Source organism: Canis lupus, chromosome 14, assembly GCF_003254725.2.
Source record: "Canis lupus dingo isolate Sandy chromosome 14, ASM325472v2, whole genome shotgun sequence".
Taxonomy (NCBI): domain Eukaryota; kingdom Metazoa; phylum Chordata; class Mammalia; order Carnivora; family Canidae; genus Canis; species Canis lupus.
The window spans coordinates 42,836,307-43,124,664 of NC_064256.1; the positions used below are offsets into that span (position 1 = coordinate 42,836,307).

Here is a 288,358-nt window from a genome sequence, read left to right on the forward strand (position 1 = left end):
ATTTTACTTACTGGTAATTGTGTCACTCTACACTTAGTGGCCAAAACTACAAAAATGTATTTATTATTTGTCAGGATTCTGGGGGATGGCTGGGCTGACATGCTTGCTATAGTGTGGGCTGGAGCACTGACATGCCTGGAAGGTTCTTGGTGGACTAGAAGTCTGTTCTACATGGTTGTTTGAGCTTCCCCATGGCATGGCAGCTAGGTTCCAAGAGGAGACATTTCAAGTGTGCAAGAACATGAGTTGCTAGTATTTTCTAAGGCTCAGGCCTAAGACTAGCATGGTGTCATTTTCACCACATCCTACTGTTCAAAACTGATCACAGGGCCACCCAGATTCAAGAGGAGGGCACTATATCAGGACGTGAATACCAGGAGGCACTGAGGACTACCGAAATAATGGTCTATCCCATGGAAATGACTCAGAGGGGAGGGAGAGATTGCAAAGGGGCAGGAGGAAACTTTGGGGGGAGATAGATATATTTCTATATTGACCATGGTGATGGTTTCACAGGCAATACATGTACCAAACTGTACCCTTTAAACCTATACAATTTATCATGTACTGATTATACGTCAATCGAGCTATTTTTTTAAAAGAGAGCAATCTACTTACAGAATAGGGGGATGTTTCAATAAATTATGGTATGTCCATTAGGTGGAATCTTTCATAGCAATCACTATTGATAAGAAGATTATGAAGGAATGCTGGGAAACGTGTATGAATGAGGACAAATGGGAAAAGTAGCATGAAATTCTGAGCACGCTGAAAATTTTGCAAAAATGTATACGTGTGGGCAAGGCTAGAACAGCTTTTGCAAGATGAAAATAACTTCATTAGGGAGGTAGAAGAACGTGGATTTTTTCCCCCTTTAATTGTCGACATTTTCTGCTATGCTGCTGTATTTCCTTTATAATTCATGCCCTGATCCTTTCATTTTGCATTCATTTGCTTCTGTATGTGTCAGGCCTCTTCCGCTCATGCTCCGGCGATGCAGATCCTGCGTCTGTCCACAGCACTTTGCTCCTGTGTGGGCCTCTCCTGACGCAGGGACACTTGCACCGGGCTCTAGATGGGGGGCAGTGGCGCTGCCTGGAGTGACGTGGCAACTCTGTGTTTGTCAGCCCTAATAACAGGCTTGCGCTCTCTCTCTCTACCTGGAGCTGTCATACAGGCTTCCAAACCCAGACAGGTTCTATTTCACAACTCCTTCCTAATTAGTCACCCTCTTCCCACTTCCCTTTTCTGCCACTGTCTTATAAAACCCTCTGGCGTGTCTGCACCATGGCCAGGCTTCCAGCTCCTGACTGCCTGGCGCAGCTGCTCGCCCCCATCTAGCAGAGCGGTGCACGGCTTCGCTCCCCGTGGCTGCAAAGTTCCCAGCTGCCCATCTATCTCTCCCCCCAGCTCCTGACATAATCTCTCTTCACCAAGAAGCTACTTGGGGAAACATGCTATTCTTTCCCAGGTGTCACACGACCACAAAGGCAATTTTCCAGAAAGATGGGCTCAGCAGGCCAGTGCCCCAAAATGGGGAGGAAAGGGCGTTGGGCCTTTTCATCATGCCACCACTGATTGGCTCCAAGTCCCTGTTGTACCTGCCCTGATGGGTCTTACTGCCCCCTGAAGGTCAGCTCTGGCCCTCCCCATGATAAGCACAGAAAGACAGCCGATGGCAGGCCAACATTTTCAGTCTCACAGGCCAAACTGCTGTCTGCATTCCCAGAGTGCTGTGTGGGCAATGGGTTCATGATAAAAGATTGCAAGCCAGAGCCGGAGAGGCACCTGCCAAGTCCCAGTCACCTGACTGCAACCAGGAGCCTGAGGGCTGGGGTGGAGGGCCACTGTGCCAAGGGAGCAGGCTGCATCCCGCTCCAGCCCCGGCTGCTGTAGGGGAGGCTCTTTGGTTGCAAGCAGCCAACCTGATGCCTGTTGAACTGGTCCTCAGGGTGGCCAGACTAAGACTCAATGCAACACACCAGAAGAGCCAGTGTGCTGTCAGACTGATTTGTCCTCAAAATGACTTTTTGCTTTGGGCAGAAGCAAACTGCCTGTCAGTTTCCGTTGAGGGCAGCCGAGGCACTCCCAGAGAAAATGTGGGTCCTGGGCAGGTCCTGGGGCATCTGGCCTCCAAGGGCTGTCATTTTGGTCTCACTGGTCCTTGTGTGTCTACCCCCAAGCAGCCTTTCAGAACCGTCTTTGCTCATATTTTCCCCCCTACCCTTAGCCTCTCTCATTGTCTGACTCTTGATTTACGTTTGCACAAAGCTCTTGGCAGAGAGACATTTTGCAAGCTCTAGTCACCATTTAACAGTAGGCATGCCGGGCGCCGTCTGAGTGGGCGACATCAAGGAACGTGTGAGGACGGGCTGTGTTGCAGCTGGGATCCCTCACCTCTTCTCTCTCCTCTGCTGCCTTTCCCAGAACCCCTACCAGGCAAGAAAATGCAAGCACGGGAACAGGTGCACATCCACACCCCCCTCCCCCACATTCTGGAAGGAAAGGGAGTACCAAAAGGCCTTCCTTTGCAGTGTTCATGATTCATGTGATGAAAAATGCTTCCTGTCTGTGACCATTTCATTATTATGGTAAATAGGATTCCAAAACAGTGGGGAAATATTATCAAGTTGGGCCCCCAATGATTTAAAATTACATTTATGCCTCATCCAGAAAGCTTTTCCTGAGGGAGGGGGTAAGAAGAAACCGGGTGACTTAAGGGAGCTAGATCACTTCTTAAGGTTAAAAAATACTAACTATGATATGAAAAAAGGGATGGTGCTGGAAATCCACTGGACATCCTAAGTACCAGGAATAAAGATTTTAGGTTTTATTTCCATCTTTACAGACTGAGAGACTTGATAGGACTGGACTGTCCTGAATTGCAGACCCCTGCCAGTCCCCACAAGGTCATGAGGTCCTTGAAGGTAGACCCTGCCACGTGGAAACATTTTCACAGCCCCATTAGATCGGGCTCAGTAGGGATTCAGGAACTATCTATTTATTAATAGACAACTGTCTATATCTATTTATTAATAGACAACTGTCTACAAATTGTTGGAAAGGACCAACAATATCCATATGTGGGACATGGGCACTTTTATTAGGACAATTAGTTATTTAAAAATGTAGGAATTGCGCATTCCCTCTATATTTCAGTCACACCAGGGGTATGAGCTGAGCCAGCAGGTGTAGCCAGGAGGGCAGCCACAGCCAAATGAAGAGCCCCTTACCTTCTCAGAGGGATACTATTTTCACGTATGGCATAGATTCCTGAGCGTCTGTGGGACAATGAGGACTATTTGTGCAGTTTTACAGAGACGTGGCTGCTTATATGAGCTGCATTACTCAACCGGCCTTGCTCCGAAGTCCTCAAAGACATAACATAAGTTCAGGTGTGTTGCCCTGTTAAAGGCAGAATTGAAGGAGGCCAGTGCTGGGTGTGGGGCTGGCCTGTGACACTCTCTCTCTCTCTGGCCAGGCTATATGTTACTAGCACCTGTGGAACTTCTTTAACTATACCTGTTGCCCAGGTTCCTCCCTGGACCAATTAAATCAAGATCTTGGTTGCTGAGTCCAGGTATCATATTTTTAAAGCTCTCTAGAGGGGTCTCAGATGGAGCCAGGGCTGGCACTTTCTGGAAAGCCATAGGGAAAAAAGAGGCACAAAGAAAGGTAAGAGGAGAGATTTTTTTTTTGCTCTCCACAGTCTACCAGTTTGCTTTCAGCCAGCAATGCTGATTGAACTTTGATGTGTACGCAGACCACCTGGGGGTCTGGCTGAAATGCAGATTCTGATTCAGTAGGCCTGGCTGGGGCTTGAGATTCTATATTTCCACTGAGCCCCCAGATGGTACAGATGAAGCTGGTTAGCAGGCCACACGTGGACTAGCAAGGATCTAGAGCTGCAAGGTCTAGTAAGGTGGCCATGAGCCACGTGTGGCCACTGGGCACGTGAAACGTGGCCAGTCTAAGTTGTAATCTGCAGTAAATATAAAATAAACACGATTCTGAAGGTTTATTATGAGCAAAAAAATGTAAAACATCTCAATAGTAACTTTTATAGTGATTACATGTTGAAATGATACCATCTTAGATTTAATATATTGTCAGGTTAATTTTCCCTGTTTCTTCTTGTGTTTTTTTTTTTTTTTTGTAGCTACTAGGAAATTTAAAATTACTTATTGACTTGCATCATATTTCTATTGTACGATGTTGGCCTAGAGCACTGTTCATGGCAACTGCATAGTGATGAGAGCTTTTCAATGGGACTGGATGTGAATGCAGATGGGGGGTGGGTGGTTTCCTGCTTGGAACACAGCCTGTCACTTACTGTGTGCTCCCTAAGAGCCCTCCCTGTTCTAAGGGCTTGGTATGAACTTGCTAATGTTTGAGTGCTCACAACAGCCAGGGAGATAAGTGTTATTATCATTTCCATTTAACAGTCCGGGACTTGGAGTCAGAGATAGTGTAAGCAACTTGCCTACAGTTAGCAAGTATAGTGTGTTTCAGAAGGCCCTGCTCCAGACCCTCTCTGCCTATGCACCTCCTCTGGAGTAAAGAGACTAGGAGGCCAAGAGGATGTGCCACCCGGAGCTCTCACTCCCATCCCTATTGGTGACCTAGAATCTCAGAATTGTCTGCAGGGTGAGAAGGTAATTTGCAAAGCCTACATGGATCTCTTCCCTAGATCCATCCTCCTAAGGGTGGATTGCTCTCTGATTGACCTGGATTATGGCTGAGGGGAGCCTTTTTGTGGGGGAGTGGATGGACCTTCAGTGCAGGATGGAACCAGGGGTGGGAAGAGAGATAGGGTAGGCTGAGTTATGGGGGCATCCAGTTGTGCTGTTGCTCTGGGACCCCTAATGTCAAGAGCAGGCCTAGTGCCCAGATCCACTGCCAAGGACCATGTGCTGAAGGGCTGACATAGCTGAAGGTGGGCTGCATCCCACGACTTTGCAGGTGACTCTGGGCTTGGAGACTCACCCTCACGTACCACAGCCACAAGGCAAGCATTGCTACTGCAGTGATTATAGGCCGGTAGGGTTCTGATCTTCAGAAGTCCTGTTTCTGCCTTGGTATTAAGCCAACTTAGACTTTGAGGGTGGCAAATTTCCCATGTCTGTCTCCCAACTGACCATTTTCTCCTCAAACTTAAAATGATCCACTTTATGGAAAGCAGCCCTTTTGTGGTGGAAAGCAAAAAAATAAAAGACTTGCTGTAGAAATCACAGTGCTGGAACTTATTTCAATACTATAGCACCACTGGGGAAAAAAAACAAAAAAAACAAAACCTGAGCTTTGATAAAGAGTTCATTCATGTAGGTGCAAAAGGATGCAAAAAGGAAGAACAAGAGTATATTTGAATTTTTCTTTCTGTAAAATACAGAGAGTGGTAATGTATGCCTCTGAGTCTTGTTTGCTGAGGGGCCTTTAGAGTATCCTCAAGGGAAGATTCTGGAAAACAGAGCGTTGCTGGCTCCCTACCCTTGCTGGGCCCATGGCAAGAGACCTTTGAGAGCTCCAGTCCGATGCCTCTGTTACTGTCGCTGTGAAACAGTTTTCTTTTGTCCACCTTCCCGGGGTGCTTTCCTGAGCACTTAGATGGAAACTCAGTGACCAACCTCAGGAGCAGCCCTTGTGGTCTGTTCCTTCGTTAGCAGCATGCAAATGTCCCTCTTATCTAGAAGCCCGTCCTCAGCCTCATTCTGAGTCTTCTGTTCTTGCAGGATTATCTTTTGAACTACGTATAAGATAAAGTCTTGACATGCCTCTAAACAGCATCTAAAATAAATTCTCACTTTTCTTTCACTGGAGAGAGAAAGAAGAAAACACAGCAGCAGGGGAAGAATCTAAACAGCCTTCAAGGTCAGGCCAGGGTGAAGTAGATAATCCTTGTCTCCTCTGAGATCAAAATAAGAGGCAATTAATTCACTTGGCCATGCAGGGGGCTCTGGGTAGACTTTGAAGCAACTCCCAGATAATGAGGATTTCTGAACTGGGGAATGAATTACCTGAGTGGGATAGATTCTCCTTCCCTCGAGGTACTCAGGAGCTGGAGCAAGAGCCAAGCAGGACTTAAGGGCAGATTGGCTTCCGTGGACAGAGAAAATTAGCCTCGTGTCTGCTCAGGAGGACGATGGGAGCTGCTAGCTGAATCAAATCAGTCTTTCCCCTTCCCTTCTAGATCTTCTCAGGCAATTCAAATAAACCAGGCCAGGGGCACCTGGGTGGCTCAGTGGTTGAGTGTCTGCCTTTGGCTTGGGTCGTGATCCAAGGATCCTGGGACCGAGTCCCACATCGGGCTCCCCACAGGGAGCCTGCTTCTCCCTCTGCCTGTGTCTCTGACTCTCTCTCTGTCTCTCATAAATAAATAAGATAAAATCCTAAAAAAAAAAAAAAAAAAAGCCAGTATTGATAAATCCTTTGCATTGTATATTTCCAAAATGCTTTCACATTACTTCAATTGGTTCTTTCAGTGGCAACTCCACGAGTTAGATGGAAAATGCTTGTACTGTAGCCATCGAGAGGGGACTACAGAGTACAGTGCGCTGCCCCAGCTCGCACAGCTGGTTAGCACCAGGGCTGGGCCTAGCACAGGTTTCCCGATGCATACTCTTTTCTACTGAAGTTTGAAAACTCTGAATCCAGTGAAATATTCAGGGATTCTGCTACAGCTTAAATTACGTTTCTGAAATGTTTCAATATGTTTAAACATGACAATAATACGGACTTCCCGCCTTATCTCCTTGTTAATGTTTGGCTGGAGGGTGGGATGGCTTGAGCCTTATTAGAACTGACACAAACCGCAGATGCAACTACGTTGAAAAAACCAGAGAGCCAGAGGGCTGTCCTCTGCCTAATTGCACAGTCTGCTTCACTGTGAGGCATTGTCCCAGGGGCCTGACTCCAAACTGGAAAACTCCGGGGAACGTATTGTTGGGAAGAGCCCAGTCTTGCTGGAGGCAGATACGCCCGATGATCTGATTACAGCTTCATCCCAACTGGAGTCCTACATGGCTCCTTTCCTTAAGAAATTTAGAATAAAACTGAATTAAAAAAGAATTTTAAACCTCCTTATATCTCTCCAATGATATATATGAAGTCAAAGAAAGGTATAAGCTGTTCAGAGGGTTTTTTTTCAGGGGAGCAGAGGGTGGGAGTGGTCACCTTCATCACTTGCAAATGCCCCTGCTGATTCCACCATCACTTCAGACCGCAGCCCTCACCCAGTCTGGTTTTAAGGTACAGGCTTGTTACAAAAATATCACATGTAGGCACGCCTAGGTGACACAGGCAGTTGAGCAACTGACTCTTGGTTTCAGCTCAGGTCATGATCTCAGGGTGGTGAGATAGAGCACCACATCGGGCTCCGTGCTAGGTGTGGAGCCTGCTTGAGATTCTCCCTCAAACCCTCCCTTTGCACCCATGCTCATGCTCTCTCTCTTTCTCTAGGAAAAAGAAAAAGAAGGGGTTATATTTTTCTGCTTTAAATTTTTGGTTACCTGTGTTATATACATACATATACATGCATGCACAGTACATATGTAGACATGCATGTACATGCATGTGTGTAAATCCCTTAGATCCACATCCTCTTCTATATAAATAATCCAAATGTGTACTTGCCTATGTGCAAACATGTCATGTAGATCTAACACACACACAGACACACACACGTGTGCACAGCTTCAGCAGAACTGAGTTCCTGCAGTTTTTGTTTTGTTCTCAACTGATGATGGAACCTTAAAATTTCACTCCTTTATAGCAGAAGTTCTGGGGCTCCTGGCTATGACACCAAACCAGTTTTTTTAATCTGAGAAAGGAAGGAAGGAAGAGTTGTAGCAGAGTTAATCGGGTGGTAGAAGTCTCTAGAAAGCGCCTGGCCTCTCACAGGCAGCAGAGAAGGAGGAACAAGAAACCGGAGGGGAGATGTTCCTGCTCCCATTTCCTGCACAAAGAAACTCCCTCTTGAAGTAAGTTGGTATAACGCATCTGCAGGGTATATTCGTCTTATGCATCCACTTGATCCCGTTCTTCTTTCAGGAATTTATCCTTAGGAGGCAACTTTTCAAATGTGCAAAGATGAATGTGTTGAGATGCACATTAGTGACAAGCTACATAATGATAGACAGTGTAATGTCTGTCAAGGCAAGACAGGATTCAATGTGTGTTAAGTACATCACACTCCACCTCCACGATATCATAATGAACTGTCATTCAAATGGTGATCCATACTTCTTCCCTGGGAAGGTAATGAGAATTGCTATTTAATGAGTTGTCCGTGTGGCAGGTGTTTTACATATATGGTGTGATTCGTTGCTCATCACCACTCCTTAAGTTAGGTATGATAATCCTCATTTTACTGATGAGGAAAATTGCCTGAGGTTAAGTAGGCCCAAGTCACAGATTCAGTGAGCAGTGGGTTAAGATTTAAACTTTACAGCCCACTATCTGTACAACTCTGCCCACGGCACCTTTTTGAATGAAATATATAGAGCTAATAAAGGGACTCTATTTACACAAATACACATACTGAAAGAGGAAAGCAGGAGAGTTGGAGAAAACACACAATGGTTAAAACTTGGGAGGCTAAAAAAAAAAACAACTTGGGAGGCTTTGGAGTAAGTAAACGTGAGGTCAGGGTGTTATGCCATATGTTGGCAAATCAAACTCCAATAAAAAAATACATACAAAGAAAAATCCTAACTCCCCACGTACCAGTTCTATAGCCTTGAGCAAGTAGGGTGACATCTCTAACACTTCAGCTTCCATAATTATAAAAGAAAGGTAAAAAAAAAAAAGGTAATGCTGCCCATCACACGAATTTGTTGTGAGATTGAGCACTAATTGGGAGCCGCTGGATAACGCAGAGAGACATCTGGAAGGCTATTCACCTATGTATAAATGGTGGTCGTATCCCTGGGGTGGGGGGGAGAAGTTGGAGGTGATTTTTATTTTTTTCTTTCTCCTTTTCTGTCTTTTAAAATCACTTCAAGGGGTTTATATCATTTTATAAATAGAAAAATCTAGGAAAGCTCTTTTTGTTTTGGAAAATAATAATCAGATGGTGAAGAATGAGGGTGAGCAGAAAAGGGGAGAGAAGATGAACTCAGGGAAAGGGAGGGACGTGGCACCGTCCTTGCTAGAGCAAACTGCTGCCAGCTGGCCCGGGAGCTGGAGTCGGAGCATTCAGTCTGGGAGTGAGCATCTCCATCCGCTCAAAGCGCGTTCTGCAGGAGTCAGGCAGCCCTGATCTTGGAGCAGGACTTTGCTAGGACTGCTGTTTCCAGGCCTGGTCCATGTCTCTGTGCCTTATGCAATTCCCACCTTTTTAGGAGTTCTGCTCTTTCCTCTGGGGAGGAACTCAGTCTGAAAAATGAGTCATGTGGAGATGTAAGTGATTCATCAAGTTATGGGAATCCTCTCCAAGTCCTTATATTAAAAAAAAAAAAAATTCAGCAAAACTCTTGGCCTGATAGGAGGAGACTGAATTTGTCTACTTAAAGATTGAGGGGCACCTTAATTTAGATTTAGGGGCACCTGGGTGGTTCAGTGGTTGAGCGTCTGTGTTCAGCTCAGGTCATGATCCTGGGGTCCTGGGATCAAGTCCTGCATCAGGTTCCTTGCAGGGAGCCTGCTTCTCCCTCTGCTTATGTTTCTGCCTCTCTCTATGTCTCTTATGAATAAATAAATAAAATCTTTAAAAAAAAAAGTTAATTTAGATTTGTACCCAAACTCTTAGAATTATACCAACATTTTGATCTAGCAATTCTACTTTCAAGAATTTATTCTATGATAAAAAATCATAAGCATACAAAAATGTTTAGCTATAGGAATATCCATTATAATAGCTCTTTATCCTAGTGAAAATTAAGGCCTGCTTACATGTCCAGTGATAGGGGACTAAATTATATAACTCCATTCAATGGAATACATGGTCCCCTCTCCAAGTGTTTTAGGAGCGTATTTATCGTTATGGTGAGATGTTCACAATATGATATTAAGTGAAAAAAAATCAGCCCCCCAAATAAAGTAATCCCAAGGTAAAATTAAAAAGTGTATTTATATTAAGACTTTCGAAAAATGGTAAAATGTTAGGAATGTTTGTTCCCGATCTATATGTGATTATTTTCAGCTGTTCATTTATAGAATATAAGTAATTTTTGAAATAAGAAATGATGTCATTACAATTTTAAAAGGCCAAAGAACCCAAAGTATACCCACTGACACTGCATTACCCTATGCAGCTAACTCCACAGGACACAAAGGACACGTACCACATCTGCTTCGGTGCATCCTTATGATTCCAGCACCTGGCATGATGCCAGATATGTGAAAGTTCTTCACAGACATTTGTTGAATGAATGAATGAATGAATGGTAGGGCAAATGCCTGAAAAAATAAAGTAGTGGTAACAGGAGGCCCAAAATAGAGCAGAAACTCACAACAAACTCAGTCTACTACTGGTTGACCTCCTCCATGTAATTTGGTAGTTGAGCTCCATGGGATGAGACCCATTCATCTTTGAAGCCCTCACAGTGCCTTGGCTCTAGTAGGGGAGCTCAATAAGTGTTGCATGAAACTACAAATGATAGTTTATCTCTTTCCCAGTAGGATTATTTCTGGACACTTTACAGCAGCCGGTAAATGCACGCCTGGTGGCAGATCGCGTGCAAGGACGGTACTAATGGCCATTGCAATAGGAAGCTGTGCTAGTTGGGGTTAGATTTGTTATAAAGTAACAACAACAAAAAGGATGATTTACTTTAAAAGAGAAGTTTCTTTCTTTTTAATGTTCAAGAGATCTAGAGGCAGGCAGCCCAGAGTGAAGGACCCAGGTTTCTTCTATCTTTTTGCTCTGCTACAAATGGCTTCCAAGGTCATCTCATGGTCCACACTGGCGCCGGGGGTTCTAGTCATTTCATAACTCTAGCAAGAAGGAAAGACTAAGAGAAGAAATACATGCTCCCTCCCTAGAAGTTGTGTCTATGACCTCCGCTTACATCCATTGGCCAGAACTTTGTCAAGGGAGCCTGATTAGTATAATTTTTATTCTGAGGTGTCTTGTTCCCAGCTCATGACTGGGGGTTCTCTAACTGTGGAAAAGAAGAACTGACATTGGGAAACAACTGGCAGCTTCTGTCACCAAGGTGTCCTCAACCATCCTATCCCTGGGCAACCAGAGTCTCATCAAATGTGTAACATCTGCTGTAACGATGTAGGGAAAGTCACCATGACATGTGGCTTATGGTTATCAGGTACTTGGAGCTGCTGCTGATAAACACTTCTTTAGTTTCCCCTTAACGGCACACTTCCATTTCTAGCACAGTCTCTGTTCTTGTCACAGGGGTGACACGGGTCACTGCTTTCTGCCTAGCAGAGCTGGATCGTAAAGTGCAAGTCAGCATCTTTCCTGCTGCAGCAATTGCTTATGTCCTGTGGGTCGTGATTGGCTGCAGCATTCAAATCATCAGAGGAATCAAGAAGTGCTGTGAGGGAGTCTAATTATATAAATGAGGAAAGAAACAGAAGAGGCTAAATTTTCAGAATTTGTCTTTAAGGTATTTGAGGCACTCTTTGGGGCCATGGGGTGCTGACTTTCTGACATCACCATGGCACTGAGGGCCACTAGATATGAGAGTAGAAAAGCAATGGTTGGCCCTTTAGAGCAAAAGAAAAGGGAGCATTCTTTCTTTGTGGAAGTGATATGAAGCAGAGGAGCACAATCCTCTCAGGAGCTACCATTTAGTTAGGTGCTATGCAAGCCCTTGTGGTTGCCAGCATTCAAGGCAGCCCTCAGAGACCCTTGCTTCCTGGTACACAGGCGCTCGTAGGGTCCCCTCCCATACCAAATCGGGGCTGACCTGTATGGCCAGTAGCATACGTAGAGGAGGCGATGTGCGACTCCCAGGACTAAATCATAAAAACCATTGCAACTTCTGCCCTGGTCTCTTGGATGGATTGCTCTGGGGGGATCCAGGCACCATGCACCAAGGACACGCTAGCCATCCTATAGAGAGGCCCATGTAGAGAGGAGCCAAGACGTCCTGCCAGGTGCCAATGTATCTTCCTAGAATAATGAGCAACCCTAGAAGTGGTTCCTCTAGCCCCCCTCTAGCCATCAGATGACTGCAGCCCTGGTTGCCGTCTGGCTGAACTGCCTGAGAAATTCCATCCAGAACCACCCAGCTCAGCCACTCCTAAATTCCTGACCCTCAGAAACTGTGAGATAAGGAATGCTTATTGTGCCTTAAGCACTACGTTTTGGGGTAATTTGTTATGTGGCAGTGGATAACTAGGACATCCCTTATATATAATGTATTTATCACACCCTAGTTCTGAACTAGGCATTATAACCCCCATTTTACTGATAAGGAGACCAAGGCTTAGAAAGTTTGGTTTATTTTCCCAGGTCAGAGCAGCTGGTAGAAGCAAAGCTGGCACTCCAGATTAGCTCTGCATGCACAAACCCTGTGCTCTGAACAGCTGCTCACTGTGGTAGAGGCCATGAGGACCCATCTAGGACTTCCAGAATGCCTGGCAGGAGAGAAAAGCTAACTGTTCCTAAGTGAACAGAGTGGTCTTGTTACAGTGAGGCTTACCTGCTAGTGTTTGGCATTACACAGGCCCGATAGGGGGCTGTGGATCTGTGCCCTAACATGCACAGCCAGTTTGAAACTCCAGGGCATGACCACCCAACACAGGAGCCCCCATTTGGTCCTCAAGATGCAGAAAGGTTCCTAAACTCCCAGCCCACATTTAAACAGCTTCAGAACAAGGATGGGGGCTCACAACATCAAGTTTTAATTTTTTCTGAATACAGAGAGTAGGGATGGGTGTATGGCAAGGAATGTGGACTGGAATGATCACTTGCCCTTCGCTTTTTTTCCTGTGATGGGTCAGTTTCCATTTAACAACGTGGCCGCCTGCCAGTGTGCTGATGGGGCCAAGTTCAGTTAGTGCCTCCTTGTCAGCAAAAGAATGTGAGCGTTCCTCTGAAGTCACATCAAGTAATGAGCTTCTGGGCTCCTCTCTTGGACTGACTGGTTTACGTCTGTCTCATTCTGGCCAGAGCCCTCACTGAGAGGCCAGCAGCCACTTGCTGTCTAGTGGAAACTTCTGGTCCTGCTGTCCTATGACTGTTACCCACACCTGGGGACGTGGGTTAGGAGATCGCACTCCAGACACAAATCTGTTCTGGCAACCAAACAGGCAGCCAAGTAAATAAAAGAGGAAGGAAGGTCTGAAGGATGAACTGTCACTTCTAAAACAGGACTCATTCTCTGTCTTCAGCTCTCTCAGACTTTCCGTTCTACGGGTGGTGCCAATATGCCCCTGAGCTCAGAACTTTGGCATCAACACTGACGCTTTCCTCCTGTCGGTCCTTCAAATTGAGTCAACAGTCCAGGCTTCTCAATTGCACCTTCAAAATCTCCTGGGATGATTCCCTTTCCATTCCTGCTCTGCCTTTGGGTCACCACGTAGATGGGCACCTGGGCCTGATTCCCTCTCCCCTTCGGTGGCTTCAAGCTCCCTGCTGCAAAGATCCTACATGTGTTTATCTACCTTTCAAGACCCTGCATAATTTGTTCCTCCCTCATTGTATTTCCCACGGCTCCCCTCCTAATCCCTGTCCACGGACAAGCACACGTGCATGCTCAAGTGGGCACACTTGCACACGGACACACGCGCGCACTCCCGTGTGCGGACACCACGCCTTGCACCACCACCCACCTTCCTCTCGGCCGCCTCCCCTGTGGTTGGGGATGTCCTCTGTCGTTCTCGCTTTGTCAGTTGTAACCCACCCTGGGAGGAAAGCCTGCTGTCCGGCTCTCTCTCCTCTCACCACCTGCAGACTGTGAATTCCAGGGGCAAGCCACACCTCTGCACGAGGCCCCCATCTTCCGGATCCCTGGGGCTCCGGGAATCCCTCTGGACTCAAGGATTTGAGGAAACAACGACGGGAGTGATGTACCGAAGAGCGCAGCCCCGGGCGGGCTCAGGACAGCGCTCAGCGGAGCCACTGTCGCCACGGCCACACCTGGCCCAGGTCCCCCGCAGGCTGGGTGGAGGGAGAGGCCCCTGCTAGGGGGTCAGGCCACGAAGGTCGGCCACGCGAACACCCAGGGAGACAGGCGTGATGAAAGCACCAGAAGGCCAGGAGGGAAGGCAGCTGCCGTGGCAAGTGGCGCTGGATGCGATTACGAGCGGCGACAGGAGTTACCCGCTGCAGTGAAGAAGCAAGGGGATGATGAAGTGACAGATGATGCCACTGCGTGGTCTGCGGGGGTGGCAACAGCCCACACTCGCTCGCGTGCACTTGCTCTCTCTCTCTGTGCCATTTTCCTTCGAAACAAGGAAGATTGTGGGAAAGCAGCAACTTCGGTCCTGCCCCGAGAGCACGGGTCGCCGCGGCCGCGGAAGGGGGGTCAGCCTCGTGGAGCGCCCGGGGGTGTGTGACCCCTCTGTGTCGTCTGCCTGGGGCTGCAACGCAAGTGCCTGGGGGGGGGGGTGGAGAGCAAGCAGGTAATGTCAACGTGCAAAGAAGGGCAGGTGTTAGGAATAGAGAGCCACAGGGACCATGACAGGTGGGAGGGCACACACATCATGGAAAGGCATCCAAGGGCACCTGGGTGGCCCAGCGGTTTAGCGCTGCCTTCGGTCCAGGGCATGATCCTGGAGATCCGGGATCGAGTCCCCTGTCGGGCTCCCTGCATGGAGCCTGCTTCTCCTTCTGCCTGTGTCTCTGCCTCTCTGTGCCTCTCATGAATAAATAAATAAAATCTTAAAAAAAAAAAAAAGATATCATGGAGGCTAAACAACACATGTATTTGGCCCAGATGGGGCCCACAGGGATCCCGCTATGATCTCGGAGCTCTACAGGTGTGAGTACAACACACTATGAGGACTGCTGATGGGAATGGTGGCCTGGAGTTGCCAACATGTTGGTTAAGCTCTTTCAGACTGCCTGGAGGGTTATTTGAACTCTATCTGGGGAGGTCAGCTAGAGGACATGGCTTCACCAGCCACAGAGTACACTCAGAGATCATTCAGGAATCATATCTGCTCCTGTGGCTGCACAGACCTTTCGAAAGCCAGCAGGGGAGAGGCCTGGCCTCAGTAGCAGCCATTGGTGGCTTCCTGCCTCAAAGGTTGTGCCACAGTTACGATTCTCCTGGTTATTACCCTATAATTTTTTGACTCTCCTTCTCTCTACCTCTTGGTTTCCACATGTTCCTGACTTACATTGCTTCATAGCAACTGCTTGTTTGAGACTTGCCTTGCCTCGTGACTTTTGCTCCTCCTTGCATGACTCAACTTCTGTTTCACAGGTGAGCCAGTCAACATCTACACAAGTGCCTTTGCTGGAGAGCTCTCATGCCAGACCACCTCGTAGGCTATTGGCTGACCTGCAGATGGGTGCTTCTGGTGAAGTTCCAAGAGTCAGAGTCAACTTAGCTTTGGCCAGGGAATCATGGTCACTTGGCACAAAACATGAGACTCATTCATAAAGAACCACTGATCCTTGCACTCTGAAGGGGCAGTGGGCACAGGAGATACCTGGAGTGTCATGTCCACAACACTAAGATATCTTTAAAAAAAAAAAAAAAAAAAAAAAAAATATATATATATATATATATATATATATATAATTTATTTATTTATTTGAGAGAGACTGAGCGACCACACGAGTGGGGAAAAGAGGCAGAAGGAGAGGCAGAAGCAGACTCCCTGCTGAGCTGGGAGACTGACTGGGGGCTCCATTCCAGGACCCTGGGATCATGACTTGAGCCACCCAGGTAGCCCTAAGATATCTTTTATTTTAAAGTAACCTCTACTACCCCCAACGTGGTACCCCCAACTCATGACCCAGAGACAGAGAGGTACATGCTTGTACCAACTGAGGCAGTCAGGCACCCTTAAGTTATCTTCAATTACATTCAGGATACTCTGTTTATGAAAGCGGTGGGAGGGGGGGAAGTCAGTTCAAACAGGCATAGGAATCAAAGGCTTTCCTCTCAGGTATAAGGAAAGTGAGGCTCTTCCTCCTTTCTGTATCAGTTAGGGTTGTATGTGGCTGCAGTTAAGAGAAGCTGATATAACTATGGACTTTTCTCCCACAAGAAGTAGAGACAGATGGTCATTGCTATTGGTTCAGCAGCTCTGTGATATTAGGGCCACCATCTCTGAGAGTCCTTTGGCTCGTACCTCATAGTTCCAAAATGGCTGCTGCCAACTTGTGTTCAAGGAAGAAAGAAGGAGAGAAGGTCCCTAATAGCTGAATTTGTCCCTTTTGTCAAGAGAACAAAAGCCTTCCTAGAACCCACCCACCCTCACCCACGGACTTCCCCTTAACATCTCACTGGCCTGGACAGCACCACCCTAGCTGCAAGGCAGGCCAGGAAGTCAAGTGCCTCGCTCTGCAACTAGGTTGCCAGCACCCTGTTTCTTATGCATGGACAGTCTCTCATATTGTGTGTGCACCTATAGATTTCTGGTTCAATGCACCGACAGCATTGGGTGCCTTAGGAAGCAAGTATGAGGTAACAAAAAAAAAAAAGCAAGCACAGAAAAACCATATAAGTTTGAATCCCAGCTCCATCACTTACTCTGTGCTCAAAACCAATTAACTTGCTGAATGTTGTTCTCATGTTAGGTAAGAAGGGGTGCTGAATACTCCCTTGCAGAGCTGTTGTGATGATTAAATAAGATAGTATGTTCCTAGTTCTTGGCCCTGGAGGGATACCCCCAAATGATTACTGTTCCACTGCGGTGTGTTGTCTTCTGTTCGATGGGCATATGGTAGGTGGACACAGAGTGGGAGGCTTTAGAGCTTAAAGGTGAAGAGCACAGGCCCTAAAGTCAGGCTGTTGGGCCCAGACTTGTTCTCTACCACCTACTAGCTGTGTGACCTTGGGGAAGTTATCCATTCCCCTCTTTGAAACTGGAGACAGTAGAACATATCTCACAGGGTACACTTGGAAGGAAAGAAGAGACAGCTCACCTAAAGCCCTGGGCACCGAGTCTGGTACAAAGCACACATGCAGTAAGGGTTGGCTATTATAAGATTAATCACATTTTTTTTCTCTCTTGGCCCAGAATGAAAACCTATTGAACCAGAAGAGTGAGTACCTTGCTGTCGAAACTCTTTAAAACCAAGTAGTCTTCAATCCCCTAAATACACAAACTATGACAAGCAGAAGTAGCAGCATACCGAGAGTAAGGTGTTGGAGTGGGGTGGGGTGGTCTGCCCCGGATTCAAGCAGTAAGAAGGGACATTGTCTGTAGATAATTTTTTTTAAGATTTTTATTTATTTGGGGACACCTGGGTGGCTCAGTGGTTGAGCGTCTGCCTTCAGCTCAGGGCGTGATCCTGGGGTCCCGGGGTCAGGTCCCACATCGGGCTCCCTACATGGAGCCTGCTTCTCCCACTGTCTGTGTCTCTGCACCTCTCTCTCTCTGTGTCTCTCATGAGTAAATAAATAAAAATCTTTTAAAAAAATTAAAAAATTAAAAAAATATATTTTTATTTATTTGAGAGAAAGAGAGAGTGAGCACAAGCATGAGGGGGGCAGAAGCAGAGGGAAAGGGAGAAGCAGGCTCGTTGCAGGGCCGGATCCCAGGACCCTGAGGTCATGACCTGAGCCGAAGGCAGACACCCAACCGACCTTGCCACCCAGGCACCCCTGTAGAGAATGTTTTCAATAATTATTTTAAAAACCCAAGTAAAATTAAAAATGTATTTGCTTTTTATTATCACCATGTGCCAAACATTTCTAAACCATGTAAGTGATCAGACTCCCCCAACTCCAACATGTTTGCCTAAGTTACTGTTGAGTTTTAATAATAGATACGTAAACTCCACGTGAGTACGTTTTTATTACTGATCCTTTAATAAATAGCGTATTCTGCTGGAGGACTCCCAGCCATGTAGCCAGCCTCTGATGCCGGCCGGCTCGGGCCCTAACTGCTCAGAATCCTGAGAGCCCTTCACGTTGTCTGCAACCCTCACCCCCACGCCCACCACCCCAGTCCTTCACTCTCCTGTGGGTAAACCAGAGACTGAGTCAACAATGAGATCTTGGGGCCTCTAGAGACAAAGAAAGGAAACTGGAGTTACTTCAATTCCATGTGATTTCTGGGAATTCTATTTGGATTGAAAGTTAAAACAGCTAACAGACCGTGAAGGGAGAGGTGTGATATTTTCGTTTGGCGGATGCAAATTTTCATTCATACATGATATGTCTTACCACAGCTGAGTGAACTTTTAAAGTAAAAATCGTGCTTTTAAGTGACGTATTTGTTTTTAAAATTAAGGAGCAAATTAAGGAGATGGTGCTAATTTCTGATCACTACATGATTATTGCTGAAGATAATTTTGTTATATAGAAGAGGATGTTAATGATTTGCTCTTGGGGATGCCTCAGTGGCTCGGCTGGTTAAACATCAGACTCTTGATTTTGGCTCAAATCACTGGTCATGATCTCAGGGTTGTGGACTGAACTCCATGCTGGGTGTGGAGCCTCCTTAAGATTCTCTCTCTCCCCCATCCCAACCCCACTCTTAGAGTGCACACATGCTCTCTCTCCCTAAAAAAGAAAAAAAGAAAAAAATTTACTCTGATTAGATCAAGTTCTACAGCCCTGGTGCTGCTATCAGGGAGAAGGCAGAGGAAGGTGAGCAAACTACATTGGTACATTTTAATTCACATTCCAACCCATCTGAAATCGGAATGTGTGTCCCCATCGCCACCGGCTCAGGGGTAGCCACGATGTATTGTCACTGCCAGAGCCTGTGCGTGTATACCAGCAGCAGCATGGAAGAAGATCCCAGGGCCAAGGATGGCACACTCTGCGGAACGACGGCCGTGATGGAAGGAAGAACAATACCGGGCGGGTGGAAGGGAGGACACTGACCTAGGGGTGGCTCGGGAGAGTCAGACTTTGAACAGGAAATTTTAGAAAGACTTGAACCAGTTTCTTTCTTTCCTTCCTTCTTTCTTTCATTCTTTTTTTCTTCAAAAAGATTTTTATTTATTCGTGAGAGACACAGAGAGAGAGGCAGAGACACAGGCAGAGGGAGAAGCAGGCTCCCTGCGGGGAGCCCAATGCAGGACTCGATCCCAGGACCCCAGGATCATGCCCTGGGCCAAAGGCAGACGCTCAACCACTGAGCCACCCAGGTGCCCCTCCTTCATTCTTTTTCTTTCCTTCTCTTCTTCTTTCTTTCTTCTTTTGCTGTGTAAATGCACAAGAGTGATAGAAGATAAATGGGTAAGGATAAGGATGTTCTCTCAATAAATACAAAATTTTAAAATCCATAAAAAAACAAAAGTTCTGCTCTGGCAACAAGCATTCTTCATGTGGCACTGCACAGGAGGGGCCTCGGAGAGAATCTAGCCCAAGCCCCTCACGAGGTCACCCTGATGGTCAGCAAAGATAACTAGACCAAAGTCTCCTGGCTGTTGCCAGACTATTTTCTCCTGTATCCACTCCCAAGCTAATCAAAGTAGCACTGCAGTGTTGGTGTTTTGCAAACTGTGATAAAGAAGCAATTTAAAAAATATATATTTACAGTTGGGGCACCTGGGTCGTTCAGTGGGTTTAAGCAGCTGCCTTTGGCTCGGGTCATGATCCCAGGGTCCTGGGATCGAGCCCTGCATCAGGCTCCCTGCTCAGCAGGAGCTTCTCCCTCCCCTTCTCACTGCTCTCTGTTCCTGTGCTCTCTCTCTGTCAAATCAATAAATAAAATCCTCAAAAAAAAATTTACAGTCAAATATGAATACACTGCTCAGGCCACTTGGGACTCATTGTGCAAGTTCACATCCAAACAGCCTCACCCTGGTCTATGAAACAAGCCTGAGGCAAGTGCTGATCGTGTGGACTAGTGGCCATGTCAAGTCGCCACTGAGGTTTCGATGTTGACTCTCAATTTTGCTCTTCTCTACCATAGCTGGCACCGCTGTTCAGACCTTTGAGTAGGTCTGTACCACATTCGTGCAGGGTCTGTAACAAAGACCGATGATGGAGAACATCCCTGGATTTTGCTGTAAGCAAATGCTTAGTCTTTGGATTGCTTTGTTTTCCTTACATTCCTGAACATATTCTGGGAGGGTTGGGAGCACATCATTGAGTGAGTTATTACTGGCTGTGCGGCCTTGGGCTGGTATCTCACCCCCTCTGAGCACAAGTTTTCTCACCCATAGAATGAGGTGCATTAGTACCCAGCCCAAGGTATGTCTATGCACATGCCAGGGGGCCTGCTGCACAGCGGGGCCCTGATAAACATGAGTGTTATTACCCTTCCACCCACTGACAGGGAATATCATCGAAAAGACCTGGTTGCCAATTGACCCATGAGCAGGACCCAGGGAATTAGAGACTCCTCACCACTCCCCTCCTCAACCCCACCCCAGTCCTGGGAACACGAGTTCCGCTCGCCTTTCCCGCTCCCAGAGGCTGCCCCAAGAACACAGAGTTGAGATAATGATGAGAACACCTGCACGGGCTACGTGACTGCGCCTCGTTAAAGCCTCTATATAAAGTCTTAAGGCCTGGCGGGGGCAGGTGTGGCGATCCAGTCACTCGCTGCCGCCCAAGATGAGCCTCCTGTGTAAGTTGCCTTTGCTTGTTATGACTGCCACCTACCACCTAGAGCGGCCCGCCTCTTTCTTTGGTCCCTCCCTGCCCTCCGTGTGTGGGGGCCGATTTTAGATTATCCCAGGGAGGCTCCTGAGACAGTTGTGAATCAACACCTACCTTTTTGGTTGGGGAGGAGATACAGATTGTGTGTCATGGTGGAGCTACCGTGGAGGCAGCATTGGGCAAAAAGGGCAGCAGGCCAGAAGTCAGGGTTGTGGCTCTGGCCCTGTCCTCTGGTCACCTGGGATGAGTCACCACGTGTGTGCACATCCAATAAGCAATAATGGGGCCTTGTCTGGTGCCAGGCCTTGCACTGGGTGCTGGCTATGAAATGGTCTCCGACCTGGACTCTCATGTTATGGAAGAGACCGAGACACTGCTGGCAACAGTAGGTGCCATCCCAGAGGCTGCAATCTCACACCAGCTCTGGTGGGAGTACATGAGCCTCTCGGTCCTCTGGTTCTGAGTTCAAGCCCCCAGAGTGAGCATGAGTTAGATTCGTGTTAGAGGGGCACACCTTCCCCTTCTCTGCATCCCTTGAGGATAGATTTTGCCCTGAGTTATACTCTTCACCCCACCACCCCCTCTGCCTCCCAGTCTGATCTGGAGTGCTGAATCTGGGAGAACAACTGGGTGCCGGATGCTCTGCTTAGCCTGTATTGCCCCCTGGGAGCTTCCTCTGGCAAGAAGCTGAGCTCCAGGGGCAGGCTCCTGCCCATCCTGAGGCCCTCAGGGGAGACCCTCCCAGGCCAGCCCTGCCTGCGAATGGGTGGAGGGTTGGCCAGTTTGGAGTTTCGGTTCATGGAGCCACTGAGCCACATTCTCCTACTTCACTTTTATCAGTAAGAAAAGATGATCCGTGTTGGGCATGATCTGCCACCACTCTTTGATTTATTCCCCAATAAGTGGGGAATTTGGTCAAGACAGAGGGATAGCATTTCTTGGACCCCAGGAGTTAGGCATGACATATCTCTAGAAGGACCACAAGCTCCTTGCCCCATGACCCACGGGTGTGTTGACATAGCTGCCTCTCCACCTGGGACATGCACGATGGGTGCTCCCTGATAACTGGTTACATCAATTCACAGTTTTGGAGAGGCAGGCGGAAGGGAACAGGCAAAGCTGCAGAGAAGGGGAGAGGTTTTATTCAGGCTTCAAGGGAGGAGAAAAAAATCTGCCAACAAGGCAAGGTAGAAATAGGTGCTGGGCAGTGAGTGCGGGGGGGGGGGGGTGCATTCTGTGACCGTTTGTGACCTGGAAGGAGACCCAGTTTTCTCATCTGTAGAACAAGGAGGAGACCATTGTCCTCGCCTCCCTCACGGGGTCTTTGGGAGTGTCCTACTGTATACCGGGGGCAGAAATGTTTGAAAACCATAAAGTGCCACACAAATCATTGTACATAATACTCAGCCCCCAGCATAAGCATCGACTGTGGGCAGAACAGAGGGACAGAAGAAGAGGTTTTTTTTCAAGTTCATGAATTCTTTTAATCTCTTATAAGCTGAACCCCTCCCAGAAGCAGTTTTCGTTACTGTCCAATGCCCACAACTGAACCACCGAAGCCTCCTGTCTTTTACTGAAACAATCTGGCTTGCCTTCACGGATGTGTTAAAAATGATATTTTCAAGGAGAAAAACAGACCGCGTTGTCAGTTTGACATTCCTGGCTGGGATTTTTCCAGGCTGCTGATGTCTATATGCAAACAATACATTTAGAAGCCACATGGGGGCCTTAAGCATCCCCCCACCCCCAGTTTGCATGGAGGGGAGGCCAGTAGAAAATGGTGATGATCAAACTTCAATGGTAATGAAACAAAGAGACGTTTTCTGACGGTGGGTAGGTATTTAAATAATCATGAAAGCAGCAGCTGGCTCCTTCCTCTCTCTCCTCCAATTAGGAGGCGCTTTCTCTGTGAGGCCTGCTCCTCGGCCATCATACCTCATCCCCGGGTGGCCAGAGTCTGAAAGACTAACTTCTCCTCAGACAGAGCCATTTAGAAAAAGAAACAGCACATTTATTTTTCTGTCTCCGGATGATGCCACCTCAGAGAAAGGTTGCTAGCCCTGAGCAGAAGCCTCCTTTCATCCCTGGGGTGTCGGTGAGGGCTGTTTCTTCTAGAGCTTTGGAGGGGATGGTGCCAGGTGAGGGAAGGAGCCCGGAGAGCCAGCTGCTGCCAGCCAACAGGGTCTCCGTGGGACACATGAGACAAAGCGTGCATCAGGGCGATGAGATCTGGAGCTGCCACATAGCAGCTCTGGGAAGAGAGAAGCTCTGGAATAATCTACTTGCAGACAGTTTAATGCTTCGAGAATGGTAACAGCCCATGGGCAGAAACCACCCGATAGGGCAGACTGGCAAATTCACTTCTAGCAAGGCGGATGTGCTTTCTCTGCAAGCAAAAGTTCTGGCAGCCTGGGGAGGAAGGAGGAGGAGGGGGAGGAGGGCTTTGAGAGACAGCCAGGGCCCTGCTCTGTCCTGTGGTGCCACAGGGGAGGTGGCTCTGCGGCAGTAGGGATCCTAGGGGCTGATGAAAGCCAGTGGCATTTTTATCCCCCAGACTTAAGACCCTTCTCCAATCGCTGATAAGCTTCACAGGGTTGGTGGTGTTCACTGGCCACCGCTTGTGTATCCAGCTGGGTGCTAGGCCTTCTGGGGGGATTCAGAATACATCCTCATAATCCCTAGCATCTGCACAACAGTGTGTGGCTTCCAGGGCACTCTTCACTTGAGGAGTTGTATATATTTTTGCTTCCCAGTAATCCTAAGGGGTAACAAGGGATTTGGAAGTTCTTTCCCTGAGAAGAGGAGTAAAAGAATAAGACCTCATAATGCTACTAGCTCAGGTGTGTTGAGCCTTGCCGGAGTTACCTTCTGAATTTTCACATTTGATTTCCACAAGCACCTCATCAAGGAACTATTCTCATCATTAATTTGCAGATGAGAAGACAGAGGCTCAGAGAAGTATTCGAATCCATAGCTACCACTAGGAAGTGGTGGGGTGAGGCTTCCCCACCGCTGAGGGAGTCCCTGTGCTCCCTTCTCCTGGTTTTGACACTCGATCCTGTCCCTCCCCCAGGGAGAGAGCTTGCATAAGCATTAAGGGCCTACTGTATGTCCAATAGCTCTAGATACTATTCAGCAAATATTTGCTGAGTTCCCACTGTGTGCCAGGCACTTTTTTGTGATTGGAACATGTCAGTGAACAAAGCTTTCAGCCTTGCTGGAGCTTACAGTCTTGAGGGAGCAGGCAGACAGGCGACAAGATCTGTTTAAGGAAACAATGTGGTATGTTAGAGAGTGATACGTTCTGTGGGAAAGAGGAACTTTAGGGCACAGGAAAGGGGATCAGGAGTGCTGGAGTGGGGGTAAAGAGACAAGATGTACGTGTAGATAAGGTGGCCAGGGGAGGTCTCACTGAGAAGGTGACAGTCAAGCATAAACACCGACAAAAGTGAGTGAAGTAATCATGCCCTCGCGTAGGGAAGAGCATCTCAGGCAAAGGGAACAGGAAATGTGTGGTGTGTTCGACCAACAGGCAAGAAGGCAGCATGACCAGAACAGAGAGCACCATGGAAAGCCAAAGGAGATGTGTCACAGTATAATGGGGAACCAGGTCACGGCGGGCCTCATAAGCTATTGGACAGACTGACTTTCGCTCTGAGTGAAACGGAAAGCCCTGCCAGCCTCTGAGCAAAAGAACAGCCTGTTCTGACTTCTGGACCATCCTGGTTGCTGCTTTGAGGGCCAGGGTGGAGGCAGGGAGGCCAGCCAGGAGGCTACTGCAGCAATCCAGATAAGAGATAATGCTGATCCGGCCTGCGGTGGTGAGCAGAGGTCCGATTCTGCATGTGGGTGGAACACAGAGCCCCACTGCAGGACTACCCAGCCACCGGACCAGCTGAAACCTGGTGAAAAGAAAGTTGTTTCCATAAAAAGAGGCCTAGAACACGGGGACTCCTGAGGAGTGACTTAAAACACTGAGAAACGGTGCCAGCTAGGAATGAACTATCCTTATAATGACCCAACAGAAAGCACCACACTGTAAAACTAGAGAACATAATAAAGTCTTTGTCTTTATTCTTTCTATCATTAAAGTCAGTGTATTCATGCAAATTAGCAAGCCTCCCTAGCAAAGCCACGTCATTTAGGACCTTATCCTCGTGATTGTGCCGTGAGCGCAGTCCATTGAAAGAGTGACCATATTTTTAGGAACCCTCACTCCTTTGTTTCCCAAGCTGAACTCTTAACTATTTTAATCCACTGGGAAATGCAAACAAAAGGACAATAGGAAGCAAAAGAATGCACGTATTCTTGCACTGTTCCCAATCCCTAGGACTATGACATCTTGTGATTTTGAGAATTTCAAGGAGATTGGGTCTTTCTTTTCATACAGGTTTCATCTCTAAGATGCTAATTTGGAAGACAAAAGTGGCCAGATAGGGACGCCTGGGTGGCTCAGTCGGTTAAGCATCTGTCTTCAGCTCAGGTCATGATCCCAAGGTCCTGAAATGGAGCCCGAGCCCCACATCGTTGGGCTCCCTGCTCAGGAGGGAGTCTACTTCTCCCTTCTCCCTCTCCCTCTGTCTTCTCCCCTCTGTTGTGCTCTCAATCTCTCTCTCACTCTAATAAATAAAATCTTAAGTCCATCTGGCCACTTCTTTTTTAACATCCCTATTTCATGAGAGGATGGTGAGCTGTACATGGTGAGGAAGGCAGTCATGCTTAGCTTGGTGTTTTTATCCTCTGTGAATATAGCATAGGAAGTGTTTTGCTGTTAACATAGATTGGATCATCACTTGATCTTGTATCACGAGTGAGTATGGGTGGGGGATGAGCACCAAGAATATTTTCTGACTGACTCCTCTGTATCAGCACTTGGCTGTCTCATTCACCTTTGTGTACCCAGCACATGGTCTTCCAATTCAGCCTGACATTGCTCTTTATTGAGGTACACACCATCTTTTAAGTGTCACAGTTGAATGAAAATCTTACTTTCTGCTCTGCTCTATGCTTTAATGGTCTCATATTAAGGGAACATTAGTCTTAGTGGAGCTCCCTCCACAAAGTGGGTTCTGATGCTGGATTCAATTCTGAGCATCAGTAACTAGCCTGGAAGATCCATATGCTTCCCACTTTGCCAGAGGGCAAACCGTACAGCCAATATCAAGTTTCCCAGCAGGAAACTACTACGGATAGATGTCTAAGCTTATTCTCTTCCAAATACATTTATATGTCCTGGGCATTTTTATTAATCAGGCTCACTATTTCTGCATATTTGAGCCACCAACAGACAAGACAACGAAATAAGTAAACAACACAATCATTCTTTGTGAGAATTAATCAGAAGGAAAAAAGTTCAGTAAGGAGCCACTGCTAGAAATCCTCTTTGAGGGAAAGCTAAGAGCTCACCCCTGGCTGGGCAGTGCCTCAGACATCAACTTGCTCCCTTAAGGCAAAACAGACGTTCATTCTTTATTGAACTTTGTCCACACTCAAAGGTGAGATCAAAAGAAAAAGTTTGTGAACCCCATGTCCAAGAATAAAAATGAAGGGCTGAAAACCAAGCTTTCCTTATTTTTTAACCATCTCAAAAAGAAGTCAGACATTCCATACCAAGTACTGTGGCTGTAAGAACCTCGGATATATAGTCAAATTTCTCACATTTTTTTAAAACTCCATGATGAACTTTTGTATTCCTCTCCCTATTTCTACACATGCGCGCGCGCACACACACACACACACACACACACACACACACACATACAGGGATTAGGGATAAAACTTGAATAAGACAAGAACCTATGAGGCTTTTTTTTTTTTTTTTTTTTTTTTTTTTATAGGAACAATGAGTATAAGATCTTTGTCCTATTTCACGGCCAGGTTTGAGAAACCCAAAAGGGATACAGTAGATAGTAGCAGTGATTGATGTTGTAGCTAAACTGGACTTGGGGAAATGGAGTGCCATGTGTTTAAAAACGTATCCCGAATTCTCTTTGGCAGTGGCAGGCAGGCCCAGCACAGGAGAATGGCTGGGGGAGGCAGGGATGCTGGCCTGACCTTATATTAGACTAATTTTTCTTTGGTTTTAAAATATCTCCCCCACAGCTTTCAGTACATGGATCTATCTAAGTGTGTCTGAATCTGCGAAGAATGCTTCATGGCAAGACACGCTTTTCTCCCCTGTTGCCATGGAAACAGCACCGTGCTCATGTATTGGCAGCACGTGTGCACATACACACTGTATATTCATATATTCTCAGGGAAATGCTTTTTATGCCTTCTCCTTCTGGTGTTCCTTATAATTCTGAAAGATACGTTCAGAGCCAAAAATTTTAATTTGACTAATTCTCGCCATCTTGTTGTTACTGATCATCTCCTTTGTTTTGACATTAAAAATTCTTTTTTTTTAAAGATTTATTTATTTATTCCGGGGGGGAGGGGCAGAAGGAGAGGGAGAGAGAGAATCTCAAGCAGACTCCCCACGGAATGCTGAGCTGGAAATGGGGCTCAATCTCACGATTCTAAGATCATGACCTGAGCTGAAACCATGAGTTGAACTTTCAACTGACTGGGCCACCCAGGTGTCCTGACATTAAAAATTCTAACATTAGGTTTTTCTTCAATATAATCTCTCCTGGAAGTGAAATAATCTATTATTTGCCCCTTCATCTACCTCCAACTGTTCTCCACTTCTTAAATGAACATACTGTAGACCTCCATACATTTACTTTATCAGTTAAAGAAGTAATCTAATTCAGATTTTTTAAAAAGATTTTATTTATCCATTTATGAGAGACACAGAAAGCGAGGCAGAGACATGGGCAGAGGGAGAAGCAGGCTCCCTGTGGGACTCAATCCCAGGACCCTGGGATCATGACCTGAGCCAAAAGCAGATGCTCAATCACTGAGCCACCCAGGTGCCCTCTAATTCAGATTTTACTCAACTTCTCTGATGGGTAAATGATGCATTTTGTGTACTTCATTCCCTATCCAAAATACCGTTTTTGACTGGCAAAACAGCAATTCTTCAGAAGGCTGTTGATGAATCACAAGTTTATGCGCATGTGGGACTGAAGTTGTCTAATTTTCAATCTATATAAACTTGTAAAGAAACTAAGGGAAGCTCTGATGCTGAGAAGTAATTTATTCCAACAAGTATTATCTTGGGCACCTGTTATCTGACCATTTATGACTCAGTTCCCTTGAGGGCTGATCTGATGACCTGGAGCAGCTCAGGATCAACCTTAAGGCTGGTGGGCAACACAGTATGTCAGGGTCAGGAAACTGGACATGGATTTCACCACCAGCTCTGGGTTGTCCCTTCAACTGAATTGGGATGTAGAATTGTAACCTGTAAAATGAACTTGAATTACACTGTCACCCTGGTGGTTTTAGATCCAAGACACCATGGCTGTCATTTAATTTCAGAGCCAGGTCTGAAGTCAGGCCAGGAAGTGACTCAGCTGCACCTTGGGGTGAGGTCTCACACCCTATTAGTCTTTCTACCCTTTTATGATACCCACCCCAACCCCCAACCTGATGCCTTGGCCTACATGGTGGGATGGAGCTCCTTCCTTAGTGTCCCTCCCAGACCAGGCCTTCTTTGGCTTTCATCAAATCCCACACTATCCTTTGTCTCTCCCCCATTGAACTAGCCAATCTGATACATTCGTTCACCCCAACTCATCCAGTGGCTCCATCTGTTACATTCAAGGCAGACTTCTTTAATTATATAGTGACTTTTTAAAGATACCAGACCCTGCTAAAGTCTCCAGTTCCTACAACTTGGCCTCTCACATGATTTGCTTTAGCCTCAAGGACAATTCCTGGAACTCACCAAGCTCTCAACTGCCCTGAGCCTTGGCCCCTGGCCAGGGAGACTGCCACTGCCCAGAAATGCTCCTCCCGCACTCAGCCCTCCGTTAACTCCTTCCCACCCTTTAGGCTTGCTTCAGAGTCCCTCTCCAACTGAGCCCTTGCTCTCCTCTTTTTCCTTCTTAGATCTTCCCCAGCAAGGACAACCAGCTTGTAATCCATTACCATCCATGTCCTCCAGTAGATGATAAACTCCATGAGGGCACTGCACCACCCTACACCCAGTGCCTGGCCCACATGGGGCATCAGGACATGGATGAACAAATGAATGAGAGCTCTGTCTTAAAGACAAGTCAGTGGTGGAAGTTTAGAGCCCAGGCACATGCTGATGGGGGAGAGACATATTTGAACAGAGGAGACTTGCCTCTCACCTCTATCTGCAGTGCTCACCTGGCTGTTGTAGGATAGACACCAGCAATAGCAAACATCATTCCCCTCAAATGTACCAGCTTGGCCTACAACTCTTTGTCCACAAGAAGGCTTTGGTTCACTGTGAAACCTTTCTTTACAAAACCCAAAGCATTTTACTTTTTGTTTGGGCAAACAGATTGGTGACTGTAGCCTTTAAAATATGAATAACAGGGGATCCCTGGGTGGCTCAGCAGTTTAGCACCTGCCTTTGGCCTAGGACACGATCCTGGAGTCCTAGGATTGAGTCCCACGTCAGGCTCCCGGCATGGAGCCTGCTTCTCCCTCCTCCTGTGTCTCTGCCTCTCTCTCTCTCTCTCTCTCTCTCTCTCATAAATAAATAAATAAATCTTAAAAAAAAAAAATGAAGCACAGTGGTAGGAACATCAAATTGAGACTTGCTCCCATCTCATGGCAAGTCTTTAGTGGAATAAAGACCACAAGTTTTGCCCGCCAAGTCACTCTGCCTTTCTGGGCCTCGATTTCCTTCCTCTGTGGACAGATTTCCTCCCTTCACCCACGTCACTCCTCAATGGACACTGCAACTCCTCGATTTAAGTACAACTTTTCTGAAATCAGAAATGCCCTAATCACCCCACCTCTTGAAAGAAATTAAATAAAGGAGCATAGAGGTATGTCAAGTATTTAATTAATACACGTAGAATATTTTTAAATTTTTGTGATGTTTGTGATTTTTGTCAGCTCTTAAAAAATGTGTTATCTTCTCTAAATATTCATGTTTATATCTAAAAAAAATCACTCACATGTGAACTTTTCTTTCCACAATCAGCTTATAGAGTACACATATTTTTGGGAGTACAGAAGGGTGTTAGTGCCATTTTTGCAACCCAGATTGAGGCTGGCAGATTTACAATTGTCCCACTTGTTTGATTTGTCCTGCCTACAGGATGAACAGGACTGAGGGATTGCCCTCAGATCTTTGAACATGTGTTCCAGCTTTAAAAGATGGTTTTGCCTCCTATTTTCACCACTAAATCAATGTGAAATAGAAAAATCATTGAACCCCTTTATGTCTTAGGTTTTTCACAAGTGAAATGGAAAGAGTATCTGTCTCTACTTATGTCTCAAAGAATTTGGCAAAGGTTGTTGGAATTAGGGGCCGTGTTCATGCCAGTTCCATAGAGAGGGCCGACCTCACAGCAGCACGATGATGCAGGCTTGCCAGGGGTTTGTGGCACTTCTATTACTGGGTGCCACAGAGGATTTCTGGAGTGAGGTGCTCATCCAGAGTTCTGTGTCATGAGAAGACAGATTTGGTGTTACTTCTAGAATGGTGGCTCCCCAAAGGACCAAGTCCCATTGGGTCTCATCTACAGCCAATGAGAAAAATAAGGATGAGCACATTGTATGTGTCTGTATGCGGACATGCATATTATTGGCAGCTGTTCTTTCTTCTGAGGTCATTTCTTTCTTGTTTTTTTGTTTTGTTTTGTTTTGTTTTGTTTTGCATTAAATTGGTGTTTTTGACATCCATAAAATGTACTCATCCATATATTCCAAAGTCTGCCTGGAAGAACTGAGCTGAAGGACAACCCTGTTATTGTTTCTCAGACCTTCTGTGACCAGGTTTCGTCCATCAATGATTAACTTACTTTGGCTAGCAGAGATAATGCTAAGCTTTGGAAATTTACCTAGCTTCTTCAGTGGGAGGACAGTAACATTTACTGAGCCTAAATGATGGCCCTGGAACTGCATTTGGTGCTTCCAGATCCATTATTGCATTAAATCTTCTTAGTAACTCTATGAGGAAATATTGTACCCACTTAAAATAGGAGGTATCTGAAGCTCGGAGAAGACAAGTCACTTGACCAAGGTTCCAAGTCATTGACCAGCAAAATCTGAATTTGAACTTAGTTTGTCTGAGCCCAAAGTCCATTGTCTTTCCATCTCACTAGCTTAATTCCCAAAATAAAACCACAGGATATATATTTTAATCTGGGATATGCTTTTTTTTATTGTAGTAGAATTAATGTACAGTGTCATATACAGGTGTACAATACAGTGATCCAGCAATTCCGTACATTACTCAGTGCTCATCAAGATAATTGTACCCTTAATCCCCTTCGCCTATTTCACCCATCCTCCACCCACCTCCCCTCTGTAGTCAGTTTGTTCTCTGTAGTTAAGAGTCTGCTTTGGGTGGATACACTTTTGATGTCAGTTGAAGGCCATTTCCTGTCTATGGAGCGTGTGACAGACTCTAAAGGGGTCCCAAGGCACCAAGTAAGACCAAGTGACCAAGCCACAACATGGCCCTGAGTGCACTCCAGAACTAGGTGAATTCTGGATTATCTTTTCTGTGGCACCATCTATCCTTGATTCTCCCTCTGTCTGTAAGAATTACCAATGTTGGCTGGATTTCATGACTTTAAAAACAAACAATTTATTCTCCCTCCAGGGCCATAACCAGCAATTGGCCTTGTATTCAGTGATACACAGGCCAGTGTTTATCTATCTGATACCTTGTTTTATCTGTGGTTAAATTCTACTATGAAGATGACAAAGAAAGACGAATGTTCTGAATTCTAAAGACTTCATTGTGAAGGAATCAGTTCAAGAAAAGGCCAAGTCCTTGGGCAAAATGAACAAAAGTCTCTAAGCCCCAGGTTTGGAAAGCTTAGTTAAAAATGTGGAGTCCTGGCCCTCCTGCCTGAAAGTTCTCATTCAGTAGGTCTGGAGCAAGGTCCTGGAATCAGTGTTTTAATGAACAAACCAGAGGATTGAGTACAGGTAAAAGATTCAAGGAACACACATTGAGAAACAGTTTTAAGATATATCTCATCCAAGGGAGTTATAATTATTTACTTACTAGATGGAGGTTTTCTTCTTTATTATTTTTCTTCTCAACAGAGAAAAAAGATAGCACCTCTTTTCCCTAAATGCAGAGAGGGGACTACATGAACCTCCACAAAACAACTCATTTTTTGGGCATGTTTCAATGCAAAAAATAGGCCAAAGAGAAGAATCCTTAGCTGTGGAGAATTACAGAGGGCTGAGGTGGGGGAGGGGTGATTACCAAGGAATGCTAAAGATCCAAGAGAGGACGCCCTCATGCATACCCTTCATAAGGACAAGGAATGTGCTGGGCCCAATCAGCATGAAGGCCATAAATCTGAACTAAGCAGTCACACTAATTCAAAAGTCCTTTGGAATTTCCAGACAGTTCTGTTTTTATCGAGTGTACAAGTCAGCATATCTTTCAAAAGCTGCCTGAAAATGCTAACGCTCTGGCTGGCTGCCATAGTTGTCCAAGGTGACGTGTACCATGTGCAGGGGTGTCCTCATGGTTGTTTATGGGCAGGGCGCCATTTTGGTTGATCAGCACCTGAGCCAAACCAGTTGTTAAATATACTGAATGTCGTCCCTTACTGTGGCAGTGCCTCTTGGGCAAGTTGTGACCATGGAGGGTCACAAAGAGTGAAGGACATAAAGGGTGCCTTGAGAAAGGCAAGGTGATGGGAGGAGGAGGAGCAGGGAATGCAGTTAAAAATACTTAGCTCACTGTCCCCAGCTACCTAGGGTGGCAAGCTCTTTAGGAGAGTCAGGGGTGAAGAAGAGAAGGAGTGGCTCCTGGAGCCACTAAGCTGAGCCTGATTCAGAGAGCATGGTCTCAGCAGTGGTCACCTACAGTTATTGACTACTGGTATCTGCCAAGGGCTCTAGAGGTCTATGCATGTGGCATGCTCGTTAGCCGTGCTCTAGTTGACACAGAGCTACATTTTGAACTCTCCGGCTTTTTGCTGATGTCTCTCTTTAGAAACACATCCCAGCTTTTTCTTTGTCCTCATGAATATACATAGCCATCAACATGCTGCTCGAATAAGAGATTTATAGTAGTTTCAGCAGACTCTCTCAGAGGTATCTGGGCTAATGAGCAGTAAATGCCACTCAGCATATGTCTCTAAAAACTAGGAACAGGGAAATCCCTATAAGATGGCTTTCCCTGTGTAGTCACTTATTCTCCATGCAACAGATGTCCAACGCATCAGGTTCTCTCATGCTCTAGAACCAACTGTCACCCTCAAATCCTCTGGAGTGGATCATGACTGTGGTAGGATTTATGACATCTGTCACTGGGCTTCACACAGAAGACATGGTAGATTAATGTGAATTATGACTGGGAGTTCACCAGTCCTTGCAGCCATAACTGAGTGTTTTGGAAACATCTGCACCACTTGACAGTGCTGATGTTCCCAGGTGTGTCCAGCTGGATGGATAGGAAATGGTACTGAGAAGGTACTCATCTCACTTCCTTATCACACTCCACAGCCTGACTTTTGGCCATTTTTCTTAATAAAAGTCAAATATCCTTAAATATTAAATAATCTTGTTACAAGATTTCTAGAAGGTATGTTTTCATTTGAAAACACTGGTCTTTGATAATGCAACTAAAGTTTCTAACACCAAAGTTTTGTTTTACAGTTTGATCTCAAAGTTTTGAGCTTTGGGCTTTTTTTTTTTTTTTTTTTTGCGGGGAGCGGGGAAGGTTAGTGTGCTTATGGTACTAGGCTGTATTAGGATTCTCTAGAAAAACACAATCAATAGGATATATATATTATATATATGTGTGGGTATATATATGTGTGTATACATATGTATGTATATATATGAGCTTATTCTAAGAATTACCTCATGCAAATATGGAGGTGGAAAAGTCCCACAATCTGCTGTCTGCAAGCTGGAGAACCAAGAAAGACAGTGGTATAATTCAGTCCAAGTCTGAAAGCTCGAGAACCAGGAGCACTGATGCGCCAGGGCAGGAGAAGATGGATGTCCCAGCTCAAGCAAAGCCAACAAATCTTCCCTTCCTCTACTTTTTTGTCCAATTCAGTTCCTCAGTGGCTTGGAGGATGCCCACCTGCATGGTGAAGATAATCTTCTTTACTCAGTCTACTGATTCAAATGCTAAGTTCTTCTAGAAATACCCTCATAGACACATGGAGAAATAATGTTTTACTAGCTATCTGGGTATCCCTTAACTCAGTGAAGGTGACACGTAAAATTAACCATCATATGGGTTGAGAGCAAAGATCCTTAAAAATCAATATGAGAAATAATGGTATTCAGTTTTTTAAAAAGCAGTGAGTTGTTTGATTGCTAGTACTAATCATAGAAAAATGCCATTGAGGAATTGTGTGGGGGAATACAGAGAGGAAACAGCAGTAGGAAGGAGGAAGATAGTTTGGGCCATTTAACCTGTGTTCTCTTAATGATGCTAAGTGACAGGTCTGCTGGTCAAGTTAACAATGTAATGTAGAAGGTAAGGAGCCACATCTGATAAGCCACCACTTACCAGCAGTGTGACCTTGGATTAGTTTTGTAATCTCTCTAAGCCTCAGTTTTGTTGGCGGTGAAATGGGTATAATAATAGTTCCTACTTCATGGCATTCAATGAGAAGAGCCAATGGGAATATATGCCAGGTAACCTAGCACTGTATCTGGAACAAGGTAAGTGTTCGTTAAGTGCTAGCCATTATTAATGTCATTTATTATCAACACTAGGAAGTAGCAGTCCTTTCCTCAATTACTTACTTAAATGAGTAATTACGGCAACAACAATAGTAGCAAACACATGTCCCAGGCCCCTAACACACACTAAACTACAAAAACCATCCTATGAGGAAGGTGCTAGTGCTATTATCATTCCTGACTTATTATTGAGGAAACTGGTCAGAGAGAGATTAAGTATTTACCCTTTTGTGACTGGCTTATTTCACTTAGCATAATATTGCCTATGTTCATCCGTGGTGTTGCACATATTAGAATTCCATTCCTTTATAGGACTTTTAAAAAATTCATCCATCTGTTGGGGTGCCTGGATGGCTCAATCAGTAGAACATGCAACTCTTTATATCTAGGTCATGAGTTCAAGTCCCACATTGGGTGTAAAAATTACATAAAAAAATGAAATGAAATAAAATTCACTCATCTGTTAATGGACACTTGGCTTGTTTTCACTTTCTAGCTATTGAAAATAGTGCTGTTATGAATATGGGTATGCGAGTATCTATTTAGAGTCCCTGCATTTAATTCCTTTGGGTATATAACAGAGGTGGAATTGCTGGATCCTATGGTAATTCTATGTTTAACTTTTTGAGGAACCACAATACCATTGAGCATCTTAGCTGCACCACTTTGCATTCCCACCAGCAATATGCCACAGTTCTAATTTCTTCAAATCCTCATCAATGCTTATTTTCTTTCTCCTCCTCCTCCTTCTTTTCCTCTTCCTCCTCCTTCCTTTCTGGATAATAGCTATCTTAATGGCTGTGAGTTTTTTATATACTTTTTGAAAGCTGTGATAGCTAACTTTATGTGTCAACTTGACTAGGCCAAGGGGTGCCCAGGTTATCTGGTCAAATGTTATTCTCCATGTGCCTTTGCGGGATTTCTGGATGAAACTCTTCCCTCCTAACTGACTTTGAGGTGGGACATTGGTCTTTTGCTGCCTTTGGACTCAAATTGAAACATTGGCTCTCCTGGGTCATGAAGCCTTCTGGCTTTCAGACTGGAACTACACTATTAGCTCTTCTGGTTCTTAGGCCTTCAGACTTGGACTGGAATTACCACAAGCTCCCCTGAGTCTCTAGCTTGCCAAGTGCAGATCTTGGGGCTTTTCAACCTCCATAATCATCTGAGCCAATTTCTTTCCTTTTTTTTTTTTTTTTTTTTTTTTAGTATTTTATTTATTCATGAAAGACACAGAGAGAGAGAGAGCTAGAGACACAGGCAGAGGGAGAAGCAGGCTCCATGCAGGGAGCCCCACATGGGACTTAATCCCAGGTCTCCAGAATCAGGCCCCGGACTGAAGGCGGCGCTAAACCGCTGAGCCGCCCCGGCTGCCCCCACCCCCTTTTTTAAAAATATTTTATTGAGCCAATTTCTTATGATAAAATTTCTCAAGAGAGAGAGAGAAAGGTAGGAAGGAAGAAAGGAAGAAGGAAAGAAAAACACCTCTTAGTGGTTCTGTTTCTCTAGAGAACCCCTACTAATACAGAAGGAAAGAAAAAACAATAAAGTAAAATCTTGGACTCATGTACACGTAACCTTAAATAATCAAAACCAACACAGCGTTAGATTTGATCATGTAATCCAATGAGAGATAGGCACATCTGGATCCTGAGATTTCACTTTGCTGATGGTTAAAGTTTTAAACTGAGACCTCTAAATGCCAACTGGTTTGAACAAAACGTTTCTTCTTAGAATCTCTAAATATGGGCTATAGAAAACCGTAAAACAAGAAAGATCATAGTTAAAAACACCACAATGAAACATTAAGGAAAAGAAGAATGGGGAGCATCACGAGGGATGAGAAGAGACAAAATCTTGGGGCAAAGATGTTTATTGTTTTTTTAAGATTTTATTTATTCATGACAGAGACAGAGGCAGAGACACAGGCAGAGGGAGAAGCAGGCTCCATGCAGGGAGCCCGACATGGGACTGGATCCCAGGATTCCAGGATCACGCCCTGAGCCAAAGACAGACGCTCAACCGCTGAGCCACCCAGGCGTCTTGGCAAAGATGTTTAAATGAAACTTCGTCATATACACATTTCTAGGCCCCAGAGAAGAATCTTCCACGTATATATATTGACAACTCACTGAAAAAAGGAATTATGAGAGGTATATACACATTTGAAAAAAAAGTTCAACTTCATTAATGAAAGAAATGCAGATTAAAGTTAAGACTGAATCCCATTTTCAAATCATTGAAATAACAATGTTTCTTTAAACAACGTTAATTCTCACTGCTGGCCAGGATGTGGTGTACGTGCTCTATATTATACACCATTAGTAGGCAGATAAATGGATATAAACTTTCTGGACATTATTTGGCAATACATTTTAAGAGGTTTGAAAATGCTCATCCTTTTGACGCTATACTTTCATTCTTAGAGAAATATTTTTCTTAGGGAGACAAAGCTTTACATGAAAAGATGTTCACTGCATCATTACTTAGAACAATAAAAGAAAAGAAAAAAATTGCTACAAACAACTTAAATGTTCACCAAGGTAATGATTCAGTCGATAATGATGTATCTATGAAGTAATCCAAAAGGTAGTTATTAGAAATTGTGTTCATGAAGCATTTGTTAACATTGCAAAGACTTGTAATTAAATGAGAAAAAATCGGGATGCCTGGGTGGCTCAGCGGTTGAGTGTCTGCCTTCAGTTCAGAGCATGATCCTGGGGTCCTGGGATAGTCTCACATCAGGATGCTCGCAGTGAGCCTGCTTCTCCCTCTGCCTGTGTCTCTGCCTCTCTCTGTCTCTCTTGAATGAATAAATAAAACCTTTAAAAATAAATAAATAAATAAATGAGAAAAATCAGTAAGCTTGAATAGTTAGCAGAACCTAACCTGCCTAGGAGAGGCCTTAGAATGCCAGCCATTCCTGTTGTCCTCTTCCACAGGTCTCTTATCCAGTCAACTTTCCAGCTGACCACAGCTGGGCCAGGAACAGAAAGCTGCCCAGGAAAAGCCAATTTACCTGCAGAATGGCCAGCAGGGAATATAATAATTAATTGAATCACGCAGAACTTTCCTTGGCAGAACCTAATGCTGAGGCCCAGTGAAGGAAAAGCAATTGGACACCAGGGAGAGGTTAAAAAGGCATTGCGTGTCCATCATGGTGGTGAAGAGGCACTATCTATTGCCGTATAATGCACCGTCCCCAAACTTGGCATCCTAAGATAGCAATAAAAATTTACCTTGCTCACAAATCTGTAATTTTGTCAGAACTGAGTGGGGACAGTTAGTTTCTGTTTCATGAGAAGAGTCAGCGAGTGAAGTTCAGCCGGGGGAAAAGGGTCCAGTTTTAATACAACACACTCACACGGCTGGCACATTTGGGCTGGCTACTCACGGTGAGCCATGGGCCTTCTTCGTTCTTCTCCATATGGTCGTCTTCATGGACTGTCTCACAGCATGGTGACGGGTTTCAACAGGACGAGGCTAAAGAGAATGACTTTCTTTTCTTTTCTTTTTTTAAGCACATGGCATTTTTATGACCTGGACTTAGAAGTCAGAGTGTTGGGGGCGCCAGGGTGGCTCAGTTGGTTAGTCATCTACCTCAATCTCAGCTCAGGTCTTGATCTCAGTGCCATGAGTTCTGGCCTGCATTGGGCATGCAGGCCCAGCATGGAGCCTATTTTTAAAGATAACCAAGAAAAAGAGTATTACTCTTACCAGACTCTGTTGGCCAAGGCAGTCACCAAGGTCATTTCAATTTCTTTTCTTTTTTAAGTAGGCTCCATGCCCAGAGCAGAGCCTAAAGCAGGGCTTGAACTTATGACTCGTGACCCTGACATCAAGAACTGAGCCCATAGCAGGAGTTGGCCACTTAACCAACTGAGCCACCCAAGTGCCCCAAGCTCACTCCAGTTTCAAAGGCAGGGGGTCGTAGGCTCCACATCTTGCTTCAGGAATGGCAAAGTTCGGGCATCTGGGTGGGTCAGTGATTGAGCGTCTGTCTTTGGCTCAGGGTGTGATCCCAGAGTCCCGGGATCAAATCCCACATTGGGCTCCCCAAAGGGAGCCTGCTTCTCCCTCTGCCTATATCTCTGCCTCTCTGTGTGTGTGTCTCATGAATAAATAAATAATATCTAAAAAAAAAAAAAGAATGTCAAAGTTCTGGAGGAGCATGTGGAATGGGAGATACTATTGCAGCATCTTTGGAAAACACCATCTGCCACAAGTATATAGAGTTAAGTGAGTGAGAGGGTAATAAATAACCTGGTTTGCTAAAGCCATGCTGAGCCCTGGATGACCTGAAGTCTCAGAACAACTTTCTAGACACCATGCAATCTGTCTGACATTCAGTCCTGAGGTCCCACAATATGAGGCCTATACTCTTAACAATAAACTTATGGTACTTAATTAAGGTAACTTTAGCAAATCTTCCATCTGTGCAGCAGCAACAATGACAAATGCCCAACTAATCCAAACACATTATAATTTCAATTATAGAAAGAAAAATTAATGGAAGACTAGAAATATATTGAAATACTAATAGTAGTTGCCTCTCGGTAGATTTTTGGGTGATTTCATTTACCCTTTTAAGCTTATTTTTAAAAACACTGCAAGGGGCACCTGGGTAGCTCAGCCAGTTAAGCATCTGCTTTTGGCTTAAGCCATGATCTCAGGGTCCTGCGATGGAGCCCCTCATTGGGCTCCCTGCTCAGCAGAGAGCCTGCTTCTCCCTCTCCCTCTGCTCTCCCCCTGCTTGTGCTCTGTGTGTGTGTGTGTGTCAAATAAGTAAATAAAATCTTTTTTAAATTTATTTTTAATATTTTAGAGATTTTATTTATTTATTCATGATAGACATAGAAAGAGAGAGAGAGGGGCAGAGACACAGGCAGAAGGAGAAGCAGGCTCCATGCCGGGAGCCCGACGTGGGACTCGATCCCGGGGCTCCAGGATCACACCCTGGGCCAAAGGCAGGCACTAAACCGCTGAGCCACCCAAGGATCCCCTCTTTTTTAAATTAAAAAAAGAAAAAAAAAACACCGAAAGGCTAAAAACTAGAAGACTTTATTCAAAAAAGAAATCAAGTTTTTCGTGGTAGGGAGATTTGTCTTATAAATCGGGCTTCTATCAAGTTATGTCCAGTTGCTTGGACTTGGTCCTCATAATGGCCCTAACTGTACCTGTTTCCTTCCTAAACCTCATTTCTAATAATCCCAGCTTGAGGTCTGTTATTTGCCAGAGACGGTTTTTTAGACATTCTCATGTGTAATAATGAGCCTAAAATTCGGAGTTCAAGGAAATTGTAAGAGGCCTCATTTCCGGTCTACTTCTCTTATTCTTCACCACCCTTAAACAAGCAGTCCCTCAGAAAGGGCAGACTGTTAAGGCTGCTCCCTAGGGAACCACTGCATCCACTTGGCCAGTCAGGCCGCCACGTTCCCCAATGCCTTGTTGCTCCTCACAGAGAACGATCACATCCCACCACTGGAAGGTCCTCACAGGCTGAGGATTCCATTTCAACTCAAATTCATTGGAGTGCATCCACTTTGTTATTTCTGCTTTCCCACGACTGCCAACTTGTTCAAAGGTAGTTGATGAAGCAAGTTCAGGCCTGACAGTCTCCATTTTAGAGATCCCCTGGAGCCGTCTCCACTGGTTCACTCCCTTTCACATGGTTACGTATGGGGAGAGGAGACATACTGCTAGCAGCAGGCATGGCGCCTTGACATTGTGGGAAGTCAGCTTGGCTCTCTGAGATTATGGGAGGTTCTGAGATTCTCTTGTCCCCCACCCCCACTTCTTTATTCCCTACCTTGCTCACCCCACCTCACACACCCCTTACCCTCTTTCATCCCACTTACATGTGTAAGCACACACAAACACACGTGTATATACCCTCTACTGCCACCTCATGCAGATCTGTTCATCAGAGGGTCTTTTACGAGCCTTCCACAGAGCCTTTGTTGTGTCTTGGTACAATGTGGTTTCCCCTCATTCAGAACTGAAACCTGTTTTATCCTTTCTCCTCAATACCCACCTACTCTCTCTTTGCCTGCAGACAGGCTATGTTTCCAAGCCTCTGTAAGCTTTGGAAGCTTGGCGTTTGCTGAGAAGTCCCAAGCATCCAGGTATTTTCATGGTCAAAATGGCCACGGGAAAAAAGGGTGAGGGTCAAGCTGACATAGGGGATTGTGACATTAGTCATTACATGCGTGACCTCAGAGCTACTTACTAGTGAGACAGGGCTTTAAGATTTGCCCTGTTTTGATCCAGAAACAGTGAGGACCCTCAGACAAACAAGATTACTGTATCTTAGATGCAGTTCTGTAAGCACGCGTTCTTCACTCATTTATTTTGGCAAGAATTCATCTTTGCTGTGACCTACACAAATTGGACTGAGGACTGGTGTGGATCAACTTCAGTGCATTTCTCATAGGCTAGTTTGACAATAGCTGAAGTATTAGCAGCAGCTCTGCAGAATCCTCTAGATCACACAAGCACAATGTGAAAGCAGCAATTAATTTTTCTCTGGTCACTGCATTTATGAAGAAGCTTCACCCGTGAGGTCTATGCCTGCTGGCACCGCGTAGAGACAACCCTGCCAGAAAAGAAGAGTCCCACCTGCTTCATGTGCCAGGAATGTTGAGATCCAATGTTAAGATAATTTAGTCCTTTTGAAATCCTTGGGGAGAAATTAGTCGGAATAGTTTTGTAGCAGTAAATCCAAAGACTGTCTGATGAAGGACCAATCTCTCTCTGGCTTTTTGAAACCAAACAAAGAATTATTACCTAATGCAATATGCAGCATGAAATAGTTTTGACTTTCGGATTCAACTTCAAGGAAACTTTACCTAATTGCAACTGTTTGTTCTAGGCTCTGAGGAGGCAACAATCTTTAAGACACAATTCTTGCTCTCAGAGAGCTCATTTCCTAAACAAAGAATTTAGAGCTCTGTGATAAATACTAGAAATGTGTGTGGGAGGGACAGAGAGGGTACAGAGGAGGAAGTAATGAACTTAGGAAGGTTCAGGAAGGTTTTCTACAGGAAAACAGTGTCTGTGATTTTGCAGGATGAATAGGAGTTAGTCTCACAAACAAGGTGGAGAAAAGGACGTTGGTCCAGGCACAGGAATAGGAGGGGTAAAGGCATCTGTAGAGAGAAGGCAGTGAGGTCAGGAATTGATAAGATAAATTGGGAGAAAGTGGTGGGGACAAGAGCTTAATGGTGTTAATGAAGCCTTTTTTTTTAAAAAAAAAAAATTGAGATACAGTTCACAACCATAAAATTTGCCCTTTTAAATGGCACAAAGATTTTTGGATATTTAGAGCAGATGAGGGTGAAGGGGCGCTCTCCTGAGCTACAGGAGGAATGGTTTGGTGGTTAAGAGAAAACACAGTCAAATTTATTAGATTTGTCCACAGTCAGCAATGGTGATCTTCTTGCTAGTCTTGCCATTCCTGGACCCAAAGCACTCCATGGTTTCCACAGTATTCATGCCCTCTTTCAGCTTGCCAAAGACCACATGCTTGCCATCCAATTACTCAGTGCCAGCAGTGCAGAGGAAAAACCAGGAACCGTTTGTGTTGGTTCCAGCATTTGCCATGGACGAGATGCCAGGACCTGGGTGCTTCAGGATGAAATTTTCATCATTAAATTTCTCCCCATAGATGGACTTGCTGCTGGTGCCATATGGCATGTGAAGTCATCACCCTGGCACAGAAGTCCCAGAATAATCCTGTAAAAGCAGGAACCTTTACAGCCAAATCCTTTCTCCCCAGTGCTCAGAGCATGAAAGTTCTCTACTGTCTGTGAAACTTTGCAAAAAGCTCAAAGGAGATACAGCCTGGGGGCTCACTGTCCATAGCAACGTGGAAGAACATGGTGGGGTTGACCATGGCTGGACGGTGCAGGTGGCTCCAGGGGGGAAAGCATCTGCCAGGGCTCTGTTTAACCTTTTGAGGAACTATTAGGCTGTTTTTCAAGAATCCATGCCATTTTACATTTCTGTGAGGAATCACAAGGAGTTTCAGTTTTTCTACCTCCTTACCAACATATATTATTTCTGTTTTTTTTTTCCTACCCACCCTTGTGGGTGTGAAGTGGCCCCTCGTTGTGGTTTTGATCTGTATTTCCCTGATGATTAGTGGTGTTCAGCATCTCTTCATGTGCTTCTTGGCATTTGTAAATATTCTTTGGAGAAATGTATATGCAAATCCTTCGCCCATTTTTCAAATGATGAAAACGTAAAATTTACAAGCCTTTAGTTGGACTGACAAAGAGGAAGAAGAAGAAAGCTACTAAAATGAGGACGTTACTACCAATCTTATAGGTAATGCTATGAACAATTGCACGCCAACAAATAGATCCACTGGATCTTATCAAAATTAAAAATGTGGTTCAAAGGACACTATTACAGTCAAAAGTTAACCCGCAGGATGGAGGAAAATATTTGGAGATCATGTATCTTGGAAAGCCTGCTTTCCAGAACACATAAAGAACTCTTACAACTCAATAATAAGACAAATAACCCAGTTGCTCTCAGGGCCCATGATCCCATCCACTTTCATCTTACGCACAGAATCATGAGTATTCATGAAGTAAACTTTTAATTGATTTTTTTCACAGTTTATAATAGCTAAGCTATAGAGGCCTACACACTGGTGTGCCTACACACTAGACACTGCAATGTCCTAACTGGGCCATTACCAAGTTACATCCCTATACAAGCCAAGACAACAAGATTTGGGGCTGGAAAACACAATAAACACAATCGCTTAAAACTGCTGTCACCCTGGACAAGGAAAAGCACTTCAAGTCCCTGACTCAAGACTATAAAAGTGAGACCCAGAAGACACTGAAGTACATTCAGCTTCTTTGTCTCTCGTTTTCTAACCACATGTTTATACCAGATTCTGAGGTAAACAGCAAGAAGGAAATGGAGCAAGCAAACTGCCTCCCCCTTGAGCTACCGTAGCCTCTTCCCCTCCCAGTCATGATTAGTCCCCAGGGGAAGTGTGTTCTAGGGCTTCCTTCCAGGACTCAGGCTCCAGAAGTCTTGAACATTCTGTGGTCTGGGCTTCCACCTCCACCACTCCAGAAAGTTCAACAATGATAGACGGTCTCTTGTCAAGAATGGTGTCAGTCTTCTTCGCATTCTACCTGTTGGAGGGTCTTGAATGAGTGGATTAGTCCTCATTGCCCAAATCTGCTCCTTCTATCACCTTCTGGGGCACTCTCTCTCCTGTTTTTCCTTCAACTGCTCTGATTCCATCTTCCTTCCCCAACTCTTCTACCAGCCCCCTTGCATGTGTACCCTAGGTCTCATATTTCATATTTTCTCCCTCTCCATCTCCTTTCCCTCGGTGATTTTCAGCAACTTCCTCCTAGTATCATTCTTTAGGATGTCTCCTATCTCTGTCTCCCATCTCCACTTGCGAGCAGCACACCTGGAGCCCTAAATGCCAGTGGGTCACTGACATTAACAACAATATCCAACAAGTATCTCCAACACAGCGTGCCTCCCAAAACCTCCTCCTCTTCTTGTCTTCCTTAGTCCTCATATCACCTGGCCTGGAAATGCCAAGTCATTAAATATTCTCACTCCTCCTCTGTCCCCATATATTCAATCCATTGTTATTTCTGACAAAACCTATTCCTAGATGTCTCTCCTCTCCGTCCCCGCTGCCTTCCTAGCTGGCTACCTGACTATAGGCACTCCCTCTCCTTTCCAATCCACATTGCTGTCAGGATCCTGTCCAATATACACAAATCTGAACAGTGTCAGGCCTTCAAGGTTTTCCAAAGCTGAGGTGTTAGCCTCAGGTGTCAGCCTGAAACAGGGCAGTTTTGTGCTGGGTGTTCTGTGATTCCATCTAGTTAGCTCTCAGAAGTGACCTATTTGGTTGATGAAACAGGATTAAAATCCCAGTTCTTTTATCTGGTTTACAATCTGGCCCAGGCCAACTTTCTAACTCTATCTTCTTCGAGTCCGGCTACCTGCCATTCCCCGAACATATTGATCATTCCATGCAGTTTCCCACCTTGTTCCCACTTTTCATGCTGTTCTCTCTTTCTGAATACCTTTCCCCCCATTTCTCACTTATCAACTCCTCCTTAACCTTCCCTGCCCAGCCAAAATAGCACGTCTTCTATGAAACATCATATGTTATCTGCCCCCATCTCCACCTGTCAGAGCCTGCCTCTCCCCATCTCCCAGACCCCTGCCTGTGATCCTGCAGCAATTTGTTCAAACCTCTGCTGAGTTCTACTTTGAATTTGGTGCAAAACCTGGCACATTGCAGGTCTTCCAAGTGTTTTGAAAGAGAGGATTTAAAGAAGCATGAAGTCAGGAGCAGTTTCTCTGGCTCTGATTAGAATAAAGAGCTTTTATCCTCCATATGGGACTTGCTTGAGAAAATCCAACATGTCAGAGCCAAGTATTTCTTCATCTTTAAAGTAATATAGAGAATAATTGCTGCTGCCCAAACCTACCCATGTGAACTCAATAGGGTGATAAAAACAAGTCCTGCTGTTGAGGTATAACATGTTGAAATGAAGAGGGAGATGAGCCTTCCATCTTCTGTCATCTGGCCCTCAGCCTAGGGCCTGTGGAGAGTGGGGGCAAGAGAAGATTCTGAGATCTGACAGATGGTTAAATAGAGAATGTGCCTATGGGAGGTCAGAATGATTCATCACAATTTGAATGAAACTAATTTGGAGAATAACCATTTATTGGTCATGTACACAGGTCAATTACTGTGCTAAGAATTTTACATGCCATTTGTTTATGTAAAGCCAATCTTGTAAGATGGATATTATGATTTCCCATTTTACATTTGAGGAAACTGAAGCTCAGAGAGGTTACGTTATTTGCCAAGGGCACAAAGCTGGTAGGTGGAGCTGGGATACATAATCATAATACTAATCATGCACATGTATGTGCCTGTGTCTTTATGAAGTATGCTGCTTGAACCTTACAATCACCCTAAGAGTTGATAGACTTCATTATCAGATGGGAAAACCTTGAAGTAAATAACCCAAGGTCACATAGCTAGTGAGAAACAGCGCCTGGCAATTTCCTCCAGAAACCACATGCCTGGCCACTACCTTTGCGGTCTTTCAGATCTGTTTGATTTTGCTATCTCGGCTTATTCTACATTGCCAGTATCCATCAGGTGCTCTTCTCTTGTTCTTCAAGATGTAAGCTGCAGGCCGGAAGTATCAATATAACCTGGAAGTATGTTAGAAAGATTCTTGGGGGCACTTGGGTGGTCCAGTTGATTAAGCGGCCAACTCTTGATTTCCTCAGGTCATGATCTCAGGGTCCTGGGATCAAGCTCTGAGTTATAGGCTCTGCACTCAGTGAGGGATCTGCTTTAGGATTCTCCTTTTTCCTCTGCCCTTCCCCCAATCCACACCCCAGCTCATACCTCTCTAAATGAATGAATGAATGAATGAATGAATTTTTAATTTAAAAAAAAAGAAAGAGGAAGGAAGGAAAAAGGGAAGGAAGGAAGGATAGATCTTGAACCCCACTGCAGACCTAGGGGATCAGAATCTGCATTGTAACAAGATCCCCAGTTCCTCGTCTTAGCCAGTGGGTCTCAGCCTTGTCTGCATACTGGACTCCCCTGGGGAGCTTTAAAGAGTCCTGATGCCCGGGCTTCACTGATTCTGTTTAATTGTCTGGGTGTGGTGTGAGTATTGGGCTTTTAAAAAGCTTCCCAGGGGATTCTGATGTGATACTGGGTCTGAGAACAACTCTTATAAGCAAATGAAGCTATTGGTTCTTTCCTTTCCTCATTTCTCTTATGTGCAACAGGCCTCGCTAAAGTACAGGCACAGCTTGCTGGGAGATGGGCAAATAAACAATTACAGCATAGTAGAATAAGCACTATGAAAATCATTATCCCAGGGCCAGAAGAGATCAGAGGAAGACCCAACTTCTAAGTCTGCATGAAGGAATCAAGGCAAATTGCTCTCAGGACAGCACATCCGCCTCAAGGACAAATAGGAGCTCTTGGATTTGTTGACAGGGGTGGTGAGCTGGTGTGGTGAAAGGAGAATTCTGTGTTTACTATGAAAGTGAGATTTATAGAATTTTAAGCTATAATAGATTATAGAGATCATGTAATGAATCCAGTGGTTTTTCTAACCTATGGCTCAGTTTAGGAAAAACATTTTATGTCTCAGCCCAGAATATATACTTATAAATTTAATGAAACAGTATTTACCTTCACTATATGTTTTGCACTTTGGTATTCTTCTAGTCCTTCAATACACTTCTCTTTCATTAGAGGGAAAAAAAAATTGCTGGTCATTCCTAACTGAATTGCTCTCCTGCTCCACTAATGGGTTATAACCTGCAGTTTGAAAGGCCTGACTTAATCGCTTCCATTTTTCCTTGAGGAAACAATAACAAAATGTCTAGACAACTTAGCCTGTAAGAGTAAAAAAAATGTATTCAAATTCCAGTGTGAAGGACTAGTGTTAGAAATAAAGCCTTCTATATGGTATTGGTTGTCAGATGTCAGATGTCAGAAAGACTTGCTTTCTCTTGGAAGTCCTACCTGTTTTCTGGGAGGCTAAGGCAGCCCTGTAGTGAAGGCAAAAGGGTGAATTCACAAATGAAGAGTCCAAGTACTTTCTAGCCCCACTAAAATATCCTGGATGTATGAATATTACTGAGCAAGAATTCTCTGTTTAGATAGTTTTGGGGAGGAGTCAATGAGACCTGGAAGCGGGGATAGAGCCCTGTTAGAACCACCTGGGGCTCTTTGTCTAGTAGACATGACTCCCAGCCATTCTGATATACATACTGCTGAGTCATATAGTAATTGCATATTTAATTTTTTAGGAATCATACTGTTTGAAGATGTTTAGCTTTATATAGATTCTTTTAAAAAGCAACCACTGCATTGTCATAATTTCTTTTTAAAGATTTTATTTATTTTTTCATGAGAGACACAGAGAAAGGCAGAGACACAGGCAGAGGGAGAGGCAGGCTCCATGCAGGGAGCCCTATGTGGGACTCAATCCTGATACTCCGGGATCACACCCTGAGCCAAGGCCAGACGCTCAATCACTGAGCCATCCAGGCGTCCCATGTCATAATTTTTCTTATATCACTATGAATATTTTACCACATATAGGCATTGGTCATAGATCAATGCCTAGAGTTTCTGCTCCAACCATCTTCCTGCTCTAACAGATACAAATAGATACATATCCGGAAAATCTGAATTCTTCATATTTTGTCTGACTAGAAAGATAATTATTTTAAATCATCAAATATCCATTAAGGGGGCACCTGGGTGGCTCAGTTGGTTGAGTATCTGACTTTGGCTGAGGTCATGATCTTGGAGTCCTGTAAGAGAGCCCCACTTGGCGGGGAGTCTATTTGCTCCCTCTCCTTCTGCCCCTCCCCCTGCTTATGCAGGTGTTCTCTCTCTCTCTCTCTCTCAAATAAATAAATAAATAAATAAATAAATAAATAAAATCTTTTAAAAAATATCCATTAAGTAGTTTGGAAAATCATACAAAAGCCATTAACCTGATTACACTAAATATGAAAAACAAGACAGTTTCTATTATTCAATTTATCAAGCCATCACCATTTCAAATTTGACTGTAGGTCACATTCATTCTAAAACTGGTCATTGAAGGTAATAGACACTTGCTCTTCCCCTGCCTGATAATGAGTTTACAAAATCCTAGAGGAGATGGCCTGGCTTTCCAAAACTCTTGTTTCTCTGAAGTCTGTGTGTATCAAGCTAAGTGAATTTTCTGTATGATAGGGCTTTAAAAAAACTTTTTTGGAGTGGTACATTTTAAGCTGTTTGTGAGCTAGAAAGGAAACTCATTTCCTTCTGAAACTCATGAGTTATTGTCGAATAACTTTAATTCAGTAGAAAAAAATCCTACTGTATTAAAATGAAATGCTAATCATAGCTGTCATTCTCCTCAATACTGGTCTTGGCAGTGCTTTTCACTTCTTAACCCAATCAGTGGTGGGGGATGGGAATAAATAAATAACATTTATTAGTAGTATGCCATCTGTTAAAAAGATATACTGGAGAAACCTGATAGATGTACTTGTGAACATTTAATTGAAATGTTATGTTCTACTGAAGGAATTCAAGAGCTTTTCAAATTCCTCCCTAGCATTTCAGTGAATCACAATTTCAATGTATTGCAAATTCTAAAAAGTAACAAATTGTCTTTTCCAAACCTATGAATCTGTTGTCTTGCACGGGTCATATCTGTAGTTCCTTCCTCTTTATCTTTTCCTTTTTTCTTCACCTCATGGAAGCAACTGAATTCTGGTAATGCTTTTACCTCTCATATTTTTGACAGTCGAAATTGAATCAGAAGCTGCCTCTGTTTTTTTTCTTTTTTGCCCTCTCTCTGCTAAATCTATGTATTTTTAGCGCAGCACATTTTATTTTCCCACCTGTATGATTTGCTTGAAGCTTGATATAAACATGCCATAAAAGAAAATACTCTGCATGTATGAAAAACACACACATTTTTGTGAAATCTGATTATTTCATAATGTTTATTTTTTTTGTTTTTTTTTATTTCATAATGTTTAGATCAGTTTGTTTCAATGAGAAGGTTGTAAGACTGTTTCAGGCATTAGTGTGCTGGAGGTTAATATTCATTCATTTGCACTTAATGTACGTGTTTTGCCCATGAGAGTGATATGAAAATCATTTGATTAGATCTGTTGAATCTTCTTCCATTCCCACTGCTACTGATGCGGGTCAGCTTCGTTATGTTTTTAGTCTGGTAAAATGTACATAACATAGAATTTACCATTTTGAGCATTTTTAAGTATAGAGCTCATTAAGTACATGCACGTCATTGTCATTTTCACCTGGGTACCTGCACCAGCCTTCAAAATCCAGCCGTGCTCCTAATTTTGTCCCCACTAACGAAAGAGAAATCTTATCTCTGTTGACTTATTTTCATCATGTGTATCAGAGAAAACTGGGAAAATGGAAGGGCTATTCTTTTCCATCTCTTCTGTGCTTTTAGCTTCATAGTTGGTGAAAACCAAATGCAGTTAAAGTTCTCGAGGCAAATAAAGGCATACCTGCTCTACTAGTTCCATCGTCCCTGGTGCAGCTTATTTCGTGCTCAGGACATCACAGCCAAAGGAATCATTAGGTGGACCTAGAAAATGTAAATGCTCTTAGAAACTCATTTGGCCTTAAAGGGTCTAACCACCAGAAGCACAAAAAGGCTTTTCAAAGTAAAATCTTCAGCTTTACAATGTGTGGAAATAATTCCAAAAAATTAAGAGCTAAAACTTTCAGGTGGCTAAACTTTGCACCAGTGCACACGAGTGTAAAGAAGCCTGCCCTGCCCTGGCCCCGCCCAGGGCAGCTGGAATCCCCTGGTCTGCCCTGGGTCTTGAGCCTTCCTGGGGGACAGGGGAATTGAGGGGTACACACATCAGAAATGAGGAGCCCATTGATGCAAACTGCTTCAGGTTTCAAGCCTTTGGCAGTGCAGTTTTGCATCACTAGATGTCAGTGTGGACTTTCCCAGCTGCCACCTTCTTTCCTCTGTGGGAGATGTCCCAGCCTTCACCCAGGAGCCTTCCTCAGGTCCTGGCAAACACAAGCCTATCTTGAGAATTTTAATTTCACCAAATATATTGTCTACAACATATACTTTAAAACACAAAATCCCTGAAACCAAGGCTGCCCTCCCTTTAATACCATGACCTTCTAATCTCAATGCTTGCAGTTAGGTGGCGGTCTGCGAGGCTGGGAAGTCAGGACTGTGTTCCATATAGGGTCATTCAAAAACAGCATGCTGGCACACCTGGGTGGCTCAGTAGGTTAAGCATCTGACTTTGGCTCAGGTCATGATTGCGGGTTCCTGGGATCGAGCCTCATGTCAGGCTCTCAGCTTGGAGTCTGTTTGTCCCTTGCTCCTTTCCTCACTCTCTCCCTCTCTCATAAATACAAATACAATCTTTAAAAAATAAATAAAATAAATAAAAGCAGCATGCTACCATAGACACCCGGCCCCAGGAGACCGCAACAGCCAATGCTACCATGGCTAAGAGTAGGGCAGGGGGCCAAGAAAAAAGATGTATGATTAGCCACATAAGGATTTAAGGATATCATGGGCACGCTTATTAGATTTGTTTCTGGTTTTGAGGCAGCTTGTAGTTGGGGGCTTCCGAAATTTTTAAGAAAAGTCATTGTATCAGTCTCCTTGTGCTGCTGTAAGAAATTACCATGAGCATTGTTGCTTAAAACAACACAAATCTATTACCTTCTAGATAGAGGTTGAAATACCAAATGGGTCTAACTGGGTTAAAATCAGGGTGTCAGCAGGTCTGCACTCCTCTTGGAAGCTCTCCAAGCTTGGATCCTTGGAGAGGATCCATTCCCTTGCCTATTCCCATTTCTAGAAGCCCCTGGCATTCCTTGGCTTGTGGCCCCCTTCTGTCTCCAAAGTCAACAATGGCCAATCAGGTCCTCCTCCTACTGTACTCTACCTCCTATGCCTCTGCCTCTCCTCCTCCCTCTTTCGCTTACAAGGAACCTTGTAATTACATGGGGCCCACTCACATAATCCAGGACAATCTCCCTACCTCAGGCTCCTTCATTTCTCTTCACCTACAAAGTCCCTCTTGCCATGTAGGGTGACATACTCCCGGGTTCCAGGGACGAGGGCATGGACATCTTTAGGTAGGCATTTTTCTGCTGAACAGAGTCATCATTTTAAAAATAATATATGATGCAATGTTTGAGGTGAAGAACTTTTTAATAGCCTCATTTAGTGTAAGAGGAAACCGCTGTTTGTACCACAAACTGTGTTGGAAAATAACAAGCCCTAAATTTCCCCTGCTCCTGGAATGTTAACAATGAAGAAAAATAAATTTGCCACACCCAGCATTAATATTTGGTCGCCCTCCAACCTGACTGCACAGCACTAGCTCTGCTGCCCCTCGTGACTCCCCATTTTTAGGATGTCTCTCGTGAAACAGGGAGAACCCACACACAGAGGGTGGGAGACCTGGCTTCAGGGCTGACAAGCACTGTGCAACATGAAATCCAGGCCTTTGAGAAACCTGACTGAAACAACCCATTCCACATAGGATTGGGTGTCTAAAGCCAACAGAACTTAACCCTGCGCCTTGTCACAAACCCAAAGCTGGTTGTGTTCCACCTTGCAAAGCTGTCTTTGTCTCCCTGCTTATCAAACTTGACCTTTCGTCCATACTTCCTACCTGGTGCTACCAGGGAGCAGAAAGCTTCTCCGTCATCCCTGACTGTGCCTTCTCAGTCATACACAACATCCAACTGGTCTGCAAGACCTGTGGAGGCTAGTCTCTTAATGGCTTTTGAATCTGCCCTACATCAGCCTCTTGGCCCATCTTTCACTGTACTCTGTTTCCCTCCCTCCTATCAATAAAGCCTCCAAAATACTTCCTGATTTATTTTTAAGCTGTAAACACAGTCAGGCTACTTCTCTGTGAGGTGGTTCCCGTCTGCCTTCTGGAATGATTCCAACCTCTTAGCCCAGCACACCCAGCCTGTTAGACTCTGCCTCAACCTACTTTTCCAGGTTATTAGCTCACCTCATGGCCTCCTACTCTTCATTCCAGCTATAACAAACTGCTTGCAGTGCACCCCATGCTCAAAGCTCTCCCTTGCTTCAGGCTCCCTCAGCCTGGAATGCCCATGGCTGCTTAAGCCAACTCTCTCTCAAGACAGCTCAATACCACTTCCTTACGCTTCACCCAGCCCCCGTCCGTGCACTCAGCTCCTGCATGCATTTACCACACTGCACTTGATTCACTTCATTATTTACATCTGTGTCCCCTGACTATGAGCTATAAGGTTTTTGGAGGCAGGGACCGTGCTTGGTTAAATTTTGCATCCCTAGTGCTAAACACAGGAAAGGGCACATTAATGACATCCAGCCACTTTTGGTTTAAAGAATGAAGACATCTCCAGTATGGGTCCCAAGATATCCTAATGCCTCCAGGCACCAGGGATGACCCAGTAGAGGGCTATGTTCTAATATCTGCCCAGTTTAAACCTGTATCCCTAGACTACAGCCAGAGAGCTCATCTGGCTTCTGGGAAACGGAGGGTGGGGCAGGCTGAACAGTAGCTCTTGTTGCTCTGGGTTTTTGCTTGTTGCCCAGGAAAATTAGACCTGCAATTATGAGCTTACCATTTCCAACCTGGCTTAACCTGGGAGCATATATCAATCAGTAGCAATTCCAAGGGAATTGGCTGCCTAGGGCATGGGCTGCCCTGGCCAAAGAGTGTAGAGGACAGCAGATGTGACACACACAAACTTAATGTGGTAACAACAGCCTGGTTAAGTCAGTAGTAATTCAGGACATGCATTATCACTGCTGTCCCTCGTGATCCCCAGCAGTTACTGAATGTCTTCTGTGTGCAGATTGTCTGGGAGCTCTACAAGCAGGCACTGTAGAGAATTAAAAATAAAACAGAAACAGAGTTTCCGTACTTGGGAGCCTTATGCAATCTAGGCCAAAAATAAGGAGCTTGCCTTTCTTGGGGCTTTTGGCTACCTTTGGTGGGAGGAGGTGGTAAGGGAAAATGTCTTATAACACTTTTTAATCATTCATGTATAACCATAGTGATTTAAACCAACGGTAGGAAGCAGGAATAAGAGTGCATATGCATTGGAGGTGGAGCCACATGCATTAGGTAGCAGAGAGCTATTTTTTCTCCAAGCTATTCTTTACCTCACTAGGCTGGGAAAATTCTCTTGGTACTGACCCCATGTCACACCTTTCCACTAAATGTTATATCTTTTTCAACAGTAGGTCCCTAATAATAAAGATCAGGGATTCCTTTTAAAATGCTATGTATGGAATCTGAGCGATTTCTTCATAATGGAGGAAAAGCAGCATGGTTTGTGGTTATTTGGTATTAAGGGTTTTAAAATAAGGGCTTTTAATGATTTTTTTTTAAATGTCATTTCCAAGCCAAAGTAGATTGAGAGTAGAGCATAATATAAATATTTAAGCTCTGATTACTACTCTATGCCACTTTGATGTAGAAGAATTATTTTTAGATAATAAAAATAGGTGCTGACATTGTGTCTCAAGCTGTATTTAGAAAGGAAAATGATTCAGAATCTATGTTTAACATAGCTTAGGGATCTGGTCACTGATTGATTAACATGAAGTGCTTTTACAACACATTTAATCCTATTCAGGACCCCAAAGTCTCCTTAGTGAAAGTGAAATTTAACTGCCCTCTAGAATAAAAAGATATTTTTTTTTAAAAGAAGAAGCTTTAAATATTAGAAATTTCAAATAGCTAATCCCTGGTCTCTCAATCACAATTTCTTTTCAAGTTTCATAGAGATATATATGCATGCACATCCATCCATCCCGTGGTAGAAAAATGTAGGTTTGTCATCATGATATGTCATAGTGTGAAGATTAGTGATGTACATACTTATTAGAAAATGACTACTAAACAGTTATTACCCATAAAGCCTAAGTGTCAATAATGCATTAAAATTATGCAAAGTAATAAAATCAATTCCAGTGAGTATTAGTATATATTACAATATCTTGACTTGCTAGAGAAAGTATGCAAATTAGTATAACCTGCTAGAGATAGTGACACTAGGATAAAAATTTGTAAGTTTATTAACACATTCATTATTATTTTCAGATAGAGACTCAGTCATTTGAGACTCACAACTCCTCTGTGAGACTGGTCTTATGATCATCTGCATTTTAGAGAGGAAACAGGTTTAGCCAGGTTAAGTAGTTTGCCCTAAATCCCACAGCCAGTGCTGGACAGATCCAGGGCCTGACTCTGGCTTGAGTTTACCCACTTCATGGTGTATGTTTATAATCTGGTAGTGATTGGCTCCATCCTTTGGAAGATAGGCATGATTGATTAAAAAATCAATCAGAGTAAAGGGAAGAGAGAATCTGGCTTACTCATAATAGAAAAGTAAAAGTGTGTTAAAGGCATTGTATAAATTATGGATGTTCTCTGAAAAATTACCACACAATGTGATCCTTAGACATTTCTCTAAACTAACTTTTGTTTTAGAATTTAAGATATAAGTTTCTAATCACCACTAAAATCCTAAACAGTGTTTTCTATAGGATTTAGCAAGATAAATGGAACCCTGCCTTGGGCTCCCCACTTAGCGGGGAATCTGCTTCTCTCCCTCTGTCTCTCTCTCAAATAAATAAATAAAATCTTTTTTAAAAAAGATAAATTTGGGGATGCCTAGGTGGCTCAGTGGTTTAGTGCCTGCCTTTGGCTCAGAGCATGATCCTGGAGTCCCAGGTTCAAGTTCCACATCAGGTTACCTGCTTGGAGCCTGCTTCTCCCTCTGCCTGTGTCTCTGCCTCTCTCTCACTTTCTCTCTGTCTCTCACAAATAAATAATTAAATCGTTTAAAAAATAAATAAAAATAAAAATAATAAATTTTAGATGGTCCATTTATTTCTTTAAAGAAATGAAATAGCGATGCCTGGGTGGCTCAGTGGTTGAGTGTCTGCTTTTGGCTCAGGGCGTGATCCTGGGGTCCTGGGATCGAGTCCCACATCAGGCTCCCTGCATGGGGTCTGCTTCTCCTCCCCTGCCTATGTCTCTGCCTCTCTCTGTGTCTCTCATGAATAAATTTTTTTTAAAGATTATTTTTATTATTCATTATTATTTATTATTATTATTTTTATTATTATTTATTTAAACTGCTGAGCCACCCAGGCTGCCCAAATTTTTTAAAATGAAATAATAGGAAAAAGGCTATTTAAAGATAAGTAATTATGCAGATAGTCCTATAATTTGGTAAAGAGACTGGGTAGTGTATAACCCTAAAAGAAAGCAGGGAAGGAGGGGAACCATGGCCATCTTTTACATACTATGAAAGGAAACATGGGATGGCAGAGACTTTAGCAAAAAGTGTAGGTCTGGTGCTGGTTGCAGGAGAGACCTATTTATAGGCTGTGGGTCCTACTGAGAGGACAAATGATGTGGCAGGTCTTCTGCCCTATGCACATCTGTTTTCCTGACTGTCAAAGATCTGATCCAGCACAGCTTTAAAAGAGTGGATAAGACAGGGCACCTGGCTGGCTCAGTTGGTAGAGCATGTGACTCTTGATCTTGGGGTTGTGAGTTCAAGCCCCATGTTGGGTATAGAGTTTACTTAGTAAAAAATAAATTAAAAAAGAGTGGGCAAGACATTTGCAGCAACCTAGATGGAGCTAGACAGTATAACACTAGGTGAAATAAGTCAGAGAAAGACAAATACCATATGATTTCACTCATATGTGGGAATTTAAGAAACAAATGAGCAAAAGAAAAAAGAAAAAGAGAGAGACAGAAAGAGAGAGAGAGACAAACCAAGAAACAGATTCTTTTTTTAAAAAATAAGAATTTCCTGGATGAGCTCACTTTATTTTATTTTTTTTAAACATCTTATTTCTTCATGAGAGACACAGAGAGAGAGAGGCAGAGACACAGGCAGAGAGAGAAGCAGGCTCCATGCAGGAAGCCTGATGGGGGGCCCAATCCCGAGACTCCAGGATCAAGCCCTGGGCCGAAAGCAGATGCCCAACTGCTGAACCACCCAGGCATCTCAAGAAACATATTCTTAACAGATTCTTATTGAGAACAAGCTGATGGTTACCAGAGGGAAGGTGGGTGGGGGATGGGTGAAAGAAGTGATGGGGATGAAGGACTGCACTGTGATGAGCACCAAGTGATATATGGAAGTGTTGAATCACTATGTTGTACACCTGAAATTAATACAACACTGTATGTTACCTCTATTTTAATTTCCTTAGAAAAAATTAAAAATTAAACAATTTTTAAAATTGTTAAAAACAAAAACAATTTTTAATTAATTAATTAATTAAAATAAAAGAATGGGAAGAGAAGCAAAAAAGAAGAATAAGTGCCCAAGGGAAGAGACTCACTTCAACTGAAATCCAAACTGTGTAACAGCAAACCCATCAGGCAGGTGCTTTTTGTTTTTGTTTGTTTGTTTTTTTGTTTTAAGATTTTTCATTTTCTAAATAATCTACACCACATTTTCTACCAACTAAGCCGGCCAGGTGTCCCATCAGTGAGGTATTTTTACTGACAAGCCCACAATTAGCATACCTGTTCCAGTGTGGGTTTCTGGCCACCAATGTTGTCGATGTTCAGTGCTTTAACAATTCAAACTCATTTCAAACCCCGAAAGTCTTGGGTCAGAATATCACCATTTAATCATGTGAGGAAGAAGAAAAATAGAGCATATGAAAAAGCTTCAGAGATTAGGATTTTAAAGAGCTGGGGCTCTGTTACTTAAGAGTCACGAGGACATGAAAAGAACAGTTCTGATTATGTACAGGGAAGCATCATTTAGAGCGATGCTTCTCCAAATACAGTCTGAGGTCTTATGGCATCCCTGTTGCTGGGCTGTTTGTTAGAATGCAAATTTTCAGGGCTCCGCCCTGAACCAAGGAATGAGAATCTTGGAGGGTGGGGCCTGGCAGTCTGCTTTAACAAGATCTCCAAATGCTTCTTTTGTGCACTAAAGCTTGCAAAGCAGTGATTCAGATCTTCATTACCAGATTACCACCCATTAGTGGGTTGTAAAATCAATTCAGTAGGCAGTGACCAGTATTTTACAAAAGCGAAATGTAATACAATAGAAAATGGAGCGCATCCCATGTTACATGGGTATGAGCTCATGAAACTTGCTTCTGTTCTAGACATGTATGTACACCCATGTGTACTGATTTAAATGAAGCAGCACTTTTGATTTTTGAAGAACTGGTAGGATATAATAAGAAGCTACACATTTTATATGAAGCCAGAACTGTTTGGTTGACGATAAAACACATTGACAGCTTAATGTGGATTCCTGTTTGGAAAGAGAGTGAAGACAGAAGGAAGAGGGCCAAGGAAAGAACATAGCAAGCCAAGGTTTTTTAACTCCAGAATTATCATGGGGAAAGAATAAAAAAGGCCTACCCAGAGAGGAAAAGGAGGGGGACATATACCACAGAGGAGATGTCAAGGAGAATAAGTATAAGACAAGGTCATGTGTGACCTTCAAGAAACAATCATGTAAGTAAGAATATTCATTCACTCATTTATTCATTCACAGATCATCTATTGCCCATCAGAGGTGCCAGGCACTGTTAGGTGCTGGGGGTTATAGAATAGAAAAGATGTGAAGCCTATCATGGACCACATTGCTTAGTGACTAGCAAGCAAGATCAACAGCATGATCAGTGCTGTGGGGAAGCATTAACACAGCACTTAGTGGGAATACAGATGTCAGCCCGTGATGATGTGGTTGGAGTGGGGTCACAGCAGACATCCATATGGAGAGGGCATTTAATCAAAATGATGATCACATCTAAACGTGGTATTCTATTTTGAAACTAACCAGTGAGTATCCAGGTCAGTGTTTCTCAAACATTAGTGTGCATCAAAACCCTTTAGAGGGCTTATTCAAGCACTTTTGGATTCAGTGGGTCTGGGGTAGGGGTCTGATAATTTGCCTTTCTGACTTAGTCTCAGGCAACGCAGATATTGTTAATCTGGAGACTATTCTTTGAGGATTACTGATCTACATGGTTAAATTAAGAGTTCTGTTAGATGGTGTTTCTAGAAGCACAATTTAAAGTAGGTGTGCAGGGCTGCAGGTGGGAAAGGGGTACTGTTTCGCTGCTCTGCACCCAGCAGAGCTGGCACCCATCTGCCTGTGGTGTCTTGCCTTCCCTGGAGCATCCTCTCTGTGACCCCGAAAGGATGCTTGGTGAAACGAGGAAGACCTGGCTATATTTTTGTGGGAGGCTGTGGAGGAAAGTCTTTCCAAAGTCCAGGAACCCTTGAGCTGACATTATGCATATGGTGGAAGGTTACAAGGATGGGAACCCTTTTCTGAGGAAACTCCCTAATTGGTCAACCAAAGCAAAGACCACCAGTAGCAGGCGGCCAAAGAACAGAAAAGGAAAGTACTCGCCGTTGGTGTGTTAAAATTTCCAGAAAAGTCTTCCCACAGCAGTGCTATTTTGAGAACAACAGGACTAGAAGAGAAGCCTCGGTATCATCTATAGGATCTCCTTTATTTGCCCAGTTTGCTCAAGGTCAACAACAGATTATCAACAGATTAAGACTGGAACCCAAATTCTGTTATGTCTTTCCATTTTGCCACACCAACACTCCTTTTTGCTCCTTGTTCTGGTTGTTGAAGTATGTTCCCTCAAAGTTCATACGTTGAAGTTCTAACTCCCCAGTATCAGAAAAATGTGACTTTATTTAGAAATAAGGTTGTTGCAGATGTAATTAGTTGCTGAAGGAGAGTGGACCTCTAACCCAATATGACCTGTGTTCTTATTAAAAGGGGAATTTTGGAGCTGGATAGGCGCGCGGGGAGTGTGACATGTTGACAAAGGCAGGGAGCAAGAGGATGCACCTATAAGTCAAGGAATGTCAAAGACTGCCAATAAACCACCATAAACTGGAGAGAGGCATGAAACAGATTCTCCCTCCCAGCCCTCAGGAGGAACCAACACCTCGATCTCGGACTTCTGGTCTCTGGAACTTTGAGACAATACATTTCTGCTGTTTAAGGGGAAAAAAAGTAGATAGAATTTAGCTGATCTGCACGCATATGAAAATTAGTTTTTCTTTGCTTACATTTTGATGGGTTAATAATTCACTGTCACTAGAAAATTTTCACTTAACTTTTATTGTAAAATGTTTTACTAAGATTTAATATTTAGCTTAGGTATTTGACAGTCAGGCAACTGTTCTTGTGTGTGGCAAAGACATGCTTGCTATGTGCTTGTCAAAGTGATTTTTTTTTTTTCTGGGCACACACATAAGACCACATTTCCTGACCCCTTTGCAGTTGAGTTAGACCATGTGACTGATTTCTGCCAGCACGGATCGTGGGTCGGAGGGACGCAAACCCTTCCAGGCTTGGCAAAACTACTTTCAATTGCTGCCCTTTTCCTCTGGCCAGCCAGGCACACAGGATTTAGAGAAGGCTCTGTGAGGAGTCTGGGGCCTGCTGAGACGCTACATAAGAGCATGGGTCCCTAAGCCACCACTTTGAAGAGAAACCCGAGATTGCCATTAAGGTGGAGAACCATCTGAAGAGAGATGAGAGGGCAGACCAGGTGAGCTCACAACGTGCTTTCCTTGCATCATGGCCCTCAGGTTTCGGAGTTTGATCCCATGGTGTAGCTTATCTTGTCCTAAGATGCCTGGTACAAAGTCACACAAAACGCGTAATTATGAGCTTAATGATCAGCTTCAATTTCTATTCTCTTATGTCCAATATTCAGGCTGTAAATGACTTTTCTGGCCACTCATTTATTCAATAGATATTCACCTAGAGGCTACTGTGTGCCAAGCACTGCCAATGGTGAGCAAAAAAACACACGCCTTACATGCAATCATGAAATTTAGTCTTGTGAGGTAGGGACATAAATCAATGCTCAAACATGTAAAATTCTAGCTGTTGTGGGTGAGATGAATGTTAGAAACCTGGTTCTATAAGGGGTGGATTTTTTTCCCCTAGCTAGGAATAAATGTTGAGACATGTAATTAGCATCTAAGTAAAAATGATTTCAAAATATAAGTTTGGTTGTGATGAAGCAAAATATAACAAAATCTGGATAATACGGTTTTATCGTTAAATCTTTTCATTTAATAGTTCTAACTACTGAATGGCATTTGCTCCTTGTTATAGGCACCTAAACTTTTAAAATGCATATATAATGATGAATGTGAAATTCTTTCAGTTGTTAGCTCCTCAGAGACTTGCAATCAGTCTTTTACTCCTTTTTTAAAATCATAGTGTGTTACTTTTCTATATTCCTGTTACCAGAGTTTTACATTGAAGGCCTCATTCAGTAAAAGCTAGATCACATCCTATCACTAAATACCTTCTTGAATTAGAACTTGTCATTCTGATAACCACTTTAGCCTTTCAAATTTTTCTCTGCTTACTGAGTAAGCTCACACACAGGATGAAAGATTTTTTTTAGGTTTGCATTGAGTCGCTTTGTTTTTCCATTCTCAGATACTGCTACATATATACTGATAAACACGTGCATATACTTTCTCAGATATGTTTTATATACACACTCAATGCATCTATATCTACATATTCTTCACTTTTGTTTGAAAACTTGATTATCATTTTTGGACGATGAAAATCATCACACAAATGACATTACAAATGTGGAAAAAAGATAAGGTATTTATTTGTGCAGCTTGTGCAAAAGTATCAATTATTATTTTCACATAGTGGACACTTCAGGCATTTTCAAAATGGATATCCAGACCATGCTCTGCCACCAAGACACTACATTACAGAAATGAACTGAGGATTAAAAAAAAAAAAAAAAAAAAAAAAAAAGAAATTCTTTAACTTATCAGTTGTTAGCTTCTCAGGAAATTTTGCTAATTTCCATTTTAGAGAAATTATAGGACTTTATTATTATTTATAAAGTTTATTTAAGTAATCTCTACACCCAAGTGGGGCCCCCCAACCCAGATATCAAAAGTCTCATTACTCTACCCACTGAGCCAGCCAGGTGACCCTAGAGAAACGACAGGATTTTAAAGCTGCCGGTGCCCTAGGAATTTAATATAAACATCCCCGGTCAGGAAACTAAAGCCCAAAACGACACGTAATTCAGTTCTGATCCCAGACCTAGACCCCAGATGGTCCTAAATCAGGTGCAGCTTTCTCCGCATCACAGTTTTCGTTTTGCAACCGAAGGTCAGGCTGGATTATCTTCAGTTCTTCCCACTGCGCTTCCTCCAACGGTCAGTTTCATGGGGGTGAGTCTCATGAAGATCTGAGTTGGCTTCTGCCCTCTTGGGTTATTTATGTTTTTGCTGTTCTTAGTTTTTTATCATCAACATCGCTGAGCTTCTGTTTTATTTAAAAGACACGCTCTGAGTAACACGGATGAGGGGGTTACCCCCTCCCCAAACACCCCTCCCCCCGCAAACCGAAGGCTCAGGACCCAGGAGACAGACCCTTCCCAACCCCCCAGCAGGGAAGACGACAAGTTGGGAGACGCGGTCTCATCCAGGGTCCCAGGGCCACGTGCGAGGGGAGGGGCCGCCTTCTGGTTGGCGCCCCGGGGGGCTCCGTCCGTCCAATCGGCTTCGGCCCCGCGGTGGCGGAGGGGGCGGGGCCAACGGCCCGTCCGTCACCGAGCCCACGGGCCGCAGCACCTACCACACCGCTGTACCTTGGCGGGGGCGGGGCGGGGCGGGGCGGGGCGGGGCGGGCAGGCCGCGGCCGCGGGGGGGGGGCGGGGCCGCGGGGCGGGGCCGGGCCGGCGGAAGCCAATCCGCGGGGCGGCGCGAGGGGGCGGGGGTGGGGCCGCCCGCCCGCCCGCGACCCAAACACCGAGTCCGGGTGCACTTTGGAGCCGCGCTGCTCCTCGGCCTTCCGGTGCGAGCCCGGGCGCCTCCTCCCCTGCCGGGCGCCCACAGCCCCCACCCCCGGGGCCCTCAGCCCCCCGCCCCCCGCGCCCCTCCTTCGCCGCGGGGAGCGCGGCGACGGTTGCCGGGAAGCGCGCGCCGCCCCTCCCTCCCCTCCCCTCCTCCGTCCTCCCCTCACGCGCCGCCCGTTTTTTTTTTTTTTTCCTCTTTCCTCCGTTAATACCAGCTGGGTGGCTGGGGGAGGAGGGAAGGTGGCCCCGGCGGAGTCTGGGCGGGCGCCTCCCCCTCAGCCGCGAGCCGCCGCCGTGTGAGCCGGAGGATGGCGGCGGTGGCTGCGGCCGCCCGGGAGGAGGCGGTACCGAGGCCCGGAGCGCAGAGCGCGGCGACGGCGGCAGAGAGCGGCAGCGGCCCGTCGCGGCGCCTCAGAACCGAAACCGGCGGCCGCCGCAGCGCCACCTGAGCCGGCCGCGGCGCGACCTCCTTCCTGCCCTCGCCTCCCCCCGCGGCCTCCGGCGGGCCGCCCCCGCCCCCGCCCCCGCCCCCGCCCCGCGAGCCCCGGAGCGCGCCGGGCGCCGACCGCCCTTCGGGGCTCCGGGCGGCGGCCCTGGACGTGCGGGCTGGTGGCAGCGCCGGCCGCGGCGCCTCGGCCCTGCCCGCTCGCTCCCGCCCTCCCGGCCCGGGGCAGGGCGGACATGGGCGCCAAGCAGAGCGGCCCGGCCGCCGCTAACGGCCGCACCCGCGCCTACTCGGGCTCGGATCTACCTTCCAGCAGCGGCGGAGGGACCAACGGGACGGCGGGCGGCGGCGTTGGCGGCGTTGGCGTTGGCGGCGTTGGCGGCGGCGCGCGGGCCGCGGCGAGGTTTCCGGCTCAGGTGCCGGGCGCGCACCAGCCCAGCGGCTCGGGCGGCGCGGCGGCGGCCTCGGCGGCCCCGCGCAGCCGCTCCCTCGGCGGGGCCGTGGGGAGCGTGGCGGCGGCGGCCCGCGCGGCGCAGTCGTCCTTCAGCATCCCCAACAGCAGCAGCGGCCCGTACGGCTCGCAGGACTCGGTGCACAGCAGCCCCGAGGACGGCGGCGGCGGCGGCGGCGGCGGCGGCGGCGGCAGGGACCGGCCGGCGGGCGGGGGCCCCGGCGGGCCGCGCCTGGTGATCGGCTCCTTACCGGCTCACCTCTCGCCGCACATGTTCGGAGGTACGCCCGGCTCTCCGCGCCTCTCCCTGCACGTGGGCAGCACCTCAGCGCGCGGCCCGGCTCGCCCAGCGCTCTGGGAGGAGGAGGGCGGGGGGGGGGGTGCGTGGAGGGAGTGCGTGGGGGGGGGCGGGGGTCGCCGCGTAGCCCCGGCCGCGCCGCCCCCTCCCTGGGCGTCGGTTGCGCGACCCGGGGGTGCCCAGACGGGAAGCCCTGCGTTCCCCGCCCCCTCCCCCCCCCCCCCGGGGTGAATGGAGCAAAGGTTGTTTCTCCAGCAAACCGATGCGCCAGCCCTCGTGCTTTTGTAGCTCTGAGGATCAGGAAGTCGGGAGAAGACCGGCTGGTTGCCTAACGTAGTTCTTTCTAACTGGGGACACGAGCGGTGAGCTTTTTTTTTTTTTTAAAAAAAAAAAGAAAAAAAAAGGCCGAGAGTCCGAGCGGGTCGAAGGAACGTAGGAGTATCTGAGGAAGGAGGGAGTCCGAGTGTTCACGTACAGCCGTAGCCCCGCAGCCTCTGTAAACAGCCCCACCTACCGCGGACGGCTGCATCGGCCGCGCGTGCGGTGGGAGACGTGTTGGACCCCGGCCGGCGGCTGCTCTGGGTAACGGCGAACGCGAGCTCCGATTCATTTGGACCGGGGCGTTTTAAAAATTGGAAGCAGTTTGTCAAAGAGAAGCCCGATGACCAGAACTCCGCCTAAAAGACGCGGTGAAAAGCATAGGCGCTTTTACTGGAAAGCAGTGCTGACTAGGAGTTGAGGAAAAGTCACTTTGTGGTAACTGGAAATTTTCAACGGCAAAACGATGAGCTTCTGTGTGGAAACAGGAAGGGTGCACTTGATCAGAGGAAACTGAATTCGGCCTCACGAGTCCTGCTCTATAGTGATTTACTCTGCCTTAAAAACGGTTAGCATCGTAAACGAATCAAGACACCCCCCCCCCCCCCTTCCCAGTTGGTGAGAAGAAATTGAAGTTTGATCTGGTCGGGGGTGCTGACTACAGTAGTAGAGAAACATCCCCATATCATTGCATTATGTGCTGTGATCTTACATAAATTCACAAGTGAGCACAGCCCGAACAGTGAGAAAGGCATTCCCTCCATTTTTGTAGCCCCCTTTTCCCCCCACAGAGGTGAGAAATTTGAGTTGGTCAAGTGGAATGTTCAGTAATTTATCTGTTCTCATGTTCTGTACTTTCAATATTCATGTTAGCAAATTGAAAATGGGAATGTCAGGTTTCGTTTTTTTCATGTCATTTATGCTGCCTTGCACATTCAATCTAGAACAACTCTTTACTTGAATTACTTGTTATAATTTTGCTATGAAAATAGTAATATCGACACTCCTAAAATTGCGCCATTAAAAACCATCTTTCATTTTTGAGATAAAGAACTGGTGTTGTTCTTACTGTGATTGGAGCATAATTAATGCAGTTGAAGGTTAGTTTGATCTTAACACAGCTGTAGTCAGTCACTACACTGAGGAATAACAAAAGACAGTTTCTTGAGAATGGAAGATTAGTGCAAGAATAAAAGATAAGCTGGTTTTTAAAAATATCTTTTTAAAGTGAAAATTTGCTTTTAGCAGTTATGATCATCAAAAGGTATATTTAAAAGCTTGTTAAAGGAATAAGAAAGCTTGTCAAATTATTATCTTATTTCTTTAATATACTGATTACTGTATTTTTCCTAATTGGCTGATAATTACCCTTAACAAAGAGTTAGTATATCTGTAAGGATTTATTTTCTGAAAATAAATACCTTCCATTCAGAGTGGGGGGTGGGGTGGGCAAATAGTTGATATTCCTGCTATTCATAGTAAGTTAGCAAATGAAAAAGACCTAGTTCATAAAAGTAGAAGTAAAGTAAATTTATCCTTTTTTTTAAAATTTAAGTTCCTAGTTTTGTGCACTTAGTTCTTTTTGTACTTTCAGGGTTAGGATGATTGGAGCTAATAGTACAGTGACACTGTAGAACTTGTGGCAGCCTTTCCTAACCAGGTCTCTGTAGAGAATAGAGCCCTTAATGTCCTAAGACATCTATTGTATGCAGCTAATTAACTTTTTTTCTCCTTTGCATTTAGAATGATTCTAGGTATGTGTCATTCTTCTGAAATTTGAGAAAACAGTCAGATACTCTGTTTGGTAGTTGAGATGAGGAACTCCAGTTGAGAGAGCCTGGAAGGGGTTCAGAGAAATTACCTATTCCCATTGTATGATAAGAACAAATCAATGTTCAGGTACCTTAAATCCTAGTTGACACAGGGAGATGGAATACTCTTATGTAAAAACGCATCTTCCTACAGGCATATGCTTTCATGAGATTTTTACTTCTATTTCAATGGGCAGGTTTATCAGGGAAACTTAATAGACAAATACTTCTCATCCAGAGATTTAGGAAGCCAGTTGATGAATCTTTATTTTCAGATGATGAAATCTTATTTTAAAAAATTAAGCTTGATTATACTTCCCATTGACTTAATTTCTTAGTATGTATTATAGTATTAATGTATTCAGTTATAAATTGTATACATGTTTGGGCATATATAAAGTGATTCCCTCTGAAAATTGAGAAAAGGAATTATTTCCGAATTAGTGGGATGTTTTGCTGTAATTTTGTAAGACTTCTTTTAATTGATATTTGTGTTATTTTGTACTAAGAAAATACGGTACTAATAAGATTCAAAATTGTTCTTCTCTTTTGGGCCTGTCGTGTAATTTATAGAAAAGGAAAACCTAAACAGCATACCTCTCTCTCTTTCACAGTAGCCTAGCAAGGTGAATTGTTACTAGTTTCATGATAATTACCAAATTGGATGAGGTTTTCTGTGTTGGTTTGGAGTATATTTTAGCTGTATATATTATTCAGTTCTCTGGAGAGAACCAGAAGAGGGGTGCTTAATCCAGATATTTTAGTGTACAGAAATTTCCTAGAAATGAAGGATTTTTCTTATTTTTGTTCTTTCGGACTGCTGAGTCTAATACTATTAAAGTGAACAAACGCCTTCTCTTTGTTTTAAAACAGGCCTTTGGTAATACATAGGCTGTTATTTAAAAGCTTTGGTGGTATTTTAGGATTTAGGGGCCTTTATTTTATGTCTACATTTTGTCCACTATCAAGTTGCTAATGTTCATAAAATCAGTTATTATGGATGGATTCTTTAATGATCCAGCAAGGATGGGGAAGGTAAATTGGACTATGAAAATATACCAGTGAATGGAGATTGCATCTACAGAAATCGTGTGGGCTTCTCTTTTAACCAGTCCATGGTTATAACAAGTGAAAATGTAGAATGAATTGATCTAGATAGGTAACTGGTGGTACTCGATTGCTCTTGGCCTTCTCCTAATTGGCTTGAGTTGGTTTGGGTCTGGTGTGTCCTTGAGTGTTTCAGGAGGCTAATTCAGGCGCCTCCTGTTACTTAAGAAACATGCTTCCTTATGTTGAAGGAGTGTGGCTTATCTCTTAAAATGGAATGTTTTAAGTTAAATCTGTATTTCTAGATAGGTTTATTTCTCTGAATTTTCAAGAAAGATGCAGGTTTTGAAAGTAGTGCATTTTCTCCGTTGTTCCTGAATTATTCTCGGTCATTACTTTTTTACCAGTACTTAGTGCCAAAATGTTTGAATTTGGGATATTGTGATTAATCTACTTCCTGTTTCTGAATTTTCTTTTATTCAATTGAAAACCTTTATGCAGTGTGGCAGAAGAGAAATCTGCTGCTTCCTAAGAAAAGTTACACTTCTAAACACTACCCCTGTCCCTGCCGGAAAGAACAAGAACTCTGGTGGCTAATGTTTCTCACCTGTAATCCCACATATCTTAAAACACTATAGGAGATATCTAATGTTGTATGCTTTGTTAGGGTAAAGTGTGGACTCTGTCCTGGAAGTTTCTGCTTTGGGAATATTTTGAAATGGTCTTTTCTCCACCACCACCCGCCCCCTCACCTCCAGCTTTATTTTTTGATCTTTTATTTTCCCTGAAAATTCTCTTGTCTGTAGGGTAGAAAGTGGGCTGGAGGAAGGAATGGTTTGTGTTGCACTGGGCATCATCTGATATTGAAAGGTGCCTGACCTAAGTACTTATGATGCTTTGCTAATTGCAAAGCCAGTCATCATACTAAAGATAGTGCCTCCAGCAAGCCCCCAACCCCTTCCAATTTGATTGCTTTGCCCGGTAACCAGTTACCAATACTGTTAATTAGATACCAGCTTTTAAAATATTTACTTTTTATTCTGTGTTTATAAGGAGAATTGCCTTAATGTTATACTTACTGCATATCCTGGGTATATTAGCAAATGGGTTAAAAGAAAGAAGTATAGGAACAGTTTTATGTAGCAAAGTACTTCTTCTTCTTCTTTTTTTTTTTTTTTTTAGCAAAGTACTTCTTAAATGTTTTAACTGTGCATGCATTTGGTATTAATTAATGAATTAAGTTCTGTCCTTGTTTAAGTGCTTAGAAATTGGGGAAAACATGTCTTTTGTGTAAACAGCAAAGGGTTCAGAAATATCTTAGGTTCTGATTATATAAGTTTTCTATGCTGCTTATTAGAAATTGTTATAAATTTTGCTGTCCAAAACAACACATATTTATTATTTCAGTTTCTGTGGGTGAGGAGTCTGGGTTCAGTTTAACTTAGGTCTTCTGTAAGATTGCAATAAAGGTATGCCAGGACTGGGTTGCTATTTCGCGACTCACCTGGGGAAGGGTCTGCTTTTAAGGCCTCCCCTACCCCCCCAAGTTGTTGGCAGAATTCATTTCCTCATGATTACTAAGCTCATGACTTGCTGCTTTAAAGCCAGCAAAGGAGATGGTCTAGCAGGGTGAGCTGGTGTTACACTCTTACATAAATATGTACATGTACTCACATAAAGCCCATTGCTTTGCTGCTGCCACTGGTTGGGAGCAAGTCACAGGTCCTGCTAGACTGGAGGGAAGAGAATGACAGGTGTTAATTTCAGAAGGCAGGGATCATGTGTGGCCATCCTAAAGTCTACCACATTGATTATAGACTTAGGTTGACTGGTTAAACATGCAACTATTCTAACTGTATTTTTAAACTCGTTTTTTATTTACTCTGGGAAAGTTGTAATAATGCATGTGGTAAATGTTGCTTTAGTAAACATGAATTTATTTATTTTTTAAAGGGCTGGCATTGTAGTTTTCAGGGGTGCAAACCAAGCTTCTCCTGTGCTTGCTCTGGTCTCAGTTGAATTTGAGGTTATTATGCATTGTAACAAGTGCTATATAGTAGGGCTATTAGCAGAAAGCTTTGTAAGGTTTCCTTGTCCCCGGTAGGGAACACTTCACAGAGGCAGATAACATTTGAGCTGTAAGGATTTAGCAGTTGTATGCGGGGGTGGGGGTGGGGGGGCACACTGCAGACTCAGGAAGAATCCACAGAAGCCTTGGATTTTGATAAGGCATATTGAAAAGTTAAATGTGTCTGGATTGTAGGGTGTAAGGAGGACTGATGAGAACATGAAACTAGAAAAGTTGGTTTGGGCCATTTATCGAAGGCTTTTATAGTGCTATACCTTTGTTTTACTTGTTTTTTTTTTTGTTTTGTTTTTGTTTTTGTTTTTGTTTTTGTTTTACTTAAGTTTTAAAAGTAGGCACCACTCCAGTCGTAGTTTGTATGGATGGCAACCTTCCTGAGAAATTACTGCAGTGCTCGGCCTGTGACACTGTGAGAGCTCCGCTGATCATGATTAAATTGCCTGTTAAGAGAGAGGTAGCAGGAAGATAAGCTAGGACTCTTTTAGACTATCGTTGGTGGGAGACACCTAAATTGAGATTATGGCATTGTGGAGGAGAGGAAAAGTTGGATTTGAGTGAGATTTCTAAGGTAAAACTGAATAGGATTGAGAAACCTGGATGCATAGTGATGTCATTAACCAGTATTAAAAATACAAAAAGAAAGAAAAAAATTTAGGAAATGAAGAGTTCTTTCAGGCCTGTTAAATTTGGAGTGGCTATGGGATTTCCATCTGGAAGCATCCTTTAAGCAATTGGAAATACACATCAGTAATTTAGTATGTTACAACAACTTGAGAAATAGCCAATTAGCAGATTTTAAGTGAAGCCAAAAAATGGATGAGATTACTAAGGGATGAATATAAATTGAGGAGGAGCAAGCATGGAATCCTGGCGAGCGAGAATTTTAAGAGAAAAGCAGAGTAGGAGGACAGTGATCAGAATTGAACCCAAGGAAAAGAAGTTGATAGAAATGTTTTTTATCATAAAAATAATACATGTTCACTAGAGAAGACTAAAATACAGAAAACACTGGAAAACACACACAAGAAATAGCAAATCACTAGTAATCTTATAGCCAGAAATAACCAGAATCAAATGTTGATGTCTACTTTTTCTTTAAGTTTATTATTAAAATTTTATTTAAATTCAGTTAGTTAACATATTGGTTTCAGAGGTAGAGGTCTTCAGTCTTATATAACACTGAGTGCTTATTACATACAGCACGTGCCCTCCTTCACGTTCATCACCCAGTTACCCCATCCCCCCCACCCTCTCCCCTCCAGTGACCCCTGTTTGTTTCCTGTGATTAAGAATCTTTTGGGATGCCTGGATGGCTTAGCAGTTAAGCTCCTGCCTTTGGCCCAGGGTGTGATTCTGGAGTCTAGGGATCGAGTCCGAGTCCCACATCGGGCTCCCTGCGTGGAGCCTGCTTCTCTCTTTGCCTGTGTCTCTGCCTCTCTCTCTGTGTCTTTCTTGAATAAACAAATACAATTAAAAAAATAAAGAATAATCTTTTATGGTTTATGTCCCTCTCTGATTTCATCTTATTTTTTCCTCTCTTTTATGGTCCTCTGTTTTGTTTTTTAAATTTCATATATGAGTGAGATCATATAGTAATTGTCTTTCTCTGTCTACTTTTTCATATATATGTTTTAGATAAAAATTTGGAACTTTCATCCTGTATATTCTTTTCATTTTAAACTTTTCTGATGTTCTAATGTAAAATTTGAAAGCTACAGATTTCCCTCTGAGAATTGCTTTAGCTGAATCCCACAAATTTTGAAGTGGTTTTATTAGCATGTAGTTAAAAATATTGTCTGATTTCTCTTGTGATTTCTTCTTTGATCCATGGGTTAGATATTTTTTGATGACATGCTCTTTCCACTTCATCAGTTTCTTCTGTGACCTTGAGATTTTTTTATATGACATGGTTTTTAAAGACGGCTCAGTGTTCCAAAATTCACTCAGTAAATATTTAATGAGGACCCACTTTGCCATGCACTGCCCTAAGGATACAGAAGTGAAGAGATTAAACACATATCCCTGCTTTCATGGACCTTATATTCTACTTGAGCGAGAGAGTAAACAAGTAAAAATATATCGTGTGTCATAGAGTGTTGAATGTGATTGGGAAAAATGGAGTGGGAAGGTGGGCAGAGATTGTGGGGTGGAGACTTGTCCCTTTGTTAAATAGTGTTTGGAAGATAACCTCACTGACAGGGTTGACATTCAAGCAGAGGGGAGGATGCAAGCCATGAGGGATCTCTAAAGGAAAAGCAGAAGGAACAGTAACTAGAAGGGCCCAGAGGAATGAGTGTACCTGATGTAAGGTGCGAACAGCTGTGAAACCAGTGTAGCTGGCAGAGGGTTGTAGATGGGAGCAGAGAGGAGTGGGATGGGGCTGAATCATAAAATGCCTCGAACCACGGACCTGTCTTTTTGACTTGTTTTAGAAAGAGATGGGGGAAGCATTTGAGAGTTTTCTGAGCAGAAGACTGACGTAACTGGACTCGGGCTTTTAAAGGATTACCCTGGCCACAGGGTGAGATCAGACGCTAGAGGGCAAGAGTCAGGCAAAGGAGTTAAAAAATCAGGGCAAACTATAACAGTGGCTTGGACCACGGTGGTGGCACTGGAGGTGGTGAGGAGTGGCCAGACTCTGGATGTCCTATTCTTGGAATATGGAGCCAACTGGATGAGCTGTTGGAGGAGTGCAAGGGGAGGTGGAGTTTATATGGTTTATTTACATTTGGGCACTATTGGGTACTAGTGCCGTCAAAATCCTGGTGTGCAAATGTTTAGGTCTCTCCAGTTACTTCTTAAAAATTTATCAGAGGTGTGGGATTGTTAGAACCAAAGATACGCATATTTGTTCAAGGCATTTGATCTTTGTTGCTGAACTGTCCTTTGGAAAGTGCAGCTTCTTCAAGCAGAGTATAATTTCAGGAGTATCTAATTTTTTTTTCCCTCCCCATGAAAACTCTAGTGAGGTTTTTAATACTAAAGGGCAGGTTCAAAAAAAAAAAAAAAAGGGCAGGTTCATAGGTGCATTTTGAGTAGTATCTATCAGTCATTATTCTATTTGGTGTTCCTTTTTCTTTTAGCAGTAAGTTTAGTGTATCAAAAAAGAATAAGTATATTCCATCGTTTGAATTTAATAAATTCTGACCATCTTGTATATCCCAGTTTTTGTTGGAATTGCGATTAGTCTGTGATAATTTATAAATTTATTCTATTTTTATATATGTTAGCTGAGAAAAACAGAACAGAGAAACCATATACTATACATAGTTATTGCATGTAATTCTTTTCAGAGTCAGCTTTTGGTTTGAATGATAAATCTTACCACTTTTATTATTGGTTTTTAAATGTCATTAGTACTGTTAATTTCTTTCTCATTTTGTGGAGTCAATTTTGCCCCTTCTAGCTGCTGCCTTTTTTTTTTTTTTTTTTAAAGTAATATCTACACTTAACCACCTAACATGGGGGCTTGAACTCATGGCCTTGAGGTTAAGAGTTTGCATGCTCTACTGGCCTGAGCCAGCCAGAGGGGCCTCACTCTTCTTAGTTCATTTTACTTTTCATTTGTTCTTTTTTAACCATAAAAGCACTAAGGCTATGATTACTCCTTGGTACATATAGTCACTTTCCATAGCTTTAGATACTTAGTATTTTCATTGTCATTAAGTAAATGAACTCTCTTGAGGAATAATTTTCTTAATGAAGATTTTTTTTTTTAACCTGGGAGTTATATTTAAGTGTGTGGCTTTAACATCTTTGGTAAATTTACTGCTGTGGTTCTTGCTATCCTCTTGTTATTTCTAGTTACCCAGAAGTGTTGCGTTGTGGTCATAGAGTCTTAAGACTTTTTCAGTTGCAAATGATAAAAATACAACATAAAGTAGCATTACATAGAAAAACAGCACTATAAGTCTCGGGATGGATCTATGTTCATCCACTCATCCACTCTTTTTCTTTTTTAATAATTTATTTTTATTGGTGTTCAGTTTGCCAACATAATAACACCCAGTGCTCATCCCGTCAAGTGCCCCCTTCAGTGCCTGTCACCCATTCACCCCCACCCCCCGCCCTACTCCCCTTCCACCACCCCTAGTTTGTTTCCCAGAGTTAGGAGTCTTTATGTTCTGTCTCCCTTTCTGATATTTCCTACCACTCATCCACTCTTGATAGGCCTTCTCAACCTGCTAACTCTTTCATTTTGGGTAGTTTTTTTGGAATTATTAATATTATTTTTTTAAGATCTTATTTATTTATTCATGAGAGAGAGAGAGAGAAGCAGAGACACAGGCAGAGGGAGAAGCAGGTTCCATGCAGGGAGCCTGATGTGGGACTTGATTCCTGGTCCTCAGGATCACACCCTGGGCTGAAGGCGGTGCTAAACTGCTGAGCCACCCAAGCTGCCCTTTGGAATTATTTCTGTGATTATTTCTTCTGCCATTTTCTTTTCTCATTATTTTAGTGTTGGACACTTAGAGTGATCTTTTGCTTTATTTATTTATTTTTCTTTTAATGGGAGTTTTTCCTTCAACTTTTATCTTCTGACCCTTTTGTTTATTTCTGTAATCTTTTAAAATTTCCAAGAGCTTCTTTTTATTGTGAACTTTTTCATACATTTTGTTCTTGTTTTGTGGGTACAATACCTTTTTCTTAGGATATTAATGTTTTTGTGTATGCATTTGGGTTGGTTCGTTGTTGTTTTTTGTTTTTGTTTTTTCCCCTCCCAATTACTTGATTTCTTCCCAGTTGCTTTTTCTCTTTGTTTGGCCTCAGTTTTTCATTAGGTTCTTTCTTCAAATGTTTGGTAATCATTGGCTCACTTATTATTTAAAGCATTCAAAATTCATTGGAAGCAGTCTGTGCATATAGGGTTATCTGTCTGGGCCCCTTTTCTGAGGAATTAAGAAATTCCTAAGAATTAAATTATTGCCTTTTTCTTTGGATTGGTCATATTTTCCAGAGTGGTCTCTCTCTCTCTCTCTCTTTTTGCCTGGAGGACGAACTTTTTATACTTCTAGGAGCAGAGTGAGAAGAAAGTTGGGAGTGTTAACACTCAATTGGTATTATAATTTCCATATTCATTATCAGTAGGTACCTCTGCCTTTATTCCTATTATCCCCAAGTCCAGAAACTTTTCTTTCTTCAATTACCAAACCTCCAGTCTAATGCCAGCGTTAAGGAGGAACAACTGCCTAGTTGCTGGAAGTCAGGGAGAATAAGAGACTTGCAAGAGTGAATCTTCTCTCTTTAGTCCTCTTGTGCCTGCCACTTCTTGTGCGTCCTGTGAATAGGTTGCTTGTCTGCTTTCCTAATTCTGCAAAGAGTTACCACTCATTTTCTTTCCATAGTCTAATGATATCCTTTTTTCCCTCTCCTTTTATAGATTTATTTTCTTTAAAAAATATTATTAATTTTGTAGTATTATTGTAATTATTAATTTTTGTAATTTTGTAATTATTTTTGTAAGATGTTTGAGCTGAGAGGGGCTATTAAACGTGTTCAGGAGTTATCCTTAACTTGAAGTCCTCTTTTTTCTTTCTAATTGCCTTAGAAATATGAATCCATTTCTATAAATTTCAGCAATTCAGATGAAAGTCACTTTCACGTCTTCTCTGGTGATCCCATTCATTCCCAGATGTTACTATTATTATCTTTTGTATGTGTATTTCCTAACTTTTTGATAAATTGACTTACATACTTACAGAGGAAGACAGTTTCATTTGTATGAACATGGTCACACTGTATTCTCCTAAAACCTTTTTTCTCCACTGGGTTTAGAAGTTTTTTTTTTTATGTGGCAGGACGTAGAAGTATAACTCTTCTCTGTAACTGCTGCATTCTTAACTATTCCATAATAAGCATGTGCTGTAGTTTAACCATTCTTCTGTTGGTACACATTTAGGTGTTTATACTTTTCTAATGCTGTAAAAACCGTCTTTATCAACATATGCATATGTACAGATTTTTCTCCGATGGGTACTATTATGACACCAAGCATCTGGAATTTATGTCAGACTCCACAGGTTTAAGGGCATTGTCCTGAGAAGACTACTCTCACTTCAGATTCAGCTACATTTTGGGGTCCCCAGGCCACCTGTACTTCTGATCAAATGACTAAAAATTTGGAGGAACAGGTGGGAGGGGAGGTCCCATGACTTCTCCGGTTTGATGATTGACTAGAATAACTCACAGGACTCAAGAAAATGGTATACTCAGGATTATAGTTTTATTATAAAGGTTATAAAGTAGAACCAGCCAAATGAAGAGACACAGTGTGAGATCTGAGAGGATCCTGAATACAGTGCTTTCCTGCCTTTCTCCTTATGGAATCAGGCTGGTCACCCTCCTGACACAATAATGGATACACAAACTAGGACGCTTCCCAAAGCCTAGATGTTCCAGACGTTTTTATTTTAGTTTTGTTACGTAGATGTGGTTGGTTAAAAATTGGCCACATGATTGGACTCAGTCTCTGACTCCGTCTCCTCTCTAGAGGTTGGCCTGGCTCATCACCCCTCAAGCCTTTACTCTCTTAGGGTTGGTTTTTCTGGTGACTAGCCTCTATTCTGAATTGTCTTAGCAGCATAAAGTCACATGTGATCCCAGGGGGCTCATGAATAGTGAAGACATTCTTATCACTCAGGAAATTCCAAGGGCTTTAGAAGCTCTGTGCCAGGAACCCAGGAACAAAGACCAGACAAATTCTTCATTATACAACAGATACCTAGAAGTAGAATTTTCTGGTTGAATGGTATACACTCTTTAGTTTTTAATAGATATCTAATTTTAATAGATATCCCTCAGAGGCACTACAAAATCTATTTTGCACTATTATATGATAATACTAAAATTTTCCATAACTTTGCTAGTACTAGATGTTAGTATTTTCCAACATTTCTGTTGATGAAAAATTTGGATTTACATTTCCTGATTGCTATTGAAAATAAGCACTTTTCCATGTGTTTTTTATTAGCCACATATATTTCTTTTTTGAATTGCCTACTTGTTGACTTTGTCCATTGTTTTTGTTTTGTTATCTATTTAATGTTGATTTGTAGTTCATTATATATTCTGCAGATTAGTTTTTGGTTGTTTATATATTTTAAATATTTCCTCCCAGGTTATTGATTTATAAGATTACATTTTTATGAATTAGGTTTATTGTGTCAATTGTAACGGTACAGGGTTATGAATTTAAATTATTAAAATGCCATGTAAAAGTCTATTGCTCCTATAGATGAAGAAGAAAGGGCCTTTATTTATTTATTTATTTATTTATTCATTCATTTGAGAGAGAGACAGTATGAGCAGCATGAGCATGAGAGGCAGAGGGAGAGGGACAAGCAGACTCCTCACTGAGCAGGGAGCCTGGGGCAGGGCTCCATCCCAGGACCCTGAGATCATTACCTAAGCCAAAGGCAGAAGCCTAACCATCTGAGCCACCCAGGCACCCTGAAAGGGCCTTTATTAATGGCAAGATTCTTTTGGATGATTTTTAGCTGTCTCACATATTGGATCTAGTTTCATAGGGATTTAAATTATATAAGCCCCCATTTGTCTCTGTCCCATTTTGGGGAACATTTGAACTCTTTCAGAGTAGTGAAGAATGGGAAGAGAATATTTGTTGTGGCAGTATGGTGAGAGAAGTCCAAAGGTAATAACTAATTAAAAAATTCTGTGAATTGTATTTATCCAGATCATTCCTCTTCTGTTTTATTAAGGTGATTTAAAATTGACCATAACTCCAAGTGACATAATTCTATAAATATTAAATTCCCTATTATAATAACTTACTGTATGTTTAGTGTCTTTATAAATTGCTGTGTGATGTGTTCTTCATGGAATATAGAAGTATGGAGTAGAAGACTTAGTTCTTATATTTAAAATTTTTCCATTGATGGGGTAGGGCATAGAGCTTAAATTTTTTTTATCATTGAAGTGATTTCTTAAAAATTCAAATACTAATTTTTTTTGGCCTAAAACTTTCAGGAATACATCGTTTCTTTTTTTATTATTTTTATTTATTGTTTTCAGAAATACAGTTTCAATAAATATCAATGAAGCCTTGTTTATAGAACTTAGTGGTATATGTACTGAATATATCTTAATATCCTGCATGAATGTTACCTTGTGTGATAATATTACTAGTTCACACCCATAGATACTTTACAGTTTATAAAAGCATATTTACATACTCTATTTTCAAGTAACATTTTGTAAGACAGAGAACGTAATTTTCATATTATAAATGAGGAAACTAAGCCTCTGAGATGTTAAGAAATTTGGCTTTTAAGCTGTTTAAATCATAATGACTCTGAATCACAGGAGTGCTTTTTTTTTTTAATTTTTTTATTTCACTATTGTATTAGTTTCTTGCAGATTTTGTAACAAAGTACCACCAGTTTAGTGACTTAAAACAGGGCAAATGTAGTATAGATACGGAGGTCAGCAGTACAAAATGGGTGTCACTGGGCTGAAATCAAGGTGTTGATAGGCTGCTTCTGGAGGTTCTAAGGGAGTACCTGTTTTCTTGTTTTTTTCCCAGCATTCAGAGACCACCTGTATTTCTTAGTTTATATGACCCCTTCGTCCTCCTTCAGAGGGAGTTAAAGGGGCCAGGTTTTCTCACACTGACATCTTTCTGGTTTTGACTCTTTTGCCTCACTTCCACATTTTAAAGACCCTTGTGATTGAGTTGGGCCTACCCAGATAATCTAGGATTATCTCTCTATTTTAAGATCAGTGACTAGCAGCCCTAATTCCACTTTGCCATGTAACCTAACATGGTTCCAGGGATTAGGCTATAGACATGTTTAGAGGGCCATTATTTTGCCTATCACGCCATGATAACTCTTGAGTATCCTTTAAGGAAAATGAGGTAGTTTTGGTTTTATAATGAGTTATCACTGGGAGAGGAAAAAATGATACCAAGCTGTAAGAAAATATTTAGAGTAAACTTTATGTATTGGCTATTGAATCTAAAAGAAAATTAGAGGAAGTTCTTTTTCAGAGTGCTTGGCTGGCTCAGTTGGTAGAGTGGCAACTCTTCAGGTCACAGCCATCAGTTTGAGTCCCACATTGGAAGTAGAGTTTACTTTAAAAAAAAAAAAAAATCTTTTTCTAAAAGATAGTTAATATTTCCCAAATCTATGAAGCAATAAAAATAAGTGAAATGGTAGATTACAAAAAAACCTATTGTAGTGATTATGATAGTCTCTTGAATAATTCAAAGCAGAGTTGTCATTTTTATTCATATTAAATACTAAAGTCTAGTTATAGTAAGAGGTTCTTATAGTCTATTGGTTGCTGAATTTGTAGGATAAACTTCAGGTGGTCCACAAAGCTTTTGAAATTATACAGAATTTTGTGGTTAATGTTAATTTTTTTAGAGGAATAATTCATGGTTTTCATCAGATTTTCAACGAGGTCTTTCACCTTAAATTAACAACCATTGGTCTACACATTTTTTTTTTCAAGTCCAGTTAAATTACTTTTTGGTGGGATCCCTGGGTGGCTCAGCAGTTTGGCACCTGCCTTTGGCCCAGGGTGCGATCCTGGAGTCCTGGGATCGAGTCTCCCATCAGGCTCCCGGCATGGAGCCTGCTTATCCCTCCTCCTGTGTCTCTGCCTCTCTTTCTCTTCTCTATCACAAATAAATAAATAAATAAAAGCTTTTTTTTTAAAAAAAAATTACTTTTGGTATAGTTCTCTGATGTTTTTATATAGTTCTCTTATACTTGAGATTTAATGTGTAAAAGCAAAGTAGTAAGCTTCTACCATTTGCTAGTTGTTGATAAGGAGTGAATGTCATAGATACGGATCCTGTTTTCATCAAGCAGAGTAATTGTCACATTGTTTTCTAATCTTTTTTTTAAACCGTTTTGATTTTTTTTCCCTGAGCCTTCTCTAATTTTATCATCATTGAGAACGGACAGCTTTGTCGAATGGGAGTGCAACTACTTTTTTCTTTTAAAAACTTAGGATTGATTTGCATACATTGGAATGCACAGATCTTAAATGTACAGTTTGAAGAGTTTTGACAAATGCATTTGACAGTAATATACTGTGTAATACACTATCAAAATAGAAAACATTTTCTTCAACCCAAGAGTTCTCTTACGCTCTTACGCTCCTTTGGAGTCATTCCCACCCAGCTTCCAAAAGGCTGAATAATATTACCTGTTTCTGTTCTAATCTTGATTAGTTTTGCCTGTTCTTGAACATCGTATATATGGAGTCATACAACATGTACTCTTCCATGTTTGGGGTAATTGTTAAGTAAGTTAGAAATGGGAGGCATTAGAAAAATTAATGAAATTTTTTCTTTCTGCTCACATTTCTCCTCTTTGTCCCTTCATGCCACTCCCTCCCCAATTACTGTACAACACTATAAGGTGCACACTCAAACTGAGAATAAGAGTGTCTAATAATGGGCACGTAGCAGAAGCTGTGATTATGTAAATATCTCAGATACAAGATAAACCTAATTTGAAAATTAAGGGTTGAATTTATTCTTACTTTGTCTATTCTTTAAGTTATCTGATTGGAAAGTTTTTAGATGATATTAAATGTTTTAGATGGTATTCACTATAGCAAAGTGGGATATAGTGGTTGATTTATTTGCAGATTGTCAATTGTCAGGAGGAGGACAAAGTTCCAAGAACCTTATTTTTAGGAAAATATTTCCAAGTATGAGGGAAATTTTACTTGTCTGCGGAATGTAGATAAGCGGGTGAACAAAGATTCAAGAGTCGGAACTTGATTGTTTTTGGTTTAGTCTAAATCTTTTAAAAAATTAAGTAGACAATGGCCAGGCATAATTTTCTTTTTGCCTATAACATGTTTTTGTTTTCATACGAGTCCAAGAAGTGTAAATGAGTCAGGGATCATATTAAGTTCTGTGTATGGCTTACCCATACTCCAGAATAACAGCTGGGCCTGAAAGAAATTCCAGCCTTTATGCAAGAGGAATCAGAAAAGGGGATTCTTATGGCTGTTGTGATAGTGAGACAAGCTATACCAGGTTTCTGGAATCCAGATTCGCCAAAGCTGAGACATGTGAGGAGAAGGATCTGCTGGTGTGTGCTAGCCTTCTGTATGAAGCTGCATGGATTGGGGGTGACGAGGATGGCAACACCTCAGCTGCGGAGTCCTCTAGTAATTATGAGAAGGAGTGTTTTCATTTATAAATTTAAAAAATATATAACATTACATAAATTCTGGTGTACAGTGTGATAATTTAATACAGTCTATGTTGCAAATTGATTATCAAAATAAAGTTAGCACTTTCATCACCACATAATTACCATTTATTTTGGTGTAGAGAACATTTTGGATGTTCAGTCATAGCAAATTTCAAGTCTATAATACAGAACTATTAACTGTACATTAAATTCCCTAAAACTTTTTCTTCTTATAACTAGAAGCTTGCACCTTTGACCAACATCTTCTCATTTCCTCTACTGCTCAGTCCTGGCAGCCACCATTCTCTCTGTTTCTATGAGATTGGCTCATTTATTTAAGTGTAATTAATATGTATCCACTGTTAGTTTCACGTGTACAGCATAATGATTCAGCAATACTGTACATTATTCAGAGCTCACCACGATCAATATAGTTACTGTCCCCATACAACACCCTTACAGTATTGTTGACTATAGTCCCTGTGTTGCACTTCTCATCCCTATGACTTCATTTTGGAGTAAATTCTTCCCCCAACATGGGACTCAAACTCATGACCCCGAGATTAAGAGTAAATGCTTTACCAACTGAGCCAGCCAGGTGCCCTGCCATGAGCTTATTATCTTAGAACTGGGAGTTGGTACCTCCTAATCTCCTTTACCTATTTCACCCATCCTGCTGTCTACCTTTGGAGCCACTAATCCTCTGCATTTAAGAGTCTAGGTTTTGCTTTTTTACTCATTCTTTTGTCTTTTAGATTCCATATATAAATGAAATCATACAGCATTTATCTTTTTCTGTCTTATTTCACTTAGTATTACACCCAGGTCTATCCATGTTGCAAAGGGCAAGATCTCATTCTTATGGCTGAATAATATTCGTGTGTGTGTATGTGTGTACATATGTATGCATGTGTATGCACTACCTTGGGAAAGAGTGCTTTTAAAAAGCTAGTAAACAGACTTGACCAGAATTCCTAAAAGCAGTCTGGGACACGGTTAGCTGCATTCACTTCTGATATATTAAATATTTTTGAAGGGTCACAGATAACAGAACAAGTTCTACTTAGAAGTAAATAAAACTAGCTTTATGACTTTCATTTTTTGGACTTCAGTTTCCAAATAAACTATTGAATAATAAGGCTTTTAAATATAAAACCGTGTCCATAGTTTCAGTTTGAATATACTAGTACAAATTCCATTATTACAGATTCCAAAAAGGTAATTAAATTTACTGTATACGAACAAATGATTAGATCAGCAGCCTAGAGAGAGTGTCCTTCTGTAGGCTAGTGCACTCAAGGGAGTCATAATGGTACTTGTAGAAAGGTACCTGCTGTTGCTTATTCAGAGAAGGAGGTGGTTTTACTTTTTTCAGGGATGGTGGTGAACTTATGCTCTCAGCATCATTTCCTTGGTGTTCTAAAAGCAATTTTCCTCTCAGAGGCAGGAGCTATAGAAGAATTTGGGAAATTTGACAAGCTTACTCCACAAAAAGTTGAAATCTGTTGGGTACCAAATTGTTAACCATCCCATTGACATTTTTGCTTTTGCTTTGCACAAACTGAATGTATTTTTAAAAGTGATGTTATATATAGCAGAATCTAGAGAAGAATATTCCTTATACTACATATGAAAATGTGATAGCTTTAAAGCAAAGGCAGCACGACAAAGCCTAGATATTCTTTTGTGTTTTAGCTGACTTTAAAATTGAGCATGGAGGAAACTTGTTCTTAACCATCATATATATTCTCTCTGATTTTTCCTTGTTGTTTTACTTACTCAGTCATTAAATATGTAATGCATGCTGCAGTAAGCTAGGTAGGCTTTCTGGTATTGGAAATGCAAAGGTGAAAAACACTTTTGTTCCCCAAAAATGCATAGTCTAGTTGAGAGCTAGCTTGGAAACAAATGAGTGGTATGGGGCTTGTTTTGGTAATTTTGTTACCAAACGAGTGCATATATGTGTAACGAAGAAGAAAGAAAGAGTAGGAGGTCTTTATCCATATACTAAAAGATGATTCTCTCTGGCAAGTAGGAATACTGCTATTTTCTCATATTTTGCCATGTATCTACAGTAATACACAAGTAGCTTCTATAAACAGAAAAGAACTGATAGTGATGTCATCATCATGGCTACTCTGTTACAATTCCCGAGCTACCATCACTCAATTCCAGAGCTCAGATTAATACTCAGATCTGTCTGACTCTAGGTATCTGCCCTTAACCCTCTGGCCCCAAGGAACAAAACCTACTTTGGACAGCATCATTGATAGTTTAATCCTATCACTGTTCCCATTAGATTCTCCTGGAAGGAAGAGTTCTGTAGACAGGGCATATTTGTAAGGTATTAAAGTTCTCTAGTAAAGAAATCTAAATAACTCATTTTGATTCCTCATTTCCCAAATTAATTTCATAGTAACCTGACTTTATTTTTCCAGTAATCCTGTATGGTGTATGGCTCTCATACTTTAGTGGACATGAGAATCACTCCTACCTCCAGAGTTTTTGATTCAATTAATTTGGGGATGGTGCATGACAGTTTGTACTTTATTTTTTTTTATGATTTTATTTATTCATGAGAGACACAGAGAGAGGCAGAGACATAGGCAGAGGGAGAAGCAGGCTCCTTGCAGGGAGCCCGATGTGGGACTGGATCCCAGGACCCCAGGATCATGCCCTGACCAAAGGCAGATGCTCAACCACTGAGCCACCCAGGTGTCCCTATTTGCACTTTTTAAACGAGTTTCCGGAGTTGCTGACGCTCCTGGTCCAGGAACCATACCTTGTGCTCATTTTTGTTAGGTGATTTGCAATTCCATTTTACCTTGAGATACAAATTTAACTGATTATGATATTGGTGTTTTCCTGCTGAAAGAAGGTATCTTAAAAGCTGAAAATAATTGTGTTTAGCATAGAAAGAGCCTCCAGAGGGGCTTTCATTAACTAAATTAACCAAGGGGCTTTATTTCCCTCTGTCATTAGTATTTTTCTGCTGCCCTGTGAACTTACACTTAGTCATCTATGGATGGAAATGATTAAACCTGCTTCAAAAGGTTGTAATAAAGATTAAATGATACAATATTTGCAAAAGTGCCTAGTACAGGGCTTGGTGCATTCCAAGTGCTTAATGCCTTGCTAATTGAAGTTCAGTCTCTGAACTAATGGTATTTACTTCACTTGGGAGTTTCTTAGAAATAATTTCACACCCCACCCCAGATTTATGGAAACAGATTCTGCATTTAAAAAATGTCCAGGCAATTTGTATGCACGTTGCTACATGAAAAGCACTGGTAGTAGCATGCACCTTAAGAAAAGCTTTCCTGGTGCTGTGTGTGGCTTATTCTCTACTTTGTAAACTGACCACCCACGGCTCTTTCTGTATAGATGTTACTGATTGGAATATTGTTTATTCCAGAGCCCAGAAATACTTGGCCCAAAATGATAATATCTACCTTGGTGTTTCCTGACTATAAAATAATGTATACTATTATTAAATCTTGAAATAACACATAAAAGTGTAACAACAACAACAAAAAAACTACCTGACAGTCCACTCCCTGTGATAAATAAATCACTAGCACTTTGGTACACTTAGTGCATGTCTTTAAACATGTATATATGTGCACGCCTAATTTTGAGAGGATTTTCCCCCCTTCTTATCCCCCATACCTTTACCTGCGGAATAAATGAACCCAGTATTTGTCTTCTGAACCTTTGTGCTATGCATGGACATAATATATACACATATAAAGGGATTTTGTGGTCATTGTTTTATAAAAATGGGATTATATTAAGAGTGGTCGCCTGCACCTTTTCTCACTTGAAATACTGTGAAAATTCCTCAAGTTGTGTACACATTCTTTTTAAGAACAGCTTGATAGGCCATGGTAGGGATATTGGACAAATTATTCTGCTGTTTTTATTGATGATGGTCAATTTTTGCTACTAAAAACATAAGTAAAAATCCTTGTTTGTCTATTCTTTGTGTACTGATACCATTATTGCTAGGATAAATGGATAAATTAACAGGTGGGGATTGCTGGGTCAAAGGGTAATTCCTTTCTTTTTTTTTTTTTTAAAGATTTTATTTATTCTTAGATTGAGAGAGAGAGAGAGAGGCAGAGACACAGGCAGAGGGAGAAGCAGGTTCCATCCAGGGAGCCCAATGCGGGACTTGATCCAGGGACTACAGGATCACGCCTTGGGCTGAAGGCGGCACTAAACCGCTGAGCCACCCAGGCGTCCCTCAAAGGGTAATTCAAATTGCTTTTGTTATGAAATATATTTTACATATAGAAGAGTATATAGAACACATATACATCTTGAAGACTAATTTTCCTGTACCACCATCCATACTGAAATAGAACATCCATGGTTTCTTAAAATCTCCCTCTGTGCCCTTCTATTGTATTCTTTTTACTTAATATTTTCCCTACTTTTATAGATCCCTAGAGAGTTAACATGCTCAAACAGTAGGCTTGGTTTTCAACATTATATTAATGGAGTCATTCTAAATATATGACAGTATTATTTGTATACTTCACTTATGTTATTGTCTGTAGCCATAGCTTATCCCTCTTTGTTTTTATATCACATTCTATTGAATGAATACTACAGTTTATCCATTTTTATTATGATGGAATTGGTGTTTCCAGTTTTGTATTATAAACAATGCTGCCATGAACATTTTTATTCATGACTCGTGCACATATACACAAGTACTCTGGGGCATTGAGCTTTTTGCTTTTTTATCCCCAAAATAATTTTGTTAGGCTGTCTACCTCCTTGCACATTTTTTTCCCTTGAACATTTTTAAATTGACATTTAATGTTTTTATCATAACGTTTAAATAGTTGCAAGTATGTATTTTCAGGAATATTAAAAATATTGATGTTTTAAAATATTTCTATCCCTATTTTAAATTTATTTTTTAATTTTAATTCCCATGTAATTAACTTACAATGTTGTATTAGTTTCAGGTGTACTATAGAGTGATTCAACAATTCTGTACTCAGTGCACATCATAGTAAGTGTACTCTTAATCCATCCCTTCACTTGTTGTATTTTCCACCACATCCCCCTACCAGTGTAACTATCAGTTTGTTCTCTAAAGAGTCTCTTTTTTAAAAGGTTAGTCTCTTTTTATCCTTGTTCTTTTGTTTTAAGATTTCTTTTGAGAGAGTGTGCAGGCATGAGCAAGGAGGGGTAGGGAGGAGGGAGAAAGAATCTAAAGCAGACTGTGCTGAGCATGGAACCTGACTCGGACTCAATCCCACAACTGCCGTGAGATTGTGACCAAGAGTCAGCCACTTAACCGACTGTGCCACCTGGATGCCCCCCTTTTTGTGTCTTAAATTTCATGCATAAGTGAAATCATATGGTATTTGTCTCTCTGAGTGGGTTATCTTGCTTAGCATTATATGCTCTGGGATCCATCCATGTTACTATAAATGGCAAGATCTCATTCTTTTTTATGACTAATATTTCATTGTGTGTGTGTGTGTATGTGTATATATATATATATATATATATATATATACACATACACACCATGTCTTCTTTATCCATTCATCTATTGATGGGTACCTGGGCTGCTTCTGTAATTTGGCTACTGTAAATAATACTGCAGTAAACATAGGGGTACATATATCTTTTCAAATTAGTGCTTTCATATTCTTTCAGCAAATACCCAGTAGTGTGATTACTGGATTGTAGGGTAGTTCTGTTTTTAATTTTTTTAAAATTTTTATTTATTTATGATAGAGAGAGAGAGAGAGGCAGAGACATAGGCAGAGGGAGAAGCAGGCTCCATGCACCAGGAGCCCGACGTGGGATTCGATCTGGGGTCTCCAGGATCGCGCCCTGGGCCAAAGGCAGGCGCCAAACCGCTTTGCCACCCAGGGATCCCTGTTTTTAATTTTTTGAAGAACCTCCATACCATTTTCCACAGTGGCTGCACCCAGTTCGCATTCTCACCAATAGTGCAAGAAGTTTCCTTTTTCTCTACATCCTTACCAACACTTGTTTCTTGTGTATTTGAGTTTAGCCATTCTGACAAGTAGGAAGTTTTTATTTTAATTCCAGCTAGTTAACATGCAGTGTTATATTAGTTTTAGGTATACAATATATAAAAGTATTAAATTTCTATGTTGTACCTTACCCTGTGCTCATCACAAGTGCACTCCTTAATCCCTATCACCTATTTAAGTCATCCCTCCACCCACCTCCCTTCTGGTAACCCATTAGCTTGTTTGCTATAGTAAAAAATCTGTTTCTTGGTTTATGTTTTTCTTTTTCCCCTTTGCTCATTTATTTTGTCTCAAATTCTACATGAGTGAAATCATTCAGGACTTGTCTTTCTCTGACTTGTTTTTCGTAGCATAATACTCTAGCTCCACTCACATCATTGCAGATGGCAAAATTTCATTCTTTTTGATGGCTGAGTAATATTTCATTGTATATATCTGTATATAATGTTCCATAGTTTGGCTATTGTAGATAATGCTGCTGTAAACTGGGTATATTATTACTCTTTTAAATGTATGTAGTAGAATATAAACATAAAATAACTCCAGTGTTTTGAAATTTGCTGGTATCTTTTAAAACATCCACAAACAGGCTAGTTTAGTTTAAAAATGTTGGAAATTTTACATTGTTCCTTTTCCGTCTTAAAATCCTCTTTCTGTTCAATTTCCCCCATAGAATTTTATCCCAGTGGAGCACACTTCTGTGTTTAAAAGTCTTCAGTGATCACTTTGTCATACTCTTTAATTCCTGTATGCATGTATATATGTATGTATATCATGTAGTATGGCTTCATTTTAAATATACTTTAATTTCATTAAAATTTTACTTTGCCATCAAGTTCTAGATATTAAATATTTTTTGCAGTTTCCAACAATTGATTGAAAATAACACTGAGGTTATAAAAATGTCATATTTAGCATAAAAATACTTTATTGGAAGTGTTTTAATGAAACAGACTGATTGCTTTGATTAAAGTAATTGTCACATGCTTCCTTTGGTCCCAGGAGGTTTTCAGGTCATGGTATATAGTACACCATAGTAAGAATTGGAGAGAGAGAGGTACGGTGTTCTTTATTATAAAGTGGTAGAAGGGCATCTGAAATGGGAGGCAGGGAAGGAGAACCTATACCCCTTCCAAGTAAGTATAAGGAACAACAAAGTTCTGAAGTTGAGTGTGTGATACGGCTGCCTTGGAAGGTGTTTGGGTGCCCTCTGTTTCAAGACCCCTGTTCTCAGGTGACAGAGGAATCTTTGCGTTGGTGGAGAATACCATACTGTTTCCTATCTTCGCGTTGGTGGAGGATACCATACTGTTTCCTGAAGCGGTGAAACTGATTTTAGGATCTGCTGGCAGTGAGTTTGTGATTCAGTTACTTTGTGGCTTTTGCGCCTTCTACCAGACTTCCTAAGTTTTGCCATTTTGGTGGGTAAGAAGTGATATTTCAGTGAGATCATAATTTTCTTTCCCATGTTGCTGATGTATTCTTCATAAATGTTTCTTCTAATCAAGTGCCTGTGCCTTTTGCTTATTTTTCTGTTGTCATTTGTCTTCTTAGTGATATGTAGGAGCTCTTCTTATATTCTGTTTTCTATCTTTTCACCAGTTCTAAATTTCTTCTCCCAGCTTAATGCTTTTGACAGTAAAAGGAAAAATGTACACAAAGGTTGAGAAAGGTAATATAATAAACCATCATTACTCTGATGTAACGTTTATCAAGATTGTTGCCATACTTTATCATCTATCTCTCTCCCTCTTTTTTTTTTTTTCCTGAAATATTTTAAAGCAAATTCCAGACATGTTTCTAAGAAAGACTTTGGTAAACAGAAGTCATCTATTTAATGTCACATTTATCATTCTTCTCCTATTTTCTAAACTCTTCTCTCCTCTCAGGTTTTTAAAAGTGTAATAGTTTTGCCTTTTATATTAGGACTTCAGTCCACCAGGAATTGATTTTTATATATAAGGTAAGGGTCCAATTTTTGGGTACCCGTTATGGATACCCATTTGTCCCAGCACTGTTTGGGAATCCTACCTTCAGCATTGCCACCCTTATCATAAAATGTTTGCTTCCTTCTGGGAGCCTGGGGACAAGAGGATCACCCTACATCTGTGGTCCTGGCTAAGTGTGGCCCCAGGCCAATAGTGTCAGCAGTGCCTGGGAACTGGTTATGCAGATTATTGGGCCCACCTGCTTACTGTGACCTTGGAAGGGGGTGGAGCCAGCAGCATACTAAATAAATAAGTAGGCCCTGCAGGGGATTCTGACACAGGGTGGATTGTGGGAATGCCAGTTGAGGGGTTTTAGACCACTTTGGAATTAGAAATTGGGCAGCAAAAGCAGCAAGAGCTCTATCTGTGGTTCCAGATTTTCAGTGGTGATTTTTCCACCCTTTAACCACCCAGTGTCAAGCTTCAGCGGGTTTTACTTGAAGTTGCCCGTGGGTGGCATGAGGAGAGTCACTTCTGATACAGTGAAATCATAGCCCATTGAGGGCATCTGAGTTCAAGGCAAAAACCTACCACTGTTTACTGCTTTGGATTTCCAGCTTTTTTCCTCTTATTTTCTGGCCTAAGACTTTGTAGCTTTCTTTGCCAGCTCATTAATGTTTTTAAGATCTTTTTTAATCCTGAATTTGGAATGTTTCTTTTAGGAGGGTTGATCTAAATACTCTTCTAGCATATTCCTGGAACAGCATTCTCTTTTATTAAATTCAGTAGATTCTGATGGACTGCTTTCTAGGGAAATGCAAACTGAAGTAGTAATACGATAGCCCTTTCTGCCAGTCAGGTTGGCAGAAGTGAAAGTAGTAACATACCATCGCAGGTGACATGGGTTGTAAGTGATACTGGTAGAAATGTAAATTGTGCTGGTCTTTTAGGAAACTTAAAAACAGCTTATATGCAGGCAAGTCTTGTCATGTCGAAGGAGTAGATTTAGGGAAGTATGTTGGAAGCAAATGCATCTGGCCATTGCTTTCATTTTTCTGTGGTGAAGACTGGGGAAAAATATGAATGTTACCAGCCTCTCATGTTTAGGGGAGGAGAGGTGGGTCCTGCTTAACTGAACTGCAAAAATAGGTAGACTTGGGAGACATTTACATAGACCCAGAAGAAATAATAGAGAGCTTAAATGATTAAAATATTACAACTTTCTTCCTTGCTAATCTACCAAAAAATGTGTAATAGGAAAACGTGAAATAAAAGACTGGACGAACTAAGAAGGGAACTGTATGTCAGTGGTACACTGGAACGAGTGATTCCTGGAGCTGATGGTTAAATCTAGGATTTTGGCAACCATTGTTAAAATGAAATTATGTAAATTTATATATAAATTTTACCTAAAACATAGGCAGTAAATTCTCAAAACCCGATCACTTCCTAGTTATCTTATTGCATTTTACTATTATTTGTGTTCTTGAGATTATTGACATCTATTTTATCTGGATGTTCGTCGAAAGACTATGTAACAGTATGCTCTTGCTCTTTTCTTCCTCATTCTGTGTTCAGTGATCACGTACGTATTGGAAACCTGACATCAGTCCTAGTTTATACCATGGAAATCAGTAAATACTGAAAGTCAGGGTTTTTGTCTTTCCCGGAGAGTAGTTGTTAGACATCGGCCAGAATGTCATTGAGTATAAATATCATTTTGCCATTGGAGACTCTGATCGTCTTTCATCTTTGTACTTACTTTCTGAAGTTTTGGGCCTTCCACTCTCCTGTATAAATCGTTAATTGTTCTTAGGGAAATGAGGAACTGTTTATGCTAGTTCTATGCAAGTGTTAAAAAAAGATCTTAAGCTTAAAGGAAGGCTATGCCTTTTATTTAGCTTTTACTAGATAGTGTAGACGGTATTTACACAAATTTGTTCTCCGAGTCTTTTAAAACAATGTTACTTAAAGGTATCCCTGGAAAATCTTTCTTTATAACAACCATAGAGAATTGAATCTGTCTTTGAAAGCCATTAGTTTCATTTATTGAGTTTCTTGTAGCAAGAAGGAATAGACTTCTTTTGTTCTTTGTAACATGGACGTGTGTGTGATTTAATTCTTACATAGTGTTATAGAGGAGGTTGATCAGTTAACACTAAAAAACATTACTTCTAGTATTTCTACTTATGACTGGAATTTGATTTTTTGGTAAGATTGCAGTGTTGTTTTAATTATTTCCTACTTGTATATTTGATGTCTTTATGGTTTTAGAAAATCAGTGAATTGGGAAATTTTCCATGAGACTTGTGAGTCACTTTACATTTATCTGTCCTACATATTCTCAGCACTTAGGATAAGAAAAGAAGACTGAAATGTTGTGAACATATTCTAAATTGCTTATTACCATCTATATAGTATAGTAGTTTTTTTTTGTTTTTGTTTTTGTTTTTTTGTTTTGTTTTTTAGTATAGTAGTTTAAATTCTTGAAACTGTAGTTGAACCTTTGTGACTTTGGCCAAAAAATTTAGAATCTCTCAGCCTCTATTTTTTCCCTCAGTATTAAAGTGGTAATAGTAACACACCTACCTCATGTAATGGTTTTGAAGATTAGATGAGATTTGCAGCATTTAGCAAATTGGTTGGCTCATGGTAAAGTGCTCTGCAAATGTGAGCTAACATCCTTATCAAGGTGATAAATTTTATCTACAAGTTGCCCTAAAAGGTAGATATGAAAGCTAGTAAGGAAAAGATTACATGAAATACTTAAAATAATAAAAGCTTTTGAAACAAAGTCATGAAGAGGAAAATCCAATCTCTTATGGCATTAGATGCATATGAGTAAGGTGGTTAAGTATTGTCGCCTTTCATTTGTTCAGCATAATGATTTGATCGCCATACCAGCAAATAATTACACCATGTATTTTGTTCACTGAAATGCTAAACCTTTATAGTCTTCAGTTCTATAAATATATTTTGGATAAATAGTAGGTGATTTTCCAAAAATACTGGATAGCCCAATTGCTATAGAAATAGAATTTAAGACAGAATAAGATTCTGTAATCCCTTTGCAATTTAAGTTGCGTACTGACTTGTTGGGCATGATAAAAATTAGACTTTGCCTTCTTTCCCTTCCCAAGTCTGCTTTTTAGAATAGCTGGCTGTGAAGTAGCCCTGTGTCCAAGTAATAAGCCAAACAGGAGCAAGAGGCAGAAGGGGGCATTGGTAATTCATCTCTCAATACTACTAGCAAGTTAGCTGCCTAACCTCTTATTTTGTATTTATTTGCTATTTTATTCTAGCTACCTAGAGTTGATATTGTGTTGCCACTTTTTATTCTTAGTATTGATTGGGTTTTCCCTCTTTTTTCTACTCTGCTACCTCTATTCCTTCTGGAACCAGTAGTTTAATGGTAAGTATTTAAATAAGATTTACAAAGTTTTTGACCTAGTGAGGAATTTTTTGCCCTCACCTGTCTTGGTGAAAACTTTGTAGACTCCAGATGGTCTCTGTGGTTTCCCAGGTTTTCATTGTTGCCTTGTTTGTGTGTAGACTGACAAAACTTTAGTTTTGAGGTACTCCTGTCCTTGCATGCTGTGTCAAATGGCATCCATTGTGTGTGTGTTTCATAGTGATGTTTTTCTTGGAGCTTGCATTCTTTTTTCCCTTCTTACTGCTGTTTTTTGTTTTTGGGGTTTGTGTGTGTGTGTGTGTGTGGGTGTGTGTGGGTGCGGTTGGGGTGAGAAAAAATTTTTCTCACATATGCACTTCTATTTTCCCTGCACTATTTGGAATCTTTCCAAATTTTTTTTGCCAGTTAGATATATGTGAGATGTCTGTTCTGTACACATTAAAGGTATAATTACTGTTATCTTTGGGCAGAATTATAGATCGAGTCCAAGTCTATTAAATGATACTGTTGTCATCCATTGAACTCTTAACTGCTAAATTTTCTATCAGACTCTTTTGCTTTATTTCTCATTTCAAATTTCAAGATGTTTGAGCCTTTCAAGTATTTTTAAAAGATAGAAATATGATTTTTCAGATTTATCAGAGCAATATCTATCCGTCAGGCTGTTGCTTCAAAAGAAATTTGCATTTACCACCAAGCCTCATGTTTAATTTTTTAAAACTCAGCTTATGAAATATAATTTAATTGAGTAAAAGGATGAGGTTAAGTTTAGAGCACTAAGATTCAAATAGTAAACTTAGAAAGTCACTGTTATAACATTCTGTCATCAAAGAAAATCTCTTAAACTTTTTTCTTGTTTATACATAAGAAAAACATAAAACAGAAGAATCCAGTTTTACAAAGTAACTATCATTCTATGTCTAGAAATAGAACATTGCCAGTAGTACCTCAATGTGTCTTCCTGATTATAAAACCTTTTCTTTCTTTTAGAATAACCATAATTTTTATAATAATCATTTTCTTGCTTTGTTTTATCATATATATATATAATTCTGAGGAGTATCTTTAAATTTGTCAGCTCGATATAAGTAAGTACACATACTCTTACTTTTTTTTTTTTCCCCTAGTATTGTAAGATTTATTTATACTGTGTGTAAGATAGGGGAGGAAAAATAAATTTTCCTCTACCCTTCTGAGTTCTTAGCTGAGACTCTTCCAATAAAAGACAGATTAACAAGACAAATCTGACTCCAGATCTCTGCTCAGGATCTTGATCTTAGGGTCCTGAGTTTGAGCCTGTTTTGACTTTCATGCTGGGTGTGGAGCCTACTTAAAAAAGACAAAGACAAACAAGTTTATTAACGTGTGCTTCATTAATACAGGGGAGATACCCAGGGCAAAAAGAGTAGCTCTCTCATGGCTTAGATGGCTTAGAATTCAGATCTAAATATCATCTTAGGAAATGGGAGAGGAGATGTAGTCCTCTCAGGGGATAGTAAATGATTTTTTAGGAAAGCTGAATGGGCCATTAGAATAGATGAAGAGGTATGATCATATGTGACACAGTTGGTCTGGATGTGGTGTCAACTTGTAGTCTCCTCTCCTGTGATGAGTCATCCCTCTCTGGTTGATGAAACTCTTGGGGAGGGTATTTATGGCTATGGGAGATAATGTCTTTAGATAGATAAGGGAGTTCAGAGTAAGCTTCTCCTTGTATTTGTTGTTTTTCAAGTGCTTTCAGCTAAAAATAATCAGTGTACCAAAGAGGGCTCTTCTGGAGTGGCATATTCACTGCCCTCAGTAGCTGTGCTCATCCACATCCATCATTCTATTCTCTGAGTATACCATAGTTTCCATTTTATTATTCTGAACACTGCTGCTGTGAATATTTTGTTAAACACGTATTCTGGTGAACGTGTGCAGATTTCTTTAGGACAGTAGTAATAGTGTGGTTCTCTGACCAGCAGCATTGGTGGTGTCACCTGTGAACGTGTTAGAAATGCAGATTCATGGGCTCTACCCTCCTCTCCTGAATCATAGTCTCAGGAGTGCGGGTAATAAGCTCTGGATGGACAGCCCAGGTGGCTCAGTGGTTTAACGCCACCTTCAGCCCAGAGTGTGGTCCTGGAGACCTGGGATTGAGTCCCATGTCAGGCTCCCTACGTGGAATGGAGCCTTCTTCTCCCTCTGCCTGTGTCTGTGCCGTTCTCTCTCTCTCTCTCTCCCTCTCCCTCTCCCTCTCTCTCTCTCTGTCTCTGACTCTCATGAATAAATAAATATTTTTAAAAAACTTTTTTTTTTAAAAAAAAAAGCTCTCTAGATGAATCTTACACACGTTGAGGTTTGAGAATCACTGATACATACCTCGAAGTGGAATTGCTGAATCATTGGCTCTGCATACCTTCAGCTTTATTTTAAACTGTTTTCCAATATAGTTGTATCAATTTTCACTTAGGCTGGTGGTGTTCAAGAGTTCATTGTTGCTCTGTATCATCTGTGACAATTAGTATTGTTAAAGTTTAATTTTTTGAAGTAGAACTGTAGTATTTTCTGAGCTCACTTTTAACCATAGTTGAATTTTGCCTATTCAGATTTATTGCAAAAATTGACTTCTTAGATTTATGGGAGACTTTTTAAAAAAAAATTAGAAAAGTTTTTAAATATACTGAGGGGTGGAGAGAAATAGTACCGTGAACTCATAAACTTCGTATAGTCATCATCCACTTTTACTAGTTAATTATATTTTGCCATATTTGCTTCAGCTATCCCTTTTCTCTGAAATATTTTAAGCCAGATACCATATCATGTTACCTCATATACTGTATGTATTTAAAATATATGCCATTTCTTTACATGATGATAATCTTTCTTAATGAGGGCCTTTTCTTTTTTAAAAAAATATTTATTCATGAGAGAGAGAGAGAGGGGGGGGGGGGAGGGAGGGAGAGACATAAGAGGGAGAAGCAGGCTCCCTGTGTGGAGCCTGATACAGGACTCAATCCCTGGACCCAGGATCAGACCCAGGATTGTGCCATGAGCCAAAGGCAGACCCTTAACCACTGAGCCACCCAGGTGTTCCGAGGGCCTTTTTTATTTTAAAAAGAGCAACATCATTAAAAACATGTAAAAATGTTGAAGTTATGACAAGGCACTATTTATCATTTGTGATATTGTGAGAGATTTTGAATGAACTTACAGTCTTCGAATACTCTCTACACTCTAATGTAGTCAAATAAGTAATCATACTGAACATTTTTTATTTCACCAGCAGAGTCAAAAATTCAGGTTTCTTGGGACACTTGGGTGGCTCAGCAGTTGAGCGTCTGGCTTTGACTCAAGGCGTGATCCAGGGGTCATGGGATCGAGTCCCACATCGGGCTTCCTGCGGAGAGCCTGCTTCTCCCTTTGCCTGTCTCTGCCTCTCTCTCTCCCTCTCTCTCTCTCTCTCTGTCTCATGAATAAATAAATAAAATCTTTAAAAAAAATTCAGGTTTCTTAAAATGATGGATATCAGGTTTTGCTCTTAAGGATAAGAAAATGTTTTGAGTCCTCAGAAATTTATTCTCTAATAAAATTAAGCATATGTAATGATGTCTGTCCTAGTTGATGATTTGAATAGACTGTTAAAAGAGGCTTTATTCTGGGCAGCCCTGGTGGCCCAGCGGTTTAGTGCCGCCTTCAGCCCGGGGTGTGATCCTGGAGACCCGGGATCAAGTCCCACGTCGGGCTCCCTGCATGGAGCCTGCTTCTCCCTCTGCCTGTGTCTCTGCCTCTCTCTCTCTCTGTCTCTCATGAATAAATAAATAAAATCTTAAAAAAAAAAAAAAAAAGACTTTATTCTGACTGTTCTTAGAAGCAACCCTCCCAGACATACAGTCTTTCACAGCCACTGGCTTGTGAGTTGTACTGGGTTTAGTGCCTTGAATCAGCACATCCTAGCCTCAACTTCCAGCAGAATTAAGAGCGCATTCTTGGTTTTATAATGAATCAGGCAATGAGTCGTTTTTGAGTGGGACTACTATTTGGCATTGTTGGATAAAAGTGAAAGTAGAGGTCACTTTCAGGGTACTTAGGAAGGCAAAAATTAAATACTCCAACACTCCATGTTATTATGCAGTAGATAAGATGCACAGTGACCTTTGATTTTTTTTTTGCATTTGTGATTCAATTAAATATTAAATCATACTGATAGGAAACTATAGCTACACGGTATGTAATATATGTTATTTTTTAAAAAGTCTGTGGTTGGGGCAGCGCGGGTGGCTCAGTGGTTTGGCGCCCCCTCAGCCCAGGGCCTGATCCTGGAGACTGGGATCCAGTCCCACGTCGGGTTCCCTGCATGGAGCCTGTTTCTCCCACTGCCTGTGTCTCTGACTCTGTCTTTCTGTCTGTCTGTCTCTCATGAATAAATAAATAAATAAATCTTTAAAAAATAAATAAAAAGTCTGTGGTGGAAATAGAAATGAAGCTGGAGTTGGGAATGAAGTGATAATTCAAGGTTTTGTATAATGAATAAAAAAAGGTGTGAGTGTGTGTTAAACAGAAGAGTGACAAGATTGGATTTGTGTCTTGAAGATGGCCTATAAAACTATAAAAGTAGTTTGGGGGAATGGGAGGATTAGAGCAGAAGTGTATAGAAGTTACTGCAGTAGTCCACTAAAAAAGATAAAAGCTAGATACAGGGTGGTGATGGATGTCTGAAGAATTAGGGGATTTGACAGGTCCTTGAGAGATAAAATCCACGAGGTTGTTGGTGGATTGAGAACAAAGAGGTGCTGCTCCAGAGAAGCAGTGATAATACTGGACTGGAACATCATCATCGTTCCTCAACTCTTTTGTAGGTGAAACTTTTTAATCAAGTTCACTGGCAGCTTACAGAGTTTTTGTTATGACCAAAATTTTTCAAAGGGGTTTTCAGTACACTTGGGGTTTTGTTTTTGTTTTTTGTTTTTTGTTTTTTTTTTTTAGATTTATTTATTCATGAGAGACACAGAGGCAGAGACATACATAGGCAGAGAGAGAAGCAGGCTCCCTGTGGGGAGCCCTGTGCAGGACTCAATTCTAAGACCCCGGGATCATGACCTGAGCCAAAGACAGATAGATGCTCAACCACTGAGTCACCCATATGCCCCTCAAGGAGGTTTTCATATTTCTCCCCTTTGAACAATTTTTAATGACTTCAGAGATCAGCAAATTTTCAGTGAAGATGATAAATTATTTTGGGCTTTGCAGGCCATTTGATTTGTCACCATTGTACTGTGAAAAAAGCCATAGAAAATATATAAAATGTATAAAAGCATGTACGTAGCTGTTTTCCAGTAAAATTTTATTAGTGGAACTGAAATTTGAATTTTATAGAATTTTCATGTGTCACAAAGTATTCTTTTTCTACTTATCTTCCCCCCTCCCCACATTTAAAAAATCATTCTTGACTCAAGGGCTCTACAAAAGCAGGTGTTCAGGCTGCATTTAGCCCATGAGCCCAGTCGTTTGCCAGAATTGCTCCAAGTACAGTTTCTTTGCAAGAAACCTGTCAGATAAGTAGCAAATAGGCTGTGCCGATGTTAATTCCATTCATTCCTCAGGAGTTATAAATTCTTAAGTTTATAATGCTGTCATTTGATCCTTCCTTTTGTGAGTTTGGAGGGCCTCAAGAGACAGGAATACACATAGAAACAAGGAACTACCAGCAAACTCAGTATTGCTAGGGAAATATTTAATGCAGAGTGAATTCCCTGAAGAACTGTAACTTTAAGAAGGTAATTAACAGGGTAGCAATGAGAAGTAGTTTCCAGAGGTCAGCACCTATGGGAAAGAAAGTCAATAACTTTTGTTAGACTAAATACAAATGTGTTACAAAAGTGGAGTTGGGTGTTAATGTGAGGAACTTGAAGTGTATTTGGGAGTTGGCAAGTCTCTGCTCTTCTTGGAATATTGCATACTAGTGATTTCACATCTGTTAAACTTGAAAACCCTTATAGGGCAGCCTGGGTGGCTCATCGGTTTAGCGCTGCCTTCAGCCCTGGGCATGATCCTGGAGACCAGGGATCGAGTCCCACGTCTGGCTCCCTGCATGAAGCCTGCTTCTCCCTCTGCCTGTGTCTCTGCCTCTCTCTCTCTCTTTCTCTCTCTCTCATGAATAAATACATAAAATCTTAAAAAAAACACATTACATATGGAAAACAATTGAATAATATTTTAAGAAGCAATATCTGGATATTTCAATTACAGTTTTTTGTTTTGTTATTTTTGTCTCACATTTCAAATTATGGTACATTAGTATGTGGGGAAAAGTAGGTTTATTCACCTAAATGTTAAGATACAACTAAGATGGCATGAATATGCTGGAAATCTAATTCTTAAAAGATGTAGATGTTTTGCATATATTATCTGTGACCTGATGCTTTTCCTTTCAACATTGCTTTGTATTTCTGTTTAAAATATTTTTTCCTTTTTGGACAGTATAGAGCACACTGAGCAGGAAGTTGCAACTGTAGAAAAGAGGCTAATCTTTTTATTATTTGCTCTTCCTGTTTTCCCACCTACATTCTAGCCGCTCTGCTCTAGCCAGCCAGTATATCAAGGCTCTTGTACTTTCTCTTGCTCTTTAAGCCTTACCAGTTGGGTCTTGTCTTTTGCTTCTCTGTTCTAAGTAACTATTTAAGTCTCTAATTCCATGCAAGTGAATGGTATCAGTAATTTTAAGATTTAGTTGATCAGGATCAATGATAAAAGATTATACCTCCCTTAGAAACAAAGTACACACTAAAAATTTTAGCATTTTTAAAAAGATTTATTTATTTTAGAGAGAGTTACACCTTGCACAAAGGTGGTGGAGGGGCAGAGGGAGATAGAATCTTCAAGCCGACTCCCAGCTGAGTGCAGAGCCCAAACACTGGGTTTAGTTCTAGGACCCCAAGATCATTGCCTGATCCAAAACCGAGTCAGGTTCCCAAAATTTAGGATTTTATTAAAAAGTAAATCCTTTAGGAAATATAATTTACATACTATTTTCTGCTCTTTAAAAAAAAAAAACAACTATTTTTTTTTTTTTTTTTTTAATAAAAGCTTTAAAAAATCTTATTTTTTGGTCAGGGAAAATTTGTACTGTGATTATCAGGAGAATATGTGCCTAAGTGTGTTGCCTTCTCTCTTATTTTCCCAGGGTTATGAATGGAACATTAAACTGTTTAAATATATTTTATCTGAAACAGCAGCAGAAAGGCACCAGCTACTGTCCATCAAAGAACTAGTCTAGATTTATATTAAATAAATCTTGGGGAGCCCCTGGGTAGCTCAGTTAAGCATCCAACTCTTGATTTTGGCTCAGGTCATGATCTCCGTGTCCTGGGATTGAGCCCTGCATGGGCTCTATGCCCAGTGGAGAGTCTGCCTGGGATTTTCTTTCTTTTTTCTGCCTCTCCCTGCTGCTTGCTTGCTCGCTCTTTCTCTCTAAATAAATACATCTTTAAAAAATAACAAATTTTGGAATTTCTATTTTCTCAGCCCCATGGTCTCCATCTCATTTTCTACTTTTTAGAGAATTAAGTTTTACATATTTTGTTGTCTTTAATTCTGATAGCTGACAGTATAATAAAATCTCCATGTTGTGTGTGTGTGTGTGTGTGTGTGTGTGTTACAGGTATGTGTGTAAGAGGAAGAGGGAAAAGGAAGAGAAACAGTGAGCCTTGCTTTAAAAAATACCATTTAGGGGGTGCCTGGGTGGCCCAGTTGGTTGGGCATCGGCCTTCAGCTCAGGTCATGATCCCAAAGTCCCCTGAGTTGGGCTTCCTGCTCAGTGGGGATTCTGCTTATCCCTCTCACTTTGCACCTCCCCCTGCTTATGGTTGCTCCCTTTCTTTCTCAAGTAAATAAAATCTTTTTTTTTTTTTAATGTCATTTAGCTACCTGTTCAGAGCTGCCATTGTTAGTTTGAGCAGTAAGAGAATTATGGAAAGAAAAAGAAAAAGCTACACTTTATCCCCAAATTTGGGCAACATGAAGGATACATTAGGAGGAGGATATAGTTGTTCATTCATTTATTAAGTATTGAGTATCTACTTTGGCACTTTGGCATGGTACTTTGAAGTAAATGGATATTTTGATGTGAAACAAAGATACGGGCTTTTTTTTTTTTTTTTTTTAAGATCTGTTTTAAAACCAAGTACGATATTTTGAACATTTCATACTAAAGTCATTTGACAAGTGGTTTCATTAAGACTATAATGGTGCCTGTAGTTCTTGAATAAATTTTTTAGTCTAATGAAGTCTGGTTACTGCACAGTAAGAGCCATAATTTTGTTTTCGTTTACATTTTAAAGAGACTTAAGACCTTCAGTAAAATTCAGCTGAACCTTTGACAGTTTCTGAGATAGCTAAAACATGATGAGACAACAAGGTTGAAAATGATAGGAATAATATGTAGACCTTACAGAACCTGAAATGAAATGGATGATAAGTAATTATAAACCAGTTGATATTGTTTCTAGAGCTCATTATCCAACTTTGGTCATATTCTGCAAGTCAGTGGACTTGGAAACATGTATTTTTAGAAGCCAACTATTTGGGGACATTAAGGTAATTGAGAATTTCAGCTGTGGCCTATCTATATAGATTTATCCTAATTTTTTGCTGTAAGCCAACAAGTGTAAACAGTTGTTAACTGTAGTGGTTAGAGCTCATTGTCATAAACTGTAGTGGTTAGAGCTTATTGTCATAATTATTCTGAAATCTATAGTTAAATTTTTCTTTTCTTCATTTGACCTCTGTGTTTATTTAGGGCCATGGCAAAACATATTGCTCATATGTATGACCCCATAGACTAGTGGGCATTATACAGTTGAACTGTGTTTTAGATAAAAAGCTGTGGCTCAGAGGTGCATTTCTCCATCTATCATGTGAATTCCTAGAGCAAATACTTCGTATTTGCAATACTCCTCCCATCCCCACCTTCAACTGAGAGAAAATTGCAGAGCAGAGGCTGTCGTCCTGTATATGAAAATAAACAAATAAATAGACTGACTCCTATTGAAGCTCATTCTCTGTTCCAAAGGTGCCTTGAATGCTGCTATGGTCTGAATGTTTGTGTTTCTCCCAAATTCCTATGTTGAAAACCTAATGCCCAAGGCTATGGTATTAGGAGGTGGGGCCTTTGGGAGGCACTTAGGTCAGGAGGGTAGGACCCTCAGGGATGGAATTGGTGCAGTTATGGAGAGGCTCCTCATCCCCTTTCACCCTGTGGAGTTACAGAGAGAATTCTGACCAGGAAGACCTCATTCAGTGGTCATGGTACCCTCATCTCCAGAACTGTGAGAAATAGATTTCTGTTGTCTATAAGCTACCTAGTCTCTGGTATTTGGTTATATAAATAGATTGAGACACATAATATAGTCAAGTCTCTAAAATTGCCCCCAAAGAAGTAGAGACTAAATTACCCCTGGCACTGAGGCTGCCTCCTCCTCCTTTCCTGATAGTGATGAAAACTGCTTACTTCCCTTCATTTATGTTTTGGTCATTCTGTACTTTGATTCACCACCTTCCAACCCCAATCTGGATGTGTGGCCATTTTGAGGTTCATTGATGACAGAAGATATTCAATATATTGAATTTTATAAGGCTCATTTGTACTAGTTAAACCACTGATCCTTCAGTCCTTATACTATTATTGGCATACTTTCTTATATTATAAATTAAAGGTACCTTGTTTATATCACCACATGGAATTTATTTAGTTTTCCATGGGAAAATAGCTGTTTGCTTGTTCTGTTCCCCTTTTCTAGCTGTTTAAGAAGAGTAATCACATCATACCCTATTTAGCATTCTTATGTAAGATGGGCTAATTTCTTAATTCATTCAAACAGATTTAAACACTGAGGAGGTTGTTTGTTGCACCTAGTGTAGTTTTAATATAAAAATGTCCAGTCCCCACAAGTATCTTATCAAAAGAGGGAAAAGAAATTATCCCCCTTCCCCATTTTAAGCTACAAAGAAACCTTTAGAGCATATTTAAACTCTTGTAGTACGTTTTATGAATCATTCCAGTGTGCTGATATTTAACATAAAAAAATTGTACTTCTGAGGTGCCTGGAGGGCTCAGTCTGGGTTAAACATCTGCCTTCAGCTCAGGTCATAATCCTGGGTCCTGGGGGTGTCCTGGAATAGAGCCCTATGTCAGCACCCTGCTCAGTGGGAAGGAAGTCTGCTTCTCCCTCTCCCTCTGCCCCACACCTGGCTCGTTCTCTCTTTCTCTCTCAAATAACAAAATTAAAAAATATATATGTATATTATGTATCTGAAAAAAGAATAAAGTGATAGAATTACCACAAATAGGTAGATAGAAAATGATGACTTTCCCTAATAGACTTAAATATGACCTTGATAAAAACTAAGTTTTTTTAGGAATGTTTTTTATGCAAATTGATGTATATTGATGTTTGTTTTGTAGGTTCATCAAGGATTGTTTTTGATGATTTATAGAATTTGATATTTAAATGTTTAATCTGGTAAATATGCTTGTTGAGCAAGGTTAAAACTTATTCTACATTGTGTTGTAGGAACATTTGTTATCCTGCCATTTTTATTTTGTTAGAGGTATTTTTGTCCCTTATTATGTAGCTGTGATTATTAAACAATATAAGTTTTACTTAAATGTTTCCTTTTGGCTTGAGCATCTTTTTTCATATAGCAGAAATTTTACTTATTAGAGAAATGCGATCGTTAGAAAATAGCCTGCAACTCATCTTGCTGGTAGTTACTTAGGTTTACTTGGCTTTCATTTTCTGAGGAAATTTTTCATAACAGATAATCCTATATTTGCCAAATTCTGAATAGGTCCTACTGGCAAATGAAATCTCTTTTCAGTTTACACTCTAAACCTTTTGTTGTATGGCATATGTTGTATATGCTGTAAAACTTTGCTTATGGAAGTTGATTTATTGATCTTTCTTTTTATTGGCATGTTTTTACTTCTTATTGGCATGTTGAAAACAAATTTACCTTTAAAATGAATTTTTTTTTTTTTAAATGCTGTTCATTCCTGCAAACAAATGGGTAGGACTCTATTAACTGCAGTTAGAATTCCCTAATCTGCTTTTTTGTTTGTTTGTTTTTTAAGATTTTATTTATTTATTCATGAGAGACAGAGAGAGAGAGAAAGAGAGAGAGAGAGGCAGAGACTCAGGCAGAGGGAGAAGCAGGCTCCATGCAGGAAGCCCGACATGGGACTTGATCCCCTGTCTCCAGGATCACACCCTGGGCTGAAGGCAGCGCTAAACCGCTGAGCCACCGGGGCTGCCCCATAATCTTTTTTTTTTTTTTAATTTTTATTTTTGTTATTTTTTTTATTTATGATAGTCACACACACACACACACACACACACACACACAGAGGCAGAGACATAGGCAGAGGGAGAAGCAGGCTCCATGCACCCGGAGCCCGAAGCGGGACTCGATCCTGGGTCTCCAGGATCGCGCCCTGGGCCAGAGGCAGGCGTCAAAGCGCTGCGCCACCCAGGGATCCCCATAATCTGCTTTTAATTACATAACTCTTGACTCTGTAGAATCAAGACCAACTATACAGTCCATTCATGCATGTGTTTAGGTACTTACTGAGTCAGCTATAAGTCTAGCTGGATGCTAGGGTAGGGTGATTGAGTAGAATACTTAGAATATACAGTTTCTGTCCCACAGATATTAATCCAATTTCAGAAATAAAATCTACATGGAAGAAATGTTGTAGATGATATATATCAAATGATTGTTACCAGTAAACGAAATGTAGAACAGAGATGGATACATGGTTTTGAGTTCTCTTAAAAGGTTTCATTGCAATGGTGAGACTTGATCTGGGCTGAAACAAATAGGAGCAGATTGTTAATAAAATTAGAGAAAAGCAAGCCATATTGGCTAAGAGCAAGAGCATAGAGGTGTGAATAGGTATATTTTGTTGGAGGAAAGATTAAATTGGCTACACCAAATTTGTACTAGGGTAATCGTTAACAATTATCTGAAAAGCCCAGCGTAGGAGAAAACAGAGTGTGTTTGTGTGCAGTAATGTAAAAGATGATCAAAAGCCAGAAGCTGTGGTAAAACCTCGATAGCTTAGGAATTGGAAGAGCCAAATTCTGTCACACTTGATTTTTTTGCACTTAGGTTGCTGTTCTCTTCAAGTGAGCAATTTAAACCAAGAGAGCCAGTGGACTCCTTTTGTTTTAATATTCTTCAGTTCCATTATTGAAAATAGGAAGTGGCAGTCACTATTTTGTATTACCTGGGGTGTTTGGTGTAGCAGATGGAGGTCACCTGCTGTAAATATCCCCCAGAACACAGCCCTCTGCTACTGATTCATCCATTGCCCTATTCAGTGCAGGTATACTTAAGTTTTTAGCTTATTGGTCATTTCCTTTTAAATTGTAGTAGTCAATTCAGCTATCTAATTGATATCAGAAGGAATAGAGCTTTGTTTAAGGGAAAGTGTAGAGGAATAGTTTTAATTTGGGGAAAACTTGGAGTACCAGATTTGAGTCGAGGACATTAGTAATCAGTAGGGTTAATGTAGGGTTAATAGTTGGTTGATAGCATCTGAGGGAGGGGCTTCAGTGCCAACCCCAGGGTCACAGAGTTTGTATGTGGTAGACCTGGATTTGTACCCAGGTCTATACTACAAATGTAGTACAAATACTACAGACCATTTAAGCTAATAGGAAGATAGACACAAGTAATTACCATCCCATGTTCTACATTATAGTATTGGAAGTGTCATCAAAGCACAGATAGAAGAAATACAGAGGGAAGGAATGATTAGATCAGCTCTGAGATGGAGCATTTAGAGAAAGATTTCTGGAGAAGGAGGATACCTAAGTAGAGCTTTGATAACAATCTAAGCTGTGAAGGATAAAAGACGGGGAATAGTAACATTCATGTATCAGTACCTCTGTATTTTGCTTTAAAAGACCAAGGTTATCTGGCTCATTTCTACTGTCCATTCTTTTCCATCAGTTCCCCCTCTTCCTTTTTTTTTGTCTTAAGATTTTGAGAGAGTAGCTCACATGTGCAAACACGAGTGGAGGGGAAGGACAGAGGGAGAAGCAGACTGCAGAACAGGGAGCCTGATGTGGGCTGATCCCAGGACCCTGAGATCATGTCCTGAGCCAAAGGCAGGTGCCTAGTGGACTGAACCACTCAGGTTCCCCTTCCTTGTCCTTTTTATATATAAACATGATCGTAACATTCTCCTCCCAGTTTGGGGTGGTTCTATCATTTTCACCTTGTCAGCATTTTTAATATTTATATGCCATACCAATGATTGAAAACTGTACCAAAAATTCCTACAGTTTTCAATGATTTCTTCAATTAAATTAAATAATATTGTATGTAGTATACATATTACCTATGTGTGTGTACATAAAACACCATAGCTTGTCCATTCCTGAATTATTTATTAATCTCTTGAATGGGTCTTGAGTCTTTAAGTATTTGAGGATCTATATTTCTTAAGTCCTACTTTTTCTCCCTTCTAAGTGTTCTGAAGACACCCTCCCTCCCAGGCATGCACAAAAGTGTGTCCAAAGTAATATCTGTGTATTCTGTGGATAATTCTGAGACTAGTAAGATTTCTGCCACCCTTACTCCTCAATTATTATAGATATCTTATGTTTTTCCTGTTTAAGTAGTCACTAGGATTCGATTCTTTTTTTTTAATTTTTTTTTAGTCTATCTTTAATCATTTTGATCTGTGTTTGTTTTTTTTTTTTTTTTTAAAGATTTTATGTATTTATTCTTGAGAGATGCAGAGAGAGAGAGAGAGGCAGAGACGCAGGCAGAGGGAGAAGCAGGCTCCATGCAGGGAGCCCGATGCGGGACTCGATCCCGGGACTCCAGGATCACGCCCTGGGCCAAAGGCAGACGTTCAACCACTGAGCCACCCAGACATCCCTGATCTGTTCTTTTGATTACATTCTGTATTTTGGGGAAAGCAGTTAGCCTTTGTTTTCCATGAATTTTTCTTTTTTCAGATTACTGCCATTTTTGTTTTGTTTTTCCATAACTCTCTGCTTTCTATGTCAGTGATGTTGTCACTAGCTTTTTTTTTTTTTTTTTTGTCACTAGCTATTTCTATTTCTCTCCAGTTCTTCTGTGTTTTTTATTTCCATTACAGGTTTACTGTCATATTGAATTTATTTGCTGAACTATAATGGCTGTATCCGGAGTTCTTTAAATTGTCTCAGTCATCTGCCTTTTTAGTATGGTGGATTCATAGCATGTAGGTCCTATATTGAATCCTTTTTTATTATTATTCATCAAAGAATGGAGTCACTTCTCCATTGGGAGAAACAGTCTCTGTTGGGACTGTTGTCAAGGGAAAAACAGTGTGGGGAGAGGGTAGAGAAAGTGATCTAGGGAAGGCAGCAGCTTCAAATCGGATATGTTCTTGCAGAATACTCTTTCACTAGGCTGATGTGTCCTGTGCTCTGAAGACATTCCTTCCTTCAAAATAGGCTTAATTAAATCAAAATTTAAGTAAAATAAATCAAAGTAATATATGTGTATATTTTGAAAAAAGTACTTTTAGTCTTATAATAAAAATTATTATTCTCTTGCTTCAATTCTCCCCAACTCCCAGGTTTTTTTCTTGAAACAACTATTTTCAATACTTGTAGCTGTCAAGTATTTATAAGTAATATGCTTATATTCTTTGTAATTTTTTAGATGTTAACTATTAAGTACTTATTAGAGAGATGAGGACTTACTATATATATATCACCTGTCTTCATTTTTATCTTTCTACCTTTTGAACATCTTTTTATTTATTTTTTATATTTTTATTTTTATTTTTATTTTTTTTTTAAATTTAAGTAACTTCTTTTTTTTTTTTTTTTTTAATTTTTATTTATTTATGATAGGCACACAGTGAGAGAGAGAGAGAGGCAGAGACATAGGCAGAGGGAGAAGCAGGCTCCATGCACCGGGAGCCTGACGTGGGATTCGATCCCGGATCTCCAGGATCACGCCCTGGGCCAAAGGCAGGCGCTAAACCGGTGCGCCACCCAGGGATCCCTTGAACATCTTTTTAAATGATGATCTGCTTGATACTCATTGTTTATAGATTACATTCCTGTTGTGTATTTGGTAGTTAGAAATTGCCTCTATTTGCTTACTTGATTTTTAAAATTCCTGTCAGTTCTTCCCAAATTTGCAAAAGAGTTATAAAACTGTCTGAACACAATACTGTTTTCTACCCGATAAAACACCTCAAGAAACCTTATCTGTTCACTCTCTACCACTTCCCGTCTTCCCTAGATCCTCTACTCTCCTCTTCCAATCTGGACCAAATACCTTCTAGACAATTATCCAAGGATTTCCCTTCACCTCACCCATTTCCTTTATCTCAGTGTCTCTCTCTCTCTTTCTCTCTCTCTCTCTCTCTCTTTTTTCTTTTCTTTTCTATTTGCTCCTTTGTTTCAGTGGACCATGTGTTATAGAAATTGCCTGAGGGTGCATAGGAAGGAAAGTGCTTTGATAAAATGTATCAGTCAAGTGTGACTAGTAATAATTTGGATATGTAGTCTAAGTGAAATAATTCTCAGATTTTTAAAGTTATTACTTCATTTGTCTCTTTTCAAGTGTTGCTATTAAGAAGACTAATGCCATTCTGATTCTGAAAAGCAGATAACGACTCTCAAAATATTTGTATCATGAAAGGCAAAAAAATGTAGAAGTCTGGGAAATAGTTCTAGATATTTTTCATCTTTTTTCATTTTGAAAGCTTTCAGGCTTTGTTCGTATACCTAATGCTCTGTAATTTCACAGTACCATACCTTGGTATGGCTATTTATTTTCATTTGTTATATGGGTATATTCTTTTAGTTTGCATAGTCATGAACTTCAGTTTGGGAAATCATGTTTTTGGTAGTTTCTTCCCTTTTTCTCAAGTCTGTTTCTAATTGGTTGGATGTTAGACCACCTGAATTGATCTTCTGATTTTATTATTTATTCTCCTGTTTGACTTTTGGCTCCACTTCCTTCGAGATTAAAAAAGATATGCAGAGTGATGGTGAAGGACTTAGGCTGTGAAGCCAAAAGCCCACTTTGATTTCTGGCATTGCCAGTTTCTAGCTGTGTGACCTTATGTAAGTTACTTTACCTTTTCTTTTCTTTTCCTTTTTTTAAAGATTTATTTATTTATTCATCACACACACACACACACACACACACACACACACACACAGGCAGAGACACAGGCAGAGGTAGAAGCAGGCTCCCTGCAGGGAACCCGATGTGGGACTCCATCCAGATTCCAGGATCATGCCCTGAGCCAAAGGCAGAGGCTCAACCCTTGAGCCACCCAGGAGTCCCACCCTTTCTGTTTCTCATTTGTAGAATAGGGTTTGTATTAGTACCTCATTCAAGGATGTGAGAATAAATTAGTTAATTGACCTAAACTGCTTAATTTCCTGGTATATAGTAAATGTTCATTGTTGATTACCTCAAGTTAATATTGAAGCTAAGTTTATTTCAAGAGCTTTTGTTTGCTTCTGTGTTCCTAGTTTATGGTATATTGTTTCATGGATGCAGTATCATCTTGAACTGTTGGGACAGTTGAGGAAATTTGGGGAAAACTTCCAACATATAAGATGGACCCCAAAACTAAGTAGAAAGAAAATCAAATAAATAGAAATCTTGTAAGATTTTCGGGGTTCGGCAATGCTCAAGTTCTCTTGTTTCCTGTGTTGATAGTTTTATCATACTTTCTTTAAATTTGTTTTGGCTGGAGGCTCTTCCTAAATTTCCTCATAATGAGGTTCTAGTTAGATTAGGTGGAAGTATACATACGTGTTGTGTCCTCAGTGAGTCACATCAGGAAGCACAGGTGTTAGCTTGCCCTTTTGTCGGTGATACTAAGTTCAGATTTAAGGTGAGGTGAGATAGTTTCTACATTTTAAGAGTACCTTTTTATCTTTGTTAGTGATCTTGGGTTGATATTTTCAGAATGTAATTATTTATAATTACTTTTGCATTCTTTTTAAATATAAGATACTATGATCTCTTATGTCATTATCCATTTTGATTCTCAGGTTGTCCAAATCTGACCAGGAGAAGCTTTTTGAGGCTGGCTTCTTTGCCTTTTTATGTGTTCATATCAACTTTTGAGCACTTCCTTAGTCTGGCATAACAATATATTCCAGGCTCACCTGTACTTTCCCTGCCCCAGACCTAGAACCCAGATTTTTCTCCAAGGAGCTCTTGTTTTTCTTCACAAAGGAATGATATTAAGAACCGCCAAATCTGGGAACTGAGTCTGCTCTTTGCTACAGAGGTGTCATTGCTTCCAGGTCCTTTTAGTGGACTGATCTGGGTGTGTGTGTATGCATGCACGCATGCATACTTATATTTGTACCTGCACAAGCCTGTGTGTATTTTTTTGTTTCCATTTATATTTAATTTTATTAGGGATTTCCCCCCAATTCTTGGGGTTTGTTTGTTTGTTTGTTTGGATATGTATTCATTAACATTGTTCCAAGGTCCAAAACTTTATTAAAAGGTACACCCAGGAGTACCCCTCCCTTTTATAGCCACACTTTCATTATCTATAGGTAACATGTATATAAACCTTAGTTTGAAGCTTATCCTTCCTTGTTTTTCTATTTGCAGATAACACACATGTACATGTATTCTTAGTTACTCTTTTTTGGTACAGTAGTTTGCATACCATTGCACTCTTTTTTCACTTAAGATAGTCTTGGTATCTCTCCGTATCAGTTCATAATGACCTTCCTTCATTTCCTTTTTATAATATAGTATCCCATTGTAGATGCCTAATAGTTTCTTCACTATGTCTTTTATATGGTTACAGTATTTTGGCTATTCCAAAGGGTGTCCTCATAACTTACTGTGTGTGGTTTTAATTAAAACACATTTTTTTAAAGATTTTATTTATTCATATGAGAGAGAGAGAGAGAGACAGAGGGAGAAGCAGGCTTCATGCAGGGAGCCTGACGTGGGACTTGATCCCGGGACTCCAGAATCACGCCCTGGGCCAAAGGCAGGTGCTACACCGCTGAGCCACCCAGGGATCCCTAAAACCTAAATTAATTTATTTATTTATTTATTTATTTATTTATTTATTTATTTATTATTTATTTTAAGACTAAATTTATTATCTCTTGAGGTTCTATGAGTAGAGTGGAATCAATTGTTAGAGCTCTTGCTTGGAGTCTCAAACAGTTGCAGATGGAAGCTGGGGCTAGAGTTCTCTGAAATTTCAAAGTAATTCAACATCCAAGGTAGCTCACTCAGTATACCTGGCAGTTGATACTGGTCATCTCAGGGCTCACTTCTGGCTGTAGCTGACATTCCCGCTGGAATGCCTATTTGTGACCTCTCTATGTGGCCAGAACTTCCTAGAGCATGTCAGCTGGGTTCTGAAAGGAAGTATTCCAAAAGCGAGCATCTTAAGAGGTCCAAATGGGAGCTTCAAGGCTTCTTAAGATTTATCTCAGAATTCCCAGAACATCACTTCTGCACTCTTGATTCACCAAAAACATTTAGGCTGGCCCAGATTTAAGGGGAAGAAAATTAGTCATCTTAATGTGAGAAACAGGGTGCATGAAATTGAGGCAACTATATTTGAAGACTGTAAATGTATCATAGTCTGCCTTCTGGCAATCACAGTTCACATCCCTTCCATATGTAGGGTGTATGCACTCTTTCCAGCATTCACACAGTCTGATCCAATTAAGGCATCAATTTGAAGTTCAGGATCTTGTTATTGGAGTCAGGTCCAGATATGCATGGATAAAGCTGCTCAGGTGCAGTTCCTTCAGTACAGTTCTTCAAAAACCGTTCCCCTTGACCTGAAGACCTATATTGAGACCTTTATTTCTCCTTATGTCTTTGAGTTACTATTGTCCAGTGTTTTTTCATTTCCTCCATTTCTTCTAGGACAGATCTAATGGTGCTGAACTTCCTCAGCTTTTGTTTTATCTAGGAATTTTATAATTTCTCCTTTACTTTTGAAGGAATTTTGCTGGATATAGGATTCTTAGTTGATAGGGTTTAATTTTTTTTCTCCTTTGAACACATTAAATACATCAGCCCATTGTCTTCTGGACTTCAGAGTTTCTCATGAGAAATCTGCTTATGATGTTAGGATCCCTTAATGTGATGATCACCTTTGTCTTACTGTTTTCAAAATTCTTTGTCTTTTGCAAGTTTGCTTATAATGTATCCTGGTTTGGATGCCTTTGAGTGCATCTTACATGAAGGCTGTTGAGCATCTTAGATGTTCATATTCATGTCTTTCATCAAGTTTGGGAAGTTTTCAGCCTTTATTTCTTCCAATATTCTCTCCCTCTTTGTCTCCTGGGACTCCCACAATGCATATATTGCTCTGCTTGTTGGTGTCCCATGGGTTCCTTAAGCTCTGTTCACTTTTGTTCAGTCTTTTTTTCTTTATTCCTCAGACATCATCTTTTCCATTGTCTTGTCTTCAGATTCACTGATTATTTCTTCCTCCTCAAATCTGCCTTTGAATTGCTCTAGTGAATTTTTCATTTCAGATACTTTTAAAGTGCAGAATTTCTTTAGGGTTTCTATTTAGGTTTTCTATCTATTGATATTTCCATTTTCATATTTTGATCATATTTTCTTGATCTTTTCTACATCTTCCTTTAGTTTTTTGAACATCTTTAAGATAGACATTTTTGGCTAGTATATCTGCCCTCAGAACTTTTTCAGTGACAGTTTTAGTTTTATATTTTTCCTTTAAAGGGGCCATGCTTTTCTAAGCATATAGCTTAGAGTTTTTTTTTTCTCGCTGAAAACTGGTTACTTGAATCTAATCATGTGGTAACTCTGGAAATCAGATTTTTCCCCTTCCCCAGTGTCTGCTATTTTTCATTATTGTTTTCTGTGGGATGTATTGTAGGCACTCTCTGAGGATCATCAGCCTGAGGTAAAAACTTAAGGTCTTCTCTGAGACTTACCCTGGGCATACAGAGTCTCTTTTCAGTTTCCCCTGTATATATAGTTTTGAATCTCTTCTTAGTCTTTAATGTTGGGCTCTCAAAAAGGGAAAAAGCAAAAAATAAAAGGGGGAAAGGTGGATATAGGCCCTTTAAATCCCATTGGAGTTTCTTCAGCCAGAGTGGGGGGCCTTACAGTGGGAGCGGTCCAACAGCAATGACTACTCTTCTCTGTATCTGTACCTCTTTGATCAGAAGCCTCAGAGTGCAAGGTTCCGGTATTTGAAGAACAAGAGTCCTCTGTACCCACCCTGGTTCCTGCAGGCTGTGTGTAAGCTGCTCTAACAACAAATGCACTGCTGCCTGCTGTGTAGCTGGGGGGTGGGGGTGGTGGGAAGGATAGCTGTTACTGTGCTAAATCCTGAAATGAACCACAATGCAGTGCTCAGGTCTTCCCCCTGGAAGTTGCAAGCTCCAATAAACTCCAGAGTTCCAAAATAGTTCCCTCAGGCAGACTCCACCAATGCAATTATTTAGTTGGGGAGGCCAGTTCCGCTAGTGCTTTCTACTCCACCGTCTTCCCGGCATCTTCTATCTGTGCATGTGTTTTTTGTGTTTTGGGGACAGGATTGCTGGGTCAGAAGATAAATATATATGTAATTGTGTTAGATATTGCCAAATTGCCCTCTGTAGTGGTAAAATTTTGTATTCCTACTAGGAATATATGAAAGTACTTGTTTTCTCACAGCCTTACCAACAGTATGTTGTCAAGCTTTTGAGTATTTGCCAATCTGGGGTAAGTGGTGATATCTTAATGTAGAGCTTAAGGAGAGTAAACAGTATGTACAAAGAACTAATCCGAATTTCTAGTTAAATAAAGTGAATTAAACACGTGTGTTTTGTTTTGCTTCCCTCCTAAAACCCACTAAAATGGGAATAAAGAAAAATAACTTAAGAGGAATAAGAGGAAGGTGCTTCTTCTATTCTGACACTGCAGTTATTCATTTGTTTAAAGATCAGTTAACTATCCTTTTTTAAAACTTTTCCCCATTTTTCTGATACTTGGTTTTCCACAATTTTTAAGAATCCTTTTATATTAAGGATATTGTGCTTTTGTGATACATGTTGTAAATATTTTTGTCTTTTAAATTTGTTTCTGGTGTGTTGTGTTTTAACCATGCATTTTTTAAAAAATTGTGTTATATTTATGAGAGAGGCCCTGAAAAGCTAATTGGAAGCTTTGTGTTTAAGGCTGGGGTTTATCAACAGACAATGTTTCATTCTGTGGGACCTTTTGATTTAAGAAAAGAATCTACCAATTTCTTGATAAAGATAGAGTAAAGGAAATTGTCAGAGGGGCCCTTTTCTGTACGTAGACCATTTATTTCTGTGTTTCCTTTGTTGTGTGTGGGGGTCCTCAAGTCACTCTATAGGGTCTTTTATTCTATACTTAGCCTTCATTCTCTTGCTATACTTGGGGAACTGTAGTTTCTTCTAGTTGCTATATGTTCTGGATTGAGGACATAGGATTCCCCCCACCCCACCCCAGTCTTTGTCTCAGGAAGTCCTTTGGAGGTGTAGATTGAAGAGTCCTTTGAGAATTAGGTAGTAAGAATTGACTGACTTCCATAGACACTTAGAATGTCTGTTTTCTCAGTCCTGGTAGTCTGTTTTCTCATCTGCTGTCTCCTTTCAAGTTCTTATTTTATTTATCTTATTTTTATTTTCTCTTTCAGTGGATTTTAGATGGGAGGAGAAAGAAACACATTAATTTATTGTATTTAACTAGAAATTCGGGTGGTTCTGTGCACATTGAGTTTTCTCTCCTTAGGTTCTACTTTGTGAGCAATTGGATAGTTCTCAGTAGTTCACAGTATTGTACTTTGGTGATTTAGAGTTTATGTGCCTAACTCAGATGATTATGATGAATAGTTAGAAAATTGGCTGCCTTTTGCCCTCTTTTATGTCCTGTTTAATTTCAAGGGAATAAATTTTTTTATAGTTCCAAGCAAAAGATTGTTAGTTGGTCCTTGAAATACGAATGCTACTTGAGAGTCTGTCTTATCCCCATTTGCTATAAGTTTCCTTATATTGGTATAGTCTGTGTTTGATGATTATAGCTATTTTGTAGTTTCATTCTTTTTTTAAGATTTTATTTATTTATTCATGACAGGCAGAGAGAAAGAGAGGCAGAGACACAGGCAGAGGGAGAAGCAGGCTCCCTGCAAGGGGCACGATGTGAGACTTGATCCTGTGACTCCAGGATCATGCCCTGAGCCAGAGGCAGATACTCAATTGTTGAGCCACCCAGGCGTCCCTGTAGTTTCATTTTAGATGAATTTCCTTTCCTCCTTTTCATTTTGGTGGTTTTTGAGAAGGGAAGTATGTTTACTTTTATTCCTTTTATTATTATTTTTTAAAGATTTTATTTATTTGAGAGAGAGCATGAACAATGGGGGAAAGTGGCAGAGGGGGAGGGAGAAGTAGATTCCCCACTGAGCAGGGAGCCTGGTGCTGGGCTCAATGACCTGAAGTGAAGGCAGATGCTTAACCAACTGAGCCACTCAGGCGCCCCTATTCATTTTTTAAAAAATGCATTTAATACATTGTGACAAACAGTTTCAAAAATCATGTATTTTTTTCCTAATTTGTATACAGTTCTACATGAAGTGTGATTCTAGTCTGACACATTTGATAACAGTGTATGTAAGCCACAATGAAAGAGGAAGGTGCCTCTAAACAAACATGTGCTGTCAGACTTTGAGTTTCTTTCACTACCCTTCTTCATTAGCTTTTGTCTCTCATTGGCTCCGAGATCTCCGTGCACACCATTGTCCTCTCCTGGCCAGTAGTTTCTGTTCTCCTATAAGTTCAGTTTACATGAGCCACTGGTCTCTCTCTTACCTACATGTGACTTTCTGCCTCCGCTCTTTACAGCTGATGAGATGAGTGTACTCTCTTGCTGTTTCTAGTCATGTTTCCAAGGAAAACAGATTGGCCCAGACTATCTTTTTGTGCCACTTCTGAATTGTTTTTCCTAGCCAAACTATAACTTGCCTCCATTGAGTCTCAGGTGTCCAGTGCTGCTCAGGTCTGTTTAGGGATGACAGAGAGGGGGGCAGCAAGGCAACAATAAGGAACAGTTCTCCTGGTGAAAGAGGGAGTAGGATAGAGCTGAGTATAGAGCACATTCCCTATTTCAGTATACCAGTTTATTTTTAATAGACTACTTTAGGCAAGTAGTGCCGATTGAATATTGTAGGAAACTAGCTAATATTTAAGTGTTAGAATTGACTGGGAAATCTGCCCTACTTGATGCTATTTTCAGTTTGCTTTGTGACTAGTAGCATAGTGTGGGAGAAAGATCATTATACTGGAAGACAGGAGTCCTGATTTTGCCGATGTTGACTTTCTTCATCAGAATAATTTCTAAAAGGTCAGTGGAGTAGAATAGTTTCAAAGGTACTATCTAACTGTAAAACCTTGTGACTCAGATTGTGCCCTACAAAGCTGGGGAAGGTAATTTCCACAAAATCAGAAGTTTAGTTAATGTTTTAAAAAAATAGAAACAAGAATCACTGGGCCCCCATACATTAGAAAAAGATAGGGGAGTTTTGTAGTGAGTCTAATTCTTCTCATTTGTGTTTGTTTTACTTTTTTTTTTTTTAAACCTCATCTTCAGAGTAGAAAGTCATTGGTTTAATTTTTTATTTATTTATGATAGAGAGAGAGAGAGAGAGAGAGAGAGGCAGAGACACAGGCAGAGGGAGAAGCAGGCTCCATGCACCAGGAGCCTGACGTGGGATTCGATCCCGGGTCTCCAGGATCGCGCCCTGGGCCAAAGGCAGGCGCTAAACCGCTGCGCCACCCAGGGATCCCTGTGTTTGTTTTACTTAAAATGGGATGGTCCTTGTAAATTGATTGAAGTCCGTTATACTTAAACTCTTTTTCCCCAACATAACTTGCAATTAAGTAGTTATTACTGTAATACTGAAATTTGAAATGCTTTTGGTCTTTGATGCTTTTTTAAAAAAATGGAATTGTATATTCAGAATAATTGAGTAAAATGGATTTCTTTTACTTTTTTAGGATTTAAGTGCCCTGTATGCTCAAAATTTGTACCTTCAGATGAAATGGATTTGCATCTTGTGATGTGTTTAACAAAGCCAAGAATAACCTATAATGGTAAGTTCAGTGCTTTAAAATACTATTTTAAATTAGAATTACTGTAGATTTTCTGAATTTTATGTTTTAGGTGAAATTTAAAAGGCAAGGAACCCTGGAGCTAACTGGTATTTTAGCTGGTTTGGTGCATTGGCTTTACTGTTCCTTCATGACCACAGTCTCCAGACATTTAAAATCCCAGGGAAGATTTTTCAGTGTAGCTTTGGTACTTTTTGAAATAGACTTGAAAAACAAAATCACATGATTCATTCCTGGTTTTTTTCAAAACTTCATTAATAGACAAATTTCAGAAGCCTATAAGAAATTTCAGGGATTTTTCAAATATAATTGGTTTAAATAGAATAAGCAGAAAAAAAAAAATAGAATAAGCAGGAAGAGCACCAGTAAACGGTGAAGCCGATTGAAAGGTTGACTTCATGCAACAGATGTTCTTTTATCTTTAAAGATTTTTTTTTAAATTTTATTTATTCATGATAGACATAGAGAGGCAGAGACACAGGCAGAGGGAGAAGCAGGCTTCATGCCAGGAGCCCGATGCGGGACTCAGGCCCGGGACTCCAGGATCGCACCCTGGGCCAAAGGCAGGCGCCAAACCGCTGAGCCACCCAGGGATCCCCCTTTTATCTTTAAAGAGATCATGACCCCAGTGAAATCAAGAGTTGGTCGCTTAACCCACTGAGCCACCCAGCACCCCTCAGTACATGTCTTTTGAGAACCTGTGGAGTATAAGGTGTAGTGTTAGGAATTTGGGATACAGCAGTGAATAAAACAGAGATGGATCTTACAACCTAGCATCAGCCATAGGTTAATCAATGTAGTGGCACTTAGTTAAGAATCTGAAATTTCTCCCCAGATTACAAAAATGCTGGGGTGAGGTAGACTTTAGTATTGAAATGGACATGTTACCCTGACTAACTTTTTTGCAAACTGTTTTAGGAATCTCTCTCTAATGTAGTGGTGCTTCAGCCACACTATTATAGTAGTGGCTGATGTGGGAAACAAAGGCAGAAGAAAAATTATTAAATTTCCTGACTGCCTACAGCTCACTGAAACAGGCAGAGTGACCTTCCTCTAGGGACTCAACTGCCTCGATGTTAATACTTTGATAAGAGCAAAAGGCAGTCTTAGCCCAATCTCCAGATCCTGTAAGTCTACTTGAACATAAAAAAATTCCTTTGGAAACTTCCTTTACCCCTTACCCCTAAGATACATGTTGGCAATCATCCCCTAAGCACATGACCCACCAATTATACATCTGAAGGGTCTCATGACTCAGGTTTTATTAGATGATAATAAATGACTTTTTCCCAACAAGAGCTAACCCCTCAAGGTCCTGGAACCTTGCTTCTAAAATTCCTCAGAGACTTAGGCTATCCCTAACCCCCTCCCAACTTGGAAGTCCACAATGGGCCACTCCTCATGAACCCTCTGTAGCTCTTTCTGCCCACAGATCCTGTCCACATGCTTTAATAAAACCACCTTTTTGCACCAAAGACGTCTCAAGAATTCTTTCTCAACCAATGGCTTGGAACCCTAATGTCTTTTCCTACATCACTGACAATAGAACTCTTTTTTCCCACTTATTTTCCAAAGAATAAGTAAAAGGAGATTGTAGCAATTCCTTTGAATAGTAAATGTACCTGTTGATTATATCCAAACCTCTTTGCATTGTGAAATTGAATTGGCTAATTTGCATAATACAGTTACAATTCAGGTACTTAAAAATAAGCATTCTCAGGTTCAAAATTTGAGATAAAAGTGATTGGGCCTGTTTCTCATTTGTACTCAATTATCTTATCCTTACCCTTCATAATTATTATGTTTATTACATGTGTCTTAAAAACCCTTAAATGTTAAGAATTTAGCCTTGAATTTTGAAAGCAAAATGTTAATTCCTTGACTATATTTGCATAAAACCTTAGTATTCAGTACATTTACTTTTTGTGTGATATATGTACAGTACAGTCTTTGTGAATGTTGATTTTTGTCAGTTTTTGATTTCCTGATTTAACTGGACTCAAGTCATTAAGGTTTTTTTTTTTTTTTTTACTAGCTCATGTATTTGGTGTCTTGAATGTATCTTCAAGACCCAGTAGGTAACATTCTGCTTGGGATACTTTTTGCTAAAAAGGAACCTACAGGCCCAAGATCGTGTCACTTAGATCAAGGCACCAACTCAGTAAACCAGGACTTTAATACCTAGCCTAACTGCAGTTACAGCCCCTCAGAAATGTAGCCTTTAAGCAGTCAACATGAGAATTTCCTGGTCATCACTGGAAATCTGATAGACCCCTTCACTTCCCTTTGGAAGGGTGACCTTACCTAAAACAATGGATTCTTTGCTAATCATTTTCTTTTTTCCACTCCCTTTCTACCTTTAGAAACCTTTCCTTTCTTGTAGCCCTTTGGAGCTCCCCTCTACTTGCTAGATAGGACGCTGCCTAATTCACTGATTAATAAAGCCAATCAGACTTTAAAATTTACTGAGTTGAATTTTTGTTATTGAACACTATAAACCCAAGGATTTAGATTTTAAGTATTTGATAGTCTTCCAGTCCAGAAGTTAGTAAACTTAATGCAAAAAGCAAAGTCGCAAATATTTTTAAGAATGGCTACCTACTTTATAGTAGGTAAATCTGAAACTTTTTAAATTTGTTAAATATATATTAAGTGTCCATAAACATTTGAAACAAGCAGCCAAAACAGCTTCTTCATAAAAATTATATGTGGCTCTTGAAGTTTTAAACATGAGACAAGTGGCCAGCTGTGGTAAAAGAAGGAGGAGTTTTGACTGACTGATTTAGATTAGACAGTGGTGGCTAATGCACAATATGCCTCCCCATAACAGTCTGTGGGAATTCTTACACCACGTTCTTTTGAGGGCAGAACCCCGCAGGGAAGGAAAAAAATAATCCTTCTTCCCTTCTGAGTTCTTGGCGAGCCCTTTAATAAAAGACAGATTAAGAAGAGGAAAAACAAACAAAAGTTTAACCTGGTTAAATCTTGTATACATGGGAGATATCCAGGGGAAAAGAAGCAAATCTCTGAGATGGTCTAGAATGTGTGTTTGAATACCATTTTCAGCTAAAGACAAAGTAAGGGTGGGGTTGGGAGTGGCTAATTGTGGGAGGTTACCAGAAGAATCATGGTAAACAAGGGGTTTGTTATGCATATTTAAGTCTGCTCCTTCTCCATAGATGAGATTGTCTTGCAATATTCTCTTAGGATTTAGAGTCAGTCTTTTCTTCCTGGTGCTGAAAGAGAGACACCCTTACAAACAGATTTCCTTTATAAATGTAAATTTCTCTTACAAAAGGATAATTTTTACTCTGTTTTCAGAGCTTCTCCTGTGTCTGTTTTTCAGTCTTTTAAAATAATCCTTATACCAAAGAGGCTTATTTTGTGGTAGCATATTCTGTTACGCTTCAGGCTCCCAAATCTCCTCTATCACAGGTGATGACGCTTTGTGAAAACTGGTCTCTTTAACGCCTAAGGTAGGCATCTAGGATTACTATAAAGTTTAGAGCAAGGTGAGTCAGAGTCTCTGAAATGAAATTGTTTTAGTCACTTGGACTTTTTATAACTTCATATTTGAATTCCTGGAAACTGATTCTGTGGAGAGAGATGGAGCCTTTAAATTGTGTTGATACTCAAATGAGAATTCTATTCAGCATAGTGCTTATTAATAAGTTCCACCTTTTACATCCTTTCCTACACTAACTGGAATTGAAATTTGGAAATTTATTTGTTGAATGTATATTAATTTAACTGTATAAATATTCACAGCAAGGAGATTAGTTGGGCTTGTTTTTCAGGCTGGATATATTTATAGTCCATCTCTAGAATAAGATGAATTTCAGAAATTTAAATAGAAGCTGGTGATTCAGAATTTTAGATTTATACTCAGAGATGTTACTTTAAATGTTGGTTTGGTTTCCAGACTAGCTCACAATAATTTCCTTTTTTTCTTCTTTAACCTGTAATACTATATGCAAATACTCAAGTCTTGGTAACTGAAAAAGAAAATGGGCTAAGTTGAAGCTCTCAGGGTTAAGGCAGCTGGCTCAGCAGAGGTTCAGGTAGGAGGCCCAAGGCAGTCTGGCAGGGAATGATTCAGAATGATGAGAGTGGTTATCTATTGCAGATGGTGTTTTGGCAAATGGAAAAAAATTCATAGTTCCACAGTGAGCATTCATCTGTATAGATCACCTATGAGTCAGGGACTGCCTGTTGCAGGATCACTGAGTGTGCCGGGCAAGTTAAGAAAGAACTCTTGAGATGTTTTACGGTGCAGCTTAGTAAGTTCCTTTAAGTAGTACAAGGACAGGACCTGTAGGCAGTAAGAGCTGCACTTTGTGTGAAGCGGCTGGGTATATGCTTAGTGTTCAAGAGGGAGGGGACACACAGTATTAGATCATCAGTGTTTTCTTTGACTTTCTTCTCGTAAAACCACTTTCACAAGATTTCTCTGGTGCTTATCATTCAGCTTGATATTAACTGTCGGTGACATATACAGTCATGAGACCCCCTTAAGAATGTAGCAACCAGTCCATATTTGATCCTTATCGGAACTATGCAGGCTATAGGTCAGCCTTCTGGGCTAAAGGTGAACATTTTTCTGCTTCTGTCCCTCATCACTGCTTATTTCGTGTACTTTCCCTTTTTTGTGTGTGCTTCATTGTTTAGTTTATGGACCTAATCATTCATTGTGTAGTCTGTGAAGCTAATATAAATTTTATGAGTGCAGAATTTTTCATTTCCTTGTTCCTCATTTTCTACAATGTTTCAGAACCAAAACTAAAAAATGAAATAAATATTATAGGCAAATTCTTAGTCTTGATTTTATTGGTCCTTAAAGTTTGGATGATACCATTTTTTTTGTCCTATGAAGTACAGTTTTTATTTTAGTCTCCTGTGCTTGAGGGTGGTAAAGATTCGTATTTGAGAAATCATTGCTTTATTGGTAGTTGGTACTATGTGTGTGCATGGGTACTTGAAAGAGGTGTAACTTAAGAGTTACTCTTCTGAGAGTTAATTATAAACTTATCAGTGAATCAAAGCAGAGCTTTTCAGAATCATCAGGAATAAACCTGAGTCTGCAGACAAAGATGTGACTATTACGCTGTCAAAGTAAACAAATTTGAAGAAAGATCGAGTCACTTGGAAGGGAGCTTGTTCTGTCATGAAAGTGAGAAAAAAGGCTCCCGCCTTCTGTGCAGTCAGCCAGAGAATGTAACTTACAGACTTAAACATCAAAGATACATTATACTGGGCAGTCAGACTTGGATTCTGGTGTGCACAAGTAGCTTTCTAGTGGCCTGGCTTTCTATGTAAGAAAAAAATGTACTTTTTCCTTCTGTAGGTATGTGGCTTTCCAGGTGGTTGTAGTTTTCCTTTTAAATTATAAACTTGATTTTTGCCTTACATACTACATTTTCTTGGTTTTAAGACCCCTTCCCCATGTTTTAATCTTTCTGCATTCAGGATGCTTTCTGAAAATGCTTCTATAATTGAGGTAAAAAAAATTTTTTTTTGCAAACCATTAAGCAGGATTTTTTTTCTTAAAGATTTTATTTATTTGAGAGTGAGAGCATGCCTCTGAGAGCATACAAGCAGGGAGAGGGGGTGTGCGATGGGGAGAGGCTGAGGGAGAAGCAGACTCTCTACAGAGCAGGGAGCCGGATGCGGGCCTCAATCCCAGGACCCCAGGATCATAACCTGAGTTGAAGGCAGATGATTGCTTAACCGATTGAGCCACCCAGGTGCCCTAAAGCAGGAGTTTAAATAAGGAGGTGGTTAGTTATCATTGTCTGAGTTTGTGTGACCTTTGCTTTTGTGGAGTTTCTTTTATTTGTGATTTGGCATCTCTGTTTATTTATTTGCCTTGGTGTGGTTACTGTGGTTGAGTTTTAACTTTTAAAAGTGGATTCTTAATAGTTTTAAATGACGTGGTAAAGGGCTACATTATAGGACAGCATTGAAGTAAAGTTGTTTTTTTGTACCATAGATTGTCATGCAATGCTGTGAAATTGAAGGCAGTAGAAAGTGTAAAACCCTTTATACTATTATATTATAGATATTTCAAAATAGATACCTTAGAAGAGGCTGGCAAAATAAAAGCACAACTATTCTAAAACCCACATGGGATCCTATAGAAATATACTGTTATCTATTAAAGGTGTACCTGTGATGAAAAATTAAAAATATACAAGGACTGAGAGCAGATGTGATTAGAATTACCACCCTCAAGAACTTTAGAACTATAAATAGATTTATTTTCAAATAAAGGATGAATAGGAAATAAGCAAAAAAAAAAAAAAAAAGACACATGGCGAAAAGATGGAAATCGAACTCTTTAGGCTTTAGTTATTGAAATTAAAATCTCAACAAATAGATTAAAAGCAAATTAGATAGAACTGTAAGGAGAGTTAGTGAGGTATAAGATGGGTCTGAGGAAATAAAGCCGAGTATAACAGTGGTGGAGAATATGAGAGAGGTACATGGCGTGTAGCCTAGAATAAGAGCATCTACCATATATAAAATAAACTTAGAAAAAGAGATGGAATTTACTTCTAGTTTCTAGTTCCACATATGAAGAAACTTGGAAGTAGCCACTCTGCCCTAGCAAAAAGTAAAAAGCCGAACAGACTGAAAAACCAGTAACTTTTCTTGGTTCATGAGATGGGAGGACACCGTGATTGCAGAGACAGAGGAGTCTCAGGTTTGGCTTACTGGAGCAGAGGCTCAGGAGTCGGAACCAGTGCAGGAAACCAGTGCCAAGGGTAGGTAAACCTAAACTGTAAATGATGATTGCTGGGGGCTCATGCAGACAAATCTGAGAGTTTAAAACTCCACTGTGACCAAGTCACAGTGGGGCCTCCACGGTTTTGTAAGATTCTCCTCCAGGAGCTTGACCAGGTTCCCATCATAAATATGGGAGAGGAATCCCCTCCTGCTTCTGGTAAGAGTTGGGGGAAAGGGACCATTTTGAAATATACCAGAGGACTCTGTTCTCAACAAGGCTTGCCTCAGGGAAACTAGTTAACCAGAGCCTAACTGAACTAGGAGAAGGGAAATCCTCACCTCCAGCCCACCCTAGCCATCCTTTTCCACCTAATGAGGGAGAAGAAAACGGAGAAATATTTATGAAGTTTATATAGTGTGGAGGCATAGGCTCACTAAAAGACCGTGAGACGAAAGGTATAAATAACATGCTATACAAAAGGTATTATGCATGTGAGATAGGAGATGGAATTGGCAAGAGGCAATATTTGAGGGGAAATGGCAGAGAACCTTCCAGAATTGCTGAAAGACAGGAATTCTCTGATTTACGGGAGCATTATGATGCCAAACAGAATAAATAAAAATGAAATCATACCTAGAGACACCATAAACCAAGTACTGAATAAAAAGAGAAAAATGTTGAAGTAATACCTTGTTCCACTTGTATTAGCATTTCTAAAATGCTTTTTGTTTTGTGTAGTAATGTGTTTATAAAGGCAATGGATCAGGAATGGTCATATAAGAAACTTAAACATTGTTACAGTCATACATTTATGAAAATTGTATGCCTATTTTATAAGATACTAAATTCAGTTTTACTGCCCTACTTTTAATGTATAGCTGCTCAAAAGCAGCACTAATTTGCATTTAAAATGTTATTAAAAAACAGCAGTACCTTGAACAAAGTATTAACATTGAATTCAGCTTGCTGAGTTCTTCAGGTCCTCATTCTGCTACATACAGATGTGTCAGCTTGGTCTTTGTTTTCTCTCCCAGAAACTTAGGGCTAGAAGTACTCATAATAGATTTATTATAAGAATCAAGTGAAAAATCATGCATAGTTCTTTGTAGGTAGTGAGTGCTAAGTAAACAAGAGCTGTTCTTACTAAGAAATATTTCCTTTGACTTGGAGAGGAAACCTATCGCAGGTGCCATATTTAACATGCTAACAAATCTGCAATTCCTTTGATATTTTATTTTAAAAGCCCATAGTTATTTAATCCCAAATTAGATGTCTGAAGGTCTTGCACAGCAGTAATTTGTATAAGATATGGAGAAGCAGTGGGTAGCAGTGGGAGAGTAATTTGACTGTCTGCTCTTGTAATGATGTAACAATTTAAGCTGCACTTTAATAAAAAAAAATACTTTTTGCTTTTTATGAGCAACCTCATGGCCTGCATAGCTAAAATCTGAAGTCTGAATTTGACAGGCAGATTGCTTAATCTTCTGGAAACCTAGGTCCTTTCATGCTCCCTATAGAAAAGAAGTACTGTAGAAAGTATAGTGACTTACATGGATAACTGTTTCTCTGGAGATGCATTCTTATGGCATACTATTCAAAGGAGATACATAGACTAGAAATTGAACTAAAATACATAGTTCAGTGAGAAGAAAGTTCTGATAGATTTCTAAAGCATGAAGTAGGTTTCAGATTCTTTTTCTGATTTCATTAATACAATTTCGAGATGATGACATTTATTTACCAATTCTTGATTTGTTTCATTTCATAGATCTTTCATATCATTTATCAGTCTTGACTCTTTTGTGTTCTCCTTATCCTTGCATCACTTTCAGAAAGTTGATTTTTTTAAAACATTCTAACATTTAAAGTAGTAAACTTTCTGATTTTAAGAAATCGAAGAAACACAAGAGACCCTAAAAGACCAAGTGAACTGACAATATCTCTCCTCAAAGGGAAAAGATTTGTTCCCTGGTCACTCTCTTGTTTTGGTTAAGATGTGTGATATTTAACAAAGTCTTATTTCCAAGGAATTCTAATACAAATAATGAATAAAGTGCATTTCCAAATTTCATTTTTTTTTTTTTTTTTGCTTTTCCTCTGTGAGAGTAAAGCTAGGACTCAGTCCACATCTGTCAACAGTTTTGCCCTTTCGCAAAATACTTTATATGTATAGAAAAAGATAAATTATTTAGATATTTAATCTAGATTTTGAAAGGATTTAATACAATTTAAACAGAGGGCCTGTTGAGAAATAACAAGTAGGCAGGTATTGTTTGGGGCAATGGAAAATGATAAGAGAATTGAAGGTGAAAAGATAGATTAGTGTGATGCCTGGGTAGCTCAGTGGTTGGGTGTCTACCTTTGGCTCAGGGCACGATCAATCCAGGAATACTGGGATCAAGTCCGGCATTGGGCTTCTCAGGGAGCCTGCTTCTCCCTCTGCTATGTGTCTGCCTCTGCCTCTCTCGGTGTCTCTCATGAATGAATAAATAAAATCTTTAAAAAAGAAAAAATAGATTAGGGCTGTATAAAGAAGTTTTTAAGAAATTATTTCAGGGCAGCCCCGGTGGTGCAGCGGTTTAGCACCGCCTGCAGCCCAGGGTGTGATTCTGGGGACCCCGGATCGAGTCCCACGTCGGGCTCCTTGCATGGAGCCTGCTTCTCCCTCAGCCTGTGTCTCTGCCTCTCTCTGTGTGTCTCTCATGAATAAATAAATAAAAATCTTAAAAAAAAAAAGAAATTATTTCAAACTTGGATCTTTCATATGCAAAAATGTTTGTAAAGAAAGTAATTCCTTTAAAGACCAGTTTAGAGAATGGTGTGATACTTGGTGTGGAAATGGTTAGGTGAAGCAAGGAGAAGAGAAAGAGTCATGTCAAGGCATTACAAAGAGAGGATGAGTTGGGCTTAGTGAGTGCTAGAAAACAAGAGGGAGAAGTGTTGGCTTCAAAGCTCCCCAGAGTTTCCCAGTTGTGACCTGAAACTGCCCTGCTATGCAGAGGGCAAGAAGAGACCAGGGAGAGGCCAGAGACCAAAGGAAGAGACAGACCATTACCATTCCAAATTGCTGGGGTCAGTTCTTTGTTTTTAAAAAATATTTATTTATTTAAGCATCTCTCCACCCAAAGTGGGGCTTAAACTCACAACCCCAAGATCAAGAGTCGCATGTTCCTCTGATTGAGTGAGCCAGCCAGGTACCCCGGTAGGTGACAGTTTTAATAAGCACGGGAACTTAAATACTAAGTTTGTCTTGGGCAGCAACAGTACGGGTTGATCTCTGCCTGCCAAATCTTAAAAGATTATATAGAGTCCCTAACTAGGTTTAGTTGCTTATATTGTCCTCATGTTCTCAATACCACATAACTATCTCAAGGCTGTATCCTTGAGGCAGCTTCTGAGAATAGGGAAGGGAAGCAGAGTATACATTTTAAGGACAGAGGAAAGGAGTGAGGAGCCTCCAGATTACCTGAGTCCAGCTAGTTGACTTTGCCTGCAGTTAATAAGCCTTTCCAACAAAGAGTCTCAGGTGACTTGAGGGTTAACAGTAGAGTGACTCAGTTTGGGGTAAAGAGATAGTTAAGAGAGTATCTGGTTCCTCTAAACAAATGCCAGGGATGTTGATCTTTGCAAAATGTGAAAATTATGAAATGTGATTTTTTTTCCCCCTGCCTAAAAAAGGGGGAAGTAAGGATTCTGCAGAGAGTTGCTGAATAGTTTATTGAGTTAAAGAAAGATATTAGAGAGGACTATTAAAGAAATGCTTGTGAATATTTTTTCAGTGGCCATTTATTACTTGAATAACTTGTTTTTAAAATCCTTTTTTTCCTCCACAGTAGCCCTGATAATTCAAAATAATTCCCTGGATTTGCCTCAGACATGGCATGAGAGGTATATTCTCAGCCATTGAGTAGTTTGGTTTCAGGGAAGGCAATATTAGCATAGTGGCCCTGCATTTTGAGGAGGATTGTATTTAACATTTTAAGGGTATTAAAAAAAAACAAAACAAAAAAAAAACATTTTAAGGGTATTAAGGTAATATAACAATATAATATAATAATGTAATATATATAATATATATATAAAAATAATATATAATATATAATGTAATATAACAATAAAAGTCATGAAGAATATATTCTAGATAGTCCTACTTCTTTGCCATCTAAATATTTATAAGATTTAGGATTTGCTTGATTTCTTCCATTTTTCTGCTAGACTGATGTGGGATCTCTGGACTTCTTGACCTCTCAGCACCTCCTAGATTATGATTATTTGGGTGTTCTTTTATCTTAATCTCATTAAACTGTACTCCTTAGCATTCACCTCAGTCTTAGGCCTTTCCTTGTAATGCTTTTTGGTATGAGCAGCCTTTTTATAACTAAAAAATCTTTGACAACCAGCACCTAGATCTTGGTTTCTAAATATTTAGAAGTAAATCTCCAGTAAAAAGAACCAGGCTCCAATGGTAAAATAGCTGATCCTAGGGCTGGAGCAGAGAAAATAAAGAGGAAGCTGGAGATTTTGTATTGTCTGAAAGCAAGGAAGTGTTCAAAAAGATAAGGTTGTGTCAGAGGGACACAGGAGCCAATCTCAGAGGATTGCCAATGAACAATTTGAGCAACAAAATTAGTATAGCATAATACTGGGTTAGAACCAAAAGTATAAAATAAATATATCTGAGTCAATCAGTAAATAAATACATAATAGTAAAAGTTTAACCTGGAGACTTAATCCTCAGAGGCAAACCATAAATTTCTTTAATAAAAAAAAAATTCTTTTAAATTTCCACATTCATGTTAGTGATGCTATAAAAGAATTTTCTTCAAAAATCTTCTCATGCATCATATATGCTCTCTCGTTTTAAGTGCTCTCAGGATATACTAAAAAAGCAGGTGTAGGGATCCCTGGATGGCTCAGCGGTTCCATGCCTGCCTTTGGCCCAAGGCGTGATCCTGGAGACCTGGGATCGAGTTCCACGTCGGGCTCCCTGCATGAAGCCTGCTTCTCCCTCTGCTTGTGTCTCTGCCTCTCTCTCTCTCCCTCTGTGTCTCTCATAAATAAATAAAAATCTTTAAAAAAAAATAAAATAAACATTATCTCTTTTAAAAAAAAGGTGTATGTGGCACACATACACATGTAGTTTGAAGTACATGATCTTTTTTTTTTTTTAAGATCTTAGTTTATTATAAACATCTCAATGTACATGAGAGGGATTTAGGGGAATGGAAGCTACTGTTCTAAGCCCAGCAACAAAAGACCTTATCATTTTTATTTTATTCATGAGAGATACACAGAGAGAGAGGAAGAGATATAATGCGGAGGGAGAACAGGTTCTCTGTTCTCTGTTCTCATGGAACTCTGGGATCGCGCCCTGAACCGAAGGTAGATGCTCAACCATTGATCTACCCAAGCATCCCAGTTTATCATTTTTAGAGGGGAAATGTGAGTTAATTTTTACCTTGTGTTAGGTTTTATATATTGTGGGATTCTCACAGTGAGGGCTTCTATTGAAGTCTTAATTTCTAACTTTAGACATTTTGTGTTTATTAGATACAGAGTACAAATGAGTTGAATATGCAGTTTACTCATTAACAGAAAACTTGACTGTGTTACCCTTTATTAAATCACTAAGAAAGATGTATGCTTTTTTTTTTTAAGATGTATGCTTCTTTTTAAAAATTGAGATAAAATTGATATATAACAAAAGTTTCAGGTGTACATACTGTCCTTGCTCAATGCTGTTCTTTTAAAATTCCACTTACCAAGGAAACATGGCTTGTCTCTCTATTTTTTGATTCATTGAGAACCTATATATTTACTGTTACACTTGTTGAGTTGATATCTAGTATTTTATAGTTTTGTTACTGTTACGGGTTTTTTGTTTTTGTTTTCTTTTTTTTTCTGCCACTTGAATTTCAAACTGGTTTTGCTGATTTAAAGAGAAGCTATTGTTTATAGGTGAATCCTTAGATTTTCTAGACATAACTGTCATCTGCAAATGAAGATAATGTTTTCAAGTGTTTATATATGTTTCTTTGTCTTGCTGCAATAGTTTGAAGCTTAAAAATGATGTAGATAATAGTGGTGCCAATAGGCGTGCTTGTCTTGTTCAGCGGCGCTAAACTGGTGAGCCCACCTGGGCTGCCCAATTTACTTATTTTTTAAAAATACATATGTGGGGACGCCTGGGTGGCTCTGCGGTTGAGCGTCTGCCTTTAACCCAGGGCGTGATCCCTGGATCCGAGACTCCGGGATCCAGGATTGATTCCCGCATGGGGCTCTTTGCAGGGAGCCTGCTTCTCCCTCAGCCTGTTTTTCTGCCTCTCTAAATAAATAAAATCTTAAAAAAAAAAAAATATGTGTATGTGTGTGTGTGTGTGTGTGTGTGTGTGTGTGTGTATACTCCCAATAAATTGAGTTTGATTGCATTATTGAAATAGTCTGTATCCTTGCTTATGTCTGGTCTACATGGTCTGACATTTAAGGAGTTTGTTACAGTATCCCCTCTATGGCTATAATTTTATCAATTTTTTTCTTTTATTTGAAGTCCCTTAAGTTTCTTTTGGTGATATTTGCCTTGCAGCAGTCTTTTTCCTGACTTTGTATATTTCATAGCTGTTATTTGCCCAAATATTTAGGATTTATTTTCCTTTTGGATTGATTCTTTTTATATTATATACTTCTCTCTTCTGCTTTACCTAATAATCTGTTTTATCCAATATTATTTTGACTAATACTTATCAAAAATTGCGAAGGGCCTGAGATTTTATCCTTCTTGCAAGCTGACAAGTTAGCCTGCCACAGTTTCATGGATTCTGGCAGAAACTAGAATCAAAGGATTTTTATTGTTATTACTCATAGCAATAGCCAGAATATTAATATTTTCTTGTGCCCCTTCTTCCAGCCCCAATTCTCACAGGATGCTATGAGAAGGGTCAGGTGGTATCTGCACACTCAGTGAGTTGCATTGCAGAAGAGGAACCCTGAGCTTCGTTAGGGAACCTGAATCTTTTATTGTGGAAAGTAAGCAGGTCTGCTCTTGGCTCTGGAAATGACACTGTCTCAGTCTTCACAATGCTGTTTGCTCTACAGAAAGCTTTGAAAAGAGAGTCTGAGACACGCTGAAACATGAAATAGCCATGGAGAATTGTCTCCCTACAGTTTCTTTTTATTTGCATCCGCCTGCTATCTTTTTGCTCATCCCTTTCTTGTAATTGATTTTAATTTTGTGTTTGAATAGGTAACATGTATTCAGTAGTTCCAAAGCAGAGAGACCCAAAGGATGTCCAGTGAAGTCTCCCTCTCACCTCAGCCCCTCAACTACCTTTCCAGAGGCAGGCAGTAGTACTACCAGTTCTTGTGATCCTTCCAGACATATTTAATGCATATGCAAATATATACACATAATCTGCCCCCACACTTTTTACACAGTGATACCATGCTGTAGATGGTTCTGAACCTTAGAGTTTTTGTTTTTTTTTTTCATAATACATCCTAGAGATTATTCCAAATGAGCTTCATTGTTCTTTACAATAACCTTACATTTTATAGGTGGGTAAGCCACAGTTTATTAACCAGTCCCTGGTTGAAGGATGTTAAATTTTTTCCTGGTATTTTGTATGTGTATGAGTAGGTCTATGGGATACAGTCCTGGAAGCCTTGCTTGGTCTGTGACGTATGTGAATTTGTTCTATCTGATAATACTTCGAGTTTTATCTTTAGTGTAGTGCTGGAGTGTATTTCCTAGTATTTTATTTAGGATTTTTGCAAAAATGAGGTTGGCTGGTTTGGGGGTAATCTTTTTTGAGTCTTAGAATCAATGTTAACACTTGCTTCAGAAGAAATAATTTAGATTTCCTTTCTGTATGCTCTGCAGCTGTATAAATAGCATTCAAATCATCTGAACTTCAAAGGTTTGGTGTAACTCCCTGTGGAAGTGTCTGGGCCTCATGTTTTTTGATAATCACTTTTAGACAACCGTCTCTGATTTCTATAGAAATTGATCTGTTTGGATTTCTGCCTTCGGTCTGTTTTGCTTCTTTAAAGTAGAAAGTTAAATATTTCACTGCTGTATATTATTATTAGTAAGTTAGTCTCTTACGGAGTTTCTTTTTTAAAAGATTTTATTTATTTATTTGAGAAAGAGGTCATGCCTGCACAAGCAGAGGGGAGGGACAGAGGCAAAGGGAGAGGGAGAAGCAGACTCCCCTCTCGTGCCCCCCCCCCCCCCCACTGAGCAGGGAGCCAGACCTGGGGCTTCGATCCCTGGACCCTGAGATCAGGATCTCAACCAAAGGCAGATATGCTCAACTGACTGAGCCACCCAGGTACCCCTTATGGATTTTTTTCTTTTCTGCCCAAATGTGATCGTTTTCCCAATTTTTTTACTTACGGATCTATATTTGCTCTCCACCCTTTTTATTATTGGCCTTAGATACATTTGGATCTATCATTTTTTCCTGTTTTAAAATTCATTTCTGAAAATTCATTTTCTTTTATCCTTTTTTCCTTCCCTTCCTTTTTTAGCACAAATATCCAAGGATAGGAGTTATCACTTATATTTTAGCTCTGTTCCATAGATTCTGATATATTTTTATCACTCTTACTTTCTTGTTTAGTTGTATTTTCAGGATATCTTTCTTAAGTGAGAGTCTTTTTTAAATTCCTGGGTGTTAGGTGCCTTTTTCCTCCAGTTTTGCTATTTGTTTTCTAGTTTTATTATATTATGACCAGAGGATATTATCTGTGCTAGTTCTGTTCTGTATTTTAATTTACTAAGTTTTTCTTAGTTGTTTAATATGTGTCATTTTTGGCGAATGTTCCATTTGCCAAAGGTCTATATCCATCTTGTTTTTCACTTCTTTTGTCATGGACTGAGGTGAATTAGTTTTCTCCTGCTGACATTTCTATTTTTATTTGTATTACCTATTTTTTTTTTGCCTTTTAGAATGTCGATACTATGATTTTTTATTCATAATTATTATAACTTAGGCGCAAATTGCATCTTTTACTATTTAAAGGATCCTATGTCTCTTTTAATGCTTTTTGCCCTATAACCTTGTCTGATATTAAGAGTGTAATTCTCTTTTTTTTTTTTTTTTGGTATTTGCTTGGTGTTTTCCTTTTATATTCATCTTTTTGTTTTAGATATACTTTTTGTATACAGTATAGGGTTAATTTTATTTGGGATCCAATCTAGTCTTTTTTTTTTAACTGTTGGATTAGCCTATTTACATTTAGTAATACAGCTAATTTTCCATCTGTCATTATTTTATATTATACTTCCTGTTTTTATAGCTTTTTAGAAATGTTGCACCAAGTGGCCAGTTTTTCTGTGCTCCATATTTTTTTTTTAGTTAGGAAGAACTGTATATCTTTTTTTAGAGATTAATTTTGTAAGTATAACTATTTAACCTTGATGCCCATATTTTTACATACTATTAATTTCTATGAGCAATGATGAAATGAAATGAAATGAAAAAATTTCTTCCTTTTTTTTTTTTTTTTTTAAAGATTTTATTTATTTGAGAGAATGAGAGAAGGAGGGCAGAGGGAGAGGGAGAAGCAGGCTCCCCACTGAAGCAGGAATCTTGATGCAGGCTGGATCCAAGGACCCTGAGCCAAAGTCAAATGCTTAACCAACTGAGCCACCCAGGCACCCTGATTCCCTTTCCTTCTTCTATATCTTGATCTTGGTTATTACAATAGCTCTTGTTTACTTGTAATAGTATTAAATATATTTATACTTCTCTTGTTTGCTTTCTCAGCTTTAAATGATACTTTTTGACACCCAATTATTAAAGATAATAATTTGCTCTTTTGCCTTTCTTTAGGTATTCAATTTATACATTATCTAATCATAATTCCCACATTTATTTTGGTCTTACAGTTAAGTAGATTCAGTTCTCACTGCCAGTCTTTTTGTTTTTCTAGATATCTCTTGATTAGCTGAAGTTCATCCTCATGTAAATCCTTTGAGAAGGGCTCATGGAAGTAGTTTTCTAGACTTCTTGCTTAGGTGTGAAATCTTTGGGTACACTTTCTTACTATGAACATTCTTCCAGTCTCATTGTGTTAAAATGCTACTATGAAGAAGTCTGACACCAGAAGGATATATTTTAAATAGATTTGGGTTTTCATGGCTAGTTTTTTTTTCTAGGACTCAATGTGCCCTTCAAATATGCAGCTCTACTTATATTTTCATTTCTGTAATATCCTCTTGAATATTATTTTATTTGATTTATTTAAGTAACCTCTACACCCAACCTGGGACTCAAACTCATGACCCTGAGATCAAGGGGTTGCATGCTCTTCCAACTGAGGCAACCAGGTGCCCCTTGAATTTTTTTTTTTTTTTTTTTTTTTGGCTATAGATGTGCAGTTGGATCTCTTTTGTTTTCAATGGATGCCAGTTTTTTTTCTTCAATTTTTTTTTATTTTTATTTTTTATTTATTTATGATAGAGAGAGAGAGAGAAAGGCAGAGACATAGGCAGAGGGAGAAGCAGGCTCCATGCACCGGGAGCCCGACGTGGGATTCGATCCCGGGTCTCCAGGATCGCGCCCTGGGCCAAAGGCAGGCGCCAAACTGCTGTGCTACCCAGGGATCCCTTTTCTTCAATTTTTAACACTTTCTTCATTTCCAATTTATTTTTCTTGTTTCTGACTCCTTCAGTCCCTGTGATTTCAGGAATATCTGCTTGCTCTTATGCTTCTAGAGTCATCCTTTATTTTGTAAGTTGGTTTCTCTCTTCTTTTTCTTCCTAACTCCTGAGGTGCTATATCTTTGCATGTGCTCCAGGACAGTTGCTTTCCTGTGTTTCCGTATGTTTTTTGTTTGCTTGTTTGAATCCATGTCAAATAAGTTGATTTGTGGAGGCTGAATAGTAGATATATGATGTTCTGTTACACTATTCAATACACATATTTTATATTAAAACTGATGTGTTATTTATTTCACTTTGTTCTTGTCCAACCTTCTCTGGATTGATCAAGTTGCTTTCCCTTCCCTCCAGATTAAGTTACAGCTTTTACTGTGCATCTTGTTATTACCTTACTTTAATGTGTATCTTTAAACATATTTTTCTATCTTTCCATTAAAATTAAGGGTTTTCTTTGTACTTTTCCCCCATTCTTGTTCACTTTTGTCTTCTCCACCTCCTCCCTTTCTTCCTGGATGTTCCGAAACAGTCTACATTCCACATCATTAAGTTTGCACTGGTGAAATACTGTTTTCATTTCAAAAACTTATGGTTATCCTACAGTTTCAGTCACAGAATTATCTATTTACATTTCACTTACGGTTTAATTGCTCACTGCTCTTTTTTTATACTCTTCATTTTTTCTCTGTTTATTGAGATTTTTGTTCTCATGTTCTTTTCTTAGAAGCATTTACATGAAGAGTTTCCTTAGACACCCTTTCATGGATTATATACTTAATGAGATATTGCTTGCCCAGATGTTTATGGTTTACCTTCATAATAGAATACAAGATATTTTATACTTTGCTAAATACAGGATATTGTTATTTCAGGGTTTTTTTTTAAGTCTATAAAATTGTTCTACTCTCTAACTACCAATATTATAGATGAGAACTCTGGCTAGGTCTCATTATTTTTCATTGTAAGTTACCTGTTCTTTACATTTGGAAGCTTACAGGTTGATTTTGTGTTTTGAAGGTTGGAAATTCTATTTTTTCCCTAGGATGCATGCGTCTGTTTTAGTGTTCTTCCCCACACTACTTCCATCTCTAATCAATCTTGCTTACAGTTTCATGTGCCCTTTCAGTTTAAAACTCATCTTTAGTTAGCTCAAGGATTATTTTCTTCTAGTATTTCTTTCTCTGTTCTCTTTTCTCTTTCTCTAATTTCTGTAACTTCAGTAATAGAGCTGGATTTGTCCTCTGTGTCTTATGTTTTAATTCATGATTTTTTGGAATTTTTTTGGAGTTACATACATGACATTCTAGATTACTAATTTAGTTTTTTGCAGTGACTTTCTCTGAAATATTAAATTTTAAAATTATGGGTTGTGATTTTAGGACTTATAAAGTTGTCATCCCTCCATCCCTTCCTGGCTTCCTTCCTTCCATTCATCCTTTCTGGCTCTATAGTAGGCATCTATTTCAGTCTGTGGCATGTTTCACCTTCATTCACATTGCTCTGTGTACTTAGATAGCTCATGACCTTTTTCTGTTACATAATGTCAGCAGTTGTAGAATCTCTTGACACACATGTAAATCACAGTGGTAACCTTTCTCTGATAGAAAAAGAGCCTAGTGATCACTAACTTGGTAAACATTAAGCCCTTTATGTTTGAAGGTGTGAAGAAAGAAGTTTCCCTCTTCCTGGGTGCAGGGAGATTTCTGTCTTCAGCCTAATTTTGTGGCTTTTTTTTCTGGTTTCTCCATGTTGAAGCAGACTTGTTCCCTTGTCCATGAGAGTCACTCAGATACCACTGACTGACTGGAACACTTAAAGATCGAAAGACTTTGAGGAGTCGCAGTGAAAAGAAATAAACCTTACAAAATCAGTGTGTCTTCCCTGTCCTTAGAAATATTTGTTTGAAAACCCTTTTCATACTTGTTCTTGATTTTCATGTGCTTTCATTACCTGAGGTTCAGATGAATCTAGATTTAGATTCTCCATGATCTGTGAATTAGTCGCCATTATTCTAGTAATTTAGTAGCAGATCAAGAAAGAAATCTTCATTGTCAGTGTTTCATGACTGTTACTGTCAGAGCTGCTCGTTTTCCCCCACGCTTTTTCCAGATACATTTGAGGTTCACACTTTGCTTTATTATCTCAGGACTGGACATTTTAAATAGCTTTCCTGTGCATGCATACTTAATACTTTATGTACTAATCAACCTATAAGTATTTGTTGGCAAACTCAGTATATGTCCAATGCTTTCTGGTTGATTGGCTGATAACGTCATGGGTAAAGAAGTCAGTACACTTAACAAAAAATAGGTCTAAGCTCATCTGAGTCATCAGACTGCAAACAAAGTGCCCAGGTCACTGAAACAACTTTGGGGCATTTTCTCTGTTCATTGGCTGTTTCTTTATCACTTGGTGTTTCTTCTGAGATCTTTCGCTTCATTAGCTGTTCAAAAAACATTTATCAAGTATTTACTGTGTGCAAAAAACTATGCTACGTGCTGGAATAAGCAGAGCATACAGGGTTCCCTGACCTCATGGAATTTACTATGTCTTTACTGTAGAGATTGCAGATTATTTACTACATCTGACTACATTCTCTTATTTGGCTTACACAGTATCAAAATGGATTTTTTTTTTTCAGTCAGTATTTTGAAAATGAGAAATTTCACCTAAAAACCTAAATTTATAGCTGCTTTAAATGTATACTATCTGGCCATGCTGGGCCCTCATTCCTACGTGGCATTCTACTCTAGTAGCAGGTCCCCCTTTAGATGGGACTGTGTGCATCAGTTTGCGTAATTACCTCTTAATCAGTTGGCATTCTTCATCACAACTGTGCTGTTCCTTTTCTTACAAAATGATTAAAAGGTGAGCTACTCCTCAGATGTTTTCTGGCTAATCTTCCTTCGGGCATTTGAGTTTGTGACCCTTGTATGATATTTATTAGCCTACTACTAATTATCTTACAGCCTCAGGAGGAAGCAGAAGGGAGAGACATCATGCTTTAGCTCCAATCACCAAGAATAGTAGACAGACACATTGTAATACTCCTTCTCAGATTCATTCTAACAAAACAATAGAATTCTAGTTCATAAATCTTATGGTAGTTCTGACATAATAGGTATTTTTGCATGCTGTAAACCATTCGAGTTGACATATTTGTTTACCTCAGTAATATCGTAGTAAAATTTTGTTTATATTCAACTAACATTTAGTTTAAGTCTTTAAGTATTTGCACATTTATTAGCTCTTTTGTTTTTAATCAGTATTAAAGACCATATGAGATAAGGTTATTATGACCCATAGTTTAGTTGAAGAAAAACGAGGCTCGGAGAGGTTGGCACATTGTCCAAAGTCCAAGCCTGTTCTTTTTTCCATGAGACTGCCTTCTCACATTTGCACTATCTCATTAGATCTTGACAACAATCTTAAGAGACAGGTGGAGCAGGTTTCATCATTTCTTTAGATTGGAGAAAACAAACTCAGAGGAAGAGTCATTTCTTGCCTGTGATGACAGCTGATCTTCAGAACTTGCCTGTGCCTTCCCAGCCACAGTGCTAGACACTACACAGGTCTTACTTCTTACTACTCCCCTATGATATGAGTATTGTTATCCTCATTATATTCCTAGAAATTTGAACCTAGAAATGACTATAAGTTTGTGGGGTTTTTTGCTGTATCATATTACCCAGGTTGCTTGACTCTCTATTAATTAATACATTAATAGCCTACATTATAATTTAGCACACTAATCTAATTTTAAAAGTACTCAATAATAAATTAAGTTTGAGTATCAGCTTTTTTGTATTTTTAGGAATGGTGTTTTCTCTCTGCAGTGTTCAAAACAAAAGGGGACCAAATTTAAGTTTAATTCAAAATCTATATTTTCTGTTTCTGTGTATGTTCAGTTTTGAAATATTCTTTTACTTTTTAATGTGGACAGCTTGTCTGGGAAAATACTTATTTCGAGTTTAGTGAATCAGTGTATTGATTGTGAATTTTGGTTTATTGTTGATTTGTGACAGGGAGGGACATAGGAAAGTTATCTTGATTTAAAGATTGGGGAATAATTTGGTAATGTAATAATTTCTTAGGTGAGTTGTATGACTTTTGGTAGCTTGTATTTAAAATAAATTAGGAAAAAAAAAAAGGCCGAAGAAAGCCAGATCTATTCAATATTGGGTTTGGGTTCCTTTTGTATATTTTACCTTTTAGAGTTTATAGTCTTGGTTCCATTTTATTCCACTTTTCATTTTCTTGGAGAAGGCACCAAATGTCTGTATTTCCAAAAATATTCCCAAGAATACACATTTTTACTTAAAAGTCATCCGAAGAGTCACAAGTTCTGTGTATCCATTTTTAAAGAATTAGTCTTAAATTGTTTCTAACAATGCAGATGAAAAGTAGCTATGTGCTTAGTCAATTCTCAATTATATTTAAAGAAAGCATTGATGCAGTAATTGTCGGTAGTATTGAGGCATAGGAAGCCAGTAATTCCTAGCTGAACCAGTGTCTAAAAGCTGAGGTTGACCATGAACTTTTGAGTTTTAGACACTTTAATAAAGTTTATTCCCATGTTTTTATTCATATATTTGTCTTATAGTGAAAATGGCAGTTTCCCTCTGTTAAGTATCATTTCTAGTTCCCTTATTATATTTAAGTACAGTAACAGCTCATGGATCGATAATATAAGATTAACTTTGTCTTTTAAGTCCATTAGAAGTAAATTTCTTTCTGAAAGTATTTAATAATAAACCTTGTGAGCCCCTATTTTTCATTCTTTGAGTAATTGCTTCTTACTAATGTTATGAATTTTTTTAATTCTTGATTTTTCTAGGGATTATTTCACATTTCAGCTGCTTTTGTTTTCTACTGCTATCATTGAGGGTTCAAGAACAAAAAATAAGTCTTCAGGTAACATGCCTGATCCATAGTAGTGCTTGGCATTGTATTTTGCTGAAAAGATCATATACCTGTCTGGATGCTTGATCTGAAAATAAAATTGTGATGATTATGAAATATTCGCATGGAGTTTTCTTGGCTGCCTCTAACAAATTTGGTCTTACTCGTTTTGTTTCTTTTAAAAAAAATCTTTTTTTTTTTTTTTTGGCTGTCTGCTTTTTTTCATGTCTTGATCTGCAATAAGTATATTGATATGTGCTTGTACTTGCTAAATATCTTAATTTTGCATATTTGGCTGCTTGAATTTTAAGTAATTTTTTTGGGCAATGCAAATTAAGAGCTTGAGGCTATAAGTAAAATAGCAATTTACAGAAGTTTTTAATTAGTTTATAAGAGTATGTTCCTTACCTATTATATATTTTCAGGTTTTGTATTTTACTAAAATGAAATAAAATTTAAAATTCAATGTCTCAGTTGCACTGACCACATTTCAAGTGCTATTTTCAGACCACATGTGACTAGTAGCTACCATTCCAGGCAGCACAGAGAAAAAGACGAGTTTCTGTCATCATGGAAAGTTCTAATTGGATAGGGCTATTTCCCTGTGGAATAGAAGGAAGTAAGCAGTAAAGTATGAGCTCGTTTCTGATACTAGTTTTGACGGCAGCTTGGTAACTCCAGAAGATAAAACATATGATCAGTCCTAGAATACTTCCTCTAGATATGTCGCCATCTCCAACTTGAGTATTTCACACTTAAAATTGCCTGAAATAGTTCATTTGCTTCATTGATTATGTTATTTTAAAGTGAAATTGTTTCTTGTAGCAAAATTCATATAGTAAACAGGCCAACAACTTAGCCTAAATTTGAATCCTGACCTCAGAACTTAGGTTAGTAACTTCTGATAAGTTACTTAACTTCTTTGAGCCCCAATTTCCTTATCTGTAAAGTGAAGGTAACATTAGTTACATCATAGGATTAATAAATAAATAACAGTAACTATATGTAAAGATAAGTAACAGAGGGGACATGTTTAGCGCTTTTAAATATAGAACGAAGCCAAAACATTTAAGAATTAGGCCATATTGTTTGCATGGACTTGTTCCCACACTTGAAACTATAATAGATCTCTAGAAATGGTTAAGGCAAGAGTGTCCTGTAAAAATTTCTGGTGCATGGGATTATTTATTGACATCGTGTGAAGTTGGAACAACTAGAATAACCAGAATGAGGAGAAAAATGACCAACTTTTGTTTTTGGAGAAGTCTGTAAAGTACTTTCTGATAACAGGGGTAATAAAAGTGAGTATTTTGTATAATGTTTTGATAACTTAGAAAGTTTTTCACATAATTTTTTAGTTTGATTCTTTAAATATTTTGAGTACCTTTATTGTACTAACATTAAAGAAGAGTAAAAGGAAACTCATAGTTGACCAACACTTTGGTGGTTATGTAGCTAACTTTGAGGATAGAAATTTCTCTTAAGTTTTCAACTTTAAATCTTATGCTCTTCTAATTCAACATGCTGTTTGATAGCAGTTGTATTTCTGAGGAGGTATATATTTCAGAATCTCTATGGATGGGACCTACATATATGTAACTTATTTTCTTCTGTGTTGAGATAGAATGCCTACCGAAGTGATTCTGGTGCCCATCTCTGGTTAGAAATCATTGTTCTCTTCTGCTTTAATTATTTTCCAAATGCTTAGGTAGGGCATCAGCAATACTTGAAAAAGGAAATAAAAATTTAGTTTCCTATTCACTATCTTTAGTGCCTCTCCATTTATAAGTGCTTGTGGAGAGCCGGAATCCAGTCAGACAATTTAACTTCTATAGTTAAATAGTCTTAGTATTCCCTTCTCTGCTTCTCTCATAACAATTTTGGCTAGTTAATTGTCTGCCCTCAATGTTTTTGCAGTCCTAAAATGTTTACTTCATATTGCTTATAGTAGTATCTTTGTGAATGTTTTCAATTGACTAGCTAAAGATTTTTTTTTCAAGTTTTTATTTATTTATCCACGAGAGCCACAGACAGAGGCTGAGACATAGGCAGAGGGAGAAGCAGGCTCCCCATGGGGAGCCTGATGCTGTCTCAATCCCAGGACTCTGGGATCATGCCCTGAGCCAAAGACAAAAGCTTAACCACTGAGCCACCCAGGTTCCCCAATCAGCTAAAGATTTTTTTTTTTTTTTAAGAATTTTATTAATCTTTTCCCAGCTGTCTTGAAGATGCTTCAGTACCCTGGATTTAGTAATTTTTCCCCAGCCATATTTGACTCTGAATATGTCCCATTACCGAGCTCAAAACTGTCCTTTGAATGGAAGGACAGTGTCATAATGGGTGAGAGAAGAGAATATTCTAGCAAACCCCCGTCATAGGTAAAAATCATGTTGCCTAGTGAATCTTAAAAAATGAAAAGCATTTTCAAACCTAAAAAGACCAATATTCTGGGAAGTTGCATTTTCAAACTTGAAAACTGCACGTTTACTATTTGAGACTAACTGGGGTTTTGCAGTGTCTAAACTGTTTCTTCAGTCAGACTTATCAAAATGCAGTTGAGCAGTGGTTATGATATGTTAACGTTAGCTTTTAATTTCTGAGCAGAGATCATTTCACTAGAAGCTATTAACAGTGAATATTGGCTGCTTCTGCATTGAAATTTGCTTGGAATGTTCTTATATATAGGTGTACCTTTCTTAATATAGAATATGCAGTTCTGATTATGTTAATTACATGCAGATTATATCTGTCTTTGTTGTACCATAAATAAATTTACTTAAAAACAAAATAAAAACTAAGGCCTTCATGATATTAAAATTTTCCCAACAGGAATTGAGACTTGGTCATAGGTCACCATAAAAGTATTGTTAAGACACTTATTTTTTTTGTGAACATTGCATTCAGAAGTTTGTACTTAATGGATTTCTAGTTATTTTCATTTGGTGCTGACAATCTGTTACATAGTAATATATGGCACAAATATGGCAATGCTTTTATTTTTTAAAGTTGGCTATCTCATTTTCTTCATATAGAGTAGTGGAGAGTATGTGGTTTATTAAATTTAGATGCAATATTAATATATTCCAAAAGGTAGAAATTGTGATACCATATTTCGCCAATTTTAAGACACACTTCCTTTTCATACTTTTAACAGCTCTGGAAAATGAGATGCATCTTAAAATTGATCTGTGTCATTTTAATGGTGGGGTTTTTTGTTTGGGTTTGGTTTGGTTTGGTTTGGTTTTGAGGGGCTTTTTGTTTTCCTTACCCATGTGTAAACTACTGGTACATGTTATAATCATTGATGTCTTAGGCTTGATAAAAAGTGATTGATTTTTTTTTTTGAAGTTTATTATAGAACTTAGACTCGTTATGATGTGGTATATCTTTGTGGTGAAAGAAATCATTTCTATGAGATTATACTGTATTATTTGGACTAACCTTTCCTAAGATCTTTTAGCATCTCCTTCACATCCTATCACTGCTATCCTAGTGTGTCAAATGGCAAAACTGAAACAATTTAATAATGAGTTTGATGTACTTTATTCAAGGGGAGACAATCCATAGTTTGAGGGAGTACCTAGTGCCTTATGAGCACTTCCCAAGGTATTTTCCCAAGAGCGATTTCTATAAAATATTAGAAGAGGCAGCCCCAAAACAGGGCATGATTGGCTAGGAGGTCCTCCTGTTTCCTATGGTAACATAAGCTGCCTATAGCCTTACAGTGAGGTGTTTTCCATAAGTGCAGGATGATTTAGGTTTAGATTTGTGATATGGGTGGGGCCACTGGAGTGGCTTCCTTCTGGGTCCCAATATACCAATTAACAATCACTAATTAGGTTTTTTAAATTAAACTGGTTTCCCATCTTTGGAAAGATGTCCAGAACAATAAGAGGAAAATGGAGATCAAGAAACAAGGAAGAAAACATTTGGGATCAGGATTGGATGGGTGGAGTGAAGATAATGGATGGGAGCTCCAGGGTGAAGAAGAGAGAAATGGGGATAGGACACTAGAGGGGAATGTTAATAAGAGCATTTTCCACTTACCCAGCTTTACTTATCCTGGTCAAGTCTCTGATTGTGATACATCAGCTTGTGAACTACCCAGTAGTTAGCTAGAATCATCACAAGCATATTCTATAGATTCTGAATACAGGAAATCTTCTTGCTGAGACCTTTCCTCACAGGGGGTGCCCTGCTACCCCTCCAGCTTTACCGGTTAATCCTAGCATCTGCTGGTATAGACCCAGTAAGGTCTGTGTTTCCTTTTATGCATGCTGTCTCAAAATAAGTAACCAAAGGGGGAACTGCTTCTTAGACAATGAATTTTTCTACAAGGAACGATTACAGATATATGCACAATTAAATTCTTTGGTTTTATAAGAAGTGTGGGAGTACCAGACAAATACTGAATTTTAGGAACTTCCTACCTTGCGCTATCATTCAGCATTTAGATAGAGCTTGGTGTCGTCTTTGCTCTTTAGCCTATTTGATTTTTATTTCTACAGACAGTAATTTAGTTATCTGTGGTATAAATTCATACTGCGTGTTCCTGCTTTAGCTTTCTATTGTCTACGCTTACTAAGTTCTCATACATTCAGCAGTTTCTCCATATTCTCCAGCGATGGTGTGTTTTAGTTCTTCCTCATTTTATCTGGCTAACATAACTCTGTTTTAGGCAAGATCCTTTTAAAAATAAAGCTTTAACATTAATATAATATTTAAATTTTCAGTATAAAACATCAATTGAAGGAACCTTTTTTTTTTTTTTTTTTTTTTTTTTGATCAGAAGGAATTTTTGCTTTGTAAAGGGTTTTACCCATAGTAGTATTTTAAACACTCTGCAGGGCCCTCTGGAAGCCAGTCTAATTGCTGCCTGGTGTTGGCTTGGCATTGTTCTGGAAAAGGATTGAAAAGAACTGTTGCATGTCTGAAATTCTCAAGTTTCCAAAAGTCCCTTTCAGAATCTACACAAAAACTTTAATCTACCTTTGGGTTTTCTTGAGTTAAGCAGACCTTTTTAAGAAGTCTCCTATTCAGAATGATCTCTTTGACTTACCCAATTTTGTTATTTTTTAATTTTAAAAATTATAATAGTATTTTCATGCCTTTTCAGCCATATTAGACTCTAATTTTTTTTTTGAACTATCTTGGGCACCAAATTAACATTGATTAGTAAGAGAAGGAAAATAAATTTCAAATTGCAAATTACAGTCTTGCTGATAAGTTTTATAGCAAAATCCTTTTCAAGTCATGATTCTGTGCTATTCTTGCTTACTGTAATGCCTCAATGAAATGTAAATGGAAATAAGAGATGCTGTCTATAAGTAAAGGTAAATATTTTTCACTGACTTATGAATAGTATTTCAAATATGGGTGCTGAGTTTTATGTATTTCTGACAAAATATATCAGTCACCACTCTTTATAAATTAGCGTTCCCATAATTCTTCTTTCAGTTTTATTGTCCTGAATTCATTTTCTCTTTTCTCAGAGGATGTACTGAGTAAAGATGCCGGGGAATGTGCAATATGCCTTGAAGAATTGCAGCAGGGAGATACTATAGCACGACTGCCTTGTCTATGCATATATCATAAAGGGTAAGTTTATTTTTATGTTAACCAAGTTGATATTAGAGTAAAAAGTGCTTCTCAAAAATTTCAAACACATTGTCCTTAGGGCTAAAAAGTTTTCTTCTTAATTGAAACTCCCTCTCCCTGTTTCTTTAAAAAATAATGAGCTTTTTATTTCCTGCTAGAACTAAGATTTAAGCCCCAATCTGTTTGTAACCAAAAATCCACCATTCGTTAAACATTTACTATTACTCAGGTATTGTCTATAACAGCTTAGCTAGGTTATCTCATGTAAATCTTGTAACAATCTCATTTTATAATTGAGGGAATAAGCCGAGAAACAATAGGAAATCTCTCCAAGGTCATGTGGCTAGTAAATGGAAGACCTGAGAGTTTAGCCACGTCTGTTTGGCTCTAGCACCCATCTGGATTCTCATAAAGTATTCTTGGTTTCAGAGTAACGCAGGACAAGTTTTAGATTAAAAAATTAGTTAAGGTAAACAAAAAAATAGAAGACTGTAACATTTCAAACCAGTGAAAGGAATAAGGCAGAATTTTATTTAAAGGCAGGAGTGGGGGAAAGCATAGAGAACATAATAAATAATACAAAATAAGGAGGCGAAAATAAAACTAGTATCAGTAATTTTAATAAATCTAAATAAAACAGACTTACCAGTTGAAAGCAGATTGAAAGATTGGGATAGGCTTTTGATGAGTGACACACTTAAACATAAGGATATAGAAAAATATGAAAGTGAAGATAGAAAACTATGTCTAGGCAAATATTAACTACAGGCAAACTGACAAAGCTAAATTGATATCAGACAAAATAAATTTTAGCAAAATATTACTAGTATGATATGATAAAAGTATATAAAATTTAGTTTTTTAGGGGATCCCTGGGTGGCTCAGCGGTTTGGCGCCTGCCTTTGGCCCCGGGCACAATCCTGGAGTCCCGGGATCAAGTCCTACGTCAGGCTTCCACCATGGAGCCTGCTTCTCCCTCTGCCTGTGTCTCTGCCTCTCTCTCTCTCTCTCTCTCTCTCTCTTTCTCTCTCTATGTCTATCATGAATAAGTAAATAAATCTTTTTAAAAAATTTAGTTTTTTAGTGAACCAAAGGACACAGTCTCAAGGTAAAATATTTAAAGAACTATCAAAAAAATTGACAAATACGTCATAATAATGGAAAATTTCAACATAGTCCTCATTGAGTCAAACAGATATACACAAAATGAGTCAAGACCTAGAACAATCAAGCAATACAGCTCACAGGTTTGTCTAATGGGTATATGTATATCTGCACCTAGCAATTGATACATTTTCTTTTCAAGTACATATGAAGCATACAGAAATTAATGCTGTACTAGGCCATAGAGCAAGTTTTAGCAAACTACAAAAAATTGGTACCATACAGAAAACTGTTCCTTGGCCAGTTATATGTCAGTAATAAAAGATGAATAATCTTCACACATGCTTCTAAGTAATTTGTAGATTAGGGAAGAAATGTAATGGAAGGGCCCCTGGGTGGCTGAATTGGCTAAGTGTCGGATTTTGGCTCAGGCCATGATCTCAGGATCATGAGATCAGTCCCCCCTTGGTCATAAGATTGAGCATCCCTGATGGAAACCTGCTTAAGATTCTCTCTCTCCCTCTTTCTGTCCCTCCCTCTCTGTGCATATATGCACGTGTTCTCTCTCTTTCCAAAAAAAAAAAAAAAAAATTAGGACTTAGCAGGGTTGCCAGATACGAGCTCAAATGAAAATTAGTTGCATTCATATCTCAGTAAGAAAAAAGAACTTTTTTTTTATAGAATAATAACATTAACAGCCACAGAAACTACAATAGCTGTGATGTTAAGAATACATCCTACAAAAGATACTCAAGATTGAAAACTTCACTGAAAGATATAGAAGATCTAAAGTTTAAGTATACCATTTTGTGGTTAGGAAGACTCAATGTCATAAAAATGTCACTTAACCCCAAATTATGTAGTTAATATCCCATTTAAATCTCAACTAGTTTTTTCATGTAATTTTACAAGTTTCTAAAATATACATGGATGATATCCATATGGTAAGAACAGTCATACTCATGAAGAGGAAAACTGCTGGGGGCCTTGCCCTGTACAAATATATTATAGGACTATTAATTAAGACAAATGTGAATAGGCATAGGAATAAAGTCCATAAACACTTGTGCATATATGAGAGACAGCATAGCATGGAGTTTAAGAGCATGGACTCTTGGGAGTTAAGGTTTCCCCCCATATCCCAGCCCTTCCACTAGTTCATTGTGTGATATGTTAAGTTATTTAGTTTTTCCCTCCCTCAGGGAAGGAAAATGAGGCGATAGTACCAATTTCATAGAGTTATGAGGTTTTAAGTGGGTTAAATTTTAGAAAGTACTTGCACATAATAGCTGCTATTACATAGTAAGTAAATGAATAAAAAAATTGATTTGGCGGAGGTGGTATCACAGCAGTAGAGAAAGAGTGAACAATTCAGTGAATGGTACTGAGATCAGTTGGTTATTGTTATAGAAAAATAGTTGAAGCCTTATTTTATAGTTGAGATAAGAATCAGTTCCCAGTTGACTAAACATATGCCTAGGGAAGCTAAAATCTTAAAAAATGGAGAGAAATATTCTTGACCTCTTGGTAAATATTTTTAGGGCTAAGATACCTCCCCCCCCTCCAATAGAAACTTGAAAGAAAAATTGATAAACTTTATAAAATTTAAAACTTTCTTGCATCATGATACTGTGAAAAAGTAAAAACTAGACCTCAGACTGAATTTTTTTCACTACACGTAACAATTTATTGGGATGGTATCTGAAACAATATTCTCCTTCAGTAACTTTGTGTAATGGGTTTAGGTCATTGCAGTTGGTAAGTTGAAGAACAGTGACAATATAATGAGATTATCATACTGGTTCATACAGAAAATATCTCAGCACATTAGTGTTTTGCTGCATCAAATAAAAACAGATGAAAACGTAAATGGGAACAAGCTGTGAGAGAATACAGCGTAGGTATACCTTGTTTTGTTGTGCTTCATTTTATTGCACTTCACAGATACTACCTTTAAAAAAAAAAAATGTAGGGTTTCCTGCAACCCTGCATAGAACAAGTCTGTTGGTACTATACTGCCAACAGCATTTGCATCCTATTTATGTCTTTGTGTTATGTTTTGGGTAATTCTCATGAAATTTCAAACTTTTTCATTATTTGTTACGGTGATCTGTGATTGTGACTTCTAAAACCTCAGGTGGTAGTTAGCCTATTTTCGCAATAAAGCATTTTTAATTAAATTATCTAAATTTATTTATTTATAATAGATTTATCTACTATGCATATAGTTTTGAGACATGCTTTTGCACACTTTAATAGTAAAGTGTGAACATGCACTGGAAAACAAAAAAATTTATTTGACTTATTTTATTGCAATATTTACTTTATTGCCATGTTCTGGAATTGAACACACCCAGTATATGAGGTGTGCCTGGTACTATAAGAATACCCATCCATGGAACATTCTAACACCCAGTTCAGTTAGGCCATGGGATTTATTTGGAAGTGCTTGCTTACTTCATTCATAGTTCTCAAATTTTATGCATTGGGCTTTTGTCCCCATATTAATATTAACCCTTCCTTAGTCCTCTATTTTTAAGTAACCTATACACCCAACATGGGCCTTGAGCTCACAACCCTGAGATAGAGTCCCATGCTCTACCAACTGAGTCTTTATGTCAAGCTGATTTCACCTTTAAAAAAAAAAAAAATCCGGGATCCCTGGGTGGCACAGCAGTTTAGCTCCTGCCTTTGGCCCAGGGCGCGATCCTGGAGACCCCGGATCGAATCCCACTTCGGGCTCCCAGTGCCTATGCCTCTGCCTCTCTCTCTCTCTCTCTGTGTGTGTGACTATCATAAATAAATAAAAATTAAAAAAAAATAAAATAAAATAATAAAATAAAAAATAAAAATCCTATATCTACAGTGGTATTTTATTTATCTGGAACAAACAGAGCTTTGTTCTGGTTACAAGGTTGCATTATTGGAGTGGTCTGCCTTAACGTGGTTTTCCCATAAACCCTGTTAGTTTTAGTATATGTCTGATTTGGTAGAAAACAAGGATCATCAAAAATGTGTATACTATATTATAGCTGAAATATTTGGATAATTTGTGTAAATCTATTTTAAAAAAGGCAAAATAGAAAATTTGGCAAAAGTTGTTAAGTCAATTCAGAAAAAAAAAAAAAAAAGAAGAAGAAGAAGAAGAAGCCAGGAAACATACAAATGTAAGTTGTTATACTTGGAGAATAGTTCTGTAATAGCTATGTGCTGTATATATTCTACAGCTCAGTAATTCCATTCCTGTGTGTAATCCCTGGAGGAATTCTTGATCTTGTGCTCTAGGACAGTGCTGCTACTCAGTGTGCAGGTCCAGGGTGAAATAAAGGAGCTTGAGTCAGAATGTAAATCAATATAATACTGTCTTCATTGAAAAAGACTTGCAGTGATTAAAAAAAAAATAAAAAGTGTGTTTAGAGGCAAAATTAATGGGTATTCTGACTCAAAAGCTCCTTATCTCATTGAGAACTGGTAACAGCTCATGGATTAGTACTGTATTTGTGGGCCACTCTGAGTAGAACAGCTCTAAGAGACATGTATAAGATGTCCATGGAATCATTGAAAGTGTCCATCAGTAAAAGAATGGACTCATAAATTGCAATATGCTTGTATTTATGGAATATTACATACAATGATAATTTCTCAATATGAGTCAAAATTACATGGCTGTAAAATAAGTGCCCATTTTAAATCACCTAGGAACCGTGAATTGTTAAAATATCTGGAGTATTTTGTGTACTACTCATTTTTTTCTGAGAGGGAGGTGAGGGGCAAGGGTAGGGGGAGAGGGGGCAAAGAGAGAATCTCAAGCAGACTCCACTCCCAGTGGGGAGCCTCACAGCCCTGTGATCATGACCTGAGGTATAACCAAGAGTTGGACTCTTACCTTGAGTGAGCCACCCAGGCACCCCTGTTCAGTACTTAATTTTAAAGGATATTCCAGTAAACCAGAGGACAGCTAGAGCCAAGTAAGTAGATAGAGAACAGGCTGAAAACCATCTCTAAAGCCAATTTGGGCATGATTATTTAGACAAGTCTTAATGGCAACAAATTATTTTAGATATTTAAAAGAATATTATGTGGATGAGATATGTTACTTATTTTCCTTTTTGTTTCATTATTTTTACCCACCAAACTATCCTATAAGGTGGTATGAGAATAATACATAATAATTTTGCCTGTAAGCATATCAGCCAAGCCTTCTAGCTTTGTGGCATATTCAAATTTGAGAATGTGTCAACAGTGAGAATGTTGAGCAGCTTAAATTCTACTTGGGTAACTTCCTAGCTGTTGGGAAGTTACTTAACCTTATTAAGGTCTTGCCATTTATCACAGTGAACTAGAACTTTCTGCAGTGATGAAAATGTTTCGTATCTTTGCTGTCTAGTAGAATAGCCAGTAACCATGTATGTGGCTTTTGAGCATTTGAAATACGGTAGTGTGACCAAGGAACTGCATTTTTCTTTAATCATGAGTTTAAATTTAGCCACATGTGGCTTGTGGCTACTGCATTAAACAGTGCAGATCTACAATGAGGACAATTATATGCAACCTAATATTTAACTTCTAATCACAAAATACTTTATAAATGCAATTAGATGATGGTATATTTGTGTATGTATATGTATTGTAGAATGGGATAGAATTAAAATCAAAGGCTATATTTATATGTGAGTATTGAAATACAGTCTTTTAGGGGCACCTGGGTGTGTTAGTGGTTGAGCATCTGCCCTCGGCTCAGGTCATGATCCCGAAGTCCTGGGATCATGTCCTGCATCAAGCTCCTCACAGGGAGCCTGCTTCTCCCTCTGCTCATGTCTCTGCCTCTCTCTGTCTCATGAATAAATAAATAAAACCTTAAAAAAACAAAAAAGGAGGAATATAGTCTTTTAAAAGATGATACAGTTAAGAATTAGAATTTTAAAATGGTTTGATTACATTGATTAGGGACATGAACAGATTGATATTTGCATGAATGAATATTTTGAAGAGAGAAATATCTGTCCATGTTTGTCACTTAATTTTGAATACTGCTTAAGTGGTAGTTCTTTAGATTCTCTTTTGGTAAGGGTTGTTCTATTTAAACTACTTTATAGTGTAACTTTGCAAAGGTTGTTTCCTTAACTTCTTTGAATAATCAAAATGTGGGATGCCTGGCTGGCTCAGTGGGAAGAGTATAGAGCATGCCACTCAGTCTTAAGATTGTGAGTTCAAGCCCCATGTTGGGTGTAGAGATTACTAAAAATAATAATAAATTAAGATCAAAGTGTAATAAACAGATCCTCATATTTTACTTACATATGGCAAATATGCTTATTTAAAATATTTTTTCTGTAAATATATATTAAGGTCAAGAAGTAAGAATTTTTATTATGGCTATTATCTAAATAATTAAACATAAGTATTTCAGTTTTTCTGGTTTTGTTCTTTTCTAGCTGCATAGATGAATGGTTTGAAGTAAATAGATCTTGCCCTGAGCACCCTTCCGATTAAGCATCAGCTTCCTGTTTTATAGGTAATTCTCCGTTTTTCTTTTTTAATTGCTTATTAAATTGTTACCTGGGTTATACATTCTTAGCCATCATTTTTATTCATTCACTTATTTATTGAAGTGTTTGTGTGTCCATCCATCTGTCCATCTGTGTCCCAGACATTGGGTTAGGTTACTGTGTAGAAAACTCACATGGAAAGAGAACATAGAAAACAAGTATATTGATTCCTGAAGAAAGTCTCATATTGAGTAACTTCTCCATTCTTGGTACTTTAAAACACATTAGCTTATTTAATTTTAGGTTAGTGCTTAAATCTGTGAAATATATGATTGGTATGAACTTCACACATGTACATATATGTAATCATTGTAGTACATGTTACCCCGTTTTACCTCGTTTTACCACTAAGAAATCTGAGGCCCAAAGTAATTAATTTCATGACTTTAAGAAGCAGTATGCACAACAGACCAAGGTCATGCATTTAGGAAACAGAATCAGATTCTGTACTCTTACCCAAACTTTACAAGTATGTTCTTAGGTAATGCAGTAAAATATATTAATATTTTAATATTAATATTAATAATAATGCAGTATAATATTATAATTCTAATCATAATTAGTTGGCATTTATGTTGCATTATTATGTATCAGACATTGTTGTAAACATTTTACATCTATTAATAACTCATCTAATTATTGTAACAACCCTTTGAGCTCAGGACTCTTGCTATCCCCATTACACAGGTGAGGAAACAGAGTTATAGAGAGGTTAAGAAACTTGACTTGTCAAGCTAATTCCTAGGTAGAACTGGGATTTGAACCCAAGCATATTGGCTCCTAAGATTGTGTTCTTAACTAATCTGTAATTAAGTAGGAGCATTTTCTTCAAAAAGTTGCGTCATGTATTCATTCATTCATTCAGTTTAATCTTGCACTTTAGTATATCTTCAGCCTGTTATATAGTGTTCGTGTCTATATATAGTAGAAGCAAAACAGAAAAAAATTGAATTTTAAACCAAATACAGAATGTTTTGCTCTGCTGATATCACTTATTCGTTATCCTGCATTATCTGCAAGTGTTCAGTGAATTGAATGACAAACTCACTTGACTATTGCTATTTTCCATATTCCATGAAGTGAGTTAAATGAATAATTTAGCTTTGAAAAAGTAACTTCACATATATGAAAAGCTTTTTGTGAGAAGACCTGCAGAACTGACATAAAGCATTGGGTTTTCACATCAAGGCAGAACATTTTAGCCAGTGCTGGAATAGTTTCAGGAATTGGAGCCTCTATGTTCAGAGACTTAAGATGGTAACCAACAAGTCTTTACTGAATGGCTAGGCCTGAAGACAGAAAACTGGAGCAGATTGTTGCCCTTAATGAGGATAATTTAATAGCAGCAGATTAGAGTATTGAAAGAGGAGATTTGAGGTCACTGAAGAGCTGTTATAGCAACCAAAGTAAGAACTGCAACATGAAATGAGACCTCTTCACAATTAAAGTGGGTCTCCATGGGAAATGTGAAAGCCATGGTAAGCTGGAGGGTACGAGAAGACTATTAGCTTTTGAAACTTTTACTGTGAGGTGATTCACATCATACCTTGACACACCAGAGGTGTAAATTGGGATAAGATTGCCGTGTAAAGGAAGTGTGGCAGTAGAATGATACTTTTGAGTATATGTGCAGGTATGTTTGGATTTCACGATGAGCAGGTTTTTTGAAGAGGAAGATGCTTTTGGTGTATCTTTAGTGTAACCTTACGTCTGGGCGAATAAACTAAAATTATGACTAAAATTATAGAAGCATTTTAAGAGAAGTACTAAAAACTAAAGCTAATAAATGAAGTTTTTATCTTAGTATTTTACATACCAAGGTAATAGGTCTAAAGTTTTCACCTATAAGTAAAATGTATTTTAGAGGCAATAAACTTTTTTGTGTGAGGTGGGATTTTATGGTCATCAAGTTTTTATTTCATGGTCCAATCAGCCAAATTTTTCCTTTAGTGTCACAGTGAGCCTATGGGTATAAGGAACAGGAGTCTCCTCTGGTAGTCAATATGCACGTTGGTCTTAAATAGCATTTCAGTTTTCTTACCTTAGGTATCAGTATTGTCTTTTTACTGACTTTTTTTTTTTTTTTAATAGAATCTGAGTGGGACACCTGGGTGGCTCAGTGGTTGAGCCTCTGCCTTTGGCTCAGGTCGTGATCCCAGGGTCCTGGTATCCCACATGGGGCTCCCTGCAGGGAGCTTGCATCTCCCTCTGTCTATGTCTCTGCCTCTCTCTGTGTGTCTCTTATGAATAAATAAATTTTAAAAATCTTAAAAAAAAAAAAAAACACCTGAGTTTGCTGACACTTGCCCTTAGAAGTCTTATAAATCAATGGACTCTATGGATCTTGAAGAGTCATTTTTACAAATGTACAGTTATGGAATATCTTGGCTCAGATTTTTGTTTCTGTACTGACTGCTCTTATTTATCAAACGATAAATTTCTCCTATCCCTTTTGCTGTGCCAGATTAAATGTGTGCATTTGAAGAGGATTTATTACTAGAAGATTAGAAAAAAAGGGAACATCTAGCAGCATGTGCAGCATTTCTGATACTCTTCAGCATAAGTATTTAATGGATGGTCCAAGATAGAGATACGTAACTGTCTAAGGTTTTGATTAGTTAGAAATTGTTTACTGTTTTTACTTGAGGTTGTTTGTTATTTGGGGAAAGGTTAATAGGTGGTGTATAGGTGCTTGTGTGTTGTGTGTTTGCTGTACTCTGGAGTGGTCTTTATTGCAGAGGGGAAATGACTCTTATGTGGTGGCTATTTTTGTGACTATTTTAAGCTTTAATTGGTCCTTCTGTGACCTTTATCTGTTCTTTTGCAGAACACTAATTTTAGGAGTTTTTAGAACAGTAAGTAAGTGTCTGAAAGCGTCTAGCAACTAAAGCATTGTTCCTGGGGGAAATGGATCTTCTACTTTGATTTGTATTAGTATCATGGACTGCTGCTTAAACCTCATGCATCTGCTTCTGCACAGGTTTTCTTGTCTTTCCAAGATGCTTGAAAAACTGAGAGGACATGAGGATCTGTCTCTGGAGAAAGAAAACAAAACTGCAGGCATACTGAACCCGAAATCTGAGTTCTGTGAGACTTGGTGATGCAGAGATGGACAATCATACAGGGAATAACCCTGCTGAAGAGAGGACAGTTGCCACAGAACTCAGTGTACCAAACATGCATATAAAGGACACACAGGGATTTTGAAAATGCTGCACATCCCTTAATAGTCATCTACATAGGTAACGCTGATAAACATTTTGTATTCAGACGCCAAAGTTAACTGATTTAGAAGTTGATTTTATTAAGTTGTCTAGAGCCGTGCCACTAGTTGTGTTTTGACTTGTATTTTAGTTGGGGGGTCACTTTATTTTCCCCAACATGATGTTTCTGCATTCATCTCTTCTTAAACTGAAGACCACATAATGTACTTCTTATAAACTAAAGTCTTAAATGTGAAACCAAGATATGTAATCAAGCAGTAAAACATTCTCTGAATGTAGACCATGATCTCAAGTTCTTCTGTTTTTATCCCCAGGAGTATAAACTAGACTTCTACATAGGAGAGCTAAAACATGGTAATGTTTGAAATTAAAGGTTGAACAGTATCAGAATGCAGTCCAAAGAGTAAATCACGTTACATAATGACATTTTAATGAACTAAATCTAAGATTGTCTATTGAATTGCGATTAAATGTATTATTTCCTCTTAAGTAAAACTGCTCAGTAGTTCATCAGTAATGAATCATCCTGCAGCTATGCAACTTTTTAAAAAATACAAATTACCAATTTTAAGTGCTGCCAGCTATAATAACTTTGTTTTAACGGGTATTTTTATTTGTTCTTTTCATGTAATTACTTTATTGTGCTTTGCATCTCCAGTTTCCCACATTTGGGTAGAATGTTTAGCAGGTTAGTAACTTATGAAAAGGGTAAAATAAAATTTTCTTGGGTGGAACTTGGAATAATTTGAGAGACATTTTATATACTTTTAAAAATCTGAATTTAATTGGGATGCCAGATTTATAGCAATTTGCATCTTTAATTTTCCAGATAATCTGGAGGTTAGTGTTTGATAAATGATTTTTTAAAGCAAATATGAAGATTTTGTTAATTTATAATTTATTAATGTGTTATTACTGTAATTGAAAATGTTACAGAGACTTTTAAATTCAGTCTTGTGTAGAAAGAAATGTATTAAGCAAAATTATGTGAATAAATATTCCCACAAAATACATCTGAATGGTTAAAAAATACTGGAAGAGAGCTATCAGGGCTTACAGTAGTGAATGTCTTTTTTTTTTTTTTTTTTTAATACAAAAAGATACCAATATGTAGATTTCATATTTTCAACGTACAGGGAAAATGTTATCAGTGAACATTTAAGCAGTGCACTTTACTTGATATAATTGAAAGTTGCACAGTACTGTTTCCTTATTTTAAGCTTGCTTTATTTAAGCATTTGCTTTTCTATTTAATGCTGCTACTCTTATTCTCAATTTTTTTTCCCTATTCTGCTTCTGTTTCATACTTTTTGAAAGGGCACGTACAGGAGCAACTGCTGCTACCCAGAAAAATTGGTGGTTTTGAAGCAATTGAAAGAGTTTTTCATTGCTTTCTGTGTGATTCTAGACCAGATAACATTTTCCCTAAACTTATGCTGTGAAATGCCTTTTGTTATGCTGCAATTGACGAAAGCATCCCAAGCCTCCTTTGTGACAGCTGACAGCATGGTTTCATAGGTGCTTTTTAAACCAGTTTTGGGAAGTAATTTTCCCTTAAGGAAAATATCCTTTCCTTAAATTTGTTTCTGTTATCATGAAATCTGAATACGAATCCATTTTGTTTCACATTTTTAATTTTGTAAGCTTTCACACAGAACACACATACCCACTCACCCCAGGAAAAAACCTCTTAGAATATTCTGTGAATAATTCATTTTTTTTCTATACTGGTATATTGTTATAGTAAGAATTGTTTTGTCGTCTTCCATTCTTAAAGACAGAGATTAACTCTGCCTCTGGTAATGACCTATTCATATTCTCCTTTAAGTTGATTTTTCTGATACGATTTCCTCCTTGACTTTTAATCTTCTAACACTTCGTTCTTTCCCATCTTTGTCCTGTCCGGCCCTTTAGCCCTCTTGGTCTCTCTCAGCCTCTGACTGCCCCACGGTTCTGTGCTGCAGCTGCTGCGGTAGAAGCTCCTGTGCTTTAGAAGAGAGTTCAGTGTTTATCTGTGTCGAATGCGCCTTGATTATTCTATTTGTCTAGAACAGTATTAACTTAAAAAAAATCTGTTGATAGCAATCCCTTTTTTTGTTAAAATTGACAGAGGTTAGCATTTTTTACTTTAAGTTCAGTCTCCATCAGTGATTCCCTAAAGTTGGGAATTTAGAAATTGAAGAATAAAGTTTTTATAGCCCAGATACTCCAGTTTTTACTCAAAGTCGCTACCCTGGAAAATATTATAATATTCTACACAATGTCACAATATTTGTAAATCTGTATGTGGACACTGAATAGTCTAAGGATATAAAAATCACATTAGATATTTAAGTATGTAGCTTGAAACTACTGACAACTGGGTATTATGGAGACAAAATAAAGATTGAAAACCTAGATTACCAAATTGGTGATAGCTTTCTAGAATCTTTGTAAATACATGTTTTCCAGTAAGATCGCACTCGCATATTTAGAAAGCAAGATGTTCTGAAATTTCACTTTAGTGCCACTCTTTATAATGGGCTTATTGCCAATTTTGACTCCTCATTTTTCTTTCATCTGGCTTTTTGGGTTTTTTTGTTGTTGCCAGAATGTGTAAGAGATAGTAAGATTATTCTTACTTTTGACTTTTTGCCAGAGAAATTAGACTAATCCTCATCTTAATCTATGGTTTTTCTGATCTGGTTATAAATCCGACATAGATTGTATTTTAAGAGCAGTGTCTGTGATTGAAATATAAATAATGATTTCTATAATGATTTTCTTGTGATAGCTGAACAACATTTAAAAGGCCATGTTGTAAACTGTTGCATGCTATTTGGGTTTTGGTTTCTTAGTGCAAATCTTATATTTCTTTTAAAATGTTACAGTTATTTTAGTTCTCACCTGCTAAACACACTTTATTAGAATGTAACTCAAAATGCCCGAGGGTGCTGCACCATCAGCATGTTTGCAATATGTATTTTGAGAAGATTTCAGGTTAAAAATGTTTTAGTGAAAATGGCAGATTCCTTTTCAAAGCTTATTTTTCTTTCTAAATTTGGGTATAGTGAAGTTTAAGAGCAGTCATTTAAATTAACATACTGTATAGCAAAACTAAGAGATACTTCTTTAAATGAAAAAGATAGTAAATTAAGTGTAAATAATACCTAGTTTTATTTACCACCTTGGAGAGTTGAAGAAAGAAAATTTCCTAACAGTAAGCTACTATGTTTGAACAAAGCATGAAACTCTTTTTAAAAACTCAATAATTGAATTTCCTATGTGATTGATAACCCATATTTATGCATCAAAGATAATATCCACATCATCTTATTTTTCCACAGAGGAAGTTTCCATATAAATCAGATTATTGGGAACTTTGTAAAACTGCATAGAGGTAAATGTTGCTTATTAATTGTGAATACAGTTTGTTAGTTGCAGGAAATCTTCCAGTGCATTGGGGCCATTTTCTTGCAGTTTGATCTATCCTGAGGTGAACTCAGTACATATTGAGAATGTGTTAAATGTGAAATGTCCCTTGTTCTTGTACAGATACTTTTGAAGTTTTAAAAAATTCTAGCATGCCAATATTTTGTCTTTGGCCCATCACCTCCACCCCTTAATTGAAGTGTATAACTTCTGATTTTTTTCTTTGCTATATTGTGAATAATAATAATAGTTAAATTGTCTGTTTTATTGTCTACTTCTCTATCCAGATCTTTTCATTCTAAAACTATATTGCTACTTGGTTTTCTGTAGAGGAAATTGCTATTTGGTGTACTAGTGATTCTAATTGGGGAACAGCTGACTGGGTAAAACCTTTTGGTAATAACTGACCGAGCCAGTACTTTGAGTGCCATGTTCTGTGAATACTCTGCTTAAGCTAGGAAGCCGAATGTTCTTTTTAAATCACAGAATTCTTGAATTGAATTGGAAATACCTGGTCTTTGAAGTCCAGCTGATTCTCTGGAAAGAATTAAAAGCACTGAGGAAAACCAGATATGTCAATATTAAGTTTTAGCTGAAACATTATATATTTAGGAGAGTTGGTATACTTTCAGATATTTAAGCCATCATTAATTTTAGACCAATGGCTAAAAATAACATCAATTGTTGATTGCTTGTTTATAGAGAAGCAAAGAGCAGTATGGCATAAACTCACATCCCAGTAATAAAGGAAAAATTTTAAAGTGATATTAGTATCTGTCAGCCAACCTTGCACTTCTTAGCTCTGCCCTGGACTGTGAGATACCTGTTAGAACCCCAAGTCTTAGAATCAAAAGTGACTGATTTCTCCTATTATAAATTTTCATGCCTGTCCTTTTGATTTGATATACTGAGATTGACAAGTACCAATGGTTTCTGTTTATAAACTTATAGTTCTGCCTTTGCCCTGGTGCTAGCATCTTGAAAAGGTTACATTTTTAGTAGCATTTTGAGCACCTATGTGCATATGATACAGTTGACAGATCCTTTAGGGAGATTAAAAGAGAGTTTGGAATTTGATGATGGTATTGATCTTTATTACAGAAGTCCATTACATCTTATTTCTTTGCAATGACTATATGAGTATCAGTTTTTTTAGAAAACCACAATAATAGATATTAACTTCATTGCTTTTGTTCATGGTTTCAACAACTCTTCTGTAATACCTCTTAATTTCCTCTACTAGAAAGTATTTTCCTGTTAAATTAAAATATCCAAAGGATCCATCACAAGAAATATAGAACATGTATTAGGAACAGCTTGTATGTTCTAAACTAAAATGGAACAGTTCATTACTGATTTTTTTAATAAATAAAACTTCCATATGATCTTGCCAAATTATCCTCTTATTTAGAAATAGAAAATAAGAGAATGTTTCCAAGGAAATTTGTCATATCCACTGTAATGTCTAGAAGTTGACAGTATATTACAGTAAAACTGAGAATTACCTGATTGCTGAAAGGTTACCATGAATTAACATGTCACAGTTTCTTTAACTATTTTTTTATGCCCATTTAGTTGAATTTCTGAATTCAACTAAAGAAACAACTGTAGTGGTAATGAACCAAGAGTAACCATAAGTAAAAATGTACTTTGAAATTTCTAATGTGAAACCCAATTTGTAAAAATTTTTTAATTGAGATATGATTGTAGTAGAGCTATTAAGTTTTGGGGAGGGATGGTCTATCAATGTATGATCATAACTTTACGAATTTAGATTGTACTTGGTAGTGTTACATTATGTTTTGAAAAGAAGAGTATTAATCTTTGGAAGCACAGGTTTCATGATATAAGAGGTGTTGAGCTTTGTAGCACAGTGGTTAAGAACACGAGTTCCAGAGCCAGACTCCCTGGTTTTGCTATGTCTGTGACATTGGATGAGATGCTTAACTCTGTGCCTTGCCTTTGCCTATGAAAAGAGGTAAAACTACTGCCTACCTCAAGGTTTTTGTGAGGATTCATTGGGAAGGTACATGTATGCACCACAGACACACAACACGTTAAGCACTTAATAATGTTAGTGGTTATTATAGACAATAAAAATATTTGTGCCCATCTATGAATAAATTGTTATTCTCTCCAGTCATAAGATGCAGGATTAATGTCTTAGACTCTAGCTGATGTGTTTTTAAAACCTACGTATATAATAGAGGACATTGTGGATTCTGTTCTTCTTTCATGCTAAAATCTAGAGATTAACTCTCCCAGCAATTATTAATAAGCATACTTGGTTCTTGGACTGTTAGGGACCAAGATTACAGAATTGCAAGATAACTAATCTCTCAGTCCTTTTTTTTTTAAATATTTTATTTGTTTATTTGAGAGAGAGAGAACAAGCAGGGGGAGCAGCAAGGGGAGAGGGAAAAACAGGCAGCCCACTAAGCAGGGAGCCTGATGTGGAGCTCGATCCCAGGACCCCCGGATCATGACCTGAGCCAACGGCAGACACTTAACCAACTGAGCTCCCTAGGCACTCCAACTAACCTCTAAGACCTTAATCTTTAGTGGGAGAAGCAAATAAGTGAGCATATAATAAAGATTGCTGTTACAGACATATACACAAGGTATAGTGGAGGTAGTGAGGACGGTCATTAAACTAGGCAAGAGAATGATTAAAGTCTTGAAGAACAAATAGATCATACATAGCTCCAGGGGATATGGATAAAAGGACATGTGCAGTGGGAAGCTTGGGAAGGGTATTCCCAAGCAGAGAGCATAGTTCAGACAAGCAGGACATTCTTGGAGAGTTGCTAGGTCTAGAGAGGTAAGCAGATGGCAGAGCACGAAGGGATGCATGTGCCAGACTACAATTGAAAGGTCTTAAGCAGGGAAAAGGACCATCAGATCTACTCATCAGATTAGAGAGGAACGAAACTAGAGGCAGAGAGACTTTGTTAGAAAATTTATAGCAGTTCAGGTAAGATAAGGAGAGGCAAAACTAAAGGAATGACAATAGGGAAAGGAAAGAGGAAGAACTTAAACTTAGTAAAATGAACTCATCTTGGTGTATTCATTTACATGTGCAGGATGAAAGGGCAAGACCAGGACAGCTCCATCTGTACTTTCTCCATGTTGGGAAGAGTTGAATCTTAAGGACAGGGCATCTCTACTTGGGGAAAGCTGATCATGTCAGAAGTATCTCCTGGAGAACCAGAGATAACACTACCAAGAAATCGGATCTGAAATGGGAAGCAGAGCTTTGAGAGAGAAACCAGACAGGAATAGTTGGCAAGTTGTGAGAAAGAGAGAGAGAGAGTGGGTGTGTGTGTGTGTGTGTGGCTATTAGGTTCAGAAGTTATTGAGACACAAATGTTGCCAACACTGTTAGAAGAGTCAGTAAGTGCGTGATAAGTAGGGTACACTGCGCCAGTGTAATGGCATCTAGGTTGGTTGAGTTGGACCTCTCCCAACAGCCCATCCTCACATTCTCCCTTAATTTCATATGCCTTTTGGAATAGGGCTGTGTTTTCTCAGGCTGGCATGGTGAAATGCTGAGTTGCATTCTGAAGCGTTAATGAGTTTCTCTTTGGTTCTTTTGTCCCAGATCCTTTCCATTATGCCAGTCTTCTCAGCCACTCACAACAGAAGAAAGTTCCTGTTGGAAGTAGAGTATTTGTAGAAGTTGTTATACAGGAAAGATGGATGCTACTTGCAGTAGATAGATTAGGCTAAGCAAGAGGAGGGCCAGAAGAGGTTTATTAGTTCCTGGAAGTCTGTGGGTTGCCAATGGGTACTTCATGATTATCTTTGTTTAGCGAAGGACAGAAAAAGGGGACTGATAACTTTATATTTAGTCCCTGGAGAAGCAGCAGATATCTTAGGAAATCCTTGTATTATATTAGGTCAAGGAGTCCATTCTCACAGATTCCCTAATCTAATACAACACGTCTCTAGGGACACTAAACTTTCACAGGTTTCTCCAAATTGGTTCAAAGATGCATGGGTTGGTAACTTGGAACTTCCTAGACCAGGAATTCCTACAAAGCAAGGCCTGTGAGAATAATAGAAACTTAATACCTTAGAGAGAATTGTCTTATAATGTAAGAAAAAAAATCTTATATTCATAAATATCATTGCATGATTTAAGATTTGACTTCTCACATAAAATGAAAATACTTAATGATGCTGTGATTATCAGACCGTTGTTAAATTTTGCCTTATAGTGCCTTATTCTTGTTCTTTTCTATGAACTTATGAATTCAGTGTTCATTATTTTATGAGAGTTAAAAAGTACCTGATCAAAAAATAACTTTCCAACAAAGTCAGTTTAAGACTTAAATCCCTTCTGATTGGCTTGATAACTTAGTAGCTGGGTAACTGAAAACAAACTATGCTGCTAGCCATGCAGATTTGCGTTTCAGAAAAATATCAAAGAACTGTATGCCATGAACCTTTTAAAGTAGCTCATTTATAATTGAAGTGTTATTAAATCTGTAAATGTTAAGGATATTCATTATCCAAATAGTCAGAGGATATCCATCAAGGAAGTCAAACAGCAAACAGTTCATCCATTGTTGGAGTTCAAACATTGCAAAGGCTAATAAAGACCTTCCTCGGGTGTTTAAATATCCAAACTATTGTCATTTTAACATGTAATCGTTACAAAAATTGCCAGTGAGATATTTTTAGATCTTTGTTCAGTCTTTGAAATCTGATACATATTTTATAGCACATCTATATTTGGAAATAGTCTATATTTTAAGTACTCAAGAGCCATTTGCAACCAGTGGCTGATAGGTCTACATGAGTCTGGGAGGTTGGTTTTCCACGCTAATCTGTCATCAGCTAAATATTTTTGAAGGTTTTATAATTCTAATTTGGTAAAGACCTTAATCTCTGAAAGTTAATTAGGTACCATGCATGAGCAGATCTAGTCCTGTTGTCACTAAACTGAGTCAGATTTTTCTAATTTTTTCAGCAAGGCTACAAATACCTTGAAAAGGTTGATGATTTAAGGAATCCTCTTTATTTGCATTCACAGATGTCACTGGCTTTTGTTATGACTACAGCATCTTGGTAAAGATGCACAAGCTCTGATCAGTGTTATAGTTAGGAGTTGATGTGTTTGTGATGGCCAACAGGAATTGTGGGAAGTGCCAATGAATAGCTCTAGTCTCAGTTGCTCCCTGTGTAGAGCCTTGTGGAGACAGTTGCATGAGTTTCAGGCCTTCTAGTAGTAGTTAACTTTGTACCACATCCATGCTTAAAATGCTAAGCTTGTCAAACAGACCCTCTTTCACAAAACTGACACTTCCTAATCCAGCTTTGAGAGACCCCCGGTGATGAAGTAAGATGCTCCCTGGTTTATGTGGGTATTCTGTGCTTGAGCGCCCTGATAAAAGGAGTCGTTGGGTGGAATGGCCAGGGAGTTTATCCACGAGGGTGGCTACACGTGGGAAGACAGATAGATATATTGCTCTCTTCAACTTTGAGATCCCTGTAAGCAATAATGCTTATTAACACTTGGCTGAAAGTTAGATCAACTTGGGACATAGGAAGGGGAGACCATTGTTTTTTCTTTTTAAATGGTGTGATCCTGTTGTACAGCCTATATACAACTATATCTAGGAGTTTCTCACACATACTCCAAATGGAGTGTCAGCCCTTGGGGAGGAGAGTGCCAAGCATGTCACAGACCTCTACAGCTAAGATCTAGCTACATTTCCTGCAATTCTCTTTCCTCAAACTTTTGGCTCTTTTTGAATGAGAAAACTATTCCTTTATCATTACCCATTCTTCCCAGCTCTATGGTTCATAGAATAAAACTGCCTGATTCAGCCAGGCTGAGGTCCTTGAATTTTTTTTTTTTTTTTTTCACTTTGCACACCAAGTTTGTAGGTTCCTAAAAGCCCTTTCTGCCTCCAGCCCATGGCTGTTAGCCTTTTAGCTTTCGAGTTATGTTTCTTCCTTTGACTTAAAAAAAAAGTTTGTTTTATGCTCATTGTGTCTCCCCACTGAAGCAGCAGCTGCCAGTGAGTCACTGAGTGAGTTGCCATAAGCAACTAGGAACAAAAGGCATGAAAAATGGCAGCAGTTAATAATTCAGAAATAGCATTGCTACATCACAGCAATCACTAGAAAGCCACTGTAGGTAACTGTTTGTGAGTATGTGAGTAGCTGTAGCGTGATTTTCATTCGTAGAGCTATGTTGGAAATCTTGAAGTCTTCTCAGCCTAAAGATGAATGTGTGGGAGTTACTTGAACTGGAATGCAGGGTGAACTGAAGTGTTGGTTCATTCATTTAGCACATATTTTTTGAACATTTGATAGATGTGAGACACTGCATGTACGCTGATGTGGAAAAAGGAAAGTTTTCTGCCCTTATGGAGCTTACGGTTCAGTATTTTTAGCAAAAGCTGGTAATCAGGCATGGCATAGCAAATACATAAATAACATGGTGTGTGAAACCTAGTTCTTGAATAAGCATTTGTTTGTGTCAGATCTTTCAAGGCATAAGATCATTAAAGTCATTGGAAAATACTTTATTTGTGCATTTGTTAACAGTTTCATGCTGGTGCCAGACCCTGGTATGTGTCAGTGCTGCTAAAACAGGTGAAAACAATTGAAAGTACTACAAACACTACTAGGATTGCAGGAGAGACACCAGATTTGTTAGCTCATTTTCCACTTTTTAGAGGACTGTTTCCTTAGTAAGAGTAGTGATTATGTTTCTAACCAGATTTTTTTGTCACAGCTTTTTAAAGGCCACGTCAGTAAGTTATAATGTACATACAACAAAAACTTTCATTGTAAGCATACAGTCTGATGAGTTTGGGCACATATATACACCTGGGTAACAATCACCAAGGCCAAGACACCTGGGTAACAATCACCAAGACCAAGATAGAGAACATTTCCATCACCCCTCAAAAGGTACCAAGCCCCTTTACACCCTTTTCCCACCTGTCCATCCTCATCCCCCCATCAGTCATTGATCTGCTTGTGTTACTGTAGATTAGCTGAAAACATTAAGTATGTCTAAGGCTTGTTTTGCTTAGCGTATCTGTGAGAGGCATCAGTGTTACCGCTTGAACTAGTTCTCTTTTTTTTAATTACTGAGTAGTATTCCATTATATGAATCTACTAGTTTGTTATCCATTCTCCTATTGGTGGACACTTGGGCTCTTTCTAGTTTGGGCTATTATGAATAAAGTGGCAGTGTACATTGATATATAAATCTTTATGTGAACATGTGATTTCATTTCTCTTGAATAAATATCTAGGAGTGGAATAATGGAGTCATACGGTAAATATTTGTGTCACTTTCTGAGATACTGCCAACTTGTTTTCCAAATTGGCTCTACCATTTTACACTCCTACCAGTGCTCTGTGAGGGTTTTCCCACATTACTGTCAGTCAGTACTTGCTGTTGTCAATATTTTGAATTTTGGCCATTCTAGTGGGTATGTAGTGGTATCTCATGACTTAGTTTGAATTTACCTAACCACTAATGATAGTAATATTGTAACATTTGTCATTCCTATATTTCTTTTGGTTGAAGGTCTGTTGAAATCTTATACCATTACTGTTAACAGTTTTGTGGAGGCATGATTTACATACCATTAAATCCAATCACTTAAAGTGTTCTGAGTTCACACAAGTTTAACATGTGTTCATAATTCTTATTTTTGCTGAATGGTTTTCTGTTATATGGATATACCACATTTGTTCATTTACCAGTTGATGAAATTTGGATTGTTTTCACTTTTTTTGGCTACTATGAATACTGCTATGAACATTCACCTTCAAGTCCTTGTGTGGACATAAGTTTTTCATTTGTCTTGAGTAAGTACCTAGAAGTAGAATTGCTAGGTTAGGTGTATGCATCTGGACATGCCATCCCATCCTGTGATATGTTGGGGGTTGGGGGCTCACCCACTGTTCTCTCCTCCCCAGATCATCTTGTTCAATTTCTGTTATTCTGATGATCATCTGTTGGTTACCAGCAAGATTGAGGTTTCTAATAATACCCCTGATCATGAATTTTTTCCCACGTTTTGCTCAAGCAAGGAGCCCCCTCCAGCAAGGACGCAGCAGGTCCTCACAGCTCCCCTCCCTTCCCCCCCACATATACCCACACACACTAATAGAACTACAGTACCATAGAACTTGGGAGGTACAGGGGGATAATATGTGGAGCCAGAAGGATGGGGAGACTGCCCTGGGCTAAAATGCCAGATTCCCACAGTGTTTACTAAGGTTTAGTAGGTTTTCTTGGGTAAGTATTTCTCAATTTGCTGCATGCCTTTGGGTCATTTCCCAAAGTTCTAAAATGATTGAACAGTTTTGTCAGTTTTTTACATTACTTTTTAAGAGGCAGGAAATGTGCCATACTCCTTACCCAGTTATTCCTGAAGTCCCGTGGAGTTCTTCATTTTTTTTTTTTTTAAAGATGTTATTTATTTATTCATGAGAGACACACAGAAAGAGGCAGAGACACAGGCAGAAGGAGAAGCAGGCTCCATGCAGGGAGCCCGACGTGGAACTTGATCCCGGGACTCCAGGATCACGCCCTGGGCCAAAGGCAGGCGCTAAACCGCTGAGCCACCCAGGGATCCCGAGTTCTTCATTTTTAAATTGGGTTATGCATCATCCTATTTGTAAGTTGTAAGAGTTCTTTGTATGTTCTCCATACAATTATTTTGTCACATACATGATTTGCAAATATTTTCAGTCTGTGGATTGCCTTTTCATTTTCTCAGTAGTGTCTTTGAAAGAACAAAAGTTTTACATTTTGATAAAGTCTCATGTACTATTATTTTTCTTTTCCTGTTCATGCTTTTTTAGTCCTGAGAAATTCTTGCCAAATACAAAGTCACAGAGATTTTCTCTCTCACCCTTATATTTAGACCTGTGATACAGCTCCAGTTAGTGTTTGTATGTTGTATGAAGGTAAGTATTAGGGTTCGTGTTTATCCATATGACTTTCCAGTTTGTTCCAGATCATTTGTTGACGCAACTGTCTTTTCCCTATTGAACTAACTAGATATCTATGTTGAAAATCAAATAGCTTTGTATGTGTAGGTTTATTTCTGGGCTTGTTTTTGTTTCATTAACCTATCTGTATGTCTGTACTTATGCCAATATTACACTGTTCTGATTATTGTAGATTGGTAGTAAGTTTTGAAATCATTGCTTTCAGTTTTGAAAGAAATTTTTCTGGGCCTAGACTTTCTAGATCATCCCTTTTTTGTTCTTATTTTAAGTACTTAAAGAAACTGCCCCATTGTCTTCTACATTACGTAGCTTCAGGCAACAGGTAGGTTTGCCATCATTCTTCTTTAAAAAATTTTTAATTGAGACAATTCACATGCCATGAAATCCACCATTTTGAAGTGCACAATTCAGTGTTTCCAGAATGTTCATAAAGCTATGCAGTCATCACTATCTAATTATAGAACATTTATATCACTACAAAAAGAAACACCATACTCATCGGTAGTCATGCTCCATTCTCCCTTCCCCCCTGCTCTTGGTAATCACTAACCTATTTTGTCTCTCTTTGGATCTGCCTCTTCTGGACATTTCATTAAAAGGAATCATACAATACATATCCTTTTGTGTCCGGTTTCTTTCACTTAGTGCAATATTCTCAAGGTTCATGTATGCTGTACTACGTATCAGTACTTCATTTTTTAAAATAGCTGAATACTATTCCATTGTATGGCTACATCGCATTTTGTTAATGGACATTTGGGTTGTTTGGCTAGTAATGCTTTTGAGTATTTATTTGTGCATAAGTCTTTTTTTGTGAACATACGTCTTCAAATACTTTGGGTATGTACCTAGTAGTAGAATTGCTGGGTCATATGTATGGCAACTTTGTGAAAACTGCTGAACTTTTTCCAAAGCGGCTGTACCATTTTACATTCTCACCACCATTGTGTAAAGGTTTTAATTTCTCCACATCCTCACCGACACTTGGTATTGTCCATCTTTTTTAACTTAGCTATCGTAGTGGCTATGAAGTAGTATCTCATTGTGGCTTTGATTAGCATATCTGTGATTAATTATATTCAGCATCTTTTCTTGTGCTCATTGGCCATTTGTGTATCCTTGGAGAAATGTCTGTTCAAATTCTTTCCCTACTTTAAAATTATTGTTTTATTATTGAGTTTTAAGAATTCTTTTAAAGATTTATTTATTCTGGAGAGAGAGGAAGCATGCACATACATGAGTCAGGAGAGGGAAAAGCAAATTCCCTGCTGAGCATGGAACCTGATGCAGGGCACTTGATCTCAGGACCCTGAGATCATGACCTGAGCCAAAACCAAGATCAAGTGTTCAACCAACTGAGCCACCAAGGCACGCCTTAGGAATTATTTAATATGTTCTGGACTCCAAACTTTTGTCAGATAATACGATTTGTAAATATTTTCTCATGGTTCTGTGCACTGTCTTTTCAACTTTTTTGATAGTGACCTTTGCAGCACAAAAGTTTTCATTTCGATGAAGTCCAATTTATCTAGACTTTTTCTTTGGTTGCTTGTGCTTTAGGTGTCGTCTAAGAAACCCATTGCTGTATCTAAAGTTATGAAGATTGACACCTTATGTTTTCTTCTCAGTTTTATCATTTTAGCCCTTAACGTTAGGTCTTTGATCCATTTGGAATTAATTTTTGTGTAGCATATAAGGTGTAGGGGGTCCAACTTCATTCTTTTACATGTGGATTGTTCCAGCACCATTTGTTGAAAAGACTTCTTTCCCCCATTGAAGTATCTTGCCTCCTTTGTTGAAAATCAACTGACTATATATAAATGTACAGATCTATTTCATAACTCTTAGTTTTATTCACGGATCTGTATCCATAGGCCACTACCAAACTATCATCTTGATAACTAAATATTTGTCCTTTGGAATGGGGAAGTGTTTTGGCTTAGAATCGCAAGTTTTTCATGTCAGTTGAACTAACAATTAGGGAATGCCAGTTTGTAAAATACTAGGTGAGCTTTACATTTTTGCATAAAGTAAATGTTAGTGTCATACAAGTGATGAGAAAGTTCTCAACTGGGCATTTTTCCTTTATTAGAGTTGACCATAATCTTGACTTTATTACAATATCTTTACAAATACTCTACTGCCCTATCCCTTGTGTAGCAGAGTGAAAACTTAAACCATGTTGATGGTTGCTGTTAAGTATTTGAATTGAATTGTTAGCTGCGAAGTTAGTATATAGATTTCTAAAAATCCTTCTTTGGGACACTTCCAAAAGTAAATATGTAAGTGCTTACACAAAGGAAAAATAATATAATATTACCTCAAATCCCATTATATATAATCACCATTAGTATTTGGTGACTATACTTTTGCTTATCCATTTATGTAAACATAATTTTACATGCAGAGTATCACACCAAACATTTTCTTCCAGCTATGCACTCAACAGCATGTCCTCTAAATATTTTTGTTGTTAAATACAAATCTCTACTCCTAATTTTGATGATAACATCATACATAGTACTACTGAAATATTTATAATTTCATTTACAGTGTTACTGTTGAAAGTTCAAGCTATTTCTATGTTACACTCAGGTCATAGGAGTTCAAGTTTCTCTGTACTTTGAGAAAATTCAGTTTTCTGAATTTTCTCACTATTTTCCCATCTTTGCTATTCTAATAAGCGCAAAATCAGTTTTCATTACATTTCTTTAATTTTGACTGTACTTGAACATCTTTCCAATAGTGTCCTGGCCATTTGTATTTCCTTGCAAATTGCCTGTTTTTTCCCCCTTTAATGACTTAAGATATTTTTAAATGTTAAGATTATTTTTAATATACAAACCTGTTTTTCAATTTGTCGTTTCACTTTGAGTCTCACTTATGATAGTGTTCTTTTCCCGTGTTTTCTTATTTTGTTTTTTCTACTCAACATTTTTACCTTTTTATAAAGATAATCATATTTATCAATTTTTGCCTTTATATTTTTTACTCTTGTGGTCATATTGAAAAGGATTTTATCCATCTTGGAAGTTTACATAAATATTGGCTTGTATTTTTTCCTGGTACTTTTATATATATAATTTATTTTTAATACATTTAAATATATAATCCATTATAACAACTTTTAAAAATTATAGAACTTTTTGTTTGGCACAATATATTTGAGTAATGTGTCTTAGTAGGTAGATTTTGCTTTATTTTTTTGGAAAATCACCTACTTAAGCTTTTAAAGTCCCATTGTGCCAATGCTGGAATAACGATTAGTAGTGAGATACGGTTTTCATATGTAATATTTATGCTTTTTCTCAATATTCCAATCTCTGCATAAATGTCACTTCCTCAGATAGGCTGTCTCTGACTACCCTGCCTGTATAAAGTGCACTGTTGGATCACTCTGTCTAATGAAGACCACACTCACTGTTCAGTATCCTCTTCCCTATTTGATTTTCCTCATAGCACTTAGCACTCTGACCTCATCATGTTTGCTTATTATCTCTCCCACCAGAATGTAGATTCATGAAAGTGGGGATCTTTTCTGTTTTGTTCATTGCTATATCCCCAGAACCTAGGACTGATTCTGGTGCATAGTAGCCATTCAATAAATATTTAAGTCAGTGACAGTGTTTTAAAGTATATCATTGTAATTTTTTGATGTGTTGACTTTTGTTGAGATGATGTGTGAAAGAAAATTATCCACCAGTATCTCTGAAATTAGAAATTAAAACAATAGAGGAATATAATTCAATATAAAATGAAACTGTGCAGTCAGCTAATACTGGGGCCATAGGTTCACTATACCTAATGATAAAAATATAACTATTGGGTTAAGCTATTCACATCAGCCTTTTTCAGGGTTTTGTGTTATGCCATTATGCTCATAAAAGTGGTAGCTTGTTTTGGAGCATTCACTGAGTGCCAGCCATTGTGCTCAGCGCAATTATCTCATTTAATCCTTACAACAACTCTTATCAGAAAAGGGTTTTCAGGGGATCCTTGGGTGGCTCGGCAGTTTAGCGCCTGCCTTTGGCCTAGGGCGTGACCCTGGAGTCCCAGGATCGAGTCCCGCATCGGGCTTCCTGCATGGAGCCTGCTTCTCCCTCTGCCTGTGTCTCTGCGTCTCTCTCTCTCTCTCTCTGTCTCTCATAAATACATAAATATTTTTTAAAAGGGGTGGGGGAGTTTCATCCTTATTGTCACAGATGAGGAAACTTGAGAAGGTTAAATAACTTGCCCAGAGCAAATCAGCGGTAGGTAACTGAACTTGAAATTACAAATATGAATATCAGGATTTGAAAGTATACCAGCAGGAGTTTGTAGAGGTTATAAAGGCAAAGCTCACTGATCTGCCTTCATCCCCACGTTCCCTGTTTTCCTTACCCTGCATTATTCTTTTTCTAGAATACCTATATTACAAATTTTATGTTTTATTGTCACTCTTTCTCCTTCCAGAATATGAGTACTGCAATGTCTATTAGTTTTGTTCACCATTGCATCCATGGGGTCTAGCACACTACCTGGCATATAGTAGGCTCTCAATAAGCTAAATGATCAGAGTAACATACTGGAAGTGTGACAAGGAGACACATCTAGTGTGAGAATGTTATCTTTTGACACGAGTTTATGAACCAAGAAGCAGAGAGATAGAAGGATGTTTGTTGGAGAAATGGAAGTTACGACCGTCAGAAGAACTAAAATGAGACCATTGAGTGTTAGGTCTTCTAAGGAGTAGGTTTGGGTCAGACTGGAGTTGGGTGGATGGGGCTTCCTTTTCCTTGTACTCTTCTGTAAGATTTGAATTTTTACCATATACATCACTTACTTAAATAATAAAAAGCATTTTGGACTTCAATTCTGGTGATGGCTGACTACCAAAAATAATAATAAAATATTAGATTCTTAAAAATGAAGAAATGAAAAAAACAGGAACTCTCAGGTCAGTTTTGGGATGAAAGTCTATAATCAAGGAAGGAAATGGAATGTTGGAACAAGAAAGCTGCAGGAGTTGTGAGCTGTAAAGAGGGTTGTGTCGGTGCTCTTGAAGCAGGTGAGGAAAAGAAATAGAAAAGGGTAATGTACCTGGGAGGTTTGTGCAGATTTGCTTCCCTGAAGATTTGCTCCTTAAGTATGCATAGTTGGATGGGCCTAGATTCTCAGAATCTGAACTTAACAGAAGCACAACAAAATCTGTGGATGAAGGCTCATCCCAAGGCTTTAATGCTTTTTTCAAGGTTAATGTGCAGCAAGCAATAAAGATTTCTGCAAGTTATGCAAACAACCTGAATGTGAATGAGAATCAGCAAAAATCAGAGATTACTTAGACCAGTTACTATACAATTATCATGTTTTAAGTTTATTGAGATACAATTTACATAAAGTAAAAATCACCTTTTTTTAGTTGTGCAGTTGTATGAAGTTTGATAAATATATGTGCTCACATACCCATCAACACAAGATAGAAATCCATTCCATTACGCCCAGAAGGTTCCCCATCCCCAGCTTAAGCCCCTGGCAACTACTGGTCTGTTTTCTTCCCTACAGTTTTGTGTTTTAAACGATGGCCTGTAAATGAAATCACATATGTAGATTTTGAGCCTGCTCTATTCACTTAATCACTTGAGATTCATCCACGTTGTTGTATATTATCAGTAGTTTGATCCTTTTAATTGCTGAGTAGTAATCCATTGTGAATGTACCATGTTTTGTTCATTTACTAGTTGAAGGAGATTTGGGTTGTTTCCAATTTTTACTGATGACAAATAAAACTGTTGTTAACATTCACCTGAAGATACTGTGTGTGAACAGATTTCATTTCTCTTGGGTGCATTTCTAGGAATGGGATTGCTGGGTTGGTTATAAGAAACAAGCAGTTTTTTTCGAAGCAGCAGTACCATTTTGCATTCCCACCACAATATATGGGAATTCCAGGTGGTTCACAGCCTCAGTGGAACTCAGTATTGTAGGGGGGTTGGTGGTGGTGGTTGTTAACGGTTTTGGTTTGCTTTTTTTGTTGTTTATTTTTGTTGTTACTGGGTGTATGATTTATCTCATTGGTTTTTATTTCTATTTCCCTAATAACAAATGACATTGAATATTTTTTCATTCTTATTTGATGTCTGTCTTATTTAAAGGCAAAGTTTTAAACTCATACAGTTTTTAAAAACTGATTTGTTTTAGTTATTGAATTTTGGGAATTCTTTATATATTCTGAATACAAATCACTTATATTTTCTTCTGGTCTGTGGCCTTTTTATTTTTTAAATACCTTTCAAAGAGCAGAAGTTTTAAATTTTGGTGGCAGTCCAGTTTTGTCTGTTTTTTTGTTTTTGTTTTTGTTTTTTTTCCTTTTACAGATCATGCTTTTGGTGCTGAATCTAAGAAATCCTTGACTAACTCAAAGTAATAAAGAATTTTCTTCTATTTCTTCTAGAACAGATGTGAGCAAACTTTTCCTGTAAAGAGCTAGATAGTAATTATTTTAGGCTTGGGAGGCTATAGTCTGTTGTAGCATGAAAGCAGCCATAAACAGTACATATATGAATGGTGTTTCAGTAAAACTTTTTTTTTTAATTTTTTATTTATTTATTGATAGTCACACAGAGAGAGAGAGAGAGGCAGAGACATAGGCAGAGGGAGAAGCAGGCTCCATGCACCGGGAGCCCGACGTGGGATTCGATCCCGGGTCTCCAGGATCGCGCCCTGGGCCAACGGCAGGCGCTAAACCACTGTGCCACCCAGGGATCCCAGTAAAACTTTATCTACAACAACAGGTAACAGGTCAGATTTGGCCCATGAGCCTTAGTTTGCTGACCGGTGTTCTAGAAGAATTAGGTGTTACGTTTAGTCTGTGACCTATCTCCAGTTCACTTTTTTAACATGCCAAGTATGAGTTGAGGTCCTTTTTTTTTCTTTTTTTTAACCTACATATGTCCAATTTTTCTAACTCTGCTTGGCTATAAAGACTGTTCTTTCTCCAGTTACCTCTATACTTTATCAAAAATCCATTATTCATACATGGGTTTATTTCTGGATTATCTATTCTGCTTCTGTTTCTGCTCTTCCCTAACACTACGCTGATTACTGCTTTGTAGTAACACTTGAGATTAGGTAGTGTGAGTCCTCCAAGCTCTTTTCTCCCCCAAAAAATATTTTAGTTTTCCTAGTTCCTTTGCTATTCCATATAAATTTTAGAATCAGCCTGTCAATAACTACAAAAACCCTTAGAATTTTCATTGGGATTGAATTGAATCTATAGGTCAGTTGTTACAGTCTAATAGTATTGACTTTTCTAGCAACTGAACACAGTATCTCTCCATTTAGTTGAGTTTTTTAAGATCTCTTCAGTAATTTATAATTTTCAGTATATAGATTTTGCATATAATTTGATAGGTTTATACCTACATATTTCATATTTTTAGTGTTACTAAAAATGATAATGTTCTAAAAGTTCTTACTGCTATTATGTAAAAACTATTTTTGTACACTGACTTTGTATCCTCTGATCTTAAACTCACCATAGTAGCTTTTTTGTAGATTCTTTGCAGTTTTCTGTATATACAATCATACTGTCCACAAATAGAAATTATTTCTTCCTTTCTAACCTGTCTGTATTTTACTTACTTCCTGTTTTCTTTATTTTTTGCTCTTCTCTCCCTTCCTTCTCCCTTCTTTGCTTTTCTCTTATTACATTGGCTAGGGTCTCCAGTATGATTTGAATGGAAGCCCTAAAAGCTGAGAACCTTGCTTGTTCTTGAACTTAAAGGGAAAGCATTCAGTCTTTCGCTATAAAGTTTGTTAGTTGTAGTGGTTTTGTAGATACCCTTTATAATAATGAGGAAGCTGCCTTTTGTTCTATTTCCCAAAAGGATTTATCATGAATGGATATTGAATTTTGTCAAATGCTTTTTATCTACTGAAATAATCATACAGTTTTTCTTTTTGAAATCTAATATAATGAATTTCATTGATTTTCGAATGTTAAACCACAATTTTATATATTTCGATTCAGTTTGCTAATGTTTTAAGGATTTGTTTGTATCTATATTCATGAGAGATATTGATCTGTAGTTTTCTTGCAGCATCTTTGGTTTTGGTATCACAGTGGAGGGCTCATTAAAAGAATTGAGAAATGTTCCTTTGTTATTTTCTGAAAGACTGTGTATAAAAGACTCTGAATTTTCCTCAATGCCCTGCTTTAGCTGTATCCAGCAAATTGTGATATGTTGGTTGAAAAGAATGGTGAAAACAAGATTGGCTTAAATATTGAGGGTAGACTGTACTGGGAGTGTAAATAAAATTTATCACATTAGGGACAACTGCTTGTCCCCTAAGGCAGGTAGATTCCCTAAGTGAAAATCGAGTTCTTCCAAATCAAGCTGGAAAGTCTCTGAGGAGAACATACTGACCATTGCCACAAGATAGCCCCAGGATTTGTACCCACTTCTAATGAATTTATGTCTATACTATAATGATTTCAACAGAAGTACTCTGTTGAGGTGAGATTAGGTTCATGTTTTTAAAAGGCTGGAGGTTGGGATTAATAAGTATGAGAAAAACTAAAATATCAGAAGGGACCTGAGGTATATAAAAAGTAACAACTGTTCAGTTATTTTTGTCAGTGAGTTCAGGACAGGAATGAAAATAATCTGGCAGTCCATTAGATTTAAAGCAGTAGCTATGGACAGAGAAAAAACACATGAGTTTTACCTTACATAAGGTCACAAGGAAGATGGGATAATGGAAGTACAACGGTGAGAATACGTAAAAGCATTCTGTGAAACCACGAGGTGGATGCTAGAGGGCACCAAAGTACAGTAGTAAGTATGATTTGCAGTAAAGCAAAAATAAATAAATAAAAATATCAGAAAATTCATCTTGTTCTGCCATGCTGGGTGGAAGTTGTCTGCTTTGTGCCATCATCGCTTGGATCTGAGAGTCTTGAGTTAGCCAACTTTATTGAAGATCATCTCCTAGAGGATTTTTAGAATTCAAGAGCTCAGGATCTCCTGGAAAGGCCTGTTACATCAAGATTCAAAGGTACTTTGTCTCTAATATTGTATCACTTTTAAAAATTTCTCTTAGGATTTTTTCAGGTTTTGTCCTTTTAGCCTGTGTTTGGAAAACTAAAAAGAGTGTTCATAATAGTTTCAAGTGTGTTAAAATTTGAAGTACTAAACTTCATTCTATATTCCTTTTATAAGATGAAGAAGCAAATCACAGGTTACCTCGTGCAGTTCCAGGATATCCAAAGAAATTTTCTTTTTAAAGATTTTATTAATTTATTTTAGAGAGAGGGGAGGAGCAGAGTTGGATAAGGACAAGCTTACACCATGCTGAGCATGGAGCCTGACATGAAGCTCAGTCCCATTACCTGGAGATCATGACATGAGCCGAAATCAAGAGTTGGCTGCTCAACCTGAGCCACCCTGGTGCCCCAGAACATTTAGTTGTAAAAGACTCATTGGTAGTTTTACTGTTCTCTAGATGGAGAAGACAAAGAAGAGTTGATACGGAGACAATATAAACATAAAAAGCATCTCTTCCAAGTTTTTTTTTTCTTTTTTTTAAAGATTTTATTTATTTATTCGTGAGAGACACAGGCAGAGGGAGAAGCAGACTCCATGCAGGGAGCCAAACATGGGACTCGATCCCCAGTCTCCAGGATCACGCCCTGGGCTGAAGGCAACGCTAAACCACTGAGCCACTGGGGCTGCCCTCTTCCAAGGTTTTAATTTAAATTCCAGCTAGTTAGGGGCACCTGGGTGGCACAGTTAGTTAAGTGGCTGGCTCTTGATTTTGGCTCAGGTCATGATCTCAGTCAGGGTTCTGGGATCAAGCCCTGCATCAGGCTCCATGCTCTATGGGGAGTCATCTTGAGGAATCTTTCCCTCTCCCTCTGTCTTCTCTGCCCCCCCACCATTTGCCTACATGCTCTCTCACTCTAAAATAAATAAATCTTTTAAAAAATGAAAGCATCTGGGTGGCTCAGTCGTTGAGCATCTGCCTTTGGCTCAGGTCTTGAGGAGCCTGTTTCTCCCTTTGCCTGTGTCTCTGCCTCTTATTCTGTGTCTCTCATGAATAAATAAATAAAATCTTTAAAATAATAAAAAGAAAAAGAAAACTCCAGCTAGTAAACAGTGTAATACTGGTTTCAGGTGTAGAATTCAGTGATTCATGACTTAAAACTCCCAGTGCTCAGCACAAGTTGACTCTTTAATACCCATCACCCATTAGCCTACCCCCCCCACTCCCTTCTAGCAACCATCAGTTTGTTCTCTGTAGTTAAGAGTGTTTCTTGGTTTGCCTCTTTTTTTCCTCCAGTGTTCATTTTTAAAATTTTTTTAAAGATGTTATTTATTCATGAGAGACACAGAGAGAGAAAGAGAGAAGCAGAGACACAGGCAGAGGGAGGAGCAGGCTCCACACAGGGAGCCTGACATGGGACTTGATCCCGGGACTCCAGGATCACGCCCTGCGCTGAAGGCAGCACTAAACCGCTGAGCCACCCGGGCTGCCCTGTTCATTTGTTTTATTTCTTAAATTTCGCATCTGAGTGAAATCATATGGTATTTGTCTTACTCTGTCTGATGTTTCACATAGCATAATACTGTAGCTCATCATTGCAGATGGCAAGATTTCATTATTTTGTTGACTGATACAATATTCCAGTGTGTGTGTGTGTGTGTGTATGTATACACACATACATATACCATATCTTCTTTATCAGGTGATGGACACTTGGGCTGTTTCCATAATTTGGCTATTGTTGATAACACTGCTGTGAACAATTGGGTGCATGTACCCCTTCGAATCTGTATTTTTGTATCCTCTGGGATCACAGGGTAGTTCTAAACTTTTTTTTTTTTTTTTGAAAAAATTTTTTTAGAGAGGAAGCACAAGCAGGGGGAGGGGCAAAGGAAGAAGGAAAGAGAGAATCCCAAGCAGATTCTGTGCTGAGTGCAGAGCCTAATGCAAGGCTTGCTCTCATGACCTCGAGATCACAACCTGAGCAAAAATCAAGAGTCAGATACTCAACTGACTGAGACACCCTATTTTTAATTTTTTGCGAAACTCCATACTATTTTCCAGAGTGGCTGCACCAGTTTAAATGCAGGACATTTTTACAAGTTGAAAATGTAAAAGCAGCAGCAGTGAGTGATGATAAGAAATCTCATTTCTTTCAAAAATAAGGAACTTCGTGTGAAAATAATTTATGAGTATACATAAGTACAGAGATTTCGCAGTACATTTAAAAAGAAATCCTAGGGGCACCTGGGTGGTGTAGTCCATTAAGAGCCTCCAACTCCTGGTTTCAGCTCAGATCAGGATCTCGGGGTCCTGGGATCCAGCCCTGAGACCAGCCCTGGGCTCAGTACAGGGTATCCTTGAGATTCTTTCTCCCTCTCCCTTCACCCCTCCCACTTGTGCTGTGTGTGTGTGTGTGTGTGTGTGTGTGTGTGTGTGTGTGTCTCAAACAAATAAATAAATCTTTTAAAAAATAGAAAGAAGCTCTATCTGTACAGAATGAGTTGGGTCATTTTACAGAAATAAAACTCTAATTTTAATATGACTTGTTATAGCAAGTAATGATTTGCAGTGAAGAGTTTGTGTGCCTTTCATTAATGTACCTTTCTCAAGCCCTCCCAAATATTTAAGTGCTTGTAAATATATAGTCAATTTACAATTATAATTCTGCTTTAAAATACAGTTACCTTGATGAGCATATTAGATAAACGTATGTAGTATATTGAATTTACCATCTTAATAAAATTAACAGTTCCCTTAACATAGATAAACCACAACTATTATCTCATATGTATTAGATATATTGTTTTATAACTGTACTCTAGGTTAGTCTCAAACATATTATTACTACCTTAACCAAAATAACACATTCTGTTTCCTCTAAACACAGAACTAGAAAACATAAACCTAATTTTTTCTCCATTGCTATACATTTTGCATCTTTTAAAGACTTTCTGATATACAATGAACATCTATATTCATAAACCAAAAATTCATACCATGTCAAAAGTTTTAACTTTCCTACTTTTTGGATCTGATAACCTAGTAACCAAGATCATTATTCAAACAGTTTTCCTCCTGTATTTTAGCAAGAGAAATTTAAGGAGCCATTATGTGTAAAGCTTGAGGCTTTAAAAAAAAATTGAATTGTACCTGGACTGCATGAATATCTGAATAACAGAATACTTTTTGATCCATTTTTGATTGTTTATTCCCAAAGTCTTTCCAAGAGAAGGGGAAGGAGAAGGGAGAGAGAGAGGAAATGAGAAGGGGTCAGCTGTAGGCAGATCAGACAGGGGCAAAGTTAACCTACCACCTGATAATTTTTTAATTCTGAAAAATATACTTTTATAATTATAGAAACTGTTGCAGGATTTACAGTGCAACCTGTGTCACTTTGAAAGGGTTGTTTTTTTTTTTTTCTGTGCTTGCATCAGAAATAATTCACCTGGGAGGCCCCTGGCTGGTTCAGTGAATAGATGCATGACTCTTGATCTTAGAGTTGTGAGTTTGAGCTCCACGTTGTGTGTAGAGATTACTTAAAAATAAAATCTTAAAAAAAAAGAAAAAGAAAAAGAATTCACCTTGTTAGGCTAAAGGAACCATTGGATTCAGTTTCCCTTGGATCTCCTTTATAATCACTCAGAGGCTTCTAGTTCTTCCTCTTTGGGGCTAGAATGGGACATTTTTACAGAGACCTTTTTGTTGATAATATCAAACTTCCACATCCCCTGACCCGTCAAAAGAAATACTGCTAGATAGTGGTCAAGAAGGTTTGGAGTATATGGGTCAAGACTGGTTTTGGGAAGTCCTTAACAATGACACAAAGATTTGAATATAACAGGGGTCAGAGGTTGACACATTAGCAAATATGAGGCACCTCTTCATAATTTTAAGGGACTTTGAATATGGGTAGTTCTGAAGATGGAAGAGGAGGGAAGTAAAAGGAAAGATAAACAGGAAAGTGTGAAACAGGGTTTAGGTGGATCCACCAGTGAGGCAGATTTAAAATCTTTCACATCTCATTGATCTAGGTAAACAGTTTTAGGGAAAACTAAAACTATTTAGAATCGGGATTGTACTTTAGAAGCCTCTCCATCAGTTTTTTGGCTGTATTTTAAAATAATTTTTTAAAGGTTTTATTTAGTAGAGAGAGTGAGAGAGCGATGAGTGGGGGTGAGGGGCAGAAGGAGAAAGAGAAGCAGTCTCCCTGACAAGCAAGGAACCCAATGCTGGGCTCGATCCTAGGACCCCGGAATCATGAACTGAGCCAAAGGGAGATACTTAATTGTCTGAGCCACCCAGGCACCCCTAAAATAATTTTATACTCCCAAGGAATTACAAAAAATAGTACCAAGAATTGTGGTGTACCTTCACCCAGCATTCCCCAGGTGCCTCAGTGGCGATTTCTTGTATAAGCATAGTTCATTATCAAAACCAAGAAATTGACATCAATACAATACTTTAATGACAGTCCTTATTTAAATTTTTATATAGTTTCATGAAATTTTGACACATATATAGATGCCTTTTTTTTTTTTTTTTTTTTAAGTTTTAGGTAATCTCTACACCCAGTGTGGGGCTCGAATTCACAACCCTGAGATCAAGAGTCCCCTGCTCTACTAACTTAGCCAGCCAGGCACCCCCTGCTAACATATGTAGATTCTTGTAACTACTACAATAGCCAAGATACTGAATTGTTCTATTACCACAAAGAAACTCTCTGATACTAACCTTTTTATAATCACGCCTTCTCCATACTTATAACCACTGGCAACCATTGATCTGTTCTTCATCTGTATAATTTTGCCATTTCAAGAATATTATATAAAGTATATAATTATATAAATTATATACTATATAATTATATAGTATATATCCTTTTGAAATTAGCTTGTTTTACTGAGCATAATAGCCTTGAGATCCCTCATCCCTTCATAGTTTGTTGCATGTATCATGCTCCTTTTTATTTCTGAGTAATATTCCATTGTATGGAAATACTACCGTTTATCCATTCACCTTTTATAGGATATTTTGATTGTTTCCAGTTTTCAACTATTAGAAATAAAGCTGCCAAAAGCATTTGTGTACAGATTTTTTTATGTGGATGTGTGTTTTCATTTCTCTAGGATAAATATCCAGGAGTATGATTGCTGAGTCTTGTGGTAAGTCTATGTTTAACTTAATAAGGAACTGACAAATTCTTTTCCAGAGTAACTGTACCATTTGATATTCTTACCAACTATGTATGAGATATCTAGTTACTCTGCATCCTCACCAGCAGTTGGTATTGTGGAATTTTTTAATGCTGTTCTAGTAGCTGTATTAGTGGCGTATCATCATGGTTTTAATTTGCATTTTTCCTAGTGGATAATGATGTTGAAATCCTTACGTGTGCTTATGTACCATTAAATACTGTTTACCATTTGACTATCCTCTTTGGTGAAATATCGAAGTCTTTTGCATATTTTCTCATTGAATTTTTTATTTTCTTACTGTTGCATGTAGAGGGTTCTTTATATCTTCTGAATATAGATCCCATGTCAGAATTGTGAATTGCAAATATTTCTCTGAGTCTCTTTCTCTTAACGGGGTCTTGCTCAGAACAAAAGGATTTGGTGTCCTAAGAACTCCGCTTAACTTGTAAGATTTTCTCCTGTGTTGTTTTCTAAAAAAATTATAGTTTCAGTTGTAAAACTGAAGATTTATGATCCATTTTGGTTAAGGTTTGTATCAGGTGTGAGGTCTAAGCCAGAGTTCCTATTTATGCCCAGGAATGTACATTATTCACACACCATTTGTTGAAAAACACATACTTTATCCTTTGACTTGCTTTTGCCTTTTTGTCAACATCAGTTGGCTAGATTGGGTGAGTTATTTCTGGCACTCTTTTCTGTTGACCTGCGTAATCCACATTACCACATTGCCTTGATTATTTATAGCTATATAGTAACTTAGAAAATTGGGTAGTGTGATTACAGCAACTTTTCTTTCTTCCCCTTTTTATTTTCTGTTTGTTTTTGTATTTGTATTGAGAAACCATTTCTCTAGATCTCCAAAAAAACCCTGAGATTTCATAATATACAGTAAGCCTATAATTAATTCAATTTGGGGAATATTGGTATCTTTAGTGTGTTGAATTTCAAAACATAAACATAGTAAGTTTCTCTATTTAGGTCTTCTAAAAATGTTTTTATCAGAGTTTTGTACTTTGTCCATACAGATCCTATACATATTTTGTTAGATTTAGCCTGAAATAGTTTTCTTTTAGAGGGAGCAATTATAAGTGGTTTTGTGTTTTTAATTTCAGTTTTGATATGTTCATTGCTGGTATATAGAAATACAATTGATGTTTATATGTGACTCTTCTCTCCTGTGACCCTGCAAAACTCAATCACAAGTTTTTCCTTCTGTTCTGTTTCCTGGAAGAAATGGGTTAAAATTGCTGTTATTTATTTTTTTAATATTTGGTACAGTTCAGTAGTGAAACCATTTGGCTCAGAGACATCATTATCAAAAGATTTTAAGGGGATCCCTGGATAGCTCAGTGGTTTAGCGCCTGCCTTTGGCCCAGGGCGCGATCCTGGAGTCCCGGGATCGAGTCCCGCATTGGGCTCCCGGCATGGAGCCTGCTTCTCCCTTCTCCTGTGTCTCTGCCTCTCTCTCTCTCTCTATCATGAATGAATGAATGAATGAATGAATGAATGAATAAATAAATAATAAATCTTTTTTATAAAAAGGTTTTAAACTATTGATTGAATTTCTTTAGTAGTTGTGAGACTATTCAAGTTACCTATTTCATTTGGGGTAAGTTTTGATAGTTTGTAGCTTTTGAGGAATTGGTCAGTTTCATCTAAGCTGTTGAATTTATATACATAGAGTTGTTTGTAGTATTCCCTTGTTATCCTTTTATTGTCTGCTGGGTCTGTAATATCTGCTGATATCCCCTTTTCCATTCCTGATGTTGGTAATTTGTCTTGTCTCTTTCTTGTGGGCACTAAAATGCTTTTTTAATCCATTGTGCTCATTTCTTTTAATTCATATGCGTAAACTTTATATTTAATTATTGATATGTTAGGATTTAAGTCTATTTTATTTTTGTTTCTTCTTCTGTTCCTCTTTGATCTTTGCTGTCTTCTGTGAGTCACTTGATCATTTTTTAGTATTCCATTTAGATTTCTTTATAGTGTTTATAAGTCTGTTCCTTTGTATAATTTTGTTAGTGGTTACTACACATTTGAATATGTAACATCACAGTCTACCATTATCAACATGATAGCACTTCAGATAGAATGTAGAAGCATACATTGGATAGTTGGGGTTTTGTTTCCTTTTTGTGCTAGGGTGCCTATCAAGTGAACAATTTGTTCATGTCAGATTTCCCCAAAGTGACCACTGCATTACATAATTGTCCTTGATGCGATTGTGCAACTTGGAAGGTTGTATGCATGATTTATCAATATAGCAGGATATCATGAAGGAAAAGGTGTTTGTTTGGTCTGAAGTTGAATGCAGACTTCAACTACAAAGACCTCATGAGCATTATGGCACTGATAATATGCTTGTTCAACTACATGTCTCCAGCATCTGGCCAAGGACCAGCTTTTGCCAACTGAGGACTCATGTAAAAAACAAAACAAAAAGAGCCCTAGGAAGATACAACTAAAAAGAGTCATTCTTAAAATATCTTGAAAGGTGATTGTTGTGAGCTGAATTGTTTTTTCAAAATGTTATGTTGAAGTCTAAACCCCAGGTACCTGTGAATATGACATTATTTGGACCCTAAGTCTAATAACAGATATCTTTATTAGGAGGCTAGGTTTGGAGATGCAGAGATACACAAAGAGGGAAGTAGGCCATGTAATGACAGCATCAGAGATTGGAGGGCTGCTGGTATAAACCAAGGAGTACCAAGGATTACAGCAACCACCAGAAGCCAGGATTTTTCCCTGCAGCCTTCAAGTGGACGTGGCCCTTCTGCCACCTTAATTTTAGACTTCAAGTCTTCAGAATTATGAGGGAATTGGTCAGTCTATTGTTTTAAGCCACCTAGTTTGTTACATCTGTTGTGGCAACCCTGGCAAACTAATAATGACGCAAGGTAAAGTCTGTTCCAAAGATGCAGCACTGATGAGATGTCCTGAACTCATCAGCCATCAGGACCAGCCTCACTGAGTTTGTCTGGTCCATGCCCCTCACTATAGGCTTTTCCCTTATAGATGAGTGACAGTTAAGACAGTGGATAACCAGACAGATAATAGTAATGCTGAGTTAAATGCTTAAAAGCAAAATTTCACCAAAAATTTCATAAGAATTCAGAAGTCCTAGGAATGAATTCTAGACCTAAGACAGAAGGGCTCAATAGATTATTTGGAGCTCATCTTCAGCTCCTATTGTTTCAGAAAGGGTGGCCTTGAGAATATGGAGATTCAAGGAGTTTGAGGTATATACACCATTAAGGGTCACAATTTGGGTGGGGGAGGGTTGAAACCAGATCTCCAGAGGCTCCACTTTTGTCAAAGCTCACCAGCCAGAGACCAACCCGCATACAACCGAGGTCAAACAAAGTGAGGTTTCTGGACCTAGCTGAGGAACCCAGGGGCGTCCTTGTGAGAGAATGGTGCAAGCTTGTAGGTTTGAACTTGTCCTGGGGATTCAAGAAGGGCCAAAAGAAGTGGAGACCAGTAGTGATTTGGGTACTGTTGGAGCTATTCGATTATGTACCTTGGTAATCTTACCTAAGAGGCAGTACGCTTAAAGCCGAGCTAGTCCTCATTGTCCGAAAACAAAATATTGGAAGAGTGGAGATGTATAATTATATTTGTAGTTGCAATGTTTTTGTCATTCTCTTGTTTCAGACATGCTCATGGGGTGGCTGTACTCTGTCTTGGTCCACCATGGTCACAGAGTTGCCTTGTCATTGTTGACGTATTATGATCACTGTTTATGTTCCAGTGGGAATGTTACAGCCTTTCTATTAGTTGTCAGGGCCGTTTTTGCCCTTTCTAAGGGCCTGGCCTGGAGATAGCATATATCAATTCTGCCCACATTCCATTGGTTAAAATGCAATTATGTGCCCACACTTAAATGTACAAGAAGCTGGAAAGTAGATTTTAGCTGTGTGCTCAGAAAGAAATGTGAATTACATAGCAACACTCTTTGTTTTGGGTTTTTCTGGCTGTTCCTTTTGAATCATTTTCTTCCTTTGTGCCCATTCCCACTCCCATAGACCTACACCCCAGTATATTTAATATATGTCTTTCTGATTTACCTTTTCTATATTAATTAGATTTTATGCATCTCTGAAAAATATATATGATTCCTTTGAGTATGTTTTTAAAATGTACATAAATGCTTGTCTATCATTCGGATTATTCGTTTTTTCACTATTTTTTGGAGATCTATTTATGTGGTTACCTATACGTCTAATTCATCCCTCCTGATTGCTTCAGAATACTCCATTCATATTCATTCAACAATTTATTCTGCTGTGTACCAAAGACAAAAACTTTCCTGATAATGTCATGTTTATTCTTTCAGTTATTTTTGCTGCATAGTAAATCACATCTAACTTAGTGCCTTAAGATAACAACAATAATTCATTTTATTCCTAAATTTGTAATTTGGGCTGGGCTTGCAAGGACAGCTCATCTCTGCTCCATGAGTTATTAGCTGGAGCTGGCAACAACTCCCTGGGTTGGAGCCAGAACCAGCTGAAGGCTCAATCTCTCACATTTGGTGGCCGGTGTTAGCTGTTGGTTGTTTGCTGGCACATTTACATGTGACATGTCCGTGTAGCTACGTGGCTTCCCCATAGTGCAGTGGCTCAATTCCAAGAACAGTTGTCCCAAAAGGACAAAGAAGAAGTATATGGCTTCCTTGTGACTTTGAGACAAAGTCACACACAGTCACTTCTATGGTACCCTGTTTGTTGGTCAAGGAGGACACAAGTCATTCTCAGGTTCACAGGGAGAAGACATAGACTCTACTACCCAATGGAAGGAATGTCCATGTTACATGGTTTAAAAAAAAAAAAAAACATGTGGGATGGAATATGTTGTGTTATCTATCTTTAGAAAGGACAGTCTGTCACATTTGTGACAATAAAAAAATCTGATTTGGATACAAGATTATTTGAATATCAAGACTGATTAGCAAAGGTTTTAATTATAAAAGTAATATTCCAATATGCTCTTTCTTCTTGAACAGAGTACTAGTTTGTAGTCAACAAATGCTTGCTTCCTATATATCCTTAGACTTTTTTTCTAAGATTATCAATATCTTCCCCCTCAGTCCTTATTTTTTATGCGGACAGTATAACAGATGAGTTCAACCAATTTATAGGACATGATTACAAAGAATGTAATACAGAGAAATTGATATTTTTTTCTTCAGAAAATGTATCCTATAGTGAAATGATGGCAGTCATCTTTTGGGATTGACCTGAAATGAAGAGAGTACTCATTGCTGATCGCTTGGCTATTTGGGGAAAAAAATCTTACAGAGTAGTAGCAAAAAATAAAAATAAAAAAAAAAAGTAGTGGCTGTTCTCAACCATTTTTATTTTTTGCTGCTGACAAGAGGATCTCTTATGTACTGGATATTCTGATTAGATACCCTAATATACATGTGACTATCCTGAGTTTCTTGTCTCCATCACTAGAAAATAGATCTGTAATTTTTGTGGTTCTCATGCTTTTTTCTCTGATCTGTTCTCTTCTGAGACTATTAAATATGAAGGTGTTTAAGGAAAATGCTGCCAAGATATCTCTGCCTTTCTTAAGGTGATACAATGTGAGGAGAGCAGGGAAGTGTTTTAGCAATCGGTAAGGTCAAGAAGTAGATGTAGTTGGATTCATCCAACCCTGTCAAGTCCTGATTTCTGTAGATCACTTTAGCCATTTCTCTCAAAATCCAGAAAAACCACAGCCAAACAGATGATAATGCTGATCATGACAGCATTTCCCTTTGTAGTACATAGAGTTTTCACCAAAGAAGAAAATTACTTGTAATTTAATCACACAATTAAAAGTGTGATGTAAACGGGCCAGTCAAGTCCATCCTTCCTTCCTTCTTGAATCGCTAAGTCAAGATGAGACCAGTCTTGGGCTTCTGTTTTGTTTGTTTGTTTAGTGGAAATTTTCAAATGTATTCAAAAGTAGAGAAAACAGTGTGGTAAACTCCCATTTACCCATCCCCTAACTTAGCAATTACCAACTCATGGCCAATAGACACTCTTTAAAAATATAACCACAATAACAGTACCATACACTTGAAAATTAGCAATTCTGGAGCCTGTTGAAACATGCAAAGGGTGTCATTGGAGAAAGTGAAGCAAAGATATGTAAATGGCATATTACATGAAAAAGGAAAGGAGTTCCAATCTCTGACATCTTGGAGAAGGTTCCAGTTTGGCAGGTCTTCCTTCGACGTGGAGAGCTACACCCTGTCTTTCTATCCTAATAAATCCTCTTCTTTTTTTGATAACACTTGTTTGAGTTGGACTTCTGTGATTATACTTGGACATGTCATGACTAATGTTGCTACTATCTGGATAGCTTAGTGTAACTCCTCATCTCCATGTTCTTTGATTTCTCACACCATCCAACTTAGTAACAGTAATAATGCTTTTAGCTACCATTTTTTGAAAGCCTATCACTCTAACCAAGTGTTTTACATTTAATCCTTATAAAATGTAGCAAAAAGTTATTTCTCTATGTTGTAGATGAAGATTTACATGGATTAGCTTCCCTGTATTCTTGTTGTGCCTAAAAAGCTAATATAAGTCTGTAGAATCAGACTCTGAGTTCATCAGACTGTTTCCTTGCCTTCCTAGGCACAGAGGCTCCTTCATTGCACTTATGGTTGGTCATGTGATTGGGATCTACCTTTGAAATGTGAATAGAAGAGATGTGCCCTGTTTCTTGACCAGGCCCATGAAACATCCCAGTTGCTGCCCTCTGTGCTCTCCCTGCGTCTGCTATCTGGTTTACCATGCCTGGGTGACCTTGGCAACCACACGTTGAAGGTGGCAAAAACTGATGGCCTGTGTCCCTGGAGTGACTGTATGCAACAAAGCCCCCTACCACCAATCTGAAACCTTCTTGAGCTGCTTTTATGAGTGGTAAACTTCTATTGTATTTAAGCCACTGTGTATTAGCGGTCAATTATTACAGCAGCTAGCCTTCCTTAAATTTTTATATACTGCTTCAGTTATCCCTCACCAAGTAACAGACCATCCCAAAATTTTGTGGCTAAAAAGCACAGCCTTAACTCATGGTTCTGAGAGTCAGAAATGTAGGCTCCTGCCTATACTTGTTCATGCAGCTCCAGCCAGCAGATGCATCAGCTGGGGGGGGTGTTGTCTTAGTCGCACATTTCTGGAGATAAGTGCAGGCTGGCTGCTGGCTGGACCACGTGTCTCCAGCAGCATTGCCTGGGATTATTGACATGGTAGTGGAAGGGTTCCCAGTGGCAAGGGAGGACAAGCTGCGATCTGCAAATACTTTTCAGGCATCTGCTTGCATGTGTTTGCCAATGTATCATTTCATGACCCCTTGCAAGTCACAAAGGTAGAGGGAAATGTAATGTATTGGGGAAGCATTTGCTATAATGATCTACCACACATATTATAGTACTAATGCAAATCAAGTTAGGTAAATCATTCACAGATCTATAACATCTTGGACACATATTTGATAATATAGTCCAGCTACGAGGCTGTTTTCATAACCTGACTCAAGTTCTAATATCAGTGTTGGTTATAGTAAAAATCATGTTGATTTTGTTTCAAAATTACATTTCAGGCCTATTTATAATGATGAAATATTTACAGATACATCATAAATTTAGGTTAGTAGAATTGGCATTTAAAGAAATAAGCCTTGGGGCACCTGGGTGGCTCAGTGGTTGAGTGTCTGCCTTTGGCTCAGGTCGGGATCCTAGGATCCTAGGATTGAGTCCCACATCAGGCTCCTCACAGGGAGCCTGCTTCTCCCTCTGCCTATGTCTCTGCCTCTCTCTGTGTCTCTCGTGAATAAATAAATAAAATCTTTTAAAAAATTAAAAAAGTAAAGAATCAACACTGCAGTGATGTTTTAGCTTACCATCCAAGTTAAGGTGGCCCTTCGTACCTGATGCTTAACGGATCCACCTGTTCCTGCAGCCTCAAACTGTTCCTCGTCTCTTGCTGAAGGTCTCCTTGTTCCTGCTCATCTTGGGATTACTCTTTATTGGTGCTCAGGGATAGCGGTCGTATGGCGTAATGGTTGAGCATACAAACTGGAGCCAGATGGCTTGATTATCTGCGTCTCACATACTGTGTGATCTCGGGCAAGTTACTTTAACTCGCTGTAGCTCAGTTTCCTTGATATCATCAGGTTACTGTAAGGAGTGGAAAAAAGTATATATAAATGATTAGAAGAGAGGCCGAAATACTGTGAACCTTCTATGGGCGTTTGGCACAATTACAGTAATGTTTTGGTGTCCTTGACTTCGTTCAGTGAAGTAGGCCCTGGAGGCTTCCTTCTGAGGAAAGACAGTTGGGGGAAGACTGTAAGTGCTGCCTACTTAACACCTTTTTTTGTCTTTTCAGAAACCAAAGGAATCAAAATGGGCAAAAATTCTCCCGAAAAAGGTTTCCACATTTAGAAGAAATATATTCTATTCTACTCTGTTTGTGGTTCCCCTTCTCCATAAAGAGATGATTGTTTCAGAGTCTGGCATTAGCCCTGGTTGTTGACAGTGTGCCAGCATCCTCCTCCTAGCCTCACATACCCCTCTGGTCCGCACCCCACCTTAGCAAAGCCTTGCTGCTTGTGAAAGCCTCAGTCTCTCATTTGTGCTACAGGCTGAGGCCCGGCTCACCTCAGGAGCCTCGAGTTCTCAGTCACCACCTCACTCCCTCCTATACCTGCCACTCCTCCTACACCTGTCCCTCTCTCCCAATTAGCATTTAACTCCTGGTCTGTCTTTAGATGAATGAACCCTCCCTAGATTCCATATCCCCTTTGAGCACTGTCCTATCTTTTCTTTCATATATTTCTTGAAAGACCTCCTAAATTCAGTTACTTCTCAACCCACTCCAGTCTGGCTTCCCTGCTATCAGTTTACCAAAATGGCTATTATCCAGGTGTTGCTTAGCCTCCATGTCACTGAACCCATGGGCACTTTTCAGGACTAATCTCACTTTGACCTTACAAAAACATTCAGTGTTGACTAATTTCCTTATTGAGACCAATTTTATTCACCATCAGCTCTCTGCTGTCCTGTGGATGGTAAGTCTTGTGTCTGACTCAGGAGTCTCTTGTGTCATGCCAGCATCCATGAAACAGTAACAGTCTAACTTATTAACTTGTAAATAGGGTAAAATGAAATTCCAGACATGACATTAATCATTATATTCCTACCAGCCCCCAAAACACTTGGGATAAAGTAGGTCTTCAATATTTATCTCTGAGGGGGAGGAGCTGGGGGAGGAAGGGATGGAAGGATGGATGGGCTGGCCTTCTCAGCTCTGCTTAAGAGTTGCAAGGATCAACCCTTTCAAAAGAGCCCAATGTGTTCTGGAATTTTTCTGGGTTGAGGATGCCGATATAGGAGTTAGGCACTCTGGGCTTGCAGAGAGGCTTGGGTTCTGTGGGTCTCTTGGATGTGTTGTGAGAGTAGGGGAATTAGGAGGTGAGAAAGGGAAGTGGGACAACAGCAAAGGCAAATTTGGTCAGCCTCCAGTTCTGCCCACAGGCCTGGGGCAGTCAGTGAAGTTCAGCTCTGAAGCTGCTGGTGCCGGAAACTTCAGGTAGGAACTGTCCCGGTTAGGACAGCCTGTTCCCCTTTTACGATTAGCATTTTTTTAAAAACAAGACCAGCAGTGTTTTTGCACAATGACTAAAATTGATTTAGAAACAAAATTGCTTTAGGACAGATAAAAGTGAAGGAAGGAATAAGAATGTTGTAACTACGAAAATTTATTAGACTAGAAGTTGAATAATGTGTATAAAGGCAAACAGTCTTTAGGTGGCAGAGGGTTTTTTGAGATGGCAAGGGTAACAAGAATTATCTTGGGTTTGACTGGATCAAGCATTCTCAACCAGGAGGGTATCACCCCTAAGAGGGTGAGAACTGGTTCATGGGGGACCAGAAAGAACTTGGGTATTCAATGATTTGTGCCCAGGGGCCATAAAGAGAAATACAGTATAACTGTGGTGTTAGAATTTCATGATGGGGAGGCAGATGAGGAAAAGATGTCTAAAAAGTCTCCTTAAAGGGACAATAATGGGGAAAAAAAGGGTTGAAAACTAGATGAATTTCACTGAACTAGATGATTCAAATGGAAGAATGCTGTTGATCACCAATGAATCCTCCTGGGAAAATGAATTAGAAATAAGTGCATTATCTTGACGGAAGGAAAAAGACCTTACACATTGCCTAGGAATGTGGGAAATACAAAATAAAACCCACTGGGAAATATAAAAGTAGCAGTGGGCAGCTGGGATATCCCCCACAGCTGCTCAACAGATGATGAGCCGCTGTCTCCGTAGATATCAGGGCCCAGGACACTGGGCTGATGGCCTGAGCCACACTGCGCCAGCCCCCGGACAAGGTGCTAGGAGCTGACACAGCTGGGTGCGAGCCAGGATTCAGTTCACCCACCCACCTCCCACCCTCCCGATCTGTTTTGTTTTCCCTTGTCTACCTCCCTTCCTACCGTCCTCTCACGACTCCCGTCATTCATTCCTTCAACAGGCTGGGGAATCAGGAGCAATGTTAATGAATGAAAGAAAAGAATGCCAGAAACAGAGAACCACAGGCTGACATCAAAGAAATGACCTCCAGCCATATGATTGTACGTAGAAGGCCAGATAGTATATGCTGACATCTGTGAAATCAAATCACGATGCAAACAGGCTTTTGGCCTCCCTCATCCACATTTCTGGGTATGACACGGATATGCAGTTCCTTAGCAAAATAAAAATGAAAGACGATGTCAAGTACGGGGAATGCATCTTATCCCAGAGGTATTCAGCCTTAGAAATGGCTTCTGGCTCAAGGCTGCTTAACAGTCCAGAGCTTGTTATCAGTCTGAAAATGGTGGTGGTGTTTTGGAGGGGCTCTGAAGGACAGGGATGATGGCCCAGCACGGGCCCCTCTTTTCTTTTGCCTTATCCCTGGTGCTCATGAAGGCAGTGCTGGAAGGAAAATGTTGTGATCAGATAATAAGAGTTACTATTCTGGAACCCTTACTACAGGTTAGGTACTGTCTTACGTGCTTTACGTATATTAATATACTCCATTAACCAAACAACCCTCTGAGGGGAATACTGTTATTAAAGTGGGAAACCCAAGCAACAGAAAAGCTCAGCTACTTTTCAAGGTCACATGACTACCCGGTAGTACTGAGATTTGAACCTCAATCCTCAGGGCCCAGGGACTTGCAGTCAGTACTACTCTTTACTGAGCCTTCGCCGACTCTGCTTACCCATGTCTTTGAACACAAGGATGAATGGGCTTGAAACGAAATTGCTTCTTTCACTGTGTATTTGGTATGGAGTCTTCATTAAAGGACAATGTGTCGGTCACGAGGCCCCCAGCACAGCTGGACCCTTTTGGGGGCCACTGACAGAATGGATTAGTTGCTTGCTGGACACATGCTGCCCTCTTGTGATGAGAACCATCCAAATAGGATCTTCTCCAGCTGTCTGGAATGCACCTACTTCCTTCCTTTGGTCCAGATCCATGGTTGGGGGGTTGGAGGATATGTGGCCAATGAGGAAGCTGTGGGCTCTGGAGAGTCAGACTCGCATCACCCAGCCTTCTCCAGAGCGTCCTGAGCCTTGTGACTCTTGGTGACGCTTGTAAACATGACTCCAGAGTCTTGTAACTTTTAGCATGAGGGATATAAGAGACTTTTCTTATTGTAGGCTTCCTGAAGAATCCCAGGGACACTGCAGAGACCTCATCTGTGGTCTTAGGACAAGTTTATTTTGTTTAGGTTGCCCTAGTGGATTGGACTAGATTTACCTGATTTAGCAGGAAGATGGTGAGTTGCAGAATGAACTGAAGGTCATAAACTATTAGAACAGAGGGAGGGACGCCTGGGTGGCACAGTGGTTGAGCATCTGTCTTTGGCTCAGGGCGTGATCCTGGGGTTCAGGGATCGAGTCCCACATCGGGCTCCTTGCATGGAGTCTGCTTCTCCCTCTGCCTGTGTTTCTGCCTCTATGAATCTGTCATGAATAAATAAATAAAATCTAAAAAAAAAAAAAAAGGGAAAACCAAACCACACAGACCTGTGTTCTAGTTCGTGCTCTACCAGTAATATGCTATGTGACCTTGGGCAAGTTGCTTTTGCTCCAACACGTTTCCTCAGTGGTCGAGTGTGGGAATTGAATAAATGAGCTCAAAAGTTCAGGTGTTGCCAGCTGTGGCTTTCTACATTTGCCAAAATCCCTTTCCTGAAGGGTTTTTCTCCCCTACCTCAGCCCACCACACACACGAACACATTTTTATGCACATCCTGATTAGTAAGAAGACCTGCACCCATAGTCACAGGTTTTTAGTTTCCCTTGTTCATGAAGTCATTCCTACTTTGTAGGGTTGTTGGGGAGAGAGAGCTTCCGTTTGACCCAGTATTAATGGGTCAAAGTCAGACTAGGTCTGTTCGGGCAAAGCAAGGACATAGATACGTATATATAAATTTTTTAAAGAAAACTGATTTTAAAGATACTGATACCTACACTAATGAATTACTATCTTGCATGGTACCAGTTTCAAACAGATACTGCTATATGGATCATTCATTCTTCCCTAAAGTTGTAGTGGTCACCAGTGCCAGTCTGTAGCTATAATCTGTAGGGTGGGGAGGCAGGGGCAGTGCCTAAACACTGTCTAGGATCAGGGCCCAGGACACATTGCTGGCTTCATGTGACCTTGTTCTGTAACCTCCACCTGCTTCCAGACCATTTAGTACACCCCTAGACTCTATGGGCTGACACAGGCTGGAAAATGAAAATTGCATAGCAAGAAACTTTGACTTGATAATCCCACTCCGAAGAAATAATCCTAAAGAATTTTCTACTTCCACAGAAATGTTGTATAAAATAATCACCACCAAACCAATCTGGAAGACAGGATTTCTAACATTTGGAGCATAATTAAGCAGATCAACAATATGAATGATCATTATAAAGCCTATGTAACAATGTGGGAAAATGCACCTGAGGACATTATGCTAGGTGAAATAAGCCAGAAATAAGCCAAAATAAGTTTGTTTTGTTTTACAGAAACAAAAACAAACACTGTGTGATCCTACTTACTATGAGATACTTAAAATCCTTGAGACAGGGTGGTTGCCAAGGGCTGGGCAGAGGGGAGAATGGAGAGTCATTTAATGGGAGCACAGAGTTTCAGATTCTAAGAAAATTCTGGAACTGGATGGTGGTGTTGGTTGCACATTATGAATATATTTAATACCATTGAACTGTACATTTCAACATAGTTAAGATGGTAAATTTTATGTGTATTTTACCACAATAAAAAAATCGGGGGAAATGTCATAGAGTAAACAAAACCTGGGAAGATGACCCGCAAAAAATTAAAGTAACTTAGTACTGTGTTATTTATAAGCATTATTTTAAAAATTTCCTTTAATATTGTGATACTGCTTTTTGTAATAAAAAAGCACTGGCAGTGGAAAAAACCAAGGAAAAAACTTTGAGACCTTTTGATACTTGTTATTTCCTCCCCCCCCCCCCCAAAAAAAAACCACCCAAGTAGTCATGGGAAAAACTTGTTTAACATCCTCGCACTTATTTTATGATTTACTGTTGTTTAAAAAAAAATTTTATTACAGATCACTGGGGACCCATAACCTTTTCAGTGCTTAGTGCCTCTAAAAGTTTTAAGCTGGTCTTGGGTGTAGTCAATTCTAGTTCGAGGCTGGGAGACTCATGCTGGGATGGCCCGGGGGGCCCTGCTGCTCTGCTACAGCACGTCTGTGGTACCTCGGCCTCCTCGCCAGCAAATTCCATTTTCACTGAAATTCCTCTCTCTGGACCCGGAAAGATGATCCTGGTTTTGCCTTTCAGCTCCAGGGCAAGGGCTTTTGTCTGTAAGCGAGCACTCAGTTACCGGAAATAGACATGCAGCACACCTGGAAATGGACCAAAATATCCAGGAGGCAAATGCTTCCAGAAGGGGAAGGCTCCTGGGCTCCTGCTCCATTCTTTACTGCTTGAGGACGACATGGCTGTGCCTCCCCTTCAGTTTGGTGAGTAACACTTGAATGGGTACAGGGCTCCTTGGTGATCATGATGGAAACTGAGGGCTATGCCTTTCTCTGTCAAAGCCAGACTATTCCAAGCAACGTGATGGAGAATATTCTTGGACCTGACCTGGAGAACTTCCAGGCCCTTACGTGACCCCATCAGGAAGTTCCCTAAGCCTCTGAGCTGAGAAGGGCACCCCCCAGGGGGTTCCACTGTGAGCTGAAAGGAACAGCAGTGGTTACAGTGACTAGCATGTGCTGACCCGGGCCCTGCCGCTGCACCACCTGCTTTCCAGAATGTCTGAGCCTCACAGCCACCCCGGGGATCAGTGCTGGGATTCCCAGTTTTCAAAATGCAGGTTGAGCTTCCGACAGCCTTACCACCTGGCCCAAAGCCACCTGGTGACTTGACATGGCTTTTCTTTTCTTTCTTTCTTTCTTTCTTTCTTTCTTTCTTTCTTTCTTTCTTTCTTTCTTTCTTTCTTTCTTTTCTTTCCTTTCTTTTCCTTTCTTTTCCTTTCTTTCCTTTCTTTTCCTTTCTTTTCCTTTCTTTTCCTTTCTTTCCTTTCTTTTCTTTCTTTCTTTCTTTCTTTCTTTCTTTCTTTCTTTCTTTCTTTCTTTCTTTTCTTTCTTTTCTTTCTTTCTTTCTTTCTTTCTTTCATTTTCTTGGTAAGTTCTGAGTCAGCACAGACATGCCATAACCGCAGGTCTGAAATGTGGGAGCTGTCGTTTCTTTCCCAAACCAACCAAAATGTCCTGTGGGAAGAGAAAGTCCTATCCTAGGTTTGTGGAATTTTTTTTTTTTTTTTTTCAATTTTCAATGGTCTCTTGGTTAGGAAGTGTCTCCTCTTGTCTGCATAGAAGCTCACCAGTGAGTAATGAAGAACCCTTCTGGAAAGTTAGGAGACTGAGGGATAGAAAATCCGTTGTTCACCATCTAGAAGACCGGAAGTATTTCCAAGTAAAATTTAAGCCAACACTACACAAATTCTAATTTCTTTAAATTTAAATAATCTGTAAAGGCAGTACTATTTGGTAGTTTCTGAGTAAACTTTAGTCTCTCAAAAGTTTAGTTTTAGGGACGCCTGGGTGGCTCAGCAGTTAAGCATTTGCCTTCAGCTCAGGGAGTAATCCTGGAGTTCTGAGATCGAGTCCCGCATTGGGCTCCCTGTATGGAGCCTGCTTCTTCCTCTGCCTATGTCTCTGCCTCTCTCTGTGTCTCTCATGAATAAATAAATAAAATCTAAAAAAAAAAGCTTAGTTTTAGTGGTTTAATGAAATCTGAATCTATCAGCTGTGAAGTACAGTTCTTTGACTCAGGAGGTCATCAGCTCACCACGCTCATTCCATACCTCTCGCCCAAAATCTCTAATAGGGAGAGAGTTGCTGCCTCAGGGAGTGACTATTGGGTGAATACTCAGGTCTGGGGTGACAGGAGGAATAGGTCAGAGCTAAGTCCCTTACTTAGGGGAACTTCCTCAGTCGCACACTTCCTGACGGGCTGCTATACAAAGCCAGATTGGACCTCAGAATTCAGAGGTACTGTTGGAAGCTCCCCTCATCCCTTCCCCTCTCGTGTTTGGTCCTTATCAGCTTGGTGCCTCTTGCCACGGTGGGTGACAGGTCCACTCAGCAGTGAACAGCTACAGAAGGTAATGGACATTGAGCCTGGCCTGGCCTACCGTGGCATAATGGTGAGGGCTGTGGAATTTGGCCCATGCGGTCGATCCTGGCCCTAGCCACCCCTGACCAAGTCTGCTCCCCCTGGGAAGCCAGCTGTATGGATTCAGAGGTCAGATGGAGGAAAAGGCCACAGTTGCTTCCTTGGCTTTTTTTTTTTTTTGGTCCCTTGGTAGGTGGAGAGGCCTGCAAAGGACCATGAAATGACACCCCTGGCCTTCCTTCACCAGGCTCTTCACAGCACCACACACCAGGGCCCCATCCAACACAGTGAGTATCTCTGAAGGGAGCCAGGCATGGAGTCCAGGGATGCAGTGTGCTTATCAGGCTAAATTCCCTTTTAAAAGTCCCAGGCATGAGGGGCGCTAGGGTGGCCCATTTGGCTCAGGGGATTGAGCCCCAAAGGGGAGCCTGCTTCTCCTTCTCCCTCTCCCTCTCCCTCTGCCCCTCCCCCCTGCTCGTGCTCGCTTGCTCATTCTCAAGTAAGTAAAACCCATTTGGCTCAGGGGATTGAGCCCCAAAGGGGAGCCTGCTTCTCCTTCTCCCTCTCCCTCTCCCTCTGCCCCTCCCCCCTGCTCGTGCTCGCTTGCTCATTCTCAAGTAAGTAAAATCTTTTAAAAATAATAAGGGACGCCTGGTGGCTCCGTGGTTGAGCGTCTGCCTTTGGCTCAGGTCATGATCCCGGGGTCCTAAGATCAAGTCCCACATCGGGCTCCCCACAGGGAGCCTGCTTCTCCCTCTGCCTGTGTCTCTGCCTCTCTCTCTCTCTGTGTGTGTCTCTCATGAATAAATAAAAATACTTTTAAAAATAATAAAAATAAAAATCTTAGACTAGGGCAATTAGAAATAATATTTTCAGTATTTTATTAAATGAATTGGCAAAAGAAACGAGTTATCTGGTAATATCACTGCCCCTCCTCCATTTAACATCCAGCACATGACTGCCATGATGGTCGCTGTAACATGCTCTGCTGGCTGGGTTCTCGCAACCGCAGCCTAAGTCCACTTGGGTCATCCTCACTACTACTCCGGGGCAGGGAAGAGACTCTTCCTCACGAGGGCAAGAGATAGGGAGAGAAGCTTCTGTTTAGACACCAGGGCCAACAAAGGCAAGCCAGGCCTCTGCCTTTTGGAAGATGGGCACGGTTCTTCCTCAGGCCCGCCCTTATCAGCCTTCCTGAGCAGAAACTCAGCATGATGAGGACATCACCCTATCTCTTAAGCCTGCTTAGGGGGTACCCCGTGATCTCTATCAACAGACCCTGAGACTCCAGGAGTAAAACAAAAGCCTACGAAGAGCCCTTGTTTTGGCAAAACGGTGGACATATCAAATCCCGACTCTGCACATTCCTCAGTATCCGCAGCTGTGATGTGGGCAGATGGTCAACGTATGGGGAAGACCTGAGGAGGAAGAGAATTTCCAGGTAAAACACTTGTTCGTTGAGCACCTTTTCTCCAAGAAGCTTGGCACTAACTCTAAACCATGTCCTCTTCCATGAAGGCAGCATGACCAACTCACTGCCCTGGACCTGAGGGCCGTGTTTGAGCTCAGTCGTCCTCTAATGTCCGATAAAAATAACCCTGGATGTGCCTTATGTCTCTTCATAGTGTATTTACAGTAACTAAAACGGCTCTCCAGGCACACTCCTGCCCTGTAAAATTGTAACAGCTACACAGGGAGGCTCATCTGGGTCATCGAGGCAGTGGGCTCTCCCGGACCCCCCACATAGAAGTGGCCTCTCAGAAGCAGACAATCCTCTTCTCATCTTCAAAGACTTTGGCCTCTTCTGGCTTTATCAAGTTTCCATTTAGGCTGTCGGAGAAAAAAGAACACAGGTAAAATGTTAAGAACTCGTAGGGAGCCTTGCCAGTGTGTGTTCCTAACAGACTCCGATTCTTCACGTGGCCCCGAAGTGAAGGAACGTGCTCTGCTCAGACACTTGTTTGATAACATTACTCCTTCCCAGCTATCGTCACTCTCTGAACTGGCTCTCACTAAGGTCACCAATTAGCCTCTGTGACCCTGAACTTAATGACATCTCTCAGAACCGATGTGTCCTTCACAGGCATTTGGCTGTCCTGCCCTCTGCCTCCTTGAAACCCCACACTCGCTTGGTTTGGTATTACGCTCTCTGGTTTTCTCCTCTGTCTGCCACTCCATCTCCGTCTCCTCTCCCATGTTCTCCTGCATGTAGCTTCTACATACTGGATTTCCTCCAGGCTCCCCAGCGATTGGTCCCCCAGGCGACCTCATCCCTACATCATTGGACTTGCAGCCCAGACCTCTCCTGTGTGGCTCCACCTACCTCAGCATCTTCATCTGGATGCCTTGCAGGCACCTCAAGGTGGCCATACCTGCCTAGGGCCCCTCACTCAGTGAGTCGGACCCCTCTTCATCCAGCTGTGCAAGTTAGTGACCTGAGGATCAGCCTTGACTCCTTCCTCCCCATCTTCACATTCTGTCACGGAGTTCTCTCTTTAAACATCCCCAGAATGCCTCCCTGGAACTGTCCCTATCCTCACCACCATCATGGTGGTCTGAGTGCCATCACCTCTTCTCTAGATGTCTGCAGTGTCCTCCTGACTGGTCCCTTTACTTGCACTCTTCTGGCCCATTCCAATCCATTTTCCTGGAGGACCTAGAGTGCTATATATATATTTTTTTTTTTAAGATTTTTTTATTTATTTATTCATGAGACAGAGAGAGAGAAAGAGAGGGAGGCAGACACACAGGCAGAGGGAGAAGCAGGCTCCATATAGGGAGCCCAATGTGGGACTCGATCCTGGGTCTCCAGGGTCAGGCCCTGGGCTGAAGGTGGCGCTAAACCACTGAACCACCCAGGCTGCCTGAGTGCTCTTTTTATAATGCAAATCTGGTCATACTCTGCTTCAAACCCCTCCATGACTTTCCATTGGTTTTGGGATAAAGACCAGTATATGTGGCATGACCCACAAATGTCTTATGTTCTGTTGTGCCTCATCTCCTCTGCCCCCTGTTGCCTCTTCTTCCATACTGTCTGAGCCCCAGGGCACATCAACATCTCGCTATTCTTCAAGGATACCGTGCTCCTCTGTCCTGCCTCGGAGCCTCTGCATATGCTGTTCCCTCTACCTAGAACAGTTTCCCCTCACCTCAGCAGACTAACCCCTATTCAGTCTTCAAGGCTTAGCTTCAATACCACTTCCTTAGGGAGAAGTTCCCTGAACCGTCATCTGTATTAGGTTCCCTTCTTAGCTTTCTCCTTAGGGCATCATGAATGATTTTTTCTTTCCTGTGCCTGTCACTAGGTAGTGAACCTCTGAGGGCAGGTCCATTTCGGTCACCACTAGATGGTGCTAGCACAGTATCTGGCACTCAGACACTTGGTCATTCAGCCAATAAAGTTGCTCAGCTCTGGGGACAAGTGACCACTGTTTTTTTTTTTTTTTTTTTTTAAAGAAACCACCCACAGGCCCCAGGTTAAGGCCCCATCTCAGGAAGCTGGGACTTAATACCTCATCTAACTGCAGTTCCACGTCCCCAGGAATACCACCTTTAGCCAGGCCACAGGACCAGGAAATTTCCTGAGAGACCCATTCTGCGCCCCTCAGGAGGGCAACCTTGCCTACACAATGCATTCCTGGCCAGTCAATTCCCTTTTTTTTAATGTTCTGAGTCCTCCGGGTTTGTGCCCTCCTTGCTGCCCCCTCGCTGCTCACCTAATGGGTCAACAGGGTGGTGTAGATGAGGGGCTCTCACGGAGCGCCAAGCCTGAGCCCTGGGCCAGTCCACGCTGGGATCCCTCCCTTCCCAGCTCCCATGCACAGTCCCCACTTACTGGGCTTTGCTGTTCTCGTCCCTTCCCCATTTGCAGTGGGCAGTCCCACCGTGGGGAGCACTGGGCCAGCCCAGGCTGTGCACTGCCCTCTCTGGGCCAGTCGCAGGTTAAGGCCCCGTGGTGACAGCCCCGCTGGGTCAAGGTGTGCAGGTGCGCACGTTTAAGGGTCTTGTGTTGTGTAAACAAAGGCTTGTTAGCTAATGGGATCCTTAAATTCTGAAGTGTCAAACGTGCCACCTCCCGGCACACCTGCTCATTTTATGTGTAAACTCTATGGTGCCAGAAGCTGTATCTACAGAAATGGCAAAAGTTTGCTAAAAACAACCTAGAAGTACAATGGCCACAATGGGGGACGTTCCCATTAGATAAATGGTCGTTGAAGAAGTGCATTTGAAAGCCTGGGTTCCCAAAATCAACCGAGCGGGATACCAGTTTACATTGGCCAGCAGAAGCTCCAGAAGTTTTCAAAATTCCAAAATCTTTTCATTAAAAGATTAATTAAAAGTATTTAGCAAAAGGCTAAAGAAAATGAAAGGTGTAAGAGGTCCCTAAAACGAGGCTCCAGGGATCCCTGGGTGGCGCAGCGGTTTGGCGCCTGCCTTTGGCCCAGGGCGCGATCCTGGAGACCCAGGATCGAATCCCACGTCAGGCTCCCGGTGCCTGCAGCTTGCTTCTCCCTCTGCCTGTGTCTCTGCCTCTCTCTCTCTCTCTCACTGTGTGCCTATCATAAATAAATAAAAGTTAAAAAATAAATAAATAAAACCATTAAAAAAAAAAAAAAGAGGCTCCAGTAACTCCCCTCTGTCCTCTCATTCTGCTAATCCTCTGTCTGCTTTGTCTTCCCTCCCACCCCCCAAAAAATGCCACCAGAAACCAGATTCACCTTACAGGCGACCCCCCATATGGACCCTTCTCAGAGTTAACGAAACCAGAGGATTTTTTTGGTGAACTGCTACATTATTCCCTTAGACAGCCAAGAGGAAACTCCGGTAGAGAGCAGAGCTCCCACAGGGGACCCTGGAAGGACTGGCAGCGGAGGGTGAAAATGCTGTGCAGAATCACTTCTCCTGGATGTGCCACAGGGCCCAGTGCAGAGGGAAAAGCAAACCATCCATCACCCTTACCTTCCCGAACCCAAACCCCTTGTTCCCTGATCCCCTTCCTCCCAGGGGCAGCCGTCACCCTCTTTCTTCCTCATCTGGTTTTGTGCAACCAGGCCTGGCTCTCTGCCTGCCTGGCACCGGCAGGTGATTGGTTCTTTCTTTTGACTGTCTTCTGGGAGTGACTCTGGATTTCGGGAAGGTAATATCCTTTGCACCCTCTTTGGGAACCCAGCTTAACACCAAGGGGAGTTGTTATTCAGGACTGCCAGAAATATCTGAAATTAAAATATGTACCCAGAGGGAAAGAAATGGATGAAGGATAATGTATTTGGGGTAGGCCGGTCGACCTATGATGTCATTCAAGTTAGAGCCCAATTCCTTGAGAAATTGAGGGCAACTGTCCTTATCTGCCTTTTTTTTTTTTTTTTTCAAAGTAAAAGTTCGCTCCAGGCACAATTCAAAATTCACCTATTCCTTTACCTATTCCAAAACTTCCCTTATGTATCTCAAAAGACTCGTAAATGATTGGTCTTGGGAAAACCCAAGTCCTTCTTCCAAGAACTTACATTCTTTCCCTGTCCCTTGAAGTTCTACATCTATCATGTCTTTGAAATGTAAACACAGCCCACAGTTACCTGAGAGAAAAAAGGAAAAAAAGAGGCCTTTTGAAAGTACAGACTGCTTTAAAAGGGCTGTTGTGACCAAATTCTAGCACGGCCTCCATAAGCTTGATTCCACGGACAAATACAAATCTTAAAACCTCTTCTCCACAGATACTAGTAACTACAGGGTCTTTGCCTCTGTGTGTCTGTATGTATGTCATAAACGTGAGATCGTGTTTCTGGATGATATTACTAAAATCAATTTGTAGAAGAGCTCTAGTCAGTTGCTTTTGTAGGGGCCAAGGGCAGGCTGCTCCAAAATGGGCCACTGTGGCATATTGATTATTTTAAATAAAACGTATCTAAGAGGCAACCTGTATAAGGATACTCAGAAAGCAGGGAATAATTCGCCAGGTGAAAGTCACCCTCCCTCTACGAGAGAGGTAGAGACCTTCTTATCACCAAAGCTAGGAAGTTTAGAGCCAAGAAAGCCATATAAAAACCACCTTTGTTAATTTTTTACAGATTTAATATCACACCCCAAATTCTGCCTAGAACTTCTTACTAATTGGAGCTCCCAAAGTTCCATTTTCTTGGTCCTATCAATTCCTCATGAATTTATTTCTGGTCTCTATCTAAAAAGTATAAAAACTACCCACCTTGGTCATTTCTTTAGCTCTCAATTTCATTATTGGCCCGCTTGTGCACACGTAATAAAACTTGGGTTTATTCCTCTGGTTAATCTGTTTTATATAAATTTAATTCTCAGTCCAGCTGGAAGACCTTGAAGGGTAGGGGAAGAATTTTTCCTTCCCTTTGGTTGGCACAGTGGGCAGGATACTAATCTCCGTTCTGCTGCAACATAGAGACCCTGGGACATCTGCCATCCAGCCAGCAGAAGGGACGATTTCTGATGACATCAGCCTCCTGGCTTCTCTGCAGGGTCTGGTGGAATGAGAGGGGTAAGAATCTTTCTTTCTCTAACTTAGGTTAGCAGGAGAAAATACTATAGAACTGGTTCCTTGGGCTTAGCGACTGTTGGTGAAAATTTGGTAGCGTACTCTTTGGTTACTGATCATTCCCTCCCAGAGATGGTCACTGTTGTCTATTGTGTTGAGTGTCACAGAAAGGACTTCCCACAGGACCGAAAGTAGGCTTCGGCCCTATAAGCCTGCTGTGTAGCCGGCCTCACAGACTGGTGAGATCACGGTTCTCCTCAGACCAGTGTCCGTTTAGACAAACTTTGCTGTGGGTTAACATGAACACGAGCTAAAGGATGTTACTGAAGAAACATCTTGGAAGCCCAAGCTACAAAATTGGTGGTCACGGGTCAGCACTTAGAAGCTGTTAGAGTGCTTATCATTAAACTCAAAGACCTCCCGTTAGGATAATTTGGCCATGGAATGGCTTAGATTGATACTCGGTCCCCTGCTGGCCTCAAGAAAATGTCCATGCAGCAAGGTAGACAGTAAAATACCACACAGTCCCCAACCTCAAGGCATATCCCTTCTAGGTATTGATCTGGTACCCAGAGACCCAAGGCTTAGGCAGGGTTGTTAATGTGAATATAAGAGATTTTTCCTTTTGTTCTGTGTCCTAAGAGCTTGGCCTTGTGAACAGTGAGAATATTTTCTCTGGTCTCTGTCAGTCGGGAGGGCATACTTACTAGGGTGCGTCTTGGTGGTCAGTCCAATAGACCGGGGATGCAAGATGCACAGTTACAAGCAGCACTCTCTGTCCAGCCATGCCAGCTCTAAGGAAAGTTTCTTACAAAAAGATCCCAGCCCATAAGGGGCCTTTGTTGCTTCAACCTTCGTTGCTCCTTAGTGCTGGAAAAATCTCATCCCATTAGCACCTGCCTGATGTCACAGATTAATTAGCAGGTCTGTGACTAGAGGCATCTCACACTCATGGGAGACCAGAGGCACCGTAACACCACCTCGTTCTTATGGCCTGTAAAACAAAGGTGTTTGCTTTCTCAGACTCTTCTTGGGAGTAAGCTGTTGGATCATGGGAGCTGCATCATCTGTGCTTTCTCTAGGGATGCCTCTTGGGTCTTTGTTTAAGCTGTTGGGTTTGAATCACTATTGAAATCGGTAAGATCCTATTTGTCAATGGCCAGACACTAGGTCCTTTAACTGGCTGTTTGAAAGCAGAAAATCATCTATAAAGAGCTCTCAATTGTCTTTTTAGTATATAATGGCTAGTCTTAGGGATTCCCTGGACAAGATAAAAGGACAAAAATTCAACTTAAGACAGATAAATGTCTATATCCCCTTCTTAAAATCCAGCCCAACCTCTAGATTCAAAGTACACAGGCTACTCTTATAAATCCTAAAAGCCAGAAGGTGAATTTCACAGAAGCACCTGGGACAAACAGAAGGGCATGGTTTACTGGAATTGACCCATCAGCCTCAGACATTTTTATATGCTAATGTTTGCAGGTGGACCCCATCCCCCCACCAAAAAAATTCACGTCCACAGATCTTTTACAAAGCCCTTTTTCCTCTAGTTTCAGAAGATTCTATCAAGCTTAGAGAAACATTTAAAAGATTTGACTATTCACAACCCCCCTTCACAGAGGAAAGAGATGACCAATACAATTTCTCCTAGGCCCTCCTACAAATGATCAGAAGGCTATGTTGAGAGGCTAAGAGAAGCCAAGGCTGAACTGTGTAACCGTGAAGAAGGCTTTTGTTAAAATGCTTTATACAGACTGTACAAAAGCATAAATCTTTTGATTCCCATTTTAGTGATACAGAGAAGCAAATTTAGTTAAAAGGTTGGCCAGTCAGGCACCTGGGTAGCTCAGTGGCTGAGTGTCTGCCTTCAGCTCAGGTGGTGAACCTGGGATCCTGCGATGGAGACCCACATCGGGCTCCCTGTGGGAAGTCTGCTTCTCCCTCTGCCTATGTCTCTGCCTCTTTCTCTGTGTCTCTCATGAATAAATAAAATCTTAAAAAAAACAAAACAAAAAAAAAAAGGTATGCCAGTCCCTTACATTCAGCCTGGAATCTAGTTTTATGGGGGAAATTAAAAACAACTGTCTTTGTCTTACAAATCTCTATAAAACTAGAAATGAAACTCTAAAAATAAGTAAAAACCCACCTATCTTTACCAATCTCCAAACCTCACCTGTTCCGCTCAAAATACTTATGCATATTACCAAGGTCAGGATATTGGAACAAAATTGCCCTGTACTTAAAGAGAAAAAAAGGTAAAAAAAATTTTCCCCCCAGAGGAATCAAGCATTTTATTTTTTTTTATATTTTTAAGATTTTATTTATTTATTCACGAGAGAGAGAGACAGAGGCAGAGACACAGGCAGAGGGAGAAGCAGGCTCCATGCAGGGAGCTCGATGTGGGACTCTATCCCAGGACTCCAGGATCACACCCCTGGGCTGAAGATGGCACTAAACTGCTGAGCCACTGGGGCTGCTGGCATTTTATTTTAAATAGAACAAGGAAGCACTCACTTATTCTCTCCTTAAATCTATATTCAGGCAGAGCTAATATTCAGGCCTATATAGAAAATACTGCCCTGATAGTTTCCAGAACATTAAATAGACGTAAAGATTAAGAGGTTTCTAGGTAAACTTTCTAAGTAGCTTCCAAAATCTTTTGAGTAGTAACCCAAAAACTTTGAAGTTTTGCTAAATTAAATGGGTAGTTCAATTCATTGAGTATCTAGATCATTGCCAAATAAGAAAAATTAATACAAGATTAAGTATTAATAAAGGTTAACTACTTTCACCTTTAGTTTCTCTGTATAAGACAAATTTGAGTCTGTTAGCAAAACCTGTTTTGTGCTATTGTACTATGAAGAAACATGTTTCTAAATTACAAAATGTATTCATAAATTTGTTATTCTAGGGGTGCCTGCCTAGCTCAGTCAGTGGACCATGCGATTCTTGATCTCTCAGGGTCATGAGTTCAAGTCCCACATTAGGCATAGAGCTTACTTCAAAAAAGTAAGAGAAATTAAAAGTAATTTTTTTAATTTGCCAATCTAAAGAATTCTGATATAACAGTAAGCAGTTGTAAACTACGTACTTTTCACTAGAAATTAAGGTTTCTAAGAGTTAAGAATTCTAATAAATGTAATTAAGGCTACTGAAAATAAGAGAGACAAATCTATATATACAGGACAAGTAAGATATGTGTTTTTGATAAGAAAAAATAGGAATAAAAGCACATTCTTTGTAGTGGAAAAAGAAATAAATTGGTCCTGAAGTGAGGCTGAAAACTTAGGGCAAAATCTGAATGTAATAAAAAAAGTTGCAGAAGGTTTATGGAAAAGAAATCTTTGGAAAGAAGTTTTCTGTGTGGCCAGTACTGGGTAACGGTAAATTTAAGTAAATGAGTTTTATTATCAAAAGTACACTGGCACAAAATTAGAATTATTTTCTCTGTGTTAAAAGGACAAAATTTTCTTGGTCTGCTCTTAGTAAGAAATTATAAGCAAAAGTTTTTCTTTACCTTTAAAGTTACGTGCCTAGAAAACAAGGATTCTGTGTTTTGCCAAAATAATTTCCTATGTTTGCCAGGCCTTTGATTACTTAAATAAAACTGAGTCTTAATATTAAAAGGGCTAAATTTTGCTTACAACTATGTAACCTTCTATTGGCCTTTATAATCTTTTATTGTCACTTTGGTTAAATGGATAATTAACTATTGTTTTGTAATGATTCGTGTTCCTACTTAACCAAATGTCCAAACCTTTTATATTTTTTGACATAACTTCCCAAAATCAAATTCTAAAATGAAGTCGTTCCGACCACAATCTTAATTGAAATTTTCCAGAGGGCTCCTTGCACATTTCAGAGATTTTGTGAGTAATTAATTAGGCTTGTTTGTTATTGTGTTTAATCATATGGACAGCACTGTCAAATAAGTGCTACCAAAATTTATACAGATGTTGGTTATCAAAATAAGTGTTCTAAAGATTATATGAAACTCCAAACAATCTGATAAGTCCTGGTATGTTATTATCTTAAAGCATTATATGTCACAGAAATAACCAAACATCCTTGCCACTTGCATCATAATAAACTCTGATCATATCTTTAACCAAATGGCCATTTTTAAGACTTCTGTCATTTACAGTTATACTTTTCACACTCAGATGCTTTTACAGAAGCTTCCTGCAAATGTATTTTGTCTTAAATGAGACTCAGAAAGACCTCTCAATACAGGTTTCTGATAACCTTCAGCTCATAAAACTAAACTGGGTAAGAATTTCCAGAACTCATAGAAGAACTCAATTCAAGCAGAACAAGAAAAAACATGTGATTAAATGAACTAAAGAGGATAATTTTTATAACTTTTCATTTAAAATATCACTGACTTAAAAAAATAAATAAAATAAAATAAAATAAAATAAATAAAATAAAATAAAATAAAATAAAATATCACTGACTTTTGGGGGATCCCTGGGTGGCTAAGCGGTTTAGCGCCTGCCTTCAGCCCAGGGCCTGACCCTGGAGAGCCGGGATGGAGTCCCACGTCGGGCTCCCTGCATGGAGCCTGCTTCTCCCTCTGCCTGTGTCTCTGCCTCTCTCTCCCTCTCTCTGTGTATCTCATGAATAAATAAATAAAAATATTTTAAAAAAATAAAATATCACTGACTTTTTAAAAATGTTTGTTTTCTCCAGATTTAAGGAAACTTCTTCTCTTAAAATACATAAAACAATTATCAAGCATAGGTTTATCTGCATTTGACTACTTATTACAAGGAAACTAAAAATTTAGATATCTTAGTGCTACTTTGGGAAACTGAAAAAAGGCATCTACTTCTAGAAATTGTGAAACATACTTATAAGTCTAAAAATCTAAAGAATGCTGGCATAACAGTTCACAGTTGCTTACTTACTAGCTTTCACTGAAAATTAGGGTTTTAAGAGTTAAGAATTCTAATAAAGGGGCACCGGGCTGGCTCAGTCACAAGAGCATGTGACTCTTAATCTCAGAGTCATGAGCTGGAGACCCATGTTGGGTGTAGAGATTACTTAAATAAATAAAACTTTTATTTTAAGATTTTATTTATTTATTCATGAGAAACACAGGCAGAGGGAGAAGCAGGCTCCATGCAGGGAGCCCGACGCGGGACTCGATCATGGGACTCCAGGGTCACACCCTGGGCCGAAGGCAGCGCTAAACCACTGAGCCACCTGGGCTGCCTCCAATAAATAAAACTTAAAAAAAAATTCTAATAAATATAATTAAGGTTACTGGAAATAATAAGAGAAACAACTCTGTATGAAAGGAAAGAAGGTTGTGTGTTTTTTTGGTAAGAAAAAATAGGAAAAAGAGAAATACACCTTAGATGGAAAAGAAAGGACAAAATCTAAATGTAAAAAAGAGAAAGTTCTAGTAAGTTTTCAGAAAAGAAATCGCTGGAAAGAAATTTGAATGTGTGGTCAAGGTGACTTTGGTGCAAGACAACAGAATCTATAAAGACGTGTACTAACTACTCCATTCTCCTTCTCCTTCCGCAGAAAATGGCCTCTCATTGCCAGACTTTTGCCATCCTGGCGTCCTTAAAATATGGCAAAGATCTGCTCCAGAACCAGAGAAATTAAAGTTGGATGGACACTTCGTTCTTCCTTGCTCCTTGACAAACTCTGTTTTTGGTTTTGGCCTTCCTGTACCCATCACAGTGCATTCAAGATGACTCAAATTATATAGACACTGCTGAAAGACTCTTTTTGCAACTTTATAGAAGTTTCCCCACTAATGTCTGACTGATCAAGTCCCTAATCCTGAAAAGGCTGTTTTGTTTTCCCCAGAGGCCTCTGACCTCCCTGCTCTGGACCCTTTGAACACCTGCTCTTGGTACCAGTCACCAATAGTCTGGTTATTGCATGAGCCTCACCCTCCCACAACACTTTGCCCTCCCTGTGGGAAATTAAAAAAAAAAAAAAAATTTGTGTCTCTGCCTCTCTCATGAATAAATAAATTTAAAAACAAAAACAAAGAGTCCTGTTGGTCACAGTCTAGAGCCTGGAAGCGATCAGCTATTCGGGCAACATCACCAGAGAAAGCTCTCAGGACCTGACCAGTGACACTGATGCACAAGTAGAAGGTACTGAGCCTTGAGTACCCGTCACATGGCTGAAGAAGGCTCTGCCGGAGCCCTGGTCCCTGTACTGATGCTGGAGACCTAGCAGTACTGACCAGGGAGAGAAACAGCCGCCACCAAGGTAGACTGCTTCTGCTCATGCACCGGATAAGACTTTACCCTGGCATGAACGTGACACCTGTTCTCCTCTCTTCCTTCTCTTCACTCAGGCACTAGGTTGGAGAGATAACAGCCTTATCTTTACTACCTCCCAGGCCATGCTGAGGGGGCAACTCTGGACTTGAGAGCAACCTTTTATTTCAGGCGAGGAGGAAATCTTTTATCGTTGGTCAGCTCTTGTGATTTTACATTGTGAGTTAGAAGGGAACTACCAGGAGGCTTTCTTGATTCAGGACTCCCCTTTTGGCAGATCCCTACTCCCAGGGATAAATATAAATGAAGCTACGATCAGGAGCTTCTTAATTCTTCAAATTTCTTTTTTTTTTTTTTTTTTTTTTTTTTTTTTTTTTTTTTTTTTATTTATGATAGGCACACAGTGAGAGAGAGAGAGGCAGAGACACAGGCAGAGGGAGAAGCAGGCTCCATGCACCGGGAGCCCGATGTGGGATTCGATCCCGGGTCTCCAGGATCGCGCCCTGGGCCAAAGGCAGGCGCCAAACCGCTGCGCCACCCAGGGATCCCAATTCTTCAAATTTCTGCTGAATCGCCACTAAAGCAAGAACTGCCCAACAAAGATCCTTAGACTCTCTGGCCAAGGTTGTTCACGATCACAGAATAGCCCTTGACCATCTTTCAGCTGAGCAAGGAGGTGCCTGCTGTAGCCAATATCGCCTGCTACACCTGGATTAGCCCTTCTGGGAAAGTTGAAACTCAGTTACATCAAATCACAAAACAAGCCATTTGCCTTAAAAAAAATGACTCCATCCATGGGGTCTTTGATATATTTGATTTTGACTGGACTGGAGACCATAGCTTCAACGTATCCTGCAAACATTGGGAATTATCTTGCTTATCGTAATCATAATAATCTCCCTGGTGTATTATATTCTCTCAAAGATTTTAAATGCGTGTTTGCAGCCCCTGACCACCAAGCAAATGGTCTCCCTCAGACTGGACCAACAAAAAAGGTACAAAGAGAACAACCGACTTAAAAGAATATAAATCTGGGGTGCCTGAGTGGCTCAGTCGTTTAAGTGTCTGCCTTTGACTCTGGTCACAATCTCTGGAGTCCTGGGATTGAGCCCCATGTCAGGGTCCCTGTACTCTGCAGGGGGTCTGCTTCTCCCTCTCCCTCTTTCTCCACTTCCCCACCTCCCCACTTGTGCTCTCTCTCTCTCTCTCTCTCAAATTAATAAAAATAAAATATTAAAAATGCAAAAGAATATAAATCTGAAGTTGTAACCTGTGGATATCAGAGAGAGAAAGCTAAAGCATCATGACCTGAGAAGGCCAAAGATCAACCAAAGCTGTGAGAACTACAGAGCAGTAGCAGAGAGTGGCACTAATGCCTTAAATTTTGATCACACCAAAAAAAAAAAAAAAAAAAAAATTTGTTTTGATCACACCTCTCAAGCGGACAGTCTGGTCAGAAGGGAGCTACATGCACAGGCCCAAAATGGCATCACTTAGTTAAGGCCCCAAATCACTAAACCAAAACTTAGTACCTATCCTAAATTTTAACACGCCAGGAATCACTGTAACCTCTAATCAGTCAACCTAGAATTTCTTAGTCAATGCTAGGAAATTTCCTAAGAGGCCCCTTTAGCTCCCCTTAGGAGAGTAACCTTGCATAAAACAATGGATTCTCTGCTAATAAATTCGTCTTTCTTTATACCCTCTGACTTGAAAAACCTTTCTTTTATTCGGCTCAGCAGAGCTCACCTGTACTTGCTAGATGGAATGCTGCCCAACTCATGAATTGTTTAATGAATCCAATTAGACCTTCAAATGTACTCAGTTGAATTTTTTTTTTTTAACAATGTGACCGAGGCCCCAACCTCAAAGACCTCATAGTCTGGAGCAGCAGCCTCACAGGATAAGTATGTGTGATAAATGCTGTGCACCGTCAAGTCCTGAAACACCTGACCTCCTGTCTTTAAAGGAGAATTCACAGCCGGACTTCAGGCTGCAAGTTCTTTGGGACAAGGGCAAGGAGATGTCAGCACAAACAACGAGTGGCTGTGCCGCTGGTGCCTGTGGACGGAGCGGCTCCCTCGCCCCCACGGCCCTGGACAGGACTTTACGGAGCCCAGTTCCATGACGTCTACACACGTGGGGCCAGCCAGGGACTGAGGTGAAGCAGCCCCCAGGCCAGCACCTGAGCCCTCCCTCTTGCCTGCTCTCTGAATCCACACCTCCCAACCCTCCCAACCCCCCTGCCTCCAAACACACACAAAGTGCCTCCTTCGGGCCCTGAGTGTAGCACAGTTTGCAGCTAAGGACACCTGGCCCTGCACACACAGTTCCTTGTGTAGGAACTGTGGTCCGTCAGAGGCAGCAAAGGCACATATTCAAGCTCAGCAGAGTTCAGTAAAGCAGCTGTGTATCCTTGCAGCTGTCCTAAGCACCTTCGAGAAAGGTGGAGGCCAACCACTGTCTGCAAACTTCTGCAGCCTGGCCTGCCTCCTCCCCCTCAGCCCGCTGTCCTGCAACAACAGAAGCAGCAGGACACACGTAGGGCTTCTAGGGAGGGGACCACAGGCAGGAGGGGGGCTGGAGATGAATGCAAATTCAAGTTCCATTTGCTCTCTGGACTGAGGAGTGGGTATGGCCTCCCAGGCACACAGGCCACAGCACCTCCCTGACTCCTCAGAGCTGGGCCTTCTCTAAGAGTTTTCCAGATGTCTTTTTCAACCACCACCCAAATAAGAATTACATTTTGCATCGTGAACCAGCATCTGTGCATACAGGCATACCTATATTATAATTCCGAAATGGGATTAAAAATACCACTTCATGCTGTACACAGCGCTTTCTGGTATTCTGTACAAGCTTGTTTTTTTTTTTAAATGATGCTGGTTGCAACCCACCAAACTCCTTTCCAGATCCGCTAACAAGTCCCTAAGCAAAGTTCATCAAACACTGTTGTGGGAGCCAAGGTCAAGGAGCTGTATCTCGACTTACTTTTTTTCTTTCTTTTGGCTTGGAAGTTCCCCCCAGTGATGAAGAAATAAAGTAGTTAATGAGTCACTACCCCCTGAGCTGAGGATTTGAGTTCATAGGCTGCCCCCTGGGTCTCAGACAAGCCACCACGAGCGAGAGCGAGAGCGTGAACTCTCCCTCCTGGTCTGTGTCCTCAAGGGAGGTCTGGCTCTGCCCCCTGCCAGGTCCTCCACACATCACTCTGCGGGGCTGTCTCAGCCTGAGGTGCAGCACAAACCCCAGGGCACTCGGGAACCTGCTGGGCACAGGTCAGCTCAAATCCAGCATGGAAGTATCTCCTCAAGCCCGGGGAGCCCAGAAAATGAGAAGAACGGGCCCCAAACTCCAGCTAGCACATCCATCTCTCAGCCTCATGAGTCCCCAAGTGATTCGCTTCCAGTGGGAATCCCTTTCCTGGGCTGCCTGCCCCATGCAACCCCAGGAAGGTGGATGAGGATAGGTGGCCTGGGATGAGAGCACTGACCAGAGTCAGCCAGTCTGGACCAGATTCCAGTTCTCCTCTTAGGTGGTACCTTGGGCAAGTTTTACTTCACTGCACTGGGCCTCAGTTTTTATATCTGTGAAATGGAAATAATACCAGCTACTGGACAAGATGATGGGAAAGATGAGGGGTAAGTGCAAAGGGCTCTACATTGTGCCTGGCACACAGTGGTGCTGAGTACGTACGCAATGTTACCATTATGACGAGCGGTGGATGTGTCTTACCAAATCTCCGTTATGCCAGTGTTCTTCTGTAAGGCATCCGCCAGCTGGGCAATCCCCTTGGCTGTGATCTGGTTCTGGATAAGCCTGAAAGAAGAACATATCTTGGAGCAGATACATAATCCTGGACTAATTGCCTCTTCCATGAGGGAGCTGTGAGGGATGATGGGAATGAGACACGGTCAGGGGAAGAACTGTGTCCGCGTGGCTTTAATCTGGCTAAGACGGTCTAGATCAGATCTACGAGAATAAAGAGCATCCTTAAAAATGTTTAATTTTTTTTTTAAGAGTAAACAATGTATCTGTGCATTTATATGAAGATAACTTAATACATGAACACATTTCAGGGTGCACACTGGCATTTTTCGCTGCAGAGGTGCCTAGTCAAAAACGTTTGGAGGCCTCCAGCCTGAACAACAAATTCTAGGAAATACCCAGGAGACAGGCGGCTCCTTCCAGCTGGCTGGGGAAGGCAAGGCAGTTTTCAAAGAGGCGGCCAACTGGCCATTCACTTCTTTGGGGGAAATGAAGGCTTCTAAGAACGCACCATGTCCTCTCCAACATCTGGCGGGGGAGGGAAGGGAGGATCATCCTGCTGCCACTCACGGGTCCCAGCAGGAAAGCACCAATAATGGGGCCTCCAAGAGTGCACCCTATTATGTCAGGTAGCAGTGATCCAAATGAAACAAAGGTTTCTGATATCGTTAAGGAGCCCCGGCAGTTTCTCAAGTGCCCCCCGGGGCAGCTGTGCTTCCAACCCAACCAAGAACACGCTGCCAAGGCAGCGTGGGTCTCTATTTCATCACAGACCCACTCCTCATTCCTGGCCATCTGTAGAATAAAGCTACTGCTGGACTTGGCCCTAAGAAACCCTCAGTGGCCCTGGAAAGTACGACCACAATGTAACTTGCACATTTTTGCAAAAGGACCAAAGGTAGAACCTGCAAGTGGACACAGACCCGTGCATTTGGCTAAACTGCTGTGTTCTAATCACCTCCATGGCTGCTAGCACTGGCACCACCTACAGTTTGCTGGGAGAGCTGCTTCCAGCCAAGACCCGGCAAGAGACTGGGTAGCAAGAGGGCCCCAAAGTGTGGCAGTGCTCAGGCACACATGTCCCTTGAGGCCTTCTTCACAAGAGCCAGTGTGGTCTGTGCACGCACGGAGCAGCCAAGACTCGCTCTCCAACCCCGTTCTAGCTCTGGGCTGCCCGCAGAGGCTGGCATAGCACCAAGGAAAGGAGATAAAAGACAATCTACAGGCCAGAAAAACTACAACAAAACATACGTAAAGGGGCAGCTTGGGTGGCTCAGTAGTTTAGTGCCGCCTTCGGCCCAGGGCGTGATCCTGGAGTCCCGGGATCGAGTCCCATGTCGGGCTCCCTGCATGGAGCCTGCTTCTCCCTCTGCCTGTGTCTCAGCCTCCCTGTCTCTCGTGAATAAATAAATAATCTTAAAAAAATAAAAACATGTAAAAGCAGAGTCTGGCTGTTTTACAGAAACTGACAAGGCAAGCTAAAATTCATATGGAAATACAAGGGACCTGGAATAGCCCAAACGATCTGGAGAAAGGACAAAAGTTGGGCGACTTCCCACTTCCTGATTTCAAAACTTGCTACATAGAATTAATGAAGACAGTGTGATCCTGGCACAAGGATAAACAAATGGATCGATGAACTAGAATAGAAAGTCCAGAAATACACCCATACATTTACGGTCTATTGATTTTTGGCAAATGTGTCAGGGCCATTTAAAAGGGAAAGATAGGCTTTTCAACAAGAGGTACTAGGACAGCTGGAGAGCCACACGCCAAAGAATCAGTTTGGACCTTAGGCCTCATGCCACACACAACAACTGACTCCAGAAATTAACATTTAGGATCAAAGACCTCAATGCAAGAGCAAAACTGTAACACTTAAAGGAAAACTTAGGTGTAAATCTTTGTGACCTTGGATTAGGCAACAGTTTCTTAGTAAGACACTTAAAGCACAAACACCAGAGAAAAAACCAAATTGGACTTCCATCAAAATTAAAAACTTTTGTGCTTCAAAGATCACTACCAAGAAAAGTGAAAATCCCCACAGTGGAAATATTTGCAAATAGTCTATCTAGTAAGCGTCTAGTACCCAGAATATAGAAAGAGCTCTAACAGCTCAGCAATAAAAATGCAAATAAATTTATTCAAATTTAAATTAAATTTGGGGGAAGGATGTGGAGACATTTCTTTAAAGATACACAAAGGCCAATAGGCACAGGAGGGGCACCTGGGTGACTCAGTAGGTTAAGTGTCTGCCTTCGGCTCAAGTCATGATCCCAGGGTCCTGGGATGGAGCTTCAAATTGGGCTCCCTGCTCAGCGAGGAGTCCACTTGTTCCTTTCTCTCTGCCCCTCCCTCCTCTCATGCTATCTCTCAAACAAAATCCTAAGAAAATAGGCACACGAAGAGATGCCCAATATTAGTGGGAACCAGGGAAATGCAGATCAAAACCACAATGAGATACCACTTCACACCCACTAGAGTGACAAGATTCAAAAAATGGACAATGACGACTGTTGTTGGTGAGCATGTGGAGAAGTGGGAGTCTTCCCACATTACCGGCGGGAATGTAAAGTAGAGCAGCCACTTTGGAAAATACTTCAGTGGTTCCTCAAAAAGTTGCATCCAGAGTGGCCATATGACCCAGCAGTTCTAGTCCTAAGTTTATACCCAAGAGAAATGAAAACATGTGCACACACAGACATGCACGGGAACGTTCATGGTAGCATTATTCACAACAGTCAAAAAAGTAGATGCAACCCCAATGTCTACCAACCGACGAATGGACAAAATGTGGCCTATCTGTACAGCGGAACATCAGCCACACAGCAATGAGGTTCTGACATGGGCTATAGTGTAGATGAACCTTGAAAACTCATGCTAGTGAAAGAACATGGACAAAAAATCACATGTTGTAGGATTCCATTTCCATGAAATGCCCAGAAAAGGCAAATCCATAGAGATAAAAAGTAGATCTGGGGTGGGGGCAGAAAGACAGGGAGGCACTGCTTAATGCATACTGGTCTCTTCTGGTTGGGAGTGGCGGGGAGGTAAAACCATCTACAATTAGATGGAGGGAATGGTTGTGCAACCTTGTGAAATACTAAGAACAACTGACTTGTGCATTTTATTTTTTAAGATTTTTTTTTAAGTGATCTCTACACCCAACGTGAGGCCTGAACTCACAGCCCCAAGATCAAGAGTCACATGTTCCACCGAATGAGCCAGCCAGGTGCCTCATCTCAAAAAAAATTTTTTTGAAAGTAGCACAACCTGAAATTCTGAGGTTCTCTGACTTACCACAAATGTTTCAACGTCTGGTTGACTTTCAACATCTCTGCCAAGCTCTCTGCCACTTCATCATCAAGTTCATTTTTGGTGAGCCTAGAAAAGAAGTGTTTACTCAGGAGAGACCTACCTGGCACACATTTTTAAATGAGTTCTCAGAAGTGGGATCCCAGCCCAGATCTTTCCAGCTTAGGCTGCTAATCACTTGCTGAACTAAGCAAACAGCCAGGTCCCTGGCTCAGCCTCTGAGCCCCATAGACAATAAAGGGTGATTCATTTCCAGTGCAATCCTGTACCCAAGCTCATATTTCTTAGTCCTGCTATAGAGGAGCACTTGCTTCTCCTCCCCATCTTTCCTGGGGCCTCAGATCCCAACACCTGCTTCCCAGGCTTCCTCCAGCCCCCAAGGTCCCTTGAACACTCCTGACAGCCTGTTACCAAAGTCAGTCATATGAAAACCTAGAAAAGCTTGTCAACTACATGTTAAAATGTGCTCAATGCTTTGCTCTGAAGCCCATTGTGAAGGACCCAAGTTCAGTGACTCAAAGTTCAGGAAGTCTCTCGATTGTTCTTAAAACCAAAAGTGGTCTGGATAAAGCACAGAGAACTAGAAGTTCCCAGATATAAATAGGATTGGACTTTGTCGTGCCAATGGATGGAAAAATAAATTAGGAAGGAGAATGAAATAGAACGTTAAAAAAATCATTCCTCAAAGGGCAATTTGGTAGCATCTATCTGAAGATAATTTTAAATGTGTTCTACTTTGAGCCAACAATGGCGCTTCTGGAAACTGACCCTACACTGTGCAAAGATGTGCACACCAGGATCTGTACATGCAGTATCGATGGCAGTGTTATCCGCTGTAATGTATGTGAGCCCGAGTAAATAGCAGTAGAGGCTTCTAGGGAAATAAACTGCAAACATCCATTCAGTGGGACGTTGTGCAGCCTTTAGAGGGAATGAGGGGTAGAGAGAATCAGGCAAAAGAACACGATAGATGAGAGGACCCTGGAGCCAGACATGCCATGTGCGTGTCACTTGCTAGCAGGACAACTTCGGGCAGGTGTTTTAACTTCTCCGGGCCTGAGTTTTCTCACAAGAAAAATAAGGATGAACAGTCACAGTACAGACATTATGGGGTGGCTGTGAGGGTGAGTTAAGACATACAAGAGGCTGAGAATAGGGGCGCCTGGGTGGCTCAGTCGGTTAAGCATCTGACTCTTGATTTCTCTCAGGTCATGAGCTCAGAGTTGTGAGATTGAGCCCCGTGTCAGGCTATGCACTGAGCATGAGGCCTGCTTAAGATTCTCTCTCTTCCTCTCCCTCTGCCTGGCCCCCACTACCACTTCATCTCTCTTAAAAAAAAAAAAAAAAAAGTAAAAGGCCAAGAATAATGCCTGGTGTACAGTCAGCACTCGAGAAATGCTGGGTGCTAACATTATTACCATCCATGTAGAGTGTAGCTCTCAACTGGGTGCTTTTCCCTCTAGGGGATATTTGTCAACATCTGGAGACATTTTGATCATCACAGGTGGAGGCTACTGCTGGTATCTAGGGGCTGATGCCCAGGATTCTGCTAAACATCCTATAAGGAACAAGACAGCCCCTCACAAGAATGATTTGGACCAAACTGTCAACAGTGGTAGGTAGGACCGAGAAACCCTGATATAAAAGGATATGTAAAATGTGGACAATATATGGTTAAGATTTTCTTTTTAAGATTTATTAAGAAAAAAGATTTATTTATTTTACAGAGTGCACGTAGAGGTGAGGGACAGAGGGAGGGAGAAAGAGAGAATCTTGAGCAGATTGTACACCTAAGTGTGGAGCCCCTCATGTGTGGCTCAATCTCTCAACCCTGAGATCAGGACCTGAGCCAAAATCAAGAGTCAGATGCTTAACCAATCGAGCTACCCAGACACCCCTTAAGATATTTTTTAAAAGCCACCTGCTAAATGCTACTCTATTTTGTAAGAAAAGGGACATATATGAATATACATTCAAATATTAGAGGGCTAGAATATACATTCAAAGGCTAGAAGAAAAAGGTTATATCTGGAAAACATGAAGGAGGAAGTACTGTACTTCCTACTTTTTGAACTTCCTTAGTTTTTTTTTTTTAAAGATTTTATTTATTTATTCATGAGAGACACAGAGAGAGAGGCAGAGACACAGGCAGAGGGAGAAGCAGGCTCCATGCAGGAAGCCCGATGTGGGACTTGATCCTGGAATCCAGGGATCATGCCCTGAGCCAAAGGCAGATGCTCAACTGATGAGTCACCCAGGCGTCCCTTTTTTTTAATATTTCAAAATATTTTTAAAAACATTTTTTAGAGGGAAAGAATTAAAAATCCATTTACTGGCCAGCCCATCTAATAAGAGAATTCTCAAAATGATGGTGTTATATATTAACTAAGTCAGCTGATACCTCATGTGCCCTGAGCCCTAAAATAATTTCCTTACCCATAAGGAATTTATGATACAAGCAAGTAAATAAAAGTTCAAATAAATAAAATAGAGTAGATGACAAAAACAACAACAACAACAAAAGCACTGTCAGAGGGCAACATATACTAAATTAGTACCCCTAGAGGACAGGGAGGGGTGAGGAACGTGGGCTTCGGGTGGCCGGTGAGCTGGACCAGATGGTGCCTGGGGAGAAAGGCAGCTCAGGAGGAGAAGGGAGAAAAGCGTGAGCCGAGGGCAGTGAAGTTGGGCTCTACAAGGCATCTCGGAAGGTGTTCTGAGGATAATCCAGATAGAGCCACCAACCTTCAGGTTTCCCTGAGGCCTGGGTTGGCAAAGGCGGCTAAGGTCAAACATCATACCCCTGGGACACACTTCCCCCTTCGGTACCTGTTTGTGCTTCTAGAAATGGCTGTTTTCTTATCTAGGAGGAAATTAAATTACCAACTTGACACTGAAGAAAAAGCCTTTTCAGTTAAAAGTCAGCTTTTCAGTTAAGATTCCAGGCTTTTCAGGGAAGATTGCACATCCAGTGAAGATGCGGTCTTTGGAATAATCCCCAAGACCCAGCTTTTCAAAAGGACTCTGGTTATTACCAGAATATTCTCAGAGAGGTGTTCCGCTGCAGGGCCTGCGCGAGGCTCTTTCCTCCTTCTGTGGAGATGCCGTTGAATGCAAGACTAGGAAGGAAAACACCTGGGGTCAGTATTTTAGAGACACGTCTACATTTGGCTTTGGCTTCAGCCACCGAAGCACCCAGAAGGTGCCACCTGGAGGCGGGGCCTGCCCAGGCTGACATGAGGCAGGAAGCAGAAGTACTCAGCCTTGCCAGCAGCCACTCCAGCTTGGTTGCTCCAGAGCCCACGCTCCGAGCATGAGGACAGGCACAAGACCACTCAAGGGGAGGCCAGACAGGAAGCGAACATCAGGCCAATGTCACAGGCCAATCAGGGGCTACGAGGGCTCCACTTTAGGTGGCTGACATTTTCAAGGTGTCCGGCAATGAGACCTGGAGAGGTGCCCTCTGTTCTCATGAAGAAGAAACTCTGCTATTGCCTCCACTGTCTTGGATTCTTTTTCAGTGTTAGGAAGAACCCAGGCAACAGGAGACACCCGAGGCTCTGAGATTTGGCCAGAGGCCTAAGAGGCAGCCAGGGAGGAGTAGGTCTCTACAGAGATGAAGGTTCCCCTTCCTTCTCAGCATCATCCTGTGAGTGAGGAAGGGCCAGCATCCCTTTCGGTTTTATCTGGACTCCCCACTTCCCTACTCCCAAGGGGCCTGGGGAGACCACTGAGATGCTGGCAAAGTCCTACATCTGGGTCCGGGTGGTGGTTATGTTGGTGTGTACATATGGCAAGTGGCCGAGCCGAACAGTAATGTACTTTGACGTAGGCCTCTTATATATCAATAAAACTGCTTACAAAAGAAAAATCACACGCACACACCCCTTCTCCACTGTGAAAGCCAACCGCTCTCTTCCCCCGGCAAACCAAGAGGCCCACGGAGTGACCAGGTTGGGCCCCGGTGACAGCAGGTCTCAGAAGGCAGCAGTTACCTGAGGTTGGTCAGACTGGGGTGGTTCCTCAGAGCCTCTGCAAAGGCCTTTGCTCCTTCATCGCCGATTCTGTTACCCCACATCCTGAGGATAGAGGCAAGATGGTGAACGTTAGCTCGTGCCCACCCCTTCCTTTCTGCTGGTGGCCATGCTTGGCGCTGCACTCATGGGCAGGGGTCTCTGCTCTGTCCCTGGAGCTCTGGCCTGGACTACTATTCCCAGACCAGGCCCTTCATGAAGCTGCTCTAGGTTCCAAATTCAAAGGGAAAGGTGGGGTAAGGGTAGCAAAAAGGCTTGTGAACAGAAGCCCAGCAGGTGGCTGCACAGAGGCTGAGATACCCTGGGCTTTCGGAGCGCTGTCAGAGGGCCTGAGCTCACGATGGTCCAAGAAATGCCCCCACCGAGGATGCAGGTTGGCAGCAGCCTAAACAGGAGGCCTGCGGAGGTGCAGACTGCCAGTGTCCATCTGACCCTCTGCAAGGGTCTGAGACATTCATGAGGACACAGTGGGTCTTCCAAGAAGCAAATATCAGGAAGCACCCTCAGGAATCTCCCCAGCAATGCTGCTTTTAGGTGAAGAGGACCCTACTCTCATGGGCTGGTGCATTGTTGCAGTCTGGGGGTCTCGGCGGGGAGCTGCAGTGATGCAGCCCCACACCCTCCCTCCCCACAGCAGATGACTTGTGAAGCTCTGGCAGGAGGAGGCTGGCCTCCTGTTTTAACTGGAATTTTTTTTTAAGATTTTATTTATTCATGAGAGACAGAGGGAGAGGCAGAGACATAGGCAGAGGGAGGAGAAACAGGCTCCATGCAGGGAGCCCGATGTGGGACTCGATCCTGGGACTCTAGGATCACACCCTGAGCCAAAGGCAGGTGCTCAACCGCTGAGCCACCCAAGTGTCCCTTTAACTGGATTTTTATCTGGATTTAAGATTCACTCTGGTGAATCACATAACGTCTTAGACCTTAGTCTACTTTCTGTAAAAGAGGGGCTACTAATAACATTCCCCCTAGAGTTGTGGGGATTAGGTTAGTTAATAGATGCACAGCACTTAGAACAGCTCCTGGCCTACAGCAAGCAACAGCTGTTTTCAACAGGCTGAGAGCACCGTCTGCCCAGCCCACACACAGCAGAGCCAGGGCCGCCTGGGCAACGTGCTCTCACCGCACCAGCGACCCACTGCCATCCCTCCCGGGGATGCTGGAGCCCAGCCATGAGTTCTCCGTGTTTTGCATAAATGTGTACTCCCATGCAGAGAAAGGGGAACCTCTTACACTGCTGGGGGAATGCAAGCTGGTGCAGCCACTCTGGAAAACAGTGTGGAGGGTCCCCAAAAAGTTAAAAAATAGAGCTACCCTGTCACCCGGCAATTGCACTAGGTATTTACCCAAAGGACATAAAAATACAATTCAGGGGCACCTGGGTGACTCAGTGGTTAAGCGTCTGCCTTTGGCCCAGGGCATGATCCCGGAGACCGGGGATCAAGTCCCACGTCGGGCTCCCTGCATGGAGCCTGCTTCTCCCTCTGCCTGTGTCTCTGCCTCTCTCTCTGTATCTCTCATGAATAAGTAAATAAAATATTTTTTAAAAATACAGATTCAAAGGGGTACATGCACCCCGATGTTTACAGCAGCATTATCAACAATAGCCAAACTATGGAGAGAGCCCAAATGATGTCCATCGACTGATGAATGGAGAAACAAGATGTGGTGTGTGTATATATATGTAAATATTACTCCGCCATCAAAAAGAATGAAATCTTGCTGTTTGCAATGAGGAGTATCATGCAAGAGAGTATCATGGAGCCAGAGAGTATCATGCTAAATGAAATGTCAGTCAGAGAGAGACAAATACCATATGATTTCACTCTTAAGTGGAATTTAACCAAAAACAACAACAACAACAACAACAACAAAACAGATGAACATGGGGGGATAAAAGAGAGGCAAACCATAAAACATACTCTTAACTACAGACAGCAAACTTTGCTGGAGGGAGGTGGGTGGAGGATGGGCGAGATGGGTGATGGGCATTAAGGAGGGCACTGGTGATGAGCACTGGGTGCTGAATGTAAGTGATGAATCATTAAATTCTACTCCTGATATGAGATTAAACAAAAAAAGAATAAAATTCTGTACATATAGCTTGGCCTTTACTGTATTCAAAATATATTGGATATTTTGCACACACCCGTGTGTGAGAGCAAGAAAGCTTAACTGACCTCAAATGTTGACAATATTTCTGAGATGATTTTCAGATTTTTTGTATTTTTCCTAGTTTACAGATAAAATTATCATGTTTGTTTTATAATCAGATAAAAATGATAACAATATAAAAAGGTTTAGGGCAGCCCAGGTGGCTTAGCGGTTTAGTGCTGCCTTTGGCCCAGGGCGCGATCCTGGAGTCCCGGGATCGAGTCCCACGTCAGGTTCCCTGCGTGGAGCCTGCTTCTCCCTCTGCCTGTGTCTCTGCCTCTCTCTCTCTCTCTCTCATGAATAAATAAATCTTTAAAAAAAAAAAAAAGGTTTAAAAAGCCTCCTGAATCAAAACCACAATGAGATACTACCTCGTACCCGTTAGGATGGTTACTATTAAAGAACAGAGAGTAGGGCCACCTGGGTGGCTCAGCAGTTGAGCATTTGCCTTTGGCTCAGGTCATGATCCCAGGGTCCTGGGATTGAGTCCTGCATTGGGGTCCCGGCTGGGAGCCTCCTTTTCCCTCTACCTGTGTCTCTGCCTGTGTGTGTGTGTGTCTCTCATGAATAAATAAATAAATCTTAAAAAAAAAAAAAAAAAAGAACAGAGAATAACAAGTGTTGGCAAGGATGCTGAAAATCCGGAACCCTTGTGCACTGTGGGTGGGCATATAACGTGGTGCAGCTGCTGTGACACTTCCTCAAAAACCTAAAAATAGAATTACCAGCCGATCCTACAGTTCCAGTTCTGGGTATATAGAAAAAAAAATCAAAGAGGTATTTGTACACCCACGTTCCTGGCAGCCCTACTCACGACAGCTAAAATGTGGAAGCCACCCAAGTGTCCGTGGACAGATAAATGGCACATACACACCGTGGACTGTTCCTCAGCCTTAAAAAGGAAGGAAATTCCAATACAAGCTACGGCATGGGTGGACCTCGAGGAGAACACTGTGCTGAGTGAAGGAAGCCAGGCACAATGACCCAAATACCTCGCGTGGCTCCACTTCAAGAGCCGCCTGTGGTAGTCAAACCCCTGGGGACAGGAAGTCCAAGGGTGGCAGCGGGGGCTGGAGGAAGGGAGGATGGGGAGCTGTTGTGTGATGGGTAGAGAGCTGCTTTTTTGCAAGATGAAGAGAGTTCTGGAGATGGTGGTGATGGTCGCACACCTACGAGGACGCCTAATGTCCCTGAACTGTACCGCTACAAATGGTTCAGATGGTAACTTCTGTGTTAACGGATTTTACCACAATAAAAAAAAAAAAAATTGAGGGCAGCCCACGTGGCTCAGCAGTTTAGTGCCACCTTCGGCCCAGGGCGTGATCCTGGGGACCTGGGATCGAGTCCAGCATTGGGCTCCCTGCATGGAGCCTGCTTCTCCCCCTGCCTGGGTCCACTCTGCCTCTGTGTGTGTGTGTGTGTGTGTGTGTGTGTGTGTGTGTGTGTGTGTGTCTCATGAATAAATAAATCTTTTTTAAAAATTGAATTTAAAAAAAAAGCCACAGGGCACTTGGGTGGCTCAGTGGTTGAGCGTCTGCCCTTGGCTCAGGGTGTGATCCTGAGGCCCCGGGATCGAGTCCCACGTCGGGCTCCCTGCGTGGAGCCTGCTTCTCCCTCTGCCTGGGTCTCTGCCTGTGTGTCCCTCATGAATAAATACATAAAATCTTTTAAAAAAAAAAAGAAAAGAAAAGAAAAAAAAGCCCCCGAGGAATATACCGAACGTCGCCAAGAGGAAAGTTAGTTGCCACACGGGCTGGAACGGCTCCCTCTGTTGGCTGCGGCCAGAAAACCGGACTCTTGCACAAGGTGTTCCCGGGCCTCCGGGGCACACGGGGCGGCGGGCGTGTCACACGCGCCTTCGCCTCTACTCACCCGATTTCTAAGATGGAGCTGCTGTTCCTCACGGCCAGGGCGAGGCACTTTCCCCCTTCGCTCGTTATCTTGTTCTCCCCCAGCCTGCAGAGAGAGCGGGCGGGCAGCCCCGGCGTGAGGGGACCCCCCCCGCCCCCGGCAGGACACGAAGCCCTGGAGGGAGCCAGCAGGCCCCTCCCCGGGCGGCGACCCCGGCCCTCCCGGGGGTTCTGGAACCGGCCCCAGACGCTCACTCGCACCCCCCAGGGCCCGGGGGCCCCGCTTCAGCTGCGAGCGGCCCTGCCGCCGTGCTCTGTCGCCTTCGGAGAGCATCCCTGTGACAGGGCGAGGCCGGGCTCGAACTGGCGACGAGGCGGGTGCTGGGCCCGAATGCCCGAGTCCCCCCAAGCCCGCAGGCTGAGATCCGACCCCTGAGGTGACGGGATTAGGAGGCCCTGGCGGCGACTAGGCCACGAGGCTGGAGCTGTCCCCTACGGTCCGCGATTCCTAAGAGGCCCCACAGCCGCTCCCTGGCCTCCTTTTCCACCGCGTCAGGACGCAGCAGGAAGGCCCCGGCCGCGAACCAGAAGCCCGAGCCCGAGCAGACACCGGACCGGCCGGCACCTCGGTCCTGGGACTCCTCAGCCTCCAGAATGAAGGAAGACCACGAGGGGCTTCCTTGGGGGGGAGGAGGGGGAAGCCTTCTAGACAGGGGGAGAGCTGTGGCCTTTCTGCCCGTCAGTAATCCGTCAAATGGGAATGCCCAGCTTCCCCCAGGTGGCTGGCCTCCCCCTCAGGCCGTGATTCCCCAGGCTGAAGGCCTACCTTCCACACACGGGCCTCTTAATTTGACCAATGTGGCCCCGGGGCAAGCAGAAGGCTTTAGGGTGACTGCTCTTTATGGTGACGTTTATTCTGTCTGAATAATGAAGGGGTGACCACAGAGGCTGCAGGGTACCCTGCCATGCCCACCCCACTTACTTCAGGTGTGTGAGGCCTTTGCACTCATCCAGGATTCTGGCGACGTACCTGGCTCCCACATCCGTGATCTGGTTGCTGTACAGGCTTCAAGAAAAAGCACAGCATGAGACTTTAGGACTCCCAGCCTTTTTTTTTTGCGACATAGTGACTCCACAAGCTTCTAAGCTATGCCATGTTCATTCGGAGTGTAGCCCCCACCTGTCACCACAGGATGCTCTTACAGTGTCACCGCCCACATTCCTTACATTGTGCCTTTTATCCCCATGTCCCAGTGTCATCTTAATGACCCCCATTTTTATTTTTTTTAATTTTTTAAAATTTTATTTATTCATTCATGAGAGACACAGAGAGAGGCAGAGACACAGGCAGAGGGAGAAGCAGGCTCCATGCAGGGAGCCCGATGTGGGACTCGATCCCAGGACCCCGGGATCACGCCCTGAGCCAAAGGCAGACGCTCAACCCCTGAGCCACTCAAGGCATGCCAATGACCCCCATTTTTTTGACCCTCATTTTTAAAGTGGGTATGTGCTGGCTGCTGATTTCTGAAGTCTGGGCTGAAAGGACAGAGGGACGACACAAGGAGAGCTGTTTGGGGCTCCGGGGTCTCGCAGGCCACATTCAGGGCCAGCTCTGCCGTTTCCCCGGCTTCTGCTTCTGCGTCTGTAGTAAGGAGCAAGAATCCCAGCGCCCCACAGGGTCATTCGGACAATTCCGCACGGTCATTCCAAGCCCTCGTGTGCAAGGGCCCAGCCGGCGGCAGGGGATGGGTATTTTTCTATTAAGGTCACAAGCAGCAGGCTGAGGGGAAAATGTTTGTGAGCTGGAACCTCCTCCCTGCGGCTCCTTGTTAGTCACCTTACCACCTGATTCCAGTTCAGCAAGGCAGAAAGAAGCTGAAAGTGGTAACCAGGCAGGTCACACCAAACTCCTGAGCCGAAAGGCCCCCCGGGGTCATGTGCTCCCTGGGCCTCAATCCAGGGATTAGGTCTTTATCCTAACTGCTTTGAATATTCACACATTTTGCTGCAGAAATATTAAAGTATTAAATATTAAGTATTAAAGTATTTGAAACCAGGGTACAGCCCCTGACCTCCCTGGTCCTATCACCACGGAACAGCATGTCCACTCAATTTGGATTGGTGTCTTGCCCTCCGGGTTCTGGGTAAGGGATCATGGGCCCAGAGTGGTGAATCGAACACATAAACAGTATCTGGCATTTATAAAACATATCCCCAGGGGCGCCTGGATGGCTCAGGGGGTTAAGTGTCAGACTCCCGATTTCAGCTCAGGTCATGATCTCAGGATCCTGGGATTGAGCCCTGTGTTGAGCTCCACTCTCAGCAGGGAGCCTGCTTAGGAGTCTCTTCCTCTTGCCCCTCTTTCTGCTCAGTGTGTTCTCTCTCTCTCATTCTCTCTCTCAAACAGTTAAAAAAAAAAAAATACCATATTCCCAGCTACTTCCTCAGCAACCCCAGATCACCACTCGTAAAATACTTGCCTATATTAAGATCCCAACACGCGACTGAAAAGGCAGCTCAGCAACATTTCCTGACTTGCTCAAAGAGTGGGCTGCTGGCGGAGCCCAGCACATGAACCCAGGACTCCCTGCTCCCAGGCCAGAGCTCTTCCTGGTGCCTTGGCCATCATTCCAACCGTCCAGTGACCCCCACGAATGGCAGCTCCCTGCTCCTCTGTGTTATTACTACATCACTGGCTCGCCACTGTTGAGGAATACGTACCCTAAGAACGTCAGAATTTTGTATTTGGTCAGCTCTTCATATAGCACCTTTACCCCACTGTCAGTGATCTGGTTTACGCTGAGTCTGAAACCAAACAGCAAAGAAAGTCATAAATCACCGCAGCTGTTCACATGCAGAAGCATTAATGCCACAAGGATCCAGAAGCCTGTAGGTCCAGGAGATTTCCCAGCTGTAAACAGCTGCTGACAGGACAGCCAGAGCAGTCAGCCGAATAGCTCCTAAAAAGCCCCGTCATCGTGGGGCCAACAGGCCTACCCAGAACCAAGGCTACAGCGCAGCCCTGACTCAACACAAGGGCTCCAAAGGACACATAAAGGACACACGAGGCCAGCCAGCCCTGACCTCCTGCATTTGTGGGTGATCTCCGGGTCAGCCAGGCCCCTCAATGCGGTTCTCACTGCACAGGAGGGGCCGGGGGATTCAGAAACGTGTGGAGCCGCTTCTAGTGATGACAAAGCTGGAGGAAGGAACGCTCCACCATCTGGCAAGTGGAGCCAGAGATACTAGGTGTCCTGCAAAAGGCAAAACAGTCCCCACAAGGGTGAATGGGTGACAGGCACTGAGGAGGGCACTTGACGGGATGAGCACTGGGTGTTATTCTGTATGTTGGCAAATTGAACACCAATAAAAAATAAATTTATTATTTAAAAAAAAAAAAAAAAACAGTCCCCACAAGAACCGCCTCACCCACAGTGCCAGCAGCCTCCCCATCTGGAAGTCACATTCACAGAAGGGAGCAGGAAAAAGCCTTCAGGATGACGGCCGTCTCCTGCCCAAGGGCCAGCCACTCGCTGGAACTGTTCTGCACAATCCATAAACTAACAGGATATTCTGATATGGCTAAAATGTGAATTTTTTTAAAATTTTTTTCAATCCTCCTCTCCATCATTTAGGTGAGGCTGCAGGACAGAGTAAAGCTCAGGGATAGATGAGAGTGAGGTGTCAGGGGAGGGTGAGATAACAATGCAAGGGTCAGCAAACTATTTCTGTAAAGGGCCAGAGAGCAAATCTTTTAGGATCTGCGGGCCATGTAGTCTCTACCGCAACTACTCGACTCTGTAGTGCGAAGCGGCTGATATGTATGCACGTGGGTATGGCTGTGTCCCAATAACACTTTATTTACAAACACGAGCCCTGGGCCAGACTGAGCCCACACGCTGGCCTCTGTAATATGTGAAAGGCTGAACAAGCGGAAGTTTGATTTTTAGGCCACATCAGGTCAGATACTCAGGAACTCTCCTCCCATGGTGCCCACTTTGGTGCTGGGGCACAAAGTGTACACACACTGCACGCCATCTCAGGGTGGCCATCTCAGGAAGGCTACTAGTCACTTTCAATATCTGTGCTTTCTTAGGAATAGAACCCCCCATTTTTTAAACTGGACACATGGGATTAAGTTGTGTCCCATGAAATCTAAGCAGACATCTCATTAGCAATAGCTGAAAAATTCTTCTTAGAAGAATGAGGTGTGTCCTTTGCCTTTCCTTCTTCTTGGTGGCTAGAATGTCAACTGAATGGCTGGAAGTGAGCAGCCATCTTGGGCCAAGAGGTAGAAATCAGGTAGTGAGGGCAGTAGGGTCACCACAGGGCAAAAGAGAACCTGGGTTCCCAATGGTCATGGAGGCACCACGGCAGCCCTGAACCGCCCTCCTCTGCACTTAGACTTTTCTATGAGACAAGCTTGTAACCTATCTAAGCCACCTCTATTTTGAGTTTCCACTAACTTTCAGTCAAAATTAACCCTACCTGGTGGTCTCCGGGAGCTCAAAATGCTTCTCTGGAGTTGCCCATGGCCTCCTGCTCTCCCCTTCACTGGCGTGGAGGAGAACTTCACCCGAAGACAGCTGCCTGAGGCAGGAGCATCACCCTGGTGCACTCCATCGCCTGAGATGAGCACAGGGGTGCCCAGGGTGTGAGCGTGCCCTGGGCTGAGAGCAAAGAGAATAGGCCAAGGCAGCCTTGGGCTCCCTACATCCCACTGTCCCCACCTAATGTACACTCTGGCATTGGTGTAACCAGTCCCAAATCCCCCCTTTTCTTCAGAAATACTTGAGCCAACTTATGGAGAACTGAAGCCCTCGTGAGATTTACAAGGTGTATTTTATCCAGGAAATGCTAACAGAAGAAAGCAGACTAGCCTCTCCTTCCTCTAAACCATCAAGCAGGAAACCGTTTAGTTTGGACTAAGATCTACGGCAGCTCAGGGCTGCTGGCTTTGATCATGGAAAGTAACTGGGGCCAGTAAGGACGGAGTCTGCTTTTTCTGCAAACACAAAAGCTCCCAGAAACCTTTCACAGGCTATCTCCGAGCCTCCCACGAATCTCAAAAGGTTGGTGCTTTTTGATTCTGGCTCCACCGTGGCCCTGGCGTGTGACCTTGAGAACATCTCTGTGCCTCCAGTTCCTCCGTCGCCAAAATGAAACTAGCAGTACCCACTACCTTATAGGGCTGCTAGTATTTGTAGTGCCCTTCACCCATTCTCGACGGATGGTGTTGTTATTACTGTAACTGCTAGGATACCAGCATCTCCCTTTTTCAGATGAGGAATCAGAGAGGTGAAGCAATTCATTCAAGGACACCCAGCCAGGGCTGACCTGGAGCCGCCTGCCATGGAGGCACTGCTCCTTGCTCTGTGCCACCTGGTCACAGGTGCCAGGGTAATTCAGGAGGTCCTACCCCATGATGCTCGTCCTGGTGTCTCTGGAGCCTGGCCCTCCCCGCCCCACTGGCTGCTCCCTGTGCCTAGCCTCACCTGAGGACGGTGAGGCGGCTGAAGCAGGGCTGCAGCTCCCTCACGCCGTAGTCGTTGAGATTGTTGTTGTCCAGGTCGAGGGCAAGCCGCTTGCGGAAGTGGTGCAGGACGAAGGAGAGGGCGCTGCAGTCGGCCGAGCACGCGTTGCAGTAGGTCAGCTTGAGGTAGTTGGCGCAGATGCCCTTGGCCGCCAGCCGGCCCACCTTCTCGCTCTGGGTCTCGTAGATGCAGCGCAGCATCCAGATGAAGGTGGGCATGGCCTGTACTTGGCTGAAGCCCCCGGACTGAGTTCGGGGCAGGTTCTTCAGGTGGGCCCGCAGGCTGGCAAGCAGGTGTGCCCACAGGGCCTTGCGCTTTCTGCGCAGGGCAGCGGGGGGGACCAGGTGCCGCAGGAGTTTCTCTTTGGCCTTGGACAACAGGCCGCACAGGAAGAGGTTAGTGAACCGAAAGTGATCCTTGTTCTTGAAGGGGTCTTCCCCCGCCAGGCCACCGCCCTTCAGGCACTGGAAGGGGAGGAGGGGGGGATAGCAGGACTCTGCTCCCGCCTCCCCGGGAGGCGCCCACTCCTGAAAGAACCTGAGCAGCTGCTGAGTGCCCACCTGGTCGTCCACCACGAGAAAGAAGGCGGTAAAGAAGGCCTGGAGGGTGATGTGAAAAAACTCGTAAGACTGCTGGTCGCCGCCCACGCCCGGCTCTGGCACGGCCCGCAGGAAGCCCAGCTGCAGCTCCCCCTCCTGAAACTCGGCCGCCTGCACCTCCTCCTGGCCAAAGACAAAGAGGCTCTTCTCCATGCCCCCGTGGGCCACCTGCCCCAACGAGCGCAAGGTGCCCCGGCTGGCACGGAAGGTCTCCACCTGGCTCCGCGTGTTCCGCTGCACCAGGCTGGTGGGCTGCGTCCTGTTCAGGTGGACCTCGGTGACCAGCAGGAAGACATCGGTCAGGGTCACCGTGCGGCTGGGCAGCTGCGCCGCGCTGTCCCACACGCTGTGGAAGTGCTGGAAACAGCGGAAGATGATCCAGCAGAAGAGGGGCACGGCGCACAGGCTGCAGAGGTTGGGGTTGGCCTCCAGCTGGGCCAGCAGGTGCTGCTGCACCGTCCGGTCGGGGAACATCCTCCGGGCGTAGGCCCGCAGGTGGCTGGGGGCGAAGCCGCGCAGAAGCACCTTCTTGCGGAGGAGCTGGCGCGGGATCTCGACGCCCGTGCGGGCCGTGAGCAGCTTGGCGGCGCCCTTGAGCAGCTTCCCGCTGAGCAGGTTGGCCAGCAGGACCAGCGGGTGGGCGGGCTCCCAGGGGGAGGAGGTGTCAGGGGCGCCGCTCAGGTCGAAGTCCGAGTGCAGCTCGTCCAGGCCGTCGAAGGTGAAGAGGGCCGCGTGCGGGCAGCGCAGCAGGAAGGCGAACACCTCGTCGGGGTCCTGCTCCGGGTAGCAGTAATGCTTGAAGAGCAGGTCCTGCAGGCACAGCGCGTCGCCCTCCTTGAAGCAGCTGAACACGCGGCAGCGGAAGTGGAAGAAGAACTTGAACTGGGCGTCCAGCCGCCGCGCGGCCCACAGGCTCTGCAGCCGCTGCAGCAGCATGGACTTGCCCATGCCCGCGTCGCCGCAGATGAAGATGGTCTCGCCCTGCTCGCTGAGGACGCCGCTGGAGCGGTCCAGGAGGCAGGCCAGGCTGCCCAGAGGGCCCAGGCTCTCGTCCTTGAGGCCCACCAGCTCCGCGATGGTGTCGGTGTACGTCTCCTCCAGCAGCAGCTCCTCCTTCTGGGCGTAGCACAAGACGAACTTGGAATCCCGGCCCAGTTGCTGTCGCAGCTTCTCCGTGTACCTGCTTACTGGAGGGGTGGGGAGGACAGCCAGTTCCCAGTGAAATGCTTTTTGTTGTTGTTTTGAAGTGCATCTATTTATTTAAGTAATCTCTACACTCAACAGTGGAGCTTGAACTCACCACCCCCGAGATCAAGAGCCTCTTGGGGGCTCCCCGGACTGAGCCAGCCAGGCACCTGGAAACGTGTACGGTTGACAAAGAAATAACCCTAACCTTTCTTCCGCTTATCACGTTGCTCTGAAAACGAGGCGTAGTCTCAAAACTAAATGCCAGAACTGTTAGTGAGAAAATACATTACACAGTAGCCTGGATTACAAATGAGCTGTGCCAAAGCACAAAAAGAGAGTAAATTAGGGGGATCCCTGGGTGGCTCAGTGGTTTGGCGCCTGCCTTTAGCCCAGGGCCTGATCCTGGAGTCCCGGGATCGAGTCCCACGTCGGGCTCCCTGCATGGAGCCTGCTTCTCCCTCTGCCTGTGTCTCTGCCTCTCTCTCTCTCTCTTTCTGTGTCTCTCATGAATAAATAAATAAAATCTTAAAAAAAAAAAAGGACAGTAAATTAGGATAAAAACTACCTTATTGAACTCCACAGAGCACACTAGCCCCAGGACCCCAGCATCTGACACCTTAGCATCTGTCCACAGGGGAAGAGACACAGTAACATGCTCACATGCGCATGGAGCTCAGCAAACCTGAGCTAGAAACGGACCTTACCCCGCAGAGGGAGGTGGTCCTTCCCCAGCCAGACAAAAGGCTGTTCCATAAATGCCTTTAAAATACTTCCTGGATTTTAATTATAAGTCAGTTAACAAAAACGAGATGCACGTGCCCATTTCCAAATTCATCTGTAACCTTTTCCCATCAACTTAGTCTAACTTGGTTGTCTGCTTAAAATTTGTGAATTACATTTTTTTTAAAGATTTTATTTATTTATTCATGATAGTCACAGATAGAGAGAGAGAGAGGCAGAGACACAGGCAGAGGGAGAAGCAGGCTCCATGCACCGGGAGCCCGACGTGGGATTTGATCCCGGGTCTCCAGGATCGCGCCCTGGGCCAAAGGCAGGCGCCAAACCGCTGCGCCACCCAGGGATCCCGTGAATTACATTTTTTATATCTTTAGTAAGGCATAATTGATGTACCATAAATTCACGTATTTTACAATAGGTGCTGTGTACTATTCACTGATTTTTAGTAAATTTACCAAGTTATGCAAACATCACTACAATCCAGTTCTAAAATATCTCGGACGTAAGCCCACTCCTAGCCAGTCTCTGCCCCGGACCCTAGGCCACTGCCAATTTGCTTTCTATCTCTATTAATTTGCTTTTTCTGGACATTTCATATAAATAGGATCACACAGTATGTAGTCTTTCACATCCGGCTTTGTAGAGTGACTTATACTTTAAAAGCTACTGAAGTGGGCAGCCTGGGTGACTCAATGGTTTAGTGCCACCTTTGGCCCAGGGCCTGATCCTGGAGACCCGGGATCGAGTCCCACGTCGGGCTCCCTGCATGGAGCCTGCTTCTCCCTCTTTCTGTGTCTCTGCCTCTCTCTTTCTGTGTGTCTCTCATGAATAAATAAATAAAATAAAATATGTAAAAAAAAAAAAAAGCTACTGAAGTAAAGGAACCAGTGGAGATGTCTTTTGAAAGAATTATCACAGGCAGGACCATTTTCCTTTTCTCCTGGGGAAGGAAACAGGATAAAGTGCAAAGGAGCAGTAGAAGTAAGAAGCTAACAGTGGCCACAGGTATCGGCAGGGGCGGCTGCAGAAGAGCTGGGCCCTGACACTGCTGGTTGGCCTGGTTTCCGCCAAACACACACCTGTCAGGAACATTGTCCTTTGTCTCTGTGTTCAAGGTCAAACTGGATGCTTTAAACATCCCAGTTTGGGAGCTCAGTGCTGGTATATTGCCAACACGTGTCTCAAACTAGAGAGAACACGGGCACGGAAAGACCTCCTGGCTCCCAGGCCAGATCGTGGCCCCGGTGTGCACTGCAGCTTCAACTGGTCTTGTCCTTGTCATCACGTGCAATCACACGTTCCCCTGATCATGTACCAGTGGGCCTCCTGCACTGGCCTCCGAGCTCCCTGAGAGCGAGAACCGTAACCAGTCCGCTCCACATTGTAACCCTGGCATCCAGCACCACGGCTCGGCACATGGTGGGCATGTCGTCAATACTTGACCTAATGGGTCAGCTAATGCGGTACCACTGTGCTTCAGAAATAAGGACTGGCAACTCGGGGTGACAGAAGAATACTTTGCCCAGGATGAAATTTGGAAAGATGTTCAAAGGGGAAAGAATGCAACCTGGAATTTGTGCAACCACTGAAATGTCTCTATATGTCAGAATGGCAAGTAAGCAAGAGGCCAGGAGAGAGGCCATGCCCACACTTCCACAGGCCTCTCCATAAATCACACCAGCCCCCTGTGGTCAGTTCAGTCACGGGGCGGGCAGCACCCAGAGGACAGGGATCTACTGGCTGAGGGTGTGCGCAGGGCTGCTGGTGCCGACCCCCCGCCCTGTGGAGCCCTGATGCCGCAGCATTTCCAAGCTGCAGGGCTTTGCTTGCTGGCAGTCTGCAGTCCCCCTGGGGGAGAGGGGGACTCATACCTGGGTCGGTGTTGACGACAACTTTGCTCTGAATAAGCTCTGACGGGGAGAAGCCAATCTCCGACAGCCAAGGCCTGAGATCCACATAAGCGTCTTCGAGTTGTTGGAGCACGTAGAGGAGGAACTCAGATGCTTCTTCACCCTTGCTCTGTACCAGGTCCAGAATTTTGCGAACCTGGTGGCAGCGTAAGCAAGAGGGGGTGAGCTAGTGCTTGGGGAGTCCTGCCACCGCACAGGCCCACACTAGGGCTCCAAGCTCTTACTACGTCCTCGAACTTGGCTGTCCACCCAGAGGTGTGAGATACTACCTATGAAGGCCTGGAATCTGGGAAAGGGACCCACCTTAAGAAGAAATTAAACAATACAGCTCTAAAAAGCTGGAAGGTGGGGGATCCCTGGGTGGCTCAATGGTTAAGCGCCTGCCTTTGGCCCAGGGTGTGATTCTGGAAACCCAGGATCGAGTCCCACATCAGGCCCCACGCATGGAGCCTGCCTCTCCCTCTGCCTGTGTCTCTGCCTCTCTCTCTCTCTCTCTGTGTCTCTCATGAATAAATAAAATCTTTAAAAAAAAAATAAAAAGCTGGGAGGCTTCCATGAACTTAAAAGTACAAAGTCAGACTCACAAACCAGAGCTATGTCCACCCCTGTTAAGCTAACACTGCTGCTGGCCAGGAATGAGCGGTGCTGGGACAAAGTAGCTGCATAGGGGAAAGACTATCCACTGGAAAAAGGACAGTCTCTTCAATAAATGGCGCTGGGAAAATTGGACAGCCATGTGCAGAATGAAACTAGACCATTCTCTTACACCACACACAAAGATAAACTCAAAATGGATGAAAGATCTAAGTGTGAGACAAAAATCCATCAAAATCGTACAGAACACAGGCAACACCCTTTTTGACATTGGCCAAGCAACTTCTTTCAAGATACATCCATGAAGGCAAGGGAAACAAAAAGCAAAAATGAATTATTGGGACTTAATCAAGATAAAAAGCTTCTGCACAGCAAAAGAAAAGTCAGCAAAACTAAAGACAACCTACAGAATGGGAGAAGATATTTGCAAATGACATATCAGGTGAAGGGCTAGTTTCCAAGATCTATAAACAACTTATTAAACTCAACAGCAAAGAAACAGACAATCCAATCATGAAATGGGCAAAAGACATGAACAGAAATTTCACCAAAGAAGACACAGACATGGCCAACATGCACATGAGAAAATGCTCCGCATCACTTGCCATCAGGGAAATACAAATCAAAACCACAATGAGATACCACCTCACACCAGTGGGAATGGGGAAAATTAACAAAGCAGGAAACCACAAATGTTGGAGAGGATGCGGAGAAAGGGGAACCCTCTTGCCCTGTTGGTGGGAATGTGAACTGGTGCAGCCACTCTGGAGAACTGTGCAGAGATTCTTCAAAGAGTTAAAAATAGAGCTACCCTATGACCCAGCAATTGCACTGCTGGGGATTTACCCCAAAGATACAGATGCAGTGAAAGGCAGGACACCTGCACCCTGATGTTTATTTATAGGAGAAATGTCCACAATAGCCAAACTGTGGAAGGAGCCTCGGTGTCCATCGACAGATGAATGGATAAAGAAGATGTGGTCTATATACACAATGGAATATTCCTCAGCCATTAGAAACGACAAATACCCACCATTTGCTTTGATGTGGATGGAACTGGAGGGTATTACGCTGAGGGAAGTAGGTCAATCGGAGAAGGACCAACATTGTATGGTCTCCTTCATTCAGGGAATATAAAAAATAGTGAAAGGGAATAAAGGGGAAAGGAGAGAAAATGAGTGGGAAGTATCAGTGAGGGTGATAGAACATGAGAGACTCCTAACTCTGGGAAACGACCAAGGGGTAGTGGAAGGGGGGGTGGGGAGGGGGTTGGGGTGACTGGGTGATGGGCATTGAGGGGGACACTTGATGAGATGAGCCCTGGGTGTTATGCTATATGTTGGCAAATCGAACTCCAACAAAAAATATACAATAAAAAAAGTAGCTGCATAAGCAGAATGGGGTGGGTGCTGGGCCACAGAGCCGAGGGCTGACATATACCCGTATGTAAGCTATACCCTAAAAAAGCTTTCTTGTATTATTAAAAATGCGGGGGGGGGGGAATTACACAAGTCAGCTACTGTGCTTTCCCCCCAAAACCCTCTGGTCTCCCCGGAGCCTGGCAGGAGCACCTTGCAAACAAGTTCTATCACTCCTCCAACCAAGAATTTTGGGTCTTGCCAATTCTATTTTTCAGGACATGACACAAAGCTAAAAGGGAACTAAGGGCTGTTTAGACTTCCCACAGTGAGGGGCGCCGCCTGGGTGGCTCAGTCAGTTAAGCAACTGCCTTCAGCTCAGGTCATGATCTCAGGGTTCTGGAATGGAGCAGGGATCTGCTTCTCCCTCTGCCTCTGCTTCCCCTTCTCCCTCTGCCCGTGCTCACTCACTCTCCCTCTCTCTCTCTCACATAAATGAGGGGAGTGTGGAAAAGTCTTCGCTGTAGACCAGGCTGGGATGTGTTTGTTCCCAAACCAGAGGCAAGGCCATTCTCAAGAGTCTTACCCAGCAGTGAGCGGCTCTCTGGAGTTCAGAGGCGCTGAATGAACATCACTCGCTAGTGTTTGATGGTCGTTACCTTTTTCCCTCCTCCTAATAGAAAGTGGATTGAAAACAACAGGCTTTGGAAGCCATACGTGCCCCAAGCAGACAGGAGAGGTGAGAGGAGTCTGCTCCCCACACCAACTCAGAAATATGGAACTGTATAATAAGCTGGCAGCTCAAGTGTTTCTGCTCTGTAAGTGACCCCAACGGGAAATCCCGCCAACGTGCTAAATGCCCAGAGGTCTTCCCTCAGGTCCCCCGAGAAGCCCCTTCTGGCTACCGAGACATGCAGGCCGCCAATGGCAGCCCCTGTCACCAGTACCTTGTCGGGCTGCGTGGGGCAGGCACCCACGATCTCCGCATCTTCGGAAGAGAAGTAGTCATTCTCCAGCAAGTTGTCCACCAGACACTGGGTGTTGCGGATGTGAGTGACCAGAAGTTCCCGGTTGATTTTCAGCAATTTAATGTGGGAGTGAGACTCTGATGGGATTATCCCCATCTCACCGTGACTCTGCTTTTCCATGGCTAAAGGAACGAGGGACTGCTTTGCCCACATTCATCTTTGGCTACATGTGTCTTCCTGGCAGGAGGCGATCAGGATCCAGGGCACCCACCTCTCTCTCAGTGCCGCCCCTAAAGAGACCAACGAAATCACAGTGAAGCAAAAGTCATGGGAAAGATGCTTCCCCTCCTCTTTGGTCCTGGAAACTTACTTCAAGCAGGAGGAGTCCTGCTTAAGATGCTGATCTGAGGGGCACCTGGGTGGCTCAGCACGTGACTCTTGACTTGGGCTCAGGTCATGATCTCGCAATCTTGAGATTGAGCCCCCCTTCACGTTCTGTGATTACAGTGGAATCTGCTTAAGATTTTCTCTCTCTCTCTCTGCCTCTGCCCCTCCCCTGGCTCTCACACAGTCTCTTCTCTCTAAAAAAAAATGATAATAATTAAAAATAAATTTTAAAAAAAAGATGGTGATCTGAGATACATTAAAGAAAAAAATCATAATTGAATTGCTTCCGCTTGTGGGTTACATGCCTAGGGAGGGTGACCAGAGGTAGACACCCTTTTGTTTTGTTTTGTTTTGTTTTTAAAGATTTTATTTATTTATTCATGACAGACACAGAGAGGGAGGGGGGCAGAGACACACGCAGAGGGAGAGGCAGGCTCCATGCAGGGAGCCTGACGTGGGACTCGACCGTGGGGCTCCAGGATCAGGCCCTGGGCCGAAGGCAGGTGCTTAACTGCTGAGCCACCCAGGGATCCCCTAGACACCCTTTTGTATAGCAAAACGTCTTTATTATCTCTTAAATAATAATAATTTTTAAAAGTGTGCCTCAATCCCAGCCTGGGATAGAGATGGGAAGGTATATTATTTTTCATAAAAAGGAATTGGGAGCACCATGGTTGGCTGAGGGTTGGGGAGTTGCTGAGAGAGAGGGTCTGAGCGCAAAATGGCCTGAGGAGGAAGATAGCCAGCATGAAGTCACCTGTGTTAGCCAGAGCCCAGGAACCTGGGAACAGGGACGTTTCCATCACTTTTGCCCATTCTGGGCTGTGCCGTAGTCCTCCTGCAGCCCTGCTCCAGCTATCCTCACACTTCTAGCAAAGTCTGCCATATACCAAGCACTCTGGGGCATGAAGGAGGAATAACAACCACGTCTGGAGTGAAGCAGGACAGACGGAGGGCAGCAGACAAGGTGACATGGACTTCCAAGTGGCAGATGACCAGGAAAAGCCATCTTCCTGGAAACCTTGAAAACCTTGTGCATCTGCTGAGCTTCCATCTGGGTACAAACAGGGACCCAAGCCATTTTATTTGGGTATTAAAAACTAATCTGGGTTCATCTGAGTGACCCCCACATTGCACTGATTTCCTTTCTTATACCATAAGATCCTTCGGCCACTTCTCCACTCATCCTTGTGTATATAAAGTGGGTCATTATCTTGGAAGTAGAAAGGCCTTAAACTGGCCACTTAGTCCCTCCTTGAGGTAGGAAAACTCACATATCCCAGAGAGATCATTTTTATACTTTTTTGTTGAGCCCTGCCACCCCCAAAATGACTTGTAAACACTGTCACTGTCATTACTGGATCTCTTACAAGCCCACATCTGTAAACGTTCAAGTCCAGCAGTTCTTGATTTTACCCCCCAAGTCACACAAGTCTCCTGGTCCTTTACACATATCCATTTTTCCTTCTTTTTATGTCAATTTGCTAAACACTGCAAGCCTTACAGAGATTTCTCAGTGGGACCCACACAATAACTTTCCTTTTATAACCTGAGTGACTGAGCAAGAGAATAGTACAATTTAACATTCTAAGTAGCGGGAGGGCAAGACATCCTTAGCAAAAAGAACTTTCATGGGTGGAAATGACTGGTTAGTTAACTACCATACTAGACGTATGCTTGCCTCTTAGATGTTAATTCAGCCTTTTCCACTGTGGTCAATCATATGACCTATTTTAGGATCCACAGCATTTGAAAAAATGGTTCCCTGAAGGGATACCGGTAGATAATATTAAATTTAAATTAGGGGAAGGGGCAGTCCAGGTAGCGCAGTGGTTTAAAGCCACCTGCAGCTCAGGGCGTGATCCTGGAGACCCGGGATAGGGTCCCACGTCGGGTTCCTTGCATGGAGCCTGCTCTCCCTCTGCCTCTCTCTCTCTGTGTGTGTGTGTGTGTGTGTGTGTGTGTGTGTGTGTGTGTCTGTCTGTCTGTCTCAATAAATAAATAAAATCTTTAAAAAAAATAAATACATTAGGGGAAAATGATACCGTTTTAAGTTTCCAGCATTATTCTCTGAAGTAAATCAGAATATTTTAAAACAACTTTCTCTTCTGAAATCTTTAATTTCCAATATTTTTCTGGAATCTGCAAAATTAAAAAAAAAAGACAAGTTTCTTTGAAAATACCATTGTAATGAATGGTGAATAAATTAATGAAATTGATGATGGGGTAGTTTTAAATCCAGAACTCTAGGATGCTGGAGTACTCTCTGTATCTTCTTCCTTCATGACAATGTTTTCTAAATGTCATTTGGGCAACATATTCATTTATATTATTTTTTGGCCACAATTGAGTCCCACCTGTACTTTATTTGCTTAGCTTTGTGCTTTAGATTGATTTTGTTTTGTTTTGTTTTGTTTTTCATTTGTTTTAGTTCTAGTATAGTTAACACAGTGTTATGTTAGTTTCAGGTGGACACTACAGTGATTCAATACTTCCATATGTTACATCACAGCAAGTGTACTCCCTATTCCCCATAAGTTGACTATTTTAAAACTCAGATTAATTTTTATAAAGATTTTATTTATTTAACAGAGAGAGCAAAAGCAGGGGGAGCAGCAGACAGAGGGAGAAGGAGAAGCAGGCTCCCTGCTGAGCAGAGACCCTGATGTGGGATCATAACCTGAGCCAAAGGCAGGCACTTAACTGACAGAGCCACCCAGGTGCCCCAAATTTTAAAGGAAATTTTATATCACCATTATAAATGAAAACCAGCACTTTCAATAAATAGGAAATAACACAAAAATAAATTCTCCGGAAATAAAACCATGCTATTGTATTCCACCTCAACAGGGCTGCCTGGAAACATCTGAGGTCTGGGGCCTGCTTGCTTGTAGAAGCATTTGAGGGTGTTAAAGACATAGCACAAAACTGAGACTTTCTTTGCACTAATCCTTAATCTAAGAGAACTGGAAAGGGAACTGCTTGCTTATTTCATGAGTGTTTTGCAGGCATGGCTGCTGGGCTGGAACAAGGCTAGGAAGGGTGTTCGTTTCACCTGTTCAAACCTCATCCATGTCCATCTACACTGAGGGCTCCGTGTTACTCACAGCTCTTGTCTCTTCTGAGCCTGAAATTCCCACAATACCAGTGATTTCTCCCCTCAGCCTGCCCACAGCGACCCTGCTTATCTTAAAGATATCTCCACCTTTTGCTATCAAAGGCAGAAACTTCAGCCTCTTGATTTATGGCCACCTAAGGAAAGCAACAAATGCCATGTCAGCCAGCTAGCAAGGAGGCTGTTGTTCTATAATTTCCAAAGCCCCGGTTTGAGATTTAATCATATTTGTGGAATTAGCTCAATCCAGCGGGAACTTGAGGTATGGCTGGTGGAAGAGGAAACAAAAAAAGTTGAACCTGCCTGGTAAACATGATCCAAGGGAAGACCAAATCTATACCCTGGGGCACCATAGATAAATCCACATCATGGGCATCTGGTTACCAAAATACCGAACAGAGCCAGAGATCTCCTAGGCCTGACGGGATCCATCATGGTCTTTACCCAGTAAAAGATGGGTCTGCCTAGTGAAGATGGTCAAGGTGTCACGTTCAGGCAAACAGAAGACCAAGGCTGGATCAGGGTCAGGTTTGGTGAGCTGGACCTGTTCCAGTGGCTGGGGTTCACCTGGAGCCATAGTATTGGAAAAGACTGAAGGCAGATATCCTGGTGAGGCAAGTCCAGCAAACAACCAAAAGAACCATTAAGCCAATGGAGATGGCCAGAAAATAAGACTCATCACAGAACAAAAGAGGAAGATGAAGTAGACAAATGAAGCAGAAAAGGTCAGAGGTGGGCTGGTCTGCCACCAAAAGCCATCTCTTGAGACAAAGAAAGTTGAGGTAGAGCCTGTTGATGGGGAGGGAGCCCCTTGGGAGCTGAGGGGGTTAGATGGCACCTCCATCCCCTCCTCTTCTTCCTGGGTTTGTAATCTGCCCTCACAGACGTTTAGTCCCCAGGTAACAGAATCCCAGCATCAATCCACCACCTTAGGCTACTTACAGAGATCTGTGCCCAGGTCCCATCTTGCAATTTGAACTTCTGAACTAAATATAAAGTCTGTAGAGTCTCCATAAAAGGCGCAGGGAAGCTTCTCTGAAGAAAACAAAGCAAGTACTGGGGGAGGGCAGGCAATCAAAGGAAAACAGAAATAGAGACAGAAGAGAGAAACTCTCTATGTTGAATAGAAATAAAATATAATGTGTAATCTAAGATTTTCTAGTAGCCACAAAGTAAAAAGAAATTAATTTTCATAATGTTCTGTTTAACCCAATATATTAAATTTCTTATTTCAATATAGAATTAATGAAACATCTTACATTCATTTTTTTTCATACTAAGGCTCTGAATTCCAGTGTGCACTTTACACTTACAGCACTTCTCAATTTGGGCCAGCCACACATCAAGTGCTCAACAGCGACGGTGGCCAGTGGCTACTGTGCTGAATGGTGTAGCTCTAGAGCAGCCACCACTGTGGCTACCACTACCCATGGTAGAAGGGCATTGGAGCTCCTGCCCTGTCCCCCCTCCATCTAAAATACTGAGGCCAGGAATGACTCTGAATTGGCTCTTCAGGTTAGTTTCTCAGAAAGTCAGTGAGGCAGGTAGTTAAAAAGGTGAGATCACTGACAGTTTTGTGAACTCAGAAAGGAAATAAGTAGGGGACCCACTGGTTTTATAGTTGGTGTACAATTCCTTTCAACTGTCGATAACAGATTTACAGCTTTTCACGCTCGAAAAGATTAAAAATAAGAACTATTTTTTGTCAAGGCATTTTTGTCAAAAATGCTATTGATAGTATCATGAGACAGAGACTTCCGTCCGCCATGGGTAGGGATGCATCCTGGTGGAGACCATCTGGGAACCCATTTAACAGTATGTATCTATCAAGAGCCTGTGAAAAGTTCAATTTAGTAACTTCCCATTCTAGAAATTTGCTTTCTGGAAAGATTCAGAGGTTCTGACAATTTTGTTTTTTTAAACAGATTTCATCTGCTTCTAGCTGTGATATAGTAGTTTCTGACTCTCACAGAGGCCAACAACAAGTCACCAGTGTTGTTTAAGAGTCTATTATATACCATACCTATACACACACACATATACGTATACACACATGCATTTTCAAAAGTCATCAATCTGTACACTTATAATCTGTGAATGTTATTGTATGAAATTATATCAACAATGAAGGTGATTTTTTAAAGGCAAGATACATTTCCAGGTAATAAAAACTGAGAGATTTTATTGTCAGCCTAGCTGCAATATTTTAAAATAAATACTAAAGAGTTTCTCAGGTAGAAGAAAAATGATCCCAAGACAAAAACAAAATGAGAGGAATGTAAAGTTTTACGTGAGTAAATAGAAATGTGTATTGACTGAACAAAACAATATTAACATCTTGTGGAGTCTAAAATATACATAGAGTTAACATGTATAATAGCAATAACACAAAAGGTGGAGGGGAATAAATGTAATTAAAGTGTTCTAAAGTCAAAGCACTTTCAGGTACTAGGCAAGACTGTGACTTTGTTTTATTCTGTTTGTTTTTTTAAGTATGCCCAACATGGGACTTGAACCCATGACCCCGAAATTAAGAGCCATACGCTCCAGTGACTGAGCCAGCTGGTTGCCCTAGTATTACTTTTAGACAGTAATAATTTAAAGATTCAGATTATTATCTTTAAGACTCTCACTAAAATGTAGACAATAGAAGGAAGAAATGGAATAATAAATACACTTAATTCTAAAAGAAGACAGGGAGATTCAAAGGTGAAAGAACAGCCAAGACAAATAGAAACCAGACAGCAGATATAAATCCAAATGTATTAGTAATTCCATTACATGTAAATTGCTAAATACACTAATTATAAAACAGTTTGTCGGACTTGATAGAAAAAAACTACATGCTGCTTAAAGAAACACATCTTAAATAAAATGGAGTTCCATTCATTCATTTCCTCAAACAGGAAAAGAAAGGAGATACACCCTTATCAAAAAAAAAAAGCTGGGGCGACTATAGTCAGATTACAGAATTTAAGGGAAGAAAAGTTACTGGAGATAGAAAAGCATTTCGTAATGATAAAATGATCAATTCTAAAAGATGATACAAATGTGTTAATTTTTATGCGCCTAGCAACATTTTCAAAATAATAAAGCAAAAATTGACAGTCATAAAAGAACTAGACAAATCTACAGTCACAATGGAGGACTTTAGGGGATCCCCGGGTGGTGCAGCGGTTTGGCGCCTGCCTTTGGCCCAGGGCTTGATCCTGGAGACCCGAGATCGAATCCCACGTCGGGCTCCCGGTGCATGGAGCCTGCTTCTCCCTCTGCCTGTGTCTCTGCCTCTCTCTCTCTCTCTCTCTCTCTCTCTCTGTAACTATCATAAATAAATAAAAATTAAAAAAAAACAATGGAGGACTTTAATACATGCCTCAGAGTAACTGAAAGAACAAAAAGAGGACAAATTAGCAAACGGTCAGAATATGGAGAATCTGAACAGAGTAACAAGGCTCCTCACTGACATCTATAGAGCACACACCCAACAGCAACAGAATGCTTAGCATTTTAAGTGCACGTGTAATATTAGTCAAAACAGACTTAAAGCAAGTTCTTTACACATTTTCAAAAAGATTTTACTTATTTGAGAGAGAGAAAATGAGCAGGAACAGACGGAGGGGCAGAAGAAGCAGGAGAGGGAGCCTGATGCGGCTGGCTCAATGCTGGGACGTTGGACTCATGATCCGCGTGGAAGGCAGACGCTTAACTGATTGAGCCACCCAGGTGCCCTGCAAATTCTTAACACATTTTAAAGAACTGAAATCATCCAGAGTATATTCTCTGACCATAGTGGAATCAAGCTAGAAATCAAAGATAAAAAGATGCCTAGAAAATCCCCAAACCAACTGGTCAAAGAAGAAACAGAAATAGAAAATAGTTTGAACCATATAATAATGAAAATACAACATAGCAGCATTTGTGAAATACAATTATAGAAGCCATAGAAATTTATTTACATGCATACATTAGAAAAGAAAAACAGGGGTGCCTGGGGGGCTCAATCAGTGAGTGAAATGTCCAACTCTTGATTTCAGCTCAGGTCATGATCTCAGGGTTGTGAGATTGAGCCCTGCATCTGCTTAGGATCCTCTCTCTCCTTCTACCTCTACCTCCCCCCACACACACTCTGTTCTCTCTCTCTTTCAAAACAAAAACAAAAATTCTCTCAGTGAAGTGGGTTTAGAGGGACCGTACATCAACATAATAAAGGCCATATATCAAAAACCCACAAAGAACATCATACTCCACAATACAAAACTGAGAGCTTCTCCTCTAAGATCAGGAATTTATTTAAAACAAGCAGTAGATGAGAGCAAGCACATGGTCGGTGCAGGTCCCCACGCTCTCTGGCTGCCACCACCCTCTCCTTTACTGGGCAGCAGCCAGGAAAAGCCAGAGGGGAAGTAGGTCTCTAGTAGCATGAAGCCACACCTTCCAGAGAGTGCTACTACAAGGCAGCCTTATTGCAAAACCGTCAGCAGTGGTGCCCTCCCAGCTGAAGAGCACAGGGGAGGTGAGCAGGCCTGCTGGAGAGCTGAGACCTCAGGCCCATTCATTTTTTCGTTTGCCTTCCTCATGCATAAAGGCCATGTACCCCCGCCCTCAGGGGGCTCACAGACAAGAGAGGCAAAGCATCAACAGAAACCTAGCAGGCCACCAAACGCAAGGAAAACACGGTAAGAGAAGAATGCAGGGAGCAAAGCAAAGACTTCTCCCCAAGGTGACCTTGGAACCCCAGGATGAAGGGAGGTCCGTGTGAGCCAGGAGTCTGGGGATGGCAGTTGAGGCCTGGGCGGGAGGGGGGGGGGTGTTGGTGGGTGGGCAGGGTGCTTAGCGGGGCCCTGCAGCTGGCCCACTGTCAGGATGCATGAGATGAGGTCACAGGGACACATAGGGGAAAGGATCCGCTTAGAAAGGAGCCCCACTGGGGATCCCTGGGTGGCTCAGTGGTTTAGCGCCTGCCTTTGGCCCAGGGCATGATTCTGGGGTCCTGGGATCGAGTCTCAGGATGGAGTCCCAGGATCCAGTCCCACATCGGGCTCCCCACATGGAGCCTACATCTCCCTCTGCCTGTGTCTCTGCCTCTGTGTGTCTTTCATGAATAAATAAATAAAGGAGCCCCACCTAGACAGGGTGACTGGGACTCCAGCCCCTCCCCCCCCAAGTCCTGGGATCTTGGGAAGGCCCTTCCCCCACACTCAGTTTCACTTTCTAAAGAGGGATTTTGCCTAGTGCTGTTGCTTTCTTCCTTCTCTACTATCCCAAGGGACCCTGAAAGTTAATGCGCATTCTTTGCAACTGAGATGCTAAGATAAAAAACACTTTATAAAGACATTCATCTCCACAGATGTTCCTTTTTATGTTTTAATAACTTTCCCCAAGTATAAAAGCAATTTAGCTGCTCACTGTGGAAACTTTGGGGAATGCAAAAAGTAAAAAGAGAAAAAGAAAGGAAAAGAAAATTAAAGAAAAAGCCAAATCACCTACACCACTGTTAACATTCTGGAGTATTCCCTTTCTGCTTTTCTCTATGTGCAGTTATGCCTACACCGCTCTTTTGCTTGCTTGCATCACACTATATACATCTGCTGTAACTTGCCCAGTATCTTGTGTGTCTGTGTAACCACCAAAGCCCTCACTTGAGCGGCAGAAGCTGGTTCCTGAAAGATGCTCTACTTACCGGGTTTTTATTTCATAAAGAAAAAATAGGAGCTACCTGCCTCTCTTTGCTCTTTTAAAGCCTCGTAACTGAGAAATTCCACATGCCAAATTGGAGGACCAAAGATGACGTCCAGGGGTAACACCTTCCCAGCCTGGGCCTGCCTGCCCGAACCACCGCAGCAAACCCAGACGCCCCTATCTGCGGGGGCCAGTCGCAGGACAACATGCTACCAGCAATAGGACCCATGGAAAGGCCACAGGGGACCCAGTAGGGGAGGGACACTGGAAAGACTCCAGGATGCCAGCCTCCTGCGTCCTTCTCCAGAGGCCAGGTGTCAAACCCTGTGCTGCATGGTGGCCCCACTGAGCAAGCCCTTTACTAGGGGCCCAGCATCCAGCTAATGCTTTCCACTCCCTCTGAGAGCTACAGTGACGTAGGGGCCAGGTGTGGTCCCTGGAGCCAGCCAGGCTGAGGGGCCCACCACTCATTAGCAAGTGAGCCAGCCTCTCTGGACCTCAGTTTCTTTTTTTCTTTCTTTCTTTTTTTTAATATTTTATTTATTTATTCATGAGAGACACACACACACAGAGGCAGAGACACAGGCAGAGGGAGAAGCAGGCTCCCTGCGGGGAGCCCCATGCGGGACTCGATCCCAGGACCCTGGGATCACACCTTGAGCTGAAGGCAGGTGCTCAACCACTGAGCCGCCCAGGCTCCCCAAGGGCCTCAGTTTCATCACAGGGGCAGTCCCTGCCTCAAAGTGCTGCTGCAAGGACTGAGTTAATATTCAAAGTGCCTAGACCAGGCACTGAGTAAATACTAGTAATTATCACCTGATTTAATCTTCTCTATTATCTCACTCGATTCTTAGGACAACCCTAAGCGGCAGAGGAATTGATAACGCCAACTTAGAAATCAGAAAACGGAGGTCCACGAGGTTAGCCATCAGACAGATGCACAGAACAAAAGATTCCAAGCGTGGGGGAGCACATCAAATGGGAAATGAGGCAGCTCCCCCCAGGCCTCCATCAGTCCTGCTGGGGACAAGTGACCCGGAGAGGGCTTAGAGCTCCTGTCCCTTCGGAGTCTGAACGTGAGCCACACTGAGTCCCAATAACCCCCACCCAGCACACGAGGGCTCAGCCAAGGCTGAGGACACAGTCTCCTCAGCCACCCAGGGGTGCCATCCCTTATCCCGTGGATCTTTTTAATAAGATTATAAAGAGGGACATCTGGGTGGCTCAGCGGTTAAGCACCTGCCTTCAGCTCAGAGTGTGATCCCGGGGTCCTGGGATCCAGTCCCACATTGGGCTCCACGCAGGGAGCCTGCTTCTCTCTCTGCCTGTGTCTCTGCCTCTCAGTGTGTGTCTCTCTCATGAATAAATAAATAAAATCTTTTTAAAAAATTCTTTTAAAAAAATAAGATTATACAGATATAATAAGTTTTAGAATAAACCTCTATGAACGGAGAAGGCCTCAGTGTTTTCTGTGAGTGAGACAGTGAGTTAGATGCTAGCAAACTCGTTCATTCAGCAGCAGCTTTGCTCTGTGCAGAATCATCCAGCAAAGCCGGGGTGCAGGGGCCACCCTGCCCAGAGTATAACTATGAATGTCGACACCCAGGATGAGTAGACAGGATCTGGTTTCCACCCCAACTGACACAGCCTAGATCAAGAACAGAAACCTCAAGAAAAATCATTTCCCATCAGCTACGCTGGCCTCAGGATTTCACTCTTTTCCCGGGAATCATCACTCATCCTGGGCCTGAATGATATGGATTTCAGAAAAAATGACACAGCTTTCCACAAATTGGTGTTGCAATGCCAGATAAGATTCCTAACAGATCTGAGGCCTAGTCCTTCAAACGTTCTTTAACAGTGGGACAGATGCTGACTTAGCATTACAACCCAGAGTGTTTTCAACAGGGAGCTCTGTGGAGCCAGGCCACTCGACAAGCATTTCTACTGTGGCAAGTGTCCACTTGGAATCTGGAAACCAAACAAACACGCAAAACCAAAGCCAGCTTTGCCAGCATCCAGGTGCTATGGAATCTGGCCAGGGCTGTGCGCCTCTGCACCTACCCTGACCCCTTCGCCACCTGCCACCGCCCTCCCCTGTCCCCCTGCTGCCAAGTTCTGTTCATTTCTCGAAATGTGAGTTCTCCAACAAGTTGCTGCTCTCTGGAAACTTGGAGGCTGGAGGGAAAAAAAAGGTCAATGGTTTTATACCTAGAGAGGATCGGCATATGGGATATGACTTAATTGACCATAGGACAGTTTCACAGACTTTCCTCCTGCTTCCTTGAAAAACAACACAGTGAGAGAAGTAGGAGGCCCGTTAAATAGTTTTGGACTCGTGGGGCACCTGGCTGCTCAGTGGGCAGAGCATTTGGCTCTTGATCTAAGGGTTGTGAGTTTAAGCCCCATGTTGGGTGTAGAGGTTACTTAAAAATAAAATCTTTAAGAAACAAACTAATGGTTTGGACTCTCTTCCTAGATACCAGGAAGGGTTACACTTCCATACCCACCTGGGTCACTTGCTTTCACTCATGAAATGTGAACAGAAGTGGAGGGAATTACTCCGAGTAGGAAGCTTTCTGCCTCAGTGCAACGGAAATCAGCGTGCAACTTCCTCTGGCACTTGGACCAGCTCCTGCAAGAAGGTGGCTGTTCCATCTGCCCAGGCCCACAAATCACGGCAGCGAGGACTGCCTCCTGCCAGACTGTGATGGGCAGGGTATGAGCAAGACACACACCTCTGTTGTTTGAGCTGTTGAGATTTTGGGATTATCTGTAACCTAGGCCAGAAGGACAGATACCATGCTTTTGGACAAGAAAAGCATTCATGTGTTGGGAAACTGAGGCCCAGAGGGGTGAAGTGAGATGTCGCAGGCCAGACAGCTGGCTGGAGGGGGAGCAGGATGCACACCACAGCCCTCACCCTTCCTTCACAAGACAGCAGTTCCTTTCGGACACAACCCCATGGCATTAAAGGACCACCCTTAGTTAAAGATAAGCCACTACAATTTTTTTTCCAATACCATAAAATTGACCCTACTGATCAAGAGTTAAAATAAAACACCATTCTCTGCCTACCTCTGACTTACAGTCCTCTATTAAAAAATAAGACTAAGGTATCAAAAAGGAAGAAAGGCACACAAGAAGGTCAAGCATACTCTTGATTTGGACTGAGGTGACTACTTGCTGTGGTCCCACATCCTGTCCTTCACCCAGCTACCTGCCCCACGCCAGAACTGCACCTTAGTCCAGGCCACTGTCACCACTACTGCCAGTCAGGATGGTCTGGTATGAACCATCTCAGTGATGAAAAAGAATGTGACAGGGCAGCCCAGGTGGCTCAGCAGTTTAGCACCGCCTTCGGCCCAGGGCCTGACCCTGGAGACCGGGGATCGAGTCCCAGGTCGGGCTCCCTGCATGGGGCCTGCTTCTCCCTCTGCCTGTGTCTCTGCCTCTCTCTCTCTCTCTCTCCCCCTCTCTGTGTTTTTCATGAATAAATAAGAAATCTAAAGAAAAAAAACATGACAGAGCTATCTGTACTGACACAGAAAGATCTTCTAGACATAGCGTCACTTGAAAAATGCAAGTTGCAGGAAGAAATACGGGCAGGTTACATAAATGTTATACCCTATATCGCCTGGACTAGGAGTACACAAAATACTATATATTTTCTCCAAGCGTACATCTATAAACATAAATGCAAAGAAAATATCTGGAAGAAGACACATTCTGTGAGAATAGAGATCACTTCTGGGCAGGGAAGGGGGGCACCAGGATCGTGTAGTACTTTCATTTGTAATGTTTTAACATTTCAGAAAAAGATTATAAACTTGTATAATTTAAAGTTACTTTAGAGCCTTTTACATTGTTTTTAAGATTTATTTATTTGAGAGAGAGAGAGAGAGAAAGAGAGAAAGAGAGAGAATGTGAGGGTCATATCTGCATTCTCCTCAAGGAAATTTCTCTTCTCTTGAATAAGATTCATTTTGGTGAATAGGATCCACAGCCTCCTCAGACCAGTTCTAAAATGATGAAGGTAATTATACTGTGTTTGTTGACTTGAACCAAATGGGTATTCACGGCGCCCAACAGCAAGTGGGTGGACTAACCCATCCCAACAGCAATCTCACAGAAAGCGAATGCCCAGCAATTTGCTACACAGTATGGGCAGAGCTGTGCAGAGAATACACCCAGTGGGTCAACTCAAGTTGGCTCCCACTTTCCCTGCTGTACAATCCACAAAAAAACACTAGCTCAATTATGCTCCCAGGCTTCTGACATTACATAAACACAAGCCGCCGTTCTTTAATGGGTCTACACAGATTGATCTCTCTCTCTCTTTCATGGGTTTCCTGTTGTTCTTTTTTTTTTTTTTTTTTTAAGATTTTATTTATTTATTCATGAGAGACACAGAAAGAGGCCGAGACACAGGCAGAGGGAGAAGCAGGCTCCCTGCAGGGAGCCCGATGTGGGACTTGATCCCAGGACCCCAGGATCACGCCCTGAGCCCACGGCAGATGCTCAACCACTGAACCACCCAGGTGCCCCTCAAAGAGAAACCTCAATGTTTCTTCTTATATGCCCAGGCATCCCTGTTATCATTTTTATTCACTTGCCTTATTTTGTTTTCAAATTCATATCCTGGAAAACAAGCTCACTCCAGTATGCCTCTGTCACACCAGGAAACTACCAGTTCCCCCTAGAGAAAATTTAGCAGATGGATGAGGCTACAATTATTATTGGAAGCTTTTGAGCTCCATTAACACTCATTTAAAGTATCTGAAAGCCCTTAATCCCTCAGCATTTCAAAGCAGATACAGAAGTCTCCCATAATCTCCCTCGCCTTCCTCCCTCCCGCCTCTCCCCTCCCCCTTCCATCTATCTCTTTGCTATCTTCCCTTCTTGTGAAAGCGCCACAGGACTCCAGACACAGACACTGCCACCCTCCCTACAAAGGAAGGAATGCAGCCCCAGCTGATGTCATCACTCAGGATGGGTGGACACTGATGGAATGCAGACGTCCCGTCACACTGCTGGGGCCTTCTGGGAAGTCAAATGTCTGCCTCCACATCCTTCAGAGTCAGGCCTTCTGGTCCAGAAACCCTGGGTAGAGGGCACCTGGGTGGCTCAGTGGTCAAGCGTCTGCCTTTGGCTCAGGTCATGGTCTTGGGGTCCTGGGATCAAGTCCCACACTGGGCTCCCTGCATGGAGCCTGCTTCTCCCTCTGCCTGTGTCTCTGCCTCTGTGTGTTCTGTGAATAATAAATAAAAACTTTTAAAAAAGAAAAGAAACTCTGCATAGAATGCATGCAGAGCCAGCCCTTCCCTTCTCTGCTGGAACCATGGACTTCCAGAGTGGAACAGAATGTTGTTCAATGCCCTCATTTTAGAGGTGAGGAAACTGAGGCCCTGGGCCAAGTGGATCAAACAGAACCAGAACCCAGGTCTCCCAGCACCCAGGCAAATGCTTCTTTCGTATTTAAAATACCTGCTTGTGTGGCAGGACCACATCTCCCCACCCAGCAGGGGCTGAGCCTGTTGGAATGGGGGAGGTGGGACCCCCTCACCCTGTTCCTGGGCTCCACCCCTCTCTCCCCACCGGGAACTCCCTCAGTACTTTATTCCCATTTCTCACAGAGGATGGGGAACTTCAGCTTTTTCTTTCCTGACTTCTCCCTTCACATTGACAGTGGCAATGAACGGCCGACACTCTGAAACCAGCTTACCTGATTCCAATCACTAACTGTGCGATTAGGACAAATGACATCATGCCTCCCCCTGCGCTTTGGTGTTAAAATGTAGATAAGAACAGAACCTAGCTCCTAAGGCTGCTGAGGGTTCACTGAGTGAATATACACACAGTGTTTAGAACAGCACTGGTCTTGACTTATCCTGGTCAAGAAGGGAGACTGGGCTAGGACTTCAGTCTGGCCCATCCTGGAGGCCCAGCATTTGACTGCGGGGCATGGGGTCTCTCGGGTTAGTCACCGTATCTCTAGATAGAGGACGCAGCTAAAAAACTGCTGAATGAATGAATCTGGCACATGCACTTTTATAGCAGGTGCTTCATTAACGTGCATTGAACGTTAATCCCAGAGTTCACACACTCACTTGCTAATAAGTTTATTAGTGGGTACAGTCAGATTTGCAGGCACCAGTACTTTCTACTGCTCAAAGGCATTTGTATTAGCTGCTGTCTTAAAAAGTTCAACCAGAACTCATGCCTTCCAGGGCACTGTCTATATACGCTCTCGGCACAAAATCACTTATGCTTTGTGACAATGCCTGCCAGGAGGCCTTATGAGACTGATGTGCAATTAATTGTTGCCAGACATTTTTCTGGTGTTATCCAGGCTTTGAAAAACAAAGTTCCAAAAACACCCTGCTTGCTATTCATCTCTGAGGGGCCAGCGAATAGAAATATCTCAAAACAGAAGACAACAGAGGCCTGAATAGGAGACCCAGATCTGGAACTTGGTAAGTGGATTTATGTACTCAGGGAAGAAAGTGCTCCAGAAGCGTCAGATCCAGAAGCCCCACGACATCTGGAGATGACATTTAGAACCAGCAGAGAAAGTGTCTGGGGCTTCTCAAAGGAAAGGCACTCCATAGGAACAGAATATATTAGTCACCTCAAGAGGCTGAAGTTGAAACTTGGCCTTGAGTAAATAAACACTGCTGATTGCTTGCCAAAACACTTAGCTGGAGACTTTTATTCACCCCACTTGATGCAGCCACAAGTCAGAACCGCCTGAGACACAAATCTACCCCGGAGCTTGGCCACGGGGTATCTGGGATGTACTAGGGTGGCCCTGAAGGGTGCTGAGGGGTTAAGAGGATGCAAAGTACCCCAAGAGGCAGCAACACTCTGGGCCTGAGCCCTCCAGAGTTCTCACCCAGTGCGTCCTACCTGAGGGAACAGGCCCACCCACCGGCCCAAATACACATGACCTGCATGGCCTCTCATTCTGTGACCTCATCACAGGAGTACGGAGAAAGGGGGCAGTACGGATCCGGTCCTCCAGCCCCTGCCCCCAAAGCAAGCCGGCATGCCGTGGTGAGGTCTCAGCCTCTTATATGATTAGGAGGCTTTTTCTGTGACCTGAAAGCTCTAAAAAAGACTTTTTTTTCCCAAAACCCTGTGTCTTTTAAGTGTATGCACTCCCCAGGTGATGAACAGTGTGGAGAAAGCACATCTTTCAGGGCTTTTGGGGAAGAGCCACAGGGAGAGCAGACTAGCATGAAGAACTGTCCGATGCCCCTTCCCTTGGCCGGGGTGGCAGGGGCGGGGGGACGGGATTCCCAGCAGCTATATCTGCAGACCCTGATGCTCTGACACCCACACTTCCAACCTGCCTCTGCGCTTCGGGGCCTTTTGTTCCTGTTTCCAAGGAGCCAGGAAGGTACTGGAATCCACCCACATCCATCCACTGAGGCTCCTGCTGAAGGATGCTCGTGCCTAGGAGGCCCACACGCATTTACACATCTGCCCCACAGAACCACAGAGCCGGTGCTCGGATTCCTGGTCCTGCCAGCTTTTACTTTATTCTGAGCTTCAGTTGGTTCATCTAGAAATTGACGATAATTTCTGCCTTCAGAATTGTCTCACACAATAAGGTTTATAAAGCTTAACAAAGGGATCCCTGGGTGGCGCAGCGGTTTGGCGCCTGCCTTCGACCCAGGGCGCGATCCTGGAGACCCGGGATCGAATCCCATGTCGGGCTCTCGGTGCATGGAGCTTGCTTCTCCCTCTGCCTGTGTCTCTGCCTCTCTCTCTCTCTCTCTCTGTGTGACTATCATAAATAAATAAAAATTAAAAAAAAATAAAGCTTAACAAATAGGAACTGTTAATTACTTTTTTTTTTTTGTAGATTACTAACAGGTGGGGGAGGGAGGATCTCCTCAAGGCCTCCCAATACCTTTTTGTTGTTGTTTTATTTACTTATTTGAGAGAGAATGATCAGAATGAGGGGCAGAGGAGAAGCAGACTCCCCACTGATCATGGAGCCTGACACAGGGCTCGATCTCAGGACCCAGGGATCATGACCCAAGCCGAAGGCAGACACTTAACCGAATGAGCCACCCAAGCACCGCCCCCCCCCCACCCCGCCATTGCCTTTTAGAATAAAATTGCAAATCTTTTCCAGCCCAGGAGGCTCTGCTTGGCCTGAGTTTGGTTCATTCTTCAGCTCTCTCTGCACGTTCCCCCACACAGCCGGCTCATTCCCGCCTCTGAGCCTTCAACCTGCTGTTCCCTGTGTCTGGCAGGCTCTGGGTCTTTTTCGTCCCAAGTCCTAGCTGAAAAGGCTCATTCTTGGAAAGGCATACCCCAGTCTTCCCTAATCCTAGTACAGCTCTGGTACTCGATTGATCTCATGACATCCTACCGTTTTCCCTTGCAACACTTAGCACAGAACTATGTATTTGTGCGGTACATCCCTTCCTCCTCCGGTAGCCTGCAAACTCCATCTGGCCAGGTGCTGAGACTGTTTCATTTATTCCCAGATCCCAAATATTTTAATAGGCTGGCACTAGCCAGGTCTTCTGATAATACTTGTTGAATAAATACGCTGAAGAACCGAAGCCCCAGTGAGCCAGGAGGAACGGGGAGCTACAAATAGCTTCCTAACAGCCCTCAACACCAGGCTGGGGAGCCAGCAGAGCGCTTCACACCCAGGGGAAAGCCAGAAAAACAATTGCCACCTCATTATCTGAAAGGCGAGAGCATCCACAGTTCACTCAGTGGAGAATTTGCTTATCTGGGCCCAAGTTTCACTGGCTCAGGCCTCTCGGGAGATTGCCAGATCCTCCAAAGAGGCAAAAGCTGCTGAGGTGTCCAGAAGAGAGAAGATGAGTAGGAAATTAAAAAAAAAAAAAAAAAAGGCAAGCTACTTGGAACAGGCCTGGAACTTTGGGGTGGGAGGGGAATGTTCTTGTGTCCTCTTGCCTGAACCACATCTGGAACTTCCAGGCCTGGTTTCTGTCTCCCCAGGTATCATACACACCTGTCCGGGGGAAGGTAGGTTTTATTACACCCAGGCTCGCAATCTCAGTGCACCGAGATGACGTTTTTCTCAAAATAAACATCATAACCCATTCTGGTAACAGTCATCAATGTGAGTATCAGGGCTCCCCCAACCCCACCACACCCATCACCACCCACTAGTTCAGCCAGTGGAAGCCACAGTCGAGATCTAAAAGCTGCAAATCTGGGGTGGGGGAGGAGTCTTACTTTCACTTCATAACCAGACAGTTGTTTGGAAGCTGGGGCCCTGCGTCCAGAAACAGAGCCCTTCCAAGAGCATAATCACATCTGCCGGCCAATTACAGAAGGCGGGTGTGGAAACAAGGAGGAGGTGAGCAGAGGGAGGGGTGCTCCTGGAGCTCTGGTTCAGTGGGGTCTGCTGCAAATCCTGGGTGCAGCATTGACTCTCTGTTGCCTTCGAGCTAGTTATTTCATCTCACTAAGCCTTAGTCATCTCATCTGTAAAATGGGGGAAATGATAACTAGCGCAGAGGGCTATTGGCTCAGGGCTGTGCAAAGTAAATCGATGTACCTGTTTGCTTTTATTTAGGGTCCACCGATCAGATGCATCATCATCTCATCAGGCCTCAAATCAATCCTTCCACATAGGTAGGTAGAGTTATCCCCATTTTACAGATACAAACACTGAGGCTCATGAGTGTCAGACACCTTATCCAAAGCCACACAGCTGGGAGAGGGCGAGACCAGCACTCCAACCCAAGCAATCTTCAGCAGCAGCATCGGAGCAATTACCATTTCCTGAAAGCCAGGGGGTGTGCTAAGCACTTTCCATCAATTACCTCACCAAATACTCAAAACCGCTCTGTAAAGAAGAATGCTTTTAAGTATTTGACAAAGGAGGACGCAGGGTCCGAGAGGTTAAGTATCTTGGCTGAGGTCACACAGTTAAGGAACCAAGCAGGGGCCTGAGCTCAGTTCTGACCCCAAAACTATAGTCTCCTCCATTTTCGTCCTGCCTGTCTGTATTTGTTACTGATCTCCTACCTCAACTCAAAACCGTTCACATGCCTGAATTCATATTAAAAGTAAAACACTCCCTTGATAAATGGGGTGGGTCCCTGAGTGCCTCCATCCCAAAGAAAGAGCCCACTGTCATGAACTATATGAAGTAAGGGTATCCCCAAAGAAAAGCCTACCTTTCCACCAAGTTCCTTCTAGAAGGTTTAGTTTGGGGTCATAGGTAGCAACTGGGGGATGCACACAGAAAGTTCTTAGTCATGAGACTTTGATTTTTTCAAAATTAGAACAGCACAAATATTTTTTCAAGTAAATCATCATCTGCTCACAGCTCTTGCCATGGAAGGATTTTCCCTAGCAATGCACGACTGTCCTACCTGGTTGCATGTGGCTCTGAAAATACCTACAAATCCTCACAACTATTTACTGCCTCTTCCCTGCCTGGTGATGAAGACACGGAAAGAGGGCAACTACCAACATCCTGAAACAAACAGAATGTGGTGAGTTTTCATGTTTTATTAAAATATCAACCTACTAGGGATGTCTGGGTGGCTTAGTCGGTTAAGGGCCTGACTCTTGATATCAGCTGAGGCTTTGATCTTGGAGTTGTGAGTTCAAGCCCCATGCTGGGCTCCACAATGGGCATGGAGCCTACAAAAAAATAAATAAAAAACAAAACAAAATAAAATAAAATACCTACTAAAACCTGGTGCTTAATCTGGTGCTCACTTTGCAATTCCCTGGGCCCTTATGATAATTTAGGACCTATTTATCAGTCCTTTAAACTATAGTTTTCTTTTTTTTTTATTTTTATTTATTTATGATAGTCACACAGAGAGAGAGAGAGAGAGAGAGAGAGAGAGGCAGAGACACAGGCAGAGGGAGAAGCAGGCTCCATGCACCGGGAGCCCGACGTGGGATTCGATTCCGGGTCTCCAGGATCGCGCCCTGGGCCAAAGGCAGGCGTCAAACCGCTGCGCCACCCAGGGATCCCTATAGTTTTCTATAATTTAGAGGAAAAGGACTACTCAGCCAAAGTCCTAAGTGGCACCACTGAGCCACCCAGGTGCCCCGAGCATCTGCCTTTGGCTCAGGGTGTGATCCTGGAGTCCCGGGATCAAGTCCCATATCAGGCTCCCTGCGGGGAGCCTGCTTCCCCCTTTGCCTATGTCTCTGCCTCTCTCTGAGTCTCTCATGAGTAAATAAATCTTTAAAAAAAAACCATAAATCAATTGAATGGCAGTGACTACTCACTTCTTATACAAAAGGCAAGTTTGGAAAAAATGCTTGCCCTCAATGAGCATTTGATGCACCAAAGGCTTTTCCTCCGAACAAGTTCAGACTTGTGGATGGATGAAAGGAGGCCCTTTGTGTGGCACACAACTGACTTTGCCCGGACAATAAAAGAAAACAGGACTTCCAGAAACATGCAAAATATCTACAGCTTCTGCATGACAAAAATTCAGCACAAGTACAAATTTTAGCTTCTCTAATTTCATCTTGCCTAAAATCCTCCCCAAAAAGAGAATGGTAAAATAAACCAGTAACTTAAACCTCAAACCCTAGGTTTAGGTCTCAGGTTTTGAAGAAATATTGAACTCTTCTCTTCAGATAAAAAGAAGAATTTGAAAAAAAAAAAAAAAGAAGAAGAATTTGATATCCTCGTGTAAGTAAAAATCAGTGATTGCACATATACCATAAAACACTGATCTTCTTTTTTACATGACATCACTGTTTATGTTACTAATATCTAAACAGTGTTGCTGTTACTGTAAGTGATCCAGATCGTCACTGACAAACACAACAGGTTTCTGGGTGACAGGTTCATCTGGGATGTTGGCATGACAATTGTAGGATCTGAATCCCCCTTCCTCAAATTCCTGACTGTTCTTGGTCATTGAAGAACGGTTCATTGTCCCTAGGCCAAGAGTCAGAGGCAAAACAGGAGCAGCCCAGGTGTTGTGTGGGGACGCTGCCAACAGGAGAGCCACATGTGTGTGCCCACATCAATCCTGAGACCCTATAAACAGCCCAGTTTTCTTGGAAGCCCATTTTTTATATATGTGGCAGTGGGGTGGAGATGTCTCAAGATTAAGGACTGCTTTCTTTTATCAAGAAATTCATTCCCCAGGGCACTTGCGTGGCTCAGATAGTTACACATCTGCCTTCAGCTCAGGTCATGATCTAGGGGTCCTGGGATAGAGCCCTGTGTCTGGCTCCCGGCTCAGCTGGGAGTCTGCTTCTCCTTTTTCCCTCTGCCTCTCTCCCCTGCTTGTGCGTTCTCTCTTTCTCTGTCTCAAATGAATAAATTAAAAATCCTTTTAAAAAAATTTAAAAAATGCATTCCCATCATTCAGAGTGAGCCATATTCCAGAGCCATCAACTAGCCCTGGGGGCAGGAGGTGGGAGGAACTGGAGGCCGGAATGTCTAGACCTCAAAGCACCCAGAGGCTCAAGGGGCAGGAGAAGAGCTGGGTTACGGAGTATTGAAGGAGACAATTTTGGACAACCCCCATCCACCCCCACATCATGTCTGTACTAAGAAAATTGTCAGACACAAATAACCACCACTCACAGTGCACCTGCCATGTGCCACCTGCCCTGCCAGGCACACGTTATCTCATTTAACTATATTAAGCCCAGGACAGTTAGCATTTCTAGTCCCAGTTTTCAGGTGACTTATCTATGGTCACATATCACAGAAGTGAGAGAATCTGAATTTGGGTCCAGGTTTGATGGGACTCCAAACCTCTGAACTTCTTTCCCCACAAAAATTAAATGTACTCTTCTTAAAACCTTTGAGAGTCCTTTCTTCTACCTCTTGGCTGTTGTTTGTTTCAAATCCAGCTTTTTTTTTTTTTTTTTTCTTTATCTGCCCTGCACATGTGGTAGAAGTCTGTGTCTTGTGCAATGTCCCTGCTTCTAGGTTCGTAGCTACTTGCCCCCAGCGTCTCCCCCAGGGTGAAGAGGGGTCCCTCCTGTGAAATCTGCCCCTCTCAGATATTCGCAGTCGAGGTACCCTTGGCTGGATAGGGCCTAAGCCTGATGGGGGCTTTTAGCAAGGGGGACAAACCCAACCCTGTGGCAAGCACAGCCGGCCTCACCCTTAAAGCCAATCACCCACAAGTGTCAAGGCCTCGAGTTTACTGATTTCCCCCAACTTACTTCAAATGCAACAATGGAGCCATTTTCCAGAAGGCAGAACCAAGCGGGGGTCATAAGGCAGCCCGAGTTTTCACAGCGGTGCCAAAGGCCGTACGAATAGGTGAGGTTCTGAACCCGCAAGTCCCATTCCCCTCGGGGCCTGCCGCCCCGGGGCCGCGCAGCGCGGGGTGCACCGGACCCGTCGGCGGCGGGTCCCCATCGGGGGTCGGCCCGCCCGCCCGCCCGCCTTCCCTTCCCAACCCTGGGCATCACCTGGGGAATTTAAACGCAATTGAGGCCTGGGTCCCCCCCACCCTCCCCCGGACTCTGATGTAAGACCGGGGCCTTCTAAGCTGCCGGGAGGATTTAGAAAATTCCCCGATTCCCCAAGGATCGATGATCCCGCAGACACTGAAGTTCATCCGTCTGAACTTTTTCTGCATTTCTCCTCCCGGTTCCACCCGGAGCTCTGCCCGGGGAGCTTCGCGCTGCGCCCACAAACCCGCCCCCTCCTCTCTGCGCTCCTCGCTCGCGGCGCCCAGGCCCCTGGGAAACCTCTTCCCGGTGCGAACCACCGCGCGTCGCTGAAACTTACTTGGGTTCGTCCCGTGCAGACCTCGATGCAGCTGGGACCCAGAGCGAGACCCGGAGCGCGGAGACCCTCGGGGCGCGGAGACCCCCCCCGGAGCGCGGAGACCCCCCCCGGGAGCGCGGAGACCCCCCCCCCCAAGCGCGGAGACCCGGGAGCGCGGAGACCCTGGGAGCGCGGAGACCGCCCCCCAAGCGCCGAGACCTCGGAGCGCGGAGACAACACCCCCCCCCGCCAAGCGCAGAGACCCGGGAGCGCGGAGACCCGCCCCCAAGCGCGGAGACCCCCAGAGCGTGGAGACCCCCCCGGGAGCGCGGAGACCTCGGAGCGCAGAGACACCCCCCAAGCGCGGAGACCTCGGAGCGCGGAGACACCCCCCCCCCAAGCGCAAAGACCGGGAGCGCGGAGAACCCCCCCCAAGCGCGGAGACCCCCGGAGCGTGGAGACCCCCCCGGGAGCGCGGAGACCCCCCCAAGCGCGGAGACCTCGGAGCGCGGAGACCCCCCCCCAAGCGCGTTGACCCGGGGAGCTCGCGGCGCGGGCGGCGGCGGCGGGAGGCTTGGGGCGGGAGCGGCTGGGCCCCGGCCCGGAACGGGAACTGGCCGGGAGGGCACCGGCGGCCGCGCCCACGCGCCTTAGCTGGCGCTGCGGAGGGGGAGGCGGTGCCAGGCGGCCGAGGCGGGGTCTGCGCTTGGGCCGGGCTGGCGGGAGGTGGGGAGACGCGGGGCGCGGAGAGGGGCGGGGGCGCGAGGGCCGCTGCGCGCGGGGCCGGCTGAGCCCGCGGGAGACCACGCTCGGAGCGACGCGCTCGGGAACGGTCCTCGCCAGGCGGGCCGCGGCGGCCGAGAGCCCGGGCCAGGCCTCTGCAAAGCACCCCCAGGGGGCACCCGGGTGGCTCAGCGGTCGAGTGGCCGTCGGCTCGGGTCCGGACGCCGGGGTCCCGGGATCGAGTCCCGCGTCGGGCTCCCTGCGAGGGGCCTGCTTGTCCCTCCGCCTGGGTCTCTGCCCCCTCTGTCTGTCTCTCCTGAATAGATAAATAAAATCTTTAAAAATTTTAAAAATAAATTTAAAAAATAAAAGTACCATCCCAGATCCTGCAACCAGAGTCGAAGTCGGTGAAACTCTTGTTAAAATGGAACCCGTGTGCCAGGAGGAAAAGCTTGTCAAAGTAATCAGACTTGTTGCAACAGAGCATTTACTTCGATTTATACTTTTAAAAATCTAAGCTTTTCTTCCTGTTCTTAAATCTGTTCTTGGCTGCACATCTTACACCGTTTACGTGAATCCGTGATTTCCCCCAACCAAATACATTTTCAATAAATTTCCCCAATAAAATATGTATAAACCTTTTAAACGGGGAAAGTCTACATGAGGCATACTGATTCTATCATGTGTCGTTCACACTAAAATGCATTCAGTCTGTGACCGCAAATGCTCAAGAATAAGTTCCTATCAAAGGTTGCCTTCTGAGAAAAGTATGTTCAAACTCAAAAGTAAAACTTTATCAATGTAAAATTGATAAGATACACCAAAATGAAGACAATAAAGATACTAATTCTTTCCATTTACCCTTATATTAACCTCTGGTAGAAAAATTAGAAAGATTCTCTTTTCTTCTAGGATTCTGAATTTTATGTTCCATAACTTTTAAACTCTCATATTTTATATATCCTGTTTCTTTCGCTCCATTCTGAGTAACCTCTTCATTTCTGTCTTTCCATTCATTAATTATTTTGCAAATATTTGAATCTGCTCTTTAACCCATCTATGGTAGGCAGAGTAATACCTTCCCCCCCCCCCCATGATGTCCATGGCCTATACCTGGAAAATGTGAATATCACAGAGCAGAATTAAAGGAGCAGATGGAATTTAGGGTGGTAATCAGCTCACCTTGAGATGGGAAAATTGTGGTGGATTATCCAGGTGAGCCCAGTGTAGTTATAAGGGCCCTTATGAGTGGAAGACGGAGGCAGAAAAAGAAGAATCAGAGATGGTAAGCAGGAAAGGATTTGGCCTGATGCTGCTGGCTCTGAAGATGGAGGAATGGGGTTCTAAGCCAAGGACTGTGGTGGTTCCTAGAAGAAAAAAGGCAACAAATTGGGTTCTTCCGTAGAGCCTCGAAAGAACAGTCTTGCTGACACTTTGATTTTGGCACGGTGAGACCAATTCAGACTTCTGACCTCCAGAAATATAAGAAAATAAATATGTGTTGTTTTAAGCCACTAAATTTGCAGTAACTTATTACAGCAGCCATAGGAGACCAATACTCCATTAATTTTAACAATGTATTTACAATCTTTTTAAAAAGATTTTATTTATTTATTCATGAGAGACACAGCGAGAGAGGCAGAGACATAGGCAGAGGGAGAAGCAGGCTCCCCACAGGGAGCCTGATGCAGGACTGGATCCTCGGACCCCAGGACTGGGACCCGAGCCAAAGGCAGACACCCAATCACTGAGTCTCCCAGGTGCCCCACAATATATTTATTTTCTAAGCATTTTGGTTCTATTTCTAGTTTTCTTGGTCATTTTTAATAGTCTCCCGTTACTTGCTAATTCCATCACTTTAAAAAATACATATTGTTTTCCATTAAATTATTTATTTTGAGATCATTACAAATTCACATGCAGCTGTTAGAAACAATGCAGAGAGATCCATTTACCCTTAACCCAATTTCTCCCAGGGTTAACATATTCCAGAACTACAGTGTAAAATTACAACCAGGGTGTTGGCACTGACACAGTCAAGATACAGAACATTTCCAACATTATAAAGATCCCTCATGTTGCCTATTATACCATACTGCTTCCTCTTTAGTCACTGGCAAACACTAATCTGTTCTCCATTTCTATAATTTATCATTTCAAGAATGTTATATAAAAAGAGGCAGACAAGGCAGCCCGGGTGGCTCAGCGGTTTAGCACCGACTGTGGCCCAGGGCGTGATCTTGGAGACCCGGGATCCAGTCCCACATCAGGGTCAGGCTCGTCAGCCTCCCTGCGTGGGGCCTACTTCTCCCTCTGCCTGTGTCTTTCCCTCTCTCTCTCTCTCTCTCTCTCTGTGTGTGTTTCATGAATGAATAAATAAAATCTTAAAAAAAAAAAAAGAGGCAGACAAGGTGGCTCAGTTTGTTAAGTGTCTGCCTTTGGCTCAGGTCATGATCTTGGGATCCTAGGATCAAGTCCTGCATCAGGCTCCCTGCTTAGGAGAGTGCAGAGCTTGAGCTCCTTTTGCCGCCTGGCTTGTGCTCTCTTTCTCACTCTCTATCTCAAATAATAAATAAAATCTTTATAAACAAATAAATAGGAGCCTACCATATGTAACATTCGGGGATTGGTTTTGTTTAGTCAGCATAATTCTCTGGATATTTAAGGTCATTGCATGTATCAATAGTCCTTTCCCTTTTATTGTTGAGTTGTATTTCATTGCATCACCACATAGATTACCACAGTTTGTTTAACCATTCACATGTTGAAGGACATCTCGGTTTTTCCAATTTGGGACTATTACGAATAAAGCTGCTGTGGACATACACATACAGGTTTATAATGTGAACATCATACATGTCCAGGAGTGCAACTGCAAGGTCATGTTTAGCTTTTTTTTTTTTTAAGAGAGGGAGAGAGGGAGAGAGGTGGGGAAAAGGGCAGAGAGAGTGCAACAGAGCTCCATCTCACAACCTGAGGTCATGACCTGAGCCAAAATCAAAAGTCAGACACTTGATTGACTAAGCCACCCAGGTGCCCCACATATTTTAGTTTAGTTTCCTTTCTTTCTTTCTTTTTTTTTTTTAAGATTTATTTATTTGAAAGAGTGAGAGAGTAGGGGGAGGGGCAGAGGGAGAGAATCTTCAAGCAGACTCCCCGCTGAGCAGAGTCTGATCCATGGGTCCATCTCAGGACCCACAAGATCATGACCTGAGCCAGAACCAAGAGTCCTACAGTCAACTGACTGAGCCATATGTTTAATTTTTTAAGAAACTGCCAAATTGTTTTCCAGAGTGGATGTATCATTTTACATTCCCAGCATCAATGTATGAGTAATCCAGCTTCACAGCATCCGCATCAGCATTTGATGCTGTCACAATGTTTTATTTTAGCCATTCTGATAGGTATGTAGTGATAGTGATATATCATGGTGGCTTTAATTTGCTAATGATGTCAGATAACTTTTCATGTTTATTTGCCATCTGTTATCTCCTTTTGGGTGAACTGTCTCCTTACATCTCTTGTTCATTTTCTAAGTGGATTGTTTGCTTTTTTACTATTGAGTTTTGAGAGTTCTTTATATATTCTAGATACCAGCCCTTTGTCAGATATGTGGTTTGCAAATATTTTCTTCCACTCCCAGCTTGTCTTTTCATTCTCTTAATAGGATCCTTCACAAAGCAAAGGGTTTTAGTTTTGATGAAGTTTAGTTTATCAATTTTTCCTAATGTGAATCATGCTTTTGGTATTAAATCTAAGAACTCTTTGACAAGCCCTAGATTTCAAAATTTTTTCTCCTTTTTTCCCTTAAAGTTTTATAGTTTTATGTTATAGTCATATAGTTTTATAGTTTCAGTTATAGTTTCAGTTATAGTTTTATAGTTTCATTTAAGCCCATGATCCAAGTTAAATTTTGTAAGGGAGTTAAGGTTAATTTTTTTCTTTTTCTTTTCTTCCTTTTGTTGTTCTTGGCCTATAGATGTCCAGTTGCTGCTCCAGCACTATTTGTTAAAGTTTATTTTCCCTCTATTCCTCCATTAAATTACCTTTGACCCTTTCTGTGGGTCTATTTCTGAGTTCTCTGTTCTGTTCCATTGATCTATGTATTTATCCCTTTGCCAATACCATACAGTCTTAAAAACGGGTAGATTCTTCTCACGTTCTTCTTCTTCTTCTTTTTTAATTGCTTTACATAGGGGTGCCTGGGTGGCTCAATTGTTTGAGTGTCTGACTTGATTTCAGCTCAGGTCATGATCTGAGTCATGATCTCAGAATCATGATCTCAGAATCATGAGATTGAGCCCTGTATTGGGCTCCATGCTCAGCATGGAGTCCGCTTGTCCCTCTCCCTCTACTCCTCTCCCTGCTCTCTCTCGCTCTCTCTCTCAAATAAATAAATTTTTAAAATCCTTTGAAAAATAAAAAATAAATAAAATTGCTTTACCTACTCTAGTTCCTTTGACTTTTAACATGAATTTTGGAAAAATAATCTTACTGGGATTTTTATAGGAATTGTTTTAAACCTGTACAAGGAAGAATTGACATCTATCCTGTATTGACCCTTCCAATACACAAACATGTTATGTCTCTCCATTTGTTTTGATCTTTGATTTCCTTCATTGGTGTTTTATAGTTTGTATGCTTTATAAGATTTACATTTTAAGTATCCAATTTTTTAAAAAAGCAATTGTATACATCACAGATAGGAATGTAAAATGGTTCAGCCAATGTGGGAAATAGTTTAGTGGTTCCTCAAAAGTTTATACATAGAATTACGATGTGATCCAGTAATTCCACTCCCAGGAATAAACCAAAAATAATTGAAAAATAATTGAAAAAAGATACTCAAGGGGTGCCTGGGTGGCTCATTTAGTTAAGCATCTGCCTTCAGCTCAGGTCATGATCCCAGGGGCCTGGGAGGTCCATATCAAGACACATAATAAAGAAAATGGCAAAAAGTAGTGATTAAGAGAAAATTTTAAAATCAGCAAGAAGAAAGAAAACAGTTACATATAAGGGAAACCCCTTAAGGCCATCAGCTGATTTTTCAGCAGGAACTTTGCAGGCCATAAGGGAGTATAATGATATATTCAAAGTGTGGAAAGAAAAAACCTGCAACTAAGAATATTGTACCCAGCTCAGCTATCATTCAAAATAGAAAAAGAGATAAAGAATTTCCCAGACAAACAACAGCTAAAGGAATTTATCACCACTAAACCAGACTTATAAGAAACATTAAATTTATTCATTTATTTATTTATTTACTTACTTACTTACTTATTTTAGTTTTTAAAAGGTAATCTCTGGGATACCTGGGTGGTTCAGTTGGTTAAGCATCTACCTTTGGCTCAGGTGCTGGGATGCAGCCCTGCATCTGGGTTCCTGCTCAGTGAGGAGTCTACTTCTCTCTCTTGCTCTGCCTGCCACTCTCCCTGCCTGTGCTCTTTCTTTCTCTGTCAAATAAATAAATAAAATCTTTTTAAAAAATAAGAATTTTGAATGGCAATGGACTAAATACTTCAGTCAAAAGACATGAGGTGATGGAATTGATTTTAAAAAAGCAAGGCTCATCTATATGCAGCCTACAAGTGACCCACTTCAGATCTAAAGACATATGCAGATTAAAAGTGAAGGGATGGATAAACATTTATCTTACAAATGTATGTAAAAACAACAGAATATTTACATTCTTTTTTTAAAAAAAAGAATATACATTCTTTTCAAGTGCACAAGGAACATTCCCCCAAATAGAACACGCTTTTTAGGTCACAAAACAAATCTCAACAAATTTAAAAAGACTCAAATCATATCGTGCATCTTTTCTGACCTCAACAATATTTAATTAGAAATCACATTTAACTAAAATTTAACTAGAAATCAATCACAATAAAAAAAACTGTAAAGAAGGAAAATACATGGAGACTAAGTAACATGCTATTAAACAATGAATGGGTCAACCAAGAAATCAAAGAGGAAATCAAAAAATCATGGAGACAAATGAAAATGAAAACACAGTCAACCAAAATCTTTGGGATGCAGCAAAAGCTAAGAGGGAAAATTATAGCCATGTAGGTCTACCTCAAGAAGCAAGAAAAATCTCAAATACACAACCTAACTTTACACTTAAAGAAACTAGAAAAATGAGAATAAACAAAGCTCAAAACCATTAGAATGAAGGAAAAAATAAAGATTAGAGCAGAAATAAAGAAATAGAGACTAAAAAATAGAACAGATCAATGAAACCAAGAGCTGACTCTTTGTTTTGTCATTTTTTGTTTTTTGTTTTAAGTAGGCTCCAGGTCCAATGTGGGGCTTAAACACATGACCCTGAGATCAAGAGTCCTATGCTCCCCTGACTGAGCTAGATAGGCATCCCAGGAACTGTTTCTTTAATTTTTTTTAGTGATTTTTAATGTATTTCTTTATTAGAGAGAGAGAGTATGTGTGCGAGTTGGGGATGAGCAGAGGGGGAGTGAAAAAACCTCAAGCAGACTCTGCACTGAGCATGGAGTCTAACACAGGGCTTGATCTCACAACCCTGAGATCATGATCTAAGCCAAAATCAAGAGTCAGACACCTAACTGACTGAGCTACTCAGGTGCCCTCGAACTGGTTCTTTAAAAGATCAATGAAATTGATAAACCTTTAACTCACCAAAAAGAAGAGCAAGGACTCAAATATAATCAGAGATAAAGGAGAAGAAATAACCAACATCATAGAAATATGAAGGATTATAAGAGAATATGATAAAAAAAAAACTACATGCCAATAAATTGGACAACCTAGAAGAAATGGATAAATTCCTAGAAATATATAACCTTCCAAAACTGAATCAGGAGGAAATAGAAAATTTTAATAGACTAATTAGTAATGAAATTGAATTAGTAATCAAAAAACTCCCCAAAAACAAAAATCCAGGACCAGATGACTTCACAGGTGAATTCTACCAAACATTGAAAGAAGAGTTAATACCAATTCTTCTCAAACTTTTCCAAAAACCAGAGGAGAGAGAAAGCTTCCAAATTCATTCTATAAGGCCAGCATTACCCTGCTACCAAAACCACATACAGATACTACAAAAAAAGAAGACTACAGGCCAATATCTCTAACGAGCATAGTTGCAAAAATCCTCAACATGATATTAGCAAACTGAAACCAACAATACATTAAAAAAATCATTTAGCATGATCCAGTGGGATTTATTCCAGGGATGTAAGGCTAGTTCAATATTCACAAATCAATAAACATGACACATCACATTAACAAGAGAAAGGATAAAAACCATATGATCATCTCAATAGATGCAGAAAAAGCATTTGACACAGTACAACATCCATTCGTGATAAAAACTCTCAATAAAGTAGGATTAGAGGGAATGTATCTCAACATAATAAAGGTCATATATTAAAATCCCATAGACAACATCCTCCTCAATGGTAAAAAAAAACTGAGAGCTTTTCTTCTAAGATCAGAAACAAGACAAGATGCCCACTCTCACCACTTTTATTCAACTTAGTAATGGAAATCCACAGTAGTCAGACAAGAAAAATAAATAAAGGGCATCCAAATTGGTAAGGAAGAAGCAAAACTTTCATTATTTTTTTTAAGATTTCGTGTATTTATTTGACAGAGAATGAAATACAGAAAGAGAGAGAGAGCACAATCAGGTGAGCAGCAGGCAAGGGAGAAGGAGAAGCAGGCTCCCCGATAAGCAGAGAACTCATGAGGCTTGATCCCAGGACCCCAGGATCATGACCTGAGCTGAATGGCAAACACTTAACCGACTGAGCCTCCCAGGTGCCCCAAAACTTTTATTATTTACAGATGACAATGATATGACACTATATATCAAATCTCAAAGACTCCACCAAAAAAATTACTTGAACTGATAAATCAATTCAGTAAAGCCACAGGGTACAAAATAAACATACAGAAATCTGTTGCATTCCTATACACTGATAATGAAGCAGAAATGAAATTAAGAAAATAATCCCATTTATAGTTGTATCAAAAATGATAGGATACCTAAGAATAAACCTAACCAAAGAGGTAAAAGACCTGTACTCTGAAAACTATAAAACATTGATGAAAGAAATTGAAGATGACACAATTTTTTTTATTTCTTTTATTGGAGTTCGATTTGCCTACATATAGCATAACACCCAGTGCTCATCCCGCCAAGTGCCCCCCTCAGTGCCCATCACCCAGTCACCCCAACCCCCCACCCACCTCCCCTTCCACTACCCCTTATTCATTTCCCAGAGATAGGTGGATGACACAAAAATTGAAAGACATTCCATGCTCATGGATTGGAAGAACACATATTGTTAAAATGTCCATACTACCGAAAACAATATTCACATTTAATGCAATCCCTATCAAAATATCAACAGCATTTTGGGGACACCTGGGTGGCTCAGTCGGTTAAGCAGCCAACTCTTGACTTCGGTTCAGGTCATGATCTCAGGGTTCTGGGATTGAGCTGTGTGTCAGGCTCTACACTTAGCAAGGAGTCTACCTAAGGATTCTCTCTCCCTCTCCCTCTGCCCCTCCCCTTCTCATGCTCTCTTTCTCTCTCTCTAACATAAATAAATCTTTTTTTTTAAGATTTTATTTATTTATGAGAGAGAGAGAGAGAGAGATAGAGAGAGAGAGGCAGAGACACGGGCAGAGGGAAAAGCAGGCTCCATGCAGGGAGCCTGACATGGGACTCGATCCCAGGACTCTGGGACCACTCCCTGGGCTGAAGGCAGGCGCTAAACTGCTGAGCCATCCAGGGATCCCCCAAATAAATCTTTAAAAATGATATCAACAGCGTTTTTCACAGAACTAGAATAAACAATTCTGAAATTTGTGTGGAACCCCAAAAGACCCTGAATAGCCAAAGTAATCTTGAAAAAGAAAAGCATCACAATTCCAGACTTCAAGTTATATTACAAAGTGGTAGTACTCAAAACAGTATGGTATCAGTACAAAAATAGACACATAGATCCATGGGGCAGAATAGAAAAACCAGAAATAAACCCACAATTATATGGACAATTAATTTTTGACAAAGGAGAAAAGAATATCCAATGGAAAAAAGATAGTCTCTTCAACAAATGGTATTGGAAAAACTGGACACTACATGAAAGAATGAAACTGGATGACTCCTACACAATGCACAAATTCAAAATGGATTAAAAACCTAAATGTGAGAAGTGATACCATAAAAATTCCAGAAGAGAGCACTACAGGTCAGTAATCCCTCTGACAACAGCCATAACATTTTTTAAGATATGTCTCCTAAGACAAGGGAAATAAAAGCAAACATAAACTATTGGGACTACATCAAAATAAAAAGTTTCTGCACAGTGAAGAAAGCCATCATCAAAACGAAAGGGCAACCTACTGAATGGGAGAAGATATTTACAAACGATATATCCATCATGGGGTTACTTTTCAAAACATAAAGAACTGATAAAACTCAATGCCAAAGAAATAAATAATCTGGCTAAAAAATAGGAAGGGACATTTTTCCAAAGAAGACGGATGGCCAAGAGACACATCAAAAGATGCTCGACATCACTAATCATTAGGGAAATGTAAATGAAAACCACAATGAGATGTCACTTTAACAATGTCAGAATGGCTAGAATCAAAAAGAAATAATAAGATCTCTTGCTGCAGCAACACAAGTGGGAGCACCAGGCACTGGGCTCAGAGCAGAACTCCAAGGATCACTTTACAAAAATGACAGACAAACCAGACATGGATGGGGGAAATTGCCAGCTTCCATAAGGCCAAGGTGAAGAAGACAGAGATGCAGAGAAGAACACTCAGCCAACCAGAGACCATTGAGCAGAAGAGGAGTGAAATTTCCTAAGAACCTAGAGGATTCCCCCATCATCTCTAAGACATCCCAGTCAAGATGTGAGGAAGAAGAGCCACCTGCAAGATGGACATGAGTGACAAGCTGCACTGTGGACCCCGGGCACCCTGTGCCTACACCACTGACTTGTGGGTCTCTGAGGGGATCCCACAATCAGACTGCCAAATTCTCTGGTTTGCCTGGGATATTTTAGCAAGTTTTTTGTATGATTAATGAAAAATAAAACACACCTTGTGGCAAAAAAAGAAAGAAAGAAAGAAAGAAAGAGAGAGAGAGAGAGAGAGAAAGAAAGAAGAAAGAAAGAAAGAAAGAAAGAAAGAAAGAAAGAAAGAAAGAAAGAAAGAAAGAAAGAAAAGAAAGAAAGAAAGAAAGAAAGAAAGAAAGAAAGAAAGAAAGAAAGAAAGAAAGAAAGAAAGAAAGAAAAAGTGTTGCTGAGGATGTGGAAAAAGAATCCTTGTTACACTGTTGGTGGGATGTAAATTGGTGCAGCCACTGTAGAAAACAATATAGGGGTTCCTCAAAAAATTAAACATAGGATTGCCATATGATCCACTAATTTCACTGGGTATTTACTCAAAGGAAACAAAAAACTAATTCAAAAAGATATATGCACCCCTATGTTTATTTCAGCATTGCTTACAATAGCCAAGATATGGAAACAGCAAGAGTTGGATAGATAGATAGATAGATAGATAGATAGATAGATAGATAGATAGATGATAGATAGATACATAGATATCCATAGATATTTTTTTAAGATTTTATTTATTTATTCATAGAGATACAGAGAGAGAGAGAGAGAGAGAGAGGCAGAGACACAGGCAGAGGGACAAGCAGGCTCCATGCAGAGAGCCTGACGTGGGACTCGACCCAGGGTCTCCAGGATCACGCCCTGGGCTGCAGGCGGTGCTAAACCGCTGCGCCACCGGGGCTGCCCCCAGATATCCATAGATAAATGGATAAAGAATATATATAAATAATACAATAAAATATTAGTCATAAAAAGAATGAAATCTTGCCATTTGCAACATGGGTAGACTTAGAGGTTATAATGCTAAGTGAAATAAATCAGACAGAAAGACAAATTCCAAATGGTTTCACTCATATGTGAAATTTAAGAAATGAAACAAATGAACAAAGAGGAGAAGAAACAACCCCAAACCCTTTGCTTTTCGGTGGTGGGGGAATGCTGAAATAGATAAAGGGAATTAAAAGCACACTTTACTTTCTTTAAGATTTTATTTATTTATTCATGAGAGACAGAGAGAGAGAGACAGAGGCAGAGGGAGAAGCAGACTTCATTCAGGGAGCCCGACGTGGGACTCGATCCCGGGTCTCCAGGATCACACTCTGGGCTGAAGGCGGCACTAAACCGCTCGCTAAGCCACCTGGGCTGCCCAAAAGCACACTTTTCTTGATGAGCACTGAGAAATGTATAAAATTGTTGAATCATCCTTTTGTACATCTGAAACTAACATACTATGTTAATTATATTTAAATAAAAAAGAAGATACTCAAATGTATGTGTTCATGTGTTCACAATAGCACTACTTACAATAGTCAAAAGATGAAAACATTCCAAATGTCCAATAATGGATGAACAAATTGTAGTCTACACATATAATAGAGTATTATGCAGCCAGAAAAAAGAATGAGATACTGATACATGTTAAATGTTGGTTAACCTCAAAGACATGCTAAGTGAAAGAAGCCAGACACAAAAGGTCACATTTCTTTTATTCGAAATATCCAGAATAGGTAAATCCAGAGGCAGAATGCAGATTGGTGGTTTCCAAGGAATGGGGGGTGGTGAGAGGAATGGAGAATAACTGCTTAATGGATATGTGGCTCCCGTTTAGGGTGATGAAAACATTTTGGGAGTAGATAAAGGTAGTAGTTGAACAATATTGTGAATGTATTAAGTGCCATTAAAATTTTCACTTTAAAATAGTTAATTTTGTTGTATGGATTTTATCTTAATAAAAAATATTATAGTTTTACAAAAAGCAATTGCAAATGGTTATTACATTTTTAATTTCAGTGTCCATGTATCTCAGTTTATAGAAATACAATTGATGTTTGTACATTTATCTTGTATTCTGAGACTTTGCTGGATTCACTTATTGGTTCTAGGCAATACTTTTTTTTGTAGATTCCTAGGAATTTTCTGCATGGACAATCATATCACCTGTAAATAGGGACTGTTTCATTTGTTCCTTTCCAATTTGTAAGACTTTCTTTCTTTCTTTTCTTTCTCTCTCTCTCTCTCTCTTTTTTTTTTTTCCTTACTGCACTGGCTCGAACTTCTAGCACCATGTTGAATAACAGTGGTAAGAGCAGGTATCCTCGCCTTATTCCTGGTTTTAGGGGAAAAGCATTCAGTCTTTTACTATTAAGTATAATGTTAGCTGTAGGTATTTTATAGATGCTCTTTATATTTCTGAGAATTTTTAAAAATATTTATTTATTTATTAGAGAGAGAGAATGTGCAGGAGCAGAGGGGAGGGGCAGAGGGAGAGGGAGAAGCAGACTCCCCGCTGAACAGGGAGCCCTATCTGGGGCTTGATCCTAGGACACCAGGATCATGACCTAAGCCAAAGGCAGATGCTTAACCACCTGAGCTGAGGCACCTAGGTGCCCTGGAAAAGATTCTTAAGCAGGTTCCATGCCCCCAGTAAAGAGCCCTGTGTGGGGCTTAATCTCACTACCCTAAGATCATGACCTGAGCTGAAATCAAGAGTTGGATGCTTAACCAACTGAGCTACCCAGGTGCCCCTCTATAATGTTTACGGGTGTCTGTTTTTTTTTTTTTTTTAAGATTTCATTTATTTATTCACGATAGACATAGAGAGAGAGGCAGACATACAGGCAGAGGGAGAAGCAGTTTCCATGCCAGGAGCCTGACATGGGACTCGATCCCGGGACTCCAGGATCGCGCCCTGGGCCAAAGGCAGGCACCAAACCGCTGAGCCACCCAGGGATCCCAAGGGTATCTGTTTTTATACCTTTTTTAGCTGTTTCTCTAGCTATTACTATATATACACAATTTTTCAGTCTACTAGTGTCATAATTTTACCAGTTCAAATGAAGTATAGAAACCTAATGTCCCTTTACTTTCCTCCTTTTATAATTTTTTTAAAAGATTTTATTTATTTATTCGTGAAAGACAGAGAGAGAGAGAGAGAGAGAGAGAGGCAGAGACACAAGCAGAGGGAGAAGCAGGCTCCATGCCGGAGGCCTGATGTAGGACTTGATCTCCGGTCTCCAGGATCACGGCCTGAGCCAAAGGCAGGCGCCAAACCACTGAGCCACCCAGGGATCCCCTCCTCCTTTTATAATTATTTTAAATGCTACTTCTACATATATTTAGAACCACAATGTCATAATTTTTGCTTCAATCATTATTTCAGAAATTCAAGAGGAGGAACATGTCGTATTTACCCATATTTTTGCCTACCAGTTTACTTTTTTCCTTTCTGATGTCCTACTTCTTTTGATTTTTTCCTTCCTGTCTAGAAAACTTTCTTCAGCCATTCTTTTAGGGTAGGTCTGCTAACAACAAATTTTTCTAGTCCTCCTTTATCTAAGAATGTCTTGATTTTCCCCTTTATTCTCAGAGGCGATTTTAAATGGATTCTGATTTGACAGTTTTCTTCAGCACTAGAAAAATATGCTACTTCCTTTGGGTTTTCATGATTTCTGATGAGAAATCTGGTGTCATTTGAATTGTTTCTCCTGCAGGTGAGGTGTCATCTGTCATTTGCTGCTCCCAAGAACTTTTGTCATTAGTTTTTTTTTTTTTTTTTAACGATTTTACTAATTTATTCATGATAGACACGCAGAGAGGCAGAGATACAGGCAGAGGGAGAAGCAGGCTCCCTGCAGGGAACCTGATGTGGGGACTTGATCCCCAGACCCAGGATCATGCCCTGAGCCAAAGGCAGATACTCAACTGCTGAGCCACCCAGGCGTCCCTTGTCATTGGTTCTTACAAGTGTGATTATAAAGTGTCTGGTGCAGATTTTTGTTTGTTTGGGGTTCACTCACGTCCTCCTCCCTCTAATGTTAACTACTACTTACTAGGCAACAGCTGTGTATCAACGTACTGTGCTAGGCATTTTATATACACTATTGTTAATTCCACCCACAAACCTGGGAGTTAGATGTTTGGGTTAAACAACATGAAACTGTCATGGCTTCATTCAATTTCTTGAATCTATAGGCTTATGTCTTTTAACATATTTAGGACATTTAAACTATACTTTTTTTTTTATTTAAGATTTTATTTATTTATTCATGAGAGAGAGAGAGGCAGAGACACAGGCAGAGGGAGAAGCAGGCTCCATGCAGGGAGCCTGACGTGGGACTCGATCCCGGGTCTCCAGGATCATGCCCTGGTCCGAAGGCAGCACTGAACCGCTGAGCCACTTGGGCTGCCCTAAACCATTACTTCTTTGGGTATTTTTTCAATCTGCCCTCTTTTTTCCCCCTCTTTTTTTTTTTTTTCTTTCTTTCTGAGACTCCCATGACACAAATGTTAGATCTTCTATTATAGTCCCATAGGTCCTTGAGGCTGTTAATTTTTTTTCCAGTCTGTTTTTTCTGTGCTAGATAGAACAATTTCTTTTGTTCTTTCTTCCAATTCACTGCTTTTTTCCTCTAAGATAACCTGTTTTGGCATCTACTTATGATCTTTTCTCATTTAGTTTGAGATCTTCCTGGCTCTTGGAATTAGTGATTTTCAATTAAAACCTGGACATTCTGGAAATTATTAGCCTCTGGATCTTATTGAAATCTACTTTAGCTAGCTTAACCTGAAACCACTCCAGCAGAAGGCAGCAAGGGTCATTGTCTTGATATTGCTAAATGGAGGTAGAAGTTCAGGTTCCCACTCAGCTACTGTTGTCACTCAAGGGAGTGTTAACAGTGTTACTGTTGAGTGGAGGTGGGAGTTCCAACCTCCCAATAAGCCTCCACTGGTACTTCCCCAGCTCCTAGGAGTAGGAATGCCTGATCACTGCCCCCCTAAATGGCATTCACTGATGTAATAGGAAAGGATGGCTTTTTTGTCATTGGGTGGTGATGAAAGTCCTCAACTACCACTTGGCCTCTGACACCACCCCAGCAGAGAGGGAGGCACTTGTTAATGCCCGATGGGCAGTCTAAGTCCAGGCTCCCTGCATGGTATCCACTAACATGATGGGGGGTAGGCAGAGACAGGGTCTGTTATTGCTGGGGGCGGGGGGGTCCCTTCTCAGCTTTTTCTGACACTACCCTGGTAGTTGTGATAGGGGACAGTGTTAGAGTGCCTGGTGAGGGTGGAAGTCTAGGCTCCCCTCTTGATCTTTCTTGGAATGGGTTAGAGGTAGGAGTGGGGTCCATAATTTTTCCTTGTGGTAATTGGCTGGAGAACATTTATTTTCTGAAAGTTTTGTCTGATTAGATAATACATTTCCTAGTCCTTTGACTAGAGTAGGTTTTCCTTATTTTGCTTGTCTGTGCTCATAGGTACTTTAGATTGCTGACTTCTTCAGCTACACATTTGAGCTGTATGAGGCAATAGAAAACTCAGGGAATTCAGTACCATCTTGTGTCTTGGTCCTGAGGTCCCTGACTAGCCTGCTTTCTCTCCTCCTTTTGGAATGTTTTATATATAATGTTTTAGTTGTACTTAACAGAAGGAATAAGGAAGATTATGTCTATCTTTCCAGAAGTCAGTCTCCAGATATAATTATTTCATACTGTTTTTGATCATTTCAGTATCTCAAAACCCTGGGGATCTAGATATTTTTTCTGTTCTCACTTATGATACATCATTTTCCTTATTATTATTATTTTTTTTTTAATTTTTATTTATTTATGATAGTCAGAGAGAGGAGAGAGGCTGAGACACAGGCAGAGGGAGAAGCAGGCTCAATGCACTGGGAGCCCGACGTGGGACTCGATCCCGGGTCTCCAGGATCGCGCCCTGGGCCAAAGGCAGGCGCCAAACCGCTGCGCCACCCAGGGATCCCTTATTATTATCTTTTAAATTTTCAGGTGGACATTCTGAGGACCTAAATTAAAATTGCTTTCTCCAGAGAGGATTTGCATATACCTCTGCTGGAAGCCACGAGGCTTACTAGAGATCATTTTAATTCTCTTCAAGGGTCCTAGTTTCTTTTTTTTTTTTTAATTTATGATAGTCACAGAGAGAGAGAGAGAGAGAGAGAGAGAGGCAGAGACACAGGCAGAGGGAGAAGCAGGCTCCATGCACCGGGAGCCCGACGTGGGATTCAATCCCGGGTCTCCAGGATTGTGCCCCGGGCCAAAGGCAGGCGCTAAACCGCTGCCACCCAGGGATCCCAAGGGTCCTAGTTTCATATAGAATTCTCAGGTTGTTTTCCTGTCCTGCAGCAGGATTGCTCAAGGGTTAGTAGTCAAATTCCAGGGCTATTATTGGCATTTGTACCCAAAGATGTTAGCTTCACTTCTTTACCAGTGCTAGAAAATATTTATCTTCTTTTTGTGAGAAAAGGATTGGTACAACTTGAAGGTATTCCTCATTTTTCTGCAAGCCCAGAAATGCTTTTCAAAAACTGTTTGTTAGAGTTTTATGCAGGAGCTGGTGGTATTGTGGTTAGAGGGCCAAAATCACTGGAGGAAATGCAAACCCCTGCATAGGACATTTGGTAGTACTACCTTGAAAACTGGAAAAACAATATACTCCTAATTACCAGATTTACGTTCAAAGGCCAGACATGAAGTCTTTATTGTTAGTGTTTTAAATTCCTTAATGAAAGTTGTCATTTTAGGTGGATGAGATAGATTATGAGAATATTGTTTTTACACCAAAACTAAGCCTTGTTCACTATATTACTGTAACTGAGTTCTGGGTACTGACAAACAGTCTTCTTGGGAGGAGTTAGGAACTGATGAAAACTAGAATATTAGAGAGTATACTCGAAAACAGTGAGGTATACCAGCTATAAAACATGATCTAACCTGAAGTCTATGGTTCAGTCCCACTATAAAGGCTGTAGCTGAAAAATTCTTTGGTTATTTTTCCCAAGAGAATATACCAAATCTTTATGTTTCTGCAGCTAGCTCACTTCATTCCAATAACCTATTTCAAAAGTCTAACTCCAGAGACCTGAGTTTTTGATAATCAGTGCTGTTTTATTCATGACTCTTCTTTCTTCATTTGTTCAGTAAATTCAAGAAGCCAAGAGTCAAACTGGAGCTTCCATAAAATGTTTTTCTCCTCATAATCCCTCATAATCTGTACAGCCGACACCATACCCAGTATGTGTGATGATAGGAGTCTCTAACAAAGTTAAATATAGTACTTTAGTAAGGAATATAGGTTAAACCACAAATACATTTATTTCTCTAAGAACAGTATACCATTTTTAAATTAAAAAAAATTATCAACTGTCTCTGCAGTTTCCTTGCTCTTATTAAACTGATTTTAAAAATCCAAGAGCAGAGCAATTCACCCGCACAATCATTAAGTTGCAAATCTCTCCTTTGTCACAGAGCAAGAACACGTTCAACTGCAGAAAATAACTTCTAAGTATTCACAGATGGAGTACCCATATCCACTTGTCATGCATTCCAGTGCCTCATGGCAACCTTTTCAATTATCTAATTTCTAACCTAGTTTCTTTTTATAATCTGAAAACAAAGAATCACCTAAGTAAGACACCCCTTCAGAGCACTGCTGAAAATGTACTAAACATAGAGATATCTCAAATCTCTGTTCTAAATGTTAAAAATATATTAGCACATACAGAAAATATCTGTAGATATATTCTATTAGGTCCTAACGAGTTTTTATTTCTCCCTTTTTGATAATGTCTTCAATTTCTTCTGAGACTTCTCCTTTGTAGTCATTTGGTTCTATTGCATTTAACTTCTTTTGATACTCCAGTGGCAAACCGTTTTCTTTTGCACCTAGGCAAATGACCTAGAAATGGTTAAAATAAATGAGAAATATCTTTTAGTTGGGAACATAATTAAATAGACCACAGCTTCATGTGCAGTATCAAAGTACAAAATATTAGCTTTCAGATAACTCTAGAATAAACAATTATAGAACAAAATAAAGACAGTCATTCCTCTCACAATGAGCATGAATGTGCAGGGAGTTTTCAAAGCCACAAGATACATCCTTATGGAGTATCAATTCTACTCAATAACATATTCAGATATTTTTAAAAACTGAAGTATAACATATAGTGTTATATTAGTTTCAGGTATACAATATAAGGACTCAAGAATTCTTTACATTACTCAGTGTTCATCATAGTAAGTATGCTCTTAACCTCTTTCGCCTATTTCATTCCCCTACCCACCTCCCCTAAGGTAACCACCAGTTTGTTCTCTGTATTTAAGAGTCTATTTTTTTGTCTGTTCATTTGTTTGCTCATAAATTCCAAGTATGAATGAAATCATATAGTATTTGTCTTTCTGTCTGACTTATTTCATTTACCATAATACCTTCTAGGTCCAGCTGTGTTGCTGTAAATAGCAAGATCTCATTCTTTTTTTTATGGCTGAGTGATATTCCATTGTATGTATGTGTGTGTGTGTGTGTGTGTGTGTATACTCACACACACCATGTCTTATTTATCCAAACTATGGATGGACACTTGGGTTGCTTCCATATCTTGGTTATTGTAAATAATGCTGCGGTAAACACAGGGGTGCATATATCTTTTCAAATTAATGTTTTCATTTTCTTTGGGTAAATACCCAGTATCAGAATTACTGGATCAAATGATAATGCTATTTTTAATTTTTTGAGGAACCCCTATACTGTTTTCCACAGTGGCTGTACCCGTTTGCATTCCCACAAGCAGCACATCAGGGTTTCTTTTTCTCCACATTCTTGCTAACATGTTATTCCTTTTGTTTTTTATTCTACTCATTCTACTTTAAAACATTTTTATTTTATGACAAAAACTTTTTGTATAGAATTCGCATGATCTATTAAGAAAAAACACCATTCTTTAAAAAAAAATTAAAGTTTTCAGGGAGCAGTTTTAGTTTAATCTGAGTCTACTCTGCCTCTGAATTAGAACTGAGGTAATAAATGACAACTATGCTTAGTGGGTACTTCTCAGATTCATAGCAGTTTAATTCTTCTAGGCTCCATACTAGAAAATTCCAGATTAGCCCAGGAACTGGTCATCCACTCCAGGTGCTATGTCCTGATTAGGCCTTCCACAAGTACCTAAGTTTAGGTTTCTAAAAAGGGATGTTGGGGTTTCTATCCCACATTCTTCTCCTATGCTTGTGGGAGTGATTTCTCTGGTTCTGAAAGACAAGATGACTTTTTTCCCTCCATTTTAGGATGGAAAACATTTCAGCAATAGGAAATATATTTTTTCTCCATAAAAATGAATCTTACTATTACGAAATATTCTTTAGTGGAGGAAAAAAAATGCCTATGTACAGAATAAATCCACTAAAAATACACGCATATATGTTATTTTCTACTTGAAGAAAGAAAACACACACCTGGAATTATGGCTTTATATATTTCCAAAGTTTTTAAAAATAAATGTGGTTTAGGAACATGGTTCTTTCATTACAAATAAATCTGAACATTTTTCAATTTGCAAGTTAGGTAAATAACTATCACCTTTGCATTAAAAACATTTTGATTAAAATGAAGTGTCCACAGGGGTAGGACAGGCAAAAAAAGAATGAAGTATTCAGGTAGAATTTAATGCATACAAAGTCTTTTTAAAACAAGATCTTTTTTAGTTTATCTCATTGGAAAATAAAAAGGAATCACCAAAAGTCTTTGCAAGTAGTTTACCTTTTTATACTGGGGAGATGGGGGAGCACTCTCATAATTTTTCATCTGATAACTTCGACAGGTTATTTCTTTTCCTTCTTGAGTATAAACATCAACTTCTATTGGAACATATGTTCCGCTTTTAACCCCTTCTTGCCTGAAACCAGAACAGCCAAATTTTAACCATATTTGACTTAACCAAGTTAGTTTACTGGATTAAAAATTTACCTATATATGGAGGTACTTGCTCCCTACGTATTTTGGGATATGCAGAACATATTATAAATACTACTACAACAAAAGTAAACTTAGTATTTCAATTGGAAAGCCTCTTAGTATTACTTGGTATACTTCTAACAGACCTCTATATTTATCCTATCTAAGCACATGCTTGAATATAGTTATTTCAATCTTTATACCCTTCAACATTGCCCTCTAGGCTATAAAAAATGACTGTTCCGACAACAATATTCATCCAAAGAAAAGTAGAAGGAAGGGCTCATTCTCATTCACCAGTGACATTAAGGTATCAAGCATATCAGATAATGTGTTCTTCTAAAGTCCTACTCCTTTCTGCCAACTTTCTTTGTATACATGTTCTGTCACACAACTCTTCAGAGTTCTAGTTGTAAAAAGTATCAAAAACATTTCTAGTATGTTGTCAAAGTTTTCACAAGTTATTCCTTTTTTGCTGACTCAACTGCAGCCTTAAAGAATTACTTTTTTAAAAAGTGACTAATAAAAATTGAACTGCTTTTGAAACCAATAAAAAGATGCAACAATTACAAATATCTTCAGGCATTTTCACAATATGAAACTACAAAGATCTTTTATAAAAGATAAATAGAACAAAAATAAGGACTTCCATTTTTTGCATTAGAGATTATAAACGTCCCCTCAAATCTCAATCAAAATATGTGAGCCTTCTAGGCATTTTCTTTTTCTTTTTTAATGTAGGCTCTACACCCAACATAGGGCTTGAACTGACAACCCTGAGATCAAGAGTTGCATGCTCTATGGACTGAGCCAGTCAGAGGCCACTAGGCTTTTCTTTTTAGGATGTGCACATTATACCTTTTATGTTAACTCTAAAGTGTAAAGAACATAGTATATGGTTTTGAAAAACCAACACATATATACACATCTTTGCATATGATCCACTTTCTGAATTAGTTATTATTTAACTTATAATTAGAAGCCACCTACTTATCCAGAGAACTTAAATTGCTTTTGTTCATTTTCCATACTACTCCCCATACTTCATCTCCAGGACTTTGAAAAATGGTGGCTATACCTCCATGCCAAGTTTCACTTGTTTTGCCTTGGGAATTGCCAAAGTCAAGCTTAAAATCCTACAAAGGAAACCAAAATGATATAATCAATATCCACTTAAACCCAAATTTCCTTCCTTAAAATAAAAAAAAATTACCCTGAACTCCATGCAATTAAAACATAAACTTTGAGTTCCTTCTCTGCATAAGGAACCATAAAAAATACAAAGATAAAACAAGGACCCAGATCTCAAGGACTGTATTTTTTCATATTCTTCTTTAAAAGTGAAATGTACACTACATATATAATATGTATACATCTTACCATAAACAGTTTAAAGGTTTAAAAAACCCTTGTAATTCCAATGCCTTAACATAACTATTTTCATTTTTGACCAGTCTACCTACATACACATAGATTTTAACTTAGAGGCAACCGTAGTATACATAATTGTTGAGTCTCGGTAGCTACATAGGGCTTATAACCTACTTTTATGTATGTAGAGAGTATCCTACTAGCATCTATCACCATGTTTGCCCTCAAGGAGCTGGCATTTGAGGGTGATTTGTATACTTACTAACAGTAATTTAACATTCATGAATTATACTATTATATCTATAATAAACTTAAGAGCAGCTAACACTAGTACATTACTAGTGCTATAACTACACTATGAGCTTTATATGGACTCTCCTTTTTATCCTGCCAACAACCTTATTATACCCATTTATCAGTAAGAAAAACTGTGGCTTCTAAAGATTAAGCAACTTGCCCAAGGTCTCACAACTAATAGGTAGTGGAGCCAGGTTTCCAGTTGGGCCGCTTCCCTATAGAGATGGGTAAATCAGAGCAGAGAGTACTGGGAAAGATTAAAAACCCTTATTTGGCTGTTTGGTATAGAAAATTTCTTTTCATCTCTCCAGCGCTTAGTTTCCTTAATAATAAAAGGCTGGACTAGATACTGAATCTAAGGTTTATATTTTATCCCTGTCACCTTTATTTTCTTAGAAATGTCAGACGTTTCAGAAGAAAGGTTGGTATGAGTGACCAGTCTCTTCTTCAATTGGTTTACTGGACCAAGTAGCCCCGTCAGGACATCAGGAGAGCGGATAAAAAGTCACAACCACATTAGGTACTGGCTGTCCACTGCTAAATCCAATAGACAATTTTCATTCCTCTGCTTGCTCCACATTTCGGCTGCTTCTAACATAGTTAACCACCCTGTCTTGTTCTGTCTCCTTCCTGACTTTCCGACTGTTCCCTGATCTTAATTCCTTTTGCTAATTCTTCCTCCATACCTGGCCTTTAAATGATAGAGTGGCTAAGGGCTCAGTTTAGGTCCTTTTCCCTGTTCATCAGCAATTTGTTCAAGACAGTCTATCCGCTCCAATGACTTTAAATACCATCCAATATTCCAATCATGTTTTAATTCAACCCAGATCTCTCTTCTAAACTTCAGAAGTGCTTAGAACAGGGCCTACCACGCAGTGAATAGTTAATAAATGCTCACTAATATTTCACTCCTCACTTGGATGTACGACAAGCATCTCAAACTCAGTATGTTCAAAAACTAATTCTCCTCTTCTCTTTACAAATACACCATCATCTACCCTATTGCATCCAAAACCTTAGTCACCTCTGTTATCTCTTCCTCTCTTCATAATCAATCACCAAGGCCTAACATTGGTATCTCCTAAATCTCTCTCTAGCCCATTTACCCTCCGCTGCTATCAGTTCAAGGTACCATTATCCTTAGCATGCATTGCTACAAAAGCTTTCTAACTGGGCTCCCTACAACCACTGCTGTCTCCCTTTCCAATCCATTTTCCATAGCAACCAGAATGAGCTTTGAAGTTGTAAATTTCATCTTTCATTTGCTTAAATTCTGCAATGGATCTTTTCATTGCTCACAAGATAAAGACCAAAGTCTTCTTTGGCCTCTATGGCCCTGTAACATGTGGTACTTCCCTACCTCTCTAGTTGCCATGCTATATCCTCCTCACACATTAAACTCCAGCCATAGCAGCTGGATGATCCAGCTTCTTCTTTCCTGAGGTCATTCGTACATGCTGTTCCTTCTCTTTTCTTGGTCTCCCCCTGCCCAATCATTCAAGTCTCTGTGTAAAAGTCATATTTCAGGAAGAGCTTTACTAAGCTCTTAGGTCAGGACCCCAAGTCATAGATTCCCACAGTATCTTGCAGGTTTCCTTTAAAAAAAAAAAAAAAAGATTTTATTTATTTATTAATGAGAGACATACACAGAGTGAGAGAGGCAGAGACACAGGCAGAGGGAGAAGGAGAGAAGAGGCTCCATGCAGGGAGCCCGACATGGGACTCCAGGATCACACCCCAGGCCGAAGGCGGCGCCAAACCGCTGGGCCACTGGGGCTGCACCCCCCTCATTTTTTTTTAAAGACTTCACTTTTTTATAGCAGTTTTAGGTTCACAGAAAAATTCAGAGGAAGGTACAACATGTCTCCTCTTTAAACTCACCATATCCGTAACCGAATAATCATTTGCTTGATAGCTCTTCCACTTGTCCCAACTATAAGCATCTGAACTTCTTTCCCACAGTTGGGCAACCTCCGCCCTCAGGAGTCTGGGGGGTAGAAAGTGCTAGAGCACAACTCCCATTTTTGAGGCTTCAAATGCCAGCAGTTGCTTCTCCCAGGTTTGCTTGCAGTCAGGGCGTGGGCACATGGCCAAGTTAGCCAATCAGGACACCCACCTGGGACTCTGAATTAGAAGCCAGAGCTAGCGCGCCCAAGAACCGGGGAAATGACCCCCTAGAGGTGGAGGACGCATCTAGTTTTCAGGAACTGCCCTGAGCTGTGACAGTAGCAGGTAAGGTCCCGAGCAGGCAGGATCAGTGACGCACAACACAGTGTCCACACTCATCAAGTTCAGCAGCAGTGCACCAGCGGCCCCCTGGGCTAGTTCTATCTGTGACACTGGCTGTTACAGTTGCTGTACTCCCCTTTATGCCTGCCTGTTCTTCATTTTCGTTTTTAAAGTAGGCTCCATATCCAAAGTGGGGCTTGACCTCACAACCCTGAGATCAAGGGTCCCAGGCTCCATCCACTGACTCAACAACGAACCCCTCCTCTGCCTGCCTGGCCTGTTTGGTCAGCTCTGTGGTCCTGCCTTCCGGGTCATTCTGTGAGTCCTCCAACAGCCTTTCAAACAGACTCTTTTTTTCTGCTTCCATCAGCCACTTTCTGTTGCTTGCAACTAAGAAACCCGGACAACGACAGCAGAGACCGTGTTTGTCTAATTCAACAATGTCAAAAGATTTCGTACATAATCTTTTTTGGGTATCCCTCTCATAGACCTGGAGGTCCTCAAAGGAGCCAACTTTATCAACTTTTGTTATCTGCAGGGAAGAAACTCCGAAGAAATGAACTGGTTGTACCGCAGAGCAATTTTTTTGACTTAAAAAAAAAAAATGTTACTTATTTATTCTAGAGAGAGAGAGAGAGGCAGAGACACAGGCAGAGGGAGAAGCAGGCTCCACGCAGGGCGCCCGACCTGGGACTCGATCCCGGGGCCCCAGGATCACGCCCTGGGCTGAAGGTGGTGCTTAACTTTTGAGGCGCCGGGGCTGCCCAACTTTTTTGTTTTGTTTTGTTTTTTACATCTGGTAAGTTTAAATTCAATTTGCCGACTTTTTTTTTTTTTTTTTTTTTTTTTTTAGGTTTTATTCATTTCAGCGATGCCTACGCCCAACAGCGGCGGGAACGCCGACGCCGAGACGGAGAGTCCCAGGCTCCCGCGAAGAGCAGCGCCTTTCACCCGGGTGGGCTGCGGTGCGGCAGCCCCCGACGTGGCCGGGCACAGCCCCTCCTACCGACCGGCCCCCGCGCAGCCGAGCTCCCGGCAGCAGCCGACCAGCCCCGCAGCAAGGGGCGGCGGGGAGGCGGGGTCCCCGACGGGGGCGCCGACGTGTGGAGGAACCGAGGCAGGGAGGCTGCGCGCGCGCCCCACGTCGGCCGGCAGGCCCAGCCTCCCGGGGAGAGCCGGCCGACCCCGCGGGCCGCCCCGACGTGGCCGCGCAGCAGGAGCCGCGCCCCGGCCCCGGAAGGCGGCTCCTCCGAACGCGGCCCGGTCGTCGGCGGGGCGGCGGCAGCACTGACCTGCAGGCGGGCCACGCAGCAGAACGCGGCCGACGGGTTTCGGAGGTGGATCCGCTCGGTCAGCAGGTTGCTGCCGTAGGCGAAGTACAGAAAACTCTCCCGGTCCTGGCCCTGCGGGGCCTCGCAGCCCGAGTCCGCCATGGCGCGCCACACACCGCGGCCCGGGGCGCCGGCACCACGGCGAGGAGACCACCTGCGAGCGCCACCGCTCCCGCCGCCGCTCCCGCCGCCAACCAGCCGGCGCCTCGGGAGGGAGCCGAAAGGCGGGAAGCGTGGGCCGGGCGAGCCGGATGCGACCGCTCTTCTGATTGGCTGCCGGTCCCAGCTATACAGTTACCCCCGCGATGATTGGCCAAGCCCGCCACCTCCTATCCACTCTCCCGTTAGGACTCTGAGAGGCTCAGTCCTGAGGCGACCGGGAGCCGATTCCTCATTGGACGTGCTCCTCTATGGTCCCGCCCAGACACCCGAGGCTCCCTGTGATTGGCGGGTGGGCGGGCGCTACGGAGAGGCCGGTCGGGTCCGGTGGGTTCGGTTTTGGGGGTTGCGCCGCGCGGGTGCGGACCGGGGTTTCTGCCCTTCAGGTGGGGCAGGTGTGGCCCCCTGGCTTTTCGAGCTCTTTAGGGAGCTCCCTGTTCGGCCACGGCAGGCTGTTCCCCCACATGCTGGTCCCTGCATCCCCGGCCCTGATCACTTCCCTGGAGAAGCCCCTGGGAATGTCCGGGACTCCCTTCCTGGATGGAACTAGCGGGCGGGGTTCAAATCCCGACGCTGCCCTTTACTGCCCCGCGTAAACCTGGGCACCTCTTGTCTGTTTCCTCCTTGTAAAATAGCGACTTGCACGTAAATCACGATCGCATGCTATACAGCTTGGGATCCCCTATCTCACAGGCTTGCTTTAAGTATTTAAAGAATGATTTTGTTCATGTTATTAGGTGCAAAAACTCCAGGGTAAAATAAGATATAAAAGGGTAAAAACGAGAAGTAAAACCTTATATTTGTTAACTTTGAAATGAAAATATTAATTTGAACTCAGGGCAATGGTTTTCCTTTGCACCCAATTTTTTTTTTTGGGGGGGGGGGGTATTTTACTTTTTCATGAGAGACACACAGAGAGAAGCAGAGACACAGGCAGAGGGAGAAGCAGGCTCCGTGCAGGGGGCCTGATGCGGGACTCGATCCCGGGACTCCGGGATCAGGACCCCAGCCAAAGGCAGCCTCTAAATACCACTGTCCACTAAAAGGTCCCAGGGCTCTTTGGAGAAATGGTTTCTGCGGGGTCAAAAACTGAGAACGAATAGGAGTGCCTGGGACATCTTGTGACAGTAAAGTCTGGAAGTATCCAAGGCAAATAAGGTCCTTTCAAAATGACATGGGAGCCAACTTGAAGGAATGCCCACTGGCCAAAATTAGAACTACTTGAGCACCAAAAATAATGACTGTAATTGATTGAGAATGTCAAACATAAAAGCCCCACCAGAAGAGTAAACCAAATATATAAAAAAAAATTTTTTTAAAGCCTCATTCGCCATGGTGACTATTACAGAAACTCTTTACTCTGAAAAGTGGTAATCTAAGAAAATAAACATTTATCTTGCCCTTCTACTTGCAGCTGTATTTCAGGGTAACCAAATAGTCCCAGCTAATGAGGAAACAGTTCTCTTTACAAACGTATGCCAGCTAAATAATGTAAGATGAATGATAGAATTGGAAAAAAATCACCAATTTGTAGCCCCTAATGAAATCACTGATTCACGCCAGGATCATCAATGAAACCATTTGGTGCCAGGGTGATGGGGAAAAGAATATTCACCTAGGGCCAAATTATCCCCCAGGGATTGCTAGCTGTAGTGTGAAGAAAAACATATTAACCAGAAGGAATCTGGTTCCTCCCACTTTAACCTAGATTGATCTTATAATCACTAAAAGTGGACCAACCCGACATTATGTGTGTCCTGATGTGATACAATATGAAGCACTAGTATTGTCTGTGAAGCATTGTTTCCCAAACTCTTTCACTTCTATATAATCAAGCTCAAGCAGGAACAACAAGGGTAAAGAATAAAATGATACTGAGAGGAAACCATCAGAAAAATTCTGAACAAATGGTGGGACATCCTGTAGAACAAATGGCTGTCTCTTAAATTGAGTCCCTGTAATTACAAAAAAAAAAAAAAAAAAAAAAAAGACTGAGGGCAGAGTGTTCTAGATTAAAACAAATCTAAGACATAGTAACTATGTGCAATGGCTTGTCCTTGGTTCTGGTTCAATAAACCAGATATAAAAGATATTTTGGGGACAATTAAATCTGCATACAAACCAGGGCATGAGATGATATTAAACAATGGCTTTTTTATTAGGTATGATAATAGCATTGTGCTTATGTAGAAAAATGTCTCTCTTTTAGATATACATATTAATGTATTTAGGGATAAAATGTTTTATATCTGTATCTTAAAATAATTTAGAAAAATTAAAATATGGAAAGTGTTAAATGTTCAATTGATGGATGTGTATATGGATGTTCATTTTATTATTCTATCTATTCTATATATTTGACCATTTTCATGTTAAAAAATCAGAAAAAAGGGACGCCTGGGTGGCTCAGTGGTTGACCGTCTGCTTTCAGCCCAGGGGGTGATCCTGGAGACCTGGGATCAAGTCCCACATCGGGCTCCCCATGTGGAGCCTGCTTCTCCCTCTGCCTGTCTCTGTCTCTCTCTCTGTGTCTCTCATGAATAAATAAATAAAATCTTAAAAAAAAAAAAAGTCAGAAGAGAAATATGGTGATGTGTGTACAGCACTTGGCATACAGTGAGCACTCAATAGGCAATAACACTGTTAGGTAATTGGAAAAATAGGAAGGCTCATGCCTTTTCCCATCCCTCAGACATCAGAGTAGTCTTCAAGTAGAACTTGAAATACATACTTGGTTACTTCATTGAGCAAGCTGTTCTTCTTGGCAACACAGCACTCTACGGCACCATGAATTTTTAAGGCCTCTGCTTTGGGGCATTCCCACTTAAAATATCCTTCTGCATTTTCAATCACTTTTAGACATTTTAAATGTATTTATTATTGAATTATTTTCTAAGGTCTTTGACTTTTTTTTTCTCTTCCTATGTTTCTCACTAATTGCTTACTTTTATGGTTACTGATTTCTTTTAACACCATTTTACAAAAATTTTCTGAAGCACTAAGTTTTCCTCAAACACTGAAAATCGTTTCTTACACTCATTAAGCATTTTATTTAGCTTCCCCATGTAAATTGCTGTGTACTGACCCCTGTTGGCCAAGGCAGTAGATAGCAAGGGTTTTTGTTCCAAATTTAATCAAAGCTTAATATTTAGTAAATATTCACTGAGCATTTACCAAACACCAGGCACCAATTTAAACTCATAAATATTAGCTCATTTAATCCCAAAAATAACCTTATGCAGAAAGTACTAATTTTATTCTCATTTTACAGTTGAAGAAACTGAGATGCAGTAGGTTAACTCATTTGCCCCAGGTTATAGCTAGCAATGGCAAGCTAGTTTAACAGCCAAACCCTCTGATTCTACAGTTATTCCTGGGTACTGACTCCCAAATTTCTCAAGCTGTAAAGCCCTGGTGGCCTAGGTAGCCCACTTTCTAGTACAATCTCTACCTTATCTGTAAGGATATTATTTCATAATAATTCTAGCTTTTGGGGCACCTGGGTGGCTCAGTGGTTAAGTATCTCCCTTTGG

At 41.4% G+C, this 288,358-nt stretch overlaps 4 protein-coding genes, 1 non-coding gene and 1 pseudogene across 14 annotated transcripts; 3 read left to right on the forward strand and 3 right to left on the reverse strand.

Annotated features, from left to right (window-relative positions):
* Positions 1-37,907: 37,907 nt before the first annotated feature.
* Positions 37,908-62,779, reverse strand: LOC112670662 (peptidyl-prolyl cis-trans isomerase A-like; annotated as a pseudogene).
* On the forward strand, positions 62,426-171,010 carry ZNRF2 (zinc and ring finger 2). 2 transcript variants are annotated; one of them, XR_007402081.1, is made up of 5 exons: positions 62,426-63,062; positions 114,941-115,036; positions 137,279-137,355; positions 142,836-142,941; positions 149,481-149,560. XR_007402081.1 is itself a non-coding variant. In XM_025464513.3 (5 exons), exons 1-4 carry the CDS (start codon positions 62,567-62,569, stop codon positions 149,536-149,538), a joined length of 756 nt encoding a protein of 251 aa, XP_025320298.3. In that variant the 5' UTR covers positions 62,426-62,566; the 3' UTR covers positions 149,539-149,560; positions 152,575-171,010. The 2 variants fall into 2 exon arrangements, 1 of the variants encoding a protein (XP_025320298.3); XM_025464513.3 differs by lacking the exon at positions 137,279-137,355 and adding an exon at positions 152,575-171,010.
* Positions 171,011-184,655: 13,645 nt separating this feature from the next.
* On the forward strand, positions 184,656-184,724 carry LOC112670942 (small nucleolar RNA SNORD2). The gene has a single exon (XR_003143316.1). It is a non-coding gene; the product is annotated as a small nucleolar RNA SNORD2 (small nucleolar RNA).
* Positions 184,725-196,031: 11,307 nt separating this feature from the next.
* Positions 196,032-258,966, reverse strand: NOD1 (nucleotide binding oligomerization domain containing 1). Of its 9 annotated transcripts, XR_004804550.2 has the most exons (15): positions 258,863-258,966; positions 236,311-236,521; positions 235,920-236,230; positions 232,982-233,156; positions 228,547-230,371; positions 225,773-225,856; positions 224,034-224,117; positions 223,074-223,157; positions 219,006-219,089; positions 218,046-218,129; positions 214,996-215,079; positions 211,663-211,746; positions 202,381-202,667; positions 201,374-201,659; positions 196,032-197,004 (listed from the first exon to the last, which is right to left on the reverse strand). XR_004804550.2 is itself a non-coding variant. In XM_025464515.3 (14 exons), exons 4-14 carry the CDS (start codon positions 236,151-236,153, stop codon positions 196,932-196,934), a joined length of 2,895 nt encoding a protein of 964 aa, XP_025320300.3. In that variant the 5' UTR covers positions 236,154-236,230; positions 236,311-236,521; positions 238,373-238,469; positions 258,863-258,960; the 3' UTR covers positions 196,032-196,931. The 9 variants fall into 9 exon arrangements, 7 of the variants coding, with proteins under 7 accessions (XP_025320300.3, XP_048949722.1, XP_035554241.2 ...); XR_003143118.3 differs by lacking the exon at positions 202,381-202,667; XM_025464515.3 differs by lacking the exons at positions 201,374-201,659; positions 202,381-202,667 and adding an exon at positions 238,373-238,469 and having other exon boundaries at positions 258,863-258,960.
* On the forward strand, positions 252,170-259,495 carry LOC118350575 (basic salivary proline-rich protein 2-like). The gene is made up of 3 exons (XM_035698429.1): positions 252,170-252,177; positions 254,696-254,754; positions 258,735-259,495. Exons 1-3 carry the CDS (start codon positions 252,170-252,172, stop codon positions 259,493-259,495), a joined length of 828 nt encoding a protein of 275 aa, XP_035554322.1.
* Positions 259,496-276,777: 17,282 nt separating this feature from the next.
* On the reverse strand, positions 276,778-284,897 carry GGCT (gamma-glutamylcyclotransferase). The gene is made up of 4 exons (XM_025464520.3): positions 284,628-284,897; positions 280,429-280,574; positions 279,244-279,379; positions 276,778-277,383 (listed from the first exon to the last, which is right to left on the reverse strand). The coding sequence occupies exons 1-4, from the start codon at positions 284,766-284,768 to the stop codon at positions 277,240-277,242; spliced, it is 567 nt and encodes a 188-aa protein (XP_025320305.1). The 5' UTR covers positions 284,769-284,897; the 3' UTR covers positions 276,778-277,239.
* Positions 284,898-288,358: the final 3,461 nt, after the last annotated feature.

Bases quoted from the DNA above. Each gene is read 5' to 3' on its own strand.
- ZNRF2 (XM_025464513.3), top strand. From the start codon at position 62,567: ATGGGCGCCAAGCAGAGCGGCCCGGCCGCCGCTAACGGCCGCACCCGC. The intron at 115,037-142,835 runs GTAAGTTCAGTG...CTCTTTTCTCAG, and splicing joins GCCAAGAATAACCTATAATG to AGGATGTACTGAGTAAAGAT. The intron at 142,942-149,480 runs GTAAGTTTATTT...GTTCTTTTCTAG, and splicing joins CTATGCATATATCATAAAGG to CTGCATAGATGAATGGTTTG.
- NOD1 (XM_025464514.3), bottom strand. From the start codon at position 236,153: ATGTGGGCAAAGCAGTCCCTCGTTCCTTTAGCCATGGAAAAGCAGAGT. The intron at 225,857-228,546 runs GTGAGGCTAGGC...GTTTGGTTTCAG, and splicing joins AGCCGCCTCACCGTCCTCAG to ACTCAGCGTAAACCAGATCA. The intron at 211,747-214,995 runs GTAAGTCAGAGA...TTCTTCTTTCAG, and splicing joins CAGACGTTGAAACATTTGTG to GCTTATCCAGAACCAGATCA.
- LOC118350575 (XM_035698429.1), top strand. The intron at 254,755-258,734 runs GTAGGTAGAGTT...TTCCACCCGGAG, and splicing joins AAATCAATCCTTCCACATAG to CTCTGCCCGGGGAGCTTCGC.
- GGCT (XM_025464520.3), bottom strand. From the start codon at position 284,768: ATGGCGGACTCGGGCTGCGAGGCCCCGCAGGGCCAGGACCGGGAGAGT. The intron at 279,380-280,428 runs GTAGGTGGCTTC...TTCTGGTTTCAG, and splicing joins AATTTAAGTTCTCTGGATAA to GCAAGAAGGGGTTAAAAGCG. The intron at 277,384-279,243 runs GTAAACTACTTG...AACCATTTCTAG, and splicing joins CATCTCCCCAGTATAAAAAG to GTCATTTGCCTAGGTGCAAA.